At 41.3% G+C, this 203,365-nt stretch overlaps 1 protein-coding gene and 1 non-coding gene across 4 annotated transcripts; both read left to right on the forward strand.

The window, feature by feature from the left end:
• Positions 1-7,011: 7,011 nt before the first annotated feature.
• LOC136882294 (probable ribonuclease ZC3H12D) lies at positions 7,012-202,572 on the forward strand. 3 transcript variants are annotated; one of them, XM_067154866.2, is made up of 6 exons: positions 7,012-7,403; positions 173,945-174,351; positions 180,100-180,239; positions 180,972-181,206; positions 188,025-188,275; positions 200,102-202,572. In XM_067154866.2, exons 1-6 carry the CDS (start codon positions 7,182-7,184, stop codon positions 201,082-201,084), a joined length of 2,238 nt encoding a protein of 745 aa, XP_067010967.2. In that variant the 5' UTR covers positions 7,012-7,181; the 3' UTR covers positions 201,085-202,572. The 3 variants fall into 3 exon arrangements, with proteins under 3 accessions (XP_067010967.2, XP_067010982.2, XP_067010974.2); XM_067154881.2 differs by lacking the exon at positions 7,012-7,403 and adding an exon at positions 129,340-129,474; XM_067154873.2 differs by lacking the exon at positions 7,012-7,403 and adding an exon at positions 129,522-129,750.
• Positions 15,421-15,539, forward strand: LOC137497218 (5S ribosomal RNA). The gene has a single exon (XR_011017740.1). It is a non-coding gene; the product is annotated as a 5S ribosomal RNA (ribosomal RNA).
• Positions 202,573-203,365: the final 793 nt, after the last annotated feature.

A 203,365-nucleotide genomic window follows, 5' to 3' on the forward strand; every position in this document is an offset into this window, starting at 1 on the left:
AACAGAAGGGTGGCTACCAACTCAACGGTAGATAACAAGTAACAACTTTCAACAAACACTGAACATTATCCCAGTATCTATTGACATTTCTCAACAAGGTCTCTGACAATATTTCCGACCAGTACTAAGGGCCACTTCTTCTACAATAATTCAACTGATGCTTCAGTTTCACCTTTATGTACATCTACCTTTGAATGTTTTAGTACCTTCACGCTTACGACTTTAGCAGCGGCCTTGAATATGTTATATATATGATATACATTTTTGTGCTTATGTTCACGCCCTCATTTCGTTGGCATTATGTCATTATCACATTGGTTATCCACTAACAATTTTATTGAACCATTTTAATTAGACTACGTATTTTTAATGGAAGAAGTTTTAGTCTCTGACAAGATAGTTTTAATATAATCATTGACAATGTTCCATTAACATGTTTTTATTAATGTATCAATATTCACATTTTATGTATCAAATTTTAGTAACTAGCTAATCTTTTAGCTTCCATATGTAATATTATATGTACTTTTGAAGATTATTTTAGGCTGAAGATGCCCTAAATTGAGGGCAAAACATGTCCCAAATAAGTGTTATTGTGTTTATGTAACCACTATAAGTGGAAATAAAGTATTGAATAGGTGGATTAAAGAACACCTTTATTATTTTTGAACTGTAAGTGGTATGTTCCGAGCTGTCAGTGGAGAGATGGTGTGGGAGGACATCAGTAGACGAATAAGTTTGAGTAGTGTCTTTAAAAGTAGGAAAGATCACAATATGAAGATAAAGTTGGAATTCAAGAGGACAGATTGGGGCGAATATTAGTTTATAGGAAGGGGAGTTAGGGATTGGAATAACTTACCAAGGGAGATGTTCAATAAATTTCCAATTTCTTTGCAATCATTTAAGAAAAGGCTAGGAAAACAACAGATAGGGAATCTGCCACCTGGGCAACTGCCCTAAATGCACTGATTGATTATGTGACAGATCGTTTATTTAACCTTGTTCAGAAAATTTAATGGTCTTTAGGCTTACAATTGTGACACCTATAAATTGAGTAAGATGAAGTACCATACAACTGGTATCACCAACTCTAAATAAAGATATCGGCAAAACTAAATCACCACAAAAGCCTACCATTGGGAAGAGTGGGAGCAATGTTAGGCTCTTACGATTGACAGAACACTGTGGACTTCAATCATCCATCAAAGTGGTTATTTCATTCCCACTCCTCGGACAAGGAGCGGGCGGGCCGACATCTAAACTAGTAGCTCTTTGGCCGTAGTGATAAGAAAAGGATTGTTGAAGAAAATCAAAAACAGAGGGGCTATGTGTTGTACATACCATAATAGGACTAAAGATATTGGACTGGCGCAAAGGCACCGCGACAACAAGCCGGGCCAGAGGGAAGACACATACAGCACCCCGCTCAAGCAAACCCCTACAAATACCAGAAGAATAAGGACAATAATTTATTTACGTACCTCGGGCGCACAACATTGAAAGTGAAATGTTACATAGAATAAGATATTGAGCTAGTACAGAAAATGATTATTACAGAGAGTAGTGATATATATATGTAAGGTGTTATGACAGTTCGCATTCGGTGGAAAGGTTTAGTAAGGAGGATGAGGGTAATGTTGTGACATGAGATAGTAGATGGTGGTTGTAATGTTGGTAATGTAGGTGGCGAGGAGGCGAAAAAGGTCTAGTATCGGGAGGGGTGGGGAAATGGTGTGGGTTGGGGAGCAGGTAGGTAAACCGTTTGCGGGGTTGGGGTGGGTGGTGGGTCTGATCGGGGGCGACGAGGTGAACTGTTGGGAGGGGAACACACAGTACGGGGTGGGGAGCGAGATTGTTCCACGTGGTAGTGCCGACGATGGAGGTGGACTCCAGAGGTGATCAGTTGTTGGACGTCTTCATCTGACGGAAGTTGGAGGCGTACCATGAACGTTGGGCCAGTGTCGTTATATATACGGAACGCTCGAAGGGCCTGTCGTGTGAAGTTCTGCCAATATGTCTTGTTCTATGATGGTAGGGTCGATGCCTCGAAGAACACAGCTCGGAGATGGAAGCTGAGTAGCTGGTGTTGGAGCAGCGGTTGTCCCTTGTGTTGCAGACTGTGCAGCGGTGCTGACCTCTATGTCGTTGATGGGGGGTTGTTGGAAACTAGGGAGAGTGACAGTTGGGGAGGTGGAGGTGATGGGTGCTGACATAATGGGAGAAGAATGGCTAGACGTGGTAGTAGGGGTGGAAGAATAGAAGGGAGTGTGGGTCAAAGTTGTGAAGGTAGTAATAGTGGTGGATGTAGACGAAATAGAGACGGGAGGCGATGGGAGCTGCTGGGATGTGCAAGATTGAGGAGTGTGAACATGGGGAACACTAGAAGGATAATAGAACAGTTGGTTTAAGATGTACACAGGAGTAGGGTCCACATCATAGAGCTGGCCGTTGATGGTTGCGCCGCTGATTTTGCAGGCTGCCTGGTCGGCGGCATCTCGGAAGGTGACTAGGATCTGCGGTGCAGGCCCGGAGGTGGAGTAATCCCGGAGTCAGATGACTTCGGTGACTGGAGAGCCGGACTTGCGGAGTTCTGTGATAAGGTAGGAGTCCTCGAGCGTGATGTCCATATCGGTGATGAGTAGACCTGGGATTTTAGGCTCTAAAAAAATTAGTTTTAGGCGCCTAAATTAGGCTTTTAATACAAGTAAATAGGCTTTTAAAAGAGAAAAATAGGCACTTAAAATATGTTTAAAAAATATTTGGATAGGCAGGAAATAGACTTTAAAATATTACAATATACACTTAAACTGTAACGTGATATTTTTTTACTTTAACAAACGTGGTACCGGTATCCGTATTCGCAATAAATCAAAATAACTACAAAATTAAGACAGAATATAAAAGACATTCATCAAAAACAATATAAAAAGTCATGTGTCAAAGAGTTATGGATTATATGATATATCATTATCAGTACCTTAATACTAAAATCACTGTACACAATTACAGCACTGTAGGCATCCAATGATGGTGTAAACGCGAATGGAGTATGTGTTTATTATTTGTGAGGAACATTCCTACAGTACTTTCATTCGTAGTTTGCTTTACAGTACATAACAATAATCTTCTCCAAATTGTCCACAGTCAGGCTGTGTCTTTTGTCTGTTAAGATCATTCTGAAAGCAGAAGAATAGCGCTCCACACTCACAGATGTTAGAGGGGCATAGGAAAATTTACCTACATTTTTCAATGCAATTTCACTTTGTAAGTCTACCTTTTCCCCATCCATTACCTGATGTACCCTTTTCAGCACTGAATAACCTGGGTTCTTCTGCAGTACACTAGACCACTTGTCTCTTATTTTATCCCCTACCTTAACCCTAGCGCTTTGTCTGTTATTCTCAGGAAGCTGAGAATAACAGGATTTCCTAAAGATGTTCTGCATAATACAGGGCAGCTTCCATCCAGGAATCCCAACGGGTGATGATTAGCTGTGCTGGAAAGGTATAGAGGGGAGTTTCTCTCGAAAGATGGCAATTCTTGATGGAGCCTTACAGAACACTTTCTGCATTGTTGAAATGAAAGTATTTACTACAGGAAACTCGGCCCTAACTGTTTCTGCGAGTCTATGCAAGGCATGCGCCATGCAAGTAACATGAATTAAGGAAGGATAGCAAGTTTTGAGGAAAGGTGCAGTGGCAATCATGTAGGAAGCAGCATCGGAGACAAGGAGAAGGTCTTTAGAATCATCGACACTCCCAGGATACAACAATTGCAACCCCTTGTTGATGAAGTATGCAATGCTTTGATTATTGACTTTCTCAAGCTGTTTAGAGCAAAGAAGGTGAGCGGTAGATGCCTGACTGGGTTCCAGTTTTCTGATGATGATGATGCTTGTTGTTTTAAGGGGCCTAACATCGAAGGTCATCGGCCCGGTTCCAGTTTTCATACTATAAGGTTAGCAATGTACCTGCTCACAGAGTCGGTGGATTCGTCCACACACAACCATATGCAAGACTCAACAATATCCTCCGATTGACAAAATGACCTCATTGTAACAAATATCTAGGTAGTTTTTCTTTAATGTAGATGCTGATGGGATGTGCTGCTTGGTGTATTTCTGTAAAAAAAAAATCTCTGAAAACCAGATTATGCACAGTATTCCAGGGGATATTTGCTGCAACTAGGGCTCTACACATATCAGCATAGAAACCATTATGGGTTGTAGGAGATATAGTTTGTGTGAGCAGAGTCGGTCTAATGTTACTTTTCATGGCTGCTTTCGCTTCGTGACTGGCAGTATCTGTATGCTGCTGATGGTGGCATTTTTCTCATGTGAAATCTAAAACACAATAAAGTGATGTCAATTAGAGACTAAGATGAGGAATAGAAAAGGTGAGGTATTGAATAAAATGTGTAATTTTGAACTATTTAAATTAAGCCATTATTACTCTAAAGTTAATTAAGAACAAGAACACTACAGTCCCCGAAGGGCCTTGGCTTTCAATAACGGTTGCTGCCCAGCTCATGGCCTGCAGATATTGGGTGGCATGTGGTCAGCACGATACATCCATCAGCCGTATTGCCTTGCCTCCGTGACCCCTGCCCACTGTAGCTTCTCAATTGTCCTCACGATGCTGGGTCAACACCGTTCCAGACCTCATAGGTTTGTAAATTACTGCCGGTACTGGAAATCAAACCCAGGTCGCCTGGACTGGGTCTCTACAATTAATTAGAAGAGGCAATATCAAAACCTTAGTTTTAGATTAATATGAAATTTGAGATATATGCACATACCTGTTTATTGCAGTACTGGCAGAAAATAATCTTGCCATCAAAAGTCATCCGTGGTAATTGTACAAGCCATTGTTGTATAAGCACTTCAGGCATGATGAACTATATTTACTTAAAAAGATGTTCTTTCACTGGCGACTTGACACAATATGTCCCTTCTTACAACCTCACCCCATCACTCGACACAGTTCGTCCTTTACTACCTGCTCGTTGTTCTTCTGAGCTAATCCTCCACCTCCAACCTTCACTCAGTATTCCTTTGGTGACAGTCGTCTAGGAAGAGCACATTTCTGTGAAAAACCCACGCTCTGCTGTTCTGCTTGTTCCAGGGATGTCCATTGTGTGATTGTAAAAATTACAGAATTTGAATTTTAAATGTAGAAAATAGGCAATTTTAGGCACTAACATAGTAAAATTGGCTCTAAAGGTCCAAATAGGCATTTTAGGCCACTATAAAACTCTATTAATGTAAGGGATTTATCATAAAACGTCAACATATTTTTAAAAAATCATGTTATTTCGTAAGGAACGAAATAGGTATTTGCCTTAAAATCCCAAGTCTAGTGATGAGACAGGTGAGCAAGATTGAAGGGGGAGGCGACACCCAACTAGGCATCTGCCTGTTGATTATTCTTGGGCCGGCTGAGTTGCAGCAGAGAAGAGGGCCACCCAGCCGAAAAAATTGTAATGGATCATGATGAGGATGTGTGTGGATGATGCTGTGGACATGATCCCACCCACAGGGATGGATCCTATTCTTGCAAATCACTGAGGAGAAGGGCACATACAGTCAGCAAATTATACGAGCATGAAGCGAATGAACGTGACTAGGTAAAACCTGTTTCCGATATAATCTAAAAGTCTGATCTAGAGGTGTAAACTGAAACTGCCCTGAGACCTTTGCACCCAAAAAACAGATGCTTAATATTATTTATAATAAAGTACTATAGTAAATGTTCAGATCACCAGTGGTCTGAGGTGGTGGTGATTACTGTTTTAAGAGGAAATACAATTAGGCAAACATCCTCTATTAACACTAATCAGAGAGAAAAATTGGAAGGGATCTGGGACTTCAAAAAATGAAGATAAACTCAAAGAAAGACAAGGACCACAAAGGGCATGAAAATAATAGACTCCTTAGGCCTTGAGTGCTTTAATACTGTTGGGGTGAGAAAAGAACAAAAGTTGACCAAGGGTGGTCGAATAGGATAGATGAAAGTGACGAGCCAGGCACTGGTAAGTGGAAGCTGTGCCAGGATTCAGCTAAGGGCCCCGTGGTCGTGAAATCACGCTCCCAAGTTAAGAGCCCCTGGGGCCTCTTTTAGTTGCTTCTTACGACAGGTAGGGGATACTGTGGTTGTTATTCTACCACCCCCACCCACAGGGGAACCAGTGGTCTGAGCTATCACTTGAAAAGCCGCTGTAACGGCACCGTAAGGTTCTGTTTCCTCACCGGTTTCCTGCATGGTGATCGTATACCAAAATTCTCAACAGTGCCGGGAAGTCCCGGTACCTATGGGGAATTCTAGTCCGTCGACCCAATTAGGGTCTTTAGTGTTAGTGTTAGGGACTGCATTGCTATTGGTAGTTTGTGTTCTGTTACGTTAGAATCGCACTGACCAGGATATGGCCTGCATCCCTTAAGGGGGTCATTTACAAAAGAATATCAGGAATCGAAGACCTACGGTGTCGTAATTACCTATATTCCTGACCAGTGGATTTTTATCATATAATTTATTAGCACTTCTACGTATCCTGCGTTGAATAGAATCCAGCTGTTACTCGTCGTCGACGTCGTGCAGGTCCTCATTTTTAATGTAATACTCGGCAAATGTTAAGCAGCGCAGTGCACGGTTCTGTACGCGCAGTACGTTTGACAGGTGCGACTTGGTTAGTCGATTTGTAGAGCAGGATCCGGTTTTCTATAGTAAGCCCATCGTCGGCTCTCTAACCATCGGCATTAATTTAAATAGGCGCACATTTCCTTGCGCTGTGAAACACACTGAAAGACAGTGATCATTTATTTAATTGGTTCCCAATTTATGGGTTGCCATTGTGTCAAAGCATACCGAACAAGTCTGTGCGACATTGAGGAATTCACGTCATTCATAATTTATAGTTTTCTCATTCACTATTAAATCTGCTGCCTAGCAGTTGTTCGAATGAAATCTGCGGTCATCTGTGTATCCTACAATTCAGAACAACGCATGTGTTTTAAAGTGTTTTTCGTCTTCTTTTTTGTAACGAGTGAATGACGGATCTACATAGATGGCAGCATGCACGCAGCGTGCAAGATGGCCTCCAAGAAGGCCAGATGGGGTTGTGCTGTGAAGTGAATAAGTTTTAAGTCATGTAGTCAAGGAGATGGAGGTTGACCTCCTCCAGACATGGATGAATTGGGCCATCATCCATGTATACGTGTGAGACGAAAAGATGTTAAGTTAGTGAACGAAAACGCGGGAAAAATACGTGACTTATTCGCTGTTCGACTCTCAAAAAATACATCACAAAAACAGGATGTGTCAAAATCGGATTTTGTGTATCTCAGCATTGAACTTCAGCAGGATGGCAAGAAAATATCACTTTCAGATGTTGCATCAAAAGTTCAAGTAAGTACACCTGATTAAAATTATTGTTTATATGCAGGGATATAAATTCGTTGATAGTGAGAGCAATGTACCCATAGTCTATAGGTGTTGCCCTACATTTGTGCAGGACACTTTGAAGTCCATCCACATTTCTGTGGTGTGTAATGGAGAGGATTCCCCTATTTTATATTTTTTAAATACACCTGCGCATCCTATCGTCAGTGATCTTGAAGACTGTAGTGATTATTAGAATCTCGTCATACACAGTTTTCCGTGCTAGACTCGGGTGTGCAGTTTGTTAGAACAGATATTTTAGTCTCTCAAACATTTTAGACGGCTCGTATCAGCTGAAAATATGCCTGTGCTCCTCTTTAATCTTTAACATTGTCCTCTATTGTTATCAACGGCAAGTGTTGTGATAAGACAGAACAGGTAATTTTCCTTCATGCATATTCATTTCCTTTTTAGAGAGTTGGTTATATTTTGGCGTTGACTAGCTATTCTCCTGTATGGCAGGTGCTTTGAGCATTATTTATATTTGATCCAATAACAGCTGTGTAGGATGGAATTTTAAAGTCATGCGTAGCAGTCGAATCTCTGTACATTTAACATACCTACATTACTGTATATAGGCTATTATTATACATACATTATTCATAATGTGGTTTACACTTGTAACATTGACCTAGTTTCCCTATTCCGAATTTTTGTATCAACGTATGAATATAGGGTCTACATGGATGTAGTCTATATGCATAGGTCACTAATTGGCAGCTTTTTACGTAACATGCTTGTCGAAACGTCTGTAACATTAGACAACCAGTGTTAACCATGTCATGTGAATTTTCTACATTTCGCTATGAATGCTCTCTTCTGCTGCTGAAAGTAAATTCCCGTAAACTGCTGGAATGACAACGAATTAGAATTGTTAATGATTCTCTCGACGGATCACTAGATACATCTCAGTATCACACTCTTTATGTGTTTGTGTATGAACTAATGAGTAGAGTCCGGATTCCAATAAATGTTATTGGCTTTACGTCCCACTAACTAGTTTTATGGTTTTTCGGAGACGCCGTGGTGCCGGAATTTTGTCCCGCATGAGTTCTTTTACGTGCCAGTAAATCTACTGACACGAGGCTGACGTATTTGAGCACCACCGAACTGAGCCAGGATTGAACCTGCCAGGTTGGTGGTTGTGGTGGTGATGATTATTTAAAAGGAAGTACGACTAGGCAACCATCCTCTATATAACACTAATCAGAGAGAAAAAATGGAAGGGATCCGACACTTCGAAAAATGAAGATATCGAGCAAAGGAAGACAAGGGCAACGAAGGGCGTAAAAATGAAAGACTCCCTAGTGGTGGTGGTGGTAAAATAATGGCGTATGGCTTTTGGTGCCGGGAGTATCCGAGGACATGTTCGGCTCGCCAGGTGGAGGTCTTTTGATTTGACGCCCGTAGACGACCTGCGTGTCGTGATGAGGATGAAATAATGGCGAAGAAGACACATACACCCAGTCTTCGTGCCAGTGAAATTAACCAATGATGGTTAAAATTCCCGACACTGCCGGCCAGCACGCTAACCATTTAGCCATGGAGCCGGACAGTGGTGGTGGTGATTATTGTTTTAAGGAAGTATAACTGGGCAACCACCCTCTATATAACATTAATCAGAGAGAAAAAAGGAAGGGACCATACACTTCGAAAAATGAAGGTATCGGCCAAAGGAAGACAGGGCCACGAAGGGTGTGAAAATGAAAAGACTCCCTAGGCCTCGAGTGCTCTAATACCGTCGGGGTCGGAAAAGAAGAGTAGTTGACCAAGGAAGGTCGGATAGGATAGACATAAGTGTGGAGCCTGGCACAAGTAAGTGGAAGTAATGCCGGGAGGGCCCCGTTGTCGCCAATCCACGCTCCTAAGTTAAGAGCCCCTGGGTCCTTTTTTAGTCGCCTCTTACGACAGGCAAGGGATACCGTGGGTGTTATTCTTCCGCCCCCACCCACAGAGGGATACGACCCATCGCATGAGGTACAGGTGTAAACTTCACAAACACATTGAAGTGGCTGGTTGACCGACCGAATGACTTTTGGAGGGTTACGCGTTTCTCTGCTGAGGATCTGATTAACAGTAGATGAACAGACATAAACCGAATTTCTTTGACACAATGCTTCAGACTTTTTCATAACTTGTTCACCTACAGTTCCACAGACAGCATTGAGTTTGTGTGTCCAGATGCCAGTTGATTCCACGAGTGAAAGTCTCATAATTGTTCATGCTGTCATAATCCGGCCGAAGTTGTAGTTCATATATCTGCAAATTTAGAATTATCCTATAAGGCAAATTGCACTTCTCTCACCAATATTTTAAACGTAACTCTCAGTTACAATCACCCTGCGAGTAGGATAACAGTCACGGTATCCCCTGCCTATCATAAGATGTTACTAAAAGGGGCCCCAGGGCTCTGAACGGGAAGGGGGGGCGTGTGTGGGTTGATGACCAGGGGGTCCTTACCTGAGTCCTGGCATTGCTTCCACTTTCTTGTGTCAGGCTCCTCACTTTCATCTATTCTATCCGACGTCCCTTGGTCAAATCTTGTTCTTTTCCGACGCCGACGCTATTAGGTATCGAGGCCTAAGGAGTCTTTCATTTTCACGCCCTCTGTGGCCTTTGTCTTCCTTTAGCCGATACCTTCATTTTTCGAAGTGTGGGATCCCTTCCATTTCTTCTCTCTAATGTTATATAGAGGATGGTTGTCTCCTTGTACTTCCTCTTAAAAACAACATTCATCACCACCACAATCTCAGTTTCAAGGTGTTAAACATAATTTGGTGTGAATGCGAATTTTCTGTTAAAATAAGTAAAATGTGTAGAATTGTGATGTCGTGAGGCCTCTGAAGGGTTTGGTGAAGATTTTTCTGGTTGACGCCCATAGCGACCTGCGCGGCTGTGTGTGTGATAAGGTAGGTAGAGGGTGAAACCCAGTGCCGGTACTTCGCTTATTCCTGTCGAATAACACCAAGGGGTCTGCACAAGGCTTGACGTCTCCATCCGACGGACGAATCACCATCAACAGCGTCTATGCCCTCACTCCATATGAGTAATGTGTTAAAATTGAATAGATCGTAGTAGCTTAATTCGCGTACATTTTGACTTTTCAGGCAGGTACGTACTAAGGAATGTAATCACATAACAAATCGGATCCACCGAGAGCATGTGGCGCTGTTGATGGTGATTCGTCCGTCGGATGGAGATGTTAAGCCTGAGCAGACCTCTTGGTGCTATTTGACAAGAATAGGTTGTGTGTCAGCACCAGGTTTCACCCTCTCCCTTCCTACCACAGTACTCTATTATATATCATGTCATTTATCTTATCTCATTAACTCCTCTGATAAGGTTGACGTTAGGAAGGGCATCTGGTCGTAAACACTCGCTACGAAGATTCATCTCATTTCATACCGACCCCGTAGAGAAATGGGACAAGGGTTGGACACACTTAGTGATGAGTCTAACCTGAGAAAACTTTAGGGCCCACTACAGGCTTGAGATGAAGTCCGAACAGCGAATTAGAATATGTAGAGTGAAACATCCTCCTCCTTTATATTTCAGCGGTGATGTTAGTTAATGTGAAGGAAGTGCGAGGGTTATAACAATCGAGAATCAAGAGGAACTAAAGGTTAAAATTGAACAAGCGGTCGTCGTGGTGATAGGCCTACAACGACAAATATGATGTAAACAATTTTCACATTTATACAGTGTTCAGTCTAACTTACACATCTCCGACCTTCATTCACAGTTTACACTGTGGCTTCTACTTAAAATCGGGTCTTGAACAATTCTACGTCCAAAATATTATATTACCGAGCTCGATAGCTGCAGTCGCTTAAGTGCGGCCAGTATCCAATAATCGGGAGATAATGGGTTCGAACCCCACTGTCGGCAGCCCTGGAGATGGTTTTCCGTGGTTTCCCATTTTCACACCAGGCAAATGCTGGGGCTGTACCTTAATTAAGGCCGTGGCCTTTCCCATCCCATCGTCGCCGTAAGACATATCTGTGTCGGTGCGACGTAAAGCAAATAGCAAAAATATTATATTTTCTTCTTGAATACCTTTCTTCTATTGTTCCAACCAATCTGTCCATCTTTCGCTGCTATTTTTAGTTGAAAATACGGCTATGGAACGACAGTTTGATATGTAAACTCAGTGCGCTAGCTTTCTTTGCCTTTTTTGTTTTTTGTTTGTTTGTTAATAACTAGCAAGATACCCGTGCTTTGTTACGGGTTTAAACTGAAAGTTATCTATCAAAGTTTTACATTTGGACAGTCTGCTCTCGGCTAAACCTTTAAAATACCTCAGATCGTACGTTAAACGGTTTCGGAGGAAATAATATTTTTGTTTTCAGGTATTAAATCCCGTTTAACTCCCTGACGGGTTAATTTTTTCAAACCTTCTTTTATTTACCTTCATAAGTCAAACGGTTTCAGAGAAATGAGTATTTCTGCCATCAGGCCTCATCCCTTCGTCACCTCCCGCCCCCAATCCCTCCATGAGCACTTCTTATTTAAAATCTAAGACATATGAGGAGCTACGATCACGTGAAATTTCAACCCCGTATATCAAACGGTTTCAGATATATGAATATTTATTGTTTCACGCCTTACTCTCCCCTCTGCCCCCTCAAGTAAACCCTTGAGGGTGTATTGTTTTAAGAACACTTCTTATTTCAAATCTAAGACATGTGACATTTCAAACCGGAACTCGTTTGTTTTTAAAACTTTTAAGACATAAGGAGCACCAATTATGTGAAATTTTATCTTGTAAAATTGATATTGTTGTTATCAGGTCTCATCTTCAAACCAAATCCGCTTAGGGGTGTATTGTTTTAAAACCACTTCCTGCTTAAAATTTCAACTTCGTATGTCAAACGTAAGGCCACTAACTGTATTTAAAATCTAAAACAAGTAGGAGCAACCATCATTTGAATATTCATCCACCTGTGTCAAACAGTTTCAGAGAAATTAATATTTTTGTCATCAGGCTTCATCCCACAGACAAAACCCCTTAAGGGTGTATTGTTTTCATACCACTTCTTATTTAAAATCTGTGACATATAGGTCAACCATCGTGTGGAATTTGAACCTCATATGTCGAACGGTTTCAGAGAAATGAAAGTTATGATATGATTTAAGGGCTCACCTCCCAATCAAAGCACCTTAAGGGTGTGTTATTTTAAGACCACGTCTTATTTAAAATCTCGAACATGTAGGAGCAACCATAATGTCAACCTCGCATGTCAAACGGTTTCTGAGATATGAATATTTGTTTTCTGGCCTCAAACCCCCCCCCCCCCGTATCCCTCCCCCGGTCAAACCCCCTTAAGAGTGGTATTGTTTTGAGACCACTGAAAACCTACAACCTGTTTTCCAGTCATTGACCGGGTCAGGGATGGAATGAATGAAGCCCCTACCTTGCGGCGAGAATAGGAATTGTGCCGTCTGCCGAAGCCTGTCGCACTCCTCTGGGGCAATCATTAATGACTGACAGATGAAATAAAATGATAGTGGAGAATGTTGGTGGAATGAAAGGTGACAGGGAAAACCGGAGTACCCGGAGAAAAACTTGTCCCTCCTCCACTTTGTCCAGCACAAATCTCACATGGAGTGACCGGGATTTGAACCACGGAACCCAGTGGTGAGAGGCTGCCGCCTGAGCCACGGTGGCTCTGATTGTTTTGAGACCACTACTTACTTAAAATCTAAAAACATAGGAGCAACCATCATGTGAAATGTCAGCTTCATATGTCAAACGGTTTCTCTGGAGGAGGGACAAGTTTTTCTCCGGGTACTCCGGTTTTCCCTGTCATCATTCATTCCACCAACACTCTCCACTATCATTTCATTTCATCTGTCAGTCATTAATCATTGCCCCAGAGGAGTGCGACGGGCTTCGGCAGCCGGCACAATTCCTATCCTCCCCGCAGTCAAAACCCTTTAAGAGTTGTATCGTTTCGAGACCACTACTTATTTAAAATAGGAGCAATCATCATGTGAAATTTACTTCGTATGTCAACGGTTTCTGAGATATAAATATGTTTTCAGGCCTCATTCCTCCCCCCCCCCCCCGCCTCCTCCCCCTCCTAAGTCAAAACTCCTTAAAGTTATATTGTTTTAAGACCACTTCTTATTTAAAATCTAAGACGTATAGGAGCAACCATCATGTGAAATTTCAACCTCGTATGTCACACTGTTTCAGAGAAATGAATATTTTTGTTACCAGGCCTCATGCCCTTAGGGGTGTATTGTTTTGAGACCACTTCATAGTTAAATTCTATGACATAAAGGGACAATCATCATGTGAAATTTCAACCTGGTATGTCAGATTGTTTCGGAGAAATTAATATTTTTGTTTTTGGGTCAATCCTATTTAACCTGTAAGGGTTGATATTTTTTCTAAACATCTAGTACATAAAGGATCAGTCATTGAGCGAAATTTCAACTTTGTGCAGTGAAGAGTTTTGAGGAATGAATATTTCGGTTTACAGGGTTTTACCTCCCGTTTCATACCCTTAGTGGCAGACCTTTTTGAAACCCTTCGTTAGTGAGCACCTACACTGTAATAGACATGTATCCCCAAAATGTCATTACTTTATGTTCAGTAGTTTTGCCTGGGCATTGATTGACAATCAGTCTAGACATTGTCCTTTCTTTGTGTTAATAATAGACAAGGTTTTTGTTCTTCTAAACGTAAGTTTACCGGAACTCTGATCATCGCATTGTATAACACAAGAAAATCAAGATATACCAGGCCTTTGAAGCTCTCATTCTTTTATTTTCAACAAACTTATATTTTATCCATGAAATGGAAATATAAGAAAAGGACATTTTCAGAATAGCTTCCAAACGGCGCTCGTCACTCTTCGTATTGTAAAGGTCGTAAAACACACACAGATATCTTTAGAAACCATTCAAATGCGTTTCAGTCCGTTCCGGCCGAAAGCCGTGCATAATAGGTAATTGTGGAATTTCTTTGTTCTCACCGTGTGAATACAGGAACTCGGCAATTGCCAAATGGGTGTTAGCTGAACATCTCTTTACGGTCAAACAGTGTTCTGAATGCTCTCTTACTTTCTGCTGTTGAGATGAGATTTTCCTGGGCCTCTGTTAGTATGGCTCTCATCGCTCTTTTGTGTAGAATACCCTACACCAGAGGTGACTAGGGAAGAGTGGGTTGGCGACCACGAGGCCCCTGCCAGAGGCTGGATTGCTGCTCACTTTCCTTTTTTCCTATCCGACCTCTCGTGGTCAACGCTTGTTCTCTTCCGACCTCGATATTATTAGGTTTGCGAGGCTTATTCGGAAGTCTTTCATTCTCATGTCCTTCCCTTTCTTATTTCAATACTTTCATTGTTCGAACGTCTGACCTCTTCCATTTTTCCTTATCAAGAATATCGTAAATTACCCCAGCATACTCGTGGACCATAGGAGATTTCGAAAATAGGGTCTACAAATCGATGGCGAATTATCTTCGAATAACTACTGATTTTTGCCGTTCTGTCATATTTCTTCTGATCTAAAATGGTTCTTAAATTGGATGCTGTGAACACATTTTCGACAAGCCTGCTTTTTAAATTAGGCTATCCATAAAGCTCCTGAAAAATTGTTTACTGCCAATTTTTATAGAACACGTGATGTTAATATTCTTATAAAAAATAATTTTCCATAACGGCGTTCTGGTCCAGCTCAATCAAAGATAGCGTGAGATAATTTTATGTTAGACTATAGGATAAATTGTATGATACTAACTTCACTCATAAAGCCATTGAACGAGTGCTCTATGCCACAACAACATGCAGAGTTTACAGAATAATTATTCTCTCATGAACTTGATTTACTGTTTCATCTTATGGCAGAATTCCTTTGTAACACCACATTTCAAACTGTTGACATTCATTCTGTAGACAAAGTTGTACCTCGTATCATAGTTCTATTGTTCATATAGTACTTCTCTTATTGAAAAACACTGTGTCTGTTTCCTCTAGCCAACGGCCATACCATGTTGAATACACCGGTTCTCGTCCGATCACCGCAGTTAAGCAACATTGGGCGTGGTCAGTACTTGGATGGGTGACCGCTTGGGAACACCACGTGCCGTTGGCTCAATTCCCTTTTTTTTTTTTTTTTTTTGGGCGTAGAGCTAACCACTCTACCCCATGAAGTGCTGAGGTTACGGATAGTGGAAGCCTTTACCTTCCACCCCTCCAAGGGCCTTCATGGTCTGTACGGGGATGACTTTTTGTTTCCTCTAAGTGTGTGGTTCTCGTGTATGTGCAAGAGGAGTCCCCAAGCCAAGGAAATTGAGCGTTTGCAATTAAAATCCCACGACCCAGCCGCGAATCGAACCCGGAATCCCGAGACCTTTTAACTTTGGAATCGGCACTGTAGTCTAATTTGTTGTTAGTAGAATGAAAGTACCGGTAATATGAGAGCGATTAAAGTACAGCTGGGTAACCATCCTCTGCTAACACTAAGAGGTCCGACACTTCGAGGCATCGACAGAAAGAGCGTGAAAATGAAAGGCTCCCTAGGTCTCGCAAAACTATATCGTCGGGGTCAGAAGAGAACCAGGTTGACGCTCCCCAGATATTGCCTCTTTTAGTCGCCTATTAACGTGGAGACGGCCAACGGCCCGCCCCAGTGATTAATGAGGCTTCCCTATCGGTTTCTTTCCCCTAGACACAAGGGGTGCGTGCCGTTTAAAGGCAAAGTGAGCACTGTCAGTAGCAAGGTTATCATATTTGCTTCGACATATTTAAATATGTTAGCACCTAATTTAGTCTTAAGATAAATTATACATATAAAAGACTGATAATGAACCACAGCTTACACCACCAGTATCGAAGAATATTTTATTTCGTGCAAAACCCACGTGTGGTCGCAGATATTAGAAGAAAGGAGGACAGAAGGAATTGGAAAAGAAACTCGACAAAAAACCGTTCAAATAGCCGTAAATGATCGCCATGAGCTATTTTAGGTACATACAAATAACACGTCTCTAAAAATACTGAATTTCAATTCAAAACAAAGTAGGCCCATTAAAATATTACTTTTATTATGCTAATTCAGTTTCAGTTTTCAAAATCACGAACTAGGCATTAGGATGATGATGATAATAATAATAATAAGGTATGGGTTTTACAACCCTCTTAACTACTGTGGCTTTAGAGACCCAAGGATGCGAAATTTTGCCCTGAAGAGAACCTGTAACATACCAGTAAATCTACCGACACGGCTCTCTCGTATTTAAGCACCCTCAGATGCCAACTGATTGCGCCGGATTTCTATCCTACAGCCTTCGGCATAGCACGCGAGAACATTACTGCTGCGCTTTGCAGCCACTTCAGGGACTAGGGATCGCATTTCGTGTTTTCTCTCTCTAACCGTATTCAGCTGTTGCTCTTAAGTTTTAGTACTTTACGTTTTAAGAAAACTTCGGACGAAAAGGGTGTGTCAAATCCATTGCATAATCGTTCTATTTATAATAATGTAGCGTGATGGCGGGTAGTAAAAAACCTGATTGGTAGCTTCTACACTGACTAATAAGTATTTACACACAATTACACTAGTTAGCTCTCTCTCTCTCTCTCTGTGTGTGTGTTGAGTCATACTCAGTCTTCCTCGGCTTACATTTCGTCTCACACTGCCGCTATCACAGCCCCGCGCACGATAGTATGACGTCGTATCACATTGCCGCTATCACAGCCTGCGCACGACAGTATGACGTACACTGTCCGCTCTCACCACAGTCTAATACCAGTCTAATATATTAGACTGTGGCTCTCACTCTGCAGTCTTCGTTCACTGTCCATGCCGTTACCCAGTGTTTTTTCCTACGCCGCTACAGGACCCGATATTCGCTACATAGCGACTGGCCCGAAAAACTCCATGGCGACAGACAGGCAGAATGGGCACTTATGGTAGTGATTATTGTTTTAAGAGGAAGTACAAGTGAACAACCATCCTCTCTTAACACTAGAACCCCGGCTAGCTGTTAGTTCTTTCTCCCATACCTTCTGCAAAAGAACTATTTGTAGCAACTGTACAGCCAAGGAATATACTGGTACCTGCACTGGCTATTTTATTTGAAATTGAATACACATAGTGTACTTTGATGTAGAATGTAACGCATACAAAAAAGGAACATGTAGACAGTAGGATTGCCCCACTTCGCTGACCACAATTAGTCCCAGTTTTAATCCCTTGCTCCTATGGCGTCGCGAATGTACAGCATACCAAGAAATGTTTCCATCTCTTCAATTTTTAGAGACCAATCGTCTGACATTAGTACAGACGATGTATATTATGCTGTATATATGTAGTTTCTTTGTAGGAATCGCACTTCACACGACACACGTTGAGAATACATAATATTCCTTGTCTGCACACCTGCTACAAATATGTTTTGCAGAAGGTAGAAAAGAAAGAACTAACAACTGGGTCACAAAGGACCCAGCCGCGGTTCGAGTGGTAATACTAAGAGTAAGGATGTATTCTGCCCGAAGGCAGGTCCGAACCTCCGCAGAGGTGTGCCTGAGCCGGAGTTTACGTACGGTAGCGTGGCCAGTTCCTTTCCGCTCCTCCATTCCCTTACCCCCCACCAAAAGCACATGGCAACCCATCTAAATCTTGACCACGCCCAATGTTGCTTAATTTCGGAGATCTCCCGGGATCCGGTGTTTCAACACGGTCACGGCCGTTGGCTGCTCTCTTAATACTAATCACAGGAAAAAAGTGGAGGGGGCCGGACACTTCGAAAAATGAAAGTATCAGCCAAAAAAAGACGAGGGCCACGAAGGGCGTGAAAATGAAAGACTCTCTAGGCCTTGATACATAATACCATCGGGGTCGGAAAAAAACAAGAGTTGAGAAAGGGAGGTAGGATAGGATAGATGAAAGTGAGAAGCTGGCGCTAGTGGAAGCAATGCTGAGACTCAGCTAAAGGCCCTCCGGTCGTCAACCCATGCTGTCAGGTTACGAGCCCTGGGCCCCCTTTTAGTCGTCTCTTACGACAGGCAGGGGATACCATCCCCATGCATAGGAAGGAATGAGCACTCCGTTCCACGGACAGAACATTCCACAGACTACCTCCTCCAGCTCAAGCTCTCACCGCCCACAGCGACAGAGCTTAACTGAACCCACACGCTAGACCGAACAATCTGCATCTCCTCAGACATGCTATTCTAAGAAGGGAGAGAGATACAGCAAGGAGGATTGCGAGTAAGTGCTACTAAAATGTATCTGTCCATTCTCAGCATGCTACCAGGTCAGATGAAGTGATAAGGTATCATAGTGGTGTAATCGGGTAGTAAGGATTAGGAAAAAGAAAGGCAGAAATAGGCTATATGTTATACCTGGCAAATTGCAGATAGTAGCACATGCAAGGATGTGGGCTGGGAAAGTCCAGACAATGTTAGTTAGAAACAGGTATCATGCACAGTTCAATAACCCATTCCAAGCCGGTCCTGTTATTCGGGGGGATCAGTCCTAGGCACTGCTGTGGCTAGCGCGGACCTTACCGGTTGCCAGGCTATGCCGCGAGAAATTCTAAGACCCGCTGCACTGCTTGATCACTTTGAGGTCCCTGGTAGCCAGTCTCCGATCCCAGAGAATGCGATCACGCTCTCCGAGGCGGGGACCTATTGGAGGGGGTAGGCACATGGCGATGGGTCTCTTTTCTTTCTGTCCCAGCTATGGCTCTGTAAACCGGGCAACAGCGAGTGATGAGAGGACGGATGGCCCCTGGCGCAGTTAGTGCACACCGGCGTCTCCCTAGGTGTCATGCAAGCTGTGTGGTGGTGATCACCACAACAGCGGTTGCAGCGTACCTGGAGCCTACAGCTACCCTGTGGGTAGCCTCACCTCATACAGCAGAGACACTGCAAGAGCTGTAGAGAGGGACGTCCCGGTCTTACGTGACTGTCACTTCCTGGTCGGGTCCTTTCCTGGGTGGTCTCTCGTTTGACTGCCTTCCTGTTTGCAGCCGTGGTTTACGGCTCTCCTGGTATGGGGCCGGCGTCGTTGTCCTGGCGTTGGTCTCGTCTCGGCAGGGAAGGAGGCCTTCCTCCCGACCTGGGGACCGCGAGGGCATGGGTAGCCCCGCTGCTGTGCCGGCTTCTTCTTCTTCTTCCTGGCTGGAGTCGGCCGCTGCTGGCATCTTAGTGTTTACCATACCTTGTAGGGTGCACGTGGCGTTCCTCTGCTGCCGCCCGGGTGGTGGATCTGTCCAGAGTGGCCCGCGCAGGAGGCTGACGTTCCTGGCTGCCGACGTTGGTCGTCTGCGTCCACTTCGAGAAGCAGGGTAGGACGACGTTGATCGCGCTGTCGCAACGCTCGGCAGTGTTGCCGCCGACACCGGTCCTCGCAGCCATGGGCTCTGCGGCAGCCAATGAGCACGAGTCCGTGCCCACCTGCTTATGCCTCTGCCTCCTGGCTGTCTGCGTTGTGAAGGTGGCCCTCGTCTTTTCTTCCTGCGGATTCTGGATAGCCGTTTCCTGAGTCCCGCTGTCATCTGGGCTCAGTCGACTTCTTGGCAGCCTAACAACCTGGAAATACTTGGAAGTTGTTGATTTAGAAGTAGAACTGGGCAACAATCCTCTACTAAAATTAACCACAGGGAAAAAAATGGAAGAGGTCCAACACTTCGAAAAATGAAAGTATTGGCTAAAGAAAGAAAAGGACCACGAAGGGCGTGAAAATGAGACATATCAGGCGTCGTAAACCTAATACTGTCGGGTCGGAAAAGAACATGAGTTCTTGTATACCTGCGTTTTCCCTCTAACTGACGTGTTCGCGTAAACTGGTTTAGTAGGTAAGAGTGACAGTACGCCAATGTTCGAGATCACCGAGCTCGATAGCTGCAGTCGCTTAAGTGCGGCCAGTATCCAGTAATCGGGAGATAGTGGATTAAACCCCACTGTCGGCAGCCCTGAAGATGGTTTTCCGTGGTTTCCCATTTTCACACCAGGCAAATGGTTCCTTAAATAACGCCACGGCTGCTTCCTTCACATTCCTAGGCCTTTCCCATCCCATCGTCGCCATAAGACCTATCAGTGTCGGTGCGACGTAAAGCAAATAGCAAACAAAAAAAAATGTTCGAGATCATCCCGTGACGTCCGCTCACAATGAATAGGTTGTGTTAGACGCTATCCGACATAACCCTCACACTAGCACACGGACAATCAATCATTCACTACTGATCTGCATTTAGGGCAGTCGTCCAGGTGGCAGATTCCCTATCTGTTGTTTTCCTAGCCTTTTCTTAAATTATTGCAAAGAAATTGGAAATTTATTGAACATCTCCCTTGGTAAGTTATTCCAATCCCTAACTCCCCTTCATATAAACGAATATTTGCCCCAAATTGTCCTCTTGAATTCCAACTTTATCTTCATATTGTGATCTTTCCTACTTTTAAAGACACCACTCAAACTTGTTCGTCTGCTGATGTCCTCCCACACCATCTCTCCACCCACTGACAGCTCGGAACATACCACTTAGTCGAGCAGCTCGTCTCCTTTCTCCCAAGTCTTCCCAGCCCAAAATTTGCAACATTTTTGTAACGCTACTTTTTTGTCGGAAATCGCCCAGAACAAATCGAGCTGCTTTTCTTTGGATGTTTTCCAGTTCCTGAATCAAGTAATCCTGGTGAGGGTCCTATACACTGAAACCATACTCTAGTTGGGGTCTCACCAGACAAATATGCTCTCTCCTTTACATCCTTACTACAACCCCTAAATACCCTCATAACCATGTGCAGATATCTGTACCCTTTATTTACAATCATGTTTATGTGATTACCCCAATGAAGATATTTCCTTATATTGAAATGGCGTATGGCTTTTAGTACCGGGAGTGCCCGAGGACAAGTTCGGCTCGCCAGATGCAGGTCTTTTGATTCGACTCCCGTAGGCGACCTGCGCGTCGTGATGAGGATGAAATGATCCGGGACTCCTGTGGCCAAAGGCCAGCACGCTAACCATTTAGCCATGGAGCCGGACTTCCTTATATTAATACCTAGGTACTTATAATGTCCGCCTGTTGCCATTTCTTGATGGATGCAGTATTTTTGTATCTGTCTCTTGGCACAGGCTAGAGCAAAGTGTATCTTCCACCAAAGTCCTAGTCTCATCCATGGCTGTGACAATATGGAAGCTGCTGGGGTATGGGTGGTGCTGAGTAATGACACAGTTTCAAATCGTTCTCCTCAATCAATCAATCAATCAATCAATACTGATCTGCATTTAGGGCAGTCGCCCAGGTGGCAGATTCCCTATCTGTTGCTTTCCTAGCCTTTTCCTAAATTATTTCAAAGAAATTGGAAATTTATTGAACGTCTCCCTTGGTAAGTTATTCCAATCCCTAACTCCCCTTCCTATAAATGAATATTTGCTCCAGTTTGTCCTCTTGAATTCCAACTTTATCTTCATATTGTGATCTTTCCTACTTTTATAAACGCCATTCAAACTTATTCGTCTACTAATGTCATTCCACGTCAACTCTCCGCTGTCAGCTCGGAACATACCACTTAGTCGAGCAGCTCTTCTTCTTTCTCTCAATTCTTCCCAACCCAAACATTGCAACATTTTTGTAACGCTACTCTTTTGTCGGAAATCACCCAGAACAAATCGAGGTGCTTTTCTTTGGATTTTTTTTCCAGTTCTTGAATCAGGTAATCCTGGTGAGGGTCCCATACACTGGAACCATACTCTAGTTGGGGTCTTACCAGAGACTTATATGCCCTCTCCTTTACATCCTTACTACAACCCCTAAACACCCTCATAACCATGTGCAGAGATCTGTACCCTTTATTTACAATCCCATTTATGTGATTACCCCAATGAATATCTTTCCTTATATTAACACCTAGATACTTACAATGATCCCCAAAAGGAACTTTCACCCCATCAACGCAGTAATTAAAACTGAGAGGACTTTGGGGCACTACTAGTGTCCGAGTGTTAGGAAAGGTGTTGCTCATAGGATCGTCGTGCTGCAGTGGCACCTTCTGGTCCAGTGAGGAAAGCAATGGCAAACTACCTTAGTCCTCATCTTGCCTAGTACGCCTCATTTGGGCTCTGCCATTGGTTTTTGCAGTTTCCCTATAGCTGGTGGTGCTATTTGAGGATCCAACCAGCGTCTGGGCTGATGACCTAACAGACAGACTTATAATGATCCCCAAAGGGAACTTTCACCCCCATCAACGTAGTAATTAAAACTGAGAGGACTTTTCCTATTTGTGAAACTCACAACCTGACTTTTATCCCCGTTTATCATCATACCATTGCCTACTGTCCATCTCACAACATTATCGAGGTCATTTTGCAGTTGCTCACAATCTTGTAACTTATTTATTAATCTGTACAGAATAACATCATCTGCGAAAAGCCTTATCTCTGATTCCACTTCTTTACAATATCATTGATATATATAAGAAAACATAAAGGTCCAATAATACTGCCTTGCGGAATTCCCCTCTTAATTATTACAGGGACAGATAAAGCTTCACCTACTCATTTTCTAGAAACAGAGCCACCCATTCAGTCACTCTTTTGTCAAGGAGACTATCATCAGCCGGGCGTCTATTATGCGGATGCTTCACACCCAGCGGTTTCACCCGTACCATCTGCACTTACACCAGGAGCTCCATGTTCATGATTTCGAAGCCCGGGGTGAAGTTTTGTCGATGGACCATACAGCATGTAGACATTGATCCTGGCTTTTTAGTGATCGTTTTATTTACAGACGAAGCGCGATTACACAACAATGGAACTGTTAATCGCCATAATATGCATTATTGGAGCGTGGATAATCACTGCTGGGTACGACAGGCAGCTTTTCAAGTACAGTGGGGTGTGAACGTATGGTGTGGCATCGTGGGTGATTACCTCATTGGCGCCCATTTCTTTGAGGGACTTCTGATCGGAGTCCGCTATCTGCGTTTTCTCCAAGATGAACTACCAACCTTCTTGAAACATATGCCACTTCTTGGTCGCTGCAGTATGTGGTTTCATCATGACGGAGCTCCAGTACACGCGTCGGTGGTCGTCCGGAATCATCTCTGTGCCCACGTGGCGCGTCCCAGGTGACGGATAGGGGTGTCCTAACCGGCTTGCTGGCGGACTTGAGCGAAATAAAATAACTCTCGCGGACCAAACACACAACCCCCTGTGGGTGGGGGACGCAGACGAAGAATACACCCTCGCTATCTCCTGCCTGTCGTAATGGGCGGCTAAAAGGGGTGACCAAGGGATGATCGAATTAGAACCATGAGACTCCTTGTAATTTGTACCATCACGCGGGAACACCATGGTTCGCTTTTACTTGCGGGTAGTATCACTATGTTAGGTACACGATAGGTTTGTGATTAGTAGCAACAGGTTGTGAATCAGGATGGGATTTACTGTACCCGTTATTAGTACCACTGCATGCGGAACACCACGGGCTTACGTTGCCTGTAATTAGTACCATTATGTGAGAAACACTGCGGGTCTGAGCGACACCGTGGGTCTTCGTTGCCAATGATTAGTACCCCACTATGTGAGGAACACCATAGGTTTGCGTTGTCTGGAATGGCGCTTCAATGTGAGAAACACTATAGGTCTGCGTTCCATGCGCGTATTACATTACCTATGAGTTGTACCACAGTGTGTAGAATACCGCGAGTCTACGCTACTTTTGATTAGTACCGCAACATGACGAGTACCATGGTTCTACTTTACTAGCGGTAAGTACCATTATGAGGAGCCAATGACCTGGATTTTGGGACTCCTTTAGACGACAAGCATCATCGATTCAGGATTGTGCTTTAGAAGCAGTCCCTTTATCAGTAATACTGTTGTTTTACGATAGTTTCTGGGAATGTGGGGAATTGCGGGTCGGATCTACTGATTGTTTTAAATTCATATTCACCCATTCATTCTACGTCATCACGTTTTGAATTCTGGTCTTTGAATTTTGGACCTAAATTGTCATTACATTTCGTCTAATTTCGTACCATTAGGGACCAATGACCTAGATGTTAGACCGCTTTAAACAAGGAGCATCATCATCTCTGTGCGACGTAACCTGATAAATGGATATGGAGAACCTGTCCCCTTGCCGATCAGACCGCCCGATCTTACGCCTTATCGAGCTCGATAGCTGCAGTTGCTTAAGTGCGGCCAATATCCGGTAATCGGGAGATAGTGGGTTCGAACCCCACTGTCGGCAGCCCTGAAGATGGTTTTCCGTGGTTTCTCATTTTCACACCAGGCAAATGCTGGGGCTGTACCTTAATTAAGGCCACGGCCGCTTCCTTCCCACTCCTAGGAGTTTCCTATCCCATAGTCGCCATAAGACATGTGTCGGTGCGACGTAAAGCAAATAGCAAAAAAAAAAAAAAAAAAAATCTTACGCCCCTGGATCTTTGCCTGTGGGGCCATGTAAAACAACTGGTGTATGCAAAGGAGCCGGCTATTCCTGTTCACCTTAAGCAGCTCATCACCGGAGACATACCTTTACGCCGGAGATGTTGCAACGTGCCAGCTCTGTATCGACCACAGAGGTCGTCGGTTCGAGCAGGTGCTGCGTTTAGTGATGTAGGTAACTGAAACCTTGTCACATGTTTCCTAGCCTCCATACCATATGTAGTCATACCAGTGGCCCTTTTCAGGACCAAATAAACAAATCAGTCTGCGGAAACTATTTCGTATGAAAACTTGCCCACATCCCAGGCATCTGGCTGTAAAAATAAAATAAAAAAGTACTTGTAAGGGATCGAACCTCCTAAACCGTCGAGCACTCTTCAGTTTCAGATCTCCAACCGCGCCACTACCAACTCAGCTATTCCTGACCTGTGTGTGAACCTCCTGTGTTCTTCGTATCTTCGTATCTGTGCTCGTTCTACGGGTTCTTTCGGGGTTACTCATAATGAATTAATAGTGACGCTCATGATTTCTGCTTCTTTCTAGCACGTTACCACACATCTCGTTATATTATCCCGGTTTAGGAGAGGGACCGATGTGTTCCAGAATTATATTAAATGCGGAAGGTTGCAAGGGGCAGATGAATCACCTACAGTGTGTATATCAACATTTAAGGAACGGATTCATCATGTAGAGAGGAGAGGAGAGCATACCTGGCAACCCTTCCGATTTACCTGGAAACTTTCCGTTTTTTAACTCGTCTTCCGATCTTCCGATTTATTTTTAATTCTTCCTATTTTTGACCAATATAACCTCCAGTACAGTCAATACTCTTCCCCTAGGATAAAGAATACATTCTTGTGTTCTTGTGTAATTTACCCAGCTTCATTTTCAAGCGTTTTTATTTGATGCTTTATTTCGCGAGTGTATCGTCCGTCGCCTTCGTGTATCGTGTTTCCTGCTCGCTACAGCAGCATGTGTGCTTGGATTCGCGACGGCAATAGTCCTACAAGCGAGAGAGGCTAGCGAGCGCTAGCGACTCAGTTAATCGGGACGAAAGAATGAGTTTCATATTGTGTGGTTCGCGCTCTATTAACATCGTTTCTGTGCGTAATTTCGTTGGACTTGTATGCCATGTATTTTTTATAGCGGTTCTGTGCTTTTTCCCGTGTCAAAAAGTCGTATGTTAATTTTACCGGACGGTACACCTCCACGACGCAAGTTCAAATCTTGCGCCAATTGAAACTTCTCTACTGGAGAAACTTGGAACTTTAACTACTGAACTAATTCCACGGTTATTCAGAAGATGTCACTGAGTGTTTTTGAACGATTAAGGAGTGTGGACAATCTCTAACAGATGTCTCTACCAAAAACTATGATAATGCACGCTGGTGTAAAGGAATGTACTCTCCTGAAGAAATATTGTATTCCTAAGTTTTGTTTTTACTAAATTGTGTTCTGTGGTTTGTGGGTTGGCAACAGTTATCCTTTCTTTCCGCCTGTTTTGAATTTAACCAATCACTAATTTTTGTAATTAATTTCTGACCAATAGTGTCTTTCTTTTTCGATGTTGATGTGTAACTTTTAGCTATCCAATAAAATTGAGGGGGTGTGTCTACTCATTCTTAAAAGTTCTCGAATTTTCCACGAGGGTATAAAACTGCTGATTTTCTTGTCTCCGTGCCACTAGTATAACATCTAACTCAGTGTGTGAATATGTAGCAGGGGGCGGGAAGCGCCTCGTTCTTCAAGCAGTAGTTCTTCAACAAGGTAATGGCCTGTTAACATCTTTATTTCTTGCTAGCTCAGCAGTTTAACTCTCGGAGAAGGTTCGAATCCTTTAATATGTAACCCTTCTTTTTAAAATGTAAATTCCTTTTCTGTCTATGTAAAATCTACAAATATCTTTTACTGTAAAGCGGGGATAGAGAGTGCTTCACCCTCTCGAACTCCCCTTCATTTTGAAATGTAGGTGACTACGTTTTCATAACCGTTCTTCTTTAATGTAGTAAAGTTTTCTCATACAGGTCACCTCCCTAGCTTGGGATTAGCCCCTGTATTATCGGCCTAGCGCCACATAGGTTTTAAGACAAAAACTTTGTGCAGGAGTGCAAGTTATCGCCTCCATTCAACTTTGTATTTTGGGCCATTTACTTAACCCGTTTTGTTTTCCTTCCTGCGAAGGCCCAGTAGATTGGGTACGAGGTACCTCTGTACCGTTATATGTGTGCCTTGAGGGCAATTAGAAGTGAAATTCGTTGTGGCCTTTGATAGGCTTCAACTTTGAGAGCGGGTCTGCTCTTTCGGGTTTTCTGCCCCTTTGTTTGAACTTGGTACATTGGTAAAGCTCAAGGATTGTGAGTGTGGGGCTCGAAGCCCAAATCTTGTAACGAACTGTAATTTGTAATTTCTTAATTTGTTGATCTGCTACTTGGTACCTGTTATACTTTGTTATTGATTGATTTTGAAAAGAAAATATAACCTTTGTTAAAGTTTTAAATTAACTTTAATTTTATAGTTGAGACCTATTTCAGCCCACACCTTCTTTCACCTCTAACTACCACGGATATCTCCGTAACATTAATGATGAGACATACCGATCTGTTTTTTATGTGGTAGTTTCGCGTACGGTATTTCAGTGCATATTTGTTTATTCTTACTTCATAATTTTAATGAGTTGAATGTATTTCAGAGAGTTGTGTCGGTGACAGTTTCTGGTATTTTCTCTTCACGTTATGGCCAAAAAATATAACAAAAGTTAATCTCCAAGTGTTCACAGAAACCTATAAAATTAAATTTCCGTTCATTTCGCAGTCTAATAAAGGAAACTACTATGCGAATCACCTCGGGAGATAAATTTTTATTTCGAGTTACCGAAATTTCGAGATATACAGAATACCGTTTTTGAGCATGTATAGCACATAATTGAATCATATGTTTCTACGGGCAGTTACTGAATGCATTATGTTTAACGGTACTTAAAAATATACAAAGAAACTATTTTACGGTATCACTTTAATTATAACACATATTATAGTAACTTTTTAGAAGGCAGGACACAGTACATACAGTACTGAAACAAGAAACATAGTTCCGCTCACACGTTCGGAAAAAAAATCCGTTAGTCTCTTCTGTTTGTTGCGGTTAAACTTTTCTCCCTTCATGTTGAAACTTCTTGTGAAAACACGCAACCGAGTTTCGTACATAGAGCTTGTCATCCGCGACTTCTGGGGTTGCTTTCGTACTTGACCGGTAATTGACACCAGAGAAACCGCGAGGATTTGCCGATCACTAGAAGTTCGAGTTTTTCGGTTGCCGTCATATTAGTTTCCAGCTTCACTGGAACCCTTTCTTTACTCGTTAACTGTTCCTCACAAACCGCGAATGCCGTTTTGCACAGTTAATGTTGCACAAAATTCGAGTTAAGAGTATTTTTTGCTTCGAGAAATCGAGAAATTCGTGTAACCGAATTTCGAGAATAGAGAAATAAATACAGGCCAAGAACAGGACAAACGGCCGAAAAATCTAAGTTAGTTCGAGATACTGAAAATTCGAGTAATGGAGGCTAGAGATATCGAGGTTTGACTGTATTATTATTCGTATGTGTCATAAATGAGAGTGATTAGGTACATTTTCTTGTAACCATTTAAACATTTTTTAGTTTAAGAATTTAAATTGAATGGTCAAATCACATTGTAACTGTAGATATGTATGCTTTTTATCCTGTCCTTTTTTCACTTAGACCGTGCCACAATATATTTGATGAAATCCAAGAATTAAAAATCTTCCTATTTTTGGTTTCTAAAAGTTGGCAGCTCTGGGAGAGTTATCAGACCTTGAGTGCCTGAATACCGCAGTGCTTACTGGCGTGATAGGTTTGGCTCATCATCAGCGACAGAATTTACGTGAAGGTAAAAGTCAGAAGACCGTGCTGACCAAGCAAAGGTTCATACTTATCTCTATATGAGGAAGCTTTAATACTCTATAAATAAAGAACACCGCATAGAGTACTACATACAGTAATTGTTCGCGCCTGCAAAAACACCTCGACCAACTTGTGACATGGACAGCAGACAGTGGTCAGGTTGTAACTTTCCTCTGTTTGAATTACTGTGTTGATGAGGATCACTATAAGTACCTAGGTGTTAATATAAAGAAATATCTTCGTTGGCGTAATCACATTAACGAGGTTGTAACTAAAGGTTACAGATTTCTTCAATTGATAGGGATTTTAGTAAGGATGTAAAGGAGAGGGCGTATAAATCGCTGGACCGAGCGAGAGGCTGCGCAGTTTGGGCCACGTAGTTGTCGGCTTGAATTCGGGAGATAGTGGGTTTGGACCCCACTGTTGGCAGCCCTGAAGATCGTTTTCCGTAGTTTCGCTATTTCCACACCAGGCAAATGCTGGGATTGTACCGTAATTAAGCCCACGGCCACTTCCTTCCCATTCCTAGACTTTTACTATCCCATTGTCGCCATAAGATCTCTCTGTGTCGGTGCGACGTAAAGCAGCTTGTACAAAATGCTGCTGCTAATAATAATGCTACGCATTTTTAACAATTTTGACTCAAAACCAAAAACAAAATATTCATTATACTTTATCGTTAAGAATACCTCGAAGAAATGGACTTGCGACCAGATGACGTGCACAAACGAGACGTTATCAGAACAAGCATCGTGACTTTTGGGAATTTTCGATAAGAGAACTGGTGCAAAGTGGTTGGATAAACGCGGTAGTCGACACAGCTAGCTGATGAAAACGTACTGGACCAATCGAAAATGGAATGAACGCCAGAATGTGTACACAATGAAATTTATATCATGGTCCCTGCTTGGTCGATAAATAAATTCATAAATAATAATAATAATAATAATAATAATAATTTTTAAAACGCATTTTTAACCATTTTAATAATTATTATTAGTGTTATTGTTGTTGTTTTATGTTATAAGTCCCTGGTAAATAGAGTATGCTTCTCGTGTAAGGGACCCTTCCCCGCTATTACTTGATTTGGGAACTGGAAAAGATTAAAAGAAAAGCAGCACGATTTGTTCTCCGTGATTTCCCACAAAAGAGTAGTGTTATGAAAATGTAGCAAACGGCTGGAAAGACTTAGGAGTATGGAGACGAGCTACTCGACTAAGCGGTTATGTTCCGAGCTGTCAGTGGAGAGGTGGGGTGATGGTGGTGATGATAATAATAATAATGGTTTGAAGCAGCTATCGTCTCCAGACATTTTAATTTGACGCAGTCAGGCTGTCTGCTCGTCAGTGTCGATGTTTTACTCTAGGTATACTAGATGGCAGAGTAAACCGAATCTCTCTTGGGCGTCTATGGCTGAGTTTCAATTAATTTTGTCGGGTAAACACCGGCATCGTACGACATGAAGTGCCGAAAGGACTTTTTTCCGCCCTCCTAAAATACTGCTACCTCTGCCGCTTATCTTGGGATCCGGAGGCCTACATTGTAGCACTTATCCACAGAAGCAGATGCCGTGGAATGAAATTAGTGGAACAATAAGCTTGAATAAGGATCATAATATCAAGATAAAGTTGGAGTTCAAGGGAGCCAATTGGAAATTGGAATAATTTACCAAGGGAGATGTTCGATAGATTTCCAACTTCTTTGAATTAAGAAAATATTAGGTAAACGATTGATAGAGGGGCTGCCTGGCTGAGACGGTGCTCGGTTCGCCCGGAAGAACGATGGTTCGATTCCCCGTCAGGAAGTCGTAACATTTAAGAAACGAGATTTCCACTTCCGGAGGTGCACATGGGCCTGGGGTTCACTCAGCGTACACAAAAAATTAGTTCCACTCTACCTCACCAAGTGCCGAGGTTACGGATATTGGAAGCCTTTACCTTCCACCCCTCCAAGGGCCTTCATGGCCTGTACGGAGATAACCTTGCTTTTACTTTTTAAACGGTTGATAGGGAATCTGCCACTTGGGCGACAGCCCTTAATGCAGATCACTGGTGATGCCTAGTTTCATTTGGAGTGGACGATCGACAAGGCTACTGGCGAACTGAGCTCTCAGGCTCTGCTGCTCCACCAGTTCTTCTCACTTATGATCTGAATATTTTATTTTTGTAAGGATCCGTTGTATGTTTTCATAAGTTTTTTTAAGTGCCCACTGATGCATATTTGGCACTACTGTGTAAGAGAACAGTTGTAAGTTTCTATTATGCGAATCAGTAAATAGCTTCTGTTTCGTTCTCTATTCCAAATTCACGCATTTATTTATTTATTTATTTATTTATTCGTATCAGAAGCAATACATCATAAATTGTTAGTTAAGAAGGAGAAATAATTAAATAGGCCTAACTGGTAAAAAACATACTAGAGGTACATTCAGAGTAACAATTATATCATATCGGACCAGAATTTGGCAAGATCTCGACCATTTGGTGTGGCCTTCACTAAATCTTGCATGGTGCAAACGAGAGGGAAGGATGGTTTGTTCTTCTTCGCAGACACAGAGGGTTGACTCTTCACATAGACCCCACTTCTTCATATTGTTCTTAGATCGACCGACCCCAGACCGTAGCCTGTTCAGACTCTTCCATGTAGACCATGACTCTTCATAAGCGGCTGGAAGAGTTTCAGATTGATCCATCTATCCATCGAGATTAAGGTTTCTGGATCCCCAGGAAGTTAGTCTTGATGATTGAGGTGACTCCGAAAGGCATTCAGTAGAATGAAGAAAACTTATCGATTTCAGTCGTTGTTGAGCAGGTTGATAATCATGTAATGGATGTGTTTGGTAAATGTCTACTTTAGATTTTTCATGTTGGCAGCTACTTCACGTCTAATATCTGGGGGAGCGATGCCAGCCAAGCAATATACCTTATCACAAGGTGTAGATCTTAGGCAACCAGTTATAAGCCGGCAAGTTTCATTTAAAGCAATATCCACCTGTTTGGCATGACATGATCTATACCAAACAGGGCATGCATATTCTGCTGCAGAGTAGCTCAGTGCTAAAGCAGTAGTTCTCATTGTTTGAGCTTGCATTCCCCAGCTGGTACCGCATAACTTGCGAAGAATGGAATTTCCCGTAGATACTTTCTGTTTCGTGTTAAGACAATGTTGATCATACGTGAGTGCACGATCCAGAGTCACCCCTAGATATTTAGGTGTTGAGCAATGATCCAAGAGAGCACCTTCCCAGAAAATCTTCAGTTTTCTTCTTGCCTGCATATTCTTTAAGTGAAAAGCGCAAACTTGCGTCTTTGAGGTGTTAGGCTTTAGATGGTTTTCTCGTAGTATGGCCTCAGTTCATCTAAGGCTTCCATTAATCTCCGTTCAACACTTTCAAACTGATCACCCTGAGTGACAATAGCTCGATCATCTGCATAAATGAAGCTTTTTGTTCCTTTTGGCAAGGGTTGATCATTCGTGTAAATAGTAAATAACATTGGAGACAAAACACTACCTTGGGGTAGGCCATTCCTGAGGTTCTTCCAACGACTATGTCGCCCTTAGAAATCTACAAAGAATCTTCGATTTTTCAAGAAGACATCCAAGAAATTCAGTCAGCTTCTTGTCTTTTGTCATCTTATAAAATTTGGTGACTGTGTAATAGGCCGCAGTTAGGTCGATGAAGACTGCTCCAGTTATTTTCCAATTTTCAAAACCATCTTCAATATATTGGGTCAAATGGAGGATTTGTGATGTGCAGTTCTTCCCTCTTCTAAAACCAGCTTGTTCTGGGATCAAAAGTGGTTAAACTATTTTTGTAAGCCTTACCAGAATCATTCGTTCTAAGATCTTGAATAAATGACAGCGCAAGGAAATTGGTCTGTAATTTTTAGGATCATGTGGATCTTTTCCTGGTAACAAGTCCAACATTCTTGATTTGTTGAATACAGATTTCCGTTTTTACTGATATTTATAGCCTCATTCAGTTCTGCCATGGTAAAGGGATTAGAAAGCATACTGGTCTCTGGTATGAATTTTGTCTTAGGAACATCCACTTTTGTTTTAGAACTGGAGTTTACATACTTGCCATTTTGGACGAGTTGGTGAGCAATTTGGTTTGCAGATACGTTACAAAGAGATGATGCTTTATTAGGATCATTACTGGAACGCCTGAGTAGCCTCCAGGCCTTCTGACTACTCCTGTTCATGTCAACGCATTCACGCATTAACCCAGGTATGTTGGAACAAAGTACTGTTACAAATAAAATACCCTCCGTTTTATTAATCTAATGTATTTCAGGATGACCCAATGAATGCACATGCACAATACTATTCCACGTGAACGGCCACATTTACTAATTGCTGTCTGTTTACAAGTCTCCATTCTTTTCACACAGAAGGGATTCCCGGCTCGTTGGAATTACCTGAGAGGGCTATATTGCTATTCAGTCATCGCCTTACTTTTACTTCTCCAAATCCAGTCAAGCCACACAACAACTGCGTGAGTACTGTACGGTAGTACACAGTCTTCTGTTCCGTACGCCGTCTTTCGTCCAGCTACTCACTCGACACTCCGACGTAACAACTCCTTGTTCAGACTCCGGGGGTGCCTAGCGATAGCAAACTCTGCTGTCGCCCTCAGTCCAGCCACCGAATCCGAACATAGCGAGTCCAACTCCGACTCCAGCTCTGAATCCCACACTGACTGACTGCGACTAGCCTTTCTTTTTAATAGCTCGGATGATGTGTACTGAATAATCGCGATGTGGTTGGAGACGGAACATTCTCGGCGCGCCTCACAGACTCTCACGGAGAAACCAACCGAAGATAACAATACACGGGAAGGCCAGCCATGCCCTCCAGGCCGGCTGGCAGCTCCCCGGTCGCCTGACTTACTAGTCCCTTCAGGAAGCATGAAAGGGACTACGACGGAGCTCGCACGTAACAATACTAAGTCAGTTTCTTCAAAGTAAGGTGTACACTGCTATAGAAACGATCGGATGTATCTTCAACCAGTAAATTGTTTTCTTTCAATCTAGATCCAAGTAGCTCCGCCTTTTCTTTGATTAGAGAACTGTAGGTCACCGAGTTCCAATTGAGTGAACACTTCAGGCTTGAGCTCTTCTAGACTTGATTCAACTGGATGAGTATCACTTGACGTGTTTACAGTAATAGCAGTATCTTGTCATGACTCTGGAGGTTGAGGAATGCGTGGGCCATGAGGAATCGGGTGGATGGCAGATGGGAGATTTGGGCATTCAGTAGTTCTCTTTCTTTTGGAATTGTAACCACTAAACGTAGTTGTCACTGTTTCCTCGAGTCTTCCACGAACACATAGCATATTTCGTGCGGTGCTCAATTACCCATCTTATATGCAAAGAACATCTGATGTTTAAGTACCACAAATATAACGAAGTATTAGGTCCCGTAGTGTAGAGGTAGCGTGCCTGCCTCTTACCCGGAGGCTGCGGTTTCAATTCCCCGCCAGACCATGAACTTTTACCTGGATGGTTTGAGGTCCACTCAGCCTACGTGATTATAATTGAGGAGTTACCTGATGGTCTGGAAAGCTGAGAGGTAACCCTTCCCATGCCTACATTATTTATTTAACTTATGGCTTTTAGTGCCGGAATTGTCCGTGGACATGTTTGGCTTGCCTGGTGCATTGACGCCCATCGGTGACCTCTGGGTACGGCTGTTAGACAATGATGATGATGATGATGATGATGATGGGTTAGGGAAGGGGTGAACCCTGGTGTCGGCACATAGCCTACTCCTGTCGAAGAGCACCAAGGGGTCTGTTCAAGGCTTAACGTCTCCATCCGACGGTCGAAGCAGCATGGAATAGCGTCATATGCCCTTATTCCATATGAACACTGCGGAGAGGTTTGGAATTGAACCTAGGCTTTTGGCTCGCAATCTGGTTATTATAAGTTGTATACCGCCACCTATCCTACCATGCCGGCCAACATTCTCACCATGAAAATGTTTTCGACGGATGGGACTCGAACCATTAAAGACTTAACTCTTAAACGACGATGGTCATCCCTACGGGGCAACACTACTAATTGTCAGATTCGATTCAAACCCGTTACAAAACTCCCAAATACTCCTGACGTATCTGTGCTGGCTATGAGCTTAGAACTCTGTAGAATTTGAATTTGAATTTTGAATTTATTGATCATGATTTACATGCCACTGAGACTGAAAAGCCCTTTTATGTAGCGTCTTCTTATAATACAATGCAGATTTATGAAAACAGTAACTACACGTAGTATTGCAGAGGCAAATAGAGATAGTCTGAACCCAAACTAAGCAGTTATATGGAACTGTTGAGGCTCATCTTCCTCTCACTTCCCAATTTCTTGCGTTACTTATTACAGCTATTAGAAATATTTTTTCTTCCTCAGAAACACTTATATCTGAGAATAATGTCGAATAAATTAAGCGGACTTCTAAATTTACAGTTTACTGGGATGTGTGGTTGAAACGGGAATAGAAATTGCAATAATCATGCATGAAGAGAGTGTCAAGTCACTCCCATAAGAACAATAAAACGATTTACCGTATTGAACCTGTGCCCCAAGAATAAAATCAACATGTGCCAAAGCTGCCCAAAAAAAATAGGTATGACCGTGTGGAGGCGGTACAGGGCACATAATATATAGCCTCGACTAGTCAGGGTAGCACGCCATCAATCTCTTCTTTCTTCAATAATAAGCTCTTCTTCAATCTCATCTCTCTTCAGTGCAAGACTCTTCCGGGTCAGGCAAGATCAACTGGGTCACGTTGAGGACTGAGGTATACAATCAGGTGGCACGGTACGACGGCCTGAGACGTTGTGAAGGGGAGTTAACAACCGATATCTGATACCAATTTCACCTGTTGAAAAGTTCTTGTTTTCTTAATATCGCTGGAAATAAAGACGGAATAGGAATTTTATATATATTGCTATTTCTTCGTTTCTGATTCCGTGGAAAATATCCGTACTTTAGCTTCTAGAATGATAGTAATAGGTGTGTGGTAGCGAGGAATGAAAACAGTTTTCAATACACAAAGAAGAAGGGAACGCAGTGCATTCCTTGTATGTAATTTCAATGAAGAATTTAAACTGATGACCCAGACAACGAGGGGCCTGTTTAAACCTCCTCGTTTGGTCCATGTACCTGATGGATTAACGTCAAGGATAGGAGGAAAAATAACACAATATTCTAAAATTAATTAATTAGGAAGATGTGAAATTCAAAATAAATGTATTTAAAAATGCATTCTCGAAAATGTCAATCAAAAGCATTTTATACATAGGCGGAGGCTATAACACAACATTCCATTTCACAAATGAATTATTCACTTAAAATTTGATATTCGTTAGACTACACACTTCAGTATTGAATTCCCCTTGCAAAATCATTTTTGCCGGGCTGAGTGGCTCAGACGGTTGAGGAGCTGCCTTTTGACCCCAACTTGGCAGGTTCGATCCTGGCTCAGTCCGGTGGTATTTGAAGGTGCTCAGAGACGTCAGTCTCGTGTCCGTAGATTTACTGGCACGTAAAAGAACTCCTGCGGGACTAAATTCCGGCACCTCAGCGTCTCCGAAAACCGTAAAAGTAGTTAGTGGGACGTAAAGTAGATAGCATTAATTATTAAAATCATTTTTATGCTGCTGAATATTGTCTTGGAGCTTTGTGTAAGAAAAGACAAGGCCAGGTTTCTCATTAATAATCCAATCTTTTAGTGTTAGATGTAAGCCAATAAATCCCTAGTGTGATCTCAGTAGTTCCTGTACAATATCGCGATAGCTTTCTGCCTTGTGGTTGCCTAAAATGTTCTTACAGACACTTGTGAAAGACAACCACGCCATTTTTTCAACAACGTTCAACAAATCAAGGAAACGTTCATCAGTCATTAAATTCCCTATTTCTCCCTTTATTTTTGCTTCACTGATCCCAAGAATCTTCTGTCGCAAGTACTTGAATGCATGTGATGTTATGTCCATAGCTAAGTTTTTGATGAAAGACAATGTAACGTGCAGTGGAGTTAGATACGCATTTTTGGCTTCAACAAGAGGAGTGTTCGCCACATTTCTCTATCCAGGCAGTAGTTCATTCCGAGCAGGCCATTTTCTCCCAGTGGTTTTGTCTGTTTCTGCTGTCCACTCGTATAGAAAGCAGCAGTACTTTGTATATCCTACCTGTTGTTGCTACTCCAACCACTATTCTTATACCTTCATATCTTCCACACAATATAAATAACATTTGTTTGAGCGCCAGTTGCTTTTTTAAGAAAAACAACAAAATTCGGTAGAGCATACCTCTTATATCAATTATCTCAAGGCGTGAGGTGATAAACTCACATATCTGGCAATATACAGGGATATGGATCAGGAAAATATTAAATTACTGTTGCATTTCCACAATTGAGGATTGTACATGGAACTGGAATCACTTATTATAATTAAAATAAAACTGAGTTTATGACTATAATTTACGTCACAATGAACAATCATTGACGTCTTTTAATTTAACAAAAAAATATATCGTGAGATTTGCGGTACTAATAAAAGGAAAATTTAATTTAAACAAAAAAAGCTATTGGCATGAACTTGAAGTGAGATGTGATATCGTCGCTGATTACATTCTTCTTCATGTTATGAATGCATAACATGTCTGATGCTTTAATTACCTGATGTCGGCATACACCGCTGTTGAACTTGAAATTCTTGGGAAAACCTCTGAGCTGAAGTCGGGAGCCGTCTGCTGTTATCTTCTTATATAACAAGGAGTTGGCCTACATACCATGTACGCGTGTAGGGAGCTCCAATGTAATTACGTCCACTCAATATATTATAAGAAATTGGAAAATATTATTGAAACATCTTGTGAAGTCCATCCTCACAAGAAGATGATGTTTCTTTATCTGCATAGTACCCGTCTCTGCTCGGATACAACCACCACTTGTAGACCTCCTCGATTATTACTTCTTCAAACACAACTCTTAGCTCTGACCATCACACTAAGACCACTTCTTCCATTTGATACATCTGACTGTTACATATGATCTGATCGATATGATCTGAATATGAACTGAAAAATATGAACTGAATACCTCTCCCCACCGTTGCTTCAACTTATATATCCTCTCGATGACGACTCATCTCCCTCCTCACTGTTCATCCCTACCACTTCCACATACAGTAGCTGGCGAATACTGACACTTGATCGCAATCACGTGCTCACGCACTGATGTCATCAGTCATGTGTCGTCTAAGCGTACCCAAGCGGATTGAGAATGACTATGCTGAATGCGTCACCGGGAAATCTACTTGCACAGTTAAACATAGCCTCGATTGCAAAATACTATGCCAGCTCATCTAGCCAGAGTTACAAGCCACAGCATGACAATATGAAAGCAACAAATCTCACTTACTACAATACAGAATAATTACAAACAAATTTCACTTAACCTATGATTCAATACAATAATATACGTGATACCTAATTATTACAGTCTAAATGATGAGAAACAGAATATATAAAATCTAATGAATCGGGTTAATAATAATAATAATAATAATAAATACTGAATGGAATCTGTAACCCTGTTGTACGGTTACAGAACGCCTCCCTCATGAAATAATCGATTAAATGAATCGATTGATTCATGAAATATATACATAATCACCTGAAATCGAGTACACCATAGATACATGTATAAAATTGCCCTTTACAAATTGGGTACATAGTATCATCCATCTGGATGTTCGTTGTTACACATATAAAACATTGATCACTTATCATTTTCACTTTGATTATACAGTATTATTTACATACAGAGATTACATTTCTTTCTCACTTCTGTCGTTTCAAACGTTCATTTAATGTCCAAAAGTAATTCTCGAAGACATTTCATTATATACACTTTCTCCAAGCACAGGAGTTTATTGCACTGCCGTGCTTCACTTATTATCACAACACACGCTAATTTCACTGAAGTCCTGTTCGCAATGCCAGCTTCATAAAACATGGTGAATTAACAATGAAAATTAATCAACAAACTCACATGATATATTTCTTAAGATTTCTTATATTGTATGTGCCTACGATATTTCCTTCCTTGTCTTCTAATGAATAAGCACATTTCCCAATCCGTTTCACTACGGTGAAGTATCCCTGATATAACAAGAAAAACTTAGAAAATTGACCAGCTTCTGCTGATGACGGGAGTGGCACTCTGAGTAAAACCTTGTCACCAAGCTCAAATTCATCCAATGAAGTCTTTCAAAAATTATCATGCACAATCTTACCGTGTTATCCTTCTTAGGTATAATAACAAGTGTATTTAAATTAGGACTACATGATGGTTCAATTATATTATAATCTAGCATAATGTCAATCTGCTCTTCAACTGCGCTAGCGTATTTTAACGGAATGGGATATTTCGGTCCTACAAAAGTTGAGTTATCAAGAACATTAAATTTGTGTTCGTAAAGATGTGTTCTACCAGGCCGGTCACTAAAAACATCACTATGTGATATCAATACTTCACACAATTCATCCTTCTGACTTTCCGCTAAATTACATTTCTCCACTGTCTCATACAATTCATCTCTAGAATCTCTCTGTATAGACACATGACAGACATCAATATTTTTCCTAATATTAGGAATTTCACAAGATCCTTCCGTACTAGAACACACTTTATTCGCACTAATTTCTGACAAAACATCATATGGTAAACTGACTTCCCTGCTACTCTTTCCCCAAATAAGATTGACATTACACAGATCAAAATTTAATTTAGCCTTGTGACACGTTAACCAGTCGGTACCTAAAATAACGGCATAAACTAAATTAGGCACAACTAAGCATGGTTGGAAAATACATTCTCCACTTATGTTAATGGGGACAGCTATTTGTTTATTCACTCTTTGAGACTTGTTTCCAACAGCTGTTACGATGAACGTATTCCTCACTGGAATTTCCGCTACCTCATACTTCTCTCTCAAAACTTCCTCATACAGCTTGGAATTTACACATGACTTCTCACTACCAGAGTCCAACAAAATCTTAACTTTTCTGCCCCATATCAGCAGTTCAATCGTCGGTGTAACAGTAACACTACTTAAATTATCCTCATTACATAATATAAGATCACTTAACAAATCTTGCCTTATATCTAAATTTAAATTACACTTATAAAATTTATTGTCTACGATGAAGTCATAACTTAAAACATTTGAATTATTGCTACTTAGGTCACAATCATGTTCACTTACAACTATAGGCTGGTCGACATTAACATACTTATCTACCTTATACGTGAACTCACCATTTACGGACTGTCTCAGTGACCTGTTTATACAGTCCGTTGCGCGTTTAAAGTACTTGGTTCGGTTACGACTTGTTGGTTACACACCTCAGTCGGCCTCCCCTGTTGCCTATTTCCTCTAGCGTCATTATTATTATTATTATTATTATGGCCTGTATTCTCCCGCCTCCCAGCTTCTGGTTGATTACCATAATCACGCCTCCCAGTCCTGAAATTTTCCGAACTATTTTGATAATTTCTCTCCCTGTGGAAATTATTATTAGGTCTCTCCTGATATTCTCTTCTGTAGTTACGATTATTCATAGGCCTGTCCTGATTATTAGATTGGTTACCCCTTCCTTCTACATTCCTATTTAGTGTTCTACTATTATTCAAGCTACTACCTAAAGCATCAAAACTTTCCAACAAAATCTCCATTTCCTTAATAGTCTCCACTTTTTGCATACAAACGGCTTCTCTTATTCTATCGGGATAGTGCTTAGCCATAAGTCTAACTATATCAGCCTCAGGTCCAATACATTCTAAATTTCTCCACACCAAAACATGAGCCAAAAAGTATTCAGTCATTCTAACACCCTCGTTAGAATTATACCTGCCAAACATTACTCTCTCTCTCTCTCTCTCTCTCTACTCTGAACACCTTCACTCCAAAATTTAGCTATGAATTTTTCCTTAAATTCAGTTAGACTAGACATCGAGCTTCTATATACCTGAAACCAAGACTTAGTCTCTCCTACGAAAGCATTAGATAAGATCTCCAATACAGTTTCCCAGCTAATAATATTGTCTCTTAATTGAACAGCAAATTTCTTCTCTACTACTCTCATAAATTCCATCGGGTTAAATTCTTTCCCAGAAAACTTAGGTAAATCATGATCTCTAGTGATTAAACCATTATTTACAATTATCTCACGTACATTCTTACTATCACGCACTTCTTGCTGGAGTACTCTCTGGCAACTCAGAAATTTTTCTTCCACTGTTTCCTCAGTCTTTTCTTGAATTTTTCTTAATTCCTCCAACTTTTTTTCCGATTCTCTCACCTTCTGTGATAATGATTTCTGCTCACTCCCTAGATCACCTACTTCTCCAAGTTTTCTTTCCACAAGTTCTACCCTACTAATACATTTCCTAGTTTCTTGCCCCACTGTATTGGTTATCTTTTCAAACCTTTCTTCCACTAACTCATTCATTTCCCCTTTATTAGACTCGATCTTGGCGCCTAATTCATCAATCTGTTTGATGCATGTCTCACTAACTTGTTCGATTTCAATATGGAGATTGCTCCGACCCAATTTCATCTCAGCTCTGATGTCACTGCACTCCCTATTTACCTTACTTTCTAAATTATTAATTTGCTTACTTATTTCTAACACCTTATGATCTATCTTATTACTAACATCATCGATCTTCTTATTAATACTAATACCCTGAGCTTCAATTTTCTCACTAATGACCGCTTCAATTTTCTCACTCATAATATTATTCTGAGATTCAATTTTCTCACTAATAATATTATTCTGAGATTCAATTTTCTCACTCATAATATTATTCTGAGATTCAATTTTCTCACTAATGATATTATTCTGCTCAGTCATTTTGGACATCAGCAAATTAAATAAACCAAGGTCAATCACCCCTTTACTTTGATCTTGCGTGACAGCGTTTTCCTCAGTTTCTACTATTTTCTGACTTTCAGCAGGTCCCACCTTAGTCACCAACTTCCTATTTATGTTACCACCTTGGATTTCCTTGGACACAATAACCTCAGCCTCATCACCTGACTGCATATTGCTATCCTTGTCCATCTTTGGTTTCCTACTAATTTTTCGCGATCTCAAAGCTATTTCCCCTTGCAATTCCTCTGACATTACCTCTTAAATACAAACATCAACAAAATGACCTTTCTAACATTACTCGGTGAATTTAACATGTGCGTACTCATTAAAAGAACTGATCCATGTATATTGCCATTCAGAAGCACTTTTTCTGAACCTTTCGAGTCCCACGTTGCTGGCGACACGTTGTTGCTACTCCAACCACTACTCTTATACCTTCATATCTTCCACACACTATAAATAACATTTGTTTGAGCGCCAGTTGCTTTTTTAAGAAAAACAACAAAATTCGGTAGAGCATACCTCTTATATCAATTATCTCAAGGCGTGAGGTGATAAACTCACATATCTGGCAATATACAGGGATATGGATCAGGAAAATATTAAATTACTGTTGCATTTCCACAATTGAGGATTGTACATGGAACTGGAATCACTTATTATAATTAAAATAAAACTGAGTTTATGACTATAATTTACGTCACAATGAACAATCATTGACGTCTTTTAATTTAACAAAAAAATATATCGTGAGATTTGCGGTACTAATAAAAGGAAAATTTAAATTAAACAAAAAAAGCTATTGGCATGAACTTGAAGTGAGATGTGATATCGCCGCTGATTACATTCTTCTTCATGTTAAGAATGCATAACATGTCTGATGCTTTAATTACCTGATGTCGGCATACACCGCTGTTGAACTTGAAATTCTTGGGAAAACCTCTGAGCTGAAGTCGGGAGCCGTCTGCTGTTATCTTCTTATATAACAAGGAGTTGGCCTACATACCATGTACGCGTGTAGGGAGCTCCAATGTAATTACGTCCACTCAATATATTATAAGAAATTGGAAAATATTATTGAAACATCTTGTGAAGTCCATCCTCACAAGAAGATGATGTTTCTTTATCTGCATAGTACCCGTCTCTGCTCGGATACAACCACCACTTGTAGACCTCCTCGATTATTACTTCTTCAAACACAACTCTTAGCTCTGACCATCACACTAAGACCACTTCTTCCATTTGATACATCTGACTGTTACATATGATCTGAACGATATGATCTGAATATGAACTGAAAAATATGAACTGAATACCTCTCCCCACCGTTGCATCAACTTATATATCCTCTCGATGACGACTCATCTCCCTCCTCACTGTTCATCCCTACCACTTCCACATACAGTAGCTGGCGAATACTGACACTTGGTCGCAATCACGTGCTCACGCACTGATGCCATCAGTCATGTGTCGTCTAAGCGTACCCAAGCGGATTGAGAATGACTATGCTGAATGCGTCACCGGGAAATCTACTTGCACAGTTAAACATAGCCTCGATTGCAAAATACTATGCCAGCTCATCTAGCCAGAGTTACAAGCCACAGCATGACAATATGAAACCAACAAATCTCACTTACTACAATACAGAATAATTACAAATAAATTTCACTTAACCTATGATTCAATACAATAATATACGTGATACCTAATTATTACAGTCTAAATGATGAGAAACAGAATATATAAAATCTAATGAATCGGGTTAATAATAATAATAATAATAATAATAATAATAATAATAATAATAATAATAATAATAATAAATACTGAATGGAATCTGTAACCCTGTTGTACGGTTACACTGTATGCCGAGCAAAATTGCAATTACCTTGAGATCTCCACATATGTGCCATTTGTATTTCTCATCTATATACTGTATATGAAATAAGAGTTTTGTCTGTACATTGCTCAGAATTTAACATTTTAATTTATTTCTGTATCAGTCGTGTCAGCAGTAACAAGGAAATGCACTTCTTAATTTTCCATCATCTGTGTGTGTGTGTGTGTGAGTATGTATGTATATATGTATGTATGTACGGTTACGTGCCAGATGCGACCGTGCCGGTTGCGACCCGGCCATTATCGTGCCAATAGCGACCGAGCGGATATGCACCGTGCCGCATGCGACCCATCAATCATTTAGAATTGATCTGCATTAAGGGCTGTCACCAAGTGGCAGATTGCTTATCAGTAGCTAACTTCGTCTTTTCTAAAATAAAGGTCTGACACCGTTGTTAGCAGGTTCGAGTGCCGTTGGTCGAAAGGAAAATATGATAAATGTTGCTGGCTTTACGTCCCAGTAATTACTTTTATGGTTTAAGGTGACGCCGAGGTGCCGGAGTTTAGTCCCGCAGGACTTATTTTACGTGCCAGTAAATCCACCGACACAAAGCTGACGTATTTGAGCACCTTCAAATATCACCAGACTGAGCCAGGATCGAACCTGCCAAGTTAGAGTCGGAAGACCAGCATCTCAACCGTCTGAGCCGTCGAGCCACTTAGCCCGGATGAAAAAAAAAATCACCATGAGAATGTAGGCCGGCAGGGTAGGAAAGTTGGTGTATACAATTTGTAATCACTAGATTGCATACCAAAAGCCTGGATTCAAATGGCAGATGCCGCCCACCCTCATCTGAGGGTCTGCCTTACAAGGGCTGCACTCGGCTAGAAATAGCCACACGAAATTATATACCAGGCGACGATGGGATAGGAAAGGGCTAAGAGTGGGAAGGAAGCGGCCTTGTCCTTAATTAAAGTACACATCGACTTTCACATTTGCCACGGAAAACCATCTTCAGGGCTGCCGACAGTGGGATTCGAACCCACTTTCTCCCGGATGCCAGCTCACAGCTGCGCGCTCCTAACCGCGCGGCCAACTCGCCCGGTAGGAAATTTATTGAACATCTCCCTTGGTAAATTATTCCAATCCCTAACTCCTCGTCCTATAAACGAATATTTGCCGCAATATGTCGTCTTGAGTTCTAACTTTATCTTCATATTGTGATGTCTCCTACTTTTAAAAACACCACGCAAACTTATTCGTCTACTAATGTCATTCTACGCCATCTCACCACTGACAGCTCGGAACATCCCGCTTAGTCGAGCAGCTCATCTTCTTACTTCTAAGTCTTCCTAGCCCAAGATTTGCAATATTTTCGCAACGCTACTCATGTGTTTTGTTACCAAAATTTATCGATTGTTTTCTGAAAGGGATTCAAACTTAATTTCGGAGTCCCCGGTACAGCGTAATTAGATTCTGATACAAATTTAGATATGACTAGCTAATGTACCCGTGCTTCGCTACGGAATTCTACATTGTATTCAGAATTCTAGGTTAAATACTCTACACGTTGTGAATAAGATTATATTAAACTGCATAGCTCTTAAAGTTACTCAGAAAAGCGACGGGCAAGTCACCATACGTATTTTCGCATGTGAAGACTTGGTTAGGAAATTATAATGGCAGGTCCTCAAGCCTACTGTCAATCACAATCAACTTGGTAAGTTTTCATTATGATGGTAGGCCCACTTGCCTACTGCCTGTCAGTGGGGTCGGGCAGTTTGATGATAATGGCAGGCACTCGCTCTCTACCTGTCTTTTTACATCATCAGAAAGACTGTCTTTGTGGTTTTGCCAACTGAAATCATCATAGGTCATTACAATGAAGTCAACAGAAATGTCGCAGTTACAAGCAATGCTATCATAATTATGAAATACTCGATAAAATAGAAAACCGCACATTTTCTCATTTTTAACAGTACTATGCTGCCGATCTAACAGTCCAAAGTTCCCGACCTGGAATGACCAGGCCGCAGACAGCCGTGAACAATCCTCTCCCATTATTCCTTTAAGTGTGCACACTGCTCATTTCAATCAGTGCCACAGAGAAGGAATCAAATGCGTGGAGTACTATGATAAATCAGTATGTTACGTACCAGTAGTACCAGAAAATCAATGAACCAGAGGAAAGTCATGCTAAAGAAGAAAGTTATCTAACTCCACATTCCCCTATGGAGGGGGGGGGGGGGGTGGTGGTGGTAGAATTACACCCACGGTATTTCCTGCGTGTCGTAAGGGGCTCTCAACTTGAGAGCGTGGGTTAGTGACCACGGGGCACTGAGTTGAGTCCTAGCACTGCTTCCACTTACTTGTGCCAGGCTCCTCATTTTCATCTATCCTATCCGACTTTCCTTGGTCAAATCTTGTTCTATTCCAACCCCGACGGGATTAGAACTTTCTAGGCCTAGAGAGTCGTTCGTTTTCACGCCCTTCGTGGCTCTTGTCTTTCTTTCGCTGATATCTTCCTTTTTCGCAGTGTCGGATTCTTTCCATTTTTCTCCCTGATTAGTGTTAAATAAAGGATGGTCACCTAGTTGCACTTTCTCTTAAAACAATAATCACCACCACCACATTAACACGTAGCATTTCTCCTCTAATGGTTGGCGTCAAGAAAATCATCCAGCCGTAAAAGAATGCCAAATCTGCTACACACCCTGATCCGCAGTAAGAACCGGATAGAGTGGGGAGTAATAGAAACGAGCCCAGTGGCATCACTGCTCGCTTCTCACCAAGGCAGTCCGGGTTTGATTCCCGGCCAATATTTGTGGGGTTAACGAAATGAAATACCACGCCCATTTGCCTGGAGATGAAAAATGGGAAACCACGAGAAATAATTTTCGAGGATGGCCGACGGGGTATTCGAACCCAGCAGTCTACCGAAGTAGCTGTAACTAGTCGTCCGGCAACGCACTGACCTAACCTGCTTGGTACCTTCTCCCAGACATGGAGGCGCAGCTCCATATATGGAGATATTTTAGGAAAATACTGTTTATTTGCCAATGGCTTTACGTCTCACCGACACAGGTAGGTCTTATGGCGACGATGGGATAGGAAAGGCCTAGGAGTTGGAGGGAAGCGGCCGTGGCCTTAATTAAGGTACAGCCCCAGCATTTACCTGGTGTGAAAATGGGAAACCATGGAAAACCATATTCAGGGTTGCCGACAGTGGGATTCGAACCCACTATCTCCCGGATGCAAGTTCACAGCCGCGCGCCTCTAACCGCATGGCCAACTCGCCCGGTGGGAAAAGACGTAAACGCATCACCATATCTCGTGTTGTAAAACGAGTTTCTCCCAGAAGTGTTATGTAAAGTAGGGGCAGTAGCTGCTTATAAGACTTTTTGAAATTACATTGCATGGTTACCTTATCTTGGGCGATGACACAACTTATCAAATGACAATTTGCTTGTCAACGCCGGTCGCATCCTGTCAACGCCGGTCGCATCCGGCACGGTTACAGATTATGCGGTCGCTAGTGGCACGGGTCGCATGCGGCACGGTCGCATCTGGCACGCCACCGTATGTACGCACATCGTGAGAAAATGGCTGAAGAGAATTTAATGAAAATCGCTAGGTAAAGTTGGGGAATGAAATTCTACAATCTAGGCTATAAATAATTTTATTCACACCGAGTAAAATGCTAGTTATGGGGAAGGCGTAACATTTAATTCTCAAATATCTATATTGTTAGCGGTCCTATCGATAAATATCACATAACTAAAGTTAATTAGAATTACATTTCCGATCTGTTTAGCGTATGCGTTATACAGACAATATCATTTGTGTCATACATTTTCACCGTACCGGCTGTGATAACATAGATATTCATGAATTTCGATTTTTGTTGCTAAGTCCATATCGACGCCAAACCACGAGAAATTGGGTGTACAGAATTTGATAAAAATCTGTGTGTAAAGTCAAGGAATAAGGTATTACGGTCTATATGTCTTTTCACGAGAGTTTAATCCTGATGAAACAAATAGGCGGAGCACGTTGCCTTTGCACGTGGACATAGATGTAGTTGATTGGAGAAGCAATCGTCGCACTCACTCGACTGTATGCAACTCGAAGGAATGTAGTACGTGGCATTTATTTTATTTTATTACATTTAGAGAGTTTGGAAGAGTGCGTAATCAAATGGTTGTTATATTGTATATACCGGTATATATATGTTTTTTATATAAAATAGTGATTAAATAACGAGAAATGAAGACACAAGGCGTGGTGTAATACAGGAAGTCTTTTCGTAGTGAGGGAAAGTCCCAAGCTGTACAGCGTAGAGATGGTTACGTGCCAGATGCGACCGTGCCGGATGCGACCCGGCCATTATCGTGCCAATAGCGACCCAGCGGATAAGCATCGTGCCGCATGCGACCCATCAATCACTTATAATTAGGGCCCGGATTTTTAGGTTCTTGAAAACCACGTTTTAGGTTTTTTAATAGCTCAAAATAGTTTTTTTAGGTTTTTATCTTCCTGAAATAGTTTTTAATGATCATTTCAATCATTACTGAAGTTATACTATTCATTCAATTTTTTTGTACTTTATTGTAACCTTCACGCCTCTCTAGTACAAAACTATACCACTCATTTCAAAATATGGGACAGAATGGCTTCATGAAAGCATTTCAAACACATCATACCAACTGAAATTAAAAATAACATAAAATATTTATGCGCAAATACAATGAATGGTTCAATGTAGGTTAAATTTTTGTCACTTCCAATGCATCAAGAAACATTTTCAGAAGCACAGAACACAGCTTTCACTTGCTGTTACATTGTACAACTAAATACATTTCCAGATTTTTCAGAGTAAAACTTTTTCTGTTATCTCTCAAAATATTCTTATAGCAGGAAAATGTACGCTCCACACAACAAGAAGTCCTTGGAGCAAGCTTCATTGAAGCAATAGCTCTCGGTTCCTATGGTACCTCGCCAGCAATTTCTTCTCCCTGAAGTATTGCAGACACACTGTTCATTGCTGAAAATCGAGGGTTCCGCTGTAGAATTTTGGTGAGCTTGAGTGAATAGGCTTCACCCACTGGTTCTGGTATTTCCTTCTTCGAAATGGAGTCCACAACTTCTATTGAATCTTTTAATGGCAACGATGCCGACTCAACACGCTCAATAGCTGCAGGAAGATCAGCAAAGTGTGCCCTAATGAAGGCAAGTGAAACAGCGTTCTTGTTCGTGAGAGCTGTTTTAGCCTTCACTATGCACAGTGCATCATCGACATCAAAAGAATTTATAACATTTTTAATGTCTTCAAAGTGATTGGCATAGTATAGGGCTGCATTGAGCCCTGTCTCCCAACGAGTGATTATGGGTTTGGGAGGAAGAGGAGTTTGAGGCAACATTTCCTTGAATGTGAGAATGCAGCTAGGAGCTTCAAGAAACACCTTTCTCACAGAATAAACAATACTGTTTACTCATGGAAAATTATTTCTAATCTCTTCAGCCAATCTGTGTAAGCCATGGCCTATGCAAGTTACACGCAGTATGTTAGGGCAGAAACTCTTCAATACTTCACCAGCTTTGGTCATATATGCCGCACTATCACTCAAAAGAAGTAAAAACTTGCCATCCTGTTTTTCTCTTGGCCAAAGAATGCGAAGAGCATCTCGGACGGTGCAAGCTATGGTGAGCGTATTCCACGGCACGTTTGCCGAAACCAGCCCTTCACATAAACGGATATTACCGAGCTCGATAGCTGCAGACACTGTGGGTTTCCAGTACCCGTGAGTCGTACACTGGTGAGCAACACCACGGGTCTGGGCGTTGCCTGTGATTAGTACCACTATATGAGCGGCACCGTGGGTCTGCGTTGCCTGTGCTTAGTACCCACTATGTGAGTAACACCCCGGTAATACCCGCGCCCGTGATTAGTACACCTAGGTGAGGAACACCATCGGTTTGCGTTGCCTATGTGTGGCGCCATTATGTGATAAACACCATAGGTCTGCGTTACCTGTACGACGTCCAGTACTTGTGAGTAGTACCATCATGTGTGGAACACCGTGAGTCTACGTTACTTTTGATTAGTACCCCAACAAGACAAATACCATGGTTCTCCTTTACTAGCGATAAGTACCATTATGCTGGGGCGTTGACCTCTATTTTGGACCCCTTTAGACAACAAGCATCCTCGATTCAATATTGTGCTTTAGAAGTGGTCTCTTGGTCAGTAATACTATTTTTATGGTAGTTTTGGGGTAGGATTCACTGATTGTTTTAAATTCATATCCATCCATTCATTCTTCATGCCATTTTTTATTTTGGTCAGTGGATGATTTAAAACTTTTAATTTGTCATTTCATTTCGTACCATCAGGGGGCGATGACCTAGATGTTAGGCCCCTTAAAACAAGCATCATCATCATAAATACAGTAATGTTATTCACGCTGGATAAAACGGTAGCTTAAGAAAGGGGCCTAAAATGTATTCCTATGTTATTGGTCCTATCGAAAAGTACTACATAACCAAACGTATAGAGAATACAATTTCCGATCATGTAGGTCTTATACAGTTTTACCGTACCGACTATAACAGAATATTCATGAATTTAGACTTTCGTTGCTTAGTCCATATCAACGCCGAGCATTGCTAACATGGAAATAGTGTTCAATAGTGTTAACTGGCGAAAAATTATGAAGATGATTATTAAAAAATGAGAAAAAATCGTAAAGGAAAGATCGCTTGAAGAATAAGACAAGAGGGATTCATGAAAAAAGGAAGGACTCTCTCTACATTAGATTCCCTAATATCACAGAGTCGGAAGAAAAATTAAGTGTGAAGGCTTACAATATCGATAGCTCATTGAACTGATCAACAATATCCCCCTGTGGGTGGGGGCGGGAGAATAACACCCATGGTATCCCCTGCCTGTCGTAAGAGACGACTAAAAGGGGCCCCTGGGGCTCTGAACTTTAGAGCGTGGGTTGGTAACCACGGGGCCCTTAGCTGAGTTCTGGCATTGCTTCCACTTACTTGTGCCAGGCTCCTCACTTTCATCTATTCTATCCGACCTCTCTTGGTCAACGCTTGTTCTTTTTATACTCCGACGGTATTAGGTTCCCGAGGCCTACGGAGTCTCATTTTCACGCCCTAAGTGACCCTTGTCTTCCTTTGGCCGACACCTTCATTTTTTGAAGTGTCGGACCCCTCCCATATTTTCTCCGAGCCGGGCTGAGTGGCTCAGACAGTTAAGCCGCTGACCTTCTGACCCCAACTTGGCAGGTTCGATCCTGGCTCAGTCCGGTGGTATTTGAAGGTGCTCCACTACGTCAGCCTCGTGTAGGTAGATTTACTGGCACGTAAAAGAACTCCTGGGGGACTAAATTCCGGCCCCTCGGCGTCTCCGAAAACCGCAAAAGAGTAGTTAGTGGGACGTAAAACAAATAACATTATTATTATTTTCTCCGTGATTAGTGTTATATAGAGGATGGTTGCCCAGTTGTAATTCCTCTTGAAACAATAATCACCACCACCTGGTGAACAATAACATTACGTTGACCATTATTATGATATGTTTTGTCTCTTCTGCTGCCACTCATCTCCGATAGATGGGATTACTGCTGCGTCCCGAGTAAAACAGCCTGCCTGAATATTGGCGGAAAGTACATAACTTTGCACATGCTATATGACTGCCCCGTCAACGTCGGGCACTACAGTTAGCTACCGCAAGGAAAATTGTATAAATGACAATCGAAATGAGAAAAAGTCGTGAAAGAACATAATGAAAGAAGGTAGAAGGACTCCCGTTTACATTGGATGCCCTAATGTCACGGCCAAAAGAAAACTAGATGTGAAGGCCTACAATATCGGAACCCACAAACCTACTACGCTGTCGTAGGAGCGGAAGAGGTGATACTCCCACGTAATGCTGGGGCTGTACCTTATTTAAGGCCACGGCCGCTTCTTTCCCATTCCTAGCCCTTTCCTATCCCATTGTCGCCATACTACCTATCTGTGTCGGTGCGACGTAAAGCAACTTGCAAAAAAATATACTCCCACGTGGCGCGTCCCAGGTAGCGGATAGGGGGGTCCTAACCGGCTTGCCGGCGGACTTGAGGGAAATAAAATACCTCTCGCAGACCAAACACATAACCCCCTGTGGGTGGGGAAAGCAGACGAAGAATACACCCACGGTATCCCCTGCCTGTTGTAAGACGCGACTAAAACGGGCGACCAACCATGAACCATGAAACTACTTATGGTTGGTACCACGACGCGGGGAACACCATGGGTCGCTTTTACTTGCGCGTAGTATCACTATGTTAGATACCAAATAGGTTTGTGATTAGTAGCACGCAGGAGCGCCGTGCGGTCAGCCTGCAGGGTGCACTGTCGGGTTTTACAGTACCTGTGATTAGTACCAGTATATGAGCGATGCCATGGGTGAGCGACACGATGGTTCTGGCTTGCCTATGATTAGTACCCACTATATGAGGAATGGCATGGAATAGTACGAGTCCTTGTGGTTTGCGTTGCCTGTAAATGGCACCGCAATGTGCGAAACACCATAGGTCTGTATTACATGTGCGAATTTCATTACCTGTGAGTAGTATCATAATGTGTGGAATACCGCGAGTCTACGCTACCTTTTGATTAGTACTGTAACATAACAAATACCATAATTCTACATTCTTACCATTATGAGGGGCCGATGACTTTGATTTTGGGGACCCCCTTTAGACTACACGCATCATCGATTCAGTATTGTGCTACAGAAGCAGTTCCTTGGTCAGTAATAATATTGGTTTTTCCCCGTCAGTTTCTGTGAATGTGAGGCATTGCGGGTCGGATCCACTGATTGTTTTAAATTCATATCCATCCATTCATTCTTCATCCTCACGTTTTGAATTCCAGTCCGTGGAGGATTTTGGACTTTTAATTTGTCATTACATTTCGTACCATTAGGGGGCCGATGACCTAGATGTTAAGCCCCTTTAAACAACAAGCATAATCATCATCACAATATCGGAACCCGATACTTGATTTTTCTTTTATAGCGGAAGGATCAAATCAAGATCAGCAATAATACAAAACAATATTAAACTACAAAAAGCCACAAAGAGCAAGGAAGTGACTACGTCACGACAAGTCGCTGGCAGGGAGAGGCATGTCCACGCATCAGCCTCAGAATCTGGGGAACAACATGACGGGTGGACAAAAAATATAATCATGCACAAACTAATTATCCTGTTAACAACGGGTACTTCAGCTAGTATTGCATAAGTGTGAACAAGAGTTTAAAGTTTTCATAATGACTCCTTCCGGTTAACTGCATGAACAATCGGAAAAGGAGGATATGTATCCCCATTGTGGAGAAATACTGCTTTGAGACTAACTTTGCTAGAATCCGGCCCCGCGGTGTAGGGGGCAACGCGTCCGTCTGTCACCCGGCCGGGCCAGGGGTTTTAATTGTAATGATTAATATCCCTGGCCTGGGGACTGGGTGTTTGTGACGTCCTTTATCTTCCTGTCCTCACACACATCATTCCACACTACCGCCATTCCAATTACACGCAAGTTCATACAATATAATGCCAGTAGGGGCAAAATATCCACATGAGTCGACGCCCCGAACAAATAGTATTTTTTAAAAACTTTGCTAGAACCTATGAACAAGCGCCACTCATTTACACTGAAATCATGGCCTAGAGTTTCCATAACGCAGTCGATATCATTATAAAATCCATGCTGCCTTCCTTGGATAAATATTCAGAAAAAACAGCATGGCGGTGACGAAAAATACTCACTTTCGTACCAAGAGAACGAAGATTATATCCTTTTAATTGCGATGCTAAGAGCTCAGACTGTTGCTTCGACAAATTCAAATCGTTGAGTTCCCCTTGAGAAAAAAGTGTGAATCATTTGACTCACAGGGCCCGAATGTTGGGACGCCGTGAAAAATGTCCTTCTTTTGTCTTCTTTTCGAGTTCGCCACTGTATACATCTTCACTCACTGTCACATTCGCAAGAGGCACTGGTACCGGCAATTCCTTACCGTGGCATACACGTAGAGTTAGTAAGTAATACACTAGAGGTAGCAGCGGTGCCACCGTCTGCGAGAGAATCATTGTAGTCAGCGGAGCATGTTGAAATCTCAGCTGTTTTGGCAAACAGCTCGCTCCGTTGTGCTCTTCAATGTAAATAGGGAAGTTTTAAAGCTGTGTGAATATTGATATGGTTTAAAATTCTTACATGTAAACATTCTCAGAGACTACAGTATACTTGCGGCGTTCCTCTCCAGTAGAAAGAGCCCCAGGGGCTCTGAACTTTGGAGCGTGGGTTGGCGACCACGGGGCCCTTAGCTGAGTTCTGGCATTGCTTCCACTTACTTGTGCCAGGCTCCTCACTTTCATCTATCCTATCCGACCTCTCTTGCTCAACTCTTGTTCTTTTCCGACCCCGACGGTATTACGTATGGAGGCCTAGGGAGTCTTTCATTTTCACGCCCTTCGTGGCCCTTGTCTTCCTTTGGCCGATATCTTCATTTTTCGAAGTGTCGGCCCCCTTCCATTTTTTCACTCTGATTAGTATTATATAGAGGATGGTTGTCCAGTTGTACTTCCTCTTAAAACAAAATTCACTACCACCAGCATCACCAGTAGAAAGAAAGCCCAAAACGAATAAGGATAAATGCTTGGACGGTGTTCAATTGCAGTTAAGTAAACAAAATTAATTTACTGTTCATGTTAAGTCTCCTAACAACATACTTTTAGAATGCGGATACGTATATTTCGCTATCTTTTGTGTAAATGTAATAAATGAACAGCACTTCGGCATAATTCTGCTCAACGACCGAAAACATTCTCTCTCGTACGAAGCGAATAAGCGAGATTTTAGGCCTAAAAGCGTTGGCGAGATTTTGGAGCAAAGTAGACAAAATATTGTCATCGCCGGTCAAGGCGCTGCTTTCTGAACCCAAGTTGGCAGGTTCGATCCTGGCTCAATCCGGAGATATTTGGTGCTCAAACATGTCAGCCTCGTGTCGGAAATTTGCCGGTTTGTAAAGGAACTCCCGCGGAACAAAATTTCGGCACCTCGGCGTCTCCGAAAAGCGTAAAAGTAATTAGTAGGACGTAAAGCCAATAATATTATTATTACTATCATCATTATCATCACTGTTTCCTCAACGTGATTACAAATGGAAATATGACACTCGGTTGTGATTTCAGTCTATTATATGGAGTTTATTTAGCTTTTCGTGAAATGTTTGATTAGCTTTAAGATTTCAAGTTGTAAAATGACTTCTTTTAATGGAAAAGTGAGAGTGGTAAATTATATCATTGAAGAGAACTGAAAAAATCTTTACAATATTATTTTGTTTGTTTAAAATTTGCTTTACGTCGCACCGACACAGATAGGTCTCATGGAGACGATGCGATAGGTAAGGGCTAGGAGTGGGAAGGAAGCGGCCGTGGCCTTAATTAAGGTGCAGCCCCATATTTTCCTGGTGTAAAAATGGGAAACCACGGAAAAGCATCCTCAGGGCTACCGACAGTGGAGTTCGAACCCACTATCTCCCGAATGCAAGTTCATAGCTACGCGACCCGAAACCCGCAACCACTCGCTCGATATCATGCACATCAGTGGCATTACGAGAAAGGAAAAGAAATACATCAGGTTAACCTCTAAACACTGAGTAATCATGGCCATGAGGAGCCAATTATTCCCGTCAATATAGGCTAATCAACGCTTTAAGAAATATGTTGAGAAATCAACATTACTACATACATACATACATACATACATACATACATACATACATACATACATACATACATACATACATACATACATACATTTATCATTGTAGACTGTTATGCCTTTCAGCGTTCAGTCTGCAAGCCTCTGTGAATTTACTAAACGTCGCCACAATCCTCGATTTGCAACTAGTGTTGTGGCCTCATTTAGTCCTATACCTCTTACGTTTAAATCGTTAGAAACCGAGTCTTACCATCGTCATCCTGGTCTCCCTCTACTTATCTTACCCTCCATAGCAGAGTCCATTATTCTCCTAGGTAACCTATTCGCCTCACATGACCCCACCACCGAAGCTGGTTTATGCGTACAGCTTCATCCATAAAGTTCATTCCTAAATTAGCCTTTATCTCCTCATTCCGAGTACCCTCCTGCCATTGTTCCCACCTGTTTATACCAGCAATCATTCTTGCTACTTTCATGTCTGTTACTTCTAACTTATGAATAAGATATCCTGAGTCCACCCAGCTTTCGCTCCCGTAAAGCAAAGTTGGTCTGAAAACAGACCGATGTAAAGATAGTTTCGTCTGGGAACTGACTTCCTTCTTACAGAATACTGCTGATCGCAACTGCGAGCTCGCTGCATTAGCTTTACTACACCTTGATTCAATGTCACTATATTACCATCCTGGGAGAACACACATCCTAAATACTTGAAATTATCGACCTGTTCTAGCTTTGTATCACTAATCTGACATTCAATTCTGTTGAATTTCTTACCTACTGAGATCAGTTTAGTCTTCGAGGGGCTGATTTTCATACCATACTCATTGCACCTATTTTCAAGTTCCAGGATATTAGACTGCAGGCTTTCGGCACAGTCTGCCATTAAGGCCAAGTCGTCAGCATAGGCCAAACTGCTTACTACATTTTCACCTAACCGAACCCCTTCCTGCCATTTTATACCTTTCAGCAGATGATCCATGTAAACTACGAACAGCAAAGGTGAAAGATTACAGCCTTATCTAACCCCTGTAAGTACCCTGAACCAAGAACTCATTCTACCATCAATTCTCACTGAAGCCCAATTGTCAACATAAATACCTTTGACTGATTTTAATAATCTACCTTTAATTCCATAGTCCCCCAGTATAGTGAACATCTTTTCCCTCGGTACCCTATCATATGCTTTCTCTAGATCTACGAAACTAAACACAACTGCCTATTCCTCTCGTAGCATTTTTCAATTACCGACGCACACTGAAAATCTGACCCTGACAGCCTCTCTGTGGTCTGAAACCACACTGGTTTTCATCCAACTTCCTCTCAACGACTGATCGCACCCTCCCTTCCAAGATACCAATGAATATTTTGCCCGGTATACTAATCAATGAGATACCTCGATAGTTTTTGCAATTCTTCCTGTTCCCTTGCTTATAGACAGGTGCAGTTACTGCTTTTGTCCAATCTGAAGGTACCTTACCAACACCCCACGCTAATTTTACTACTCTATGAAGCCATTTCATCCCTGCCTTCCCACTATACTTCACCATTTCAGGTCTAATTTCATCTATTCCTGCAGCCTTATGACAGTGGAGTTTATTTACCATCCTTTCCACTTCCTCAAGCATAATTTCACCAACATCATTTTCCTCCTCCCCATGAGCTTGACTGTTTGCAACATCACCAGGATGATTTCCTTTTATATTGAGATGATGTTCAAAATATTCCCTCCACCTCTCCAGTGATTCCCTGGGATCTATTATGAGTTCACCTGAATTACTCAAAGCACTGTTCATTTCTTTTTCCCCTCCCTTCCTTTCTTTATTACTGTCCAGAAAGGTTTCCCAGCTGCTTGACCTAGCCTTTCCAGGTTATTACCAAAATCTTCCCCTGACTTCTTTTTGGATTCAACAACTATTTGTTTCGCTCTGTTTCTTTCATCTACGTACAAATCCTTGTCTGCCTCGGCCCTTGTTTGGAGCCATTTATGATAAGCCTTCTTTTTACGTTTACAGAATGCTTTCACTTGATCATTTCACCAAGATGTTCGCCTTTTCCCATCTTTACGCACAGTCGTCCTTAGGCATTCCCTTCCTGTTTCTACTACAGCATCCCTGTATGCCACCCATTCACTTTCTATATACTGAACCTGCTTACTGTCCACTGTTCGGAACTTCTCACTAATCATATCCATATACTTCTGTCTAATTTCCTCGTCCTGGAGATTTTCTACCCTTATTCGTTTGCAGATCGATTTCACCTTCTCTACCCTAGGCCTAGAGATAATTAGTTCACTACAGATCAGATAGTGGTCTGTATCATTGAAAAATCCGCGAAAAACTCGTACATTCCTAAAGGCCGGTCTCCACTGATTAACATTTAACAACAACATGTTAAATGTTAAATGTTGAATACTGTTTCATTTAACATTGTGTCCACACTTAATAAACATGTTAAACTTAACTTTCTTTGTTTATATGTAGGTAGTTCATCATATCAGTTTGCGGTAATAAATTTAGGTGGTGTCTAGTATTTTCAAACAAGGACAAAGGACTCAGATGAAAAAGATGTGGCCTTTGTTAATGCCACTGTTGCTTCTTGTTATGATTTACAAATGCAGTTTTATTAGACACATTTCCTCCCCTCATCCTGCTCATTGCTTCAAAAGCAAGACACTATGAAGTAGGTATAAACTTCGTCCGTTCCCGCCCCCCGCCCCCCGACTTCAGACTTTTTCTGATTTTTTGCAATACTCGACTGTACTGGGAGCGGAGGTACGCTAGGTTTTTTTCGATGCACTCGCGGGAATAATTATAATATAGAGTTCCTGGAAATTGTCGGCTTTCTTCGCTTTATCTCTGTATTCCTTTGATGAGACATCACACAAACAAGGCCTTTCTATTATATCATTAATTAAGTCCAAAGGAATCTTGCTCCACTCCATTTCTGACTATAAATTTTAGTATAGGCTAGTGCAGACAGAACGACACGCGTACGCGTACCGGTACTGGTACTGTATTTGTAGCTTATAACAAAGAGAATGAGTGTTGCGGAATGTTGTAACTATAATCCTATTTCACGAGAAGCACGTCGTTTGCGCCGTTTGGCTATCTGTTGACATGGAAACGGCAAGGAAGTTGCCGAAGCTGTGCCAACATCTCACGAAGAACGAATTGACTTGACATGTTTTCCACTTGGAGCGGAAAACACGCCAACATGTTAAAAGTGTTAACCTCAACATTCTGAGTTAACATGCAAAGTCAATTGGAAGACAAACACAATATACATGTCAATTGTAACATGTTAAATTTAACATGTTGGTGTTAAATGTTAATCAGTGGAGACCGGCCTTAACAGATTTCCTGAATTCAAAGTCTGTTAAGATATAGTCTATTGTGGGTCTGGTACCCCTAGCCTCCCATGTGTATCGGTGAATAGCCTTATGCTTGAAGAATGTATTCGTAACAGCTAAACCCATACTAGCACAGAAGTCCAGCAAACGCTTCCCATTCCCATTAGCTTCCATATCTTCCCCACATTTACCAATCACCCTTTCGTATCCTTCAGTTCTATTTCCAAATCTCGCATTGAAATCGCCCATTAGTACTATTCTATCCTTGCTGTTGACCCTGACCACAATGTCACTCAGTGCTTCATAAAACTTGTCTACTTCGTCCTCATATGCACCCTCACATGGTGAATGCACGGACACAATTCTTGTCCTAATTCCTCCAACTGACAAATCTACCCACATCATTCGCTCATTTACGTGCCTAACAGAAACTATGTTGCGTGCAATGGTATTCCTGATAAAGAGCCCTACCCCAGACTCCTCCCTTCCCTTTCTAACACCCGTCAAGTACACTTTATAATCTTCTATCTCTTCCTCGTTATCTCCCCTTACCCGAATATCACTTACTCCTAGCACATCCAGATGCATCCTCTTTGCTGACTCAGCCAGTTCTTCTTTCTTCCATAAGCCCCATTAATATTGATAGCTCCCCATCGAATTTCATTTCGTTCGCCAAGTTGTTTCCAAGGAGTCTCTCGCCCGCAAATGGGAGTGGGACTCCATTACTCCCATAGGTCCGAGGCTTGCTTAAAATGTTCTAAGCTCGGTAAATTCATGAAGCAGGATGCTACCCTACTTGCACATAGTCCAAGTGAGGATCTCTCCTCTAACGGGTTATGGACCATCGGTGAATTGTATAGTCCTAGCCGCCTGAGCACAAGGAGGGCCATGACTCAGAATATGTCCGAGATGCCCACTCCCATTCCATAGCAACTGGTATCCCGACTCTCAGGACTACTTACTAGGCCACTCAGCCGTTGCCCATGCTTCACGAACTAGGACGTGACTACAGTAACCCACAAACATGAACCAACATTACTTTCTGATTATAATGAAGAGTAACAGTGTATCAACCTATTGGTTACGAAACAAAATTGTCTTTGTTAACCTACTTCTAACACTGGGATCATGATGTACGATCTGCCAACACGACGTATACATAGGCCTATATTCTTATATTCTTTCACTGGATTTTCTGGATATTCTCTTTGAAAGACATGGCCATTCAGTGAAAGAAAACTGTTTTCCCTTATATTTCCTAAAACATTAATTTCAGTCTTCATGGTAAAGTCCAAAGAATCTCATTCACGCCGAGAGGGAAAGAAACGGCGAAGTCCGCGTAAATAGGCCAATCCACATGACGGTGTCACACAAATTATTTTATTCGCACGGGAATACATTTCAAATAAACATACCTGTGAAGTGATACGCCATTGTCCTTTATGAACCTCCCTGTGCAGCCTTAAGCTGCCCAGGAGACTGACATTGTCCTTAATATAAGAGTTCAATTTATCGAGAAACTCCAGTACGGTAGTGACAGTGCCAAACAATCCAGCTTTTGCCAAAAAGCGCGCTCGTTCAACTTCGTACGCGGCTGCAGCGCCAGTGCTACCTCTAGTGTATTACACTGACTGACAGAGCAAATGCAACACCAAGAAGGAGTGGTTCGAAAGGGATGAAAGTTGGGGAAAAAACAGAGACGGCACGGACGAATAATTGATGTTTATTTCAAACCGATATGCAGGTTACACAATGCGCACAGCATCGACTCAGTAGGATGTAGGACCACCGCGAGCGGCGATGCACGCAGAAACACGTCGAGGTACAGAGTCAATAAGAGTGCGGATGGTGTCCTGAGGGATGGTTCTCCATTCTCTGTCAACCATTTGCCACAGTTGGTCGTCCGTACGAGGCTGGGGCAGAGTTTGCAAACGGCGTCCAATGAGATCCCACACGTGTTCGATTGGTGAGAGATCCGGAGAGTACGCTGGCCACGGAAGCATCTGTACACCTCGTAGAGCCTGTTGGGAGATGCCAGCAGTGTGTGGGCGGGCATTATCCTGCTGAAACAGAGCATTGGGCAGCCCCTGAAGGTACGGGAGTGCCACCGGCCGCAGCACATGCTGCACGTAGCGGTGGGCATTTAACGTGCCTTGAATACGCACTAGAGGTGACGTGGAATCATACGCAATAGCGCCCCAAACCATGATGCCGCGTTGTCTAGCGGTAGGGCGCTCCACAGTTACTGCCGGATTTGACCTTTCTCCACGCTGACGCCACACTCGTCTGCGGTGACTATCACTGACAGAACAGAAGCGTGACTCATCGGAGAACACGACGTTCCGCCATTCCCTCATCCAAGTCGCTCTAGCCCGGCACCATGCCAGGCGTGCACGTCTATGCTGTGGAGTCAATGGTAGTCTTCTGAGTGGACGCCGGGAGTGCAGGCCTCCTTCAACCAATCGACGGGAAATTGTTCTGGTCGATATTGGAACAGCCAGGGTGTCTTGCACATGCTGAAGAATGGCGGTTGACGTGGCGTGCGGGGCTGCCACCGCTTAGCGGGGGATGGCCGATCGTCGCGTGCTGACGTCACTCGGGCTGCGCCTGGACCCCTCGCACGTGCCACATGTCCCTGCGCCAACCATCTTCGCCACAGGCGCTGCACCGTGGACACATCCCTATGGGTATCGGCTGCGATTTGACGAAGCGACCAACCTGCCCTTCTCAGCCCGATCACCATACCCCTCGTAAAGTCGTCTGTCTGCTGGAAATGCCACCGTTGACGGCGGCCTGGCATTCTTAGCTATACACGTGTCCTGTGGCACACGACAACACGTTCTACAATGACTGTCGGCTGAGAAATCACGGTACGAAGTGGGCCATTCGCCAACGCCGTGTCCCATTTATCGTTCGCTACGTGCGCAGCACAGCGGCGCATTTCACATCATGAGCATACCTCAGTGACGTCAGTCTACCCTGCAATTGGCATAAAGTTCTGACCACTCCTTCTTGGTGTTGCATTTGCTCTGTCAGTCAGTGTATTTACTAACTCTGTGGGCATACAGACCTTAGAGCAGATTTTCAATTAGGATCTTGCACACTTTTCTTTGTTTTCGAGGTTATTCTAGCTATTTTCGTCAGACAGAATCCTTACCAAAATCTAAATAATATACATAATTTCAACTTCCATAACTTATCTCATTATTCAAGCATTAGCCATTAACAATGCCACGACTCCAATTCGGTGTGAAAGGGCTGTTAACAACCCAGCATTATGACTTCACATTCTGATAATAAATTACTAAAAAATAAGAAACCAATCCTAAACCATCTCATCCTAATAAAATACTACCTAATCTTTTATGTGATCTGTTGGTTCCCTCGAAATCATGGGAATAGCAAAGGGCATATGACGTGATCCTTCCAGCCTGTCAGGAGTGTAACACACGTCAAACAGCAAACGTATGTATGTGTGTGTGTGTGTGTGTGGGGGGGGCATTTATTGTCTAGGTCACCAACCTTTCACCCGAAATAAAGTTCGTAGCACTTTTTTACAAGATAACTAAGGTTTCGTTTTTGCGACTTCGGAGTAAACTGTCCTCAGATATAACCGAAATAATTTGCGCTATTTACATAGGTACGAGGCATTTCTTCTTCTTAACTTGTACAAAACACAAACCTTCACGGACCTAGGACAACAAAGCCACATACAAGTCACTTTCCACGCTGTCAGAACTCTCAAGGAAGAGACACAACTGGAAAAGCAAACATAACGCGATTCTACCTGTTCGAACATGAATCATTGGCAATGTTACCAACCCACCATTTCCTGTTGGTGCATTTCTGAACTGAGGGTCATGTAAGGGAATTCCTTATACATATTTCTGTTGTTTTTCAGCAATTACATCTGCAGAATAATTAAATTAAGCCACAGCTGATTAACCAATATGCAGCGTTTTCAAAAATTTCGATAGATGTTGAACGTGTTACAAGAAAACTGAGCCCGATAGGCAAAAACTGATTTCACTTTTTGAAATCAGCACCCACGGCTTAGCTAAGAACAGAATTTATATTATTTGTGACAAAAATGCTGCCGACTATGGTGGTGAATAGTAGGACCACGTTCCGTTATATTCTTTATTTAAGAAATACAAGGTGTAGAAACGTGCAGCGTAGGAACGAAGGCCGAGTATACGGAATTCGTTTACTTTGTTTAGGCCCAAGAGAATCTTCCATTCTGACGTAGCAGAAACTGGTGGAAAAACACCGAAATGTTGGATGTCCAGGCGACAAAGAAGTGTGGTCACCACTGACATTTTGGATTCGAACCTCGTCTGTCGAAACATAAAGCTGAGAGCCAAATTTCGCCTCCATTTTTTATAAATGAGAGAGTGAGAGCTCCTTGGCTAAATAGCGTACTGGCCTTCGGTTCAGAGATCCCTGGGTTCGATTCCTGGCCGGATTGAGGATTTTAATTTCCTCTGGCTCGGCTCGTACAGAAACACTCAGTGCCGAAGTGAGAGTTCAACGTATTAGAATTTCTGTGTATCGCGGTTCCGTGTCATGTTCGCCATCTGGTAGTGTGGAGTGCGTGGGTCGTGTCCAATGCCACGTACAGCTTTCACTTCCCAGTTCGGCAAGGCCGATGAAGTGCGAGAGACATACATACAGGTTTTAACTTCCAAATAATGTGTCCAAGGCACAGTCTGCTGCCACTCTCCAGAAGAGTTCCGCTTCGCTGGCAGACGGCAGCACAGTACAGAGGCGTGCTTAACATTGGAGCGTGGGTTGGCGTCCACGGGGCCCTTAGCTGAGCCCTGACATTGCTTCCGCTTACTTGTGCCAGACTCCTCACTTTCATCTATGGTATTCTACCTCGCTTGGTCAACACTTGTTCTTTGCAGACCCCGACGATTTTAGGTTGCGAGGCCTTGAGAGTCTTTCATTTTCACGCCTTTCGTGGCCCTTGGCTTTCTTTGGCCGATGCCTTCATTTTTTGTCGGATCCCTTCAATTTTTTCTCATGTTTAGTCTTAATAGAGGGTGGTTGCCTAGTTGCACTTCCTCTTGAAACAATAACCACCATCACCACCTGGGCGACTGCCCTAAATGCAGATCAGTATTGATTGATTGATTGACCACCACTAGAACGGAGACGTAAAACAAATCATCTTCCTCTATATATAAAATTTGAATGCGTAACACAATATAGTGAGGAAACCGCCAATGCCTATGTGTTATACATCGAAAGATAGGTCTCCATCTTAGGGTTACTAGAAAAGTATTACTTATTTCATTAAGTCGTTTATTTGCGTAAAAATACATTTATTCGAATAATGCAATGCTTGTATCTTTGCAGTTAACGGTATGAGCCGGCGGATGACTCTATGGCAGTTGTCTCCGCTGATCGTTCTATGCCAACCCGATAGAGGGTTCTGTAAAAGTTGTCTATGCAGATCTTTCTCTGTTATTCCGATAAATGGCTTCTGTGAAATCATGTTCTCAGCAGAATGTAAGTTGTTGCTCCGTTTGGGTTGTAATAAGCGAGAAACAGAAAGGAATCCATCTCAGGATATTCGGTATTTCAAAAAGTCCTTTATTTGTCTTAAATGGTCATTTATTCGCAAAATACGATGCTGTGGGTGTTTCAATTAACAGCATTTGCCGGTAGATGGCTGTGTGAGAGTCTGTGAATTACAGTGACTCTATATGTACAGTGTGGCCAAGGCCAGTCCAGCCGCCATGTTTTTGCCAAGTACTCAATCAGCTGATAGATGAAGTAGAGTGATATTATTATTATTTCAGTAAAGAATAGACTAGATCGATGTTTTAAGATGTTATTTATTTTGCTTATGCTGTATGTATATAGGCCTATCAGTATTTGTTATATTCAGAGTCTGACTACTTGACGTAAGACTTCAAAATTTAGAGTAATACGTGGTATAGACCTACAAGTTTTAATTATTATTGAAGAGGTTAGAAATTCTGTGTTGGTAGCTAGGCCTATCATAACATTTATATTATTATACATGTGGCATAAAATAGTATACGGTAATCATTGTCTTGAATAATGTATGTGATGACCGTAAAGTTAGCCTACATTTTTTTTCTATTTCCTTTACGTCGCACCGACACAGGTAGATTTTTTTTTTGCTAGGGGCTTTACGTCGCACCGACACAGATAGGTCTTATGGCGACGATGGGACAGGAAAGGCCTAGGAGTTGGAAGGTAGCGGCCGTGGCCTTAATTAAGGTACAGCCCCAGCATTTGCCTGGTGTGAAAATGGGAAACCACGGAAAACCATCTTCAGGGCTGCCGATAGTGGGATTCGAACCTACTATCTCCCGGATGCAAGCTCACAGCCGCGCACCTCTACGCGCACGGCCAACTCGCCCGGACAGGTAGATCGTATGGCGACGATGGGACAGGAAAGGCCTAAGAATACGAAGGAAGCGGCCGTGGCCTTATTTAAGGTACAGCCCCAGCATTTTGCCTGGTTCGAAAATGGGAAACCACGGAAACCATCTTCAGGGCTGCCGACAGTGAGGTTCGAACCCACTATCTCCCGGATGCAAGCTCACATCTGCGCGCCCCTAACCGTACGGCCAACTCGCCCGGTCATTTAAATGTAAAAAAGTAACATTACCATACGTCAGGTTACATGGTTTTACATATCAGAATGTACAACGCAGTATCATAAAACTATACGTAAAAATGTACTTTTTATATATGACTTATCGGTATGTATATAATCTGAACACACGCAGAAGATAGAAAATAATATGACTAGTTAACCGATGGGTAGACAAAATTGTATTACCTACCTCCATATTTATGTTAACGTAATATAAGTTAGCATAATATAATGTACCATTTTACTCGTCGTACTAATAGTAATAATAGAGAAAACCTGCTACTCTCTAGTGGCGAAAACAAGCAACTGCCATGGTCCCCGGGTTATGTATAGTGCTCCTTTAATGATCGCTACGGTTTGATCCACGTAACGAGGAATTAAATGTTAGTATCACTATACAACAGGCCTATCGTTTGAGAAAATACTACGTGTTGCTCGGTGAAAACAAGCAGTTTTCCTGGTCCCGGTGTACTTGTATTCAGGACTCAATTATCGACAACCCGCTGTTCGATTTCAGTGATGTGCGACTAATTCTGTGCCCCGGTTCGGTTAGTACTGGTAGATATCCGCTGTATTTTAAACATTCTGTTTACTACTATAGGTTTTGCTAATGCATTGCTATCACTTATCAATACCTTCTTCTTTTTTACCGCTCTTTCCACAACTATGGGGTTGTGGGTGGGAACTGTGTCATGTAGCTTTGGTCCTTTTTTTTTTTTTTTTTGCTAGGGGCTTTACGTCGCGCCGACACAGATAGGTCTTATGGCGACGATGGGATAGGAAAGGCCTAGGAGTTGGAAGGAAGCGGCCGTGGCCTTAATTAAGGTACAGCCCCAGCATTTGCCTGGTGTGAAAATGGGAAACCACGGAAAACCATTTTCAGGGCTGTCGATAGTGGGATTCGAACCTACTATCTCCCGGATGCAAGCTCACAGCCGCGCGCCTCTACGCGCACGGCCAACTCGCCCGGTTTGGTCCCGTTTAACAGCCGGATGCTATTCCTGACACAAATCGTATATGAAGTGATGTAATCACTATTGCGTGTTTCTGTGGTGATTTGTAGTGTGGTATGTTGTCTGAGTATGAAGAGGAGAGTGTTGGGACAAACGCAAACACCCAGTCCCCAAGCTCGAGCTATTAAAATACCCCACCCGGCTGGCAATCGAACCCGGGACACACTGAAACGAAGGGCAGTGTGCTGACCATTCAACCACGGAGTCAGACTATTATTGTTATCATTATAATGCATGGGAAAACTCAACTTGATGCTAGGCGGCACTTATAACCAACCACGTCCTTCAACAGATGAATAGCCATAAAAGTTTGAATGATCGGGAGTGACCTTTCCTGTAAGTTTTGTTAAGTACAGGTTTCAGATAAAACAGATATTTTCGGGGATACTTGAACATTTGTGAAAAATAATATAATCGTGAAAATCTCTGTTATTTTCCTTACACGGTAAAATCGCACAAAACGTAAAATGTTGGAAATTATATGCTAAACAACTTTCATTATGTACATGTTTTCGATAAGGCGAATATTAACGGAGAAATCTGACATTTACTATCCTGGACTCTATAAAATTACTAACCCATTTTGTTATTATTGTTACCATTATAATGCATGAAACAACTCTACTCGTTGTTGGGAGCGTCTTACAACGTGCTGAAAATAAGCAATGGCCTAATTTCATTTTTAAAACCTTTCCTGATCTGTTTCTGCAACCATAAGCATAACAGCCTGGCGTAATTTTATTCAAAACTCAGACCTCAGAAATACGTAAATTCACACGCATTTCTTAACTAATAATACTAAATAATCTTCCGTGTTTAATAAGAACATATTTTCGGTGTATTAAGGTTAAAACAGGTAGCCTGCACTTCGCTGAAATTGCATAAAGAGTGATCTTACCCTGTGCTGAAAACACGTTTAAATCAGTTGACGGGACATTTGGCAAAAACATGGCGGAGCCAATCAGAATGAAGCACTCGTTGGCCACACTGTACATATAGAGTCACTGTACTGTGAATATGTGTCCGCGTGATCCGCTCATCTTTTCACACCGGCGTCTCGATTCTCTTATACTTCCTGTTCTATGCCACTAGTTTAACACAGGAAGGCGCGAATACCAATATTTCTTTGTCTTAAGAGTGCAGTCATACACGCACAATCTTCGCAGTCAGTATGAGTGTAGCATTGTGTTATTCATGCATGTTTGTGAAAAGCTGAGTTATTTCGTACAATGAGTAAACGTGCCTGTTCACTTCCTTTTGTACAGCTGATATTTTGTATAGAACTGAAAAATGAATTAATCATGTTGTGCTTATAGATATTTTAAATTTAAAAAAAGTTTAGTTGTTTTCGTCCGTTTGTGCAAGGGTTTTTTAATTTTTTTTTATTTAGAACTGAAACTTCAGATTTCCCCCCGAAAATCTGTCGTGTACCAGTTTGCAAATCTCGGCAAGGTGGTTCGTAGCCAGAAGAGGTACGATTCTAAGGAATAGGTACTGTCTAGTAGGGAATTAAGAGAATAGTGGCTGTCTGCTTTATCCAGGTAAGGTCCTTACAAAGGAAGTAGTTAGATATCCTCTGATTACTCTCGCGTCTGTAACCTTAATTTTCGCAATACGGACTATGAAGAGAACGTAAAATTAAAGTATCCGAGTTATCTACTGTCCCAAAAGGTTATGTTAAACCTCATTAAGAACGTGCTTCCTGTGCAACAATCAGCGATGCGATCGTCCGCGATGACAGCGTTGATCAACACTTTTCGCGCTATATTAACAGTTTCAAATTGACATGTGAATCTACGACTCTTACTTTGTAATCAAAGAAGCAGTTAAGGGGCTTCTACTTCCTTCCCCGGTGGCAGTAATGATAAACATCAGGCGACTAGTCAGTGGACTTCAAAAATCGAAGTGAAATTGGTATTCAGATGGATATCCTGATGAAAGTAGTTCCTCTCACTACATAGGACAAATTAACAAGTTTTGATGACAAATATTTGGACTTCAAAGGAAAATGGCAGGTATAAGAAATGAACTGGATTGAAATTCCTGAATTTGACAAAAATGCTGCTCTTAAAAAGGCCGCTGACGAAAGAAATCAAAAAGCCATTTATTTGATTGATCAGACAAACCATTTTGGGAAGAGTACACCAGAATGGCCAGAGCTGAGTATTCTGTATTGCGTGGCGTAGAGACCAGTGTCTCCTAATGATACGAGCAACCAAGACTTCCAAAATTATTCTCAGCCCCTTCACTCAGCACATTAGATAGGTATATAGGAAACGTGGAATGTGATATCGGTATACCCCGTTTTTTAAAGTCTAGGCTTAAAACCGAAGCTGAAAACCTACAAACAATTGGTAGGGGTTTGGGGGGGGGGAGGCTAATATCCGAATCGTAGGGGAACAGTTTCAGAAAATCACAAGAAAGGTGATATGACTTCTGAAATGTAATTTGTTACAATACTATTTTATTCCTCAATTGCCCGCCACTCCGTTTGATGTCCGATCCTGTTGACTGCGGGTTCGACTTGTGCCAGTCCTCTCACTATCGGAGCTCTCCTCTTATCTCGCCGATACCTTCTTTCTTTAGTTTCCCTCTGATTAGTGAACCACCACCGTTCATTTGTGGGTGATTGGAGGTCGCTAGCAACGAAAAAGTATCAACAGTATTCATTGATTTGGGATCTTAAATGTTCTTGCTGGTTCTTCAGTGAGTTCGACCTGAATAGCCCTCACTCGCTATGACACTTGCTGCCTACAAGGTGCAGGGTAGCTCAGTGTTGGTTTGTGCCTCTCATATCCATAAATCCTCACATGAAGCCTTACTGGTCATTTTTAAGTCTTATTTCTTATGGGATCGCCTCTCTTACAAGGAGAGGCCAGACGCCGCGGAATGTTCCTATATGGGGGACACTCAACAGTAATTCGTGTGTAAGGGTTTAGGTCAATACGCTTTCGTTTTTGAAAAAAAAAAAAAAGGTCCAATGTCATGACGCAGGATCCACTTTGTACAAAGTGAAAGTGATAGAACACTAAAAGGCGAACAAATTTTACTTAAATATGTCAGATCCGCAACCTAATAATTTCCGAAAAAATGGATGAATCCCCGATTCCAATCATATAGGCCTATACTTGAAGAGTTACATCACAGTCAGTTGGAGTGGTAACCTAGTGGTCACCGTACTTGTCTACGAACCTCGAAGACATGAGTTCGAATCTCGTCATTGCTACATTCGTCGTACAAAATAAATTAATATTTAAAGGAACGTGGAGATAAAAATGGGAACAAAATATTACGTAAATTGCAGTACACTTTATTTTCTACCTGATATTAATATAGGCCTAAACATTCGCATTTTTGTCTTCACGTTTCCTCAAATAATTACTTGGTACGAAAAAATATAGCTACGACAAGACTCGAACTCACGCCGTCCAGGTTCGTAGGCAAGTACGGTGATCACTCTGCCACCGCTCCGCTTGACTGTGTTGCAACTCCTCCATGTAGGCTGAACGTATTGCGTTGCATTGGAATCGGGAGATTCATCACTTTTTCTGAAATAGGTTGCGGACCTGACATGTTTAAGTTAAATGTGTTAGCCTTTTAGTGTTCTATGACCTCCACTTAGTCCAAAGCGGATTCTGCGTCATGACATTTGTCCTCAATTTTTTAGAAAACGGAAGCGTATTGATCTAAACCCCTTACACACGAGTTACTGTTGGGTGTCCCCCAACAGGTCCATTGAAGTTCGTTGAAAGCGGTTGGACGCAGCGTCTGGTCTCTCCTTGTTAGTGTGAATTCACCGGTCCTCCGATTTAGTAGGGTTAAGTCTTCCTCTTTTCCATTACTAATCGAATCATTCTCATCACGTACCCTCGGCAGCATATTCCTTCTTTACAGATCGTACTGTTGTAAGAGGGTAGAGTTTGGGGGCATTCCTCATCTCGAATGGGGTGGAGATACTGGATATCGCTACATTATCGCTAGTCTCAAGCCTACAAGTGTTCAACATTGTGGAGACTCAAGCAGTTTAGGTCTGCATTTTGTTGTGTAATATGATTGACATGTAATCCTTTGAATTTTAGGTGATTTTTAACATTTCCGCAATAATTCGTTTCCTTCAAATGTGGAACGTACCTCGCGTCATTGCCATTCGCCTCAAATTGAAACATCATCGACTCAGTTCTCTTTTGACTGCAACTCTATTTAACTCGATGAGACATCAGTAGAGATTTCCAAACTGTGGGACCAACACAGCAGCACATTAGTCAGTGGACTATTGAGAAATTCGTTCATTTATTCTACATTAGTCTCAAACATAAGGAAACATATGTTCAATAACTGTGTAGGTGGAGGAAGGAGGATTAGGGCGCCATCTGGAAAAGTTTGGCAGCCACTGCAATCCTAGTGTCTGAGGTTCGAATATTGGGGGAAGGAGAGAGAGAAACGTATAGGGCCTATACATAGAGAGAAGATAGCGAGTTTTACTATATTATTTTTTCTTTGAAAGTACACATTATCTTCGTAACACACTAAAGCTTATAATACATAATGTAAATGAAAATAAATACGAATTATAAACAAAGAAAGCAAACACGATCTTTAGTACTTACAGGATTTTTCTATATCTTGCACTGAAAAAAAAGACAGAACTAAAACAATAAGTGCTTAAAACGGCAAAATTAAATACCTTAGTAGAGCACGAAACATCTGAATTTATAAATTGTAAACACCACCCTTTAATTATTTGTTAATTACGTGCAGCAAATGTGTTCTTATAACAATAACAAGTGTTCAGGTATGTGTACCAGGATGTGGAGTGCGTGAGGCGGAGGAAAGTCGGTTGCTGAGCTCATTTCACCCCCTACTTTCTAAAGCACACAGCGAGCGGATCTTCACAGATCTGAAAGGATCCGGTCCACTTAATGCAAGGAGGCCACCTGTCTTCTTTATAAGTTTATGTTAACGTTCGTATAATTATTAAACAATGTCATTTCTCCTCTAAGAAATGAGCAAAAACTATACTCATAGCTACAAAGTAAAAGTTGGTGCATATGACGTTAACGCGGGTGGCTGAGTGCAGTTTATTATTATTATTATTATTATTATTATTATTATTATTATTATTATTATTATTATTATTATTATATCGTTATGTCCGAATAAGGAGCGTGGTTGGACTCATTTAACTGATGTTTTTGCTTTGTTGATCTCCCGAAATCTCGTCATCCTCTCACTAGGTTTTTTCTTGTGTTCTGTCCAAATGCTAATGGTTGTGGTGTTGGTTTTGCCTGTAAAGTGGTTATTATTGATTGGTGGTTATGTAAATCTATCCCTTATAATTTCATCAGTGATGTTGATTTCCTGGAGGTCTATTTCAGTTTCACTAAGCCAGTTGTTCTTCCTTCTTAATGAAAAGGCAAGGTTGAAAATTCTTTTAGTCATTCTATTCTCGCTCATTCTGAGAATATTCCCATATAATTTCTATCGCCTTTTTCTGAAGATGTGCGAGACGTTTTCGGTGCCGGGCTGAGTGGCTCAGACGGTTAAGGCGCTGGCCTTCTAACCCCAACTTGGCAGGTTCGATCCTGGCTCAGTCCGGTGGTATTTGAAGGTGCTCAAATACAACAACCTCGTGTCAGTAGATTTACTGGCACGTAAAAGAACTCCTGCGGGACTAAATTTCGGCACCTCGGCGTCTCCGAAGACCGTAAAAGTAGTTAGTGGGACGTAAAGCAAATAACATTATTATTATTATTATTATTATTATTATTATTATTATTATTATTATTATTATTATTATTATTATTATTAGACTTTTTCGGCATGACTATATTTCATGAGATATGTCCGGCTCCATAGCTAAATGGTTAGCATGCTGGCCCTTGGTCACAGGGGTCCCGGGTTCGAATCCCAACAAGGTCGGGAGTTTTAACCATAATTGGTTAATTCCGCTGGCATGGGGGCTGGGTGTATGTGTCGTCATCATCATATCATCATCACGGCGCACAGGTGGCCTACGGGCGTCAAATCAAGAGAGCTGCACTTGGCGAGCCGAACATATCCTCGGACACTCCCGGCACTAAAAGCCATACGTCATTTCATTTTTCCTGAGACATCATTTTCATCCAGATCCCATCTCTACTAACTGGGCCGAATATTTTCGGTAGAATTTTCCTTTCTTGCTTTACATGTCTTTGATTAGTGATCTACAACCCATGATTAAGGTTTCCGTTGCATATAATGCTTCGGGTTTGATTACTGTGTTATAATGCCTTAGTTTTGCTTTCAAATGTATTGATTTTTTGTTATATAAATTCCAGGTGAGAAAATGGAATATGGTTTTTTTGTAATTTAGAGATTCTTTATTTGCCTCGCGATTTAACCGAGAGGGTTGAGTGACTTCTTCTAGGCATTTAAACTTGTTTACTTGAGAAATTTTGCCGAATGTAGTTATCAAAGGTTGTCCATCTAAATATCGTGGAGCTCTTTCCGTGTCCCGAGTTTTCTCGTTCGAGATTTGAAGTCCTGTTTTGATGGCAATTTCATGGAGTTTTCCAACTGAATGAATTGCGTCTTGCCTATTATTATTATTATTATTATTATTATTATTATTATTATTATTATTATTATTATTTTACGGAGCTTCCGTGGGACAGAGATAGGTGAAAGAAGGTGCGGGCTGAATGGGTCTATGTACGAAAGTCAAAAACTCGTTTAAAACCTTGAAATAAAGGTTATATTTATTTTCAGAAAATTAAATTAACAAACAAAATTCTTCACTCTGTGAAAGAACAAGGTATCAGGTATAATGACAAATTTGACACTAGAATAGAAAACCCAAGGATAGGTGATTTACAAGTTTACAACGTCGCAAATGGTGCGTGTAGTTAGATAAGGAGAGATGCCTCCTAAGACTCAATTTTCTAAGAGTACTTTGCTCCAACCGTTACAATTTACGGCTTTCCAAAGGCACCACTCATTATTACACAAATCTCAGAAAAGAGCTTACAGGCTGTCCAAATTTAACCAAGGAGACTGAGCTCCCAATTCCTTACAGCCTACTCAAGGCAACATTACATCAAACATTGCAATCTCTGGCCTCACTAGGCACCACCTACAATTTACAATTTAGTTAACACAGGGGTATCTAGTACCCATACTACTGGGCCTGCATGAAAAAAAAGAACAGGTTAAATTACTGGCCCAAACTCAACGTATGGAGGCGTACACTTGCGCTCCTTGACAACCAAGTTTTAAAAACCTACTTGGGCTCACGGCCTGATGATACAGAGGCTAATCCCAAACTACTGGGGTGACTAGAAGAACAAGTTAATTAATGTTTTACAGGATGGAAACAGTTACAGAATCATAGTCACCTCAAGGTAATTTGAAGGAGCATTCGAGAGGGTAACGCACTCTCTACCCCCGATTTATATTTTAAGTCTTTATGAAATTTTACAGGAGAAAGAAGAAAGTTTACATTTTAGAAAACAGGTGGTTACATAGTTAAATATTAGAACCTTCCCCTCGGGTCAGTCTGCGGAGATAGCTACAGGGATAGAAAACCGGTGGCCATTACCTGGGCTGATGTTCTGCCTGCCGAAGAATGAGGAACCCCGCCTCCTCTCTTAACACACACACTCAGAAATTCGACGATCTATAAAACAAGGCAACTTGAAAAAGCCGCAGCTTTTATACCCGAGGGGAGGGTTCGAGAAGGCTCTGGACTAAATCCGGACACACCCTCTCATTTTTATTGGTAGATAAAATAGGTACATCAAACGTTTGATTGGCTGAAAAATAAATACAGAAAATTTCTGATTGGTCAAGGACCAACGCTGGCGGGATGAGAAGGAAGTGTTGCAAGCCTTGAAGTATCAAAATAAATGAAAGTCAATTCTGTTGAGAAAACCTATAAACACAAAACTTCTTCCAATCACTAATTATTCCACTTTGCACCAGAGTGCATGACCTCAGTTTTTTTGTAGACGCATCTATGGAGAAAGGTGAGAACTTGATGTACAACAAAACAAAACAAAACAAAGAAATCCAGTCAGTTTAGGAAACTTTAACATAACATATTACTCTGTTATTTAGTAGTGACATCTTCTGATCAATGTCCCAAGTTTTGTTCGATAGATAGTGTTCCTTAAGGCGCTTCTTTTAAACATGCGGGGTTGAGGCGTACCTCTCGGTGCACTTATTATTATTATTATTATTAGCTCGCCTGGTGGCCGTGATCGTTAAGGCGTTGAAGTCTGTATGGTTTGACTCCATGGTTAGCCGATTTGAGTCCCGTTGGTTGAAAAAGAATTAACCATCAGAATGTTGGCCGGCAGGGTAGAGGAGGTGGTGGTATACAATTTCTGATCACTAGATTGCGTTCCGAAAGGCTGGTTTAAATTCCAAACCTCTCCGCAGTGCTCATATGGAGCGAGGGCATATGACGCTGTTGATGGTGATTCATCCTTCGGATGGAGACGTCGGCAGCGCTGAATACGGTTTTCCGTGGTTTCCTATTTTCACACTAGAAAAATGCTGGGGCTGTACCTTAAGGCCACGGCCGCTTCCTTCCCACTTCTAGGCCTTTCCTATCCCATTGTCGCCAAACGACCAATCTGTGTCGGTGCGACGTACAGCGAATTTTAAACGAAAAAAACACCACATCCAGACGCACAGGTCGCCCATGTGTGTCAAATAGAACATGTCCTCGCACACTTCCGGCACTAAAAGGCATACTACTCCTTCTTTGTCGTTTAGGCCTACTGAGGACCACGGGGCTCGTATCTACTCTTCGGTAAAGTTGTTGATTTCTTCTTCTTCCAATACTCCTTCATTTGCTGACTATGAGCCAGCTTTCTCTCCTCTGTCCAATTAGTTCCTGTAGTCTTTTTACTTGGAAGGGACGTTGGGAAAATTCTCTGTCGGATTGCTCGACGGAACAGTAGTCGGTCATGTGTTTGCATACTATAAATAAATAAATAAATAAACAAATAAATAAATAAAAGTAGTATAATAGGACAGTTCGACGGCCACCACCACCACAGGCTCCCAGAGGCCTCCTCCACCACCACCACAGCCAGAGGCCTCCCAGAGGTCACCTCCACCTCCCGCGGGAAATTTGAATTGGTAAACAAAGCCACGTGCTTTTTGACAGCTGTCATCGACAACAACGCATCGCTAACCTCAGTACTGCCATCTTGACGGGCCTAAACCTCAGTGGTACCAACTTAACCTCACAAGCGCGAGATTTGAATCGGTAAACAAAGCCACGTGCTTTTTGACAGACAACAACGCATCGCTAACCTCAGTACTGCCATCTTGACGGGCCTAAACCTCAGTAGTACCAACTTAACCTAACTAGCGCGAGATAAACAAATCCACGTGTTTTTTGACAGCCACGTGCTTTTTTGACAGCTGTCATCCGCCATCTTTAAACTACAGAGCACCGTGCTGCCCTCTTTATCGCAGTAGCTGTAAATTCGTCACCTGTCATCGGTAGTGCTGCCATCTTGGCGGGCCTAACCCTTAGTGCTACCAACTTAATCTCACTAGCGCGAGATAAACAAATCCACGTGCTTTTCTGACAGCTGTCATCCGCCATCTTCAATCTATAGAGCACAGTGCTGCCCTCTTTAGCTACTTACCTTTGAAATGTGGTGGCGGATAATTTGAAAAATGCTTTTTGACAGCAGCTATCTTTGAGCACCGAGCTGCCCTCTTTAGCTAGATACCTTTGAAATGTGGTGGCAGGCAATTCCACGTGACAGCAGCCATCTTTAATCAAGAGAGCACCGTGCTGCCCTCTGTGTGGTGGCGGGAAATTCCACGTGCTCTTGTTTGGAAACAGACTCACGTGCTTTTTTCTGACAGCTGTCATCCGCCATCTTGCATCACAAACCTCAGTGCTGAACTCTTTAGCTAGATACCTTTGAAATGTGGCGGCAAATTCTACATTCTCTTGTTTGGAAACAAACCTATGCGCTTTTTTGACAGCTATCATCCGCCATCTTTAATCCAGAGAGCACCGTGCTGCCCTCTTTAGCTACTTACCTTTGAAATGTGGTGGCGGCAAATTCTACGCGCTCTTGTTTGGAAACAAACCCATGTGCTTTTCTGACAGCTGTCATCCACCATCTTTAATCCAGAGAGAACAGTGCTGCACTCTTTACTTGAAATGTGGTGGCGGCAAATTCCACGTGCTCTTGTTTGGAAACAAATTCTACGTGCTCTTTGTCATCCACCATCTTTAATCAAGAGAGCGCCGTGCTGCCCTCTTTGTGGTGGCGGATAATTTGAAAAATTCTTTTTTGACAAGCAGCCATCTTTAATCCAGAGAGAACAGTGCTGCCCTCTTTAGCTACTTACCTTTGAGGCGGTTAATTTGAAAAATTATATTTGACAAGCTGCCATCTTTAATGAAAAGAGCATCGTATTGCTATCTTGCGGGTAATTTTTACGTCACAGCTGTCATCCACCATCTTGCATTGCTAACCTTAGTGCTGCCATCTTTAGCTACTTACCTTTGAGGCGGACTATTTGAAAAAATCTATTTGACAAGCTGTCACCCGCCATCTTGCATCGCAAACCTCAGTGCTGCACTCTTTAGTTGAAATGTGGTGGCGGATAATTTGAAAAAATCTTTTTGACAAGCAGCCATCTTTAATCAATAGAGCACCGTGCTGCTATCTTTATCGTAGTAGCGAGCACTTTAAAATCTAGATGCTTTTTTCTAACAGCTGTCATCCGCCATCTTTAATCTAGAGAGCACCGTGCTGCTCTCTTTGTAGTGGTAGTAAATTCCACGTGCTTTACAAACCCACGTGCTTTTTTTGACAGCTGTCATCCGCCATCTTTAATCAAGAGAGCGCAGTGCCGCACTCTATGTGGTGGTGGATAATTTGAAAAATTCTTTTTGACAAACAGCCATCTTTATTCAACACAGTTACCGCTATCTTACATCGCTTACCTCGGTGCTGCACTCTTTAGTTGAAATGTGGTGGCTGTAAATTCGAAGAAGTTTAATCATACATCGGGGGAGCTAGAGTAAGCACGTGCTGCAGTGATGACGTCATCGTGCATGTTTAGACTTGTCCGTTTTCTTAAGAGTAAGTCGGTGTAAAGGAATGTGGTGGCGGTAAATTCGAACAAGTTTAAACATGCATCAGGAAAGCTAGAGTAAGCACGTGCTGCAGTGATGACGTCATTATGCACGTTTAGACCTGATCGTTTTTCTTAAGAGTAAGTGGTGTAAAACAATGCAGTAGGTACGACATTTTTGAATGCGATCCAATATTTATTTACAAATGTACTACAACAGTGTTCGTTTTTGCTGCTGACAAGGTTGGTATGCTTCTTAACAGCGTATGCTTCTGAAATGCCTCCTGCAACATTCAAATTAAACAAAACATTTAGAAATATATTATACTAAGTATGGTATGCTTTACAGAGAAGATCATATACTTCTTACCTTGTTGTTATTCCTTTTCGGAATCATCATCATCATGAGGTACTAGAGAAAGTTCATTCATACACTGTACAGTGTTCAATCCTCGGATTTAGTCCATCCCAATCATCATCACCATTTTCTCCTCGATGCTTGTAATGTCGTTGACAAGTTCTGCATAAAGCTACTTCGATCGACATCTTACTGTGTATAGGAAGGATGCCCCAAAAATTAAGTACGTAAGAGGCAGCGTACGTAGATAAAAATCCTGGTGGTAAGTACTGAATAAGATGTTTTGGCATCGACGATCTATGTTTATAGAACATCTTAATAGCCTCACTCACTCGTGTAAGATAAATAAGATGTTGCGTATGAACATGCAAACAGCATGCAGATTTGCAGTTTTGTTCCATAGCGTACGATGTCGAAGCACACACTAATGAAAATGATAAAGAGCTGTTATTTATAGTCTCGTAACCATATTCGTTAGCGGATGGTAGGTAACATCACTCATATGAATAATAAGACAATAGGCTGCTGTGTTAGCAGGAATGTTTTCAGATGTTTCAAATTCTAAACGAATATCAACTGGAGATTCTTTTATAGATTCTTCATGATAAGAGCAGTCTGTAACAACAATCGGTGCTTTATTTTTAAATTCTTGAGGTGTAAATAGCGGACGATCTTCTTTCTGATAATACGATGATTAAAATTTACAAAACATGTCATAGAGCATCCCAAACTTATTTTTCTCAAAGTTAATGTCTATGTTTTCGTAGGGATACGTAATTCCGTTGAGATATAGTCTAACGTGTCTTAATTTACAGTGATCAAACAGTGAGCTATCTTTTTCGTGATTGAATTTACGATTAGTTTGAAATCCAAAAATAATGTACAAGGGCTTCTCAGTAAAACGTGATGTTTTAACAGCCCAGCTATGCTTGTTTGTAGGTGGTAAGACAGGATATTCATGCAGCTCCCAACTTCTAAAACGTATAGGTAATGGTGTATCATTTTCCACAGTCTTGAGCAATCGAAGTTTTTCACGATCAGATAAGGTTTCTTGTGGAATCCCCCACAGTATACGATGCAGTGTTATTTTCGATTCTACTGGTGTTTCTGCTGCTTTAAGAGAATTGTAATCACTTCGATCACGGATTAGAATAAGCTCTTGTTTTGCGTTGATTATAATACGTGTAAAGTCTTCTGCGAATCCAAAAATATGTTTCAGTGATAACATACCCGTAAAAGTACCATCCTCATTAATCCTCCAGTTGTTAGTAGCTTTTGGACACCATCCAGCCATCCGCAAAAGATTACTTTCTTCATCACAGAAAGAAGGGTAGAGTTTCATTGCACTTGTAAAACCAACATTTCGATCTATTTCAACACTATTTACTTTATATCGCGCTTCAGAAAAGAGAAAAGCTAGAGCATGGTTGTTTAGTTGTGAAGTGCTTGGTCCACTTCCATCCGACTTTTCTAGTCGTCCTTCAATATAGAGGTAGCTTTCGTGTGGTAAGGTGTATACATCTTGCTGATTAATAATAAAATGAATTTCATCATTGTTATTTAATCCAAACGTAAAAGGTTGATAGGAATGAAGCTCACTTCGTACTACACCTTCACGACTTTCTACTGTATTCGTAATGTCTAGCATTTCTTCAATTCTGTTGTAGTAGTGTATATCCTAAATCTTGGAGTATCTGCTTATGGGTATCTGTTAACTCGATGAGTCTCTGCACACATGCAGTATGTCTTCGGAATGTACACCGTGTTTTATAGATGGTTTTCATACTGGTTTAAGATGTATTTTGTAAGCTACGTACGCGTGCTGATCTAAATGAATAAGCTGATTATGTTTATTTACAAGTCTAAGAGTAATGTTGCTAATGTGTTTTACAGACGCAGGATGATAAAAAACTACTGCTGGTTTCTCACAAATAGTATATCCACGTTCCTCTGTAAAAATAAAGTCGTGCAGGAAAGCGAAGATTGTAGATTACTATTCAAGTCTGTAATAATATTACAAGTAATGTTCACATTGTAATCATCGAAGTGTTTTATAGGTTGATCAGACTCGTAACGTACGTTCGGCAGGAGCTCCCTCGATGAAAATCCAAGCAGTGGTCCAATCGAATCAGGTTGTGATTTGAAGTCAATCTTAAATGATGATTCAATAACACATTTACGTGTAATGTTGCTTATAGTGATTGAGAACTTGTAATTATGATTACTAAAACTATCTTCCCCAAACTGATCAATTAACGTACTTCCAATATAGTCGTGAATATCGTCTACTGTATAACTACCTGAGGGTAGTGTTAGCACATACTCATCGTAATAGAACTTGTTTACACTATCACGCACATTATAGATTGTATTGTAGCTTTCAAACGATACTAGTCCAAGACTATGCGGCTGATAACCAAGTTCGATTGGTGGATTAAAATAGACGGTTGTTTCAGGTCCTTCTCCACGTACAGCAAACGTTCTTTCACCGTTCGTCATCACGTAGACACTAATGCACTTTCTCTACTGTCTGGGTTTGATATAAGAACATAAGACATAATCGTCCGCACATGCGTGTATTAAAGTTTTGCACACGGTTTTTATTGTAAACAATGTCTGCACTGCTTCCGAAATAACGCATGAGCTCAAAAGGAGGAGGTAAATCTCCATAGCTATCAAAATACCATACTTTAGATTTACGTTTTACATAAGCAACGTAATGAGTTCCAGGTCCACGACTGTCGTCCAAGTTAATTACGGCACTTTCACGTTCACGTGGGCGCGCTGGTAGTTGATCGCGCATATACACTCCTCGAAAATAATGAATTCCTAGTTGTTTAGCAAACGTAAAAACTTCATCATGCGTTAGAGCTCGATGTGGCAGTGCATTCAGTAGACGTTTTTTGGAGAAATGTAGATACCAAGCCCTTTCTTGTATGGCGCTAGCTTCATGTTCACACCTTTGCCTCGTAACGCAATTGCCTCCATCGTCTTGTGATGACGTTCACTCTCTTTCAACTGTTGTTTCGCTTCTTCTACAGCTTTCACAGTTCTCGCTACAGCACTAGCACCACCTAGCAATGGCCCTAAAACTGCTAATCCAGCAAACAGCGCAGGAAGAAATCCTCCTCGTTTTGGTACAGGAATAATTCGTGCACGTTTACTAAATATTGCTCTGCACTTTGGAGAAACTCTCGCTCTTGCTGCGCGTAACGCCGTAGTAATAGCTACACGAGGATTGTATTCCCCTCGCATAGCTTTTTGCGCAGCCTTTATAACATCTTTCCATCCAACAGTTTTTACTTTCTTCTTCCTCTTCTTCATGTCGTTTGGATATCGTTGTTTCACCATTCTGTACACGACTTTACTAGTCAAGAGTAAGTCATAAACTAACCGTTGCCTCTTGTTTCGTTTAATATATATATTACCATTACGCACTTTATGATTCAGTTATCATGAAAATTATAAAGCAGCAAGACACACTACCTGTTACCGACATTGTACCACATCTCTTACCTAGTTCTAGTACAACTACAAGAAAACGTCATGGAACGTAGTTTCCTTTTACTGTTCGATGTATTATATCAGGTCCGTCGGGATGCGGTAAAACAAATCTTTTACTCACACTTATTACTTCTGTAAATGGTGTACGCTTCGAGAATATTTACGTTTTCGCAAAGTCACTCTATCAGCCGCTATATCCTATTCCACAAACTGTAATGCACGATCTAGTTAAAGATGGAATAAGATATTTTAAATTTAATTCGCATGAGCAAGTACCATCACCAGACGATGTGCTTCCTAATTCTCTTTTGACCTTTGATGATGTCGCAACAGATCAGCAAAACGTTATTCGTGCATTCTTTAGTATGGGTCGGCATAAATATGTTGATTGCATCTATTTGTGCCAAACCTATTCTCGTGTGCCTAAGCAGTTGATACGCGATAACGCAAATGTTATTGTGCTTTTTCGGCAAGATGAGCGCAACATGCGACATGTGTATAACGATCATGTTAACACTGATATGACATTCGATGACTTTAAACGTATGTGTGCTAAATGTTGGTCATTACACCGTTACAGCTTTTTAGTTATTGATAAAGAAAGTGATGTACAGCATGGACGATATCGCATGGGTTTCGATCATTTTATATGCATTAACACAGAATTACAGTAACTACTTGATTAAAAACCATCATCATGTTAACATCTAGCAAGGAGATCACAAAACATATCATCCAAGCTCGAAACAATATTCGACGGAAATTTAAAGAGCTTAAACGTATTCAAGCAGACACGGATTTATTTTTAAAAACACAACTAAGTACACCACTCAAAGAAATTTTTAATTCTACTTCATTACCGCAGTCTACTTCAAGTTTTGCTTCTATACAAACATCATATCATAAAGAGAAGCATGAAGCAGAAGAAGAAAAGCATGAACAAGATAAGGAAGAGAAGAAGCAGGATGTAGATCAAGAAGAGGAAGAGGAAGATAAGGAAGAAGAAGAAGAAGAACTTAATGATACATCACCATCTAAGCGTGTTGAGTTTTTAACTACAGATGTTATTGCTGAAACACCTACTACATCGACGCAAAATCTACCATCTTTGTCTGAGGTTATGATTACACCAGACTATCGCAATCAGTTTAGAACTTTTATTCAAGATACCTATGGATCTCTCTTTGCACCTTATATAGGAAAACGTTTTACAGGACAAACTGACACTACCTACGGTATTCGCTACGAAGATGACTGTTTCCGGATAGGAAATTCAAATGTTAAGATTAATAACAACAAACTCATTGTAAAAGGTGTTACCTATAAACCTACGAAAGGACTCTTAGAACTTCTTTTCTCACGAATACCTGACAAGGATATAATTTTACAAGATGATCTTAAAAAATATAAAGCAATACTTTTTGCTGCTGACGCAACACGACGTAATTACAAGAGAACAGAAGCTGTAAATGCGAATAAGAGTTACAAGTATCGTGAGTTTATTTCTAAGCTGTTTCCGACTGCACGTAGTCTTGATGTTATCAACAAGCCTTTGTTGCCGTATGTGGATGTAAGATACTGGAATGACCCAAACTTACTCGTTGAACGATTACAGCTTTTAAGAGCATCGCAAGAGGCTGGTCACACTGGACACGGATCAGAAATTCTAGAAATAGAAAGAGAACTACGTTATGCCGGTATTATTTTGTAATGGCTCGTCAAGAGAAGATCTCACCTGTAAAGGTAAACATCGCACAAGAGTTACATAAACCAGCACGTCGCACCTACTGTCGCAGACGCGTTATTACACGAGGAAAAGATGATCTCTGGCAAGCAGACTTAGTAGAAATGATTCCATATGCCTCTGGTAATAAGGGGTATAAGTATCTACTTACTGTTATCGATGTGTACTCGAAGTTTGCCTTTGCACAACCCGTGCGTTCTAAAACGGCAGCTCAAGTTAAAGAAGCATTTAAACATATTGTTGAAGAATCGAAACGCTGCCCAAGGCTTCTTCAAACTGATCAAGGTAAAGAGTTTTACAACAAGGATTTTTCTTCTTACCTCAAGTTACTTGACATTCAACACTACTCCACGTTCAGCAATCTCAAGGCAAGTGTTGTAGAACGCTTTAATCGTACACTCAAAACAATGATGTGCGAGAATTTACAGCGCAAGGTTCATATCGTTGGATTGATCTGCTACCTAGACTTTTATCTACCTACAACGATACACCTCATCGCACTATCGGAACAAAGCCATGTCTTGTTACAAAGAATACACCTCGTATAAATGCTATTCATCTTGTAATTATAACAGCTGATCCACGTCGCCATCGCTTTAAAGAAGGTGATTTTGTTCGCATCAGCAAACACAAGTCTATCTTTGCAAAAGGATACACACCTAACTGGAGCACTGAAATTTTTCAAATCAGAAGTGTTAAGCTTACTAATCCAGTTACGTATTTACTTCGCGATCTCAGAGGACAGCCTATTGAAGGAGGATTCTACATCGAAGAACTGCAGAAAACAAAATATCCTGATCACTATTTAGTTGAACGTGTTATTCGACGTCGTGGCAATAAACTGTATGTTAAATGGCTTGGTTTTAATAACAGCTTTAATTCATGGATTAATAAAGAGGATGTACTTTAAATCTTATGTGTGTTTTCTTTTAATCCTCTACGTTTCCTTTCTTCTAAGTCACTAGGACATGCTGTAGGATTGAACAACACCTGTAATATGTTTTGACAATTCATATTTATTTTAGAATATATATATATACATTTTTATCCTTTGTTTATTTTACGGTCTTTGTCACTCAGTTTTATTGCACCAACAACGACAAGTGCTGCTATCTTCTGAGCAGCTAAAGCACTAGGTAATAACACACACACACACACACACACACACACGCGCAGCATAACTGTACGAAGCAGATTTTAACAGCTACACGACATACTCTATGCAGGCAGCATGTAACTACGTGTCAGGCGAACGTGTTCTAGGTCCGCAGGGGAGATGAAGCATGAAGGAAAGATCAATCACTCTATTGATGAGTCCACGCCCAACATGCTTCCTCATCTTTTTCCCAGCACGTTTCTTCACCTTTTCCTTGTTTACTCTCTCCACAGCCATGATAAATGTTTATAAGCGAAGACAGCTCGTTAGCTTTAGGTCCGTGATACAGTTTAATTAGTTGACATGTACGGCACTGTCTCACAGAAGGTCTTCTACCTAAACTCACGTGTTCATGATGTAAACTACACGTTTGAAGCTCTGACAAAACAGGATCTTGAGTCCACTCACGAGGCACCTTATCCCAAATCTTCTTTACAGCATTCGCAGCTACATTAACCAAAAATGCCTTTGGTAATGCATTTAACTCTTCTTCAGTAAAAGTGTTTAGTTTCTTTTTGCATGCATAAAACTTTACGATCACCTTTTCAACTGCGTTACACTTAGTATCTGTTAGAAATGACATGATGTCTTCACTCTACAAATGTTTCTTTTACACTAAGGTTATTTCGACACTGCAGTTTACATATGTTGTTCACTTCCCGGCATGCACTGCAACACAACCAATCAAAGAGCATGCATACATGTTGTAAAGACTGTTTACTTGTTACTCTACTTTGCTCTTTCGGAAGAGTTTTAAATGATGGGCACCCCAATTCATGCATCTCGATAATTTCACACGATGATGGTAGAAAATCACGCAACCATTCTTTCTTTTCACAGCCCTTTAAAAGAACAAGATCTGCTCTTGACAAATGTGCATTCATCATTAAAGGTAGAAAACGATAAGATTCCTTTTTCTTCCCACTTCAAACCTAAATTGTTTTCAATCCACTGAGTCTGCTTTTTATCTTCATCTGTTTGCAAAAAGTAAGGGAACGGTGGGCTAAATACTAAACTAACAAGTTTTGGTGCCCACAACACACTGCAATCCAACACAGCCACCTCTTTAAACACAAATTTGTTTCCGTTTACTTTAAAGCCTTGCACATCAACTATTAATGTTTTCGTCATGTTTGCACTCCACTCTCTATCACTGTTTCTCGAAGACTAAAGCGTTTAGTCAACGAACGGGTTTAAACATGTGCACCTACAATAACGTCATCACTGCAGCACGTGCTTACTCTAGCTTTCCTGATGCATGTTTAAACGTGTTCGAATTTACCGCCACCACATTCCTTTACACCGACTTACTCTTGAGAAAACGGACAAGTCTCAACATGCATGATGACGTCATCACTGCAGCACGTGCTTACTCTAGCTCCCCCGATGTATGATTAAACTTGTTCGAATTTACCGCCACCACATTTCATCTAAAGAGTGCAGCACCGAGGTAAGCAATGTAAGATAGCGGTAACTGTGTTGAATAAAGTTGGCTGTTTGTCAAAAAGAATTTTTCAAATTATCCGCCACCACATAGAGTGCGGCACTGCGCTCTCTTGATTAAAGATGGCGGATGACAGCTGTCAAAAAAAGCACGTGGGTTTGTAAAGCACGTGGAATTTACTACCACTACAAAGAGAGCAGCACGGTGCTCTCTAGATTAAAGATGGCGGATGACAGCTGTTAGAAAAAAACATCTAGATTTTAAAGTGCTCGCTACTACGATAAAGATAGCAGCACGGTGCTCTGTTGATTAAAGATGGCTGCTTGTCAAAAAGATTTTTTCAAATTATCCGCCACCACATTTCAACTAAAGAGTGCAGCACTGAGGTTTGCGATGCAAGATGGCGGGTGACAGCTTGTCAAATAGATTTTTTTCAAATAGTCCGCCTCAAAGGTAAGTAGCTAAAGATGGCAGCACTAAGGTTAGCAATGCAAGATGGTGGATGACAGCTGTGACGTAAAAATTACCCGCAAGATAGCAATACGATGCTCTTTTCATTAAAGATGGCAGCTTGTCAAATATAATTTTTCAAATTAACCACCTCAAAGGTAAGTAGCTAAAGAGAGCAGCACTGTTCTCTCTGGATTAAAGATGGCTGCTTGTCAAAAAAGAATTTTTCAAATTATCCGCCACCACAAAGAGGGCAGCACGGCGCTCTCTTGATTAAAGATGGTGGATGACAAAGAGCACGTAGAATTTGTTTCCAAACAAGAGCACGTGGAATTTGCCGCCACCACATTTCAAGTAAAGAGTGCAGCACTGTTCTCTCTGGATTAAAGATGGTGGATGACAGCTGTCAGAAAAGCACATGGGTTTGTTTCCAAACAAGAGCGCGTAGAATTTGCCGCCACCACATTTCAAAGGTAAGTAGCTAAAGAGGGCAGCATGGTGCTCTCTGGATTAAAGATGGCGGATGATAGCTGTCAAAAAAGCGCATAGGTTTGTTTCCAAACAAGAGAATGTAGAATTTGCCGCCACCACATTTCAAAGGTATCTAGCTAAAGAGTACAGCACTGAGGTTTGTGATGCAAGATGGCGGATGACAGCTATCAGAAAAAAGCACGTGAGTTTGTTTCCAAACAAGAGCACGTGGAATTTCCCGCCACCACAAAGAGGGCAGCACGGTGCTCTCTTGATTAAAGATGGCTGCTGTCACGTGGAATTGCCTGCCACCACATTTCAAAGGTATCTACCTAAAGAGGGCAGCTCGGTGCTCAAAGATAGCTGCTGTCAAAAAGCATTTTTCAAATTATCCGCCACCACATTTCAAAGGTAAGTAGCTAAAGAGGGCAGCACTGTGCTCTATAGATTGAAGATGGCGGATGACAGCTGTCAGAAAAGCACGTGGATTTGTTTATCTCGCGCTAGTGAGGTTAAGTTGGTAGCACTAAGGTTTAGGCCCGCCAAGATGGCAGCACTGCCGATGACAGGTGACGAATTTACAGCTACTGCGATAAAGAGGGCAGCACGGTGCTCTGTAGTTTAAAGATGGCGGATGACAGCTGTCAAAAAAGCACGTGGCTGTCAAAAAACACGTGGATTTGTTTATCTCGCGCTAGTTAGGTTAAGTTGGTACTACTGAGGTTTAGGCCCGTCAAGATGGCAGTACTGAGGTTAGGGGTGCATTGTTGTCGATGACAGCTGCCAAAAAGCACGTGGCTTTGTTTACCAATTCAAATTTCCCGCGGGAGGTGGAGGAGACCTCTGGGAGGCCTCTGGCTATGGTGGTGGTGATGGTGGTGGAGGAGGCCTCTGGGAGGCCTCTGGCTGTGGTGGTGGTGGTGGTGGAGGAGGCCTCTGGGAGCCTGTGGTGGTGGTGGCCGCCGAACTGTCCTATTATACTACTAATAAATAATAAATAAATAAATAAATAAATAAATGCATAACAGGATCTCATGAAATAGTTTTCTTCTTCCCAAAACGTCTTCATCCTTTCTCGTGGTGGTGTTTTCTTTCTTCCGTCACACATAACCACCAACTAGGGAGAGTGAAAGATATTGAAAAGCAAATTATTAGACTACAAGGACGTTACTTGAATTCTGTGAAATTATACACACACACAAAAATTCAATTAACCAAGAAAGGCTTTCAAACAGAGACTTATGGTATGATATGGTAGCTAATGGGGCTATATAAGAATAAGGATCCGAGTTAGAAACATGACTAGGAGCATGGTTTACTTTGTGGGGAAATAATAGAAGAGGCGCACCTATTGAGAGTTTGTAGGGAGACGGATGTAAGAAAACCTACAGCCTTTCCTATTGATTACGTGAATAATCTCAAATAACGGTTTCTAATTTTAGGGCTAATTTTTTAGTGCAGACTATGACAGATATGCATTTACGTTGTAGAGCTTTCATACAGCGTAAGCCAAGATATAGCGGTGTGGCTCTCGACATTAGTCTGCACAAAACAAGTCATAAGTAATGTAACAAAAAAAGACTAGAACGTCTGGGAATTGTTGCTTGACATTTTCTCTAGTATGGGGTGACTGGGGTCGTTAGATTCGATTGGCTATGTTGCTACTCTACTATTTGTTGATTAAGAGGACGTTGTTTTCTCTACCACAGGTTGTAATGCTTACAGTAGGTAAACAAACGGGTAAATACACGGACCAAGAATTGGTAGTTATAAAATTTCATAGCACATTCCCATTCAGAGTAACAGACTATGCAGACATGATAGTAGCTGGTACAGGAACCTATGACGTTCGAACACAAAAAGATACAAGGACACATTCCTACACAATAGGTCAATGTGAACTAGCAACAAATCACAATGAAGTACGGGTTCTAAAACAGAGGTGAATTGATCAAGTCTTCCCCTGTAGCGTATAGGAAGTGTAAGAGTGGTGCTAACATTTGAAATTCAAAGAACTGAAAAACCAGAATATGAACGTTTCACGACTAAGTGCCCGGTTTTTATGTCCCCTTCAAATGGTGCCTAGTAAAACAATCTCCGCTGAAAAGAAAAAGAGAGATTACGCTACTTGCTAATGGACCAGTGTTGGTGTTAAATTTTAACCCCAGGCTTGGATTCTAATTCAGATATCAGACTAGAAATGTGGATCTATAAAAGACCATAGATAGTGAACACTGTCAGACAGCAAAAGCTGGAATTTTTTGCTCACATCATGTAGAAAGAAGAAGCCGAGGATGTCATTAAGAACTCTCATCTGGACCGCATAGCGCACAAGAAGAAGAAACCAACACGGTGAGTATCATTGCAGCAAATCGCCGACTCATTAAAAAACACCCTTTGTAAACTAATGTTATCTTCATGTACCCTTTGCGAGACCTAGAGATCTTTTATTTTCACGCCCTTCGTGGCCCTTCCCTACCTTTTAACGATACCTTCGTTCTTCCTCTCGGTGGTTGCCCAGTTGTATTTCCTCTTAAAACGATCACCATTCGTGTCAAAAGAGGACGGTTGTCAACTTGTACTTCCTCTTAAAACAATCACCATTCCTGTTAAAAAAGGATGGTTGTTCAGTTGCACTTTCTCTTAAAAATTCATAATTCATGTCAGAAGAGGATGATTGTCCAATTGTACTTCCTCTTAAAATAATCACCATCTACATATATTTTACTAAAACAGCTTTGTCCAGTCCCTCCGTCCGTTCTACTGGACCGATTTATTCATTTTTGTTTTATTCTCTCCGGAATTACCTGCCGGTGAACCATCAGGCATTGATACACTAGGTCTATAAGTTCATTCAACTTTGAATAAGCCTAAAATCAAATCATTAAAATGATCTCTCCAATAATTGAAGGCAGGCTTACTCTAGTCCGCAATACATTCTGTACACTGCGTGTTGCACACAGTTAAGGAGCAATATATTTATGTGATGATGATGCTTGAAATTTAAAGGGGCCTAACATTTAGGTCATCGGCCCCTTTACATAAAATATCGGCGAAGCTAAAACTATTCAAAATGACGGCGACTATAAGCACACCTGCAATTTCAACCAAACCTGGTACGCATATGACTTGGAGAGAAATACCGTGGGAGTAACACATACCTAGCACCCCCAGGGATGGAGTAGGATTGGAGTGACATGTAAAAATAATCGAAAACTACATATATTAGTGTTAGTCCACTGTTTTCGGGGTCGCTGAGATGATTAGTGACACTCAGGATGACATTTAAGTCCAAGTTCAACTACCATCGGTATAGGGGGTGAGAAGGGGTGAAAAAGAAAATGTCCCATGTATGCGTGTACGTTCTAGCATAGCTATCAATCAAACTCGGTACACATAGGACTTACTGTCTGGAGCAATATACACACCTAGCACCTCTACTGTTTGTGGTTGGGAGGGGGGGAAATGTAAAAATGATCAAAAACGACCAACATTAGTGTTAAATCCGTACTTTTCGGGGTCACTAAGATGAATGGCAACACTCTGGATGCCGTTTAAGTCCAAGTCCATTCGCATGTGGATCAGAAGGGGTGAGAAAGAAAATGTCCAGAATGACCGAGATTAGTGTTGAATTTACAGTTTTCGGATTCGCTAGGCTGATTGATGACAGTCCCAGTGACAGTTGGAATCGTGAACTTCGTATCTGTACCACGAAGCATAAATACATAATCACTTATTTTTATTATTTGAAAAGGTCAACTACTTCCCATACAATCTGAGCTTCCACAAGGACAAACTTCCACGCGAAGCAAAATAATCTAAAACTGAAACTTTAAAATAAACACACAACAATAACTCTAAAGCTACAAAATAGTTCGTAAAAACCGAGCGAGTGGCTGCGCGGTTCGGGTCACATAGCTGTCCAGCTTGCATTCGAGAGATATTGGGTTCAAACCTCACTGTCGGCAGCTCCGAAGGTGGTTTTCCGTGGTTTCCTATTTTCACACCAAGCAAGCGCTGGGGATAATTAAGGCTACGGTCGTTTCCTTCCCACTCCTAACTCTTTTCTATCTTATCGCCGCCATAAGACCTACCTTTATCGATGCGACGTAAAACAAGTTGTAAAAAATCGTAAAATATGAATCGTCACAATAAAGAAATTTACAAAAATACTTCACACATAATTAACATGTAATACAAATCCTAAAAGTAAACTAAAAAAAAATTACCCGCGCAGCGAATGGAGCAATCTGTATATATATATAAAATAACATGTCCTGACTGACTGACTGACTGACTGACTGACTGACTGACTGACTGACTGACTGACTGACTGACTGACTCATCATCGCCGAGCCAAAACTACTGGACATAAATGAAATTTTGGGGATACATTTATATTGGGGTGTACGTGCTCACTAAGGGAGGATGTTTGGATATTCCGTCGCTAAGAGGGTGAATTTTAAAAATGAGGATATCTATATCTCAAAAACTTAAGAGTTTACAGACGTAAAAATTGGTAATTGAAATCTCCTCTAAAAATAAGTTAACACGTATTTATTTCTTTTCTTTTCTCGGAAAATTCCATTTAGGGGGGTCAAAAAAGGGCGGGAAAAGGGTTGAACACCTTTTATGAGGAGACTTATACCTCAAAAACTGAATATGTTACAGACATGAAAATAGGTATCTAGAATCTCCTTTAAAAATAAAGAAACACGTATTTTTGTGTTTTTGGATAATCCAGTGAATAGGGGATGGACAGGCGTGACAAACGGGGTGAATTTTTAAAAAGACTATATCTGCAAATTATAATTATAATTATAATTATCTCAGACACGTAACATATTACAGATTTGAAAACTGGTATTTGGAATTTCCTGTAAAAGTAAAGAAACATAATAATTTTTTTCGGAAAATCCACTTAAGGGGAACTGAAAAAAAGGAGGTCAATTTATAAAATTAGCATATCCGCAGTATATCTCAAACTAAAGATGTTACAGACGTGAAAATTAGCATTTGGAATCTCTTTTAAAAATAAAGAAACAAGTATTTTGGGGGGGAAATCAACTTGGGGGCGAGGGTGGTGAAAATGGATTTTAATTCCTTTTTATGAGAATACGTATATCTCAAAACTGAAGATATTACAGTCGTGATAATTGGCATTTGGAAGCTCCTTTATAAATAAAGAAACAAGTATTGTTGGTTTCCAGAAAATTCACTTAAGGGGGGAGGGTGAAAGGTAGTGAAAAAATTTAATTCTTTTTATGGAGAAACTTGTATCTCAAAACTTAAAGTTAGGCACGTGAAAATTTGTATTTGGAATCTCCTTTATACATCAAGAAACACACATTTATGAGGGAGGGGGGGGGGGGAAATCAATTTAACGGACTGGGGTGGAAAAGGAGTTGAATTATTTTTATGAGGATATCTCAAAAACTGAAGATGTTAGAGGCATGAACATTTGTATTTGGAATCTTCTTTCAAAGGAAAGAAACACGTGTTCTTCTGTCTCTTGAAATTCCACTTAAGGGGAGTGAATGAATTGAAAAATTAGTAGAATTCTTTGTATGAGGACACATATCTCAAAAACTAAAGAGGTCAAAGACGTGAAAATTAGTATTTGGAATCTCCTTTAAAAATAAAGAAACACGCATTTTTTTTTCGGAAAATCGACGTAAGGGTGGTGGAGTTGAAAATAAGTAAATAAGGCGTTGGAATATGATTTTCTTAAACACCAAAGCTGTTACAGACGTGGAAGTTGGTATTTTGAATTTCCTTTCAAAATAAACACTTTTTTTTTTCGTAAAGTCCACCGGGATAGGGGTGGGAAGAAGTGAAGGAGTAGAAGAAGAAGAAGAAGTTGAATTATTTTTATGAGTATACATTTATCTCAAAAACTGACAGACGTACAGACATTAAAACTGGTATTTGGAATCTTCTTTAAAAATAATGAAACACGTATTTTTTTAATTTCGGATAATCCACTTAAGGGGCTGAAATAATTGGAAAAGCGGGTGAATTTTTAAAATGAGTACCGGTATATCTACATTACGTGTCAACAACTTAACATGTTAGAGACAAGAAACCTGGTATTTGGAAAGTCCTTTAAAAATACAGTAACATGTACCTTTTTGTTTTCGGAGAAAGCACTTATCGGAGGTGGGGGCGGGAAGAAGTGAAAAATAGTTTAATTCTTTTTTATAAGGATACTTATATCTAAAATACTGAAGATGTTACAGACGTGAAAATTGGTATATGGAATCTCCTTTAAAAATAAAGAAGTATGTACTTTTGTTTTCGGAAAATACAGTTAGATGGTGGTGGGATGGGGGAAGGACTGATCAAGGGGTTGAATTCTTTTTATGGGGATACTTATGTATATCTCAAAAACTGAAGATGTTACAGATGTGGGAATAGGTATTTGGAATCTCCTTTAAACACAAAGAAACATGCATTTATTTTTTTGACTCGAGAGAAGACTGTTTCTCACATGTACAGTTCTAATGTCGCATGGTCGTCTTAGCCCCAAAAGGCAATACCACAAACATGGTTTACAAAGAATTTCTGTGGTAAATGAAACTCAATTTTTTGGTGAATTTTTATACTTTAGGAATTTTCAGATAATGTCTTAGTACAATGCCGAGGAACGGTTACTTTGATCAAATGACGAAATCCACGCGAGCGAAGCAAGTATAATATGAAGCACGTTATCTGACCTAAATGAATGCTGCGAAGCAGCACGGGTCCTGTAGTTAGTTTTTTAAATCGGGTGGCTGTCCAGTTGTACTTCCTCTTAAAACAATTACCATCGAGGGGCTCTTACCTTTCGAGCTGTTAGGTCCCTTTCAACAACAAACATCATCATCGTCATAACTTTCGGGCGTGAGTTGGCTACCACGGTACTCTTAGCTGAGTCCTGGCAGTGCTTCCGCTTGTGCGAGGCTCCTCACTTTCATCAACTCTATCTGACCTCCCTTGGTCAACTCTTGTTCTTTTCCTTCCCCTCCTAGCTCGTGGCTGGGCACAGGTTTGTAATGGTAATCGCACTCGACGTGCCGTGTAGCTATAAACTTGCATTCGGGAGATAATGGGTTCGAATCCTACCGTCGTTAACTCCGGTTTCCCATTTTCTGTCTTCCTAGCCCATTGTGACCGAAAACATTGGAGTCAATACGACGGCAAACTATTTGCAGTTAAACAAGATTTGGGCAGGTAAATGAAATGGCATATGGCTTTTAATACCGGGAGTGTCCGAGGACATGTTCGGCTCGCCAGGTGCAGGCCCGTAAGCGACCTGCGCGTCGTAATGAAGATGAAATGGTGATGAAGACGACACAAAGACCTACACCCAGCCCCCTTGCCAGCGGAATTAACCAATGATGGTTAAAATTCCCGACCCCGTCGGGACTGTCACCAAAGGCCAGCACGCTAATCATTTAGCCATGGAGCCAGACTTTGTGCAGGTGATGTATAACGTTCGTCTAGCCAGTGGCGGGAGTAATTTTAAGTTTCTGTCGTAAATGGTTCAGTAGTGTAATAGACGACGCGTGGTTAGGGCGGCGAATTCTCTAGACCGGAGCCGCTGTGTCTCTCTTCAGTTCTTGCCATGGACCTCTAACCAGGCTTCAGATCAAAGTAAAAAATATTCGAGCTGGCTGGGAACTGAAACCAGGGCCTCTGATTAAGAGACAGACCCTCTACCCCTAGACGTACAGGGCGAAGACAGCGTTAAAATATTCAAATGGTTTCTTGTTAAAAGGAGTTCAGTGCAGGTCCAGTTAGTGTGGTGAGGTTCAATAGAGTTGAAGTGTTGTAATCGATGATGACATTGAGGAGATCCGGGAGGTGTCGCAAGCATTAGCGTGGCACATGTTCCTGAAGAAAACTACAGTAATTGACTTACCGAAATCCTATACCACCACTGTTGTTCCTAATATTTTAAATCAGAAACAATGACGTGTGAGATATCAGTATAGTTCTTGTGTTGTCTACTCGGATTTACCATACGAAAGTGGAGAAAACGGCTAAACAGAATTTTTCGAAATTCCGTATTTAAGTTGAGAGTAGCACTAGTAGGCATAAACAAGAAATGTCAAATATCTCTAATATTCAGAAAGCTGTGCATGTTCACATAACGGTTATTGTTATGGTAACCCTTGTTGTTATGATGGTGGTTGTGATTATTGTTTTAAGAAGAAGTATAACTGGGCAACCATACTCTATTAACACTAATCAGAGTTCAAAAATGGGGAGGGGTACGGCACTTCGAAAAATAAAGGTATCAGTTAACGAAAGACAAGGGCCACGAAGGACATGAAATTGTAAGCTACCTAGGCCTCAATACCTAATACCGTCCGTATCGGAAAGGTAGGTCAGATGAGATAGATTAAAGTGAGGAGCCTGGCACAAGTAAGTGTCCAGCAATGCCAGGACTCAACTAAGATCCTCGTGGTCGCCAAGCCACACTCCCAAGTTAATAGGTCCTGGGGCCCCATTTAGTTGCCTCTTACGACAGGCAGGGGATACCGTGGGTGTTATTCTACCGCCCCACCCACAGGGGGGTTTGTCGTAATGGTGGTGATTATTCTTGAAGAGGAGGCACATTCCGGCAACCATCCTCTATACAACAATAATCAGAGAGAAAAATTAAAGGATCCGACACTTCGAATAATGAAGGTTTTGGCCAAAGAAGGACAAAGGCCACGAAGGGCATGAATAAAAGACTCCCTAGGCCTCGAATGCTCTAATACAGTTTGGGTCGGAAAAGAACAAGAGTTGATCAAAGGAGATCGAATAGAATAGATGAAAGTGAGGAACCTGGCGCAAGTAAGTGGAAGTAATACTAGGACTGAGCTAAGAGCCCCGAGGTCGCCAACCCGCGCTTTCAACTTACGAGCCTCTAGGGCCTTCGTTTCGTCACCTCTCATCAACTTCCAGTGTTGCTTAACACTTCGCTATTATTTTGTCAGGTGAAGTACATTCGTCATTATTGTCTGCAAATCACTCCGTCTTGCTTTCTGTATCAGCTACTCTCTTCCGTGCTCTTGAGGGTACATACACTAGTTAGTGCGGATCAACAAATAATATTAACTAAAATTACACTATACACTGGATAAAATGTATTAACATACGGCTAGTATAACTCGCGGCTTCACAACATATTTACTGCGAATGACGAGAGTTCTATTAATGTAGTCCCTTTGAATTCTTGAAAAGTTTCTAATACCCGGTATTTCCTCCCCGTGACTCTATGATTCAGTGTTGCCAGATATTTAGAGCTGAAAATTCCCTCATTGTTAAATATTTCCCTCATTACCTGTTTTTGTTTCCAGGACGCTGACCATTACTGTATAACTCATTGAATTGCTTCAGTCGAGGATGACCAATCAGTGTACACACAATTATATTCGTGAATGAATCGTATGTAGCTTTTAGATCAATAAATGCCACAGAGGTCTTAAGGCGTAATTGAAATCCTGCCTCTATGTGATGAGTGACAGTACCTGGTCGACCGGGCCGTTGGGCGTGCGGTTAGGAGCGCGCGGCTGTGAGCTTGCATCCGGGAGATAGTGGGTTCGAATCCCACTGTCGGCAGCTCTGAAGATGGTCTTGCGTGGTTTCCCATTTTTACACCAGGCAAATGCTGGGGATGTACCTTAATTAAGGCCATGGCCGCTTCCTTCCTACTCCTAGGCCTTTCCTATCCCATCGTCGCCATAAGACCTATATGTATCGGTGCGACGTAAAGCCACTAGCAAAGAAAAAAGTACCTGGACGGTGTAACTGCTTTGTGGTCTAAAGCCAGCTTGCTCAATAGGGATTTGCTCAAATACAGCGGGAGCAATTTTGTTAAGAAGAAGTCATTCCAACAGCTTGTAGCAAACAGTAGTGCAGTTGGTAGATAACTGTCAGGTCAATCAGCAGGTTTCCCAGGTTTCAGAATGCCAATAATTTGTGTTTGTTTGAAGGGGCGAGGGAATTTACCACTTTGGAGAATATTGGTATAAAACCTACTCAATAGTTAATTAAGAATTCGGGGAGAATTCCGTCAAACCCAGGAGCTTCACCGGCTTTCGTATCCTTGACACCACTTTTGATATCGCCAGTGATGAAGGGTTGGGAGTATTCCGAATTCGGTGAACATCTTGCCTTTAGTGTCTTACGCTCTTTCTTGACATGCTTAACAGTTTCGTCATCCTTGGCACTGTAGCGGAAGGACGTGGGTTCGAATCCTCGTCAGGAAGTAAAAATTTAAGAAACGAGATTTCCACTTCCGGAGGTGCATATGGCCTTTGAGGTTCACTCAACCTACAGAAAAAATTAGTACCAGGTTAATTCCTGGGGGCAAAGGCGACCGGGCGTAGAGCTAACCTCTCTACCCCATCAAGTACCGAGATTACGAATATTGGAAGCCTTTACCTTCCATCCCTCCAAGAGCCTTCATGGCCTGTACGGAGATGACTTTGCTTTTGCTTTGCTTTTATGACACTGTAGACACAGAGGCAATATATGCAGCTACCCTGTTTGTTTTAACAGTTTCTGTCCCTTTCTGTTTTTGAGCATTATCTAGGCTGTGCAGTAGCTCACCTGCTATTTCTTGAATTCCACTGTCAAAAATCTCAGTAGAGTTTATGCTAGTTTCAGTCATCAAGTATGTTGAACGAAGTGTGTCCAGAGTCAAAATGGGTGATTCATTGCGTAGAACGAAGTAGTTCAGTAATGGTCTACCTCAAGAATCCGTGCTTGTCCCACTTCTTATGAATTTGTACATTGCCGATATGCCTGAGACAAAGTTCAGAAAATGTTGTTATGCGGGTGACTGGGCAATAGCTACAAGGAACACGCCAGATTTGAGGTATTGGGGATGTCTTCACTGAAGGTCTTGCTGCCCCTGGAAATTACTTTTATAAATTGTGACTTCAGTTAAGCATGACAATAAAAGTCTCTGCCTTCCATCTTAATAACCACGAAACAAATAGATTTGTCAGTGTTTATTTTGGAAATACATTATTAAAGCGCATGTTTCCGAAGTACCTGGAAGTTACTCTAAATAGAACTCTATCCTTCAAGCAACACCTAACGTATAGTGCCGCAAAATTGAACTCGGGACAATCCTCTCCGGAAGCTCTATGGTACAACATGGGGATCAAGTACCACTATCCTTCGCTGCTCAGCCATTGGTCGCGTATTTTCTGCTGCTGAGTATTGTGCCCCGGTTTGATTTGACAGTTCACATGGAAAGAAAATTTATGTACAATTCAGTAGTACCATGAGAATAATTTCTGTCACTTAGTGACACTCTGTAGCAAGTTGGAAAATCTAATTTTTGGTTCATTTTATTTTTTGATATGTACATTTTCGATCATTATCATGAAAACCAGAAGTCTCTAGCTTAAAAACCTATCACTTTATGTGACTTTGAAATTGTAAGACAGAATTTGTTGAATTTCGAGAACATCGATTGGGAAATGGTGTGTTGTACTCCGATAATACACTGAGTGGCCAAACGTTGCGGGAATGGGTGTCCCATTAGAAAATGTTCCGTGTATGACCGCTGAGCGTTGCGGCTAGTTGCGGCGTAGCTGAGCAGTCTGTCACAGACACCAGTGTCGTGAAGATGGCAACACGTCGTGAGTTAACCGACTTTGAACGTGGGATGATCATCGACGCACGGCGCATGGGTCAGAGCTTAGCGGAGATTACACGCGAATTAGGGTTTCCAAGGTCAACAGTGTCGAGGGTGAATCTTCAATATCGCAGAGAGAATGTTACCACCCGCTGCACCGGAAGACCTCAGGTGTTTAATGGACGGACATCACGTCGCCTCCGCAGAGCCATACCGGGCGCTCGACGAGCTACTGTGAGCCGGATCATCGCCCAGTGGAATGTTGGGAATCAGGAAGCCATTTCTTCCAGGACTGAAAGGAGGCAACTGCACCGCATAGGCTTCACCAGTCGACGACCTACTTGTGTCCTTTTGCTGACACTTCGACGCAGAGCTCAACGACGTGCATAGACCCGCAAACATCGGCAATGGACCATGGAACAGAGGCGGCGTGTGATATGGTCCGATGAATCCTGTTTACAGTTGTTTCGAGCTGATGGGCGCGTGAGAGTGTGGCGTATGCCCCATGAAGCTATGGATCCTGCATGTCAGTTCGTAGCAAACACTGTGTGGTGCAGTAGGTGGGTAGTTTGAGAGGTCATAGGCTGGTTTTCCTGGTGTGAGGATTGCCATGGTGTGAGCCATCGTGAATTCTGGGGGAATGAATGAGTAAAGCTCAGTTGAGAAAAATCTCTCTGTTTCTTTTTATTCCTGTACTCAGTTCTTCTAATACCCTTTTTACCGTTTCAGGATCACCAGTTTAGTGATTGATAACTTTCACACATCGTTTGGGTATTTTTATCCCAGCGCTGAATGTATTCCTTCCTGAGTCTTCGAGAAATGTTTCGCTTATCTGTACCGATAACAACGCCTATAAATCTCTTCTAGTTCTGCCAACTTGTGTCCCTTTGCCGGACACTTCGACACAGCTCAACAACGTGCATGGACCCGCGAACATCCGCAATGAACCATGGAACAGAGGCGGCATCCATCGCAGATTACTATCTACTTCTGATCTACATTGGTCACAATTTGCCTTCTTGAAGTTCCACCTTGAAGTTCCATCTTGGTTTATGCATTGATCTGATAGCTGATATTTTAAGACCTATACTGATAAAAGTGTGTCTGTGTTGGATTCTTAGGAAATGTTGAAGGACTTTCCTTGTGTGGTCTAGGGGAGTTTTTTTTCATCTGTTGAAAAAATAACCAGATCTGGATTGGTGTAAGATTGCCATCTAGCTGAATGGAATGTTGAGCATAAAAACTGAGGTATAGGTCATGGCTTTCACACCATATAGCAAGTGTTATCCATTTTCATCAATGTTGGGTAGGCCCAGGATGTGTCTCCTACATTTACTAAAACCTTTAAGGTCCTTCGAAGGATACCTTCCTTACCTATCAGCAATCTGCATGAGATCTTTCTCTTGGGTCGCTTATGGGTTCTTCGTCACTTGCTTAGGTAAGAGGTGGGTTTCAGTAACTTAAAACTAATGTCTACAATGAGTGGACTCGATTTAAAAGTATAGGTTTATTGATCATTTGAAACGAAATCTAAAACATTTCACAACAGCTGACCAACGAACTCATACCAGTCCGTTAAAAACAAACGAATAATAACAACGATGATGAGAGACTCTCAATTGCCTGAGGGGCATCCTTACTAGAAACCACCGTAATAATTTAAGAATAAAATAAAGTCTGGAAGTCCCTAAGATCGGCTTCCATTTGAGACTTCATGTACCACCATAATTATTCGTGATAATCCAACCCCCGTAACATGAGCTCTGGACTCTTGGTATAATTAAGGCTGTCCAATCGGTATGTGCCACACAGTGGTTGTACGACATGACATGAATCGATGTGACCTGCGGCTATGTCATGGACCGACATCTAACTCTGTGATTTACGTTAAAGTCATTGTGGATGATGACAGCAAAAAGAATGATGCTGTAATGGCAGATGCCCTAATCTAAGTCACTGAGGTTGGTAACCTCATGACCATCCACATTTCTAGACTGAACACAATTAAGTTAAAGTACTTGATGACCAAAGTTTCCACGTTAGTAAATCCCCCAGCACATCTGGTGCTCAACAAATGAAAATGAAAAATAACACCAACGACAGCAAACGCTCACAACACTAGTGTGGCAGTAAAGTCCCTTGCTATCGAACATGTCCCCTTAAGCGTTGCGTTAATAAGTTGAATTTTTCCAGCAAATAAAACTTTAGATTTCCAGAATACATTTTCAAGTTAGTCACTTGGGTTTAAGCTAATATTCAAAATACGGTTTCACTGAATTTAATAAATCAATAAATGAAGTAATCTAATAATCCTGATTAACAACAAATTTATCTATCCCGGACGAAGTGGTTTCTTTAAACTCCTTAACTGTTTCAGTTAAATTTTTGTTATCACTTGGGCATGTTTACCAGAAACATTCTTTTAAAAGAAAATATTTACCTGTGTTTATTCTCACAGCTTTCTTGTTTCGCAACTGTAATACGAAAGACATGGTCATAACTACCAGTATCATTTGTTTATTTCATTACGTCACTCAACAAGTTTACGTTATAACACTAATACTTATTGAGACACTAGCTTGGATAATCCTAATCTTAAATCCTATAATTTGCATAAATTACGCGAAACACAAACTAAAACAACCCATATCAATATCTTTTTTAACGTCTACGGTTATCCCTTGGACTGATTCCGGTACCTCCTTCCGATATGATTACATGTTGATGAGACTCAAGTGTCGTAAAGCACCTCACCCAAACTCTAGGGTGGATGGACTGCTGCACCCTCATGTGCTCCACAGGCATGACCTCATACCACATGAACCTACACTTGTGCCTTGGAAACCAACAACAACACGTCATCCATCACGAACTTTATGGATTGACTAGCTATCGTGACATTCAAATAAATTAATCGCAGGATCTTGGACAATCCTCAACAACTTGAAGCAACATTACTATAGATTCTCCAGTTTTGACACCCCTGAAAATGGTTATTTACATCATAACACAACATCGTATCATTTCCGTCGCACCTATAATGAATCTAAAGTTCTCTACCAAACGATTCTCTTATTCCTGTAAGTAATGAAATCTATTTTCCAAACATCTATATATATATAAAATAAGAGTTTTGTCTGTACATTGCTCAGAATTTGAAAATAATGGTATTTCTGTATCGGTCATGTCCATAGTAACAAGAAAATGCACTTTTTACTTTTCCGTAATTTCTTTCTTTCTTTCTTTCTGTCTGTCTGTCTGTCTGTCTGTCTGTCTGTCTGTCTGTCTGTCTGTCTGTATGTATGTACACGCATCACGAGAAAACGGTTGAAGAGAATTTAATGAAAATCGGTATGTGAAGTCGGGGGATGAGCCTCTACAATCTAGGCTATAAATCATTTTGTTCACGCTGAGTGAAATGGTAGTTTAGGGGAAGGCCTAAAATTGAATTCTCAACTATTTATGTTATTAGTGGTCTAATGAAAATCGGTATGTGAAGTCGGGGGATGAGCCTCTACAATCTAGGCTATAAATCATTTTACTCACGCTGAGTGAAATGGTAGTTTAGGGGAAGGCCTAAAATTTAATTCTCAAGTATTGTTGTTATTAGTAGTCCTCTCTTGATGAAAATCGGTATGCAAAGTCAGGAAATAAGTCGCTATAGTCTAGGCTGTAAACTATTTTATTCACGCTGAGTGAAATGGTAGTTTAGGGGAAGGCCTAAAATGTAATTCTCAAATATTTCTTATTAGAGGTGTAATCGATGAATGCTACATAACTAAGGTTATATAGTATTAAATTTCCTATTATTCATGTCTTACACACTGTTACTGTAATGGCTATGATCACAAAGATATTGATAAATTTGGATATTTGTTACTAAGTCCATATCAGCGCCGAGTAACGAGAAAATGGGTAAACAGTATTTAATGAAAACCGGTATGTAAAGTCGGAGAATAATAAACTACAGTTTATGGTATAAAATATTTTACAAATCAGAGTCGAATGAAAACTAAATGTGAAGGCCTACAATATAGAAAGCTCATAACATTGATCAACAATAACATTACATTGACCATTGTTTGTAGTGATGTGCTTTGTGTCTTCTCTTGCCCCTCATCTCCGGTGGATAGGATTACTACTGCGTACAGAGTATTTTTTATTTGATTTACGTTGCACCGACATAGATAGGTTTTATGGCGACGATGGGATAGGAAAGGGCTAGGAGTGCCTTAGGCCTTAATTTAAGGTACAGGCCCAGCATTTGACTGGTGTGAAAGTGGGAAACCACGGAATACCATCTTCAGCGCTGCCGACAATAGGGTTCGAATCCACTATCTCTTGGATGCAAGCTCACAGCTGCGCACCGCTAACCACACGGTCAACTCGCCCAGTCGTACAGAGTGTAACAGCCTGTCTGAATATTGATGGGTAGTAGCTGGGGAGTTAGATAACTTTCTTCTTTAGCATGCCATTCCCCTGGTTTATAAATTTTCTGATACTACTGGTACGTAGCACACTGGATCATCATAGCATTCGGGCTATTCAATCCCTACTCTGAGGCACTGATTGGAATGAACAGTGTGCATATTTAGCGGAATAATGGCAGATGAGTGTTCATGGCAATCTGCGGCCTGGTCATCCCAGCTCTGGAACTTGGGACTATTAGATTGGCACCGCAATCTAACCGCAGCACTGTTCGTTAAAAGTGTTAAAACGTGCGGCTTTCCATTTGATCGAGTATTTTATATGATAGCATTGCTTTTAATCGCTACATTCATACTTACGTTTTTGTAATGACCTATGTTGATTTTAGGTTAGGAAAACCACGAAGTCAGTCTTTCTGAGAATCCCGTAGCGAAGCACGGGTACATCAGCTAGTTTATTATAAATGACAAAATCTCACCGTTACAATTCCGTTCTGACAAACTGGCCCGCTCGCCGAAACGGTGGACTACCTCGAAGGAAGACCCTTCTCGTTACCTCTATGAAAGCAAACACGTCATCGCTTCTAACTGTATCAAAATGAAATCTCGCCTCGTTGACAATTCGCGTGAAAGACAATACTTAACCAATACAAAATATGCGAACAGATTTTATTTAAAACGTCACTTGAAATGTTCCTAGCCACCACGTCCCACGGTTTCACGCGGGATCCTAACTGTGGAATGACCATATTCCCATACCATTAAATTACACAAATAAATCCTCGGGTTCCCTACAATGAATCATCCTGGCAACAAATATCACTTCAACACTACAGGATTTCAACCACCTGAGCCACATTTCCTCCTAACTCTGCAAGACTTGAACTACTTGCTTCCACATATTCTCTACACGACAATAATACGGAATATCTCTTACGCGATCTACTACGCTGTTACATAAAACAATCTGTGACAAATTAACCATATCTCCTCGCATATCTGAGTCTGGCAACAAAATATTTCAAAACCGAAACTCACAACTTGACTTACAAAATGTTACCGTTATTTTCTCCTCACCAATTCTACGCATATTTTAATAGACATTTGGAATAACATTTCCCTTCCACAAATCTCACGCCAGTTTCGCCTCCCACATTCCTTGACAAATTCCACAGCTCCGACCACGCTCCGCAACAGCTGGCGTTCCATCATTACTACACAATCGCTTTAAATGGTAAACCACGGATTACACTTACGGGAATTGCGTCTTTATACTGAACAGAATTTCGTGATGCATTAATATCTTAACTTGGGCAAACAACAAATATAGGCATAAACGTAAGGAATTGGTACCCCACTCTACACATTACATTCGTTTTTACAACCATCAAATCAACTATTTTACAACATTTCACACGCTAGTTTTGCGGTTCTACCGATTATCAAAAAAAAAAAAAAAAAAAAAAAAAAGAAGAGACCTTTCGTCGTATACTTCTGACATTCCCACGAAATAAAAGAGTGACCAAAGTGCGTCACAGATACACAATTAAAATAGTGACATAATGAAATAAACAAATGCACTTTACAAAGGGTAGCTTACATACCTGGAAGTCGTACGTGGCCTTGAATTGTTACAGGCCCACCAGCCTCTCTCAATCTTCTTTCTAGCCATCCAAACAGGTAGTGGCTTTACAAAATATACTTTTCCTTTCATCAGGATTCCTATCCTGGGTGTAATGTTTTACATTGATTATTTTATATCATTTACCTGAAAATCTCTCTATATAAAATAACTTGTCCTGACTGACTGACTGACTGACTGACCTGACCTGACCTGACTGACTGATTCATCATTGCCGAGCCAAAACTACTGGACATAAATGAAATTTTGAGGATACATTTATATTACAATGTGGGTGGTCGCCAAGGGAGGATTTTTGCATATTCCGTCGCTAAGGGGGTGAAAAGGGGGGTGAATTTTTGAAATGAGTGTATCTATATCTCAAAACTTTAAAAGGTTACACATCTAAAAATTGACATTTAGAATTTCCTTTAAAAATAAAGAAACACGTATTTTTCTTGTTTTCGGAAAATCCCAATAGGAGGGGTGAAAAAGGGTGAAGAACGGGTTGAATGCCTTTAATGAGGATACTTATATCTCAGATACTGAAGATATTACACACCTGAAAATTGTTATTTGGGATCTCATTTAAAAACAACGAAACGTGTATTTTTTTGTTATTGGAAAATCCAATTAATGGGGGTTAAACGGGAGTGATAAATTGGGGTGAAGTTTTAGAAAGATTAGAAAGTGTATCTCAGAAACGTAAAATGTTACAGGCGTGAAAATTGGTATTTGGAACCTCCTGTATAAGTAAGGAAACATAGGTGATTTGTTTTTCGAAACTCCACTTAAGGGGAACTAAAAAGGGGGTGAAATTTTAAAATGAGCATTTCTACAGTATATCTCAAAGACGTAACATGTTACAGAATGAAAAATTGTATTTTTTAAATCTCTATTACAAATAAAGAAACATGTATTTTGTTTCGGAAAAACCTCTTGGGGGGGGGGGGTAAAGTGAATGAAAAAGAGGTTGAATTCTTTTATTTAGGATACTGATATCTCAAAACTGAAGATGTTACAGACGTGAAATTTGGTATTTGAAATCTTTAAAAATAAAGATATACGTAGTTTTTGTTTCCGGAAATCCACTTAAGGGGAGGGAGAGGGAAATTGAAAAATTAGTTGAAATGTTGGTATGAAGATGCTATTACCTCAAAAGGGAAAGATTTTGCAGACGTGAACATTGGTATTTGTATCTCCTTTAAAACAAAAAACAAAAACAAAAAACGCGTTTTGGTGGGAAAATCATCTTGGGAGGCGGGGTGAAAAGGAGTTGAATTCCTTTTATGGGGACACATATCTTAAAAACTGAAGATGTTAGAACCGTAATAGTTGGTATTTAGAAGGTCCTTTACTATTAAAGAAACAAGTATTTTTGCCGATTTTATGGGGATACTCATATCTCAAAACTGAAGGTAACAGGCGTGAACATTGGTATTTGGAATCAAACATAGGGAGACCGGGCGAGTTGGCCGTGCACATAGAGGCGCGCGGCTGTGAGCTTGCATCCGGGAGATCCTGGGTTCGAATCCCACTGTTGGCAGCCCTGAAGATGGTTTTCCGTAGTTTCCCATTTTCACACCAGGCAAATACTGGGGCTGTGCCTTAATTAAGGCCATGGCCGCTTTCTTTCAACTCCTAGGCCTTTCCTATCCCATCGTCGCCATAAGACCTATCTGTACCGAGCTCGATAGCTGCAGTCGCTTAAGTGCGGCCAGTATCCAGTATTCGGGAGATAGTAGGTTCGAACCCCACTGTCGGCAGCCCTGAAAATGGTTTTCCGTGGTTTCCCATTTTCACACCAGGCAAATGCTGGGGATGTACCTTAATTTAGGCCACGGCCGCTTCCTTCCCACTCCTAGCCCTTCCCTGTCCCACCGTCGCCATAAGACCTATCTGAGTCGGTGCGACGTAAAGCAACTAGCAAAAAAAAAAAAAAAAAAAGAAAAAAAGAAACACGCCTTCTTTATTCTTGGGGGTAAATCAACTTAACGGCGGTGGGGTGAAAAATTAGTTGATACCAATTGATTTTACTGTTCATACTGTACTTATTCTGATCATAAACCAATCATTTTTAATCTTTCCTGGGTTCGTTTTCATGAGCCATATTTTCCTTTGGAGAGGTTATAGATTACAGTAGATTCTCCTAGCACATGAATAAAAATTTAAACACATTTGAAATAAACGATAGGAATGAAATTGACCGGGCAATTGTTCACCACTATAATAAGGTCAATAATGCACGGAAGTATATCATTCGTATCGCCAGAAATCCCGCGCACTTGGCAACGCGCGACAATGGTGCTGATCACATTGTCAGCAATGCCAATGGCAGCAGATGTAATTTACCGCCAAGTAGCGGGCTTGCATCTTGCTGTGGGGTACAGAACAATAATAATAATAATAATAATAATAATAATAATAATGTTCTGGACCGTCGTCAAAATGTGCGGACTGCTCTGGAAACGGGTCCTGGCCGGGTAATGACTACGAATGTAGTCCGGCCGCGGGTTCAGTACCGCAAAGGCACCCAAGACGACACCACGCCGGATCTCCTCAAGGATTTGATCCATATTAAAAATGCTTACAGGAAAAGATGACAAAGATATAGGGACCCAACTGACCGGGTGGAATATCTGGACCTAGCCCGGAAAGTACGAAATCGATTGCTGGAAAGAAAGATTGAAAACTGGGAGGAACTTTGCCGTAATCTCTCAGAAAACGAGTCAGATCGCGAATTTTGGCGGATCATATATAAAACGTTAAGCATTCTATTATAAATGTCAGTGTAATACCGTAGCGAAGCACGGGTATCTTGCTAGTAATGACATGTAAAAATATAACTGCCCTCACACATTTCTTCCTTGCACGGACCGAACACGTTTGTCGAACCACCGATCCGCACACCCAGTGAAAATTCTGGTCAGTTAGCCAATTTGCTAATTCAGCTGCGGGATTTCGGCATTAGAATGACCGGCTATTACCTGAATCTGAATGATGATCCACATTTTGGAATGCCGGACCTATCTTCCCTTTTGGGACTTAGTCTTCCCAACACTGGTTTGCAATGTTATTCTGAAATGCGTGGAGTCGCCTCAAATTCTCTGGACACAATGGGCAATCGCAAATGGCGTGGCGTGGTTTTATAAATTTTTCTCCCACTCGCATGCCATAAGCATGCCAAAAGTTTACTGACACAGTTTTATCTCACAGAAAATGTAATTATGGCTGATTCTGAAATAACACATAATTGTTCAGTTTAGTAGTGGTGCTGATGATAAGCATCTTAACAAACTTGAGTCTTTAAATTAACTCATAAGCTAGGCACTATATTTTGGGCGATGTAACAGAGTTCGAACAAACAGGCGCGTCTTTTCGACAATTTTCCTTCTCGGGCTACTTAGCGGCCTAGAGTCTTTACAACTAACAACCAGATTGTTTCATTTACGACCTCTTGACGTTCACCACGGCGGTTTCGTCGCCAATTCTCCTTAAAACGGGATTTCAGCTAAAATAGTTCGCGCCAAATTAGTTAGTATCCCTGCACATTCTACACATGTCGGTAACGTAATTTCTGTTGCGTGAGAATGAGAATATCCCACCTGTTCTCCACGTACCGTCTCTGGTCAGAAATGAAAACGTAACTAGGGCTCCTCATGACCTGGCGCACTGGAATTAAATGGTGCCTCATGTAATGAATTTAGGACTTTGGCTCCTTATGACTCAAAAGTCATGGGTTCAATATACAAGGTGTGGGTAGTGGAGGCAGTGGTAGAGTTGGCCATTTGGAGTGAGATGGTTTGTAAAGTGAAGCGATAGTCAAATAGTTCGGCTGTTATTATATCTTTTTGATAGTTCACTTTGATAGTTTACTTTTGGCATACATAATTGATCCATGAGCAGGTGAGAAAAGATTATAATTTGTATCCTGCAATCTTACCTCTATTTTCAAAATCTTCCTCTGTCAGATGAGTTTCTAGTATTATTAGGATGCCAATTTTGAGGTCAGCACCTTAGTACATTTGTCCTTTGAAAGGCCTTCTGCATTTATCTTTAGAATGTGAGCGCTGGTTCCAAGCGTTCTTGTCAGTTGGCTCTGGTAAGTGCCTTTGGTAGGTTTCATGTTTGGTTTCATCTTCTGATGTAGCTTTGGTTGACCGTGAGAGATCCAAGATCTAGTTCGGTCGCCTATTTGTGTAGACTCTCAACTGTCCTGCATAAGCAGTCCATTGCCCAGGCCTGAGCCACTCCGCCCGGCACTAATTCTTAAGAAAACAAAAGTAATGGTATGTAAAAAAAATAATAAAGAATGGTGGTGGTTAGAAGGTGTAGAACTAGAAGTGGTCAACAAGATAGAATACTTACGAATTATAACATTAAATGTCCGGCTCCATGGCTAAATGGTTAGCATGCTGGCCTTTGGTCACAGGGGTCCCAGGTTCGATTCCCGGCAGGGTCGGGAATTTTAACCACCATTGGTTAATTCTGCTGGCACAGGAGCTGGGTGTGTGTGTCGTCTTCATCATTTCATCCTCACCACGACGTGCAGGTCGCCTACGGGAGTCAAATCAAAAGACCTGCACCAGGCGAGCCGAATATGTCCTCGGACACTCCCGGCACTAAAAGCCATTATATAACATTAAATAGGATGTGCAATCAACAAATAAGGCGAGCTAAAATGAAAGGGATGGCCGCTCTATTGAGGACGATATTATGTTTGGGGAGGAAGATGTCAGATACTGAATATAAGGCACAATAACATATTTTAAAAGCGCTTGTTAAATCAAGAGTACTATATGGGGCGGAAATATGGGTATTGAAGTAGATAGAAAAGAACTAGATGTAATACAACAGTAATATATCCTGCAAAGTAAAAATGGGTCTACCAGTATGTACAGCTAATAGTGAAATTCGGGCATATTGTTACCTGTGCTGAGACAGATCGCTCCACCTCACTTAAGACGGAAGCAAGCTCTACTAAGGGAAGTTAAGAAAATCTTTGCATCACCCTCTTTGCCACTGCACCAGGAATTCTGCCATCCGTCACAGCAGCGGCTTCAATCAAGAAGACCAGCAAGTGTCACTGCAGGGCAACTCATTGCGGATGGGTTTGACCTAACTGAAAGCTGGAAGCATGAGTGGTCAACAATAACATTGGGAACAAGTGCTCACCATCTTGATCCCACAAAGAAGCCAAACGGTTTTGACCTACCCGAGGAACCTCTGGTGTCGTATCAACAGGTTAAGGACTGGACGTGGTTGTTGCAATTATTTCAGGTACAAGTGGGGTTGGACCAGTTCACCAATGTGTGATTGTAACCTGGAAGAATAGACGATTGAGCACCTGGTCCAACGATCTCCTCTTCATTCGTACCCTGGCACTCCTGATGATTTTTTCGCTCTCACACCTGGTTTATCTGAATGGTTGAGAAAGATGGACTTTAAAGTTTGATTCTGCCTTGTGTATATACAGGGTGAAGCGTAATTCGCGCACTCGGGCGTCGCAGCGCGACTCCTCACATGCCAGCAATAAAAAAATGTCTCTTACAAAATTTCGTCTTGCGAGTATATCCGGCAGAAAAACGACGTTCAAGAGTAGCAATCTGGCAACACTGTAACCACATGTATGGTAACTACCTCTGTCAACAGGAGTTAGTCGTACTGTACAGTTGGTGCAGTGGATAGAGTTTTGGGTTACCATGCAGGAGGTCGAGTGGTCGATCCTGGGTTCAGGCGTATGTTTTTTCTTTCGTAAATATAGTCCAGGTGGTATGGTATCTGGCATCTTAATCGTCAACAGCGGTTGCAGTGGGTCCTCTAGAAACCATTTGCACTTACATACTACGATCCTAGAAACATACTACGATCCTAGAAATGGACGAACAATCGTTTTCATTGGTCAGCTTTGAAAGGCGCCCTTTCCACGTCCTGAGCGTGAATTTATTCGCACCACTTCATCTACTAGATATGAAACCTGTTTGTTTCAGCTGTCTATTTCTTATTAGTCTAACCAGGTATTTGTTGTTTCAGCGTTACAAAATGTTGTAAATGTAGGATACATGTCACCTCAGAAACGGTGTCTTACTGTATTACAGTAGATAATGTCAGATGGAAATTAGCAAATAAAAAATGCGCCTCAACCCAGGATCGAACCATCGACCTCCTGCATGCCAACCAAAAACTCTACCCACTGCACCAACTGTACAGCACGACAAGAATGTGCTGACAGCGGTAGTTACCCTACATACGGTTACATTGTTGCCAGATTGCTACTCTTCAACGTCCGTTTTCTACCGGATATACTCGCAAGACGAAATTTTGTGAGAGACATTTTTTTATTGCTGGCATGTGAGGAGTCGCGCTGCGACGCCCGAGTGCGCGAATTACGCTTCACCCTGTATATTGTATAAAATCACCATACGATTAAATAAATAATAGTGGAATTCGAATACTATTATGAAGATATAAGTATGCAAGCAGATATAGCTAAAATACTGGTTGAGGGGAGACGGGAGGCGAATATTTCAGTGAGGATTACTGGCTAATGAAAGTTGAAAGGATGCTTGACAGAATAGGAAATGGGGACTACTGTAATAAAGAAATTCAGAACGAAGATAAGAAACTGATCAACGATTAAAGTGAAAGATATTGAGAAGTACGAGTAGATGATTATGGTAGAATGTAAGACTAAAAGAACATTATGGGAATTCTGCGAAATTATCCAAAAATGTAAATAAATAAAGAAAGGCTGTCAAATAGAGAAGCAAGAAGTATGGTGTGATGGGTATCGGTAATATATTAGAATAAGGGTCAGAGAAACATGACAAAAATAGTTTATTTTGTGGAGAACTAAGAAAATAGTTTATTTTGTATAGAACTAATCAAAGGGAGAGTGCGAATTAAATAGCTGGGAAGTAAATGTAAAACAAAAATAGAAAGAAAGAATTCCATGCTATTATTACATTATTAAGCACTGGGAATGACAGCTAAATGTTTGTGTATTAAAACATATGTGGCGAAAGAAAAAAAAAAAAAAAAAAAAAGCACTAATGAAAGTACATGTTTGTCCTAGAATACCATAATCTAGGACAAAATACGTGATAATTTGTGGAATGGATATAATCTATTATATCCATTCTATTTAATGTAGTAATAGACAAATACAGTAGTTGTATCAAGGTTAAGAGGATGCTCTCGACCCAGTTCTAGGCGATCCTCGCTGTATCATTCTGTTTTCGATGCTCCTCCGTACTGTCTGCCCTTAGGTGGAACTGTTGTAGAACTACACCACGTTTAAGTGCCATAATGAAGATGAGGAGAACTGCTGTGTTTGCGGAGGTTGCCACTCCTGTACCCTCCGACCAGTGGTACTGAAATCCTCTTACTCGTCAGCATCGATCAGACCTGAACTCTCGGGGTCGACAGACAAGTTGGCTGTCTGTAGGGCAAAGACTAAACAAGCCATCCGCGAATATACTCAACACCGAGGACAAGTGAGATGAGCTTTGAACGACTATGTTACGGGACGCGTGGACCCGCGTTGACGTCACAACTTGAACGACGTTATATAAATACATTTTAATTAGCTATTCTCTCGGTTTTCATTTAGTTTGTCGCGTAATCAGCCTTGACACGTCCTCAGTTTTGATTAAGTTCCGATAATGGTTATTTGAGTTGGGACCTGAGTCTTAACTCGAGTCCAGAGAAGACGTTAAAGTCGTAGAGATGATAGTTTATTTAAAGCTCCAGGCACGTCCGTAGTGGAAGTTCTTATGGCACTCTAGTAACGTTTAAGTAAGACGTCTTTGAGTTTGAAGATTACATAGAGGCTATCAATCCTGAAACAAAGTATCTAACAAGGCGAGACGGGAAGTTTTGACCCGGATATGACCTTTATTAATCGAGTGGTTATAAATAGTTATAAATACGATGACACAAGGGTCTTGTCCTTCGGAGATCCTCTAGCAAGGTAAGCCGTTTGGCTCTTTTATTAACTTAAGATAATGAGAGTGAGCCTATGATAAATATAAATACAATATTGTGAATGACACTTTAGCCTGGAACAACAGAATGTGCTCATATGATTATAATAGGCAACAGTATATATAGTTACACCATACCTTTCACCTTTCTTACAAAAAACCCGTAGAAATTTAAAAACTCGATTTTAGCAGATAGACTATAATTCTTCTTTCTTTTTGTTTTTCACTTGATCTTCCTAAGGACTGACTAGACTCCACTTCTACATGTCTTTTACCTATATTAAACAGTCCTGGTTCGAATGTGAAGATCATACTGAATCCGATCTTGTTGATTGATCTATACTACCATCTTTTAGTTTTGGAATTTCCATTAGAGTCTGTCCTTTTATTTGGATTTATGGAATGCTTTCAATTAACAAACTAATGTAATTTATTGGACTATCTACGGCCTCCATAGTCTATCTACAGGAGTCTCGTTTGAAACCTGGACACACACGACTATGAGACGATATCGTCTTTATTCTAGCTGTGGATGGCGCGGAGACTAGGGGCGTTTGTACCCTAGATCACTCCGACATCTTCAGTGACGAAGTGCCACTACGTACTCAGCTGGACGCATGTGCAGTTCGTGCTCCGTTGCTAGTGATGACAACGATGTGCAACGTGTACTTTCCACCAGATTACGATCTACAGATATATGAACTCCAGGGTTTGATCGCTCAATTACCTCCTCCCTTTCCGATGCTGAGAGACGTGTACGCCTGTAACACCCTATGGGGTTCTCCGTCTTCCTGCGCTAGGGGGGGAGGATTCTTGAGCGATTAATCAACCAGCTCGATCCTAACATGCTTAACGCAGGGAAACCGACACATTTTGAATAGCGCACATGGCTGGTACATTTTCACACCTGAATGTCACCTTGTGCAGCCTTGTGCTAGTTTCCCTTTTATGGTTGCAAGTACATGATGACCTCTGTGATAGTGACCATTTCCCCATACTTCCAACGCTCTTGTATCAAAGATAGTCCGAAGTACCCAAGCGCTGGTTACTTCGGCTGGCTAACTGACCAGAATTTTCAAATCGCGCAGTGATGGCCAATGATATTGCTGGAGTCTGATGACGACCACGTTTCTTCCATTACAAATGGAATTCTGGCTGCTGCAGAGGAAACAATTCCTTCCCCGTCTGGTGTCCCTCGCCATGAAACAGATCCCATGGTTGACCGACGAAATTGCAGCAGCCATACGTGATCGCCGATGGACTTTTAAGCATTATCGTCGGAATTCTACAATGGCCAATCATGCAACATTTAATAGTCTGCGCGCTAAGCCCGTTTCTTGATTCGAGAAAGTAAGCAAGTTACATGGGAAAAGTATGTGTCTTCCACGACGGCACATACTCCGTCATCACAAGTGTGGACAAAACTCCGCCGTATTGTTGGAGTACAGAACTTACCCCAGTCTCCGGAATCCTCATTAATGGAGATTTCATTACGATTCCTTCACTCATTGCAGAGCACATCGCGTCACATTTCGCAGATACGGCCAGCGCTGGGAGATGCGATTCTGCATTTCTGCCTATTAAGCGCGAAGGAGAGGCACACCATCTCTCCTTCATGTCTAATGCTTCGCATTCCTATAACATGCCTTTCACGGAGTGGGAATTGCGGAGTGCACTCGCGCTGTGCAGGGACACCGCTCCCGTACCGGACAAAATCCATAATCAAATGATTAAACATTTGAGTGACCGATGTCTCAAGGATATTTTCACCCAATTCAACAGAATATAAAGTGAGGGAGTATTTCCATTTCAGTGGTGTGAGGGAATTGTGATACCAACTTCGAAGCCAGGTAAATATCCTAACTTCTGGATAGTTATAAGCCAATATGCCTTACAGATGGTCTTCGTAAGCTATTTGAATGGATAGTTAACCGGCGTCTTTTGTGGGCTCTGGAAAAGGAAGGTCTTTTGACTAACTACCACTGTGGTTTTCGCTCTCATCGGTCTGCCACCGATCATCTGGTCAGACTGGAGAGGGCCATTCTGGAGGCCTTTCTCCGAAAGGAACATCTAGTCGCCATGGTTTTTTACTTGGAGAAAGTTTATGATGCTATCTGGCGATATGGGATTCTCCACACTGCGTTAGAGGTGAGTTTGGAGAAATTTGCCGATGTTTATTGAGAACATTTCCCTCCGGCTCTTTATAGAGTCCGAGTAGGGAATGCATTTTCTCGATATTACGTTTAACAAAATGGCGTACCACTGTTCGCAGTCGCCGCTGTTAGGCCTGCAGTCGTTCCATCGCTGTATGTAGACGATTTAGCTCTACGTTATATGATCTTTTTTTTTTTTTTAGCCCGTTCCGTGTCAGGAGAACACTCTCGGAAGGTGATAGCGCGGCCGGGTGACTCATTTGCCGAGAGATTATATTGCTTAATGATCGGCTAAGATGATCTAATGCAGTACGGTAGCGATAACCATTGCTTCACAGCAATAGTTAAGTTCAACCAAATACAGTAGAGACAATACGCGACACTCTGCGAGATATCGGGGGACAGCGATTAGAGCTCTGTCTAGCGGAGTGACCTGAGAGTTACTGATTCTGTCATAAGAGCACGTGTATTTGTTTGTGAAGTTTTTGGGGTTATTTATGCGTTTGCATTAAGTTGACATAAGTAAATAGTAGCGTGTGTCATTCCTTTATATCTCCTGTCAATATGAGTGAAAAGATATGTGCTGCGTTTGGCTGCAATAACTATGAAGTGCAGAAGGATTCGCGGTCTTTCTTCCGTTTCACTCGTGACAAGAAAATGTAAGTAAATACTGTGTTTGCGTATATATTCTTCCAGTTACAAAGAGATTTTTATAGCAGGCCTACTTCCTAAACTTCTGACCTGCGCGACCCATATTTTAACTGGCTTAAAATATAATATGCTTATTTTATTGTATTAGTGCAGCAGTTAACCTTCAATACCGATGTGTTGTTGTAGGTGTGATCTGTGGGTTTTGATTAATTCAGGAAAATGCATATGCATATGTGTGTGGCTGGTTGTGTTCCGAGTTACCCCATTTGGAATGCCGTAATGCGTTGTCAAGCACTAAAGAAAAAATGGGTGATGCTTATAGGGAAATTTTGAATGGTTTTTCTGCTCTTAAATGTAAATTCATTGAATCATGTGTGTAAGGAACGTGCCGATATTTTTATTGACAAGTGTCCTAATGTGATGTACAATGCTTTTAAATGAGGAAAAAACCAAACAAATCTAGCCGTGAAAGTTCAGGCAGGTATGCTAAAGCTAAAAAAGTAATGCATAAATTAAAGATCAAACCCTTTCACAGCAGTCCATTTCACATCTTGATTATATGTCTAATTTCAGTCTTTAAATAATAACCTGTTAAATAATTCTTCATTCCTTTATCCAGAATTGCTTTAGCAACTTTGAAGTTAATATTTTAGCAACACTTTCTTTCTAGACGTAATTTATTTATCCATTTCCGTATATACATTTCCATTGATATTTGAATTTAGCGCGTATTTTCAGGTCACGCCACTAGGAGCGCCACTTGCTAATTGTCTCCCATTTTAACAAGGCTAAATCCGGAAGTGTCGCGTATTGTCTCTACTGTATTTGGTTCAACATATGTTGTGTTGGTAGTGTGCTCAATGTGTTCGCTTTAAAATAGCATAATTTCTGTTGGAATACTAATCGTGTGTTTAACGAGTGATGAATACAGTAGAACAGCGTGTATTTATTGTGTTGTGCTTTGCGAAGCATTCTTCTTATACAGAATGCCGCTTTCGAATTCATTCGCAAATTTCCTGGCATCCTCCCTCCCCATAGGAGTACGGTACGTAAATTAGTAAACAGATTCCGCACCACCGGGTCGATTCTTAACAAGAAATCACGCAGGAGACGAACCGTTTTAACAGAGGAAAAGCTTGACGAAATAAAAGCTGTCTTGGAAAGAACTCTCAACAAAATCCCTGTCGCGTCTCGTCGTACAAGCTAATGTGCCATCTTCTGCCCACAAAGCAACAAAACTGTTAAAAGCAAAACCGTTCAAACCTACCCCTGCCCAATATTTAAGAGGACCTGACAGTTTCGCTAGGGTTCGGTATTGTAACTGGTTGCTTCAGTCAGTTCACGATGGGTATGTTGACCCAGAGCTTTTATTTTATAGTGATGAAGCATGGCTACACTTAAGTGGCTGTGTAAGTAGTCAAAACAATCGCTACTGGTGTGCAGAAAATCCCTGCCAGCTGCATGTCCGTCCACTTCATGATGTATAGATAGGAGTTTGGTGCGCAATAAGTGCTCGCAGAATTATAGGGCCTATATTTTTCCGTGAAACAAATGCTGACCTCATTCTCAGACCATTCTTTCAAGAGCTGACGGAAGAAGAAAGGAGTAATGGTTACTTTATGCAAGATAATGCGACGGCACACACTGCTAATCGGTCTATGGAGGTAATTCGGAAAGTTTTCGAAGATCGTTTGGTTAATTATCCCCTTAGATCTCTTGATTTAAATCCCTGTGTTTATTACCTTTGGGGGATTCTGAAGGTAAAAGTGTATGTGAACAACACATACACAAGAGAACATTACACAAGTTATTTCGAACATCACACGGGCTGAGATTCGTCGAGTGTCTGCAAACCTATTTACGAGGTGTCAGGCGTGTTTGACAGCTGAGGGACAACGTTTTGAAAATCAGATGTAATGTCAGGTAGGTTTTAGATTAATTGCTTCACTAGAAATGGATTTCTGTGAGTGTGATTGCCGTGAGTAGTGGGGCGCTTGCTGAGAAACCGCTACAGCGACGTATTAACCAAGTCGACAGATGGGCTCTGTAACATGGTTTTCGATTTTCAGCACCGAAAACCTCAGTTGTACACTTCTGCCGACGTCGGCTTCTGAATCCTGAACCATAGCTCTGCTTGCGAAACAATACCTTACTAGCGGTAGACTGCAGGTTTCTGGGTCTCCATTTTAGAGCCTCACATACGTCAGTTGAATGTTGCCTGCATGAAGACACTTAACATGCTGACGTTTCTCAGCGACACCTCGTGGGAAGCTGACCGTGCGGTGCTGCTACGTTTCTACACGGCAACGGTCCTCTCCCAAAGGACTGTGGTAGTCCGGCTTATGGTTTAGCATCAAGATCTACGCTGAACCTTTTAGACAGTGTTCGCCATAGTGGAATTAGGCTGGTGACGGGAGCTTTCCGCACTAGCCCCATTCCCAGCCTACTCGCTGAAGTGGGAGTTCCACATTTACTAATAGGAAGGCAGCAGGTACTTCTCACGTGCTCTGCCAAAATTCATGAAATACCGCTACATCCAAGCTATCAGTGCACCTTTAGTACCCAATACTACCAGAGGTATCAAGACATCAGTCGAATGTCACACGGCCGGTTGGGTTTAAAATTGATAGCTTGTGTCTTGAGTTAGATGGGGCTATCGGTGGTTATCTTGAGGGACTTCTAGCGAGGTACGTCCGTGTTTAGTTCCACGACCGCATATACAGCTAGATCTACTCCGTGGACCCAAGATGAACACGGATGCCTCTGTTTATCGGAGGTATTTCCAGGACTTCGTTCACCAGTATCCGGCCGCGGGACATGTTCTCACGGATGGTTTTAAGATCGGAGAAAATGCGCGTTGCTCTTTCGCCACCGATAATGTAAGCATGAAGATCCCGCTTTCTAGTGACTGTAGCTTGTATGCTGCGGAGCTTTCGCTATCTTAGAAGCTCTGCAGTTTGCACTGGATGTCGAAAGTAACCACTTTCTTGCGCGTACTGACTCCTTAAGTTCTCTGCAGCCTATGGACATCTTTTTTCCGCAACACCCACCGGTGCAGCAGATTCATGACCTTCTAGCCAGGTTGCGTGATGTTGGCACCAAAATCACTTTCGCGTGGCTTCCAAGCCACGTTGGTATTGCGGGAAATGAACTTACGGATGAAGCTGCGAAAGAAGCGGTACCTTTACCTCGTAGACCTTTGAATGTACCTGCTAGGGATATTTGTTCTCAGCTACGTCCAACCATCTTGGCGTCCTGGGAATCAAGAGTTGCTAGCGATCCGAACTCCCATCAAGCTGAGAAGACAACGACCGTGTGGCGGCCCTCTTTCGGGCCTTCACGGAGAGGCCGTAGTTTTGTGTTAGCTGAGGATAGATCATGAAATATCTACGCACTCTTACCTCCTAAGGAGGAAAGACCCCCATCCCCCCAAGTGTGTTTTTATGGTGCCGACTTCCTCGCAGAGTGCCCCGATCGCTCTGGCCTAAGACGGAAATCTCGGCGTGCAGGAGACACTCGAACTCTTATTAATCAGTGGCGCGACTACTGCTGATCTCGTCGTTCGCTTTATGTATGAGAGTGGATTAATCAACAGTGTGTAAATTTTAAGTGTTCTGTTACTCGGGGAACTTGCGGTCCCTCTTGATTAGGTTGCGACCTTTTCGGCTTAATACAATACTTTTTGTTTTGTTTTGTAATTCATTTCCGAAATCCTTGGTTGAATAAATAATTTTGTTTTATTTTATTCCACTTATTTTTTTCAGACAGGATGATTATCTAGTTGTACTTCTTCTTAAAACAAAAATCACCACCACCACCACTCTAGGACATAATTATTTTGATTCTTTCTACCGTTTTTAGCGGAAAACTGATTAACTAGAAACTAAATTTACGACTACAGAACAGCAGCAACATTCACGAAACCAAATACAGTAATGAAATGCTCAACTGAACCACGTTGGGAGTAGGTGGTCAAAACCTGCTGCTACGCAGGTGCAGCGTTGTGTGTCGCCAGTGTTGCCTGATCGACCGTTCTGACTTCATTCACCTAACTTCATTGTCACAGGTTGTATTATTAATTGTTTTCGACTCGTAAAATACTATTCTTAAATGCCTGCAGTGATCTACCGCACCCCTTTAAATGTCAGATTTAATCAACCTCCGTAATATACCTTAATGGTAAGGTAAGGGTTATTCTGCCCGAAGGCAGGTCCGAACCTCCGCAGAGGTGTTCCTGAGCCGGAGTTCACGTGCGGTAGGGTGGCCAGTTCCTTTCCGCTCCTCCATTCCCTTAACCCCCACCAACAGCGCTTGGCACCCCATCCAACTCCTGACCACGCCCAATGTTGCTTAATTTCGGAGATCTCACGGGATCCGGTGTTTCAACACGGCTTCGGGTGTTGGCATATACCTTAATAACCTTCATAATGTTTCCTAAGCTATTTTAGTACATTATAAAGGTAGCTCTTCTTGAATTTTTATTTTAAACCATTATTTCCAAATTTGCCTAGTTACAACTTAAGGCCGGTGTGAGGGTTATTTTAATAAATTGCTGAATAATTCCTAACATCATTAATTTACTCTAAAATAAAAACCTGGCCTTTTCTGTGGGATTCTTGTCTTTGAAGAAATGGCTCGACAACTTTCCTGTACATTTATCTTTTTTTTTATCGGAATTATGTTCGCTCATCCTTCTCGTTTATTCTATTCTTGTTTATCAGCTGTGTTCGATAAGGTCCTACCAGTGATGCGAAGACCTTGAGAATTAGGAGGATGTTCGACACTCAATGGCTGGATGTATACACTACTGTGTACGTGTCAAGAGGAGTATAAACACCACATATCCTCGGCCCGGCTGGGATTCGAACTCAGGGCTGACCGGACGCTAGTATGTGCAGTAAGTGTACTGGGGAAGGTGAAGGAGGCGAAGAGCCTAAAGAACTGGAATACTCATTTAGTATTTGCAATCTGTGAAAATTTTTTTATGGCTCTCTTCTGAGAACTTAGATTTTAACATTTTTATTATTAGTTGCAGTAGCCGGCTGTGTGGTTTAGGGTTACCTGGTTCGAGGTTTAGTCAGTGTCTGTGCTGTGCTGCCGTCCGTCACGAGCCTAGTATTATAGAAGGAATGTTCAGTCTGTGTCTGGTTAACCGGGAATGGTGTGAACGACGCTCATTGACTGCTCTGATGCCCGTCTGAGCTTGTGCTAGGGTGACCGTCCCGCATTTTAACGGATTTTGCAAATGTCTTGCGCGCAATGTCATTTGTCTCGCAATTGTTTCGTTTTATATCTGAACGAATTTTTGTGTTATTGTCATCGGTACAAGAGATGAAATGAAATTACGTATGGCTTTTAGTGCCGGGAGTGTCCGAGGACATGTTCGGCTCGTCAGGTGCAGGTCTTCTGGTTTGACTCCCGTAGGCGACCTGCGCGTCGTGATGAGGATGAAATGATGATGAAGACGACACATACACCCAGCCCCCGTGCCAGCGAAATTAACCAATGATGGTTAAAATTCCCGACCCTGACGCGAATCGAACCCGGGACTCCTGTGGCCAAAGGCCAGCACGCTAACCATTTAGCCATGGAGCCGGACAGTGTCTAGGTAAATACGCGCAAATTCCTCCTCCTCACGTTCGTAAGCATGTCACAACCCAATTTTGAATTTTTTTTAATAGAGTCTAAACCAGTGATACTGGGCCCTTTCTTTACAGTGGTTATCTACTCGTAGAAGAAGCAGTAAAGGAAATCAAAGAAATTTGGAAAAGGAGTCACAGTTCAAGGAGAGGAAATCAAAACTCTTAAGATTTGCTGTGGATGAAAATAAAAACCTACAACCTCTTTTCCAGTCAATGACCGGGTTAGGGATGGAATGAATGAAGCCCCCATCATGCGGCGAGGATAGGAATTGTGCCGGCTGCCGAAGCCTGTTGCACTCCTCTGGGGTAGTGATTAATGTCTGACAGATGAAATGAAATGATAGTGGAGAATGTTGCGGGAATGAAAGATGACAAGGAAAATGGAGTACCCGGAGAAAAACCTGTTCCGCCTCCGCTCTGTCCAGCACAAATCTCGCATGGAGTGACCGGGATTTGAACCACGGAACCCAGCGGTGAGAGGCCGACGCGTTGTCGTCTGATCCACGGAGACTTGCTGTCGGTATTTTTTTTTTAAGACTACAGAATATCTGGATAAACTGCTGAATGGTTTGGTCGGAGTAAGGAGGACACGATGAAGATAAATCCAAAGAAAAGTAATGGAATGTAGTCGAAGTCAGGTGAAGCAGGTACTAAGTTTTAAAGGAAGTAGATGAATGCTGTTACTCGGGTAGTAGAAAGCAGAAGTAAAGGGAACATAGAACAAGCAAGGAAGGGAGTAAAGTTTGGTCACTTCAAACATGCATAATAGAATGTGGCTCTGTATGCAAGTGATGCAGAAAGCAGGGTGACCGACTGTTGAAGGAAGGAATGAGGGACAAGACAGTCAAAAAAAGAGCGAAATTCCACAATTTTGTAATTTTAAAACGACAAAGATGTTACCATTTTCAAAAGCATTGCGTTGCCAGTTTCCATTTTTTTTTTTTTTTACTAAGAGTACTCTTACTGAATTAAAGCATAGAAAAAATACATTTCACTCATCTTTATTGTACGACTTCTTTTCCAAGCTGTGGATTGAATACCCTTCATCCACGAGGAACACTGAACGTCTTCTTGCAAAGTTTACAAAATCCCTTATGAAAGATGAGCTAACAAGCAGGCCGCATTGAGGAAAATAACCAATGTCGTCCTGTATATCCTGTGCATGGACAAAGTAACCGCTGACCATGGACCCTTCTCTATGCGACTCTGTGTAGTGGTTAGCGTTAGTAGCTTCAGGTCCCATCATTCGCAATCAATCAATCAATCAATCAGCCCCACTGTCGGCAGCCCTGAAGATGGTTTTCCGTGGTTTCCCCGTTTTCACACCAGGCAAATGCTGGGGATGTACCTTAATTAAGGCAACGGCCGTTTCCTTCCCACTCCTAGGCCTTTCCTAAGCCATGGTCGCTATAAGAGCTTTCTGTGTCGGTGCGACGTAAAAGCAAATTGAAAAAATCAATCAGCCAATCGATTAGTTGCTTCAGACCGATTTAGCAGCCCCTGCATAAAAACACGCCATCGTTGGCCATGTTCTAGTAACCACCTCCAATAGATAGGCTTTCGGAAAGAAATACTATTTCTCCAAGTAACCTTTTTAATTTATATGAGTTTATGCTTCTGATAACACAGGGCAAACAGATAAATGTCAATAAAGAGTAGGAAACAGCAGTGGCTTAGAAAATAATGCCGTCACGTTATTAATATAGGCAGTTTGCACCTCCTCCTCCTTCTTCTTCTTCTACCGCTCTTCCCACACCTGTGGGGTCGCGGGTGCGAACTGTGTCGCAGATGTGGATTTGGCTTTGTTTTACGGCCGGATGCCCTTCCTGACGCCAAAGAGGCAATTGCATTTGCACTTTATACTTAACATTTTATGAGGTGCAATGTGCCAATGGGAATACCAGCTAATGGTATCACAAAACATTAAAAAAAAAAAAAAAAAAAAAAGACACAACAGACATGTACACTTCAGTTTATTTCTCCCAAATGGCGGAACCAGAATCGTGGATCGCAGAAAATATGATGGTAGCTCGCTACGTCTCTTAGGTTGGGGTGGTATTTGTCCCGTCATTCGCCACGCGTTCTCATTAGAGAGGTGGGGGCTTTGAACACATGCTCTCCCTCCCTCCCCTCCTCCTCAAGGTCAAGTTGTCGGTGTTGGCAGAAGAGGGTAACTTTTACTATTTATGCTGAACCGGCGACAGGCCTACGCCGCAATGAGTCTTGTTGCTATGTAAATTGTACATTCATTACAATTTACAAGGGTTACTTGTATGTAAACACTGATGCTCCCTTTACTTTTCTAATTTTTGTACATTACGTTGAATTTTTCTTCTGACCATGTGGGGGGTTGAGAAATCCCCCCCCCCCCCACATTCCCCTCCCTCCTGTGGACCCTCCCCGATGGATTCTTAAAGGTGCAGATTGTCGTCGTCATAAGACCTATCTGTGTCGGTGAGACGTAAAAAAAAAAATGTAAAAAAAGTGCGCATTGGCCAAAGTTCACATCACTAGCTGTCTTTAACGACACAAATAGCCGGAGTGTAGACTAAGATATATCATACAAGTAGCTGAGGAGTCCATTCCATCCTTTTCTGGGACTCCTCGACGAAAACTCATTTCTTGGTGGAAGGAAGACATTGCAGCAGCTATAAAAGAACAACGTCGCGCACATAAACGCTATGGTAGGCACCCTACTGTGGCAAACTTCATAAAATTCAAAAAACTTCGCGCTAGGGCGCGAGTTTGTATTCGACAGAGTAAGAAAGCTTTATGGGAAAGGTGCGTGTCATCCATGACGTCACATACGCCGTCATCGCTAGTGAGGACTAAACTGCGACGCATTTCGGGAATACAGGGACCATCCTCAGTGCCGGGAATTTCCATTACAGGCTGTATCGTCACTGAACCACCCTCGTTTGCTAACCATCTAGTAAGTCATTTCGCAGATATGTCTGGTTCGGAGAGTTTCTATCTTGAAGCGGAAGGCAGAACGTTACCATCTTAATTTTGCCACTTAAGGTTCAGAGAACTATAACGTGCCCTTTACGGAGTGGGAGCTCCGCAGCGCCTTGGAAGGATCCGGCTCCCGGACCAGATAATGTCCATAACCAGGTGTTGAAACACCTCAGCGAGGATAGCCTCCTTTATGTTCTTGGGGGTGTTCAGCCGAATCTGGATAGAGGGTGATTTTTCATCACATTGGCGAGAGGGATTAATGATTCCTTTCCTCAAGCCTGACAATGATCCTAAGTATAAGGAAGTTACAGACCTATGTCTCACTAACTGTCTGTATAATCTATTTGAGAGGATGGTTGATCTCCGACTTGTGTGGTGTTTGGAGAAAAGAGGACTTTTGTCAGAGTGCCAATGTGGATTTTGAGATGCCCGCTCCACCACCGACCACTTGGTACGCCTGGAGATTTCTATCCAGGTCGCATTTATCCGAAAGCAGCATTTGGTGGCCGTTTTCCTCGATTCCTCGATTCCATGACACCACATGGCAATATGGCATCCTTTATCCTGCACCAGTGGAGATTCCGAGGTTACTTGCCGGTTTTTATTACGATTTTTTCGAACCTCCGTCTATTTCGTGTCGGAGTAAGGAGGGCATATTCGCAGTATCATGTTCAGGAAAATGCATTTCACAGTGTCACTCTGTTCTCGATTACCATAAACGGTATTGTCGCTGCTGCTGGTTCAACAGTAGTGCCGTCGCTATATGTAGACGATATTGCTCTGGATTATAGCTCATAAAGTATGTCAGTTGCAGAGCGACAGTTATAGCAAGTTATTAGAAGAGTGGAACAGTGGACCTTAGACCATGGATTTCGGTTTTCAACTGCACTGCTGTTCACTTCTGCCGGAAGCGCACTCTTCACCCACATTCTAAGCTTTATTTAGGGGGTGTCGCTCTTTCTGGAGTTTACGCATATGGTACTGATTACTTGGGTTCCTTTTCGATGCTAAATTGTCGTTGGAACCACACGTGCGTCAGTTAAAAGTGAAATGCACCCAGAAATTGGATACCGATATTTTGAAGTTTCTTAGCGGTACTACGTGGGGGGCAGACCGAATGATGCTCCTGCGATTTTATAGGGCACATATTTTCACTGTCATCTTGGAAGGGAGGGTGCGATCAGTGGTTGAGAGGAAGTTGGATGATAATCAGTGTGGTTTCAGACCACAGAAGGGCTGTCAGGATCAGATTTTCAGTATGCGGCAGGTAATTGAAAAATGCTACGAGAGGAATAGACAGTTATGTTTATATGTTACGTAGATCTAGAGAAGACATATGATAAGAGTACCGAGGGAAAAGATGTCCGCCGTAATAGGGGACTATGGATTAAGGGTAGATTGTTAAAATCAATCCGTTGTAGAATACGGGTACATTTGCAAGTTTAATTATAAGAGGCATGAAACTAAACGATGGGTACATGCTGCCTTTTTTCATCATCAACATTTCGACCTGAAAATATATCTTTGCGAAATTGCCAGGCAGTAGTTTAAAATGAGATAGTTTCTCTTCATTTCTCGGTCCATTAAGCATTGACCGATTGAACTGATCTCGAATATTCAGCTCAATGGCGGCCATGTTTTATACCCAAAACAAAGACACGTATAGTATCCGCGAAACTTTTAGTGACCCTTCTGTTCCTTAGTGCTGAATCGGTTGACCTCCGTTATCTTCGAGGTACGGATTGGCAACCTATGACACCAAAAATTGATTAGGCACTGCCGTGGCACATCTAGCGGTGTAATCGAAAACTTCGAATACTAGTATTTTTATTTTATGTATATAGTAAAACAAAGAAATATAGGCGAATACTGAACTTTTCAGAGCTATTGCAATGCTGAGGACAATCCAAGCACTAGTCGGAAAAGAGCATCACAGGCTATATAGAGCGAGGGCAGAAAAATAATAGCTAAAGTAACAGATTTCTGTGATAGGTGGAGATAAAGAAAATAAAACAGTTGTTCAGTAAGTTGCTTGAACGGGCTGCCGCATGTATGGGAAAATCTGTTTCCACGATTAAGAGGATCAGAAAATTTTCTGGCTCTCATCCTGGCGAATCTTCGGGCACCTCTTATGGACAATGAAAGTGACGAGACATGTTATATGTGTGTGACGCAGTTGTTTGGAGAATTTGAGTTCAGATTTCAGTTTTATTAAGTTGCCAGTACTACCGCAACCGTTCAAGCTCACTCCTTCCCCTTCACCTCCGTAAAACGCAGTGTCACTATAACATTTTCGCGGATAAGACCACTGCTATAAACGAATATAAAAACTCCGTTCAAGCTTATTCGGGTACCAATGTCGTTCCACGCCATCTCACCACTGACAGTTCGGAACAACTGGTCTCCTTCCCAGCCACTGCCCTATTAACTTGCAACTAATTCCGCAAATATTATTATTAACTGTAATCACCATCATCATCATCATCTTTCGTAGCTTATCCTGCTTGTTATGGGTCGCTGCACGCACTGAGGCTTGAAAGAGTTGTAGCTGGGGATTTCAGGTCGCTTGCCCTTCCTTACCACGCGACTTTCAACTGAAAATCCCAGCAACGTCAAGAATCAAACCACGGTCGCCGGGATGACAGGCAGCCCGTTAAGCAGCTACACCACCCTATTCCTCCATAACAGTAATGTATATATTATATATCGTCGCTGGGCAAAGGAAACGTAATTCCTTCGGAGTAAATGAAATGGCGTATGGCTTTTAGTGCCGGGAGTGACCGAGGACGAGTTCGGCTCGCCAGGTGCAGGTTTTTTATTTGAGTTCCGCAGGCGACCTGGGCGTCGTGATGAGGATGAAATGATGATGAAGACAACATATACACCCAGCCCCCGTGTCAGCGAAATTAACCAATGGTAGTTAAAATTCCCGACCCTGCCGAGAACCGAACCCGGGGCCCCTGTGACCGAAGGCCAGCACGCTAACCATGGAACCGAGTAAAATTTACAGAAGAAGCCCAAAACTGAGTGGTCAGCAATGGCCGGAGAACTCTTCCTGGCATTTTCATTGCTTAATGATAGCCCAGTTATTCGACTATTGGGGTATTCTGTTCCCTCCTCAGGCAACGCGGCAAGCCTTCACAAGGCAGATGGAGAAACGTGGTTTCCTCCTGAGTGAAATTAAGAGGTTTTCATTACAATTGTACTGTGTACTCCCCCCCCCCCTGATGGCACTACAGCCGTAGAAGGGCCTTGGCCTACCAAGCGAGCGCTGGTCAGCCCGAAAGCCTGCAGATACGAGGTGTCGTATGGTCAGCACGACGAATCCTCTCGGGCGTTATTCTTGGCTTTCTAGACCGGGGCCGCTATCTCACCGTCAGATAGCTCCTGAATTCTAATCACGTAGGCTGAGTAGACCTCGAACCAGCCCTCAGGTCCAGGTAAAAATCCCTGACCTGGCCGGGAATCGAACCCGCGGCCTTCGGGTAAGAGGCGGGCACGCTACCCCTACACCATGGGCCCGGCAATTGTACTGTATACACTGCTGCAGAAAAAAAAATTGAAATGAATTAGTGGATTTAGAAACAAAACATTTAAAAAAGAGCAATGAAGCATAAGTAAGCATTTTTTGCGTATAATGTAGTCAGTGGGAGGTAGACAACCACCACAAAAGCACGCAATATTGATTACATCCCTCCACATAGGGTTGGCGTCAGGGAGGGCATCGGGACATAAAACAGGCCAAAATCATCATGTGCGACGCAGTTCGCACCCGCGACCCCACAAGGCGTGGGGAAAGCGGTAGTGGAAGAAGAAGAAGAAGAAGAAGAAGAAGAAGTCGGTGGGAATTCGACACTGGCACCTATTTTAGAATGAATAGTTCGTAAAGGGGTCTGTGTAGCAGTAGAAAAAAACACTAAATCAAAACAAGATTTAACTGAAAATGAGCAGGCTCAACTCTTTTCTGAACTGCTCACTGAAAACAGAAGCTATGATAAATTTGCGTACCCCTTGAGACGACCCCGCGTACCCCTAGTGGTACGCGTACAACACTTTGAATACCACTGCTTTATAGGATATAGAGGAGAGGGTGTATTAATCACCGGTAAGGCACAAATTAACTAGATTATGGGGCCCTCGCCAGGATTCCTTTATTCGAGAATTAGAAAAGAGCCCATACATCGGCCGGGATGATCGTAGTCAGACGTGCCATCCTTGACATGATTATGAAAGGGCGGAGAGGATGAGTGGCTGGGCTAGCACAAGGTTGAAAACATCCGGCTGGCTGTAGTTTCTCCTGCGACCCACGTAAACGCTCTCTCTCTCTCTCAGCGTGCTGCTGCTAAATCTGGTCTAGCTTCATCCTTCTCTCCTATTTCGAAGGTGCGGAGACCATTCCCTTGTGACCTTCCACCTGGTTGGTTCCGGGTTCGACCCCCGTGCGTTGCAACATGGTCTCCTGCTAGCCGTGATATGTTCGATAGAAAACAGATGGACGCTGTGAATACAGTTATCATTAACCGTGAAAAGACCCGTTAAGTTATTTCTGTGACATCAATCTGTGTATCTTCAACGAAGAACTCCGTCAGGCTGGGTACTTCCCCCGCCCCGGCATTATTTTACGTAGAGGCATGTTGTATATTATTCTGAATGAGTTACTTCAACAAATGGTAGGTTGTTTCCTTCGTTTTTTGGCGCATGGCTTTTTTAATGTCGGGAGTGTCCGAGGACATGTTCGGCTCGCAGTTCTGAAGTGCACCCCATCTACGGCTGTGTGGCTGTGTACGGGGTAGGAAGCAGCCGTGCCATTGACAATGGGAAACCATTGAAAACTAGTTCGAGGGTAATAATTATGAGATTCTCGGGAGCCACTCAAGCAATTTCTTTCACCATTAGATTATAATAGACTATAATGGAATATCATTGTGGTATTTTAATCCGGGAACATTGTCGTGAATTATACGTCCAAGTTCTGCTATTTCGACATGATTTTATACAAGTACAATTTAACTCTCACAGACTAAAAATGCGTCTGAAAGGGAAATGTGTTCAACTTTTAATGGTGTGTTCAAATGAGAAAATATTATTTATTGCCTTCCATTTCATTTCAGTTTTATATGTTGATATTCTAACATTCAGTTCTTTACTTCCGTCGTAAAACGCTAGAAAATTCTCTGTAATATCTAATAATTGAGGTCGGGAAATTTATACACGCAGGACCCTACAAAAATAGAGCTCACTAAGGCGATTTACAAGTAGAAGTTAAAGTACTTTGTTTCTTTCAGCTTTCTGTGTTTATTACCCGATAAAAACCAAAAGAACGGATAAGCAGGATTTGCAATGTCCATATGCATTTTCTTGGTAACTTTAATCAGTTTACGTGTTAAAGGAGCATTTCGAACGAGCGACGTTCAGCTAGGAGGCGAGAGATCGCAGACGTCTCACGAGTGAGCCACTAATAGGTTCCGATGTTATATTTGCATTTGATGGCCCGGTGGCTGCTATTGGTCTAAGATCCGGGGTCAGTTCAAGGTTACTAACCTCTGGGGCCGTGTCATGAGGGAGGGAAGAATGTACCTGATTGGGGTGACACGCCAGAGACCTTCAGACCCGGAAGCAGCGTCACGAATCAGCTGGCCGTGTTAATCAGGTCAGCGGCCTGGCCGGCAGGTGGCAGTGCTGTATCCCGGATCCTCGGCACGCTGTGATTGGCCGGGTAGGAGGTGACGCGCGCCTTGTGTTGCAGAATGCGAGCGATGCCCATCTGCTTCGGCAGTTCACTTGAGATATTAAGACAGGCCTGTTCGCGGACTTCAGGTCCTGTCTTACGTCCGTGCGGCAACAATGAAGCTTGACCTTGGAGTGAGTGTCTATTTTATTGTTTGTTAACCATGTGCGTAGTGTATTGCTCGGAGAAGAATGTTGTAACACGTTTTGTGGAGGTGTGTTAGTGCGTGGGGTGCATCCGGGTTGGTTGTGATGGCAAAAAGGAGTTTGTGTTCTTGAGAGTGATCCTGTTTCACCTGCTTACCTTTCAGTTTGCGTGCGGTGGTTTTTTTTTTTCATTGTTGGTGGTGGTGACTCCATGGACTGATGTGACGGGATTTCCACATGGCGAGTTGTGGTGGATATGCTCAGGTGGGAGAAAATCGACTTTCATTGTCCTCATTCTTCCTTCCAGCGCTCGGCCACACCGGATGTAGCTGACCTCAACTTTTCTCTAACATTTCTTTTCCAATTAATTTAACATTTTAATGAATGTACTGTCTGTATCAAAACTAAATGCATCTTCGCCATTTTACTGGGTCGTTAGGAATTGCAAGCTGACTTTGAATTAAATACAAGTTTACATTTAATCAACCTGTCAGTACGGTTACATATTCATTATGCATGTATGTTTCACACGGTTTTTTAAGGGCTTCTTCGGTGCGTCAGGTTCTTTGGATCAACATTTACAGTTTATAATGGCATTGGCCTTTAAATCAGATCGAAAATACCTACCATTCTGTGTCAGTGTGGGGAGGTTTGTGAATGGCATCCATTTCGCTAACATTTCAGCGCCTCTCAAACCTGACATTAGTTCATAAATACTACAAATATTAAGTCATACACCAGCTTTGAAAAAAGTAAATGTATGCAGGATGCTAGCATTGCGAAAACATGTAGTCCACCATTGTCGTAATTTTAATTTGCCTTAAATACTTTTTAATCCGAAGGACTTCTCATGACACAGTACGGTAATTGAATTTTCAGTGCATACTGTATGTTGTGTTAATGAATAATATATATTAGTTGATCCAGAGAATAAGTCCATTGAATAAGCCCTTAAAATAGTGCGAAAGCATCTTATAATATATTTTTATAGTAAATAGAATTGGCAGATTGATTAAATTGATCACTCATTACGGTTTAATATGACTGTTTATTTCAAATATCTAAATCACACACAGAAATAACTTCACTATATCGCCATAAATATCTTCTAAATTTGTCGGTGTAATACCGACCAGTTGCATCCACTCTTACAGCACAGAATAATTTCTTATTCTGCCATTCCACTACGAAAAGTACAGAAACGTCAACATCTACATTGTCAAGTTTTCGTTTCAAACGTGTATTCGCTGGTGGAGTAATCGTGTTTTTTTGTGTAGTTTTATAGGTTTAGGAGAATACACTGTTTTAGTGATTAATCTATTCCTTTACTGGACATATCTTCGCCGTGGAGTATGAAAAAGACAGATTATTGTCGATTTAAATAAATTATGAGACATTCTTAATTGAATGTCGGCACTTTTCAATTTAGTTCCAAAATTGTAATTGAAATTGTAAAATTTGAGACCTGCTCTGTATATATTGCAGAGAAAAGAAAATAGAACTGACAAAATTTCTCCTACAGATCTGTGTTCTCCATGATCCAGAGGTTCTGAGTTCGCTCTTACAGTTTGAACATGTTGTTTATTAAATAGCATAATTTGATCGAGATAAAAATCAGAGATAGTTATAAGAAAATCTTTCGATTCCTTTTTCACAGCGATAGAGGAGTCTTGCAGTCTGACAACAATGGAGGTATCCGAGAACTCGATATTTTGTAGATGGTTTCTGTAGGTACAGTATGCATTTAGTTCTGTCAGACAGTACGAGCATGGCTTATAGCAGTATTGTTCCATGTTTGTATTTCTTAAATACGTGCATTAATGATACTTCAAACTTGGAGCTGTAGTGCTGTAACTAGTGTTTCACTCATAGACAGGTCCATGGTGGTTTTTCAGTTACAGTAAGTACTTTTTTAGAAAGTAAAGGAAGCGTCGCTTCGAAAGAGGATTCCCCTGACGACAAGTGTAGGGAATATGTTCTCGGTAATAACGAAACATCAGATCTAAGTAAGCTGCCGTTTTTATTAGCAATAACATTAACGTACAACTGCTGACTGTGTGGCTCAGTTGGTTAGGCGCTTGCAATTTATGCCAATAGCTACGTGATCAAATCACAATTAAGAATGCTCAAATGTCGGAGAGTATTTTAAGAAGTCAAGAGCTGTGTGGGGAAGTTCTTCACACTCCTCGGGAACTACGTGATGTGTTGGTAAGCTATCTGTTCCGTGAAGCGAGGAGAAAGTGTGCAGTAATGAAGTTTGTTCGTAGATCGCTCACAAGAAGTGTTTTGAGCACTACAGTTCGGTTTTTTCTAGTGGTTTAAGGCTTTCGGTGATGCAAGAATAGTAGCAACCGGGGCCTTAATTAAGGTACATTCCTAGCATTTGCTTGGTGTAAAAATGGGGGAGTGTGGTGATTGTTTTAAGAGGAAGTACAACTAGGCAACCGTCCTCTATATAACGATAATCAGAGATAAAAAATGGAAGGGATCAGACACTTCGAAAAATGAAGGTATCGGCGAAAGAAAGACAAGGGCCACGAAAGGCGTGAAAATGAGACACTCTAGACCTCGAATGCTCTAATACCGTTGGGTCGGAAAAGAAGAGTTGATCAAGGGAGGTCGAATAGGAAAGATGAAAGTGAGGAGCCTGGCACAAGTGGAAGCAATGTCAGGACTCAGCTAAGGGCCCCGTGGTCTCCAACCCACGTTCCCTTTCAGTCGCCTCTTACGACAGGCAGGAATTACCTGAAAATGGGGAAACCACAGAAAACCCACCATCTCCCGAATGGAAGCTCATAACTACGCGACCCTAACCGCACGGCCAACTTACTCGGTATTTAGGAATGTCTTCAGCCTGGGGGTGGTTGGATCTTCAAAAAAGAAAATCGCAAAAACCGATGGTGGTGGTGTAATTGGCTCTCACTTTCTTGACAGCCAGCATACTGTCACAGCGACTGAGACTAGGGTGGAAACTACATTTTGTGCACCGCAGCAAACTCCAAGTCGATCTCGGGAAGCTTGTGGCATGTGACGAACAAACAGCTTTTTAAAAAAAGAAATAAAAAACGTGAATAGCCGGGCTGAGTGGCTCAGACAGTTGAGAAGCTGGCTTTCTGACTCCAACTTGGCAGGTTCGACCCTGGCTCAGTCCGGTGGCATTTGAAAGTGCTCAGATACGTCAGTCTCGTGTTGATAGATTTACTGGCACGTAAATCTACTCCTGCGGGACCAAATTCCGCCACCTCGGGTCTCCGAAAATCGTAAATGTAGTTAGTGGGGCGTAAGACAGGTAACATTATTAGAACGTTTTTTATATGTCAGGGAATATTGTCAATGAAGGGATGCGGGACCATAGACAGTGCAGGTGGCTGTGCTCAGAGACACAGGCTGGTAGCCTTCCAGTTAAGGTAAGACGAACGATCGTCCTTCCCCCGGCGTTCTTGTCTGCAACGTCGTCTTATCTTGACAAGGACACAAAACATGGAAATCGAATGCCTGGTTTGAACTGTCCCTTGTCAGTTCCAGTGGAAAGAGATCGTTCCATTCTCAAGAAATAACAGGTGCATTTTTATTTTATTTTTATTGACGGCGAGTAAATTAGTCCCAGGGCGAATACTCGATGAGTCGGAAACCTCTGTTTACTGCACTGGCGGAGGCAAGCAATCTGGCTGAGAGGCGGTCTTTTACCCTCAGTCAGAAGAGAAACCCGCTCAGTAATTTAGAAAGGGAGGAAGAATCTCACTTCGTAACTAATTTCTAGTTATTGAGTGACACTTAATGTTACGTTTGCGAAACTCCGAACGATACAGCAGATTTCTTGTTAAAACAGATCATAACTGAGCCAAGGGTCTCGATGTTTAAATCTTGTGCCCCGCTTCTTGGTTCTTATGGCCCGTTTCAAGATTAGGAAGTCAGGGTCGGTTGAGTGGCCAAGGAGGATTCTCAGTTGGGTCATCTGTACTATTTTGTTAATCTCAGATCTAATATGCGGAATACGAAGTTCGTGTCGTATCTTTTAATAAGATTTCAGTATGGGTGCTCCGGTCACCATCTGAGTTATGTTTTGAAAAACTTTTCATTTCGAAAGTGGAGTTGTAGCAATATACCACCGGATACTTGTTAAATATTTCATTGACCTAATCACATACTACGTTGGCGCTCGCCTCCCGTCAGCGGTAACTACTGTATTCTATTCCCATATCTCGCCCAAATCCTAATGAAATGTTTTGAACGAGTTTGGATGTCGTGATGTTAAAAGAAACGTTTAGCCTATATCACAGTAGTCCAGTAACTATAACAAAAAGTAAGCTATACGTCAATAAAATATCAGTATCAAGCTGCTGGTTAGTCTGAAGAGAAGTTTAAATAATTATTTCCACTCTCACTAATTTTCCTGTACATTTTTGAAAACATCAGTTTTTCTTTAAGGATTGAACCTTTGCTGCAAAATTCGAAGAGGCAATGGACAGGAGAAGGATACCGGAAAAGTGTACCCACATGGATCTTTCTTGTGCTGTGTCAGCTTACTACCGGGCTGTTCTTGCTGCTTGTCACTCACTGCTGTCTTCAGTCCAATGGCTGGTTCGATTCCCATTAGCTGTCGCACAATCCAGGCACATTCCAGTACTTTCCAGTTGCTTTCCTCAGCGACCGGGAATGTGCGATCACTAATCAATAAGCCAATCAATCAATTTCCCAAGACGTATTCACACGCCATTAATGACGGGGACTGTGTTCATGTCATTCAGTCTCTTTTCAGGGGAATACCCATACCACAAGGCAGATTAAACTTATTATTATTATTATTATTATTATTATTATTATTATTATTATTATTATTATTATTATTATTATTATTATTATTATTATTCATCCTAATGGCCATGTGATTGAATTATTGAACTTACCTGAAATTCTTCTTGCTTTCTTCTGTCAGGTTTTGGGGTTATCTGCAGAATGGTGATCGATCTGCCCTGCATAGTTTCACCTGGAGATTTTTTGCTTCAATTGTCCCTTCCAATCAGAGGGAAGGTTGACAACTCGTCTATATCATAGTTCATTCCGAGAATACAACTCTTGATTTTTCTTGAAAGTGCCTGAATTTTTCAGAATGCCAGTTGAGCTCATAAGAGTTTGTTTTCATCCAGATTACCTCTATGCAGACTGGGTCGAATATTTTCCGTTCTGAAATCGTAGAAGTAGTTAGCAGGACGCAAAAACATTATTATTATTATTATTATTATTATTATTATTATTATTATATTTTTCCTAGTATTATCGAATTCTTTGGAGACAAAAGAGGAAGTTACAATTGTTACTACCAAGGAGAGGTGGAGAGAGTATTTCGTGAGTGAAGTGCTCTGTAGCATTCATTGCTCGATTGTAATATTTGAATAAAAGAGGTGAAAGTCGTAAGTGGGCGAACTTTCTCTTTTGAGCAGGATTCAGCGAGCCATCAACTTTCCAAATGGCTATGCGTGCATCAGCGGCTTTCAACAAATCTAGCGGAGCGATCTATTTATCATAACCCGAATCTTACATTACTTCGCTCCCTGAATAAAAAAAGTGTTCACTCAAAGTTGATTTTGAGTTACGACATCTCTATATACACTTCGTCCTGTAAAACAACAATTGCAACTCTAACTTAATTATAAACGGAATGTTAGAACAACAGCTTGGAAATCTGTAAAAGTTGCCTAGCTATCGTATCTGTAGTTACGCCAGTTTTGCTTCATAATGATGTTGGGTTTAAACTGTCGTTTGTGAAATAATTCGCGAATCCCGAATTCACGCGCTTTTATTTATAACAGCATTGGAAACGTGAAGAGATACTTACTTATGACTTTCACTTTCACGGTATCAGGTTCACGAGGCCGACAGGGACATCTACGTTACAGTGTTGTCTTATGGGGTCATCCGATAATTCGTGTATAGGGCCGTCTACAGGTATTGTTTTATCGTCAGTCTTGCATGATCATGCCAGATCGGTCCTGCAAAACTTGACGTGTGGACGGCAAAGGGACGGACGTCTTACTGAGCAAAAGACTGATGAGCGAGAGCTTTGTGTTCATGCAAGGACGAAGTGCTGTAGTTAGCTGGAGATAAATTAAAAGCTCTTCAATCTGGTTTTTTTTTTTTTTTACGTCGCGCCGACACAGATAGGTCTTATGGCGACGATGGGACGGTAGAGGGCTGGAAGTGGGAAGGAAGCGGCCGTGGCCTTAATTAAGGTACAGCCCCAGCATTTGCCTAAAACTAAAGCTATCGAGCTCGGTGTAATAGAAAGTGTACCTTCATAACGTCACATTAATCGTTCGTTATCAATATTTGAGTTTCATTTATTGAGACATATTCATGATCATTAGCTTTTCGCAAAGGGAAAAGTTTATTTTATTGTAGTTGTTTTCCCACCGCTATCGCCGTAACTTGGCAAGAGAACATAACTTCGTGAATATCTCCATTATCCGATAGAATTGTATCAGACATAACTTGTCTATGGTTGTTTGTTAGATAAAACTGTTTCTGGAGATATCTGGAAGTTTTTGATATGTATTATCATTATTATTTAAGGTAAAATCACATATTGTCATCTTTTACAGGTATTTTACAGTATTTTAGCAGACTGAAAACATTAAAAATCGGAACACTTTTGTAATGGTGAACTTGTATACCGAGTTACATGAAATCCAGGACCGGACGATATAGACAAGGCTGCCGCTGAGGGGCCGAGCGTTGTTCACCGGACACACTCCCCTCAGGAATTCTGGCGCAAATTAAAATTAAGAATAAAGTACGTAAGTTGTGGAGGGGAACCAGGGACCCGTATTTCAAGAGAAAATGGAACCGGTGCAAAAGGAACCTCCAGATAACGGTACGGAACCACAGGAGGGAAGCGTGGCGGTCTAGGCTGGCGGGTCTAAATGTGGCCGATAACTCCCTCCACAGGTTGGCACGGAAATTTAACAATAGGTCTGGCATACACACCCTTCACGGTAGGAATGGAATGGCCTACTCAGACCGAGAAAAGGCCGACGCCCTGGTGGATACGTTCGAAAGCACGTGCACGCCTAACGACGAAAATTTCGTTGACCGTCGAAAACGAACTTCACGAAACTGACGAGACACCCCCCCCCCCGACTTTGTTTGTAACGCCATCCGAACTATTCGCGCCATAAAACTACTCAAGAATAGGAAATATCCTGGCCTTGACAACGTGTCGGCGTCCTTTCTTAAGAACCTTCCGAGAAAGGTACTGACATGTTTGACTAAACTTTTTAACGCATTTTTTCGGTATGGCCACTTCCCGGCCTATTGGAAAATTGCGAAAGTTACCTAATGTTACCTAAGCCCCAGAAGGACAAGACTTTCCCATAGAACTGCAGACCTATTTCCCTCAGTATCATCTCCAAGCTCTTTGAAATCCTATTCCTAACCCGACTTAATATTATCATAGATGACCAGAAACTTATGAACGAGGAATAGTTCGGCTTCCGGCGGGGTCATTCCACTACCCACCAGTTAACTCGCATAACGGAGATTACCATGAATTTTAACGACCGTCGACACACAGGAGTCTGTTTTCTCGACATTTCGCGTGCGTTCGATAAGGTTTGGCACCAAGGACTGATTTATAAATTAAGGACATTTAGGCATCTCCCCCCCCCCCCCCCTGCGTTCTGTGATTACTGACGAGCTGTTTAGCTGGCAGAAAATTTCAGCTCCAGGTCGGCACGGCCCTGTCTATCCCGCGTCTATAGAGGCGAGTGTATTTTACAGTATTTTAGCAGACTGAAAACATTAAAAATCGGAACACTTTTGTAATGGTGAACTTGTATACCGAGTTACCTAAGCCCCAGAAGGACAAGACTTTCCCATAGAACTGCAGACCTATTTCCCTCAGTATCATCTCCAAGCTCTTTGAAATCCTATTCCTAACCCGACTTAATATTATCATAGATGACCAGAAACTTATGAACGAGGAATAGTTCGGCTTCCGGCGGGGTCATTCCACTACCCACCAGTTAACTCGCATAACGGAGATTACCATGAATTTTAACGACCGTCGACACACAGGAGTCTGTTTTCTCGACATTTCGCGTGCGTTCGATAAGGTTTGGCACCAAGGACTGATTTATAAATTAAGGACATTTAGGCATCTCCCCCCCCCCTGCGTTCTATGATTACTGACGAGCTGTTTAGCTGGCAGAAAATTTCAGCTCCAGGTCGGCACGGCCCTGTCTATCCCGCGTCTATAGAGGCGAGTGTCCAACAAGGCAGTGTTATCTCACCTACGATTTTTTAACCTATTTATGACTGACACGCCAAAACCTACGTACGCGGAATTATATTTGTATACAAACGACACAGCGATATTCTGTCTCGTGGCAGGCACCTTAAGTAAAGGACTATTTCCAAGACGCGCTGTGCAATCTCCAGCCCTGGTTAGAGAAGTGGAGAATCAAAATTAACGTAGCGAAAAGTATTGCTACATTTTTCACCAAACGCCGCCCCGCTGACCCCGCGCCCCTGATGTTCTTTGGCGAAGTAATCTGGTGGACTACAAAGATTAAGTATCTAGGTGTCACCCTAGACAGAGGACTAACGTTTGTCGATGACATTAAATGTATTACTGCGCAAGCATATGTGCGCCTTTTCAATATTTTGCCGATGATAAGAGCCGACAATGGGCTAACAATAGAAGCTCCTGCTGTATAAGTAGATGGTCAGACCCATCCTAGGATCCTACAGTATGCCGGTCCTATTTGGGGCGGCGTAGCTATGTCACTTCTGTTTACGGTATAGCTCGTACATAACCGCGCGCTACGCCGCTTGGCAGGTGCTCCGTGGTATGGGAGGAACAGTGACATGTATGAAACGTACCAGCTCGCTACCATTCAAAACAGGATCACCCACACAACCACCCAGCTGTGCAAGTTCCATTTGAGCACTATCCCCTCATCTCCAACCTGGGGAACTATGATACCTTAGGCCTACGATACCGGAGGCCTTAGGGCATCCTCTCCTAAACCACCCCACTAAGGGGTGCAGGCCATATCCTGGTCATTTAGATTTATATAACAGTATTCCACAAACTTACCACAGTATTGCAGTCTCGAGTTAGAACTTAAGATAAAACAATCGAAAGCCTCAATAGGTCGTAGGGCTATAACACCTCCCGGGCACCGGGACCTCCCGGCACCTATGAGAATTGTGGTTCGTAGGCTCATTCAAAAATTGATGCTTGAGGAGAGTGGACGCGTCTGTGATCGTTCCCTTATCAGTTTCATTGTTGTGGTTGTGCATTGTTGGTGGTGGCTGGAGCGGGAGTTTCCTATCCTTGTGTTTACCCTAGTGTAGACAATCCTAATATCGTCTGTGTTATGAATTAACTGGCAGTGGTGAGCGGCCTTGCACCTACTCCTGTGTTAAGTGTTACCTGTGAGTAGTTGGATCCAGTATCTGTGTCTTACCTGTTTGTGTGTATTGTGGTGCAGATAAGCATGGCTGTCCCCCCGCCGGGAGGCGGGGAGACCACCCTATTGACTCCTTCAGTTGTTCTTCTGGGCTTTCCGGTTACCGGTTCCCCTACTACAGATGTAAGTGCAAGTGCGGCTAAGAAAATTACAGTTAATCTTCTCCCTGACATCAACCCCAAAGAATTTTGTGACTTAGTAAGATCAGGCAATGCGGCCGCTATTTTAGCCTCCCTTCCACCACCATGGTGAAAGGAAGCAGAAATAGCGTTTCTAAATTGAAACTTAAAAAGACTAAAACTGTGACTAAACTGTACCTTCTCAGAATAGGTTCCAGGTACTATCTACTCTCCCCACCAGTGGGAGTAATAATCTTGATGCTCGCATTCCTATCCAGTCGGCAATTAATGAACAGACTGAGGTACAGCCCTCGAATGTAACTACGAGTCAGTCTCAGCCTGAGGCCTCTGGTGGCGAAAGGGGCGAGGCGAAGGACCCCTTCCCCAAAAGAAATCTCTATTCCCCCCATTGTAGTGGCGGATAAATCCAAGCACCAACGCCACTACAAATACTTGAAAACTAAATGCACTGGGGACATACGGGGAATAACTAAAGATGTACTAAAGTTCCATGCTGTCAATATTCATGACTACGAAAGTCTTGAAAAAAAAAAATCCTTTGAAGAAGCCAACGCCAGTTTTTACACGCACACCAATTACCTCAAGGTAATTATAAGATATACGAGGGTTGAGGCATAAGTCTTACAACTATAGTTTTCCCTTCATATTTGCACGGTGCTACCATACACTTGGCATATGTCCTGCTAAACATGACACTCATAGTACATCGACACAGCACGAGATGACGGTGCATTGGACCGGTACCACGTACAGGGCTAGCGATGGGTCGAACCAGTTCATTCCTATGAACTACTTCACTCATTCACTCTCTTTACTGTGAACCGTTCAAATGAAGTAGTTCGTTCATAAAGTAGTTCATGAAGTAATCAAGCCTGATGAAGCTGCTGGGTATGTCGTTCAGCAGCGACTTCGTTCACAGTACGGGTATTTCACTCACTCAATAAAGCTTGATAATACTATTACCAACAGATGGCAGAGCTGTGTAATTATGGGCCAAATAGCTTGCTTGCTTACAGCATCTAGAATCTATAGAGCGTTCCAACCTTAAATTGCAGTACAGCGTAGATGGAGCGCGCTGTTGCGAAATCGACTCGTGAAGATCACGCTCGAGTGTGACTCAAACAGGGCGTCACAGTTCCACAATTTTCGTTTGTAATTTTGTAATTTTAAGTTCATTCATAAATTAATATTTGTAGTATGGTAAAATAAATACAACATACCTTAATCACTAGCGTTGCTCTCAGACATTGGATGTACATATTCTAACATTTCTGCAAGGCCTGATGTTCCCGCTTTGGATGAAACGGGTTCGGGAGATGAACTTGAGGATGATCCGGACGATGAAGAAAGTCGTATTAAAAACTTTTCATCGTCGATATCGTCTTGTAATTCGTCTGCTTTAAACAAAACTCTTTCATTTTTCTTTACTTCGTTCACGTAATTTGCCCAATTGTCTTATGTTTTTATGGCATAAAAATTTTAGTTCAGCATTTGGAACAAAACCATGTTCATTACCCGCGTGGACTAAGGCAAATCACGGTCCTCGGCTTTTCGGTGGCCTAAATCCCGAACTCACCCCTTCAAAAGCGGCCTGCCGTGCACTTTTCACTGTCGTATCCTTCCATTCTCTTGTCACTGCCTGCCCAATATTTACCCACGATTCATCTGTGTAAATTCTAGCTTTATTTTGTGCCCTCAAACGTTTTATCTCCCTGAGATATCTGTGCCTTCAATTAATAATTTCATCGGTTTTAGTGAAAGATGCTTTATTACACCGTCTTAAATAACGGAAGCCTATATCATGCTAGAAGCGATACAACGTAGTTTTGGAAAATCGTGGCAAAGAATCTTCTCCATTTACGCGACTCAAAATCACGTTCAATGTCGGTGGTATGTTAGCAAATAAAAGAGAGTTAACCACCCGACGCATCCACTTCTAACAATTTCATCATATTTAATTTTTCTGTCGTCTTTTTTTTTTTTCGAGAGTTCGCAAAGGACCATGTGTGTGCTCCTTCCTTATAGCATACGTAGATTGTTCTTTCGGAACAACCTGTAGCTTTAGCTGTTTCACTGATTGCACTGCTCATATTCATAGTCTTTAAAAAATAATCCAGGACACTCATTACAATATTGCGTTCTTTTCCCCTGACTTTACCTACGGAACCTTTCTTTTTAATTTGACGACCATTATACATCCTTCTGCACTTTTTCTTCGAACTAAGAACTATACATACGAGCACGAACTGACAACTACACAGACTACACAAACACAATCCACTTGTCCTCAAGAACTATACATTTATCACTGATCTTGTCCGGCTCCATGGCTAAATGGTTAGCGTGCTGGCCTTTGGTCCAGAGGGCCCCGGGTTCGATTCCCGGCCGGGTCCGGGATTTTAACCTTCATTGGTTAATTCCAAAGGCTCGGGGGCTGGGGGTGTGTGTGCCGTCTTCAGCATTAGAATTCATCACAGGTGGGGGACCCATTCTTATAGACGCGCAGGTCGCCTATGCGGCGTCAACACTGGAAAGACCTGCACTCGGCCTCTTAGGAGGCCACACGCCATTAAATATTATATATATATATATATATATATCACTGATCTTTATTTAATTAATCTTATAATACTGATTAAATGAACACCACTGCACACGGCTGCCAGTATATTTAAATGCTCAGCCAGCCGAGTCACTCGTGAAACGTAAACAAACGAGACGTTCTCCCTGTCATAAATTAAGAGATAACGAGATAGGGACTTGAGGTATGATTTAAAAATAACTTCCATATTCTAAGAGCGTTTGCTTTGCTTTAACCACGCCATGATCCTTCTGCACATTTTCTTCGAAATTAGATCCCCACGCACGAGCACGAACTCACGAACCACACAAACGAAATACACTTTCCCTCAAGAATTGTGCATATGTCACTGATATGTATTTAATCACTATTATACATACTACTGACGAAATGAGCACTGCACTGCATGCGACTGTCAGGAAATGTTAAAAGCTTATGTTTGGGAGATCACTACCGGTACTTCAGCCAGCCAACCAGACAGCCAGCCGAGTCACGCGCGAAACCAAAATTCAAGGAGATATTCTTCCTGTCACAAATTAATAACTAAGCAAGATAGGAACTTCGGGATTGTTTTAAAAATAACTTCCATATCTGAAGACCATTTGCCTCGCTTTGACCCCCCACACAAATTCAATAGGAAAGACGCTGGCCAGCGACTGACTTTTTCGTGCCTGTACATACAATTCCCTGAACATGACTGAAAATAAACGCATATACTGCATTTTGTTATAATTTAAATTTAAAAATAAACTTATCTACATCGAGCTGAAATGTTTCTTTACCAGTAGTGAAAAAATTAGGAAAATAATGAATATATAATAGGAGTTATGGCATGATAAGTTCTATGCAATGAAGATTATGCATTTGGCAAAACTTTCCATTATATTACCATTTTCGAACTAAATTATTTTTTTTACATTTTTTTGTTAACGGCATCAAATGCGCCTTGAAATTCTGTACATAACACGATATTCACCCATTTTAACCGATAACATACTAATTCACGGATATTTGGCAAACCCGCTGCATTAGAGTAGGACAGCGCTACCCGCAAAACATGGGAGAAGGAAAGAGACAGAATTATCCCATTACTGCTGTACTGCAATTTAAGGTTGGAACGCTCTTTTTTTTATAGATGATGGTTGATAGGGACAGGGAAAAGATAAAGATATAACGAAGGAAATACATTTAATCTAGGGTCATCTTATTCGCATGATGCACTCAACAGTGTCTTTATCTGCCATGTGATACCTGTTTTAGCTGTACTCTGGCAGAAAACACCAGGGTTACCAACGTTATTCATAATATCATAATATTTTTCCTCTTAAAATACAATCCGAAATAGAATGAATATGACTACCACTGCCATAAATATATATTTATCTACCCTGATGAATCTTTCATATAGTTATCCTCCTGTGGGCGGGGGCGGTAGAATAACACCCAAGGTATCCCCCTGCCTGTCGTAAGAGGCGACTAGAAGAGGCCCCAGGGGCTCTGAACTTTGTAGCGTGGGTTGGCGACTACGGGGCCCTTAGCTGAGTTCTGACATTGTTTCCACTTACTTGTGCCAGGCTCTTCACTTTCATCCACCCTATCCGACCTCCCTTGGTCAACTCGTGTTCTTTTCTGACCCCGACGTTATTAGAGCACTCGAGGCCTAGGAAGTCCATTTTCACGCCCTTCGTGGCCTTTGTCTTCCTTTGGCCGATACCTTCATTTTTCGAAAGTGTCGGATCCCTTCAGTTTTTTCTCTCTGATTAGTTTTAATAGAGGATGGTTGCCTAGTTGTATTTCCTCTTAAAACAATAATCACCACCACCACCTTTTATATAGTGTGCTGTCACTAACAAGTAGCTCTCATTTTTAATTGAAGTTCACCCATCCATTGTCAATACAACCGCTTCTGCAGACGACATTGCAAGCATAACACAAACCTGCGAAGTGTTTAAAGTTTTCAAAGATTGTACTGAGAAAATGAGCAGTGAAAGACTGGTCACTGCGTCAAAAGTTATACTCCTCATTCGGTCATTGAAAAGATGATGTTGCAGATTTGCCAATAACTCTGAAATTCGTGGTGATGTGGAACAGATGGTCGAGAAGCTAAATAGTGGAAGAACTAAATCGTCGTACTTAAAGCACTCTAGGAGAGACGATTCCAGCTTCAGGTCTTTAAAAATGATATAAGTCCGTTCATTTTGATTTATTATTTAATTAGTCTATTCCCCAAGTGCAGTTTTGTTTAATTAATTGTTGTGTATGAGATGAACACTCCTGCAAGGAGGATACTCTTTCGGCTGTGGATTCAGCGCACTTTTTACTTCCAGATTCACAAGGCAAGCATTTTATTTGCATGTCTGCCTGCTCACTCTGTCGGATTGTCAGTCTTCGTAGGCTATATATCTTTAATGGTGTAATGACACAGTTGACAGGTAGGATGGGACTGGGAGTAAAGGACGAAATAAATGACGTAGCTATTCAGAGGAGGGAAGAGAGAGAGAGAGAGTGAGCTAGCGACGGACAAATCGAATGAGTTGTGAATGATACGAAGTTTTTGAACTGTGAATGATGTGAAGTGTGAGAACTGTGAAGTGTTTGAACTACCAGTTCATGGAAATTGAGTGGTTAGTTCACATTAGGAGTGAAGCGTTCATTTTGAACGACTCATTCACGAGCTACCCATCACTATACAGGGCGATGAGACTGCAGTAGTGAATCAGGCTCCGTGCAGAACGGATGTGACGAGGTAACTTCAGCGATGGTGTTGGGAAGTACTTGAACACCCACCATACTCGTCGGGCCTGTCTCCGTGCAATTTTGACTTTAGCCCAAAGGGAAAGAACTATTGCATGGGATGTGGTTTGGGATACGAGAGGACATTGTCAACGCTGCGAAACATGAAATTGCAAAATTTATACATGGTGAGATGATTGGTATCCGACGTCTCCACATCACTGTCAACGTGCAGTAGACAATCTAGGGGCCCATTTTGAAGATTTACTGCTTGACGGTTCCTTTACTCTATGAGCATAAACATTATGTAGCCCAAGGATTTCACGGCTGACAGTTTCCTCGCTTTATATATCCTACACGTGGTAAACCTACTCGGCATTATTCATACATTCCACAGCACCTTACGCTTCCCATTCCTATGTGTATCTTTCTATTTGTCTGATAGATCCCGCATTTGTGCGAAGAAGAGTAGTTTGTGACTTATGGCCCAACCCCCGTAGTTTCTATTGTTGGGGTCGACTGGGTTCGTGAGGATGCTCGTGGCATTGGGGTACGAACGTACAGATTTACGCGTCTTGATGCCACGACAAAGAAACTGATTCCCCTCAATGTCACGAGCTTAACGCTGCCGAATACTGACTTTTCCGAAACCATTTACTCCCTCCGTTACCTTTGTGGATCGAGGATAAGCAGTGTGGCCTACCGTGGTTGGGGTGGGGGTGGGGGGCTTAGCACAGTGTTACCGGTGCCAAATGTGGGGACACATGCTTAATTACTGTGCTATGCCACTTAGATGCGAAGAAAACCATTTAGTGGCCGCTTGCCCCCTAACTGCGGACGCGTCCGTCAAATGTGTTAATTGTGAGGGGAGCCATCTTGCCTCCTGGAGAGGATGCCTTTAGTTTCGCTCCGTCATGGAGAAGAAACAAATCAGTACATTAAATCCCAGAAGAAAAGGACGCTACCGCCCGCAAGAGAAATTGATCCAAATTTCTCTTTCGCGCAGGCCGCGGGAGGTGTCCCCGCCCCCGCACGAACTTCAGACCCTGATCATTTTTGATCTGTCAGGCATGAGCGACATCTTAGCCCTCTGTAGGCAGGTCAAGTTTACCAGGCTTTTGGCTATAATAAAAGGCACGGCGACGAAATTACGTAATTGCCAGAAAACAGTTGATAAGATTTTGGTACTGATAAATACAGCTATGCTGTACTTCTCAGAGCTCTAATCTTGAAATTCCTGTTATCTGACAATGAACCTTACAATCTGTGCTTGGAATAGTGAGAGTATTGCTGATCAGAAATATGAGCTTAAGGCTTTTATTTCTGACCACAATATAGACATAATGCTTCTAGGAGAGACATGGCTGAAACCAAACATGCCCATTAGAATAAAAAAATACACTATACGTCGCAAAGATAGATAGCAAGATGATTGCGCGTGAGTGGCTGTGTTTATTAAGTCTAAACTTACCACGTCATTGACCCCCTCCTTCATGGAACTAGGAGTCCCTCGGTGTCGAGGTTAGACATGGAAATTATCGTTATCGTCTTTTTGCAGCCCATTTACCTCCCAAAGCTCCGCTACGTACTGCGGAATTAGATACGTTATTAAATACATCGTTACATGCAGCTTCTATAATAGTTGGTGACTTGAATGCTAAGCATCCAGATTTCAATCAAATCCTAAGGGAAGAATGTTACAAAGATACACAAAGGGATAATGACGTTGGGGTGTTTGCTCCAATGGAACCTACTATTTATCCTAACAATGGAGTGCTTCCTGATGTCATAGATGTGGCAGGTACTAAATTTTATAACAGTAATATTGAATTCTTTGTACCTAAGGAACTAAATTCGGACTATGATCCTATTATTTTCAGTCTTACATGGGTTAGGTTATCTGAGCCTTCTATTCCATTGCTGAATAAGTTCACATAGCATGTCAACAAAAATGTTAAAACGATATTGACAGGGCGATTGGCCATCTTTCAAATAAGAGCGAAATGCCTGTTAAATACATTCTAAGAAAAGGCTAGGGAAACAACAGATAGGGAATCTGGGAATCTGGGAACCTGGGCGACTGCCCTAAATGCAGATCAGTAGTGATTGAATGCTGCCAAAATACTAATAACTAATACTACTACTACTACTACTACTACTTCTTCTAATCGGGGAATGCGTGAAAATGTGCGGACTCCGCAGAGAACAGCAGACAGCCATGTTATCAATATGAGTGTCCCCTGTCCTCGGTTTCAGTCTAGCACAGACATCCATGATAATAGTACACCACATCTCCTCAAGGATTTTGATCAAAATTAAAAACACCTGCTGGGAATGTTGGGCAAAGGTTTCGAGACCCGACCGAGCGGACTATCATCAACTAGCTCGGGAAATTCATAAACGATTACTGGAACGTGTGTGTGTGTGTGTGTGTGTGTGTGTGTGTGTGTGTGTGTGTGTGTGTGTGTGTGTGTTTAGTCCTCAGCCCGAAGGCTGGTTGGATCCTCCACAGTTCCGCCATCAACTGTCATAGATGGGCTAGGCATCACTGAAGAGGCGTACTAGGGAAATGAGGAGTGAGGTAGTTTTCCGTTGCTTTCCTCACCGAGCCAGAAGTTGCTATTACATATGTCTGCCAAGCTCACTGAAATGCATGCACCAACTGACCCTATGAGCAATATTTTCACACCATTCATAGCAGGGACTGGCTGCATAAGGAATGGCATTACTAGCATCACTCATACCGTCACTTTCATTTTGTCAAAGCCACAGATGAAGCTGAGACAGATCAATGAAAGTAACAAAATTGCTCTAGCCCATACCAGAAGACATAGTGCACTGTAAACACTAGGTCCGCCAGCAAAGGCATTAATGGAATGTAAACATGAAAAATGGGAGAAATTCTGCTTTCACTGTAAATGAATCGGACCGCGATTTCTGGCGGGTTACTCGCGGTCTCAATTCGCTCTCCCCTCCCCCCGGCGAGCAATTCACACTCGCCAAAGACTACCATTCTCCCCTCCCCTTATGATAAAAATGTGGCCTTCGCAGACACGATTGAAAGTTAATGTGTACCTCGCGATTTTTCTGACGATGACGATTACGAACGACGCTCCCGTGAGATACACAGAAAGGTCTCAACTTTCAGACAACAATGGACGCCTAAGAATGACATAGGCCTAGATGAGATCACTTCACTTTAGTGTAGTAATCATTTTGGCTACAATATTTTCGGTTTGCTTTAAAACGGGATACTTCCCCAGAGTTTGGAAGACCGGCAAAGTTGACGTTCTTCCAAATCCGGTGAAGGTTACATTGTTCCCACAAAATTATAGACCAATAACTCTGTTATCCCACATCTCTGAAAATTTCGAGAGACTTATTCTCAACCGCCTCAATGCTTGTCTTCGCATCCACAACATACTGAGGCCGGAACAGTTTGGGTCCCGGTCGAAACGCAATGGCCCTCTAGTGGTGCTGCGCCTCTTTAATATGCCACAAGATCATTTAATCTAAGCGTAGTGTGCCGGCAGTATTTTTCGACAAATAAAAGGCTTTTGACACCGTCTGGCACGATCATTTAATAGCCAAACTGCTGGACTTAAAAATTATTCCAAATTACATTATCAAAATTATATCTTCCTAAATAGGAAATTCTTCGTAACAGTAGAAGGGGAAATCCACCCCTCAGGCACTCAGAGCTGGAGTCCCACAGGGTGGAACAATTTCCCCCCATCCTATACTCCCTATATGTAAAGGATTTTCCAATTCGCCAGAGTGTGGAGGTCCAGCAGTACGCTGTTGACATAGCTGTTTATGCCTCAAGAAGGATAAATAGAGATGCCATTTCCGCATTGCAATCTTGGATCTCGGTGTTCTTGAAGTGGTGTCTTCAGAACAAAATTAAGATCAACGCCAATAAAACCCAGGCATTATTTTTTCTGAAAGAAGGCCTAGAGTTGGTTATCAGAATATCAACAATGTACCACTGTCCTGGACAAATCAAATACCTCGGCCTAACAATGGACATTGTCTGACGTGGAGAGCTAATATAGAACAGGCCCTGCAACGAGCATGGGCACGCGTGGGTGCCCTAAGAACTCTGCTATATAATAAATAGCTGTGTTACTCGGCGCTGTCCGGGCACTTTATTAACTGTTTAGGCTACTTGTAGATATTTTGATTACCTGTTAATTATGTATGAAGCGAATTTTTGTAAATTTCTTTACTGTGACGTTGACATATTTTTAGTAGTATTTTGTAGTTTATTTTTGTGTGTTTTGCTTCAAGTTTTATTTATAATTTTTTTGTTTCTCATTAATTAAACTAATCTCGATCGGTCCTTACATTTTATGACTTGAATTTGACGCTAATATTGGTCGGTTTCGATTATTCTTGTATGTCATTCCCTCCCCTAGGATTGTTAGGGGTGTAATTTTTCGAGGTAGTAATTCGTACTTCTACGAAGTTTGGTTGAGTTATTCTCGAAAATATTGTACACACATACATTACAATCTCGGTCATTTTGCTCATTTTCTCTTTCACACCGTTTACCTCTAGGATTTCTATTAACTGTTTGAAGTAATTTTTTAATGTTTTCTTAATTTTGACACTGATAGATAGTTCATGAACTCTTGTGTAGATTTAGAAATATTATGTGTATAATGTTACGTTTTAGTTTAAATTAGTTTCGCATTAAACTAGGCCCTATTTCCTTTTGGCAGCTCAGATTGTCTCTGCAAGGGAAGTAGTTGATCATTTCAAACAAATAATAAAAATAAGTTATAACATGATGCATTTACGCGTCGCATTACACATATTATTTACACGATTCTGTCACTGGGACTGTCACCAATCAGCCGAGGGACCCCAAAAACTGTGTAATCAGCACTAATCTTGGTCAATTTGGACATTTTATATTTCACCCCTTCTGAATAACCATGCCGATGGGTGCTGAGCTTGGACTTAGACATCCGGAGTGTCACTATTCATTTCAGTGACCCCAAAAATTATGACCTTCAACTTAAGGGCATCCGAAAACTATGGATTCGACAGTAATATTCGTTTTCGATTGTTTTCTATGTCATCCCCTCAGATAGGGGTGCGGTGGGTGTCTCACACCACATATTTTTTTTTTTCAGATAGTAGGCTGTAATTAGTCACGTGTTCACAAAGTTTAGTTGATATGTGCTGGAATATAACACACCCCTTCTCTCTCCCCCCTCCCCCCCTCCAATGCGGATGGGGGCTGAACATGCGGAGTGTCACTGTTCACCACAGCGACCCTGAAGCCTATGCATTCGACACTGTTTTCGATATTTTTATATGCCACCCTCTCCCCACCTCCACCCCTAGGGGTTGCTTACCCCCACCGTATTCTTTTTTTTCTTTTTTTTTTCAGACAGTCATAAGTGTAGCATAATCTCTCCTTGGCCTTGCCTACATTTTCGTACTGCTTACTTCGAACACCAGGCCTGTATTCTGTAGAATCCTTGCGTTGACGTTGCCATGGTTACAGCTCGTAATTTCTTCATACGATTCCTAGAGCGGGGTAGTGTGTTGCCAGTATCTCCATAATGGTTGGTTTTAGGCCCTTAAAACTTGGGTTTCGGGGCCCCCCGAGTTTTGTAAAATGAGCTTTGTCTCGTCCTTCTACGACAAATTCGATATTTCGCCTACGTTAGCCTATGTTAATGTGCCAAAGGGCCTAAATCTATGGAATGGAGAGGGTTGTTAAGAATTCTTGTAGATGGGATTATCGCAGGGTCCTAAAAGGTAAGTATGCAAAATTCGGTTCAGATTGGAGGAACGGCATGGATTTGTATACGGAACAGACGGACGAGCAGTCAGACGTACAGACATTTTGTTGTAGATAGAAGATAGACACGAGGAATTGCATTGATATTGTCGGTATCTATTTTAATAGGTGCCGAGTTAACTTTAAACCTACCTTAATGTCCTCATTTGTTGGCCTGCATTGTCGGGTAAGTATCCCCTTCGAGAACATCAGCCGCCTCTTTAAAGGGTTTCAGAAAGGTGATTGGATGTGCCACCAGGTTGTGATCATACCCTTCTAACTTATCTAAGGCACTCTTTGAGTTTAAGTAACTCGTAAATTACATCGTATTGTACAAAAACTGATTCAACGTAATATAGACTGTTCCATCTAGTTTCGATTTATTGTTTTAGTATTGTTTCGAAGTAATTACCGTAACCAGTTGTCTTCATAAAACGAACTAATTTGTTGTAACACTGATTGTGGTGTGACATTTTCCTAATTTTTCCTAATTCCTCTATTCCCAGTTGGATGAGATTATCTTTGATTTCCTCTTTGATATTTTCTCCAGTTTCTCCTCTTGTCTGGGAAACGGATGTCGCTAAGACGAGGCTTTTCATCGTCCATTTAGGATCAACCTAATGAGCATCTTCGTTCTTATTTCAGGGGCCTTTGTGTTATGCGAGAAACATTTATTCTTCCATACTGTGCACTAATATTTACTAGTTCTTGAGACATCTCCGAAAGGCTCCATCCGATACGATATTGAAAGGACGTAAATCGGAAATGCACATTTTTACACATTTGCGTAAGCAATTTTTAACAGCTTGTGGTACATTACTCAGTGTACTTTAGAGAAGTGTGACCGCAGATGTGATGTTGTAGCCTTAAATGTTAACAGTGAAGAACATTGTTTACAGGATACATAGCCTACCACCGTAATTAATTGCGATAGAAAACTTTTCCCCACCCATCACTTTGAAGCCTACTGGCTTCCTTAAACTGTATTCCTGGCTTAAAGTCCACGTTCATTGTCGGGCGATAAAGCCTCGCACACTCACTCCATCTAGCGGAGTACTAGCCAACAAACTTACACCTTGCTCACGCTCGAGTGAAACGCGACAATACACGGCTCCAATAGCCGTAGCGCAGTGCTGTTACTTTACCGCCGCTACCTTAACTTCAGTCAGTACTGAAAATCTCTTCACCGAACTATTATACACAGTTTCTGAATTTTACGTCTTTACTGCACTTCACTTTCGGCATGATGGGATTCACTGCAGTACTACAAGTGTTGTGACGACTTTATTGAAGACGTGCGCCTCTTCAAGTCGAGAATCGATCTACGTCACTTTTAATACGGCTAGGGAACACTCCAGCTTTAACTCAGTGCCCTAGTCGTGACAACAAAGCAAAACTGGGCCTGACACCAAACTGGAAGTCGGCCTCCCTCACAATGCCCAACATAATCTTAAATGACGTAGATCTCACCGCCACAGACGAAATAATCCTCCGTTTGCTCCGCACCCACGGAGTAGCAGCCACCAACGCCACCAGGCTACTGGAGAACGGCCTACCATCGGACAAATTCCTGATTGAACTAGCCACGCCACAAGACGTCCGCCAGGCGCTGATTAATGGAATATTCATCTCCGGAAAATATTTCACCACAGATCCATGCTCAGCACATCTGGAAAAAGAGTTCGAACGGAAACCGGGAACCCAGCCACCTCCATACACCCCACCTCCACAGTCACCGAAACCTCGTACCCAGCCACCTCCCTACACCCCACCACCTCAGCAACTGGCCTATATATCCACTACACCCACTACTACCATAACCACCACTACCGCCTCCTACCCCACTCCCACTTTACCCAATACTCCCACAACCACCACAACCACGACCCACCCCTCCCCAATTATGATGTCCACCTCTCCAACCAGCTCACCTAACTCAACAGTCCGGCCGCTTGCCAACAACTCACCAGCAACTGAAACAACCAGATCAGCAACACCACCACCAGCGACCGAGCCCAACAGATCATCACCACCACAGGAATGCAACCTCAGCTGCGTTGTAAGAGGAGTTAATCCAGGCATCCCTATCAATCTCATCAACCAGGAACTGCGCCTCGCCGGTCTCCATATCCAACGAGCCTCCAGAATCCATAATGAAGCCGGGCCCACCTTCATGCTGCGACTCCAGCTCCAAACAACCGAGGAAGTCGCCACCACCGAGTGGAACCACCCCGCTCCCCCCCGCAACCCTCCACCCGCCCCACCACCTCGCGTTATCGCCCCCGTCTTCCCAACTCCCAATCCCACCCACATAACCTCCACAACCGCTACTATCTTCTACAGGTACTCCTCACTTCCCTACTAAACTTCTCCTCCCTGTACCATCAAATCTTCAATCTACTCTTTCCAACCTCCCAATAACAACCTCTCACAACTGTACTGTAACAAATCATAATGTACACCAATGTAACCTACCATATTGTAAAACATAAATGTAAAACCAATGTAACCTAAGTCTAATAAAAAGCACAAGAACAGACACTGCACCCTTAGCCAAGAGGCCAAATCCCTTCACATCTCCAAATCAAAACTTCTTCCCTTTAACTTCAAACCCCCTTCAATTCGCCAACCCCGCCAAATCTCCTGGCCAGAGAGAAGGCGTAACCTTCTAGGTGGCCCGCCCCTCCCCTTGGTCCTTGGTCCTTTATTGAAACTCTTTGGCAATGCAAGAGGAAGGGAGCTGTAACTTGCCCTGTCTAGGACGAACTGGGCGAGAGAGAACATGGCATTTCATTGTTTGCTGATTGTTTCTGAACTAAATATATCTACTGGAGTGACATCCTATTGAAAGGCGGAAACATACTATCGCCACGTTACGTGCAGTATTGCCAGCTCTGCGGATTTTCCGCTAAATTTGACGGATTTTAAATGGAACAGCGGAAAAAATGTCCATTTAATGGACAGCTCAATTTTTGAAGGATTTTCAAACTTGTATTAACAATTTTCATCGGTAACAATATCACCTTTCATCAGCAGGAGAAAAATATAATATAGAACTTAGTACGGTATAATAATAATAATAATAATAATCGTATGGCCTCAGCTACCGTGTGCAGACATTTCATTTTGACGTCATCTGGCTGTCTGCTCGTCAATTTCGACGTTCCGTTTTACTCTAGGCCCACTAGATGGCAGACCGAGTAAACCGAAACTACATATAGAGTCACTGTAACCGAAACTCTCTTGGGCGTCCATGGCTGAGATTTAATGAATTTGTCGGGTAAACACCAAATGTCACCAGAGATCTTTTACATGCCGACATCGTACGAGTGTCGAATTGACTTTTTTTCGCCCTTCAAAAATCCGACTACCTCTGCCGGGTTTGAACCCGCTATCTTGGGGTCCGGAGGCCGACACTCTACCACTGATCTACAGAGGCAGCTAATAGTCTACTTAATCCCATTATATTGAAATTATGCCGCATACTACCACTCGTTCTCTAGAGCAGCTCTGGCCTGTAGCCTCAGTCAGAATTTGTGGCAATCGTTACTGTACTCTTGATGATGCGGGTAGTGTCGTGTTTGATATCGTGTTTCTTTTGACATCAGGTTCTTTTTGGTGTGTCAGTATGTCAGTAACTTGTTAACCCTTTCTATCGGTACAAGTACAGTCAGATATTTCGTAAAGAGTTGTTAAATAATTAAACTTTAAAAGACTAGTTGCTTGAGCTTCCCAGGGATCCCAAACACGGACGGTGCATCTATTGGCAGTGCGATATAAATGCGAAATTGTTAGACATTATTTCTTTTCGCACTTACCAAAAACAATGAAAACAGTAATGAAAGTGAAGATAACTTTCGAAATAGATTTGAAAATTTCCGTATCTGTTTCACTGCTGTGAACTGCCAGGATCTATTTTGAAAAAGAATGTTACCATGTGGCTTCATATGAAACGACAGGACCTCAACCCAGCACATCTGCTTCAGAGCATATAGTGCGGGGAGGAGACGACGACCTCCTGTTCTCAAACTGGTGAGTGTTCAGTTAATCTCCTCTATTAAAACAGCTGGTATATGCTGTTTTGCTTCAGTACGAAATTAGAGGAATTTAGCGGATTTTCAACTAAAATTTAGCGGAGAAAAAATGTATGGGTTGGCTACACTGGTTACGTGAGCTCACGCGTGTAGTGTCGCAATCTAACCTGTCCAGAAAGCTGTTCTAAAGTACGTCCGTACAGCAGCTCATTTTTGGAATCAGGCCTTCTGAACCTTCTACCTGTCTGTTCAGGAAAAAGAAAGAAAAATGTATGCTTGCTACACTATTTGGAATTCCTGTGTTTGAAACTCGACGCAGATAACTTATTGACGACACTTTAATTTAAAGAAAAAATGCTGAATTTATAACCAGCGTCACTGAGCAAAATAGGACTAAAACAATCAAAGTGGCCGGAATATGCATTTATATGCAACATCACATTACTTTCAACGTGGTCAGGGACCCGTCATTCAAACTTATGATCTCAGGAAAGAAATATAACGTTTCTTTAACTTCCGAACCTTAATCATTATCGTCATATCTGGTTCACTGCTCAGCATTTAATGATCGTACTACTTGGTTTACTAAGCATTTAATTGCAGAAGATGAGTAGAGGTAAGAGACTTGCTCCGCCTTCCAAACTGTGATTAGTGAAGGAGTTTTAAGGTGCTGCACCTTTCAAAAAATATAGCTATTTTCATACAAATAAGCATATATATTTGAGGACATGAAATGAAGCAAAATAAACAGTTTGTTGCAACTTTTACACCTTTTTGTGACATTACAACATTTTCCCACCTTTCCCCTTCTGTTTCATGCTTGAGCACCTTTCCCCTCCCACTTTTATTTTTTTTAAAATATATTAGACCGATTTTTTTCTCATCTTGAACAGATTTTAAAAACGTTGTTTAATCAGAAGTCGGCGATAGTAAATAAATATATAAATAAATAAATCAAATATATGGAAACCATCAGTAATTCATATCCCAGAAAAAATGGCCACCTGCAGCTGTGAAATCAAATTAAAATGTAAACATTGATGCTGCAACAGTTTAAACAGTATTGTATCAGAACATTCGTGTTCTGTATAACGTGATGAGCGAACCAAACACAGTAGTGCAGCACAACATTCGTGTTCGATATTACGTGATGAGCGAACCAAACACAGTAGTGCTGCAAAACAGTCGTGTTCGATAATACGTGATGAACGAACCAGACTGGTCTACGAAGCTGAGTGAATTCGGCTCCATTTTGGTTGAAATTAAGTAGGGTGAACTGTGGGGGGGGGTTGAAAACCTGATGAAACATTTAACTGAAGATTACTGGTTAACGAAAGTTAGAAATGATGCTTGATAGAATAGGAATGAGAGAATGCTGGGATAAAGAGATTCAGAACAAAGACTAGAAATGGTGCAAGAAAATAGTGATTAGAGTGAAATGTATTGAAAAGCAAATTATGGCAGATTATAAGACTAAAAAGGACGCTATCTGAATTCTGTTAAATTATATACAAAGTGTCAAAGAAAGAAAGGCTTCCAGACAGAAGAGGTATGGTATGGTGGCGAATGGGGCTATATAAGAAGAAGGGTCAGAGGGAGAAACATGGAGAGAGCCATTGTTTACTTTGCGGGGAAATAATGGAAGAGTGGTAGGGTGACTGATGCAATCAGACAAAAATATCTAGGAAAGGAATATAAAGCAAAAGAGAAAGAGAGACAGAATTCTACACAATTGTTAAATTGTATTAAATTAAAAATGGATTGCACTGGGAAGAAATGTGGCATTTTTGTATTTTAAAAGTATGTGGGAAAAGAAAATAACAAATAAAATGAAACAAGCCTTAACGAAAAAAATGAAGGATAACACTGTATTACATCTAAGACAAAAAGAGACAAAGCTGTGGGGTGATAACATGGGGAATGGATATAATTAGTAGTACGTTTAAATATAATATTAAATGTGGTAATAGGTAAATTATTATACTGTAGTGTCGTTATCCTTTTTCCTTAATTTCGATATTAAATTGCATGTAAATTGAATGAGAACATTAATTCATTAATCTCTTTCCCCGTGACTGCGAGAGAGGACTTATTTTTCATGCAGGAATTCATTTATGCATTCATACAGAATGGACGTTCACTCCTTAGCTGCTGGGATTCCGCAGCGATAGGCTGAGATCATTCATTCAATTCATTTCATTCACTCATTCATTAATAAATGCTCTCTCACCAGTCAGTGCCTAACCGTGACTAGGTAAGAAGAGAATTCATTCATGCACGAACACCATTCGTGAAATCATTCATTCACTAATTCATTCATTCATAATGTATGTTGTAATTGTAGAATAACTCTATAAAGGCAAAAAATCGACTTAGGAAGGGTAAGGTACATGTTATGCTAACTATAGAACAATATTAACGTAAAAAAAAACAAGAAAAAACACTACAGTTTAGAAATTGGGTGGAAATAGTTAATAAGTTTCATTGTAATTTTTAATGTAGTAATAGATAAACAAATAGTAATAAGGAAAAGAACGCATGTTCAAAACACATTTTGAATTACAATAATGATTAGCCTACTCTCTCCCCAGTTTCAGGCGATGGAATACTGGGTGATGGGAGCATTTTATTCTATTCTAGTCAAAAATTCCACTCCAGTCCTTTTGGACTGGGCGAGAATCGAACCCGGATCCTCCGAATAAGTGGCAGGCACGCTACCCCTTCGACACCTTACCTAATTTATCACTAACGTACAGTCTATTTTCAGAATTTAAGTGATTTAAGTTTTTGTCCCTTTCAGCAGGTTTGGTTTGAACAAGACTTGTCGGCTAAGCCATCGCACCCTCAAGCTTGGTTTGCGTACGGTGCGTTTTTACCATTACTGTATTTACTAGTTTTCTTTCGTCCCACGATTATTTATCACGTCAAATTTTACTAATGTATACGTTTCCCATTGCTTGTTTTACAAATCCATTTTTGGCAATACTTCCCGTATTTGTATAGCTCCGAAAACACGTGGTTTAGAAAACACCTTATCCATACTTCAATCCTGTTAATTTTCATTTAGCAAGTGGAATCAGTGTCGGGTACTTCGGATCTGATTTGGCAGAAACTATTTAAATGGACATTTGTTGCATTGCAGTGAGTGTACAGGTAACTCTGTTTCCTGTATCTTCAGAAGAATCAGGGTGCCGCCATGTTTGGTATGTTTAGGTTATCTCTCAAGTTCGTTCTTTCTGTTTCCTTCTGGGAGAGCCGATGACCTAGATGCATTTCAATTTGTTTACTGCCCAACATTGGCTCCAAATGAATGTGACCATGATTTAGAAAAGCACATTTGGTAAAACAGTTTCTAAGTGTTCTAATCCGTCCCCTGCAAACAACAATAATAATCTTGTTTCTAGGAGTTAGCTAAAGACTGCAGAAGAAACCATGAGCGAGCGGGACATTCGGATGCTATACGCTTGAATGTATGTATCGCATTTTCTGCACTGACCTCCTGGTTGAGTGCGTGATTGTGTCACCTTCTTTACAGATAACTTAATGGGTATAAATTACTGCCAACGCGTAAATAAATTTAATGTTCATATTTAGACAAGGAATAAGAAATTTTCGGCAGTTTATGTGATGTTCCCTCCGACAATCAAACAGGAGGGACCACAGTAACTTCGAGGTTAGCTCATTCGTTCATTTTCTACACGTTAAAGACTGATTTTATGTACACAGAAAGTGCTGAGTTGCCGAGTACAATACTGTCGGGACGATGCGACAACATCGCGTAGAACGCCACAAGCGGTGTTGTTGAACTTCCGCCCTAACACATGTTCACAAGGGTGGATCAAAACACGGTGCACGATGGGGGACGGAATGTGTCCGTGGTGCTGTGGTCGACAAATGAGTGACAGAGAAGTCGTGCAAGCACTGGACTTTTCCAGGGTGTTATGGTAAGAGTAGTCATACTCACACCGCCAATGCACTCTCGAAGCACGAGCGGAGGAGTATAGACAGGTTTGGAATTCGTCACGGTGTATGTGAAACTATGCCAGCAGGGCACAGTTCTGGCGGTGGGGAAGGTATCACCGTATGGGAACTGCTCATGTGGGATGAACTGGGACCCTTGGTACATCTGTTAACGTCCGTCCAGGACCTAGCTGTCAGATAGCGTCCACCCATTTTTTTTACCTCCTGCACTCTGTAGGAGATCTGTACATACGGCCGATCGTTCCCCAATTGTGGTCTAGGTCACCGCATCTCTGTTCCACTGAACACATGTGAGGGATGTGCTCGCCCTGGATTCTGGTCAGATCAACCTCGGTGCATTTTAGGAGTTTCCTCTATGCTTCCGGTGTCTTGCGGAATCCATGCTATGTCTCATCGCTGCAATCATCACTGCGAAACGGAGTGCTACATGCTATCTCATCAGTGTCGGCCGTCCTTTTCCGGATGACTAGGTACCCATGGTTCTAGGACATTCCGTTACCACTTGAAAGAATGGGAAGTAGTGTGAAGTAAAAACGATATCCTAATGAAGATGTTCATTTGTATATCCATTGTATACTATTGGCGCAGCAGCCTTCGCACGGTGTGACCACTACTGATGTTTAACCTTCCGTCGGGCGCAACTGATCTGATTTTCACACGTGTTCATTCATATCTCGTATTCATCATTCGTGGGGACCTAGCTACTGTCATCTTTCAGTAGTTTCCTGTTTCCTCGTAACCTTAAAGCCCATATCGGCCAGTTCATCAAAATCTTTTATTTCACGCACCTGATAATGAAATAATGCATTAGTTTCTAAATACAGTATTCATAATAATAGTAATATTATCCATACTTATGCTCGCCTGGCACATTGCGCCCGAACCCGACGCATATTCCTATTGTATTCTTCTGTTTCAGGATTTATACTAAAAAAAATCGACTTTCTTATGATAATATTTACGTAAACATAAGTAATAAGTATAGTTTAAAGGGCAGTTATTAAAATAATATAGAAGTTTTCTTCAGTAAAGGTTGTAAATTATTTTTGTTTCTGATTTCTAAAGTGTGTCCGTCAGGCTCATTTCGCCTGCTGGCGTGGAAATGGAATACCAATTTGACATCGAGTGGTATGGATTGTACTGGCGTAAATATTTGGGGATGACGTGAAAACCGTTCGCTGGTAGATAACTGCCTAGGTGGGTACGAAATGTCCTCAAAAATCAAGTGGTACGAAATGTCCGGACACCGGTACCCATCACCTGATGTTTGGCACCGCAGCTTATGGAGCCCAGGATCGCTGCGTCCAAAGAAAATTTGACAGAAACCCAGGAGGGTGACAAGGAGAAGTCAGACCTTGCGTCCAGCCGATTTCAACGAGCTTCACTGTATCTGTTGGGGGGACATTCAACAGTAAACTTGTGTTTTCGAAAAAAATGAGGACAAATGTCGTGACGCAGTATCCGCTTCGGACCAAGTGGAGGTGATAGAACACTAAAAGACGAACACATTTTACTTAAACATGGCCGGTCCGCAACCTAATAATTTCCTAAAAAAATATGAATCCCCGATTCCAACGCAACGCGTCTATGAACCTCGACGATGTGAGTTCGAGTCCCGTCGCAGCTACTTTTTTGTAAAAATAAATCATTGAGGGAACGGGAAGATAAAATTGCTAATTAAAATATTAGACAAACTGCAGTGAAATTAATTTTCTACCTCAAATTTACACACACACACACACACACACACACACACACACACACACACACATATATATATATAGAGAGAGAGAGAGAGAGAGAGAGTCAGAAGTAAGTGTGAGAATGTTTAGGCCTCTGTTAATTTCAGGTAGAAAATAAAGTGTATTGCAATTTGCGTAATATTTATGTTAGCTTTTTTTATCTTCATATTCCCTCAAATATTAATTTTTGTACAAGAAATATAGCTGCGACGGGACTCGACCTTACGTCTTTCAGGTTTTCAGAAAAGTACGGTGATCACTCTGCCACCACTCCGGTTGACTACAGCGAACCCTCCAAGTATACTGTATATGCGTTGCATATGAATTGGGGATTCATTAATTTTTAGAAAATTATGAGGTTGCGGACCTGACAACTTCAAATAAAATTTCTTCGCCTTTTAGGGTTCTGTCACTTCCACTTGGACCGAAGCGGATCCTGCGTCATGACATTTGATCTCATTTTTTCGAAAACGAAAGCGTATTGACCTAAACCCTTATTCACGAGTTACTGTTGAGTGCCCCTCCCCCCCAAAGATACATTGAAGCTCGTTGAAATTAGTTGGTCGCAGGATCTCTCCTTGTAAGTGAAAGTTGGGTCGAGCTATGGGGCATGTCAAGTCGCACTGTCATGTTGCGTACGTCCTCCTTAATAACCCTGACATGAATTGTTCCCTCGGTTGGTATCAGATTTCCTGACATTCTAAGAGGGCTGCCAACATTTGGCGGAAGATATAATGGACCTCAATAAACTCTATGTTGCCACTATTCATCGTATAACGAGAGCTCACGGAGTTCAAGCAAATAACTACAAGATGAAATTATATAAAACAACGTAACACTTGCAGCACTTATTTTTGGGCCGCAGTCTCAGAGGCTGTCGGCTTGATCAGAATAACATTGTTACGTCGTGCTGATTGTGCAGTCTGTATTGGAAATGTTTCACTGCGCTCAATTTATAATAATAAAAACAAAATGCACGCAGAAGCCATAACGTGCAAGTGGTAACACGAACATGATGATATAGTGGCGATAAACAACTGTTGATTGGAATTTGGAAACCATGACTTAGTCAGAAATTATCTTGCCTAGTTCATACACGGGTTTTTAACCTGTTTGTTCCGACAACCATTCTTGCTACTTTCATGTCTTCTAACCCAGCGTCCACTCCCGTTGGGCAAAGTCGGTCTGAAAACATTCGATGTAGATATAGCTGATTTAGTCTTACAGAGAATACCGTTGATCGCAACTGCGGGCTCACTGCATTAGCTATGCTGGACCTCGATTCAATTTCACTTCGTATATTGGTATCTGGGAGAATACACATTCCAAGTATTTGAAAGCAGATGAAATTGCCCTAAACTGAACGTCATTTGACACGTTCTTACACCAGGTGTGTATTGGGACAGGTTTAGCCGCTCTACCATCGGCTCTATTGTAAACTAAAGGGAACCGTTAAAATAAGCTCCGTAATTCACGTGGCGCTACTTGCGATGGGTATGGCAAGTACTGTATGAGCATCCGGCTGGCGCACTCGGCCACGGCTCTCCATTCACGTGGCACGATTGCACAGCTCAGTATGTTGGGGGTATGGCTCACTCGTATCACGTAACAGTCAACTTTATTATTTCTTTCTTTCTTTATATGTTTATTTATTATTCGTTAATCGCCCGACTAGGGACCACGATAACTTTCATTATGCATTCTGTCGTTTACTCACTATTCGATTGATCCATGTTTTCATTAGATCATTGTGTCGAGTACGGCGTTCATCCGACCACTTTGCCCCAGTTGTCCACTTCACATCCCGGGAAGTCCCAAAGGTCACGAAACGTGTGCTGAAAAGGTCTCGTTTGTGCGCGTCATCTGGTCGTAGGTCCATTTCTTTGAGGTCTTTCTTGACGTTAACGTACCAGGGAATTGTAGTTTTTGGTATTATTATTATTATTATTATTATTATTATTATTATTATTATTATTATTATTCGAGGAAGAGAAGTAAAAGTTGAAAGTGTAGGAATAAGGGAAACATTTCACGTGTTGGTCTGATGATTGTCGAAGGTGCTCTTTCTTTCAGTAAACAGAAGTGAGGTCGGTTCTTCTTGCCCTGAGCTCCTCGCTAGAAGATTCCTTTCAGCAGTCACAGTACACAATAGACTAATAGAGGTCGGACTAACCAGTGCGCCACGAATGATGTGACAAATACGTCTGGTCTGAAACAGCTCCATCAAACAAGTTCAAACACATGCTACTCCTTTATCATAATAATGTACATTCGTCCGGCGGCAGTGCAACTCTTTTCGGGCACAGGTGAGCTACATGTACCATATCAGTCCATCTAAAATTTTTGAGAGTACCGGGAATCGAACCCGCATACCCCAGGACGGGAGCTAACTTTGGAGAAATTACATGCATAGTTGGCAAGTATGGCCCACGAACTTCTCTATCTCCTGGCCTTGAACTGTACTCATCATCCATCTGTAATTTCACTTTTTTTGGCATTTGTCTCGAAATCAACATCTTTGATTCGTTTTTTCTCTTTAGTTTAACTTTCGCTGCCAGACTTAAATGTTGGCAGCAATAGTTTTATCTGATATTTGGACCTATGTGTATAGTATCTTATTGTTGAAAATGTACCTGTTTGCTAGCATTATGCTCCTCTACCTTGGTAACAAAATTGATCTATAATTTGAAGGTCTCAAATTCGAGTTCGAAGAAACCTGTACAGTGAAGTTTCCTGTTATTGACGAGCATTTTCGACAGTTTTTGTAATATTACTGTTCTTTTAGGGGTTTGGGAGAGAATACCATCTGTCTCGAGCATAAGAGGAAGGAACGGGATCATCTCACTTTAATAAAACTGCAACCACGCAGGTTCCTATATATAATCTTACTGATTCTACTTACCTTACAATTTAGGTCATTTGAAATTTAAACAATTGTACTTGAACTTTAAAAAAATCATTATAATAGCCTGAAATGTCCGATCTGAATGTGACAATACTTTGGACGTCAGATATTTTATTAGTTATTGTGCACGAGTATTATGCTAATGTATTTTTAATAACAGTTTCAATAAAGTTGTGTAAGTTATTTGGTACCTGTGATCCCAGGATGCTACAGGTAGGGAGTGTTAACTGAAGTGCCAGGTAAAAGTAACATTATATTTTCATGGTCGATAACGAACAAAAAAGTGAAAACCATGAGTTCCGTGGTAGGATAGTTACGAGTTTTCGCCAGAAAATGATTAGAAAATTGTTAAAGCTCGGATGGAGAATTTAATTATTGCGATTGGAAGCACTATTTTTCTCAATTCTCACGAGAAGACTACCTTGGTCCCAGACTTGCCTGACACATCAACATACGCTGATAAACACATTTTACCTGCGAATCTGAGTTTTTTCTACGAGGCTTATATTTTATAATGCTGTAACGGAATCCAACGAGTCTGTAAATCAGTGACTAGCAAGAGTTAGGTCTCTGACGGGAAACTGCAAGTTCGACAAAAATAGAGAATCTTTGATACGTTAGGAGGATGCAAAGAAGCACCGGCGAGTGGTAAGAACAAAAGTTGTCCTGTTTGTGGGGGTACGTATCCGAAACTCATCAAGTTGGTGGCTGTCAAACCTAATGTCAAAGTTTAGAGGTCTTCGGTCTATGTCACCTTCGGCTACAGTTAAGTTGCTGCGTCAAGAATTTGCCAGATTAAATTTGGTCTAACAGAAGCTGACAGTTACTCCGTGTTTGAAGGCGCCGACTTTCAAAACATTTTGAAAATGAATGGGGTAACTTTAAAGAGTGACGTATACCGAGCTCGATAGCTGCAGTCGCTTAAGTGCGGCCAGTATCCAGTATTCGGAAGATAGGTGGTTCGAACCCCACTGTCGGCAGCCCTGAAGATGGTTTTCCGTGGTTTCCTATTTTCACACCAGGCAAATGCTGGGCCACGGTCGCTTCCTTCCCAGTCCTAGCCGTTTCCTGTCCCATCGTCGCCATAAGATCTGTCTGTGTCGGTGCGACGTAAAACCAATAGAAAAAAAAAAGAGTGACGTACGGTTCTCCCCAAAGACTGACGGTGCGACCGACAAAAAAAAAGAGCCGCGTTGCCCGATGTTCCTGTGGAGAAATTGGAATTGTCTTCAAAGGTTTTTATTAGAGTATCGCAATACCCCGCGTGTCGCCCGCACAGGCTCCGACCTTGCCGAACGGTGAACGAGGTTCAAGGCAGTGTTAGTTACTGTTTAAGAGGAAGTACAACCATTCTCTATTAACGTTAATCAGAGGGAAAAAATCGAAGGGGTTCGACATTTCGAAAAATGAAGGTATCGGCCAAAGAAAGGTAAGGGCCGCGTATGGCGTGAAAATTAAATATTCCCCTCGGGTCGGAAAAGAACAGAGTTGACCAAGAGAGGTCGAATAGGGTAGATGAAAGTGAGGAGCCTGACAGGAGTGGAATCAATGCCAGGACTCGGCTAGGGCTCATCTTGTTTGGCTGAGACTAATCGAACTCTCTTTGATTTTGCGGAGGGAGAATCTGAGTTAGTTTCGGGATTTACTGTGGAGCCCTGTGGTCACTAACCCACGCTTCAAAGTTCAGAGCCCCTAGGGTCCCTTTTAGTCGCCTCTTACGACAGGCAGGGGATACAGTGGGTGTTATTCTACCAACCGCACCCACACGAAAAAGAAAACAAGAGAAACAGGTTGTTTCGTATGGTGGAACTCGCTCAGGATGAAAGGAATTTTCGGTTAATGACAACGTTTGACCAAGAAATGACTAAGGTTATGTTAAAGTTCCACAACTTCACCATCATGACCAGTTGCGATCGGCGCTCTCGGACGTGGCTGATCCTTCAGAGGACGGACTGTGACGACTCACTCAACGTCGAGCCATTCCGGCAGTTCGTTATCTACTTCACCGTCACCTACAAGTGGTGAGCTTCTTTCCCGGCCTGCTGTTAATGATGATTCTTCGACTGCTGCGGAGGTGACACCCTCTGCTACCACTGAATGGCCCCTCCGGGAAGAAAGTGAAATGGCTCATCGAAGAGATACGAGTGTTGTAAAATAAAGCTTTGTTATTTTTATTTGCAGGGTGAAAAAGATAATAGATAATAGATAAAACAGTGGAAGACGACTTTGCAACCGATCATAATGTGACAATACTTTGGACGTCAGATGTTTTGTTTGTTGTCAATCAATCAATCACTACTGATCTGCCTTTAGGGCATTTGCCCAGGTGGCAGAATCCCTACCCGTTGTTTTCCTAGCCTTTTCTTAAACGGTTGCAAACCGGACGAGTTGGCCGTGCGCGTAGAGGCGTGCGGCTGTGAGCTTGCATCCGGGAGATAGTAGGTTCGAATCCCACTATCGGCAGCCCTGAAAATGGTTTTCCGTGGTTTCCCATTTTCACACCAGGCAAATGCTGGCGCTGTACCTTAATTAAGGCCACGGCCGCTTCCTTCCAACTCCTAGGCCTTTCCTATCCCATCGTCGCCATAAGACCTATCTGTGTCGGTGCGACGTAAAGCCCCTAGCAAAAAAAAAAAAAAGATTGCAAATAAATTTGAAATTTATTGAACATCTCCCGTGGTAAGTTACTCCAATCCCTAACTCTTCTTCCTATAAATATTTGCTCCAATTTGTCCTTGAATTCCAGTTTTATCTTTATATTGTGATTTTTCCTACTTTTAAAGACACCACTCAAACTTATTCGTCTACTGATGTCATTCCACGCAATCTCTCCACTGACAGCTCGGAACATACCACTTAGTCGAGCAGCTTGTCTCCTTTCTCCCAGTTCTTCCCAGCCCAAACTTTGCGACATTTTTGTAACGCTACTCTTTTGTCGGAAATCACCCAGAACAAATCGAGCTGTTTTTCTTTGGATTTTTTCCAGTTCTTTAATCAAATAATCCTGGTGAGGGTCCATACATCGGAACCATACTTTAGTTGGGGTTTTTACCAGAGACTTATATGCCTTCTTCTTTACATCCTTACTGCAACCCCTAAATACCCTCAAAACCATGTGCAGAGATCTGTACCCTTGATTTACAATCATATTTATGTGATACCCCAATGAAGATCTTTCCTTATATTAACACCTAGGTACTTAGAATGATCCTCGGCAGAGTAATGAGTGCAATTGGACTAGACAAGAGTGACTAAATGGGTTGCTATATTCCTAGAAAATAGATCTCAGAGAATTAGAGTAGGCGAAGCTTTATCTGGCCCTGCAATTATTAAAAGAGGGCAATTCCTCAAGCCAGTAATATTGGACCTTTATGTTTTCTTATATATATAAATGATATGAGTAAAGGAGTGAAATCAGAGGTAAGGCTTTTTACGGATGATGTTATTTTGTATAGAGTAATAAATAAGTTACAAGATTGTGAACAACTGCAACATGACCTCGATAATGTTGTGACATGGACAGCAGGCAATGGTATGGTGATAAACGGGGTTAAAAGTCAAGTTGTGAGTTTCACAAGTAGGAAAAGTCCTCTCAGTTTTAATTACTGCGTTGCCGGGCTGAGTGGCTCAGATGGTTAAGGCGCTGGCCTTCTGACCCCAACTTGGCAGGTTCGATCCTGGCTCAGTCCGGTGGTATTTGAAGGTGCTCAAATACGTCAGCCTCGTGTCGGTAGATTTACTGGCACGTAAAAGAACTCCTGCGGGACTAAATTCCGGCACCTCGGCGTCTCCGAAAACCGTAAAAGTAGTTAGTGGGACGTAAAGCAATTATTATTATTATTATTATTATTATTATTATTATTATTATTATTATTATTATTATTAAATTACTGCGTTGATGGGGTGAAAGTTCCTTTTGGGGATCATTGTAAGTATCTGGGTGTTAATATAAGGAAAGATCTTCATTGGGGTAATCACATAAATGGGATTGTAAATAAAGGATACAGAGATCTGCACATGGTTGTGAGGGTGTTCAGGGGTTGTAGTAAGGATGTAAAGGAGAGGGCATATAAGTCTCTGGTAAGACCCCCAACTAGAGTATGGTTCCAATATATGGGACCCTCATCAGGATTACTTGATTCAAGAACTGGAAAAAAATCCAAAGAAAAGCAGCTCGTTTTGTTCTGGGTGATTTCCGACAAAAGAGTAGCGTTACAAAAATGTTACAAAGTTTCGACTGGGAAGACTTGGGAGAAAGGAGACGAGCTGCTCGACTAAGTGGTATGTTCTGTTGTCAGTAGAGAAATGGCGTAGACAAATAAGTCTGAGTGGTGTTTTTAAAAGTAGGAAAGGTCACAATATGAAGATAAAGCTGGAATTCAAGAGGACAAATTGGGGCAAATATTCGGTTATAGAAAGGGGAGTTAGGGATTGGAATTACTTACCAAGGGAGATGTTCAATAAATTTCCAATCTCATTGAAATCGTTTAAGAAAAGGCTAGGAAAACAACAGATGGGGGATCTGCCCTAAATGCGGATCAGGATTGATTGATTGATTGATTGATTGATTGATTGATTGATCGATCCCTAAAAGTAACTTTCACCTCATCAACGCAGTAATTAAAACTGAGAGGACTTTTCCTGTTTGTGAAACTCACAACCCGGTATTCGGGAGATAGTGGGTTCGAACCCCACCGTCGGCAGCCTTGAAGATGGTTTTCCGTGGTTTCCCATTTTCACACCAGGCAAATTCTGGGGCTGTACCTTAATTAAACCACGGCTATTTCTTTCCCACTCTTAGCCCTGTCGTATCCCATCGTTGCCATAAGATCTATCTGTGTCGGTGCGACGTATAGCAACTTGAAAAAAAAAAGTCACTCACAGCCTGACTTTTAACCCCGTTTATCATCATATCGTTGCCTACTGTCCATCTCGCAACATTATCGAGGTCATTTTGCAGTTGCTGACAGTCTTGTAACTTATTTATTACTCTGTCAGAATAACATCATCTGCAAAAAGCCTTATCTGTGCTTTCACTTTACACATATCATTGATATATATATATATATATAAGAAAACATAAAGGTCCAATAATACTGCCTTGAGTAATTCCCTTCTTAATTATTACAGGGATAGATAAAGCTTTGCCTACTCTCATTCTCTGAGTTCTATTTTCTAGAAATATAGCCACCCATTCACTCTTTTTTTATGGTCCAGTTGCACTCATTTTTGTCAGTAGTCTCCTATGATCTACCCTATCAAATGTCTTAGATAGATCAATCTCGATACAGTCCATTTGAGCTCCTTAATCCAGGATATCTGTTATGTCTTGCTGGAATCCTACAAGTTGAGCTGCAGTGGAATAACCTTTCCTAAATCCAAACTGCCTTCTATCAAACCAATTATTAATTTCGCAGAAATAATGCTTTCCCGAAGTTTACATGCAATGCATGTCAAACTGTGATTTTTCAGCTTTATGTCTTACCACTCTTTCCTTTATACACAACTTTATAGCAACTCTCCATTCATTTGGTATAGGTCCTTAGTGCAAACAATAATCGAATAAGTACTTTAGATATGGTCTAAAACCCATTGTCTTCAGTATATCGCCCGAAACCTTATCAATTCCGTTTGCTTTTCTGGTTTTCAATTTTTGTATCTTACTGTAAATGTCATTGTTACCATAGGTAAATTTGTAATACTACTTTAGTATTAGTCACTTCCTCTATCTGGGCATTATCCTTGTAACCAACAATCTTTACATACTGCTTACTGAATACTTCTGCCTTTTGAAGATCGTCACAGATACACTCCCCTTTCTCATTAACGATTCCTGGAATGTCCTTCTTGGAACCCGTTTCTGCCTTAATGTACCTATACATACTCTTTCATTTTTCACTAAATTGCATGAGTGGTCGTGGTATGCTAACGTATGTTTTTAATAACATTTTCAATAGTTATTTGGTATCTATGAAATCAGGATACTACAGCGTCAAACCCCATTTTGTAGGAGACCCCTCAGTACTTCCAGAGACCCCTCAATACTTCAGCTGTAATACAGTTACTAAAGGATATTGATTTAATACTACTCTCAGACGATGCAGTTACTCGCCGAATTAATGGTATGGCTAATAAGTGGAATAAAAGGAAGTTTATTGATGACATGAGGCATGTTATTTTCTGATGAGTCTGCCAGCTCATTCAACTGGAGAACATATTTTTAAAGTTCTCAACGAGTATATGCAGGAACACGAAATTGTTTTTCTTTTCTTTTTTCGGATGGTGGTCGCTCTCTCATTGGTAGGTGATAGACGTGGTTCTAGGACATTTCGTACCACGGACGTTTCGTACCACTTGACCGGCTGATTACCTGTGAAGTGTCAGCTGATGATGACTTTAAATATTTAGGAGAGGATATGCCGTTACCACTTGAAAGGGGTGGGAAGTATTACGAAATAAAAACGATACCCTAATGAATATATTCATTTGTACATCCAGTGTCCACTGTTGGCGATTGTCGTGGCGTAAATATTTGGGGATTACGTGAAAACCGTTCGCTGGTAGATAACGGCCTAGGTGGTACGAAATGTCCGTGGTACTAAATGTCTGGACACCGACAGATGTTCCCTGTGCTACTGTCCAATTCACTTGGGGCGGCCTTGGCATCTGAATTGAAAGCCGTGTTAATATTTATTTATTTATTTATTTATTTATTTATTTATTTATTTATTTATTTAACATTTTAATTGAACCACTTCATCAATTTTATAAAAAGGGTTCTTCATTTCTATGTCAGTCCAGATATACATCTACATTTCCGTGTACGTTTTGTTGCACGCGACAGAGACAAGCGATCGAAACAGAGGACAGAGTTGCGAGACCGAGACAGGTCGCTTTCCATCTGTTCTCCATTCAATTATAATTATGTACATTTGAGAGCGCTAGACAGAGGCAGACCAGTAGTCTCTCGCGACAAGCTAATGCAGCATGTGTTTTCTGAAGTGACATAATGTCGGAAATTAAATATACAGGTGAAGAAGATGAGCTATTAGTGGAATTAGTTTGAGAAAACCCACCGCTCGCCTTCCTGGATGTTGAGTCGTACAAAGATGGGAATAATATCCGTGGTAACATCTGGTTGTTGCTTGTTGTTTAAAGGGCCTAACATCTAAGTTCATCGGCTCGATAATATCTGGGAGGATAATGCCGGGAACATCGATAGGAAGATACGGAATTGGAGAAAGAAATGAACGGGGGAACAGGCTTCTTGAGTTTGCAATTCAAAACAGGTTCACTATAACTAATACAGTCTTCAAGCATCACATACGGCACATGTACACATGGACATCGCCTGATGGTCAATATAAAAATCAGATTGACTACATCTTGATCAGTTCAAGATGGAGGTCTTCTGTAATGGACACAAAACTTGTCCAGGTGCAGTATGTGGTAGTGATCATCAGCTTCTTAGAACAGAAATAAGAATAAAACTTCAAACACCAGTTAAAAGATCACACAGGATACCACAAGTAGTTAATATGTCGTCTTTGAAGGAATCATTGGCGCGAAGAGCCTCCATATTACAGGATCCAATAACTACTGCAGAAGGGCTGTGGAATGTGACAAAAAACTGGATAGAGTCCTCTTTGAATGAATCTCGAGTACCAAATACTAGAAGGCAACAGTGGATCTCTGACTCGAGCCTTCAGCTTGTAGAAGAAAGAAGGTGCTTTAAAAAATCTGGCATTAACACTAAAGAAAAAAGAGAGCAAATGTCTGATCTTGATAGAAGGATTCAGTCTTCTTGTAGAAGAGATAAGAATAATTTCCTTAGTAACATTTGTTTTGAGATTGAAAACCATGCAAATCAAAACCACAGCAAGGATCTTTTTGACAAAATTAGAATAATCACTCGAGAATTCAAGCCATATTCCTGGAATATACAGAACTCAAAGGGGGATGATGTTGTGGATATAGAGAATGTTCTGAAAACATGGAGATTATACTGCCAGGATCTATACAGTGAACAATGTAATGCACAAGACCAAGTGAAGATAGACAAGCAGTCAGATCCTGAATCTGACATCCTCCGAGATGAAGTAGAAATGGCTTTGAAAATGCTGAGAACTGGAAAAGCGTGTGGACCTGATGGAATAAGTGCAGAAGTCTTGAAAGCTACAGACGGTGCTGGAATTGAAATGCTGTTGAAAATCTGCCAAGCAATATGGAATTCTAGAAGTTGGCCCGAGGAATGGGTACAGTCAATCTTTGTCCCAATCCACAAGAAAGGATCGAGGAAAAAATGTGAAAATTACCGCTTAATTGCTTTGATTTCACATGCCAGTAAAGTTATGCTTCATATCCTGCACAAGAGACTCCGGGCATTTCTAGAGTATCAAATTCCTGAAGTCCAGACTGGATTTATGAAAGGAAAAGGTACTCGAGAACAAATCTTAAGCCTAAGACAAATCATAGAAAAGGCTAGAGAATTCAATGTTCCGGTATATCTGTGCTTTATTGACTACCAAAAGGCCTTTGATACTGTCAAATGGAACCATCTTTGGAAAATTTTGGATGACATGGGTTTGCCAAACCATTTAATTGATCTCCTCAAGTCTTTGTATAAGGAAAATACAGCCACTGTGAAGATTCAAAACAAACAGTCTCAGCAGTTTCGTACAAGGGCTGGAGTTCGCCAGGGATGTATCCTGTCACCGTTACTTTTCAATATCTATGGTGAATATGCAATGAGAACTGCATTAGAAGGCTGGGACAAAGGGTTTTCCATTTGGGGATGCGAGATCAACAATCTGAGATTTGCTGATGACACCACCTTGATAGCATCATCTGAAGAGGAGTTGACAGAGCTGATCAAGAGAGTAGAGGAAGCAAGCCTAGAAATTGGATTACGCCTAAATCGACAGAAAACCAAAGTCATGATTGTTGATCGTAAGAACAACAACAGTCCACATATCAAACAGATTGGAGGGTGTGAAGTTGTACATCAGTATGTATACCTAGGCTCCTTACTATCCAATTCTGGTGGTTCCAAAGATAAAATAAAGCGCAGAATTGAAATAGCAAAGGTAGCAATGATCCGTCTGCGGAAGATCTGGAAAGATAACATCACCATTAAGACAAAAAAGAAGCTCGTTGAATCTCTAGTCTTCTCAGTCTTCTTGTATGGCGCAGAGACGTGGACCATCCTCAAACGTGATCGTGAACGGATAGAAAGCTTTGAAATGTGGTGCTGGAGGAAAATGTTAAGGATTCCTTGGACAGCTCATCGCACGAACACATCAATCCTGAACCAACTTCAGATAAAAGTTCGTCTATCGTGTAAGGTCTCTCAACGAATTTTACGCTACTTTGGACATATAATGCGCCGAGATGGTAGTCTACAAAAGCTGATTGTTGAGGGCAAAGTCCAGGGAACCAGACAACGAGGACGAATACCAACGCGATGGATTGACATGGTGAACGGCCCCCTACAGTGTTCTCTCAGAGTGACCACATTGAAAGCTTTAGATAGGGAAGAATGGCGGAGTATGGTTCATCGGCTAGAGGGCTGAATATTATGATAGTCACGACGCCTCAGTCATGAGGCAAAACGAAGAAGAAGAAGAATGCCGGGAAATTAAACAAGTGTTTTGTTTACGATTGTCTAAATACATTATAATATTAGTAATGTATTAGTTACATATATTGGAACATATGGATTATTACTAGGTTTACTGGTTAGTTTCTTTTGTTTATGCGATCCGCTTGCCAGAAAATTGCACTAACGTTTGTCACGGAATATTTTCAAGTAGCTTTTTTATTATAATCATTTTTGTAGCCATTCTTCAAAGATAATGTGCACGCAATCTGAACAAACACCTATGTCTAGGCGTGTCGTCTGTCTCAGTTGTCATCAAAAAAGTGAGCGGCGACACGTTCAGTGGCCTCCGTCTGTCTCGGTCGCTTGTCTCTGTCGTGCGCAGACAAATAATGGTACTTGACTATGCCACGGTGCTTTAATATGTCATTTGTTTGTGAAGTCTTTCTGCAATTTAAGTTGTTTGCTTTGCTTGATTATTATTTATTGACGTTTTCAAGAATTGCCGATCTATTGGCTTTTGCCAATAATTCATTAATTAATAGTATTATTGGTCCAGGGATCATGTTGTTGTTGTTGTTGTTGTTTTGTGTGAAACACATCATTTAGTCTTAGGTCTTGCAATTTTCGTAAATTACGCTAATTGTCCTCGCTAAATAAGGTCATTTTATTCTCGACACTTTACACCGCCATTTTTTCGGTTTGAATTGCGCGCGCTTATCATGATTAGTATTATTTATTTACCTCAATTTCTGTACAGAAATGGACAAAGATATTCAGAATTTAGACATAGTACTGGACATCCGTTAGTGCCAGCCCTAGACCTCAAGAGAGGTAACAAAAGAAGATACGATGAAGCGCAGTGCCACAGCAACAAGTGTCTGCAGCGAAATAGTAGTCGTATGCACATACTATTATAATATTAATAAGCCTCACCGAGTGTGACTCTTCATTTACCCCAAGACAAATATCATCTTCCATTGAAATCAGAAATAATCATGAAATTGGATTGATATGTCTCGTTCACGTAACCCTTAACTTTCTTCGTATGAAATCACCCGTCCCGTTGTCAGTCTGTTGATCTTGGTTTGTGGTTTAATTTGAGTTTCTTGATTTTGCCTGTTTTGTTTTTTAAATCTTCTATTGTAAAATATAGTTCCCTTATATCTTCCTTGATTTCTGTAATCCATATAATGTTGCTCTTACTGTTCTATAATTTTCGTGATCATCCTGTTTTCTTTGTCCTGAGCAGATGTCCAGAGAATGAGATTAGTTTATTCCTGATTGTGCTAATATTCTTGCTGACTGTTTTACTAGAAGCTAGTGTCCATTTTCTTGGTAGAGTTTTTGTTTATGTATGTGTTGATTATTCTTGAGGAATCAAATAAAAAATGAGCAACTTGGAGATCAGATTCATATTTTTTTTTAATGAAAGTTATTACTTCGCTTGTAATATTGGTGTTTGTGTGTTCAGACGTTCGTGGACACGCTGTGCGGCGAGCGGGATGAGCCAGGGGACGACTCCAGCTACGACTCGGACTTCGATGGAGAGGAACCAGCGCCGCGCCACCAGGACGTCAGTCGGACCGTCTCGGACACACTCGGAGAAGAGTTCGCAGAATATGTGAACGTGCAGGGCTACACGGCACGCGTCGAGTTTGGCCTCAAGCTGGGCTATACGGAGCGCTTGGTACAGGCGGCACTACACAAGTTGGGCCCCAACCCCGGCCAGAACGAGCTGCTCGAGGAGCTCATCAAGCTGGGGGCACAGGCCCCCCGGCACACTGACTTGGCAGCGGCCACACACGGCGAGCCTACGGACCACGACGAGGTGCCTCCCCTGAGACCCATAGTCATCGATGGTAGCAACGTCGCCATGAGGTGAGGTGCTTTTCGTATGAGCAGATTTTTTTTTTTTTTTTCAGGCAGATTCAGTAGTCTTTATCGAGAAACTATACAAGCACTTTGTAGAAGCTGAACAACAAATGTGAATCATTCTCTTTATCCAGCAGTATTTTACAACTGCTTTTCAACAAAGGGAAACTTGCCTTCTACCTGTACAAGAAAGAGTTATATCCAGAATGTTGGCCAGATGATACTGAAGCTTGCTATCAGACAGGGAGGGCTGCAAAACAAAATAGTGTTAAAAGCTACAAACTTTGGCTGAGGTTCATAGTGGCATAGGGGAAGTAGGGGGAATACCGTACATATAAGGTATAGCAAGTGTTATCTGTATTGATAACTTCAGTTTTGCTCAATAAACACGAGGTATTCCCATACTCACATACAGCCTAGAAACTCGCACTTTGCAGACTAGAGACCTTAGTACCTGTGAAATGAAATTTCTTAGGAATGCCATGCGGAAAATATGGCACAGTCGTGCCAAAAATGTTGGGTCATCTTTGGGAATGGAAAAAAAAAAAAACATGCGCGGACGCGCATACCTGGAAGAAAGACTAAGGTCTGCAAGGCTTAAAGTGTTTGGGCATGTAAAGAGAGTACCAGGCACTCATATGCCTCGTGCATACATGGAAGAGTCAGCGTAACAAGAACAAGACAGCCAAAGAAATTATGGCAGGACCAACTGAAGATAGATGTTGTGAGGAGAGAACTCGAAAATGATCATGGAGGGAGAGACCTATATGGACAGACAATGCTGGCGAGAGATGAGGTCTTACCTATACATGAACCTTTACGTTTTTGAAACAGAACAATAACTTGTGGTAGTGATTGTTTTAAGAGGAAGTATGACTGGGCAACCTTCCTCTAATCATCCACTAATCAGAGGGAAAAAGTTGAAAGGGTCCAACACTTCAAAAATTGAAGATGTTGGCCAAAGAAAGAAAAACGCCACCAAAGGCAAGAAAATAAGACTTCCTAGGCCTCCACATGCAATACTGTCTGGGTCAGAAAAGAATGAGTTGACCAAGAGAGGTCAGATAGGATAGATGAAAGTGAGGAGCTTGACACACATAGAAGCAATGCCAGGACTCAGCTGTGGACCCTGTGATTACCAACCCACACTCCCAACATAAGAGCCCCTGGGGCCCCTTTCAGTTGCTTTTTACAACAAGCAGGGAATACCGTGGGTGTTATTCTACCAATCCCACCCACAGGGGGAGATTAAAACTATTATAATACAAATAATTGAAAGAAATATTTTAAGATACCTTTATGCGGTATTCTGCATGTATAGGATAAAACCATGCAGTGTGAAGGGCAGTACTGCACAGAAGGAAACAGGGCATCGCTGCATGGTATTTATGACAAAATGTTTCTAATCACCGAGATATTCATGTATGAGACATAAAAATAAATTAAAAATCACTTACAAAATGTTCGGTGAAATTTTCCGACTCGTAGCATATCAATATTGATGTGTCTGTACCGGATTTATCTGAGCTTGTAAGGAAACTGGTATTTTTCAGCAAGAAAGTTAGTGTTGGAACCACATGACTATTTTACTGTTTCTTCTTGTTACCGCTAGGTAAGGATAAATCATGTGTGTCATATTCAGGTGAGTCTCAGCCATTGCATTCCAAATGTGACCACAAAGAACATAATACACAGTGATACCACAGCTCCTTATTCTGTCCGTATTTTCCACAAACTAAGCACACATCTACATTAAATGAATTAACGTCGTCTAGTTCACCGTCATCACACAATTTCCTCTCATCAATTTCATCCGACCCTTCAGATTCAGTTTTGTCCAAACATGACTTTCTTCTGCATCTCCTCTTGGGCTTTGGACAAGATTTCTTTTCTTTAATTATTTCCTTTGAGATTTCTAATTTATTCTTAATTTCATCAGATGAACTCTGCTTTTGCTTCATCTTGGTATCTAGTAATTTTTTCTTTGTTGGACTGCTGGTCATTATTTCTGAATGCTGTTTTTTTTTTTGACTTACTGGGTGCTTTTGGAATGCTTTGGGGAATAGGAAGAATATCCAACACTTTTAAGCACTGTGATTCCTTTCTCAGAGATTGTGGGGAATGAAGTTCAAGTGATGGTCCAGGTTGTGACTTCTGCTGTGGTAGGGTTTCATCGCTTTCATTTTCAGCTACATTTGCAATCACAGTAGAAACTGTATTGGGAGTGCTTTTCAGAAAACTTGTCCGGGTTCAGTGGTCTTTACCAGCTGCTCTGAATCCAGAGCTCGGTTGAATATTTCTGCAAGTTCATAGTGAGTTATCTTCTCATACTCATGAGTCTCAAATATTGATAACATTCTTGATTTGTACTGGATCGTCGATAAATGTCTTCACATGCATATCAAAGTGTTTGAGTCATTCAAAAAATAATTCCTCATTGTTCCATCCGTTTTTTCTTTGGAGCATGTATAAAATGCTCCAACAGGCCCACCTTTCTGCAGTTGGAGATTTGTATGGTTCCAAGAAAAAAAATAAGTCATGGCTGGAATAAAGTACCACAGTACAGTAGATTTTCAGCTATGAATGAGCAATGTCAGATTTTTATCATTAGTTTACATCCATTCGCAATGATTTATTGATTCTCCAATTACTTAACATCTATGAAAACATTTTCATACATTTAGATGAAACGATTAACACTACTGTCAGTTTAATCAAGATTCCTGAACAGACTAGCGCTCTTTTTGAGGCATTAAAAATCCTTCTTGAGAAAACATAAAAATGTTACAACTCATCCCGTCTTTCATAAATTTTCAGATGAAGTTCTCCCTCCCATGATTTCCTCTTCTCCCTTCCCTTCCCTTTCCACAGTTAACCGCTGACCTGCTTGGCAAGTTTTGCAACATTAATTTGTTTTACATATTTCAATATGCAACAAGGAGTTGCATGTATTTCATTTTAAATTTACTCTTCCCCTTTCATTTAATTATTCTGCACACATTTTCTTTTTCTTTCCTTTCCTTTCCTTTCACATTATGTGTAACTTTTCAATAGAGCAACTACTTTAAATATGAAGTTTAATTTTTCTGTATTGGCAGCACATTTCAGTTTTCATTTTTCTCATTGTTAATTAAAAAGAATTTCTACACATTTCGCAAGTCATTTCATACATCTCAACTTGAACGAGTGTGTTTTACATGTTCCTCTATGTGGTGATTTTTTGGTTATTTTCTTAACGATAAGATATTTCATGATCAACTTTTCATACGACATTCAGTGTTATGTTTTAGTGTTTTTTATTAACTTTATATTTTTAATGTTTTTTATTAACTTTATATTTTTAAGGCTGAAGAAGGCCAAATCATGTACCTTCTGTGTGATTTATCTTAGTTTCTTTTATGACACATTTGTATATTGACTAAAGTGGACCAATTACATATTTTCCAAGTGTTTTTCTGTTTTCTTGGTTTGCTTAGTTATGCATTGAAGTTGCCTAATACAATTTTGATATGGTATTGAGGAATTTCGGATACTACTTCTTCTAGTGTTTTCCCAGGATTTGTCTGCTTTTTTTTGAAGTCTGTTTTATTGTTCTCACTGATTGGCATGTGTGCACTCATGTGTTTCTTGCACACTTTATGGTCTGTTATTTACAGGCTTCACATTTGTTATTGAGTTGAGTATGTTTGTCTTGACTGCAAAGGAGACTCCTAAAAATGATGTATTTTTGAGAATTTTCAGTTTTACTGTACTTTAGAAGAGTCTGTAGTGTAGTTCCCAAAATCCATTGTGTTTTTCTTCAGTCAGTCTCATTTCTTGGAGGGCCACTATCTGTATATTTAGTTCATTTAAGGTTTGCAGCCCTGAAGATGTTTTTTTGTGGTTTCCCATTTTCACACCAGGCAAATGCTGGGGCTGTACCTTAAGGCCAGGGCCGCTTCCTTTCCACACCTAGCCCTTTCCTGCCCATCGTCGCTATAAGACCTATGCGTGTCGGTGCAAAGTAAAGCAACTTATTAAAATGAAAAAAAATTGCTCCAGTTCATAAAAAATCGCTGCTTGTAGGAGAGTATTTATGTTTAGTGTTCGGAAAAAGGTTTTGCTATTTGGGTGAAGTTGGCCAGAGGTCTCAGACTCCCTCTGTTTGCATGTCAGTCCAGACTCCCCAGAATCCTACGGTCTGGTTCTGAAGAGCGGATTGGATACGGATTGGGGTAAACGTTTGATTTCTGCTATGCCTCATGGTACATAATTTATCACAAGTTTGGACCAAAGTCCAGTTTTAGAACTGGATTTCCAGCCACACCTCCGGTGATCAGACGCTGACTACTTTGCCGCTTGCTGCAAGTTGGACGCAAAGTGGATTTGAGTTGGTTCTTCCATCCTCTCTGTCGTTGGGATATGTCCTCTTCTGCTTTTGAGGCCATTGACCATTTTTCTCTGTACCTCAGTTGATCCACAGGTGCTAATTTGGCTATGCTTTATTCACACCTGCCCTGCATATCTACCTATATACATAGTTGGGCTTCGCAATTCATTAAAAAAAATTTAAACCCTATGTATGCAGTAAGGGTATTCCTGTTCGTGTAGTGAGTAATTTGGTTCCGCATAGAAAGATCAATTCATAATGGACCAGCTGACTTCTGTAATGCTTTCATTTGCAATTTAATTATTTACTCATAAGTAATGAGTGGAAATTCTAAGTTCCCATGGAGGGAATTAAATATTTTTCCACCAATCTTTTCTGGAAGAGTGTCTTCCTTCAGCATTATTTAGAGTGGTTGTGTTAGTGATTTTTGTTTGAACAATACTTAAATCAGAGAAAAGCCAAACAGCAGGTCTTTCTCTTTTTTTTTTTTTACGCAGTTGGCTTTACGTCGAACCGACACGGATAGGTCTCACGGCGACGGTGGGACAGGATAGGCCTAGGAGCGGGAAGGAAGCTGCCATGGCCTTAAGATACAGCTCCAGCATTTGCCTGATGTGAAAATAGGAAACCATGGAAAACCATCTTCAGGGCTGCCAACAGTGGGGTTCTAACCTACTATCTCTCGGATGCAAGCTCAGAGCTGCGCGCCCCTAACCGCATGGCCAACTCGCCCGGTGCCAGCAGATCTAAAAGTCAACTGGTCATCTCTATCTTGCACCTCTATTTTCTTCCTGCTACAAGTAGCAGCTGAAGAATAATGCACCTAGGTTTGCAACAGTAATATACTTTTGGTGGCATATTTCACTGTAAACAAAAAAAAAAAATTAGTTTCACGGTCAGTTATGTGCAGAGTGATGAGAGAGTATCAGCACAAGGAAGTTCTCCCTTTGGAGAAGATGCATCGCTGATCCATTGTAGATCAGTGGAACTGTTTCCAATTGCCTACATTAGTCATATGAAATAACACTTTGGTTCATGCTGTAATAAAGACTGAAAACCAAAGCAAACTTTTCTTTAGCATTGTTAGATATTGAGGCGGGAAAGCTATATTAGAATACAGGCAGCATTCTTGCGATGGGAGGGATCGTGGCACTTTCTGTGATAGTCCCGCACTTGCATCATGGAGGAAATAGGATTAATGTAATAGGACACCAGATGGTCACCTTTGTACTGCAAATAATTGCAGATTAATACATCTTTACATTGTTAGGAATTTAATGCTGCTGTATTCTGCATAAAGTGAAGCCTGTAACTTTAGAGGACTATCTTGTACATTCTATAATATTCTTCTTATATTATATGAATTGTTTTTCTTACCTTTGTAGTCATGGCAACAAAGAAGTATTTTCCTGCCGAGGAATAAAACTGTGTGTTGACTGGTTCAGAGCACGAGGTCACAAAGAGATTACAGTATTTGTTCCAAAATGGCGCAAAGAATCGTCACGTCCAGACAATCCAGTTACAGGTATGTAGAGTGAACAGATTTTATGTTACGTTTTTTTTATTAATCATCTCTAATATTCCACCCGATATGTCATAGCATAGAAGAGATAGAATCTAGAACATCCTGCCTCATTGTTCATCTACTGCTCTGGTTCACTCCTTAACTCAGCTAAAAGGGCCTAACGGGCTGAGTGGCTCAGACGGTTCAGGTGCTGGCCTTCTGACCCCAACTTCGCAGGTTCGATCCTGGCTCAGCCCGGTGGTATTTGAAGGTGCTCAAATACGTCAGCCTCGTGTCAGTAGATTTACTGGCACGGAAAAGAACTCCTGCGGGACAAAATTCTGGCACCTCGGTGTCTCCGAAAACCGTAAAAGAAGTTAGTGGGACGTAAAGCAAATAACATTATTATTATTGTTATTATTAAAAGGCCTAACAAATGTTAGTAACTCGATTCTGAAAAGAAGACAAACATATAAGAGCTACAGGAAGCAGCAGCGAAGAGTTGCAGGGGACGTTGGGGGAACAGGGTGGGCGGATGGGTCATCAGTCTTGTTACTGTAGGACTAAGGTTATTACTTAGAGTTATTAATGAGGGCAGTTGAAAACTAATGTAAATCTTATTTATCGGTTGTCTGATTTCATTCTCCAAGATTCAAGAGTATGTGGATTGTTCCTGTACATTTTCTGTTCCAGAGTTCTGCAGAAATAAAAATCTAAAGACACTTTGAGAACTTCCTTTTTCTTTTCTTACAGACCAAGAGATCCTCACAGAGTTGGAGAGAGACCGGTGCCTGGTTTTTACTCCATCACGGCTGGTTGGTGGCAAGCGAATGGTGTGTTATGATGACAGATATATCCTCAAGCTGGCAGCAGAGATGGATGGCATTGTCGTATCCAATGACAATTACAGAGACCTTGTGCAAGAGAGCCCTGAGTTTCGTCGTGTTGTGGAGGAACGAATCCTCATGTACTCTTTTGTTAATGACAGGTTTGTCCTATATCTTTTACGTTCTACAGTAAGAACTTCTCTAGAAGAGACAGTGTTCTTTGTCTTTTATGTTGTATAGGAAGAACTGCTTCTCTAGGAGAAACAATGTCCTCTGTCTTTTAAGTTGTACAGCAGAGGTGCTCACGCTGGGCATTTCATCCCGTGGGCATCCAGCACTGTAAGCGGGCGCGCAGGCAGGCGATGAGTGATGTGGTTACGTCACAGGCCGTGAAGGTTGGGCAGAGTTCTCCCACTCACTCTCGATCACCGTGGCAATACCTGAGTTTGAAATGGAGTCAGAAAATAATGAAAGAAGGAGGGCAGAAATCCACGTCATTTTCAATTTACGTTGTATGAAGCAAGTTGTTTATGTTCATTGCAGTTTAGGTATTTCGACCAAATACAACAAAGAGTTAGGCCTACAACCTCGAATATTTTGTAACATATGTAATGAATTAAAATTTTCACTATCAAATTTTAAGAGGTGATTTAGAAACATTTCTAATATAGTATGGAATTAAGGTGGATAAGCTGTGGCTTGTGGTTGCTTGGGTTTAAAATATCTGAAACTCACCAACAATCCAATCATGTGTACTGGGAATAACATCAGTTAGGTTATTTATCTGAAGGCAGGAAGAACTGCTTCTTTAGACGAGACAATGTCCTCTGTCTTTTATGTTGTACAGAAAGAACTGCTTCTCTAGAGGAAACAGGATCTCTGTCTTTTATTTTCAGAAGTGCCTATTTTGCTTCTATTTGTGTGAGTAACTGAGTGCCAAGTATAAATACAAATTGACGAACATCAGTTGGTGCAGGTTTAACTGAGAACACATGGAAGTTGTTCTTGTCCATTTCTCCCTGTTACCACAGTGGCCTATCATTATATTTTCCTGGTTTCTTTCTCTATGTCTCTACTGTTGCAAAACTTTGTCCTTTCAGTGGGGATTTCAACTTGGAAAATGAAAACAAATTTGCAAAGGCCAGATGTTCTTGTGTTTTACATAAACCAACTGCACGGCCTGCATTGGCTTGTCATTTCACTGCACATTAACACACATGCCACAAATTTGTGATAGGTATGCCCTTGAATGTCGGAAGAAGGAATTGAACGCAACTCCATTTGACTGTGAGTAGATTTTCCTGCCCACCGTGATAACTGAACTGTGTTATAGAGCCATATTTTGTCACCACTTAAGGAACATTTTGTCCTAATTTATGTGATCCAAATGTTCTTAGCAGATTGAGACACAGACTTACCTTATGCCGATACTATTATTCCCAGCTTTTCTTATAGGAGCTTGTAATGTTAAGCAACAGAAATATTGCGTACTTCTGCCATTTCTCAGATATTGGATTGCACAAATCCTGTCTCATCATGTGCGGATCAGTTAATGTTGAACTAATGTAGACTTCACTTCACTTACCTCTCCTTCCGATATTCCCCGCCCATCGCAAGTGCCTCACACACGTACACAGAACTCAGTTAACAACACGGTGTAAGGGAGGACGTCAAATATGACACGATTGACTATAAGGTAATAAACTCCATTGTCCTTTAATCTCGCGAATATACATTTTTACAAGGTTTTCTCCTAAAAATATCCTCCTTTTTACTCATTCTTTTCTCGTTTCAGACTCATTTTAATAATCCAACTGCAACTCAACTTCAACTACGGTTGTTTTATCAAGAGTTCCCCCGATAACTATACGTTAAGAAAATCTTGTATCTCTAATTTATCTTCAAGATTAACAAATGTACACATCTCCAATATAAAGAAGAACATTATCGCCGTTTTTACTTCGTCACTTGGACACTGATTTATTGAATTTGTAACCAACATGAATGAACATTTTATTTTATCATCATAGCTATCATACATGTTTTAATTTTCGTGCCATTTTATCAAATCTTTTAGCTATTGTATCATCATAAATATCAATGTGTCTTATTTGTCTTGCCATTTTGTCAAAATTTTAGCTGAAGATGTTCCATAATTGGAACGAATCATGTCCTAAAGATTAAGCTGGTTTATATTATGTAATTAATAAAACTATTATATAGAAATTGATAAGTATTGGAAGGTGGGAACCTACTTATAACTTAACCTTAGTTGAACTAATGTAGCCCGCCTGATGGGCAAGATTGTTAAGGTGTCAAATTGTTCATAGTCCTAAGCAGGTTTGAATCCTGTTTTTCACCATCATAATTTGGCTGCCAAGATAGAAGAGGCAGTGGTATACAATTTCTAATCACTACATTGCATGCCAAAAGCCTAGATTACCGGGCGAGTTGGCCGTGCGGTCAGGGGCATGCGGCTGTGAGCTTGCATCTGGGTTCGAATCCCACTGTTGGCAGCCCTGAAGATGGTTTTCCGTGGTTTCCCATTTTCACACCAGGCAAATGCTGGGGCTATACCTTAATTAAGGCCACGGCCGCTTCCTTCCAACTCCTAGGCCTTTCCTATCCCATAGTCGCCATAAGACCTGTCTGTGTCAGTGCAACGTAAAGCAACTAGCAAAAAAAAGAAAAAGCTTAGATTCAATTCCAAAACAGTGTTCATAAGGAGGGAAAGCAAATTGGTGATACATTGGTGATTCACCCATCTGTTGAGGATTGTAAGTTATGAATTTCATTATGGTCCATATTGACAATTGATCACTATCAAAGGGTAGAGAAGGGTCGACCTATTCAGTACCATTAGCTTGTATAGTGTCCTATATAACTGGGACAATGCAACTGGAAGATACATGTTCACATATAACCAATAATAAAGTAAACAATCTGGTATGTCACAAATTTACAATCCACATTTAAAACATTGATGAAGTCCGAGCAACACATCCAAACTTGAAACCAAATGGCACATCAAAACTGCTGCGGTTGGTGCCGAACTATGTCGTCGCTCCTACATCAACCAAACGTACCGGAGTTGATCTGGGAGTAGCTTGCTACATACAAATCATTACCTATATTACTATTTAAAGATAAAAACTTCATTGTTCCGTACTGAAATTATTGATGTTAAAAATTAAATAATTGAAAAGGAGGTTCAACCTATTCAATACTTAAAAGAAGGAAATGCAGTAATCACATTTTTAACATATTACTATTGAACGAACATAATTTATAAATCAAGTGGCTCGTCTATACAGATGGGGAATGCCAACTTTCATATCAACTCAGGAACGTTTGGTTGCTGTAGGAGCGACGGCATAGTTCGGCACCATCCGTAGCAGTTTTATGTGTCATTTGGTTTCAATTTTGTATGTGTTGTCGGACTTCATCAATGTTTTAAATTTAGATTTTAAATTGAGACTTACCAGATTGTTCTCTTTATTATTGGTTCTATGTGAGCATGTTTTCCAGTTGGATCGTGGCTGACGATGACCCAATGCATGTGGGGTCGAAATTAGTCCCAGTTATATAGGACACTATACAAGCTAATGGTACTGAATAGGTGGATCTTTCTCTACCCTTTGATAGTCATCTGTTGAGGATGTTGAGCCTTGGTGTTATTCGACATGATGCCACGTTATTGTCATCTCACAACACAGGCGCAGGAGTGGCTCAATATGTCCTTTGGGCTCTCCCAGCATTAAGCCATACGCTAAATAAAATAGCACTGAACCCCTTTCAGGGTAGCATGAGCTTGTGGTTCTGTACTGGTTCGTGAAGGAATGTTAAGTAGTGATCATCAGAGACCTGGCGAGTGATGGAGAGGGAGCACCATTATTCGTACTCTCCAGTTCTGCCTTCCCCTTCCTTCAAGTTTGTTGAGTGTCACTCGATCATGTGCCATTCCATCCATGGATCATTTAAGAGAACACGTATTTATGACATTATTTTTCTTTAAAAGATGCTTTTTGTATCTTTTGTGATTTGCACTCCTTTCTTGTGCGTTGGGAGAAACTTGACAACATAACAATGGTCACATTCTAGTTGTGGACTTCATGTGCCCTTCACTAGCACTCTTAAAGCTGTGACAGGAGGAAGAGGGCTTAAGCTGAAATCCACTGTTTAAGGTCACAAACATTTTGAGACTGGTCACTTGGATGCTGTAATAGATTTTGTGCACTAGATGGTGACAGGAACAGGTTTGTTAACTTTCTTTAGAGTAGTCTGGTAAGTCAAGGGAAATTTCCTTTTTTGTTTCCCTATAATTTTCAACCTCTTTTTTTCCAGTGAAGAAAAGCTTCCTCATACAGAAACTGTTTGAAACTAGAAACACAAATAATGTGAAGAAAAATATAAACTGAAACATGGAATTTTTATGCAGTATTTGCTTTCACTCTCTTGGAGTGAACCAAACAAGCGGTGCCCCTCTCAGTGACTCTTTTACACTGCAATTGAACATCCAGTGTCCCACAGCACACTGGCAAATAGGGCGATCCTGAAGTTCAACAGAATAACACTCCACAGACTGCCCCTCTCAACTTCGGCTGGTCACCCACTCTCGGCTACTAGGTGGCAACTCCACTTGAACTGAGTCCACTCACTCACTCACTCACTCACTCACTCACTCACTCACTGAACTATTTCCCAGGTGCTCCTATCTTATATACACCTGGACCAACGTTCGAGATACGTTGTTCTCTCGAGCTTGTGGAAACCTCCCAACATGGAAGACTCCCGGTCTGTGGGTCTTGTAGTTTCTACCGCTCGAGGCTACTAGTGACGTAACGGCCAATGACGGCCACTGTAGCAGTGTCTGACTAATGGGCGCCTGCCTTCCCCAAGAGGCTCTGGCCTGGTGAAGTCACGTATTCTGGTTGCGCCCAACATCGAAAAGTTAGAATGGCGGATGGATGGCCATGCCCGTAGCAATATTTAGGAGTACTTTTGAGACATGTGTCATGACTGAAATTGTTCTATAATTACTACATTCCATAGCACTTCTTCTTTTGGGGACAGTGATTGTTCTGCTTTTGCTAAAGTCATCTGGGATCTCTCCTGTTTCATAACACAGTGTGATTACATTAAAAAGATAATCCTTTGAGTCTGAACCAACATTTTTCAAAAGATCTGCAGTTATATCATCAACACCTGCTGCCTTTCTCTCTTTTAAGTTTCTTGACAGACCTTTCTCAAATTCCTACCTGGTTATTGCAGGACCCATTTTATCACTGTCTTCATCTGTTATCTCTTCTAGTACTTCACTTATGTCTCTGATTTCTTTATCATCGTACAGTTCTTCTGTATATTCTTTCCAACATTCACATACTTCTTCATTATCCACCAGTAAGTTTTCATCCCTGTCCTTCAGCAGGGTGGATTTTGTTTTAGGTTTGTACTTCAAGAATTTAATTTTTATGATATGCCAGATCCTGTCTTCCATTTCTCTTAACATTTTCAATTTCTTCAGCTACATCTTTTGCCCACTTTTCTTTCTCTCTGCATTTACTAGTGATCTGATTTTTTATTCTTTTATAGTCTTCCAGTTTATTTTTTTCCTCAGTTTGTTCCTCTCTTTTATAAGATTTAATATCTTATCTATCATCCAGTCTTTTCATGACTCCAGTTTTCTCTTACCTAGCCTCATTTGCAGCCTCTACTATTCCATCCTTGATCCATCCTCTTTAATCTTCTCGATGTCTTGCTCTTACTTCATTGGTCTTCTCTTTGAAGAGTTGTTTTGTTTCCTCATTCTTCAGACCATCCAAGTGCCATTTTGTTTTTCTTTTTGGTTTTCTTTATTCTGTATTTGACATGATATTGCATCTTGCTACAACAAGATTATGGTCATTGTCAACATCTCGACCTGGGTAACTGTGGCTAGATATAACTTTATTCCAGTAACGTTGTTTAACTGAAATGTAATCGATCTGGAATCTTCTGATGTTATCCGGTGCGTTCCATGCATATCTTCTTCTATTTTGCACTTCGAAGAGAGTATTTGTAATTACCATTTTGTATTGTTCACAGAATTCTAAAATATTTGCTCTATCTTGCTGGAATCCTACAATTTGAGCCTTGCAGGAGTAAGCTTTCCTAAACCTGAACTGCCTTCTTTCAGACCCCTTCATAATTTCACAAACATGCCTAATATAATCAGAAATAATGCTTTATGCTTTTAGCAGGGGGATCATATTGAGATTTAGTGGTTATTTCAACTTCTTCTAGTAGCATAGAAACATTGTATTTCATTTAAGATAAAGGAATTTAGCATATTTTTGTTTCATGCTTTTCAGCCAGTGATTAAAATGTTGTTTCTGGGTGATGTATCAGTTATACTACGGTAAGATATTTGCAGCCGATCTAGTTAACCATGCAGTTAGGGGCACGCAGCTGTGAGCTTGCATTCAGGTGATAGTGCATTCGAATCCCACCGCTGGGAGCCCTGAAGATGTTTTTCTGTGGTTTCCCATTGCCACACCAGGCAAATGTACTTAAGGCCTCGGCGCTTCCTTTCCACCCCTAGCCCTTTCCTGTCCGATTGTTGCCATAAGACCTATCTGCGTCGGTGAAACATTTAAAAAAGTAGCAAGAAAGAGTTGTTTACTAACTATAACTCTAAATTCGATGACCTATTACTTGCAAAGGAATTAGATCTACCATAGCCAGAACTTTGTATAACATAGAACATACAACAGGAAGGTGAATAAAAAATGGGAATGGCAGTCAGTTAACTTGCCCACTATTTTGTTCGCTGGTGAAGAGACTAAGACCGGTGTAAAAGACCCTGCAAACCATGACTGGTGTCGACTGGAATTATTAATAATAAGCAGTTTTCTTTATCACATATGAGCCAGTGTATTTGGTCAGTTCTCCAGCGCCTTTGTCTTGTGTTTGTAATATAAGTTACCTTGGTTTGTTTCAGATTCATGCCACCAGACGATCCACTCGGCCGGTCCGGTCCTAACCTCGATACATTTCTGCGATACCAATCGAGGCGAGGTGATCCTCCTCCGCCGTGCCCGTATGGTAAGAAGTGCACATATGGGAACAAATGCAAGTACAATCATCCAGAGCGAGGCCCACTGCCGCACAAGTCTGTGACGGAACGTTTGGTAGAGCAAGCCCAGCGCCAACTTCAAGCTTGGGGAATGCACAGTCGTGACTCTAGTCCTGGTGAGTTGGTTTCATACTTGTTATTCATACTGTGTGTAACATTTCTGTTGGAGCTCCCATGGCCAACATGACCTCTGACTATTTTAGATTTCCAAGGTCTGTATAGACCTGCCATTCCTTTCTCTTCTTTTTTCTCTTTAAGGATTCTAAACAATTGTTACTTCTTTACACTTGGCTCTTATTGGCAAATATTCTTAGCAATGTGATGCTTGTAATCTCCAGTTTTTTCTGCCATATTACTTGAATGTTACTCTACTAATTCCATCGTACCACTGTACCTTGCTATGGAGGTGGAAGAGGAAGTGTATTCTGGAAAACTACGTGTAGACTCATTCAAATTAATTCATAAGAGATGGTTCTAGCTCAATATTTCAGTCTAGAATCGTTCAAAACTTCCTGCTTGAGCACTTTGGTCAATGAATGCTAAACTTTACTGAACAAATGAGTCTATCAAACTGTCCATGCTATCTGATCACATGAGCAGGAGACTGCAGATTGAAACTCAACAGTTCAAGGGACTAGCACATTGGTGCACTGTTGCCACATTACATGTAATAAATTTCATGTTGCATTCCATATTGACTTCTTTATCATCATCATTTTCCTGCTCTAGTTTCCTGAGTGTGGTATACAAGCGCTCACCACTTCTTCCTGTCAAAGTATAATTTCTGTTCCTCTATGTCCTCGACATTCCTTTTGCTGACCTCTGATTTCACTGTGTCTATATCCATTGATTCCTTGGCCTCACCCCCCTTTCACTTCTGTCAAAACAATTCCTTGCTGTTCTCGTTCTGTCCATCCTCATATGTTCAAATCATTGTAGTCTGAGTCTTCCTAAAAGCTCAGTAACAGGTATTTTGATGCCGGCCTCCTTCCCATTTGCTTCATTTCTAATCTTGTCTTTCCTAGTCTTTTGGTTCATTGTTCTGATGAATTTAATTTATGTTGACTGGATTTTACTACTAGCCTTGTTATGTAGGGTACATGTTTTGAATCCATAGGTGAGAATTGGAATGAAGTAGGTATGAAACATGGTCAGGTTTGCTTTCTGGGGTATTTTATCATTCCAGAGATTTCTCACTTGAAAATAAAATTGAGAAACTTTCAGAGTCCTATTAATACATAGCTGACCAGATGTTCCTCACGCTGCCCATTTCCTGAGCAACTTAATGCGAAAGCGCATGCATAGAATCAAATGAGCCTGGCTTCACTGACCTTGTACTGATTGTAATAACATTTTCTGGAACCCTTCTGAAGGAGTCCTAATAATGTTTTCTGGTGTGATAAGTTGTGTAGCAATGAGCTTGGTGAAGGGGCATACGGCAATTTATACAGATGTCACGTTATTTTGAAGGGTGTATCCCTTCATCACTACTACTCACACTTTCATCAGAAGAGCTTTCAAGATCGAACTTGCATTCTTCAATGTTACTTGGGCATTCTGAATAATTATCCAAATACAGTTCGGTAAATATTTTGTCCTGATCTAAACATGTGGTCAGACTGGGAAGCGCCATCATACCTACCACACGGATCTTTGAATGACATAAACATGAGGTTGGAAAACTAAGAAATTGAAGCATAGAACACAAGAACAAAAAGTAAAGGTAGCATGGAATTAAAAAAAAAACTTCAACAATTAGATTCTATCCAATTTCACTGCCAGCTACTTTCAGAAGTTTCGGGAGATGTCACCTGAAGTACAAGCATCATGAACACGAGTTAACTAAGGCCTCGTCCGCAACATTCGGCCAGCCAAACATGAGTAGACTCGGGTCCTGTCCACAATGTTTAGTTTCTCCTGTACTGCTTCATTTTCTCCCCAGATCAGAATATCATCTGCAATTATTAGACTGTTAGGCTCTTTGCAATGTTCTTGGATGGATTTTATGATCCGATCCATGACAATGTGGTGACAAGGCACTTCCCTACTGGACTCCCCTTTTGGCTTCAAACCAATCTGATCTTCCATCCCCTACTTCGACACAGCTAAAGCATTTTTGATAGAGCATCTTTACTTTATCAGTTAGGAAGTTTGGCCTATACCTTCTAGGCATTCCCAGATTATCTCCCTACGCAGACTGTCGTAGACCTTCTTGATGCCCATGAAAACCATCGCTAAGTTCTTACCATATTTCCAGTTCTTCTGTGTTAGCATTTGACGGCAAATATCAGGTCTGTAGTGCTTTGGCTCTTCCTGAATCTGTGTTGCTCCTCCTCCAATAATGGTTCTGCTATATTCTTGATTCTTTTTCCAGTTATCTTCTCAAGAAGTTTAAGTGAGTGAGAAAGGAGAGTGATGTCGCTATAATTTCTACATTTCTTCTTCTTTCCCTTTTCATCCAGTCCTATGGTATCCTGTTCTCTTTTTAGATGACGGAGAGTACTCTATACAACCATTCTATGCCTTGTGCTCCAGCTGCCTTTTATCATGTCAGCAGGGAGGTCTTCAAACCCTGGGAACTTACCATTTCTCATGTTCTTCAGCTCAGACTCCACTTCTAGCCATGTTAGCTGGTGTTGTGTTCCATCACTTGCACTTAAAACTGCAGTTTTCAGTGATATACTTTTGAAGACATTCTTCAATTATTAAAGTATTGAAGCAGTAGTTTTTCTTCTCTGATGCCTTGATCTGTCTTCACCAGGTTCCCATCATCTGTTTCTAGTGCAAGGATATTGCCATGCTCACTTCTTCTTTTCTTGACCATTTTATAAAGCAACTTTCTATTACTTTCAGAGTCTTCTGTTAGCCTGGTAGTGAACTCATCCCAACAGTTTTCCTTTACTTCTTTAATCACTAGCTTCGCAAATAGTTTTTTGTTCTGGTACTCCTGCGTCAGGTACTGCATTTCATCTTCTTGGTGGACTGATTTCTGTTTTTTGTTATCCATCCTCTTCTTTGCTGCATTTTTTTTTTTTTTCCTTTTGCAGCAGTTTTCACCCTCTCATTCCACCATGGTGTTTCTCTCTCCCTGCATACTGCACTTGTCTTTCCACATAGTGATTCGGCTTCTGAAACCAGGGTGTTGAATGACAACCACTTTTCTTCTACTCCTTTTTCATTCTTTGGTAGGCCTAATTTGGTTGAAATCTTTCTTCGGTATTCTTTCTTCCCATCTTCTCCTGGCAACCAAGTCTTTATCTTTGGCATTTTTTTTGCGCTTTAAATACGATGAGAATTGGGTCTTTGAATTTATGATGTGCGCGACCAAAAACCGGTGGTCACCATCGAGACATTCACTTGGAATAACGTTAACTTCAGTGATGAAATGGCTAGCACATTTATCGGTTATTATATACAGTAAAACCTCGTTAAGATGTTTTCTGCTGGGGACAAAGGAAAAGAACGTGTTAAGTGAGAACTTGAATGCACTAATGAGGTTTCACTGTAGTTGGTTACTGTCCTATGTTTCCCATCCCTACTGTAGTGTGAGATTTTATGGCTGTCTTCTGAAACAAAGAATTTGTGTGAACAGAAGTCTGTCAGGTTTTCTCCCTCCTGGTTTCTGCCACCAAAAAGAGTTTTGTGTGAACAGAAGTCTGTCAGATTTTCTCCCTCCTGGTTTCTGCCACCATAGCCATGGGGGTCTATGATGTCTTTGCAGCATTGCCTATCTGTCCCACTGGGGCATTCAGGCCTCCCAATATTGTGATGTTGTCTTCCTTTATTTGCTCCTCTAGTTCTACAAGGAACTCATCTTTTTCATCTGCAGAATAGCCTGCCTGTGGGGCATATACTTGGAGAAAGGTATGGAATACCTGGCCAACATGTAATTTCATTTTAATGATTCTGTCACTCATAACTTACCTTCATCTGCACATCAGTATCATTGTTGAGAACAAGAGCAACTCCATTTCTGGCTTCATTAGGGCTCCTACTCCAGTACATACAATATATTACCATTTCGTAAGGTTTTCTTTCCTGAACCTTTCCATTTTGTCTAACTCAACCCGGAAATTCCAAGAGTGCGTCTGCCCATGAGGCCTACAGTTTCTTCACATTTACTAGTATCGGTGTGGATATTGAGGGTCCCATTTTGAGCTATTTCTCCGTGTATAACTTTGGTCTTTTTGACGCAAGTGTAATAGACTAATATAACTTGGAAACAGTATTTTCTAACCCATGGGTAAATAATGGAAATATCTATTATTATTATTATTATTATTATTATTATTATTATTATTATTATTATTACTTGTGAGGTGTGGCTGTGGAGTTATTATTTACGTAGTTATGTACGGATGATCGTTATATTTGTGAGGTTATGTCATGAAACATCTGACACACGAGAGTTTATTTAATGTAAGAATATGTACTACTTCTTCTTCTTCTTCTTCTTCTTCATCATCATCATCATCCAATCCATTTTCCAGATTCTCTCTGGGTAGAGTAGTGTACTAAAGACCTCCACCTTACTCAGTCTTTCCACCATTCATCTTCTAGTACTTTATTCCTATCAACTCCTCTATTTGCAATACAGTCCACAACAGAGCTCCTCCATCTCATTCTAGGACGTCCCCTAGGCCTCTTTCCAGTCTCTGTATCCATGAATGTTCTTTTTGGTTTCTCTCTCTTGGCATTCTCATCATGTGTCCAAACTATTTTAGCTTTGCTATGTCAGTCTCTTCTTGAAGTTTACCCTCTCCCACGCTTCTCCTTATTTCCTCATTTCGTATTCTATCTCGTCTTGTCTTTCCTTGTATGCTCCTCAAGAACCTCATTTCAGCTGGTTGTATCATACTTTGGTTCCGCTTAGTTAACGTCCAGGCTGCTGAAGCATAGGTCAGTATAGGTTTATAATTGTACGAGCATAAAACCTTCCTGCACTTCATTGGCACATCTTTGTTCCATACAATGTCTCTCACACACTGGTAGAAACTTGCAGACTGCTGTTTTCTTAAATCAATTTCCCCATCCAAATTTCCATCTTGTGATATCACGCTGCCCAAATATTAAAAAATTTTCACTACTTCACGAGGTTCATTTCCTATTTTTATCACTCCCCTGGATTTTCTGTTACCTCTTGTCATGGTCAAAGTCTTAATTTTTGCAGTACTAATCTTCATTCAAAATTTTTTATCTCCTCATTCCATAAATCACCTTGTGTCTGTACTTCCTCTTAATTATCTCCCCAAACTACAATGTCATCAGCAAATCGCATAGACTTTACTTGCTCGCCCATCATCTCCTTGATATTATGTAGAATTCTATCCATGATGATAATGAAGAGTAAGGGAGACGATACACTTCCCTGTCTTAAGCCTGTCTCAACTCTGAACCATTCAGTTTGACCCACTTTGGTTCTAACACAGCTTTTGCAATTTTGATACAATGCTATTACCATCCGCATTGTTATACCAGATTCCTTGGGACACTGTCGCATACCTTTTCAATATCTAGAAACGTTACTACATGTCCTTTCCACATTCCCAATACATTTCCATTATTTGATGCAATGTAAATATTGGGTCAAATGTGGACCTACCTCTTCTGAATCCATACTGGTGTTCTGCCAATTTTCCCTCTACTTTCTCTTATTCGTTTATCCAAGATTCTTTCAAGGATCTTGGCTGTATGAGGTATCAGTGTCACTCCTCTGCAATTTTCACATTGCTTCCTGTCCCCTTTCTTGAAAATTGGTATAATGACCCTTTCATCCACTCTTTTCTTTCAATATCACTCTGAAGTCTATACAACCACTGCAGACCAACTACTCTTGCCGTTATCATTTCTATGGTGACCTCGTCAATTCCAGCTGCCTTGCCTTATTTCATTCTTTTAGTGACCCACTCAATCTCTGCCATGGACACCTTGTTTTCCTTATCTCTCATCTGCACTAAATCTGGTTCTTCAATTTGTTCTTGTACCAAGGTATTTTGCACGTTGTAAAGCAGTTCAAAGTATTTTCCCCATTTCTGCAATATATCCTGCTTCTGTTTCATCACTTCCTCCTTTTCATTTTTAATGAAATTAGAACCTTCACCTGGGTTTTTCTTCTTTTTAACCCACTGGAATAAGATCATTTTGTTTCTGGTTGTATCTTCTTGCAGAGATTCAGTGAATTTTCGCCAGCATTTCTTTTTCTCTTCTTGAACCACCTTGGAGCACTCCTTCTTGCAGTGCCTGTATTCTGTTTGCATTCTGTTCTGTTTCTCGGCCATCTTTTCCAAGCTTGTTTCTTCCATTTAACTATTATCTTTTACCCTGTCATTCCACCAGGGTGTTTCTTGATCTTTCTTCCTTCCTGGTACTCTTCCACAGGTCTTTTCTGCAGACGCGACCATGACTGTTTTAAAGTATGCCCATTTTTCTTTGACCCTTCCGATGTCTTCCTTAGGTATACTTGTTTTAATGTGTGTCTGGAATTCTTCATTCATTTCCTTCTCCTGCAGTTGACACACCCTTAGCTTTCTCTATTATTACATGTATATATGATGTACAATTCACTGCAATATTGTGTAACACACTGTAATAGTCTAGAACAACGCAATGTGTGACTTGAATTGTGTAGAAGCTTCCTTAGATTGTAAATAGGCTATTGGAGACTCCTAAAATTACGAGAAAACATGTTATCTCATATTCTTCTAGAAGCCTGGCCAGGCAATGTATATAAAGAGGCAGTCTCGGTAGTAGAGTTGTTTTAATGAGACTTGTGTGGAAGTCGTGTTGGCAGTGTGTTTGAAGTCAAATATGTGAATTTTCTTGGGTTGGTAGTTGACATGCATCTGTTGCAGTCTTCTTATTATTCTTCATAGTAGTGTTTTGTTTATTATGGCAGCTTATTAGTTTCTGTGTATAGAATTTGTGTAAATAACTTGTAAATAAAATAGTGTACACAACCGACAGCATTTCATCTGTGTGTCTTTGTGGCTACATCAAAATTCCGAGTGTTTGTCTGCCCATGAGGTCTACAATTTCTTCGCATTTACCAGTAAGGGTGTGGATATTGAGGGTCCAGTTTTGAGCTGTTTCTTCCTGTATAACGTTGATCTCTTCCTGCATCTCCGATGAGCTTCGGGATGTAAGCCGTCAAGTTTGTGAATTGCATGAAAAGTTGTCATGTCTGGCTTGTTTTGGTTTTGAAAGCAACAAACTCATCAACTCTTTTCAGCTGACTTGCTAGGCCTAACATTGTAGAGGATTTTCTGTTGGAGTAATCTCCCTTACCCTTTGGCAGTTCCCTGCCACACCTGCAAGGCAGCAGTGTTTTGGTGAATTTGTGAGTCATTTCCTACACAAAGGCTTCACCAAACCTCCTAAGGGAGAACTCCTCCACACTTAGCAGTTAATGCTTCCTTAGTTTTGCCGGGCTGAGTGGCTCACATCCATCCGGAACGTGCTTGTTCAAAAGACTTTTCACTAGTAGTCCGTGTTCTGACGAGTGAGCTATTGTTATTAATAGCAGTGGAGCGCGATATGACGGACGGATAGGTGAAACATATAATATAGAATACCTGTTTGACGGCACTTCAGCTGAATTCAACAGCACACAGATATGTGTAATATAACACTTATATTCCTAATACAGTATATATCTGTATAAACAACAACATCAAGTTTATGATGGAAGTCAGCTCGCAAATGGAGTAATTTTAATCCACACACCAGGTTTTATACAGTAAAACCTCGTTAATTCAAAGTCGTTGGGTCGCAAGAATCGAACTCTGAATTTTCGTGATTTTGAATTAAGCGCCAACTCTTAATTCAGAAATGCTAACCCTTCCGGCACCATATAATATTCTAAGATACATTAATGCATGCAATTAACCTTGATTCACACTTTAAACCTTTCAAATGTCATGAAAAAAATCCTTTTCCAAAATGTATCCAACGAGGTGCATTTACATTAGTCAAATAATGCACTTGGATAACTAACTGGCAAACATAACCTCACTCAATGAAATAAGAAAAAAATAAAACATGATTCAAAGACGAGGAGAAATTTATGAACTTTCCAATAACAAGGGAAGGAAGTCTCTTACTTCCATGTGCATTGCAACACAGTACAGTCACCCCTACACTCGTATGATTTCCCGGCTGGCACTTCTCTCCTTTAAAACCATAAGTCTGTTTGGGCTCTGCATTTAAAAAACAATGCAGTTTCATCAGCATTCACAATATTGTTCGTGCGTACAAATTGATTATATGAGCCACGCTCTTTCGCCAACTGTTGGCATTGCCAGTGTTCGTGGATTCTGCTTCTCCGCACATGCCTGCTACGTGATATTGTGGCGCTCCTTAAAATGCTGGGTACTAAAGAATTAAGATTTCACTCAAACTTAGCAAATATGAAGCACACTGTAGACACACCAAAGTGAGTAAAAGTGCGAAAAGGTATCCCTGCACGTTCCGGAAGACACTTTCTATCATGATGTGGAAAAATTTTGAATTTACATTACTCTGTAAAATACGATTTTTAAAAATGCAAAGGCAGTTTTGAAGTAAGTCTGCATTTCAGTAACGGGAGTGACATTGTTCTTCGAAATTATCCATATTTCAAATTAAACGATTTAAACAACATGCAAAACTGTTTCTCATGTTTCCGGGAACAAGAGCTACTTTGAATTACGTGAGATTTTCAAATAACCGATTTTGAATTATTGAGGTTCTACTGTATATAGAAGACAAGAGATTACATCTCAAGACAGTGATTTTAAGTAGGTGTCAATAATGTCACCAGGACACCACTAAAAGATTTTAATAAGCCAAGTATCAAATAGTTTATTTAGAAATAGTGTTTTATTGTAACTCATGTTTTTAAGACTTAATTTCCACTGAAGATGACTCTAAAATGGGTCAAAGTATGTATGGTTAATGTAGATATATCATCCTTATAGATGTAATAGTCCGCCTCTGTAGCGTAACGATTAGCACTATTAGCTGCCGTCCTTGGTGGCCCGGGTTCGATTCCCGGTACTGCCAGAAATTTAAGAATGGCGGAAGGGCTAGTATGTGGTTGAAATGGTACATACAGCTCACCTCAAAAGAGCTCCACCACCTCAGGATGAGGACACGAGTTTACTATAGATGTAATATATTAGTGTATTGAATAGGAGGATATTTTACATATAAATTGATGTAATTGAAGTTTTCATTCTTCAGAAAATATGTCCACTTATTCATTTGACCTTGTATATTCCTAAATCCTTACTACTTACTGCATGTCGAGTAGGTACAGGATTATTAGTTGCCTCTTGCACTGTCGCAGTGCAGTCTGTTGCTTGAGCGGAAGAGTTATTCTGATTTGCTTTTCAAACAACAACGCAGTGGCCTTGTGCTCATGAGGTTGGTATTTACTGATACTGATGGCAATTCAGTTTACTTGAAAATTCTTTCCACAAATGGGGCATGGAGAAAGTTATGAAAGATAAGAGTTTAGATTTTGATGCACTGTCATTGGTATTATTGAGGTTATCACCATTAAACATAAGCGTAATAGGAAAATTAATAAAGAGCGGTAATATAGGTTGCTTCTGCATTGCAGGAATTGAATAATGTAAAAAGGAAGATACAGCTGAGGATTAATTCAATCGAAGGGAACATAGTCAACGCCATGCAACAATAGGTAACAGAAGTAAACAACACTCACTGATGTATTTAACTTATCAAATACAGACCTAACACTAATTTAAGAAAAGTACTGGGAGGACACATTCACTAGGAAAGAAATAGAATCACATTCAAACCATAATATATAGAGCACACGTTAAGATAACCATATACTGTAAATCAATCAAAAATAGCGGAAGCCTTGAACCTTAGATCACTTAAGAGCCATCTGGGTATTATTATATTTATTGATTACACCGGCCTGCAAAGATTTTCTGGCAAAAGTAATTGTATGCAATATACCTTACATTTAGTGTCCTTATGTAAAAAATAAACTGTTTCGTATCATGTACATATTTGTCACAAGTCTGTCTCATGTTTATGCTAATGGAGCTTCGTTGTTGTAAATGAGGTTTGGATTGGTTGTATGGAATGCAGGTATGGTCATGTCTGAGAGAGAATATTGTATGTGCTCTGTTTTGGAGGGAAGTAGGTAATCGTACAGGAACACCGGAAGAACAATTAGAACAGTTGCAGTTCGCACATGAGCAATGTCAGACAAGGTCAAAACACCAAGATCACGTTTCTCCGTAGTCTGAGAGGAGAATCTGAGAACGTGTGTCATGCCTTTGTCTACAATTTACAACATGCACTTGAAGTCAATTGAGTGAATAAGTGAGTTAGTTTGTGTTAAAATGGCAAGTGGCAGTGATGTTTGTAGGTTCCGGGTTCAGAACGAAAAACAAAAAGCACATTGTGTATCCCTGCCTTCCATCTGCCATAACCCCCGTACCACATGGACCCTATATTCCTGTCCCAAAACCACCAATACAGAGAGTGTGTCTTAGTCATCTTCAAGTGTGGAGGATGGTGATGATGATACCTTTGTACCAGATGTTGAGGATAAAATTCCATGTCTTTACAATCAGTGTGACTTAAATGATTTGGTGCGTGACCTAGGCCTCACTAAAGAAAAGAGGAACTTGGCGAGCGGTTCCATCAGGATCTAAAAGAAAAGAAAAGAAAAAAAGAACGAAGGTATCAGGGGCGATGGAGCGTCTCCATGTCAGATTACTGTTGGTGTCTAGTGCAAGATAACACTACTGACGAAAACAAACGCAAATCAATGCAGTGTTCATTCACATCAAAATGCAGCAAACAATAGTGTTCTTGTAGTGAGATTTATGCATTCTAGCAATGGACATGTTACTTTTTGTATATTCGTTGCAATTTGATAATGTCCCATAATAATTACTTATATTCTCTATTATGGTTTTTTTCTATCAAAATTTCAACAATATGTCAAATTTGGATTTCAAATAGAAAAAAAAAAGAAACTGCACATGATAGGCAAAAACGGTTTACGTATTTGAAATCAGCACACCTAAATTAGAGTAAATCACCTCTTCAACCTTTTGCTAGAGAGAAATTTTTTTTTTTGCAGGCCGGTATAAATTTTGTATTTTGTAAATTATCTACGTCTGTAAGGATACCTAACACTGGTGAATCTGTTGGTAAATGCCATTTACATTGTGGTATTAAAAGTAAAGTACTGTAAATGTTTTGTAATACACATCTCAGAATTATCAATTTTGCTAAGATTACTATGTTTATTGACATTATCACTAAATTAATGGTATCTACTGTGGGAATATTTGAATACATAATAGTGATATCAAAAGTGTGAATAGTATAATTTGGATTTAATTTAATTGAGGGCAGGAGATCACTGGGATGGACTGCAACCAGATGAAAAGCCCAAGTGAAGACTATCACCGGGATGGCGACACTACTACAGAGATGTGACCAGTAAAGACAAAATCAGTGGGTGTTAGAACACTCAGAAAAGATTAAAACGATTAGTGATGAATATAACTGTATACAACATTGCTATTTCACTCCTGTGACACCAACTTCATGTAGAGTGATGAACACAGTCACTTGCTCCCCAAACCAGACAACCCAGCTGGGACCATCTTTTGACCAGTCGAGGCTGCTTCACTGTAAAAAATATGTGCTTAGTTCAAATATTTTCCAGTGTAGTAGTTCTTTATGTAAAAGATATCCTAGCTTAGCTTTAAGAAATAAAAATAGATATTTTGTTTTCCTCCTGTTGCAATTTATTTATTATTTAATTTCCTAGAAGCAGCTCTCTCCCATGCACCACCTTCTTGTTGCATGATCCAAAAGATTCCTCCCTCACCCCACAGACACCTTCTCTTCAATGAGATTCTGCATTTTATTTGCACTAAAGAATGATTCTATCTTTGTTTTAGGTAATCAGCTGAAAGGAAAGTCCATAAGCTTGCCTCTGCCGTCCTCATCAACATCTGGTGAGCAGGATTCAAAACAGCTGAGGAAGACTCCATTAGCTCGCACTAAATCAAATGTTCCTGGAGTGGCTCCAAGTTTGTCAGTTCCACCTTCCGAAGCAGACCTTCGGGGTAAATCGAACGTGCCCAAGAGTCGCAGCGTGGAGAATATGTCCGGTCAACCGGAGGCATTTGGCACCTGCTACCGAGGTCCCCTGGGACCTCACCCTGGCTACGGAGCTTGGCCTCGAGTGGAGCAGCGGACCCATTATCCTCAGGGACTGGTCTATGGAGATCAGAGTGGACACGTGGCAGTGGCCAAAAAGCTATCAGATCCCGAGAGCTCCCCTGCGCACGCAGACGGTGGTAGTGCTAATACCCATCGCAAGTTGCAACGTCAGCTGACTCTGAACCCTGTTTGCGATCCTCGATTGTACCAGATGCGGCGATTCCTCGGTCCTCAGACTCAGCATCAACAGCCACATCCGGGTCACAGAGTGGCGGTGAGACTAGGTAGCAGTGGTGAGCCTCAGTACCCACCGGTGGGCTGGGAACATCACCATGCACACCAAAACGTCACTCGCAACGCCTCGGCACCCGACGCCTACCAACCGTGGCCGCCCACTCCGACTCCTCCTCCTGCTGGGAAACACATGCATCGGTTGAGTAGCACGTCGGATCCGCAGTTGAACCTTTGCGTGCCTCCAGGCGAAGCGCCTAGAGTTCAGGACCCATTCGAGCCAACTCCTTGGCCTGCGGTATGGGCTCCTCAACCCGTACACCCCCCTCTGCCCTCGCGGACCGAGGATGCCCGCCGCATGCTTCGTTACCATTTGGCGGCAATCTTCCCAGAAGAGCAAGTCCACAAGGCCATGCAGATCTATCCTGACGAAACAAATCCCCAGAAGATCTGTGCAGCCATTTTGGCGATGTTTCCCAAACCCTAAGAGTTGGTCACTCTCCCAGCTAGATGTGTTCCTAGCTGGCAAGAAGTGTAGCCATACGATCTCGCAGTTACTTTGTTCAGCTCCAACAGGACTTACATTGAGTATTAATTTTTTAAATGTAATTAACACCAGATTCTTCTTAATATGTGGCTTTCTCTCTTTAATGTAAATATTTTTCGTGAAGCACATGAGACGTAGTGACATTGTCCTGTAATATTGGGAGAGTAATTGTAAGTAGTGCTGTCGTGTCCAGTATTTGAGTAGTGTCACTTGCCTCATGCACTGTTTTGTTTATGTGATGCTTTTTTATTCATTTATGAGAAATAAGCACTGATAAATCTTCATATTGAAGAAAGCTCCCCGTCGAGATGTTTTCAGACATTGTTGGACATATTTTTGTTATGTCCGAGTTTTTGAATATTCAACAGTTTTTGTTGTGAAAAAAATGATTGAATGAAAGTAGGGAAATGTTTCTCCCCAGATATCGAAGTCGTGCGCCTGATACTGTGTATTAAGGCAGAGTATGTTGTGTATTGGAACAGCACCTTCTGACACAGGCAAGAATTTCTCCCCTGTTGAAGGAATAATAATTCTATTTTGTATTGATGTTTGTTGTAACCTTATTTTTTAATATACTACCTAATGGAGTCGTGACTAATATTCCACTTCACCAAAATAAAATAATTGGAAAAAGAATATTTTCTCATAAGTGACAGCTAGTACATTTTTTCGATTACTTCGTAACTGCTGTTCATTGAAAAGTAACTTACCTGGGACAGTAACACCTTGTATTTCATATTTTTGTGCATTCTAAAATATTCTAAAATCCCCATAAATAAACTATATTAGATACATGGCTGTGTTATTTCTATTTGCCCTACTAATACCACCAAAAAGTTTTAAAGTGAAAATTGGTTTGACAGTATGAAGTTCCAGACAGCACGTAAGTAGAATTTTCTTCTGCAAATCTTACTTAACTAATTATTATTATTATTATTATTATTATTATTATTATTATTATTATTATTATTCCATTTTTAAGTGAAAATTACAATTTGGAATTTTTGTATTTCACACAATCTTGAGATGATGCTGGGCCAGTTGTCTCGAGGAAGTGTAAGAGAGGGATTACTTATATGTACTTCCTTTTAAAACAAAAATCACTACCACCAACTTTGTGGATTAGGATATAAAACATGAATCTGGCCATGTGCAAGAAGAGTTGCTGTTCTGAACTACACTGTATTCCATAATATATTTAAGAATTGTGTATCATAATGAAGTCAGCAGAGGCTAATTTAGCTGATAGAACTTCAAATATTGCACAATACATATTGTTAGTTTTTGTCTTTGCTGAGTTGCTTTTATTTTAAGAAAAGTATTTTGTGAGAAGAGCTATATATATGTACATACTATGTTGAGTGTATTCTATAAATTCCAGAACTATTTTTTAATATTCTGGCAATAAATTATTGTTAATAACTGTCACTGTGTCTTCCATATTTTATTTTTTTAATTATAAAATATGCCAACATGTAGGAACCCCTTTAGGTGGCTGTATTATAAATGTAAGGAAATGTTCAGTAATAGAATGTCATACTTTTTATCTGTTGTCTCTTTGAAGGGATCTTGACTGACAAGCCAATAAAAAAACTAGATTGAGTACTGTGGGGAGTGGACATGTAGGATCACCACAAACCGGAGGCATGAGAATGGCAGTATTTTAGAACTGTACAAGCAATTCTCAATGTCTCAAATACTACATAGTTTGGAATGACCAGTAGATGCATTCACTGGCAATTGCTGACTACTGACTTTTACTTTCAATTAAAATTGCAGTCATTTCACTAAAATTTAGGTTCATTTCATTTAAAGCTGTTTTCAGCTGCGCCAACAGATGTTCGTCAAAGAAACGGTATCTGTATTTTGACTTTGCATAGTTCATTGGTGAAATAAGTTAAAGCAAACTAGCACCAACATTTGAACTGCAAGTCCAGTTTTTGGGTTACGATGCAGAAGTATGTCATCTCTTGTTAAGAACTACTGTACTTTTGTTTCATGAGGCACTAAATGCTCATGTAGTGCAGCAGTCACCGACACTGCTGTACTTTAATTGGACAGTGTTATGCATCAACCAGCTATGTGTCAAGTCTTGGTTTTCAGCAAAACTCATTCAAAGGTTTTCATATTTAAAACCATCTCAGAAGAGAGATTTTAGACAAAATAAATAAATATTTGGTACGATTACATAATGTGGTGTGCGTAATGCGTTCATTCAGAA

Source organism: Anabrus simplex, chromosome 1, assembly GCF_040414725.1.
Source record: "Anabrus simplex isolate iqAnaSimp1 chromosome 1, ASM4041472v1, whole genome shotgun sequence".
Taxonomy (NCBI): Eukaryota; Metazoa; Arthropoda; class Insecta; order Orthoptera; family Tettigoniidae; genus Anabrus; species Anabrus simplex.

What these genes read in the sequence shown, in the direction of transcription:
- LOC136882294 (XM_067154866.2), top strand. Translation starts at nt 7,182, where the DNA reads ATGGATGAATTGGGCCATCATCCATGTATACGTGTGAGACGAAAAGAT. An exon ending in GGTAGCAACGTCGCCATGAG is followed by an intron (nt 174,352 to 180,099) that starts GTGAGGTGCTTT and finishes TTACCTTTGTAG; the next exon opens with TCATGGCAACAAAGAAGTAT. An exon ending in CAGTCGTGACTCTAGTCCTG is followed by an intron (nt 188,276 to 200,101) that starts GTGAGTTGGTTT and finishes TCTTTGTTTTAG; the next exon opens with GTAATCAGCTGAAAGGAAAG.